Source organism: Haliotis rubra, unplaced genomic scaffold (genome assembly GCF_003918875.1).
Source record: "Haliotis rubra isolate DU_JTF1 unplaced genomic scaffold, ASM391887v1 Scf678, whole genome shotgun sequence".
NCBI lineage: Eukaryota > Metazoa > Mollusca > Gastropoda > Lepetellida > Haliotidae > Haliotis > Haliotis rubra.
The window spans coordinates 269,235-511,390 of record NW_025767388.1 but is presented as its reverse complement, the minus strand read 5'-3'; the positions used below and the strand labels follow the sequence as shown (position 1 = coordinate 511,390).

The 242,156-nt window shown below is 40.2% G+C and overlaps 2 protein-coding genes across 10 annotated transcripts; one reads left to right on the top strand and one right to left on the bottom strand.

Annotated features, from left to right (window-relative positions):
- Positions 1–14,025: 14,025 nt before the first annotated feature.
- LOC124257957 (protein couch potato-like) lies at positions 14,026–208,129 on the bottom strand. 9 transcript variants are annotated; one of them, XM_046692024.1, is made up of 13 exons: positions 207,693–208,129; positions 52,530–52,607; positions 46,950–47,003; positions 46,081–46,134; positions 42,994–43,056; positions 42,319–42,457; positions 38,561–38,709; positions 34,773–34,829; positions 30,399–30,649; positions 28,499–28,568; positions 24,169–24,279; positions 23,439–23,465; positions 14,026–21,722 (listed from the first exon to the last, which is right to left on the bottom strand). In XM_046692024.1, exons 1-12 carry the CDS (start codon positions 207,798–207,800, stop codon positions 23,451–23,453), a joined length of 1,149 nt encoding a protein of 382 aa, XP_046547980.1. In that variant the 5' UTR covers positions 207,801–208,129; the 3' UTR covers positions 14,026–21,722; positions 23,439–23,450. The 9 variants fall into 9 exon arrangements, with proteins under 9 accessions (XP_046547980.1, XP_046547979.1, XP_046547977.1 ...); XM_046692023.1 differs by lacking the exon at positions 23,439–23,465 and having other exon boundaries at positions 24,139–24,279; positions 207,693–208,123; XM_046692021.1 differs by lacking the exon at positions 23,439–23,465 and having other exon boundaries at positions 207,693–208,123.
- Positions 208,130–225,068: 16,939 nt separating this feature from the next.
- LOC124257955 lies at positions 225,069–234,842 on the top strand. Its single transcript, XM_046692018.1, has 3 exons — positions 225,069–225,142; positions 233,796–234,185; positions 234,290–234,842. Exons 1-3 carry the CDS (start codon positions 225,069–225,071, stop codon positions 234,840–234,842), a joined length of 1,017 nt encoding a protein of 338 aa, XP_046547974.1.
- Positions 234,843–242,156: the final 7,314 nt, after the last annotated feature.

Sequence of the window (242,156 nt, the reverse complement as noted above, 5' to 3'; positions counted from 1 at the left end):
TATTGCTAGATAACTATTTCAATTTGTGCTAGCGTGACATTAAAAAAAAATACATTATATATTAACTGTAAAATGGGCCATAAGGCCGTATATTGCCGAATAAAGTGTCTGTCTGTCTGTCTGTTGTATTGTATCACAGCCCCGCTGCAACCCATACCATGTTTTTGAAATGTTTTCAAAATGTTATTCAAAAACATCATGCTACAACATGTTTGAAACTATTTCATAATATGTCATTGAAATGTTTTTAAAACGTTGCAGAAATGTTGTGGAAGAACATGTTTAATGAAAAATATTGTTAGGGCTGCACGGTATTACCGGTATACCGGTAAACCGCAATACGAACTTGTAACAATTACGTATCGCGATACGGTTATGACGTACCGGTATACTGCCAAAGATTTATTCGTTCAATTTTAACCCATTGAACACGGCACATAACACTTCCGCCCGTATACCCCCATAAATTTTAATGGTGAGGAAAAAGATATATATGTATATTCAGGTAATATGGGTGGTGGTGGGTGGAGATTGGGCGGAAGTCTTTCCAAATGATTGGCAACAGGTTCACTTAAAAAATTGTCAAAGAGCAAAGTATGGACGTTTCGAGGAAATCATTAAAATTAAATACACTAATGAATAAAATCAACAGTTTTCATAAAAGTTGTCAAACGTACATCTAAGTTACTATTTCCATCTTTTCGTGCGATCATGTTATGTTAGTCAAGTTACATCGCGACTTTCGTCACCTGGATCTTTATGCTCGGACACGATGTTTAATGAGAAAACATTTACATAAAGAATTTTGTCACAGGTCGCCTAGCATGATACGTCCAATAAGTTCCATAATTTACGTATATATGACGATTTCTTGCTTAACACGTTTTTGTTGTAATGTTGGTGTGACATCAAACAGTTTTCTTCACAATAAACGTACACTGCGCATGCTGTCACAAACAATATCCCACTCAGCCACGTTCTAATGTGTGACATGTCATAAAGTGCCTTAAAACGTTCCTGATATGTTTTAGCAGGATGACATTTACAACTGTTTCTTTCTGACTTGTTCTTCTTAAAATGTGTTATCACACACACACATACATGTTTCGAAAACATTTTAAAATGTTGTGACACAATATAGGCCTTGTTATCGCGGGAAATGACGTCGGAATGACGTCACACTTCACGTCATATTTTTACGCCCGCTATCTCAGTCGAACTTAATTTTCAGGACCACCTTGCCATTCGACTCATTGTGCAACAATGGAACTGGACCATCGATGTGACCTTGGTTGCGATAAGTTAATTTTACAGTCAGTATTTATATTTTTATGTACATTTTGATATCCACTCGATTAATTCCCTGGGTGCCAGAGGGACATATAGATCTATGTCCTTTACGGTCCCCGGTAGACTATCCATTTTTTTATTTACTCTAGCGAGGGTTAGGGTTAGGGTTAGAAGTGAAGTTATGCCAGAAAATTTTCTATTTACTCTATATTGGATGGTGTCTTTAGGGGCATTTAGAAGTCTTTAGGGGGATTAATCATCTTTAATTAGGGTCAAAGATCCAATCAGGTGAACGGGACCCCCTGGATGTCCTTCCCCTTCAACCCTCAATTTCAAGCGTACACTTCACAGTTTCGATATCCATACCACAGTTGTATTGCATATACGTCCTGGGTCCTAAAGAAAATAGGGATGGGATGTAACGCACACAAACTTGTCAAACACCCCCCTCTCGTAAATGGGCGAAATCTGGGTGGGAAATTGTGAAAAACACAGCCGGGATTCTTACTGAAATAAAGCCAGATGAATTCCCTTTCGATTAAATCCAAAATTGTCAAAATTGGTGCACTATTGACCGAGTAACTTTGCTTGGAACTCGGAAAAGACAACTTTTCATTAATGCGCCAAAACCTGCCTACGAAAATCATCGCCTCTCGGCGAAGAAATACTAAGTATTTCAATGGAAAACACGCAATCGGCGAAAAGACATAACCTTTTCGTAATCGCTAGATATTCCGCTTTCGCATTACAACATCTCAAATGAAATGAGTTACTGATTTTACCTGCCATACACGACTTTATTGGAAAATTAGCGGTATCGAGTGATCGAGGCCACCATGTTTGTCCTTCACCTTCAATAGACTCGCACCAACGACACTACTCTATTTAGGAAATAAAGTTCGCTCTGAAAATGTGTCTTGTAATAAAGTATAGTCTGCCCTCGATTATAATTAAAGCACGAGGACGAACTTTATTTCCTAAATATCGCGCCACGAAATAAAATAATAGTGGTATTTTATTTTTTGAACCAATCAGAGAGTAGCTCGTCGTTGGTGCGAGTCTATTGAAGGTGAAGGACAAACATGGTGGCCTCGAAGTAACATAAGAATTGTGTTTTTCATGATCACTGATATCAAGTTTTACATGAAATCGCTAATATTATTTTCAATTCCCATCCACTATTATTTTAGAAACGTTGCCGATGAATCGCTACACAGAAAATCGCGATTCACAGCGTTATGTTTTAAATGAAAATCGGATAATGACTTACAGTATTGAATTTCGAACGCCTGTAGAGCGCTTTCCGCCATATATAGTGTTTACAAAATCGCCGTAGAGCGTTTCGCGAAGGCCGGTATTGAGACGCCTATTACATCACGTATATTTCATATTCAGCTTCGATAAATGCATCACTGAATTCCCCATACATTTTAGAATCAAATTGCAACTGGTCTTTGTCACCAATACGACTGACTGACTGAGTTTGGTTTTACGCCGCTTTTAGCAATATTCCAGCAACATCACGGCGGGGAACACCAGAAATGGGCTTCACACATTGTGCCCATGTGGGGATTCGAACCCGGGTCTTCGGCGTGACGAGCCAACGCTTTAACCATTAGGCTACCCCACCGCCCCACCAATACGAACTGTCTAGATAAAATGAGACGAAACATATTGGGTGTGAAAACGAACGCTGTGCTTGAAAGACTGCGCTTGTCTGAAATGTAAACAAGACAAATTCCGATTTTACACTGCGTGGCATTTTCTGAAAATTTTCAACATTCATCCGTCTATTCATTGCTTGCAATGGCTCAATACCTTTGGAATATGCATGGAAAGAGTATCGTAGCAAGAAATAGGAAATTATGAATAGATACAATGCAATGATTTGATAATTCATAAGAAATTGTCAAAGTTTCCGTGCAGCGTGACGCCATGACTGACGCAAAATCACGCAGAACAACCACGGTAATTATCTGCATTTCTGGCTTTTTTCATACTTATAGTGAAAACGATAAAAACGTATAACAATACACAGATAGTCAGAATCATTCTGATTACTTACATCTCATATTTATGTACAAACGATCCCTGAATCAATGGAAGGGTCCTCGCTAAATCCTGTGTACCCTTGTCAGCAAACCCGCCATTTTGTAAGAAATCGGTCAGCGGTAGTGATGTCATACGTCAACATTGTTCTACATATTAGGCAATTTCTTTGAGGTGAAGGTCGGTTGAACAAGAGTAAACACAATCGCCCAATCCTTCCGATTACACTGTCAATATTATGGTGTATATTTTGCGTATAGTTCAGATACTTTTTCATGAAACTGACTTCAGTATCTACATTTAGCCTTGTTCAATATCATATCATACGTGCATATAGGGTTTACGGTGTTTTATTCTTTGAACGCTTTTGATTGTTTGAATAATATTTACATAAGAAATTGACACATTTAGTGCAATACACCATATTCTAAACCTTAACACAAGTGTTAGAAGATCAAACGTAGCCATAACTGCAACTACTTTAGTTCCTATGATGTACAATATTCAATTTATTTGGACTAATATTGCAATTTCATATGAACAGGTTAATAAACGGTGATTTAATTCAACCTTATATGTAAAACTGATAATATTAATGAAAATGATTTATATATGGTATGAAATGTGTATGCACACATACTTAAAGGAATTGTCTTGTTCATTGCATAATTTTGTTTCGTTTTATAGACAAAAGATTGATGCATCGGCCAGGTGTGCGTTTGGTGGAAACGTTTTATGATCCTCTATCACTGTTTTCGATAATATAATCAATTCATATTCGATTAAATAATATTGTGATGAAAGGATATCAAACTCTTAACTACATTTATAGGATAATTGTTGAAAAATATATATACCATCTCATGTGTTAATTCGGACAAATCTTACATCCATATTCTAATGCAAACTGTATATAGTTCCATATATAAAAAGCTATCCTTTTGCATCTTTCATTGCATACGTATGAAGAGAAATAACTACATAATCATAAACAAACACAATTCTTATCCTAAACAAAATATTCGAGTGTTGTGAAATATTATATTTATTTACGTTAAATTGATGCCAAACAAGTGGCGTGTTGATACACTGTCAAACCGTCTAATTGTTGATGTATTCAGGACACTATTTAAAAGGAAAAATCAGTCATATTATGTTTTGTCTAAAGAGTGTTAAATTCTGACATAGAAGCCGAGACCTTTTATACAATTAATGGAAATTAGGTGAGATATATACTAATCAGCATACCAATGTCGTCTTTCTCCGACGTCGCAAAATGCATAAAACAGGCAATGACGTCAACTAAAATTTTGTATTATTTTCAGCAATTTAATTACATTTCAAGATATAGCTAGTATTCTGGTAATAACGATGCAAAATTAGTCAAATTACATCCACACAAACATAAGAATATGGGAATCTAAGAACTAACTTATATATCGAATAGGGCCATCCAAATCGCTATTACGTGCTTTCACATGTAATACGTTGTCCTTTTTTGTAAATTGTGAAACTACCAAACTGCATCCACTCACATTGGGGAACTTTGAATTGGAATAGTTTGGTTCACCATGAACATATAAAATAACGAAAATATAGCGTCCGTATCCACAACAAATTCTCTCCAAGTGATCTGAGTTACATTGACCTAGTGTTAGGCATAACGTAGTTATGACCCCTTATCATTATACGTGTATGACATCTCTGTCGTCGTTTGACGTCATAGAAGAAAACCCACTTTTGATATTTATTGCGAGTCATTTTAATGTTGAGCGTATAACGTTATGCACAAGCACATAAACCCAATTCATATACACTTATGTCGTTCAGATATCAGGCTGTATTTTCTTCGCTCACACTTTCCGTAAAGAAGCCACATTAAAAAATTCGTAGCACAGTGCTTTTATCGGTGCGCGATAAAAAGCGGATAAAATTACTGTTTTTTAACGCATAACAAACTTTGGACAACATTTAGCAGTGTCTATTTCTCAAACCGCCGAGGTAGTTGCACTTATATTTACACCAACGGATAGGAAATTTAATATTCTACATTTCTGTGTAATTTTATAGCCGTACGTAGATCCAGGACCACGCGAGCGCAATTCTTGCACAACGTTCACTTTTCAAACCGTATGAAAATGTGCGCCTGAAAAAAAACTCGGCATCAAGGGGGTTAATCCATAAAATATCTCGGTCATATTGGATGGTGTTTACAAAATCACGTTTCGCAAAGGCCGGTATATTAGACGCCAGTTACATCACGTATATATCGTATTCAGCTGCTACAAAGGCATCACTGAATTCCCAATACATTTTAGAATCAAATTACAAATGGTCTTTGTCACCAATACCAACTACCTAGATAAAATGAAAGGAAAGATATTGGGTGTGAAAACGAACGCTGTGCTCGAAAGACTTGGCTTGTTTGAAATGTAAACAGCGAAAAATTCCGATTTTACACAAGATCTACGTACCATTTTCTGAACTTTTCCGACATCCAGCCGTCTTTTCATTGCTTGAATTGCTCAAAACCTTTATAATATGCATGGAAGAGTATCGTAGCAAGAAATAGGAAATTACAAATAGATACAATGCAATGATTTGACAATTCATAAGAAATTGTAAACATTTCCGTGCACCGTGACGCCATGACTGACGCAAAATCACGCAGAACGACAACGGTAATTATCAATATCATCATTTCTAGCTTCTTCTCTTACTGAAAATGAAAACGTTAAATAATATAACAGTACACATATAGCCAGAATCATTCTGATTACTTACATCTCATATTTATGTACAAACGTTCCCTGAATCAAGGCAAGAATCCTCGCAAAATCCTATGTAGCCTACAGTTGTGAGCGAAGCCGTCATTAAGAAATCGGTCATCGGTAGCGATGTCATACGTCAACATTGTTGTACATATTACACAGGGTGGAAGCGCTGTCCACGCGAAATGTGGAGTTTCCCCAAAAGCAAAATAATTCCATTTCCTCGCTGGACAGTGAAAGAAGAACACGTGACGCAAGAGTAATGTAAAGTTTTCCCTCACATTTTCATTATTTTACAGTATATCATGTTTTGCCATTTGACAAACGGGTCTAGCAATTTACAGATCTTTCTGTATTAGCTTGACACCCTCTCTATTTATTGCAATTTCGCGTAAAGCGAGGGCACCCTCCTGAGTGTTGAGACAAGATCGCGGAAAATGATCGTTTCAACACGAAATATGACATCCTCATCAGCAGACACGCCATTTTTGTTGCTGTCAGTTCTGAGATATAGTTATTTAAGGTCTTCATTCACAGTTTAGGCTTTAATGCGTCAGTAATTCTTCAATTATCGTCGAATAATCCCGTTAATGTGTTAACCTTTTCAGCAAAATATCTCAAGAACGGTTCACTGGATTTTCTTCATAGACTTTCAATACTTCTCTTGAATTGTTTTTATAAGCAATTTCTTTATTACTATATTTGCTTATTTCAAAGTGATTCTTGAAAATATGTGTGTGTTTGGACAACTACAGACTGGTCTGACTGGTCATGTTTTGTTGACATTTAACTTCATCTTAAACTACGACCCTTACTTTCATTTACTTTTTAAGTTTGATTTGATAATTTGCGGCGGGGGATTATGTCACCTTAGTGACAATGCTTGGTTTGTTTGTATTTTGAAATTAAACAGATTGTTACATTTGAACCTTCTTTTGTTACCTGTTACAATGGCCCCATGCTAGGGGTCAATTGTAACACTTGCAGTCATTGCATTTGATACACAATAACGTTTTAACGACATAATAGTGAACCTCAAATGACACTGAGTTTTAAACCCAAGATTCCAATGAACTAGATAGTACCAATGAACTTTGTGATGGGTCGACTGTTGTCGAAACACACAAAGTTATAAATAAAACGTGTTACAATTGAACCCGGTCTCCCCTACTTTAGTTCCTGTGATCCAACATTCAATACATTGGGACTAAATACTTCATATGAACAGGTTAATAAACAGCGAATTTATTCAACCTTATAAATAAAACTGATAATATTAATGAAAATGATTTATACATTTTATGAAATGTCTATGCACACGTATTTAAAGGAATTGTCTTGTTCATTGAATTCATTTGTGTCGTTTTATAGGGAAAAAAATTATGTACACTCATGTGTCAAAATTGTTTCAATTTTTACCGATCAGTGAAATGCAATGAAGTTGAATTTCGCGTCGCGTCTCTTGGTAGCGTCAGGCTTTTCCCGTCTTTTATTGGTGATATCATTTCCCGTCATCCACTTTCTAGTACGCAAATCCGGAAGTTGATTTGTCGTCTGCTTCGCTGTGAGACATAAACAATAACAACCATGTCCGGGCCCGGAAAGGAGATGAATAACGACACAAACCAGGTCATTATGAATTTGATAAATGGTGGATATAGATCAGCCGATGTTTCAAGGGTATTAGGCATCCATCCTTCTACTATTTGCAAATTTTTAAAGAGATATCGAGAACGGAAAAATATCGAAAACAGACGTCATTCTGGTAGACCTGCAAAAGTCACAGCACGGGGCAGAAATCAACTTTCGAGGATCGTTAAAGTTAATCGCCGGAAATCTTTGGGGGATATTACTCACATTTTTAATCAGTCTCGGCCACAACCTGTTTCCAAAAGAACTGTTCAAAGAAATTTACATTCACTGTGATTTGTTCGACGGACCGTTTGCTAAAAAGCTCTGAATACAATGCAAAACATCCATGAGGCTGAACTTCTTCACTTTTCTCCCACCAAGGATTTGGAACACTCTACCGGAGACAGTAGCAGAAGCCCCAACCATCAACTGCTTCAAGGGAAGACTGGACAAGAATGGAAGAGTTAAAGTGTGGCGAAAGCGATCAGAAAGATGGAGGGGCGAGTGTCTCAGGTATTTCACTCAGGGAATAGCTAGGGCGGTCGATGAAGTTGATGATGTTGGGGTGCATTACGTTTATATAAAATTACGGTGTGGGGTGTTCGGTATTCGTCGGTGTAAATATGAACAGTGCTAAGTATATTGATACACTTGACAACTTTTTGTGGCCTGTGGTTGTAAAGCATTTCCTTGACAAACCAGGACTGTTTCAAGATGATAATGCACCGAAGAATCGGTCCCGTGAGACGAAAACATGGAAACGCAGGAATGACATTCCTCAGCTACCATGGCCAGCAAATAGCCCAGATTTGAACCCAATCGAAACTATTTGACTTGTGTTGAAAAACAATGTGAAAAAAAATCATTTCTACGATCAGGGGACCGAGAGACTTGAGGGATGATATGCCTCTTTTTTACATTCAGAGACTGTATGCACTATGGGTGGCTACCTAAGCGTTTACGAAAAGTAGAGGATCTCAAAGGGACACATAACAAAATGTTAAAGCAACAGGACACCGATAAGGTAAGCAACACGTTCTATATTTTCATACCCTGACACGACCGAAATGTCTGCCATCTTGAAACGGGAACAGGTCAAAAGGGCCAAAGGACAAAAGGGCCAAAATTGAAAAAGTCAGAAGGGCCAACAGAAAGTCAAAAGGGCCATAGACTTAAGTCAAAAGGGCCAAACGTTTAGAAAATAGTAAGATTAATAGAAATTCATTACATGTTGTTGCAGTAGTTGTAATCCTAAACATCCTAAATACATCAGAGTGCCTCAGTGTTGTTTATTTAAAAAATCTCAGAGTGGTTAAGTGTTTACTTTATACATACAACTGTTTGTGTAATGATTACAAGTAGTCAGTAATCTTAACAAGATTAACAGTAGACACTTAGCAAAGAAAGATCAGGAAGAAATGTTTGAGGCATGGCAAATGTATAAGGATGGGGAACTGGGCCCTTCTGCGCTCTTGAACATGGGCTCACGAATCTATGGCCCTACCACGTAGTGGAATGATTGCAGGGGAACGTGTATGATGATGTGTCTAGTGATGATGTTTGAGGTGAACTCTAAAGATGAGTGAATTGTGAACATTTGAACCACTTGAACCACCATTTGAACATTTGAACCACTCACACTAAAAATAATTACTTTTGTTACTATTTACATATTGATACAAATTCAAATGATCGCACTAAATATTATTACTTTTGTTACTATTTACATATTTAAAAATTAACACAAATACAAACACAAATATAAATAATAATAATAAATATTAATATAATAAAACATAAAATATATATTAGTTTGTATGTTCTTTTTTAACCTATGGCCCTTTTGACCTAAGTCTATGGCCCTTTTGACTTTCTGTTGGCCCTTTTGACTTTCCTTTGGCCCTTTTGACTTTTTCAATTTTGGCCCTTTTGTCCTTTGTCGCTTTTGACTACAACCCTCTTGAAACTTGATGAAACAATTTTGGCACATGAGTGCATATTGATTGGCCAGGTCATCATGGTCATTTTTCAGAAAGGTTTTATGATTCACTATCATTGTTTTCGATAATATAATCAATTTATCAACTTTGTATTGGAATAGTTTGGTTCACCGTGAACAAAACATAAGGGAAATATAGCGTCCATATCTACAACAAATTATCTCCTAGTGGTTTGAGTTGCATTGACCTAGTGTTAAGCATAGTGGAGTTATGACCCCTTCTCTTTATACATGTATGACCTCTCTCTCGTCGATTGACGTCAGAGAAGAAAATCCATTTTTGACATTTATTGAAAGTTATTTTCAATGTTGAGTGTATAACGTAATGCATTAGCACATAAACCCATTTCATAAACACTTATGTCGTTCAGATATCAGGCTGTAATTTCTTCGCTCACACTTTCCTTAAAAATGGCAAATCAGTAAAATCAGAGCACAGTGCTTTTACCGATGCCCGATAAAAAGCGGAGAAATTTACTGTTTTCTAACGCATAACAAAATTTTGGACAACATTTAGCAGTGTCTATTTCTCAAATCGCTGAGGTAGTCACACTTATATTAATACAAATAAAGTTGATATAATTGTTCTTTTGGAGAAACGAAACCTTTTGCCAATGCGACCTAAAACCTCAACAAAATGAATCAGGCTAGCTATTCTCGAAACGTTCGTAGCCCTACGAACTTCTTAAACCCATTCTTAACACATTGGCTACGACCAAAGTTAAGAATTCTTAGAGCTACGTACTGCAGCTGCAACCGATTCGCGAGAATCCACTCGAAGCGGCGCTGAACAAGCCACAGCACTAGAGAGGACACTTACCCTACCCAAATGGGTCCTCTGGCCAGTTCCCTAATTGTATTGTCATCTCAAACTTGGGGAGACCGGGTCAATTGTAACACTTTTTATTTAACTTGGTGTAATACCAGTCGACCTATCACAAAGTTCATTGGTACTATCTAGTACATTGGAATCGTGGCTTTAAAAACCTCAGTGTCATTGTAGGTTCACTATCATGTCATTAAAAAGTTATTGCGTATCAAATGCAATGACTGCAAGTGTTACAATTGACCCCTAGCACAGGGCAATTGTAACACGTGGATGGGGCAGTTGTAACAAAGAAGGTCAATACACAGCTTCGATCACTGACCACATGCAATTTGAACTTAACACCAATCAGGCTATACACCATAAACAAAATGCATTGATTTATGGCCCGAGTTCGGTCTCTGTCACATTATGTAATTACACAGACAGGCAGGTGTGATACTTGAACACATGACATGTTATGATGTCTGTTGATTGTAAAATGTTATACACAAAAAATGAGCATGTATTTACAAAACCCAACATCTCTATATATACACACACAATGAGCCGTGCGGGCATCTGCTAATGAACCAGCCGTTACACTTGAGTGCACACCCACCCGCTCTGACTGGGTTCGGTATCCCGGCTGCTTCGTTTCTTGGGAAGTGAACCCAAGTACACAATATTGCACTTTTGATTTGCGATTGTACGCTTATAATTTTGTTTAAATGTTTTTTCATAACCAGTAATGTATATTATATGTCATGAATAAGTGATAATTGTGTTTTAATTATGTTTGATTTTTTGGTTGCATGTGACCTTTAAGTAGTTTTACAAATATATTTTCCCACTCTAATTCACTGAAGACACATTCCTCACACTTGTGTTTAAATTTGGTATCCCATGCATTCAAGATAACATAATAACACTTTGCACCCTTCTTAAGTGAAAGGGGTAATGTGCACTGGAAAGGGATCACAAGTTGGGCCAAGTATTAAAAATGTTGTGGTTCCGATTACAGCTCTCTAATATTTAGGGTAGGTCGGTAGGAATATTTTTTTTACTTTTTTTACATATGTTTTAGAAGTAAATTTAAAGTACAAACTAATAACACATTTATGAATGTGTAATTGTATATTTAAACAAGCTTGCCGCCATTATGTTGACTTTCCCTATCAGAATGGCCGATGTCCGTCGGTGCCGGGGGAAAAGCAATGGTATCTGAATGGTTATTTTATTCACAACGCTTAAAAAAATAGGGTCGGCACCAGAATTCAAGGGTCGGTCTGGTAATCGGAAGCACAACATTTTATGTTTTTTAGGCCTTGTACCTCGTACTTCATCTCTCCCCAACACTGAGACACAGGTTTTTTTGTAACACATAGTGTCACCCCAGGCAACTGACCAGGGCCTAAATTTTCGAAGCTCCCTTAAGGCTAAGATCGTCGTAAGTGCCATACATTAACATTAACTTACGACTACCTTAGCTCTAAGTGAGATTCAAAATCTAGGCCAAGGTCTATAATATACCTCTGTTCACCAAGCAGTATATGGGTACCTGGTAGGAGATGAGCTACAATGAATATTCAGTGCACATTGACTTGGTCTATAAGGTACATCTATTCACCAACTATCATGGTCAGGTGGTCAGGCTCGCTGACTTGGTTGACACATGTCATTGTATCCCAATTGCGTAGATCTATGCTCATGCTGTTGATCACTGGATTGTTTGGTTTAGACTATTATTTACAAACAGCTGCCATATAGCTGGAATATTACTGAATGCCACATCAAAATAAAGTCACTCACTCACTGTTCACCAAGCAGTATATGGGTACCTGGTAGGACAAGCTGCAATGAATATCCAATGCACACTCATCCACCAACTAGCTCTATGGTATGCCTCTGTTCATCAGGCAGTGTGGGTACCTGGTAGGAGATTAACTACAATGAATGTCCAGTGCACATTGACGGCCTATAATATTCCTCTGTTCACCAAGTAATCTGATAGGGTGGTTACGCTCTCTCACATGTCATTGTATCCCAATGCGTAGATCTATGCTCATGTTGATCACTGGACTGTTTAGTTTAGACTTAATTATTTACAAACTGCCGCCATATAGCTGGAATATTGCTGAATACCAAATCTCACCCACCCACCCGGTGGTCAGGCTCGCTGACTTGGTTGGCAGATCTATGTCATCGTATCCAAAATTGCGTAGATTGATGCTCATGCTGTTGATCACTGGATTGTTTGGTTTAGACTTGATTATATACAAACCAACGCCATATAGCTGGAATATTTGCTGAATGCCACAAAATTTAAGTCACTCACTCACTCACCTCACTGTTCACCAAGCAGTATATGGGTACCTAGTAGGACAAGCTACAATGAAAATCCAGTGCATGCTGATCCACGGACATGGTCTATAATACACCTCTGTTCACCAGGCAGTGTATGGGTACCTTTGTAGGAGATGCGCTATAATGAATGTCCAGTGCACATTTACTAGTTCTATAACATATCACTGTTCACCAAGCAAGGTGATGTGGTGGTCAGGCTCCACTCACTTGGTCCAGACTCGATTATTTACAAACTGGCACCATATGTCTGGATTATTGCTGACTGATGCATAAAACTAAACTGACTCGCTCACTCATCAGGGTCACTGTTCACAGTTCATGGGTAGGGTAGATTTATCCCTGGTCCCTGGTAGGATAAGCTGCAGTCAATATCCAGTGCACACTGATCTACTTTGGTCTTACTTGTTGACCAAGCAGTGTATGGGTACACAGGTAGGAAATAAGCTACAATGAATCGAATGTCCAGTGTACATTGACTTGGTCTATAATAAACATCTAGTCACCAAGTAACGTGATGTGGTGGTCAGGCTCACACTCACTTGCTCCACACTCGATTATTTACAAACTGCCACCATATAGCTGGAATATTGCTGAATGACACATAACACCAAACTAACTCACTGTTCACCAAGCAGTTTATGGGTACCTGGTAGGACATTAGCTACATTGAATATCCAGTGCACACTGATCCACTGACTTGGCCAATAATATGCCTCTGTTCACCAAGAAGTGTGTGGGTACCTGGTAGGGCATTAGCTACAAGAATATCCAGTGCACATTGACTTGGTCTGTAATATGCTTCTGTTCACCAAGCAGTATGTGGGTACCTGGTAGGGCAGTAGCTACAAGAATATCCAGTGCACATTGACTTGGTCTGTAATATGCTTCTGTTCACCAAGCAGTATGTGGGTACCTGGTAGGGCAGTAGCTACAAGAATATCCAGTGCACATTGACTTGGTCTGTAATATACATCTGTTCTCACTCACATCTGTTGGAGCCCTGGTAGCTGATCAGCATCATGGCTGAAATACTGCTGTCTGTGGTGTGAATGTGTATTGAACTGCAACAATGACTGCCAAGTTGGACGAAACACAAATAACAAATCCACAAGTAATATTTCAGGAATTCACCTTTATTCAATGTATAGAACGATAACTTCAGGATAAAAATAGTCCACCAAACTAGCTATTCTTAAAAACCAAAATCTACAGCAATCATGTGACTGTGTCATCCCATTTCTGCGAACTATATACATCACAGGTTGTAGCTGTCGGCCCCATCTCCAATGTTCATCAGACTAGGAAAGTCATCAACCACGACTGGTCAGCTCTCACCACAAACATCCCAGAAATCAAAATCATAAAATCGGGATATTGCCTCGAATAACACTGAAATTGTTAAATGTTTACTAAATGATTCATCAAGGAAAACCAACAAAGGATTGGATACATATATTTGTAAACAATCCTTTGTGTCCTTTGGAGATGCTGGTTAGAGAGCAGACAAATGTCTGATGAACTTAAGAGAAGACACCTTTCGATGGTCGGTTTCCCCCAAATATTAACTTGTGCTGTCTATGTACATTGTGAGAGAAAGATGAAAAAGCAGTGATTGCATCCCCACTGCAGTGTTCAAATTAACAAATTGCAAAAAAATGGAAACAAAAGATAAATAATCATAAATGTATCGAACTAAACTGTCATGAACTAGCATGAACTAAAGAATGAAAACTAACAGCAAGAAACTAAATACTGGCTTTCAGGTGGGAACTATACCGAACTATTTACACAGTGGAACTCAAGTAATGTAGTAATATTATGCAAAGTATCTCCATGGCGACACAGTCACATGATCCCTAATGAACTCTGAGGTTTGAGCAAAAACATGTCCATTGCACAACAAAATAGTTGGTTTGGGAGCGACAGTCATGTACAGAATTGCCCCTACCAGTAATGTAACAGAAACAGGTCTACCAAAGGTCAAATCGGATTGGAATTTTTGGACAAAAATTAATTTGCATTTGAGTTTAGCTTTGAAATCAGGCGTTCATACAAGCAGAGGAAATTGGGTTATTTCCATTTAAAATCAAATTTGACAGGTAATTGAAACTCAAATGGGTACGCATGCACTTGCAGGTTTCTAACCTGGAGGTAAATGAGTATTTAAATGTCACAACCGTTTGTTGATTTCGTTATGAAATGCATTGGAGTTCTCAACCAAGATTCTTTACATGGAAAAATACAATTTATTTCAATAAATGACAAAATTTGTATCTCTCATCCGGATCATACATTTAACATGGACATAGAACAATTTCATATTTTGAAAAACATGGAGAATTTGTCAAATCAAGGGGAACAACTCATGCACTTTTATGCTTGATACCAATAAACAAAACTTGACACAATTTACACAAATCTCCCCCAAAAACACTGTTCATGAAAAATGTCTAATCACACTGACAACACCTTTCGTAATAAATTCAACCTCTACAGCTGATCCTGGTCAAAGGTGAACACTAATAATTTCAAATACATTTTATGTTTTTTATCTACTTTAACTCATTTGAAATTAATTTTGAACAATTCCGTCCATCTTTGAATGCGGAACTTTGAGATCAATTTTAGTTTGATTTCAAGATAATTTTGATGGTCAGCTCTAAAAGTCAGATTGTATGCTGATACGGGGAGAACACATCTACCTTTGATCACAAGGAGAATGAAAAACAGAGAAAGGACATGATGTTCAGGTAAAGGGTTAAGCATATATGACATGGGAGAATGAAGGCAAAAGTTTTGATGGTAATTAAACATATCTATCTACACAAAGTCAACTAGGATCCCTGTCTAAGTTGTACATGTAAACCGTATTTTGATTATTATTGAAGTCATTGTCATGCAAACAGTTGATTAAACATGAATTACTCGAAGACCATACAGTCCCACATCTAAAGCACACAGCCTTGGCGAGGAGGACCTGGTAAGTGGTGAACAAGCAATGATTGGACTGGTGGTCTTCGGGTACCCAAATAACGGAATCTGTCCACGTGTTGGGAACTTGGGGGGAAATGTCACAGCAAGGTCTGTATCACAATACACAAGTCATGATACGATTAATATCGCGATACTCATACTTATGTCAAATTGATACGCATATTTACATCAAATTGATACGCATATTTACGTCAAATTGATACGCATATCTACGTCAAATTGATACGCATATTTACGTCAAATCGATACGCATATTTACGTCAAATCGATACTCATATTTACGTCAAATTGAAATGGAAACTTTTGACCATCAATATTTCAGAGCTGGTTCAAAGTGAAAAGTAATCTGTAGAACATGTTTGTAATGGCTATTTTCAGTAATAAAACTTAGAAAAACCCATTATAAAATATTTGAATGATAACATCATGGGAGGGCATTGAAAGAGGAGCAAATAAATACTTCAAGCAGTTTTTCGACTCACATCGATACAGAATACATTCACGCTAATCTTGATGTATCATGACACCCCAAGTTGCAACCACCAAGTTTGGTCAGGCACATCGCCATTTTACTTTCAGAACAAAATTATTGTACTATATAATGTTGTAATTCCAACACTGTATGAAACATCACAAGCTGGGATACAGTTGTAGTTACATCATTGCATGTTCCCCACAGGTATGATTATCTATGTTGTGTGCCAACAATGTAGCTCCTCAATATAAGACAGCTACATTCGTGTAGCTCCTCAATATAAGGCAGCTACATACATGTAGCTCCTCAATATAAGACAGCTACATTTGTGTAGCTCCTCAGTATAAGACAGCTGCATTCGTGTAGCTCTTCAACATAAGGCAGCTGCATTCATGTAGCTCCTCAGTATAAGGCAACCACACTCATGAAGGCCTCTGTAAAAGGCAGATACACGTGTGCAAGTCATAAAATACAGGTATGCTATGTAGCCCTCCATGTATTGCAGCTACACACATGTATCTCCTCACAAAAGATAGCTACACTATATAGCTCTTGGATATAAGGCAGCTACACCATGTAACTCCTCAATATAAGGCAGATACACCATGTAACCCCTCAATATAAGGCAGCTACACCATCTAACCCCTCAATATAAGGCAGCTACACCATGTAACCCCTCAATATAAGGCAGCTACACCATATAACCCCTCAATATAAGGCAGCTACACCATATAACCCCTCAATATAAGGCAGCTACACCATATAACCCCTCAATATAAGGCAGCTACACCATGTAACCCCTCAATATAAGGCAGCTACACCATGTAACCCCTCAATATAAGGCAGCTACACCATGTAACCCCTCAATATAAGGCAGCTACACCATGTAACCCCTCAATATAAGGCAGCTACACCATGTAACCCCTCAATATAAGGCAGCTACACCATGTAACCCCTCAATATAAGGGAGCTACATTGGGGCACATCACTACAACTTGATCGAGCATGTAGATGGGCAAGATGACCCCTACGCCCTGACCTACAAAATGCCGTTCTCTGATTGGCTGGAATGTTACGTACTGTACACTCGTTGGTAAGTGAAACCCTCACAAAGATTTTCTTTAACATTCACATGCAAATATACAAATCATTGTTTACAGAACATGACAGATAAACAAACAATGACCTTTACACATTAACTATCTGCAAGATCATTGAGGCTTTCCGTTGATAGGCTTATCACACAATGTCAAACAAGGAATAGAATTTCATAGGCTCATAATAACTCCTTTTAAAGGCTTAATAGAAACAATATCATACTGCAAGCGACGTCCATATCTTGTTCGTTCCATATAATTAACCCTTTGTATCACATCTCCGTGGAAACGCAACAGAAGGGGTTAACAAAGATTACAAAAGTCTACTTTCTACATGAGCACAGATGGTCTATTTATATACCCCTAGATATAAATAGATAAATAATCAAACATGATAAATACACTGTACGAGAAAAATCAACAATATATAAATGAACCGCGGAATTCATCACATACTACCAACAAAGCACACTATCGCAAAATGTAGAAATGATGAGTTAGTTTTTTTCTGAGTGAGGATAATTTACTGGTATGATGACTTTAAGTCCAATTTACAATGAAATACATGTGAAGGACTGAATGAGGACTATTTTCCCATTCCACTGCCCGCATACCCTGGATTCCCTGGCAGTATAGAGAGACTACATGTAGGACAACTAGTGTTAGTAAAACACTGAGACAGTCTCCAGCATGAAAACATGGCCACCTTGTTTCTAAATCTCACAGCTGAAACCATTAGTTGTGAAGAAAATAGCATTTGTGCTTTGTTTTGTTTTATTGTTTCCATGGGAACTGACATAACCAACATTTATCAAACTTTTCAGATTCAGAACAATATTTCAATAAAGTTTATGACTTTGTGCTACATATCTTTCATCTTGTTTTACATAAGAGATGTTTTTCAATTATTTCACTGAAATGAAGCTGAATGTTGGTTATTCACAAACCCAAATCTTACATAATTCCCTCACAATACGAAAATATCAGTTTTCAGGACAGTATGTTCATTTTCTACCACCATGTCCTCATGGTTGGCAACTCCACACTAAACCACCATTATCAACAACTAAAGCATGACCAGTTTCTCTACCCACAGTTAATCTCGGCAGCTATAGCATCACGTTCACTACATAACAGTAAGGCGGACCAGCTGCTACAGCCACATCAACAACAAACCAGCTCAAACTAACAATAAGTTAGGGGTATTAAATATCGATAAATACATAGTTTGTATATTTGATGGATTTTCTGCATTCAGAAACACAGTATTGCAATAAATAGACCAACACAGTTTGTAAAGGCTGTTGAGTATCAACGAAATGTTTCTCGTCAAAGACATGACACTTTAGGAAAAAATCAATAAATCAAATGTCACCTTCGGAAAGAAACTTGAAATCAGAAAAGTTTTATGCCCATTACCCAAGTAACCCATCTTTTGACTTCTTTGTGTTTTAGAGAGTGAAAAGTGTGAAAATTAACCAGTGTACAAATGTACAATAAATAAAAACAATGAACTTTGTGGAGTATGATTCTGTAGTCGAGAAGAAGAAAATGTTTCCTCCACTCAAATACCCAACCCAGTGTGGCATATTTGATAGGAACACATGTATGAGAAACATTGGATTAATATTCTCACGGCCTTGAACACATCCCTGCAACACAGGTCATATTTGATATGGATTTGTCATAAATACATTCTGGATTTCTGTTATGACTATTTCACGATACAACGATACTTGGGATGCAAAACAGGTATCATGGTTGCAATATACAATGTATCGTGATACAAAGGCACGGTTCCTTTAGATTTCACTCAAGTTGTCAATTTCCAACAAACATAATGCCATATTTGAATGAATATCAACTGTTCGATGCATATGTATCACAACACCTTTGTATCAGCGAGTAAACGTTGTATCATTAGGTCCTTATTTGGTAATATTTTGATTTGTAAACAGGATTTCTCGACACCACATGTAACACCATGATACAGAGACATGGAATGACGACAATTTATCGGCCAACTATTGGCCTGCTAGGTAACAAATTCGATCATTTAGAATGGGAATTGCAATGTAAGATCACTCAAGGACATAGAAAAAGGACCAATCGTTGTTAGAGAAAAACAATACTGAAATCAACATAACTAGACCCTGGGACAATACCTACCATTGCCGTGACTACTGTACGAGTTCCGTCATCTCTTGTGATATTCCTCCTGGTTAACCAGAACTTTGACCCTAATGTATTTCCATATTATTTCATGAACATAGGAGTCGCTGCCGACTGCTGAACTTTATCTGATGTGGGTTAGATACCTGTGTAGATCATAGAGGTCGATAATCAGTAACTAAATAGAGATGAATTATCAGTAAACATCTGACAAGTAACTCTGAGCAGAAATGAAAATATACATCCGAAGACACATTCATGCATTCATAGCTAACAATTACAAATTGTATCTAGTCTGTAAAATATGATTGACAGATAGCATTCCGTCTTCTGTTTCGGTTTTCATCACAATAATTTGTGTAGGATATTACCAATGTCACAATTTTGATATCCATAATTTATTCTTCTTCCCATCAACATCATTTCAGATTATGAAACGTTTCAGCCAGTCCTGTCCGAGATACTGATTACTTTCGGTTAAGGTAAAGCCCTGAACAGTTACCATAGGAGCCACAACATGCCAATCTGAACTCTACGGTTCTTTGATGGGGAAAAAACACCCTCATCCCTGACGGCAGCTAGGACCTTCGTCTTCTGACTGTTCAATGCCCCCGGGCACTAATTAGGTTGACTCGGTAGCCAGAATTACAAACATGTCAAATTTGTCTCTAACCTCTACGGACTAATTTACTTAATTTCTTCACATGCATAAATGGCAACAGTATAAAAACGTCTATATGATCTGTTTTGTGGAAAATGTTATCGGGGAACCACAGGAAAGGATGTCTCCCACATTGGTCCTTTATCTACACAATATATATATATATATATATATATCATTCACATTTATGCATCAAAAGTCGGAACAAGCACACAGAATTGTCTGCCCTGAGTATGCGCACCATAAAAGGTCAAAGGTCAAAGGGCAGTTGAACTCTCAGTCGTCCAATATACATTACCCATAATGCAAAGTCGATGACAAATTCACCTCCGGCATTTAATGCTCGCGCCGCGCGTATTCACCACACCTAAACAATAGGCACGTCGACAAAACAAGGACAAGGGACATCGAGTGTTTTTTTTCGGCAGCATTCATGCACAGATGACAATACCACACTTTAAGGTCGGGAAAGATGGTCGTGAAAATCGCGTTTCCATCCTGCTGAAGTCGCTGTCGGTATCGAGGGAAAGACAGGGCCGGCGCGTGGAGAAAGAGTGGCCATTAGTTTATTTTTCTCGATGTTGGCATAATGATAACATCCAAGTAGATATGTACAAGGGAATTTGGACGGAGACTTAGTCGAGTTGAACGATCCTAAACCCAGCCGACAATGCACATGCACATATATTGGACACTTGTCTGGCGCCATTCCCTGCTGGATTACTGGAAATATCGTTAATGGTTTCATGACCAATCAAAACAATCATCTTGACTATTTTACTCAGATCAACCATATTTCACATTTATCTGCGATTCTTCAGCTGCATTAGGAAATTATTGGACCAGATCATCAAATGTTTCAAAATATATTTATCTATCTGTATTTTTCAGATAGTTTACACAAATAAATAACACACAGCTGAATGGGTCGAGAAATTCTACTGTTCCAAACTTGTGTCCAAGAATACTGTTTACCAAGACATTACCAGCAGGGTAAAATGGTAACAATGGCGCCAGTGCTATTTGCCTATGAAACAATCTACTATCTAGCATCAACAAACATGGACAACACACACGGAAACAGGAAACAATGAGGAAACATCCATCGTTTCATTTTAACTTTACAAAAAAGAAACAAAACAGTAACTGGATTTCAAAAAACACATTGGTCAGATTATACAAATCAGAAATACAACTTCCTACACTATACTGTCACTCATTTGCATCAGAGCTCACAAAACACAATCATCTGCAGAAATTTTGTTGCCTAGGATACCATGATTAAAAAGTTATGATTGGTTGATATCACAAAACACAGTCGACTCCAGTAACCATGGTAACTATAGTGCTTCAAAATGCTGTCGCCATGGAAACTGGGGACTGTAGAATGTTGAAGTCATCCTTTTTACCCTGAAAAAGAAGGAAACATTTAATTAAATACAAGATCATAATTTCTATTCACATATGAACTGTTTTACTAATTTTAGTACACTACTGTTTAAAATGAATTTTGATGAACAGTATAGGTGTAAAATATTCAGAATATATAACCTATTTTTATTTTATTTTTCAAATTGAAATACTAGTAAATCTTTCTTTAAAGTTGTACAGATTAACACCAAATTTGGCAGCCTTGAAAATATTACATATGTAATCAAATAAATCAAGCCTAAAAACTTATGGAAAGTTCTTCTGCCTAATCTGTAATCAAGCTCCGTCATATTTCACCACGTGTACGAACTAACTAGAAGCGTTGGTTAGAACCTTCAGTATTCCTGCCCATTAACAGTTAATTCAAACACTATTTCCAATCAAACTATATGCTAGGACCATTAAAACTATACCATGACTGATGCAACTATAAGCTTATTAAACTTTATCATGACAAGCGTCGGTCAGGCTGGACACCTTCAGCAATTTTAAGCAATATTGTGGCAGAGAACCGAGGAATGTTCTCGCCATATTGACCAGTGTGGGAACTGAACTCAGTACACACTTCCACCGACATCCCTCGTCCCATGAAAGAGAATGTGGTCACTTAATGTAATATTTCTAGCACTAATTTGGCTTTGAAGCAGTCAAATAATAAACCGTTTCCACAAAAAAAAGGGGTATGACAATAAACATCAAAGGTGCTGTGGTACCAGAAAATGTATGAACAGAAATTTGAGAAAAGCATATTCACAAACATGTCTTCTGTGTGATACGTGTCACAGCCAATCACCCCTTGCTGATTCAGTACAAGCTCCCCTTGCATTAAAGCAACCCCTTTTGTTCAAACAAACCCCCTCCCTTGCTTCAACAGAAACACCCAAACCCCCACCCCCATCTCAACACAACCCTCTCATCGCAATACAGAACTCGTTGCCTGAACACAACTTTTTCTTTCTTAAACACAAGCCCCTTGCCACAGGTCACAACCCCCACGTGCCCCAACACATCTTCAAAGAAGCTGGTGAAAATATTTTCTTATTGTCCTAAAGGCCAGGTAAACTAACACCACAAATCTAATGCTCTAGGGTAAAATCTAAAATAGTGTAAAAGATATGATAAAAATGACACTAAATGGAGAAATGAAGCACTAACAAAAAACTCCCATTACTTGCCCTTCGAGAATGAGAATCCTGATGTCTAATGACATAATGTAATGATGAACAGGAGGATGAACTACGAGGAGTGAGTTAGTTTAGTTTTACGCTGCTGTTAGCAATATCAGGCCAGGGGACACCAGAAATGGAATCATACATTGTACCCCTGTGGGGAATTGAACCCGGGTGTTTGGTGTGACAAGCAGATGCTTTAACCACTAGGCTACCCCACCACCCCTGAGCTGCGTGGTTGTCAACATTGTTTGTGAATACACTTCAAGAGCAACACACTGAGGAACTGTTTTATCGTGGATCTTGGGGTTAGTGAATGTCGGGGATGATGTAGTCCATTATCTTGAAATCAACAACACAGGTTAATATACACCATTCCAGCACACTTGAGCTTTAAAAGGGTAGGAAAACTGATTTCCTGAGAACTAGTCGGCACTAGGTCAAACTGGATGAAAGAAACTGCAAACTGGTGTTAAAGGAAACTAGTTATAAGCTTTTGGTTCATAACAACAACCTGTAGTCTTACTCCGTCAACTCCTCAAATTTCTGAACCCTTTAAAACAAGAAAAAAATGGAATCGTGTCAGTTGTGTGGAGAATAGTTTGTGATCAAAGCACTCTTGAACCAAGTAGATCTGTGGACACAAATCCCGCAAACACGATCATAGTGATGATGTTTCTACCTCAAAGATTGAATTTCAGGATGGAAGTAGATTGTCAACAACTTTTGACTTGTCCACAGAACTTTGGTCCTGATTGTGGCCCCACAGATCTGTATTGTGGTCAGTGTTGTGAGAAAGTGACTATAGATGCTGCTGTTGCAGTGACTCTGGTGCCAAAGCAGGAAGTGAAGTGACGTGTTCAGAGGTTACATCTTTAAGCATGAGACTATGTCAGTGAAAGGCACCAATTTGTACGATATTTACCGAATATGTGACTTATTGAGACTTAAATCATCACTGATATCGACACTTAATAATTATTTGCCTTGATGTGTTAGAAATAGCATTAATCCATCAACATCTATGCATCACAAAATACATATTTACATTTCAATCTAGCTGATAGTGTACCATGCATGTGAAGGGCCTGAATGAGATACACAAGGCCCTAAAGCTGAATTTTACACCACAGACTCGGCAACTAACTGAAAGCTTGGTCATGCTGGTGCTGGGCTGGTGACTAAGCAGACAGGGCCCTGAAGGAGAATAATATAATTATCCTTACTTGTTGGATCAAGGACTAAACTCCACTCACCACTTCCCCCATTTTGTTCTTTGCATATTCAATACGAAGTCCTCCTCGGTCAGAAGAGAGCAAAACAAAGCCTTGAAGGCGATTCATTGCCATTGAGGCCTGAGCAACATCCTGAAACAAAACAATATGTTAGTTGTCTCCCCTTCAAATTACCTCCCTTTAAAATTATCTCCCTTCAATATTATCTTCCCTTAATGTCTGCTCAAACTGAACATGTTATTGCCTTTCATTTGAAAGTTTACAAAATGATAATAAATCTGAAGTTTATGTTGGAAGGGAACCTCCATGTCACTTGCTAACAGTCTTGACACAGCCCTAACAATGTCATTTGAAATGGTTACAGTAATTATCCTCCAGCACTGCGAAGGATGGAGATGAAAACTTTGTCTGGTGGCCACGGCAATTGGGATTATCTCACCTATATTTTCACCTTTCAATGGAAACTATACTCAAACACTGGCAATGATACCACTCAACATTGATTAGGACCCAATAGTCTTTAGTCCAATATGTATCCTTAGCACATGTTGAAAGGTATACTGATCAATGTCCTGTGTTATTCCAAAAATTACCTGGTCCCAAAACTCTGGCATTGTCTCCACAAAATGTCCACAGATGGCAGATGTATCACTTACTGATTATCCTCCGGTGGTGACACGGGGGCATTGGTCACCAGTACATCACCAACAGCTGGGGTATACACATCAATACCTTCCTATCTCTAGGTGGTTACACAAGGGTATTGGTCACCAGTACCTCACGAAAACCTGGGGTATAAGCATCAATACCTTCCCATCTCTAGGTGGTGAGATGAGGGCACTGGTCACCAGTACATCACCAAGAGCTGGGGTATACACATCAATACCTTCCTATCTCTAGGTGGTGACATGAGGGCATTGGTCACCAGTACATCACCAACAGCTGGGGTATACGCATCAATACCTTCCAACTCTAGGTGGTGACATGAGGGTATTGATCACCAACAGCTGGGATATACACATCAATACCTTCCTATCTCTCGGTGGTGACATGAGGGCATTGGTCACCAGTACATCACCAACAGCTGGGGTATACGCATCAATACCTTCCCATCTCTAGGTGGTGACACAAGGGTATTGGTCAACAGTACATCACCAACAGCTGGGATATACGCATCAATACCTTCCTATCTCTCTGTGGTGACACTAGGGCATTGGTCAACAGTACATCACCAACAGCTGGGGTATACGCATCAATACCTTCCTATCTCTCGGTGGTGATGAGGGCATTGGTCACCAGTACATCACCAACAGCTGGGATATACGCATCAATACCCTCCAACTCTAGGTGGTGACATGAGGGCATTGGTCACCAGTACATCACCAAGAGCTGGGGTATACGCATCAATACCTTCCTATCTCTCAGTGGTGACACGAGGGTATTGTCACCAATACATCACAAAGAGCTGGGGTATACATATCAATACCTTCCTATCTCTCGGTGGTGACACTGACTGACTGACTGAGTTTGGTTTTACGCCGCTTTTAGCAATATTCCAGCAACATCACGCCGGGGGACACCAGAAATGGGCTTCACACATTGTACCCATGTGAGATTCGAACCCGGGTCTATGGCGTGACGAGCCAACGCTTTAACCACTAGGCTACCCCACCGCCCCCTCGGTGGTGACACAAGGGCATTGGTCACTAGTACAGGATTCAAACTCCAAATGACAGATTCCTGGCTTGTGTAAGGTTTGGTTTTATTGTTGTTTAAGACAGCACGTAACAGTATTCCTGCTATGCAGGAGCAGTCTGTAAATAATCAAGTCTGGACCAGACAATCCAGTGATCAACAGCATGAGCATAGATCTGAGCAATTGGGATAAGATGACCTCACCCAAGGCCTGATCACCTCTGATGACAACGATAGGTTGCTGACTTTACTTGACCAACTCTAACCAGAATCCTCATGGGTCATACGCAAGGTAGGCAACTCTTCCAAAAAGGAGATTTATGAGTGAGTGAGTTTGGTTTTACGCCGCCTTTAGTGATATTCCAGCAATATCACGGCGGGGACACCAGAAATGGGCTTCGCATTATTGTACCCATGTGGGGAATTGAACCCGGGTCTTCGGGGGGACAAGCGAACGCTTTAACCACTAGGCTATCCCACCGCCCCAGCAGATTTTTGGCACAGAGTGGTTAGGTTGGGTCACATGACAGATTGTGTGTCCTCCCACACTTATCAGCTGTAGCAGACATAAGACTTTAATCAGACTCTAATGTCAGCATTTTTCTCTACTCTCACACAGATCTAGACTCGATATTACCCTTCTGATTCTACAACTTACCTGTGAACCATCTACTCTCACACAGATCTAGACTCGGTATTGCCCTTCTGATTCTACAACTTACCTGTGAACCATCTACTCTCACACAGATCTAGACTCGGTATTACCCTTCTGATTCTACAACTTACCTGTGAACCATCTACTCTCACACAGATCTAGACTGATCTAGGCTTCGGTATTACCCTTCTGATTCTACAACTTACCTGTGAACCATCTACTCTCACACAGATCTAGACTGCGGTATTACCCTTCTGATTCTACAACAACTTACCTGTGAACCATCTACTCTCACACAGATCTAGACTCGGTATTGCCCTTCTGATTCTACAACTTACCTGTGAACCATCTACTCTCACACAGATCTAGACTTCGGTATTGCCCTTCTGATTCTACAACTTACCTGTGAACCATCTACTCTCACACAGATCTAGACTCGGTATTACCCTTCTGATTCTACAACTTACCTGTGAACCATCTACTCTCACACAGATCTAGACTCGGTATTACCCTTCTGATTCTACAACTTACCTGTGAACCATCTACTCTCACACAGATCTAGACTCGGTATTGCCCTTCTGATTCTACAACTTACCTGTGAACCATCTACTCTCACACAGATCTAGACTCGGTATTGCCCTTCTGATTCTACAACTTACCTGTGAACCATCTACTCTCACACAGATCTAGACTCGGTATTGCCCTTCTGATTCTACAACTTACCTGTGAACCATCTACTCTCACACAGATCTAGACTCGGTATTGCCCTTCTGATTCTACAACTTACCTGTGAACCATCTACTCTCACACAGATCTAGACTCGGTATTGCCCTTCTGATTCTACAACTTACCTGTGAACCATCTACTCTCACACAGATCTAGACTCGGTATTACCCTTCTGATATTGCCTGTGAACCATCTACTCTCACACAGATCTCTACCCTTCTGATTCTACAACTTACCTGTGAACCATCTACTCTCACACAGATCTAGACTCGGTATTGCCCTTCTGATTCTACAACTTACCTGTGAACCATCATAAGTAAATCAATGAAATTCAGCACCTAGGTTTGTAAGGAACACACTTATAATGAACTGCTGGATAAAAAGAACTAAAATAGTGGTCCCTTCCTGTACGTTAGAACCACAGTTTACCGCATGTGTGAATTCAAATCTGATCTCCATAGTGGCTTCCAACAAGCTAACAAGTTATACAGGACTGAGACACGTGAGCCCATAATATAACACCATATAGAGTGAATGCTATTTAATAATGTCAACCAAAGTCTAGACATTGTAATTGATGCTGTGTGAAAATAATGCTGTCTCCATCTAATAATAATTAACATTTCCATCTTGAAGACCACCTCATAGACAAGTCTGTTTGTTATTGAAGTGACCTGATTGTACACAATTTGGTCTGCACAGTGTGCACATTACTGCATCCTGACAGGACTTGGTGATAGGACACCAAGAGTGAGTCAGGTTTTGGTCACTTTTAACATTTTCCAGTCACATTATGAGACATTGTGTGGGAATTAAACCCAGTCTTCGGTGAGACAAACCAACGCTTCCACCACCAGGCTACCCCACTCCCAGATGTGTCAATATATTCTTTCTGAAAACGCAAATGATTATTTCCAGGCTAAGAATGATATTCAAGGTCATTGATATGGTGCCTCATTTGAAAGGGAAAATACACTTTTCACCTCAAAATAACGAAGGCAGTTTCTGAAATTGGAAAAGATTATCTTCCATGGTTGACAACTAGCAACCTCCCCTCCTATCTACCAGTGCCTAACAGGAAACGTTTCCACCTTGCACCAATTACACAGAATTTCGTTCTGAAAGATCAAACCAACACTGAGGGGTTAACAACGATGGGCCATGTACGTTTTTCGAGACACACATGCAGTCTTAACATGCAAAACTGAGGAGATGTGGACACTGGAAGGACGGATGGACGGATGGCCCCAGATAGAACCAGAACATAAAACACACCTGATATTCTACAAAAGCTACAGGTGATCCTCCTTTATTGTGCATACGCAGTCGGCTAAATCCTGCAAAACTGAAACAGAAGAAAAGCAAAATAATGTCAGCAGGAGAGAGCAAAACACTTCAAGGGGGGTAACTGTGGACACCTTGGGTAGGAGAGTTGCTTCCCTTGGATTGCAGTTCTGGAGCAAATTTAGAAGTTACTGATTTTTCTGTAGTCACTTTTACAGTTAACTCATCATTTGATGTAGTTGATCATGTATAGACAAATTACAGATATTGTTCTTCATAAAGATCTATGGATGTCATTAGAAAAAGAAGTCTAAAGAACTGCATCCAATTTAAACTTCGAATTAATTTAAAATATGACTACTGAAGTTCTTACCTTCAAGCTTTCTGTACACAAGTTGATCAATTGTGACCATATTTACCGATACCAGATAAATATACAAAATTGATAACTTTATACCGAATGTAAATGCAAAGAGTATGGTTAGCAAAGCAAGAAAGAAGGGAGGTAACTCTCCTAAAGTTGTGCATCAAGGGACATAATTTGTCTATCAGTGCATGAAACTTACTTGTTTAGATATACACCACAATAACAATAAAAAAAATGAACTTATGCATCAAAAGTTTGGTAATATTTACAAAAACTCAAAGAGCATGTTAAGTTCAAGAAAAATAGTCAAATGAATGATGGTTTCAAAACCAAGGTTTTTCAATATTTTAGAATTGAATATATTTTTGTTGTTACGGTGGTGTAAAACTAAAGCTGAGATGATTACAAGGCAGGGGATGAAATGCTGCTGTCAGGAAATAGTCAATCATAGAACACACTGTGAGATGCATGTCCACGTACTCACTGGTGATACACATGGTCGAAACACAAGAGTACAAGTCAGTCAATTGCAATGGAATAAAAAAATCACGTTCAAAATAATAAGTGGTTCTGTACAGACAATTCAATGGTATGAATGTGGTACGAAGACTGTACAGTACGCCAACACAAAAACTAGCACAAGTTTCCACACATCACGACCAATTCACAAACAACAAGTTACCTCCACCATTGGTGCTAGTTCTTCCCCAAACAATTTTGGTTCAAAGTTATATTTTATATCTTACTCAATATGGATCCAAAATGTACACACAAAAATCAGTTCACATGTCATTTATTGATTTATCAAAATTCAATCACATGATTTATGAAATCATACGTAAACATATTCAAAAGATTATTTGAAATGCTGCGAATTGGTACTCAATTTCAGGACAGGTTGGAAACTTGAGGTTTGTAACTAGTTGTCATGAAACACTGATACATGTACATCAGCAGATGATTGGGTGTTGATGCACAGAGCGTGTTGCCAAGTTCAAACATGCTGGTTTCCTAACAACTTAACATACGTCTTGTTTCACCTAGTGCCCCTCAACCGACTTTTTTATCTAAGATGTGCAGCTATGTTCTACATGAAGGTGAATGTAGAAAGACATTGGCTTGGTGATCACGACTGATCTAGATCCCATAACCACTTTCAGTGTGATGTACATGTCCCCATGCCGTCTAATGCTCACATCTTGCTGGACATTATCCCTCAAAAGACCTGTTGAACAACTTACAAATATATTTTCAGTGGCCATTGTCTTTAACCACAAGCATTCCACGGTTTCCCCCAAATCAATTCAGTTCTTATAGCCTATGCAGTCAGATTTGTTTGTTTGTGACCTTTACATTTCATTTCGCCCACAAAAATGATTTCAACCTCATTCCCATGACTCCAAAGACCTGTTGAAAATGGTAGCACTCCTGTTACCTACAGCTAACACTGTTTCTAACCATTGTTCCCTTTTCGGTAATTTTGGCCTGAGTTCCAAATCCATCTTACAAATAGCGTGGCCTCACCTGTTAAACAAGTCTTTGAGTTCCTGCTCTGAGCTAAACTGTCCCAAATTAGCTACAAACAACGTGGAACAGGGGGCATTCTGCTGTGCTGAGGTGGTGGTGGTATTCACCTGCGACACCGGACTAGCGAGGACGGGCGTAGACGCCATTGAGGGGTGGGGCACGGCCGTCACGGTAGCTTGCGGGGCTATCAGCGTGGTAGGCTGAACTTGTGGGAAAACAGAGTTCAGCTGTTCTGTGAACATACCCGCCTGCAAGAAAACACAGACAATTATCAACATGGCGTTAGTGGGGAGGAGGAAGAGGTGGAGGTTCTTCCTCGAACTGAAACAAAACTGTTATGAGAGTCTGGGCATGGTCTGTGTGTCCTGACGTTGGAGATGGGCAACATTTGGATGGGTAATGCTGGATTGGGGGTAACGTGTACAGTGAAGACTTGGATTGGAAATATGGAGAAGGGTTATACTGTCAATACTGCATAGGTTGTACCAGGGTTGTGCCAGTGTGGGTTGTACCAGAATGGGTTGTACCAGGGTGGGTTGTACCAGAATGGGTTACACCAGGGTGGGTTGTACCAGGATGGGTTGTACCAGGGTGGGTTGTACCAGGGTGGGTTGTACCAGGGTGGGTTGTACCAGGGTGGGTTGTACCGGGGTGGGTTGTACCAGGGTGGGTTGTACAAGGATGGGTTTTACCAGGGTGGGTTGTACCAGGATGGGTTGTACCAGCAATGGAATACAGAGATGACATGATACTCAGGTTGGAAGCAGTAGGGTAGACAGACGAGGGTAAACGAACGAGCTTGCAGGGTGGGTCATACCAGGGTAGGTTGTACCAGCACTCAACAATATTCCAGCTATATGCTGGCGGTCTGTAAATAATCGAGTCTGGACCAGACAATCCAGTGATCAACAGCATGAGCATCGATCTGCGCAATTGGGAACCGATAACATGTGTCAACCAAGTCAGCGAGCCTGACCACCTGATCAATTAGTCGCCTCTTGCGACAAGCATAGTCGCCTTTTGTGGCAAGCGTGGGTTGCTGAAGACCAATTCTACCCCGGATCTTCACGGGCCGTTTGAAACAGTAGGATAGACAGAGGGCAGTGTTGGGGGATAGAGAAAGGGCACCCTGAAAATGAGCTTGCAGTCAAATGAAAGGTCAGGTTATCAAGAAACAAGCTGAATGTGGGAAATATTTGGGAATAAAGTATAATGGGCATGGGTGGAGGGCTGTGTCGACCTGTAGGCTGGAGGTTTGATGGGGGAAGTCTCCTTTGGTGGACGTGCTGGATAGGGGTAGATGGGATACAGTTGAGTTGAAGGTGGGTGGTGGGTTGGCAGTGAGTTGATACCAGGTTGGATGGTTATTACACTGTAGGTAGGTCTGATGGGGGATGTTTCTTTTGGTGGACGTGCTGGGGGGGGTGGGGGGTTAGATGGGATACAGTTGTGTTGTGGGTGGGTGGATGGTGGTTGATAGATGTGAGGTGGTAGGTTGTTGGATGGATGGAAGGAAGGTGGATGGTAGATGGGTGGTAGATGGGTAGGAGGTGGATGGCAGGTAGGTGGGTAGAGGTGGATGGCAGGTGGGTTATAGATGGGTAGGAAGTGGATGGTAGGTGTAAGGATGGATGGTAGTTCGATGTATAGGTGATTTGCAGTGAGTTGATGCCTGGTTGGTTGTTACATGGTACGTAGGGGCAGGGGAGGGGGAAGAGACCTCCAATATCAAAGCCAACTGACCAGCTGCTATACAAGGTGTTGTGTTTGCACTTGTTGGGAGATTACCGCATGCCTACTAGTCATGCCGATAGCCACTTCCTTTAGAATCGAGGGAATTGATTCTTTGTAACAAGAACTGGCAGTAGAGACAGCACCATTGAAATTAAGTTATCACAACTGGGCCTCCATGAAAAGATAAATGGATTGTTGGAAGGTGTGAACGAGAAACAGTTTTTGGTTGGGCCTTGACAATTTGTGGCAATGGCTGGTTGATCGAGACCCCATTACCAGAGCAACAAAGCTCAATGTTCGCCTGAGGCTCCCGAATTAAGATAAACAGTTTTCCACAAAGTAGCATTAACTACATTCGCTTATGGGTCTCCCTAGGTAATTTACACAAAGTGCAAGGCGTGAAGCTAACAGGCATCTTAGAACTAGCTGACACAGAAGCACTGCCAATTTGATACAGTGACAAGATTACGGCTTGCTTCAACTCATCTCCAACAAAACAATCCCCTTAGATTTTGTCACTTCTAATTTACACACAGGTAAATAAATCTATTTCAGTCGATGAGATTAATACATTTGAGGGACAGGCTCGGAATGCAGCAACGTATTATTAATAAGTCCTCTGGGCAGTCTATTGTTGGCTTTACATACAAGCGGAGGGTAAGTGCTGGGGTGTTACTTTCTAAATCAGGTGCTTTCATATCCATTTCTACAAACACACCAGATGGGGTGCTGTCGTAGGGGTAGGGGGTTCTGTTGTGGGGTAGAGAGTGCTGTTGTGAGGTTGGGAGTGCTTTTGTGAGGTTGGGAGTGCTGTTGTGGGGGTAGGGAGTGCTGTTGTGGGGGTAGGGAGTGCTGTTGTGGGGGTAGAGAGTGCTGTTGTGGGGTAGGAGTGCTGTTGTGGGGGTAGAGAGTGCTGTTGTGGGGTAGGGAGTGCTGTTGTGGGGTAGGGAGTGCTGTTGTGGGGGGTATAGGAGTGCTGTTGTGGGGGTATAGAGTGCTGTTGTGGGGTAGGGAGTGCTGTTGGGATTGCTGCTGTGGGGGTAGACTGCTGTTGTGGGGTAGAGAGTGCTGTTGTGGGGGTAGAGAGTGCTGTTGTGGGGGTAGGGAGTGACACTTGTTGGCATGATGTTGATGGAAGTTGAAGGGGTGGGAGGGACCATACCAGCTGGCATGATGTTGGAAGGTTGGGGAGGTACACTAAATATTGTGGGGGGAGTCAACACATGGGGAGTTAAGACAGACCCACAAGGTGGTTGCTACTTCACCTTTGGATGGGAATGAGGTTGGTTGTTCATTGTAGAGGTTGAACAAAGGCAATGGTCAGCAACTTAGGGGGTGGGGCAGCAATTGGGAGGACGAGGAAAGGGGTTGGGAACAACAGAACTGGGGATATGGACAGTGACTCAAGACAATATCAGTGGAGACCTAGCCAAGACTGTGGCATGTTCAAGGATAGGGGTGGGGCAGGGGAAGGGGTTGGGATTGGAGAGTGGGGAATTAGATTGGGGTGGGTTGGTGAGGAGTGGGTAATTGAGAGAGGAGGTGGTGGTCCTGTACATGAATACAATACCATCATTAACAATCATAATATCAGATCAACAACAAATATCTGGCATAGTCAAATTACAAATATCTTTCCAAACACATTCCCTGTATACAATACAAACACTACATGGACCTGTAGCAACTTATAAACTGGAAGCTATGCCAGGTATTTGTACACAAGTATAAGCAATTTATGGACCTATGTTTCTAAGCAGCACACAAACATTTCACAACTACAAAAACTTAACATTCTCACTTAAATCAGTTTCTTTAGCACTATACAAACTAGAGCCACTTGATAAAACAAAGCAAGTTCCATTATAAGCAAACAAATAAATAGTCATAGTATTCAGTTATATATTGTAGCTGTACAGAGTGCAAGAACTTATAGCAATGGAGAATTTCATGATTTGAAAGAACCAATGCTTAATTTCAATCCAGGGTCATTGATTTGTAACAAGTTCTGATCAAAACACCTTTTTTGCTTGGTTTTTGATATATTCTTTTCATTTAAAAACAAAAGTTTTTCATAACAACTTCTTGTTATAATACTAAATTCAAGTTTTTCTTAATTTAATTTTTTTTTAAATTTTGAATTTCAAGGTAGCCGAGAATAACAAAAACTGAATATTTTAAGTGAAATGACTTCTTGTTATGATTCTATAAAATCTAATCACAAGTTCAGCAGGGTCTGTTTTTAATTGAATGACATTTCAGTCCTGACACTGAATATAGTTCCACTTATTTAATTTGAACAAAATCATTTATTGAAATGTAAATACCCAAAGTTGTTTTAAAATAGACAAAAAAGTTTTCAAATATTTCTAAAATAGATTCAACTATTGTGTCAGATTCAACAAAATCATTTGGATTTATAAAACATTAGCAAAATAGGCCAAAATATCTTGAGTCAATTGTTTAAAATTAATCTCTGAACACTTCTAAAAAAGCCCTAACATTTTTTTAAAGTTAAATTTTGAATCTGAATTTGAATTAAGAAAGACCTGAAATGTTTGTTTCAGGCTAAAGAGAATAGTTGTCAGAGATGGAGAATTTCTCCAGCTCCATGAAGAGGTGTGAGATCGAACCAACCTGGTATTGCCATACGGAGCCAGGAGATGTTGCACAGGGTGGAGGTGCTTTCTGAATCTGATGTAGTAGACAAATTGCTTGTAAATAATCAGCAAATTGGAATATTCTTTGGATTTCAACAAAAGGTGTGATCCTTGGATTTGTCAGTCAGGAAACTAATCATAGGCTTGAAGAATACTGATTCTTACTTATCTTTTTTTCCAAAACCAGTTTACGTCCGCTCCATAAGGCGTGGCAACACCTCAACTTTCTGTGTCATTGCAGTGCTAAGAAAAGCATATTCCTGAGTTTTGGCAGCAGACATTACTGCCATGGAGACAGAGAAAAAGCTCCCACAAAGGTGCAAATTTTCCCTTGTTTCAGTACTCAAATAGACATGGAACTGTGTAACAAATTCACTGCCTGCTTCACTCCAAACAGACAAACCTACATATATAACGGAGTGATATGAACCCTGTACATAAAGGAGTGATACGAGCCCATACAGGACAGCATGACCTAAACCCATCCATCATGGAGTGATATGAACCCATATATGCTGAATGATACATCTCCCTGCATAACAGAATGATATTAAACCATGTATAACGGAGTGATACGAACCCATGTTTAACAGAGGGAAATGAACCCAAATCCATTTATAACAGACTGATGTGAGCCCAAACCTATGTATAACTATGTGAAATGAACCCATATCCATACATGATGGACTGATACAAGCCCATATACAATGGACTCATACTAACGCATATAGTACGGCACAATATTAACCCTTTTATGAACACATGTATAACAGAGTGAAACAAACCTCTACATAACAGAACGATATTAACCCATACATAACGGACTGATATGAAGCAATGTATAATGAAGGGATACACACCCATATAACATAACGGAGTGATACAAACCCATATATAATAATGTATCGCATGTCCCAAACATCCCATAGACAAACTTATATTCTGGTTAGATACTCCATTATGTTAAACCATGCATCCTTGTTGCTTCTATGTCTCACTGAAATAACACAGAAAGTCTAGAGTGTTCTAACTGTGGAGAGACTGAGGCCTCTTGACGTTTAACTAACAAACAAACATTCATAAATTAACGATTAATTCTTTCACATCCTGGCTGACAAATCCACGATGTCACCTTTAATAAACGTGCTCAGGTAAGAAACCAATAATGTTTGGTGTCGTCCTTCAAAAGGTTTGCCAAACCTCTTTAAACGAGATAAGGAATCTCATTTTTCAGGTGTGACAACCAAAAAGGTTATTTTCTTGAACTCTGTGCATCTTTCAAAGATGTTAAAGTCATTGCATAAAAAACAAACATGGTCAAACAAACAAGAAATACATGTTTGGTATGCACACCTTAAAATGTAATGTCAAAATTTTAAATTTATAATTTTCCAAATTGGATACCCAAATTTCAGATGGACTGGTCTGTTTCTTTGATATTGATCAGTCCACGTTGATTTAAGGTTAACAGGTGTGCATACCATTTCTTCATTTATTGCACTGTGCGAAACATTACAGAATGCTCAGGGTGAGTTAGATGAGCCGGTTGAACAGTGTGCAGATTATTTGAACAACCATTGCTTTAGTTTTTTTCTCAACATTTCCAGGAATGTCTGTGCAGTGTACATCATGTGATGAACCTTTCGAAGCCAAACTAACACTTAACCCATATCAAGAACATTGTACAACAACAAGAAAAAACAAACAATATAGAACTGTGAAATATCAACATATTGGAATAAAACACAAATATTAAAACCAGGAGACTGCTTTAATACTTTCCCCAAATCACTACGATCATGTGCTAAAACTTCAGGGTTTTTTATGAAATTTGTCAGATATGACTGTTACCAAGAATTAGATATGACTGTTACCAAGAATTAGCTTGAATAAACTGAGAACAACATTCCCATCTCTACCTATTGTTAAAGTCACATAGAATCTCAATTTCAACATAACATTTCCATAATCTTAAGCACAAGAAGAATACAACAATGAAAAAGGGCAATTTGGAATTTTGTGTTCATCTCACAGGACAAAATCTTGGAAAAGGGAATTCATCAAATGATGAAGTTTTGTAACTTAATGACTGACACCTGTAAACAAAAACAATTAAACAAAGAAAATTCACATTTTGGAACAAATTTCATTGCTGGACTTACAGTTGATATTTGGAAGTTAATTACACCCAAGGAACTCATAATGGAAGGCAGTAGTTTAACTGCTTGAGTGCCATGCTAATATATGTGACCATTGGCTGAATTAGTTTCAGAATGTGTATGGAACGTGTCTCTCGACAAGTGTTTACTGAAAAAAGGGCAAACAAAGAGAAATAATTCACTTCATCAGACATCGCAACCAAAAACAGAGTTAGTTATGAAAGATGTTTGAAATGCCCTTCCATTCAAGGGAGATAACTCAAGATGTTTGCCATATAAACCATGCGAGCCTGTGCTTCGAGTTAGCATCTCAGTGTCAGGGCCTAGGTGGTCTTAGTAGGTGAGATTTGCACGTGTATTCAAGTAGCCACAGAGCATTCACAGTGGCTTAGTAAAAGTGGACTTGGAGTGGACTTATGGTGGACTTGAAGTGGACCGTCATCATGCTTGGAAGTGTTGCCAAAGCATGTTCTGGAATTTGAAAATGGTGAACTTAAGTTGAACTTAAGCTGAATTGTCAAATATGGGATTTGTGCTTATGTATACCTTTCTAGAACTTGATGGTATTCAACCTGAAACATGTACATTAACACATCAAACATACCAGCCTAATATACAGTTGCTAGGAAAGTAGTATGTGACAGATTTATAACACTCTTACAAGGAGTTAGGAAAGTAGTACATGACAGCTTTAGAAAACTGACTGGGTGTTAGGGATACAGTATGTGACAGCTGTGACTATGACAAGGTGTTTGGGAAGTAGTATCTGACAACAGCAGCACAAAGCCGAGGTTTGACTGATTGGGTAATTTGAAATAATCACAAACATGATCACCATAAAAAAAAACAAGACGCTTTTCAGTTGCAAAGATTAGGCTATGAAATACCTTTGACACTTTTAATGTGTTATAAACGTTATATCAAACAGAAATATTTTGGGTAGTTTCGTGTGGGCTCATTTGGTATTCAGCTTGGTCCCCCCTCAACTGCCTCTTATTATACTATTGCATCACCTAAACTGTAACCCAACCCCAACCCCCCAACCCCCATTTGTTTCCCAAATTTGATATTCAGACTACATTTATGCATTCATATGAAAATTCACAAATAATTGCCGTCCAGTCTACAATATACCAAAAGTATTTCTCTTGAATAAGTTAGTACAGCAATTCTAGTACCGTTACTTTTCTAGCAAGTATATACTTATCTATTTAAACACTGTGATGTCATGTTAAATTTTTGAATCAAACACAGTCTGTTTGAAATATGAGATTTTCAGCTTTTGACATTACACCTTAACTTTTTCTTTAAACTTACGTGTATTAGAATATAGGATTCTTAAATTCCGTTAAACCTCTCTCCAACATATGCTACCTTGATAGTATATGTAAACAAGTAAACGACTGTCACAGTGTTTTGACAACATGTTAAGGTGCAGTACATGGTGGAAAATGTGAGCAGAGAACCCCATCTATAGTGTCACACAGATCACAGAGTAACAACTACGACTGACGTACGACCAACCGACCGACGTACGACCGAACGGCCTCCTTTCGCCACTCGTTTCTTTGCACTGTGCAATAAATGAAGGACAGGAGACACTAACCCGCACCGGTACCTGTGCTAGAGCCGGGTGTTGAATAAGTGCAGTGTGGTGTAACGCTGCCGCTGTCGGTGCCAGTTCGGGGTACGGAGCAAGAGGGTGAGGGGCCCACGCTTCGGGGCAGCCCGGGAAAAAGGCGGCACCTAACTCTTCTGCAAGTGAAGGTAAAAAAGACACGCACACGTGAATTGCTAGTAGGGTGAGTGAAATACAGGAGGTCATTTGCAAACACACTGGTAACATCTCTCTCGTATAAGCTGCCCAGATCTTAGGATTAAGACTACTTAATGACTCAATGTGTTTTATTAGACTAAATGTGAAAAAAAAACAATCAAATTTTTTTCATTGAAAACTATTTACTGATTAAACTACATTTAGCTCATCTGTAAAAAATACATGAAAAACCGTTGAACCATATTTCATTACTGTTCTATCTTTTACATGAATTTGGTCTTAACTTTGTCATAGCGCCAGTGAGCACCTGCCGAGGTTACTAGGCGCTTTCTAAATCAATTATTATTTGTTTCTTTAACACTATTTACTGATTTCATTGTATTTTACCTTTCAGTTAAAAACACATGAAAGACAATTGAAATGTATCATATATATATTTTTTGGAATCTATCGAAAGACTGAATGACACAAATCCATTCTAAAAAATTCACAAGCAAACATGATATATGATACGGATTTAATAAGCATAGATGGTCAGATCAATTTATATTTGTTTATTTGAACTAAATTTGAAATTTGATTTACAATATATGAGAAAGATATTTTTTCATGTTACTCCCAAAAGTAGATTTCATAAAGTGCTTGTTCTTCATTCAGTGTCCTAGTCTAAATGTTAATGGGGCAGTCGGGGTATGCATGGATGCCAACTTCTTTTTCTTGAGGAACACGACTTTGGGGGTATATTCTAATCCCTTCACAAAGTACCAACACTGTACCTACAACCCCACTATAGGCTATCACACACCCTATAAGTCATGAAAATGTTATTCAGTATTATTCAGTATGTAGTATTGAAGTGAATCTCATGACCAATTTTAACATCTAGAAAGAAGTCCAATCCTTATTCAACCTGTTTAAGAGCTTTTTAGAAGAAAAGGTATTTTCTGTCTCAGGCTTAACTGCAAGTTAAAACAAATTACTTCCTTGTACAATGATCAATGTTATAATTTTGGTGACAATCACAAGAATAACAAATATCTTAAGAACATGTCAAATTCTTTGATACAATCAATTCAAGCTATGAGGTTATTTTACACTGTATGCAAATTTTATGCAAAGAATGCTGATTAATAGGGCAACCAATGACAAATGTCAAGTTTTTAATCCCTTTTGTAAAATTAAATAACATAAAGTTCATAAGGTTTAAATGTGAATATCAATTTGCGAGTTTTGGCCATCTCTTTCACCATCCATACAGTGGATGAATGTAATGTATGAGAAATGCCAGTGTATACTTTTTAATGATGTCATTTCTCAGAAATAGTCAAAGAGAAGAATAATCTTCATATTGTTGCCCTTATGTTACTCCATACTAACTGTCTGGGTTTAAATTTAATGTTTTTAGTTTCTAAGTGCTTATTGTTATTAAGTGCCTCAAAGTAATTCAAGGGTGCCTATTCAAGACTATATTTGGTGCTTATATTAGAGAGACTGGACATCATACCGTACATCAACACATTCAACACATGTTCAACACACATTCAACAGAGTCATGGGACTCAGAGTAGGAACCAGTATGCCTCCGAGAGCAGCATGCACATTCAGCCTCTCCTTGCTTGACCAAACCTTGTAGCATCAAATCAACCTACTGACAGAACCTGGTTCATTCAAAGGCAAAGCCAAACTCTTAAAGAGCATACCAAAAGAGTTCTTGATGAGAATTTGATAACAGTACAGTGAAACCCACTACTATACACACTACCATTCCCAGTGAAATTTCCACATACAAATCATGGTCTGGAGTTATGTCCCTTTGTGCATAGATTTACAGAGTTATGTCCCTTTGTACATAGATTTGATGTCTATTTGAATGACATGAGTTCTGTCCCTTTATACATAGATTTATAGAGTAATGTCCCTTTATACATAGATTTATAGAGTAATGTCCCTTTATACATCGATTTATAGAGTAATGTCTATTTGAATATGGACCCAGATGAGTGGTGTCCCTTTATATTTGAACCAACAAGAGCAATGTCCCTTTCCAAACCATGATCATTCCTTAATTGAGGGATAGGATAATGGTAACAGGGTTTCACTGTATTGTAACAATACAATATTATTTTCTAATTTGCTGATTCTTTCGTGTTTGTTTCAACATTACTTTGCATGAAACAGGTTGGTCTGTAAGTAGAAGCGAGACCATCGGCCGACTTAGACTGTGCGGGAACACATAAAGCACGTCCGTGCAAAGCAATGTTATATGGATTCATGATGTGCTGAACATTCACAAATATACAAGACGGGATGTCACACTGGAAGTCAGGGTGTAGAGAAGATGCAGTCCCACTTTAGCAATATTTCAGCCATATTGAGCAACGAGTCCTACCAGGATTTACATGTAGGGCAGATGTAGTCCTACTTCAGCAATATTTCAGCCACACTGAGCGGCAAGAATCACACTGGATGGTGGGGTATAGATGAAGAACATGTACAGTCCACTTCAGCAATATTTCAGCCACATTCAGCAACAAGTTACACTGGGTGCATAGAAAACCAAATTTACGTCAAACTGTAGCAATATTTAAGCCAGACAGAGAGGGCAAGAGTCTGGATGTTGGGTATATATGAAGCCAGATGCAGTCCACTTCAGCAATATTTCAGCTATGTGATGAGCATTGAGCCAGATGTTGCACATGTTCCTAGAGCAGGGAACAAGGTGGCCATTTTCCGCCTGTGTGGAACATGTTCCCCCAACAGAGAAAAAGTCCTTATTTGGCTCTTGTATTAATTAATCAAGTAAAGCATCATAAAAATATAACATGACATTTACTGTTCCAAGTCTCAGAGGCTAAAGCAGTTGACAAAATGAAATGCATAACTCAATATGATGCTAAACAAAACCAGATCAGTGCAGGGAAATTAGGCTAAAACCTACTGACTCAAGTTGACGTTAATGACAAAATTATTTTACATCAAAGCATCTTCTTTGTAAAAATATAAGATATTAGGCCGCGGAGACCTCAAGGTTTTGTGCTATTAATTCTCAGGACCTCTGAATCATAGAACTTTGACATGTGGGTTTTGACAAGGACCCAACGACACCCTGAGTTGACGTCAACACTATGTAGAGGGTCATACTTAAGAAAAACAGAATGGTGTTGGTGTCATGATGCTTCTGTGCTGGATCGTGCAAGTGTCTTCGGGGACAGTGGAACAATCGCCATTATCAGTATAAGCTGGTGGGGGGGACCAGAGGTTTGGAGGTCTCTGGTAGCATGAGCACCTAGCCATGTGGTACAAACACACACAATCAGCCTGGTACTCACCAAGGGGAGACAAGCTCAGGATACTGGATGTTTCAGCAACCCTGTAATCCCACTAGCCAGACAAGCACGCGGTACTGTGTTCTAAGTGACTGTTATTCCCAGGATATTGGGGATGTCCAGCCAAGACACCTTGTTGTGGCTTTTAACTGCCTATATAATCCTCACAGGAAGACAAGCCTGAGGTACTGGGTTCCCCCCAGGGAAAGGTAGTTGTAGAATGTGTCTGTGCACTTGTGGGCAAGATGGGGGTGTACTTACGTCCTGTCAGAGGGTGGATGATGGTCGGGTGGGTGGCAGCGAGCTGCGGAGACTGTTGTTTAGGCTTTGTCACTTTTGTGTTGCTCTTGGCGAACTCCAATCTCAAAGTCTGGGGGAGGTCAGGGTCGAATCTTACTCCCTGAAAGAAACACATCCTCATCATGATCATGGTAAAAACCCAGTCATGGCGGACTGTAAATAATCTGGACCAGACAATACAGTGATCAACATCATGAACATTGATCTACATAACTGGGATACGGTGACACGTGTGGACCAAGTCAGTGAGCCTAACAACCTGATCCTGTTAGTCGCCTCTTAAGACAAGCTGGAGGTCACTTCTTTACAGGTTATCCAGAATTTTTTTGGGAATGTAGTGTCTGCACATCAGATTATTAGTTCAATCACAAGTTTTAAATTAGAAAAAGAATTGTACCATTTCGTCTCCTGGTTACACTGACTGACTGACTGAGTTTAGTTTGACGCCGCTTTTAGCAATATTCCAGCAATATCACGGCGGGGGACACCAGAAATGGGCTTAACACATTGTGCCCATGTGGGGAATCGAACCCGGGTCTTCGGTGTGACGAGCCAACGCTTTAACCACTAGGCTACCCCACCGCCCCCCTCCTGGTTACAAGTTTACGAGATCACAATAATGTCATGAGGTCTCACCTGAAGGTCCTGTTTGGCCGACTCAGCAGCCACTCTGGATATGAACGTGACAAATCCCACTGGCTGAAAATTAAAACGCATCTACAGTAATTAATGCGTTTTAATGTCCAAAACTACATGAACAAAGACACAAAAAACACCCTGAAAACAGACTTCTTTAACAAAATAGGACAAATGTGAAAAAAAGATTTTAGCATTGTTACATAAAAACAATATTCTTAGGATTACTTTGACCATCAATTTTGCAAATTGCATTAAAGGTGTATAAGGGAATGTTGAAGATGCACCAACGTCTACTACACCACTGAGACTACAACTACGTCAACACTGCCACAAGGAACCAAGCACCAAGTACTGTATTGGAAGAGCTACAGCTTCTATTACACACAATACTGAATACCTGGACAAAGATGCTGCATATACACTAGAACATGGATATAACCTACTCCAAGGGACCAAGAAATTTAGTTCGCTATATCCGTTGTTCGTTATTCACATTTGACCGCCATCTTGGATTTGGCGGGGCCAAAATCAGTAAACACAGATTTTGCAAGAATAGATTCGCGATTCTTAATAATGGAACTCAGAGTGGATTTTGGAATGCCAAAGTCGAAAGCCATGTTTGTCTTAGATTTTACACCTGAATCTACAGCCTGAATTATCTGAAGCTTGGTGTCAAAGGTGATAGCTTTACGTTTGCCTGCCATAGTGACGTGAACTGAAGACCTGTATACCAGTCAAGCTTTTAAACACGATATGTTTTTTTTAGTTAATTAATTAATGACCATCAAACAATGTTGACATTTCAACATTTTGTACAATTTTACAGGTTGGGGATCTTATTTTCATGTTTGTCATATTTCTGTGATAACAGTATTATTTCATATTTCTCCTATTTCAATGATGATGCTTGACCAGAAACAGAAACTTTAGCCCGTCCTCAAATTGTCCTGCATGGTGAACAACTTCCATTATGGATAAGGTTTTTCTGAGTCGAAACATTCTTTTTGGAAACTAATCCCATAAACTCCCATTGATCAGATTAGCTGCCAGTTCACTGAAAGCATCAATTCATGTTGATACTGCTATAATATTGCTGAAAGTGACGTAAAGCTCATTCACTGGTATCATGTCTATAAAAAGTATTAAAATTTAACAACAGAGAATTGTAATGATTAGAAGCATTACTTCAAATGACTATATCGAGAATTATTGTATGCAAGTTGGTAGCAGACACATTAAAGATAATCAAAACTCTTTATTTTTGTGATTTACTGTTGATAAAGGTTAAAGACTGCACTTAGCTATACATTGTTAAGATCAAAGGGATTTGTATTTAACAGAGTCCTCAAGGGTTGTTCGCTACTCGTTACAAATATTTCATTATAACGGTTTCATTTTAATAAGGATTTTGATATTAACAAGGAATTTAAGCAACAAATAATTTAGTTCTAGGTTAATTTAAATCCATTATGATACTATAGTTTGCTTATGATGGGGGATCTTAGGGTTGGAGAATGGAGGACGGATGGATGTTGGGGGTTGAGGTTGGAGGATGGATGTTGGGGGTTGAGGTTGGAGAATGGATGTTGGGGGTTGAGGTTGGAGAATGGAGGATGGATGTTGGGGATTGAGGTTGGAGTTTGGAAGTTAGGTATTTGTCTTATCAAACAAATATTTAGCCAATCAAGGTAGTTTGTTCCTTGAACAAACATACTGAATTTATCACAAAGATCATCAGACTGTATCAACACACACTATCTGAATTCACAGGTTGTTTGAGTCAACTGCAGTTAAAAGGAAAGTTTAAGATGACATTAGCACAATACGAAGCTGAAGACAAGACATGACATATGCATACTCAACAATACTTAACAGCAGAACAAAACAGGAAGACACCAGGACAGAGCATTACACCACTACTGCATGTACCAGTTCTCTACAAGGCTGAAACAAGCACCCACTCCTCAGCGGACCACGCTGCCATCTTGCCTTGGAATGGCATTAGAATTGACATATAAGCGAGAGAGTTTATAGACCCCAACTTCTGTTTATAAGGGATACAATGTTTGAGATATTTACTCCTTCATCTATCAACATTCACGTGACATAGCTGCACAGAGGCTATTTATCAGGAATATAATACCCAAATGTTTGATCTCAGATTATACTGTAATACAATGCCCATTCATTTGTATAACCTGTATCACTACATACTTGGTATGAAGATTACTTTCCTGGAAACTATCATTTCTCCTGTGATGTTTTGATCTCAAATTGAAATACAATGCACTGTCCTATTGAAAGACAGATTTCCTTACAAAGAGCCGAGCGTTGATGAGAATCAGTTTACTGATGGAGTTCAATGTGCAGATATAGGCTATACAGTTAAGCTCATGGAGAATGATTGAGTTTAACAGTGCTGCATCAGTAAGTCCCCCATCATGCCATGCGGGGGCTGTGATGCAGTGATTGTAGGCAGCTTCATCCGATCCCAACACCCACATGCACCCACTGATATGAACATTTTGTTGAGAAATCTTCAAGCACTTGTCAGAAGATGTACAGATTGAAATTATACATTCAAACAAGGACATCTTGAAGAAAGGCTGACAGATGGATACAACGTTAACAAAAACCAAAAAACACAAAATGTTCATAGAGAGCAAATATACTCATGGAAAGTAATAAGGGATAAGCTATGTTCAGCAAGCTGTGAGTCACCTGGAGGTGACAAAAGTTGCCTGAAAGGGATGGTACTGTAAAGTCAAATCAGATACCGATACTTTACTTCTTGATTTGGAGCTTGCTTCTTTGGTGAAGCGTTCCCTTATCAATTTACATTAGTATATGAGTGAAATTGTGGAAGGCCAAATACATCACAAAGTTTCCTTTTTATATTTATAACAGGTTGACAAGTGAACCTTTGCTTGTATTTAACCTTCCTGAGTGATCTCCCTTTCCTTGCTAGACCTTTCAAACTTCAGACGCAGACAAAATACAAATTGAACATTGCTAGTTTCCTTCTGATCACTTGAAAAGTCTGCATTAAAGTGGAGATAACTCTCAGTGACGGTGAATACTTACTGATGTGTTTTTGCCGTTTTTGTTGGTGACCTTGAGAAGTGAACCTTCATATCCCTGCAAGAATAGAAACGTGCAACGTGATGCTACTGCAAGTCGGCTGATGCAATCAATGTGTTAATGGCGCTTGCTCCATTGTAAGGTGGTGTACCAACGGTAGTTGGCATATCTACATGCGGTGTCGCTAGCATGTGAGTTTTTATCTCGTCATGTGACGGTGCTCCCCCGTGTCAGTGAAAATGCAACACTCTACGGATTCTCTTTTGCAAGAGAATCGCCATCTGTGAAAGCTCATGTGCAGTTCCGGTTGTTACTGTCTTGACATTTTCAGGACTTGAATATTTTAGATTCTCATGCATTGCTGGACATTCTGTTAGTGTGATGTACAATTTTCCATTTAAAACTTGTTTCATGAAAAGACATTACTACAATGTGCCTTAACAATCTTATTCTTAGAAAAAATAGGTTTCTTTTAGTATTAAAACAGTATAGAAAAACAAAACATTGATTTACAATTGATGAGAACAATTTACAATACATAAATTTTGATTGCGCAACATTGAACACTGATGTAGAATTGATTTACTGGGGGCAGTTTCAGTTTCAGTCATTATTTATTTCCATACCTGAAGAAATCCAATGATTAATGGAAAGTTTTCGACAACATCTAAATGACATCATTACACGACTAGTAATACCATATCATGTGATGTGAGAATGTATGACAGGCGTGACTTGTGGGGTGTTGAAAGCCGACTGTGAAAGTGAATACTTTGGTAGCTGGGTGATCATTTGACAGGTCATGTGGCATGTCATGTGACATGTCATGTGACCACGTATGTGTGCATCCACAGAATTTCTCATATACTCACACAGTTATTTTTGCCAGGCTTCCCCATAACTTTTAATAAACCATTTTCAAAACCCTGAAAATGATAGCAACACATGACAATCACAATGCGTAAGGTTTGATTTGGGGTCTCGTACTTGAGTTAAACATTTAACGGTCACGGGAAGTGAGGTATACATTGTACCCAGAATCAAACACCAGGAATGCCCACAAAGTGTGGAAGGACCCTGACAATGACAGTGAGCGCCATTTGCGACGTGAAATATTTTTGTAGATTCAAACATGGCAGCAGCAGGTGAAGATGAAGCTGCCGTTTCCATTCTGTGAAAGGAAAAATCCTTTCACAGACAAATTTAATATCACTGATTCACTTTTCCATTTCTGTAATGATTATCATTAGAGAGTGTTTGTGTATTTAATATTTGACATTTCGGGTTTGAAAAACTTCATAGTGACATTAAAAACTAAGACAAACAAGGTGAAATTGCATCGATGTACAGCAACAAAACGGATGTTGACATGAATCTGGAAGAGCTGCCATCACCAAACGACTGGGAATCAGGGAAAAACCTTCAAAATATTAAGTAAACATTGGTTGTTCCCCATCACCATTCCTGTCAGCCCAGCTGGGGACACAGGTTGGAGCAGATATGGAAGTTTTTCTCAAAGGTATTGCTCGTTTAACAAAACTAACACTTTGCCGGAGAGCACTTCGAGCCATGAACTGCCAGAATAATCTAGCTCTACTTTGGCTCATTAAAAATACACATGATCGTCCGTCCATCAAGCAGGCCAACTTCAACGTTCATTGTAGCAAGGGGGGATGGTTTTTGTGGGAGATGGAGGGACAAATCAATAATTATCGAAGGTCTTAGACACTATCTTAGCTCCATGCATCTCACAATTGCCATGCTCCAGTCCCGCGGGGCAAATTTGCACTGCAAAAATCAATGGCATGGAAAAAGACCCTCTATGGCGAGTATTCATGCATATGCTTGAAGCACAGGGAAGTTACGTGTGGAGTGCGGACTTCACACCTGAATAGTTATCTGGCTGGCCGGGAAGAAGTCTGGTCCTCCTGGCCGTGCAGCCATTGCCAGGAATATCCAGACTGCAGGTGAGTCGGGATACGGGAGTGCACCCAAGGGGGATCTATATCCCAGCCCTATTACGTGCAGCTCTGCCAAGATGAAAACTACTCAATGCTCGGCACAAAACTGTGTAAACTAACATTAAGTTGAATGAGCCATCTCCCAAAGCTGATCCTCACTGTCAGTGGGATATACACATCGCTGTATTTATGTCACAAGATGAATCACTCTGAAGTTGTCAACAAGGAAGACAAACCTGTGAAGATACGGGCTAGAACTGGTCTTCAGGAACCCATGCTTGTGATCTTCTAGGGCTAGAATTGGTCTTCAGGAACCCATGCTTGTGATCTTCCCGGGCTAGAACTGGTCTTCAGGAACCCATGCTTGTGATCTTCCCGGGCTAGAACTGGTCTTTAGCAAACCATGCTTGTCATGAGAGGCGACTAAAGGGATCGGGTGGTCAGGCTCCCTGTGTTGGTTGACAGATGTTGACAGTTGTGTATATCAATGCTCATGCTGTTGATCTGGTCCAGACTCAATTGTTTACAGAGTGCCGCCATGTAACTGGAATATTACTGAATGCAGTGTTAAACAACAAACAAACAAACAAAGAGGAAGTTGACAGCTTCCCTCCATCTAGTGTGCACCCTGGACCTCCCAGTCTCATCACTGGCCTTCACCTGAAGAATATTTGGAATGAGTGAGTGTGTCGGGTTTATTGCCACTAAATGAATCCCGACATGTCAGTTTGATGCAGATGGAGATCATGGCATTGAAAGTTGTGGCTGCTACTGATGTCATGAAACACATGGGCTGTGCTGGACTCTGGGATGTCTCATGGGGTGAATACTGGGGTCTAACCTTGACTAGCGGATCCTGGTGTGTCCTTCACTCCACAAATGACAAACATCATTGTGGAAACAGTCACAGCCCAACATGTCGTGACAAATATATTTAAGATCGATGATCCCACATAAACATGTATCAGGGAAGACGTAAATCCACTGATTGCCTGGTGTTGTATATGAAAATCGTCATCCAGTTGTTATTGCCATGTGATCAATAGTCGTTGTTTCTGTAACGACACCCCAGGGGACGATGTGACTTAATCCCTTCTTCAGCCTTATGTCCGATCTCGTTTTAACGCCTTGTCAGTGCTCAGTTTTTCAATCCAGATTTCAATTTTCCATCTTCCATTTCCTCTCCTGTGTAATTTGTATTCGATACAAAACTGAAAAGTATTTCAAACGGTGGAATCTCATTACTGTAAAGTGCGGTGATAATTTTAAGCCTGACATGCACTTTCCCGTAACAGCTTTCGAGTCGACTTACAATGACATTTATTCACAACACACTTGAGTATATATTATTTTGGGGCAAATAATCAATAATGGAAATTCTATTAATGCAAATGTCCTTGTTGTTGTGAAACAAGGAAAACTCAACATTTTCCTCCATTACAGCATTTGAAATATTTCTTAACAAAGGGAGACAACTCTAACTCCTCACTTCTGTCAAGGACTGGTTCTGTGCATGAATTAAAGGTAAACACTCACAAATACCACAGAATCACCTTGTGTAGCCAAAACATCTGAATGTTCATTTTCTATACACAAACAAATAGAAATAAACTCAATGTTTTCTTCAAAGTTCTCAGAACCAAGAACGTTTTGTTGTCAATGTTTTGAGACCTGAATTAATTCGTAATCCAATGACCTTTATATTTCAAAGCTTGAAATCTACTCAAAGTCTGTAATTGTGAACCTTTTTCTTTCTCTTGAACATTCCAACAAAAAGAAGGTGGTTGCCATAGCAACACACATGAGCGAGTAGCAATCTCAAATGTCTCAAAACTAAATCGGGAGAATGCTGTCATGCAAATTGTAATTGTCTCATGGGCTTACGACTGAATCAATTCCAATAAATGAAGACAGTCAGTCGACCACTCGTCAACAGCACCAAACTCACATGCACAAACATTCGAAATAATTCTTCTAAAAAATCTCATTTAACATGGAATGTCGGCTGAGAAACATTTCAAGCAAGTGATCAGCTCTATATCAGGATAGAACCAAGTCTTGATGAAGAATCATGACGTCAAATAATGCTTCAAGAAATATAAACTCGGAAATTGGTCTAGACATATTTAAGCGCACGGATGCTGGTGTAGAAATATAATTGGTAGTAGGACAAGCGACGAGAAGCTAGAGACCAATTATTATATGCTCGTGGTATTCTTCGTCTTTAACAGTTGACGTGACCTATTAATGGGAACTTCGTGAATGAAAATGATGAGTGTCCGTTTGTCAAATATCAAGCATATCCCAGAATCTGTAGTTGCATACGCCCATCTTTCAACACTGGAAGTGTATGTCCAACCAATGCCAGAAGTGTTTGCCAACACCTTTGCCCACATAGATGGCCATCAATGAATGTGAGTTTATCCTCATGTTGGTTATCATAGGACCAGAGTACAGGCACAGTTTCATTCACTGTGCACTCAGTAAGCACAGAACCTGTTTACAGCAAGACAGTCGCACAGTTTTGCCCAAACCTATGACAACACAAGCACACGCCAGAAGGAAATTCTCAACCTTCACCAACAAGAAACAGTTCCTCGGGAATACATCATTTGATCTTCATCTTTTAATCAAAGGTCGTCATGGTAACTGTGTTTACAATGACAACCACTTAAAAAGAATTATATTTTGCGAAAACAAAATGAAAATTGTTGGTCTGGTTCAGGATGGCCCAGCGGAACAGGCGTTAAATCGTGTCAGATTTTTTCTCATTGTATTAGCAATTTGTGATCAGGCGGCTCAAGTCCCAGATAGAAACACGTCCTGAAGATCAATACTGTAGGAAGGAACCTGGGGGAAGTCACCGGCATATTTCATCAGTTGAAGGTTGTGAAAGGCCCTACATCAGGCTGTAATGGCTCGCTTTTTGAAAAAGAGGTCTTGCATGTTTTGGAAGGACTGCAACAAGTGACCTCTGATGGATTTTAACACATCAGGTGAGCTAAGTGGTTTGATTGAGTGAATGTTGTTTTGAGCCCACTGTTGCAGCTGTATGAAGAAATGAAAGCTCATTTCAGTCATATTAGAGGTCGACAGTATGAATGTCAACAATTTCAAAACTGGTCTGTGAACGAGCAGATGTCATGAAAGACACTGGTAAAATGGCAAGAAACAGCTTCAGTCTTATCTACACAATGGCCAAAACATCCATAGATGGCCAACATTAGACTATTTGGTCATTTGTGACTGAAATGAAACATAAAACCAGACAAAACAGTGGTCGACAGCATGAATGTCAACACTTTCACGACCAGGGATCTGTAAAAGAGCTGACATGATGCAGACTGTGGGAAAGTCAGCGGCCAAAATGTCCTCCGATCAAGACATGGCTGAATCACTGCCAACAATGGCACTGCCATTTTTCACAGCTGTTGCTGAAATCCATGCTTGAAAGCAAAACCTTTTCATGAAAACATCTCGATGGTTGATGACACAAAACAGGTAATAACTTCCATTATGGTTTTCATCAAAGTGGGAAACAGCAGCAGATAGATCATCGCCATGACAACAAGATCAATGATTATACTATGAAATAGAATGTCACCAATTATGAAGAAACACAAAGATATTAAACATTAAACACAATGTGTAAAACTGGACGAAGAAATGTCTCCACAGAAAATAAGTACCTGTTCATTTGTCAAATTGCTGTATTTACAGTGGAGGTCGCGGTTCCTGGTCAGTGTGTTCTAACTGATCATTGTCTTATTTGAACAATTTCCTTGTAGGTAGCGGCAGTAACGTTGACAGATCCAACTCATTATATGCTTCTGCATAAATGTCAGAATGTGATATCCTTCATGTCCAACAATCATCAACGACAGAATTGTCAAAGACGACAATACGGCGCCGACCATAAGAGATGGCGCCAAATCCAAGACCAATGTGTCATCTATCAAATAACACAAGTATCAGTGCAGCTGAGACTGTACACTGATATTTCAAATCTGATATATACATTTGGAAATCAGATTAATGCAAATAAGCACTGATGTGTTTTCGGACAGGATCTCTGTGGTTCAAAGTAATTTTTATGTCACTTATCAATATTCCAGGCATACGCTGACACTTGAATAAAAAATAGGGAATTTTAGAACAAAGTGATGATTGATTCTTGCTACGCCAATCACAGGATTGTCTGAACCAGTTTGTTTGTTGCCTCGGTGGTATTCCAGGTATATGGTGGCAGTCTGTAAATATTCAAGTCTGGGCCAGACAATCCAGTGATTAACAGCAAGAGCATTGACCTACGCAATTGGGATATGATGACAAGTGTCAACCAAGTGGAGCCTGACTACCCGATCCCGTCAATTGCCTTTTACGACAAGCATGGTTTGCTGAACACCATTTCTAACCCGGATCTTCACGGGTCTGCGACATCTTCAAGACAGGACATAACACAGTGTTATCATCATCCATTGCTATAGTTACCTTATATGCCCTGAACAACAAGTACAGTTCTCTTGGTTTTGCATCCATGGGTAGTCCACTGACGAAGAGCGTCCGCACCTGCAGATATAGAAACAGTCTCTCTTAAAACATACGCTGTAGGAAACCTCACCTCATGTCATTGATAATGGAAACATAAGAACAAGTTTCATAGATACAAAATAGTTTACATGTGCCAAAGTTTATTGTAAGAGTTTAGTTTATTTCATATTCAGCTACAGTCATACGACTGAAAGGAACCACAAATTTCAGTTCAAAGTAACCACAGTTTGTTACATGTACAGGAAGTGTCTAGGTCTCCAAAACAGTTCATCACTTTAGTTGGTTCATTATATCCTTTAGTTACCTCTCATGACATACAAAACACATTCTGTCTGTGTCACCAGCTCTTATAACACACACACACCTGACATACTACCTCTCATGACATACAAAACACATTCTGTCTGCGTCACCAGCACTTATAACACACACGACACTGTGTACTACCTCTCATGACATACAAAACACATTCTGTCTGCGTCACCAGCTCTTATAACACACACAACACTCACATACTACCTCTCATGACATACAAAACACATTCTGTCTGCGTCACCAGCTCTTATAACACAAACGACACTGACGTACTACCTCTCATGACATACAAAACACATTCTGTCTGTGTCACCAGCTCTTATAACACACACGACACTGTCTGACATACTACCTCTCATGACATACAAAACACATTCTGTCTGTGTTACCAGCTCTTATAACACACACAACACTGATGTACTACCTCTCATGACATACAAAACACATTCTGTCTGCATCACCAGCTCTTATAACACACACGACACTGTCTGACATACTACCTCTCATGACATACAAAACACATTCTGTCTGTGTCACCAGCTCTTATAACACAACTTACCACACAAACACTTCTCTGACATACTACCTCTCATGACATACAAAACACATTCTGTCTGTGTCACCAGCTCTTATAACACACACAACACTGATGTACTACCTCTCATGACATACAAAACACATTCTGTCTGTGTCACCAGCTCTTATAACACACACGACACTGTCTGACATACTACCTCTCATGACATACAAAACACATTCTGTCTGCATCACCAGCCCTTATAACACACACGACACTGTCTGACATACTACCTCTCATGACATACAAAACACATTCTGTCTGAGTCACCAGCTCTTATAACACACACGACACTGACTGACGTACTACCTCTCATGACATACAAAACACATTCTGTCTGTGTCACCAGCTCTTATAACACACACGACACTGTCTGACATACTACCTCTCATGACATACAAAACACATTCTGTCTGTGTCACCAGCTCTTATAACACACACGACACTGTCTGACGTACTACCTCTCATGACATACAAAACACATTCTGTCTGTGTCACCAGCTCTTATAACACACACAACACTGACTGACGCATACCTCTCATGACATACAAAACACATTCTGTCTGCATCACCAGCTCTTATAACACACACGACACTGTCTGACATACTACCTCTCATGACATACAAAACACATTCTGTCTGTGTCACCAGCTCTTATAACACACACAACACTGACGTACTACCTCTCATGACATACAAAACACATTCTGTCTGTGTCACCAGCTCTTATAACACACACGACACTGTCTGACATACTACCTCTCATGACATACAAAACACATTCTGTCTGCATCACCAGCTCTTATAACACACACGACACTGACTGACGTACTACCTCTCATGACATACAAAACACATTCTGTCTGCATCACCAGCTCTTATAACACACACGACACTGACTGACGTACTACCTCTCATGACATACAAAACACATTCTGTCTGTATCACCAGCTCTTATAACACACACGACACTGACTGACGTACTACCTCTCATGACATACAAAACACATTCAGTGTCGCTGGCTATTACGACACTCACAACACTGTCTGTCTGACTACCTCTTTCGACATACAAAATACATTTTTTCTGTGTCATAAACACTGTCTACTGTCCCTATGGGCCTATGATGTCAGGCACAGTCAATCCGTCCCCTGTGACGCTTACAATTACACCAGAGACCAAAACCCTAGTTTTCATTTAAAAAGAAGATTACAATCCCCGAGAGTGGACATTGGCTAATGACTTATACATCCCCAAGCTGACTCTTATATCTCTCACTAACACAGCACAGATTGTTTCCGCAGGCTCCAAACAGCTCCATTCTGTGCAGGGAGTTTATACAGGAATAAACATCGAGCAGACCCCTTCAGATGAGCCTCCTGCCAAAACTCTACCAGACTTGGCAATAAACGGAAATTGTCTAAACAAAGTATCTTGACCAGATCAACTTAAAATAGAAACAATGGCTGCATGAGGTGGCTGGAAATTGCGATCACCAATAAAATCTCAATTTTACTCCTGGCGGGCAGCTGGTCTCAGTTCCAAGCAGCACGTGCGGCAGTACGGTCGAGTCATCAAAACATGGCCTCTCCAGTTAGACAGGACTTTCTGCAGTTATGGCTGCAATTTACTATAGAGAGCCTGGCGCAGTATCGACACAGGCAGGGACGTGGGGGCTGACAGAAAACACTGCCGATGTCAACCGCCAAAGTTACGATAATCAATTTACACCCTGCTGTGAAGGAATCGGAATATAGTTAGACACGGCAAGGTCTATCAGAACCTGGTAATGTTAATTATTTCCAAAGAACAATCCCACACCATCTAATTATCGCACTATACAGGAATTTTCAGAGTGGAAAAATCTGAGCGAAGGTTTAAAGAGATTTTTTCTAATCTAATTCAATGCTGCGTCGAATCTCCTGTCGGGTGAGCCACCATTTGCATTGTGGGAAAAAATTATCACAATCTTTAAAACCTACCGAGTGAGAGACAAATGTCTTTTGAAAATTAGTTCAATTGTTCTTAATTTCACTACAAAATTTGAAACTTGAAAAAACGTAAGTTTGAATGAGTGAAAATTCCTGACAAAAAATGCATTAACTGCACATTCTTCACACAAAGTGGTGAGGAAATTTGAAAGATATCTGGAGATGACACAGCTTTATATTGAGAAATGTGCTGCTACATAACATTCAATTCGACTTTGTTGAAAGCTAAGAAGAATACTTTCATTGTTAATTCCTCTGAACAATTAACAATTATGGCATACACTTTCAGCAAAAGTGCTCTTTGTCAAATTGCAATAGTCAGTTGGAACTGATCAGAGTTAAAAATACTTTCCATATCTTCAAACAAAAAAGTTCAAACCGTTAAGACGGAAAGATCTTTGAATTTTTTAATAGTATCAGCTGTGAGGGAGCACAGTTCAAAGTGATTACATTCATTCGGTGTGGCTTGAAGGCCAACACATATCCATCAAAATTTCATAATTTGACAACTAAATCGAAGGGGAATATTTTGTCGTCCCAAAAAGGACAATATGAGGAGCGAAGGATCATTTTGGACGGAAATGAGACATCGATGATCGTTATAACGACAAGATGAAGTGCTTGTGGTCTGCCAGTTACACACAGGTGGTAATAATTGGGGCTTGGTAAATTTACAAAGACCGATTATAAGGCACCAATGAATCAAAGACCCCAGGACCAGATGAAAGAATCTATGATTAAGCCAGTGTTTCAGCAGGAACACACCATCAGCGAACTAAAAAATACAAGAAATCTTTGAAAATGGACTCTACTCTGACAAGGAGGAGTTTTAATGGACAAAAAAGGTCCTTGTAATGTTCCTAATGATTGCATATTGCAAACTGTTTTTACTCCTCAATCCATGTGCTGTAGAGCCATGTTCTGCACAGGTCGACCTGACTGACCCGCCCTGCTGTTATACGCCTACATGCGTGAGTGAGTGCGTGAGTGAGATGCCGGCTTCATTTCTTGTACTATCAAGGAAACAACTTGGACAAAAGTAAAATATCTACACAGATTCTGGTGATGTTATGGTAAAATGTCGACACACAGATTTTTGGTGATGTTAAGGTAAAATATCTAGATACAGATTTCTGGTGATGTTAAGGTAAAATATCTACACAGATTTCTGGTGATGTTAAGGTAAAATATCCACACACAGATTTCTGGTGATGTTAAGGTAAAATATCCAAACATAGATTTCTGATGATGTTATGGTAAAATATCCACACACAGATTTCTGGTGATGTTAAGGTAAAATATCTACACACAGATTTCTGGTGATGTTAAGGTAAAATATCTACACACAGATTTCTGGTGATGTTAAGGTAAAATATCTAGATACATTTTTCTGATGATGTTAAGGTAAAATATCTAGATACAGATTTCTGATGATGTTATGGTAAAATATCTACACAGATTTCTGGTGATGTTAAGGTAAAATATCCACACACAGATTTCTGGTGATGTTAAGGTAAAATATCTAGATACAGTTTTCTGGTGATGTTAAGGTAAAATATCTACACACAGATTTCTGGTGATGTTAAGGTAAAATATCTACACACAGATTTCTCGTGATGTTCAGAACAACACATCTCGACATGAATTGAAACAAGACATCATTAGTTTTATATTTGCAGGCAATCAACTCAACAATCAACTCAAAGTTAACAGCTTTTACAACCATGTCCCAAAAAACCCAACTGTCATTCAATTCTACAGGTTTTAATGAGAAAAAGTCGTCAATTTTATTCAAATTGTCGTTCGCAAGTGACGAGAACAGGACAAAGGCATAATGGGTGTCGCGAATCCAAAACCAAATTGATTTCAGCTCATCCTTTTCTTAACCCTTTAAGATGTAAACAGCAAAGACATTCTCAGCATGGTGACAAGTCTTTATCTTCATTGCCTTAAGAACTTTTTGGCAAATGTCACCCATAATTCTGATGCAGAGTCCCCCTAGTGTATGGAAAGCTCAGATTACTTGAATGTTCTCCCCAATGGGTTGCTGGTAGAGGGTTAATGTATGTAGCACGTCTATGTACTGAGACATTTTCAAAAGAAGGAAGCGTTGACGACGGTTGAATCAATTTCACAGACAACTGTCAATCATCGTCAAGGCAACAGGTCTCTTTCAAACTGATGGAAACACAAAGTTTGTGTTACAGACTTATCAATGGCGTACTCACCAGACAAATCTCACTGCGTTACCACAGATATTATTGCATATTACAAATCAATAATTTTCTGACATGAACATGTTTTTGTAAATCTTTGATTTTCCTCAAAAAAAACATTCCTTAATGGTTTCCTTTCTTTTTGTTGCAGAATAATAACAAGACAAAGTCCTGGGCCTAAATTTTCGAAGCTCTCTTAGCACTAAGATAGTCGTACGTACCATACATTAACATTAACTTACGACTATCTTAGCGATAAGAGAGCCTCGAAAATCTAGGCCCTGTAGAGTAGCAAGGATGTAAACTGTGTGTTCACTTCAACAAATATAATTTAAGTATTTCCCGTATGTCCTTGGTATCTCAGCTACAAAACATTCCATGAAATATCACCACCACCACCATCACCATCACCATCACCACCATCACCATCATCATCATAGTTATCAATAATATCATCCTTATTACTCTGGATAATTTTCCGGAAGCCTGTTAATCCAGACCGAGCCTTCCAAATCAGCCAAGTTGGAATATAATTAACCAATCTAAAGCAACCACACACCACACCTATCCAAACAGCACTATGCGATATCAAACAGCCAATCAGATTGCAAGTTACATTGACAATCGTATTCCTTCTCATCTGTAATAATTTCATTAAACCCACTCCGCCACTGTGTCCTTGGAGGGGGTATTAATACATCTCACACTGCCAAACTGACGACACCAAACAAAGTGCATTGTGGGACATAATTGCGGAAAACTCAAACAGAATACGACTTGAGACGACAATGCCAGGATTTGGACCAGGCATCCACATTTGACTCCGAAGTTCCCTGGAGTTTATCCTGTCAAATATGGCCGGTTAGCTGAAAACGGAAATTAGGCCTGGAGGGCTCACGCTGCCCGCTGACAAACCCCCCAGTTAATCCTTCATATTCCTCCATCATGGCTTATAGCAATCAGGGACAGGCAGGCACCCTCCGTGTACCCAGCCAAATTTCCACAGGAGTTGCCTGAATGCGTGCAGGGGTCCTTGTTCAATTTGGACCAGAATTGCAGAATCAATAGCAATATTGAAGGAAAGGTGCCGAGCCAAAGCCTCGAATGCCATCGGTTTTTATCAAAACGTCTTGATGTCCCCTTAAGCAAACACCAAAATCAGTCACGGCTGACGTGTTTGACGTTCTATGTATATATATTACACGTCTAAAGCGTCTGTTCCTGAAGCAAGTGTACATATCTGCTGGAGATAGTATTCAGGAAGACAGCCTGTTACTCCTGACGCGACCAAGGAGATGATGTGCATTCTAACACTGTTACACCAGAGTTTAGCCGAGATTTATTATACTACTTCACGACAACCGACTAAATCATTTTGGCTGTGGCAGCTTGGAGATGGAGCCAGTATGGATGAGTCTTTCATACATTTTATGAGCTGTGTTCTTGATAACGTGGTACAAGTGAATGTCTTTAACTGACCAAAAAACACTCCTGTTTTTGTACTGAATTAAATCTTAATTGTAATGCCGTCCTTACGAGTTAACAAAGAAGTCTAAGGTCCAGAAATCAAAATCATTAATCGATCATGTGGTTAAGACAACATAAAGTTTTTTTTCTCTCAAACGGAGGGTAGTCTTTGATCAAAGAAAGGTCATTACAATATCTAACTGATAACTATTCTAAATACGCGACTTAATGAAGCATACTGAGGCGAATGCCACACAAATTATGCATCGGGTTAACAAATAACAGTTGTGTGGGAAACAGTTCAAGACAATTAAGGAGCTCCCACCTAAAATCCGAATATTTCGATGCTGTACAAAATCCTTTTAGGCAAATGGATGCAACTTTAATTTAATTTGTTTTCAATCGATGCTCCTTGTGAAGAACTCGACCAGCAGAAGCTACTGGTTACAACCACCTTGTTCCAGAGGAAAATGGAAATATAAAACATTATTGCCTAAATTAACTTCAAGAGGTTTAACTAATTCTCTTACAAAATCGATCTTTACCAAAGTTCTGAAAATTCTATAATGTTACAATTTCTAAAAATAATTCTAATTGGTTGTTGCAAGCTTAATCATAAAACCAGTTACACTTCCCCTTCATGTGTATGTATTTATCTCCTGTTAATCCAGCATTTCAAAAGTGGTGAAAAGTTTGTAGAACGGGTACCGGGTGTTAAATTATTTTCAAATATATTTTTGACACACCACGACAATCTATTTCCTTTACACATCAAGATAATTTTTACAAAGGGGAACTCAATCGATACAAGTTAATTACACAAACAATTTGACACCTAAAAATTCCATTCTCATCTTTTCATACTCTGTCAAAGTTTCATTTGTCATTCAAACTGCGTCAACAGATCTGATATCATTTTCAGCTACACTCATTACCGATGGTCAAAATGTAATAAAAATATTTGAGCACACAGGCATTTTTCAATGGGTTGTAGTGATCTGTCAATCCTGATCAAGGTCACAATGAAATATTATTTTCTTCTGTCTAGTTTTAGCCCATAACCATAGCGAGATTCTCTTGTATTTGACACACAATATCTTCATCTATCGATGTTACTATCAAGTAAACCTGCAAATCAAAATTCTAAAAGATTTCAAAATCCGATATTGCCTCAGTATGGAAGTACACCAAAAAAGGTCCGATTGGACTGACTGACTGACTGAGTTTGGTTTTACGCCGCTTTTAGCAATATTCCAGCAACATCACAGCGGGGGACACCAGAAATGGGCTTCACACATTGTGCCCATGTGGGGATTCGAACCCGGGTCTTCGGCGTGACGAGCCAACGCTTTAACCATTAGGCTACCCCACCGCCCAGGTCTGATTGGAAATACTGGGAACAATGTATGTCCCACAATGCTTCTGGAGTAGGTAAACAGAGTTATGGCCCCTGGCTGCCATGATGTTGGCAATTGCAAAAACAACTGAAAGAAGGACTGTTCCTATAACAAAACGGCAGGACACAACATAACATTAAGTGACTTAATTAAGAACAATTTGAACATGAACAACAAAAATGTGTTACTTAATACTTAATGTCACATTGGCAATATTTCAGCACAATCATGACAAGAACAATTTAAACATGAACAAGAAATACACTTAAACTATAACAACCTGTCGTCCATGGTACAACAAATCATGTGCCACAAGTTGTTCCCCTGTTGGGAATTGAACCCAGTACTGCAGATTAAAATGTATCCACTTGGCTATTGGCCCAGCCAAACCAAATTGAAGTTTCAATTGGAGTGAGTGGGTATTGTTTTATGCCACTTTTAGCAAAGTTAGAGCAATATGACGGAGAAAGACACACACTGAACCCGTCAGAGGAATCTTCCTCATGACCAGTGAACACTTTCATCACTAGGCTAACCCACCTCCCCACAAGCTTCAATTGAAAAAGTATGGACAGAAATTCCAAATTAAAAAATATAATGAAAATATATGCAAAGAAATAAAAGCAATAGACATTTCATCAAATTTATACTAAAGTATATGAGACAATATACAATTACACTTTTCAAAATAATACATCAGGTGTAATTGCTACTGTAGTGAACTGAAGATGGAGAGCATCCATTCCTTCTTCCTCCCTCGTAAACCATCAAGGCACACACACCAACACAGGAATGATTTACCCAGTACTGTCAAACCAGACACAATCTCACTCCAAAAGAGAAATATTTCTCTTTGCGTGCACCCATACGATTCAATGAATGATCACAAACCCAAAGCCAAGTTTCACTCAAGTTGACAGCTTACAAATTTTGTCTCAAGCGGTCTTGCTAAGAGCTCCATCTATCTCGAGATAAATCTCTCTGATTTATGATGCAGTGAGCTCACCAAATGCACGCCGGATTTCCGCTTGCAAACTGTCTTGCATCTTTCGATTAACAAGAGGCTGATTGCATCATCAATTTTATTTAATCGACATTGAATGTAAAGTTTCTTTCTTTCACCAGCCAGGTCGAAATTTGATTGAAAAAAACCCACCTCATAACTGTCATCATGTACACATTTTCCTTATTGAAGAACTTTTATGAAATTATTCAGAGTAGGTTTAATGAGCTTATGAGATTAGACTCTAAAGGTTTATGGAATGAGAATTATTTGAAACTTAAATTTAATCCAGTAATTGATATTTGATTCTTGAGCATCACAAGATACAATCACCTGAGTTAATGTTTCATTTGAAAACCTGTCATTATTTTCTGTCTCTTGTACAGTACAGAACAAGGAGTAGTGTACCGTATTAAACATATTAAGTGCTCATCTACAATATTGTCGCTTCTGAGTGAATGAGTTGAGTGTTGTACCTCGGTGTCTGTTATTTCAACTTGTTTTTGATAAAATGTCACTATGTCAGTTATACAAGATTGTGTCAGTTATACAATGAGTTGAGGCAGTTATACAACTTACTGAATGAGTTTGGTTTTACGCCGCTTTTAGCAATATTCCAGCAACATCACGGCGGGGGACACCAGAAATGGGCTTCACACATTGTGCCCATGTGGGGATTCGAACCCGGGTCTTCGGCGTGACGAGCCAACGCTTTAACCATTAGGCTACCCCACGCCCGGCAGTTATACAAGATTGAGGCAGTTGTACATTGTGTCAGTTAACAACATTCTATTTATTATACAAGTACGTTTCAATCCTAAAGATTGCCAGATGTGTAAAAAATATGTGGTATCTACAGACAATGCTTTAGTAACTGGCATGGGTGAGTTTAGCTTTACGCCGCACTCAGCAATATTCCAGCTGTATGGCGGCGTTCTGTAAATAATCGAGTCTGGACCAGACAATCCAGTGATCAACAGCATGACCATAGATCTACACAATTGGGATATGATGACATGTGTCAACCAAGTCAGCAAACCTGACCACCCGATCCCGTCAGTCACCTCTTACGACAAGCATGGGTTACTGAAGATCAATTCTAACGCATTAAGGTATTTAGGTTGTAATACAGGAAAAACTGAATAAAAATAACAACACACAAAGATGGCTATGGGCTTTTCTGAAAACTGGCTTCTGTGGAACAAGAGTTGTTGCCCCTTGATGGAACTCTTTAGTAAAAGGACAGGCTGATCCACACACATGTAAATTTTTAACCATTAAATATCATTTCAGCAAAAATTTGGGATGTTAAACTGTAAGGATTGTCTCAAATATCAAAAAAAGATTACAAGCGAAATTGGCTGCAAAACACATCATCATCAACAACAGACTGATGCCCCATTATAATTATGCTTCCATTCATATCCGTTAAGCTGAAGAAATTAAAGTTTGTGATTAATCTCTGAAAGTCATTACCAGCACTTATGGCTTGCTTTTATAGTAGTTGATAAAATATATCCATCCACATCTGTTAGGTAAAATTGACACTTAACATGTTTATTTTTAAAATTAATATGATTTTTAAATGTACAAATATCTGCCATATGGCAATTCAGTTTAAAGGGCATATGAAATTGTTAAACCACATCAATATCTAAAAACATACTGAAATACATAAAAAACCTAACACATAGTCATTCATTTGGTACAGCTTGAGTTTTTTAAATGACAAACCATGCATCAGTGTCTTCATCTTATATTTTTTACATTCTTTATTTTTTTATTTTTTTATTTTTACAGTTATCAAGGTAATGAGCAATTCATCAATGATCTTGTACACATTCCATCACTGGGAGAATTTGTTTCTAAGCATGATGTATCAGTACCAGCTTATGTTGACAGCTTTACAAGGGAGGCAAACAGGCTGTCAACGTGGTGTTTGTTTTACCTGGCAGATTACTTTATCAAGATATTATTAACCTTCCATTGCTGATAAAAACCCTCGTTGAAAACCCCAGACTTAAACGCTAGTAACGCAGTAGGTGTGAGCGCCATTGTCGAGGAGTTGGGAAAGTAAGCAAGCGTAATTAACTGATCGGTTAGTGTGTTTGAACGCAAGCACTTCCAAAATCATAGCTGTACTTAATGATCAACTGGATAGGGGTGTGATATGAGGAGAATGAGGTTAAGGGCTGTTGGTGATGTAGACTTAGTTTAAGGTTGATGGATGTTGGAGGTTAAGTTGTAGTAAGTAAGGGGTGAGGCTCATTGTGTGTGGGTGGAATGATGGGCAGGGAATAGGGGTTGGATGGTGGCAGGGAATGAGGGTTGGAGGGTGGCAGGAAATGAGGGTTGAGGGTGGCAGGGAATGAGGGTTGGAGGATGGCAGGGTTGGAGGGTGGCAGGAAATGAGGGGTTGAGGGGGCTGGAGGGTGGCAGGGAATGGGGGTTGGAGGGTGGCAGGGAATGAGGGTTGAGGGTGGCTGGGCTTGGGGGTTGGAGGGTGGCAGGGAATGAAGACTGGAGGGTGGCAGGGAATGAAGACTGGAGGGTGGCAGGGGAGGGTTGAGGGTGGCAGGAATGAGGGTTGAGGGTGGCTGGGCTTGGGGGTTGGAGGGAGGGAATGAGGGTTGAGGTGGCTGGGCTGGGGGTTGGGGGTGGCAGGGAATTGGAGGGAATGAAGACTGAGGGTGGCAGGGAATGAGGGTTGAGGGTGGCAGGGAATGAGGGTTGAGGGTGGCTTTGGGGGTTGGAGGGTGGCAGGGGCTGAGGAGGCAGGGCTTGGGGGTTGGAGGGTGGCAGGGGCTAGGGAAGTTATGGGAATGATGTAACAGTAGAAGATGAGGCATACAAGAGATTGTGGGAGGAGGGTGGGGTGGGGTGGGTTGATGTTGAAGAGATGTGGGGCTGGGTGGGACGAGTAAGAGAGAAGGGTAGACAGGTGTAGGAGAGAGAGGGATGGATGTGTAGCAGAGAAAGGCGGATGTGTAGGAGAAAGGGTGGATGAGGAGAGGGGGTGGATCAGTAACAGAGGGGTGGTTGTTTCTGTTTTCACTCAGCAATATTCCAGCCATATGACGGCAGTCTCCAAAGCATGGACGTGTTGGGGAATGGTGGGTGGAGCTGCTGAAGTCTGCTGGAGAACCACAACTGGTGCATCCTGACGTAGAGTTATGTAAGACTATTGATTATTGCTCACGTCTGCCGAGCATCAGGCAGATTATGCAGCCTGTCCCCAGTAATCCTATTACCTACATCAGCATCATCATCCTCCTCTGTCCCCATGTGAGAGACAGGTGCCCCAACAAACCCACACAACCAGTCGACGTGATGACAATGCGTGTGACACATCAGCTATGAATGATGCTGTGAGCATCACATGAGGCTGTAGTCAGCAATGTTCCAGTTATTTGACGGCGGCCTGTCAACAATCAAGTGTGGACCAACCAATCAAGTGAGTGACATGAGCATCAACCTACGACTTCTGATACAATGATACAGTGACATGCATCAGCTAATTCAGAAGCCGGACCACCAATCCTGTCGGCTGCCTGTTACAACAAGCATGGGATGCTGAGGATCATTCTCGACCAGGTCTTCACAGGTCACCAACACTGGAGGTACAATGCCACAGTGGTTGATACAGTCAGCAACACTCCTGGTTTTATCCCCTTAAAGCCGAGAGCCGGCCGGTGAAGATCCGGGGTAGAATTGGTCTTCAGCAACCCACGCTTGTCAATAAGGCGACTATGCTTGTCGTAAGAGGCGATTAACGGGATCGGGTGGTCAGGCTCGCTGACTTGGTTGACACATGTCATCGGTTCCCAATTGCGCAGATCGATGCTCATGCTGTTGATCACTGGATTGTCTGGTCCAGACTCAATTATTTACAGACCGCCGCCATATAGCTGGAATATTGCTGAGTGCGGCATAAAACTAAACTCACTCACTCACTAAAGCCGAGAGCCATTCAGGGTAACAACAAGTACCATATTTTAACATTGTTTGGTAAGATGGGCCTCTCAGGATTAAACCTAGTACCATCAGGTCTCCAGGCTGACAGCTCTGTCAATAGGACCAATAAGGCTCTACCACAGCAGGAATGCTTAGTGAAAGTGTTTGTTCAGCCAAGGGGAAAGGTGTGAATGAAAAGGACGGAGAAGACTGTAGACTCCCCAATCACAGCGTACATAGATATAGAACTGAAATAATTTCCTCGGATTAATTTCATTTAATTGTTTGCACCACCTCCTGCACTCACAGTATCGATGAACTTATCAGGAAACACAAATGTTTCCAGCACGGATGTTTTACACCATCACTGGCTGTATCTGTGTGAACATCACCAACAAGCAGTGCTAGTTAACAACAAACCCATCATGTCGAGATATACGCCATCTAGACTATGCACAGCTGAATAACTAAACAGCCATTACCCCTGCAAGCTGGTGCATGGACTCCCATCTCCCGGGACAGCTGCTGCACTGAAATATTGCCCTTTAATGATCTCCTTATAGCGATAAAAGGGGGTTTGATTAACGATAGACAACCGATTTTCAATATAACTTGTATGCATTGCAAATGGGTCCTTGTTTGGACGTCTTGCCGGGCTTGATCATCTTTCTGTCGGACAAGTTTGGACAGAGATGTAGATGAGAACAACAGCTGTGTCGATGTGGGAAGATGCCGAGGTTATGATTTCATCTACTGGAATGGTCGCCAACTACTGGGGTGTATGCACACTCTCTCACATATGTTCTTAATGATTGAAATCAGCCTGTTTCAAACCCAGTAACATATGGGCATCAATCTTCTGTGTTCATGGCCGACGTGTTGCGCAGTATTGACCTGTGTGTATAAGGTAGTTTTACCAAAATAAACACAGGTCAGTTTAGACTTATCCTTTTGTTGAGTTTCAGTCAAAATTGAGTGACAGATTTCTGCTTAGAAAAAATATCAGTTTTTTCAAATAAGCAAAATCAATTTGAAGTCCTATTTTAGCACAGGTTAAGGTATGTTGTGGAAATAAAGTCAGCTATTTACATACCATTTGAATGACAGAGCAAGCATCCACAGCTACTGCCAATAAACTGATGGTAGACTCCCTCCATCCACAGCTACTGACAATAAACTGATGGTAGAGTCCCACCATCCACAGCTACTGACAATAAACTGATGGTAGACTCCCTCCAGCCACAGCTACTCACAATAAACTGATGGTAGACTCCCTCCATCCACAGCTACTGACAATAAACCGATGGTAGACTCCCTCCAGCCACAGCTACTGACAATAAACTGATGGTAGACTCCCTCCATCCACAGCTACTGACAATAAACTGATGGTAGACTCCCTCCATCCACAGCTACTGACAATAAACTGATGGTAGACTCCCTCCATCCACAGCTACTGACAATAAACTGATGGCACAGACTCCCTCCATCCACAGCTACTGACCATAAACTGATGGTAGACTCCCTCCATCCACAGCTACTGACCATAAACTGATGGCACAGACTCCCTCCATCCAGTTCCAGAAACTATCAGGACACCAATTCCAGTTACCAAACAGTTATCAGATTCACTGCTGACATATATACAGTCGTGCCCCGTTTATCCGAACTTCAGATATCCGGAAAACTCACCTTCCGGACAAAAAATCCTCAAAAGAATTCACAATGTTGTAAAATTACTCACTTATCCGGAAATTCGGTTTCCGTAACCGAAAGGTCATTTTCACATACAAAACACTAAATTATATGCATTTTTTCTCTCGTATATCCGGATGGCTGAGCACCTGTTTACACACACATTTTACCAAGTGGCCTTGCATGCCCTAACATAGAAGAAGTCGTCAGTCTTTGAAGCGTGAGAGGATTAACTACCTGTAATTAGCAAGGTGACACTGAGTTAGTTTTGAGTTGTGATTGGCAAGGCTTAGACGTCCCCGTTGTTTTGGTGGTGACTTTAATACGGAAGTTTATGTTAGGTGCAGGAACAATGCGAGAGCGTGGATGACATCAGAACTGTTTCGTGATTGGTTGCTAGCATTTGACAGACAGATGCATGTACAGGTATGTTCGCACGTGTTATTCACTTGACTACTTTATTTGACAAGATGTGATTTTATGTATACATTATTATTTGTTGATGTCTTATCAATAAAGATTATGTCTGAGGTCTATTATGTTTGTTTCTTTGTCTGTCTTTTTACATATGGTCCGTGGTTCAGATATCCGGAAATTCGTTTATCCAGACAATTTCAAGAAAAACACAAGTGTCCGGATAAATGGGGCATGACTGTATAAATGGACACATTTTACTGTAAACCTGTCAATTAAATAAAAAACATTTCCAGCCCAAACTTTGAATTGTTTAATGTCTACAACACCAAAGACAAAGAATTCAAAAACTTTAAACAATTGATTTTCTTATCCGAAACTGCACAGCATACACTTTCTCCTATAAATACTTGACTTCTTACTCACAGGTAAAATAATGGCAGACGGCGAAACGCGTCTGCTTTGCAATTTGTGTGGTACTAAGTGTCTCCGTGATCTCCCATTACTCTCATCATTAAAAATGCATTAGATGGATTAGACCTGTGTTTTTCTTGTTCAACATGGGCGTATTAATTCAATCACAACAATACCCTCGCCACCAGGGCGCCTTCTTCTCACTCACTCAGAATCGTCAGTTTGTCAAATTTTCCTTTCTCGTTCCTCCCACAGGGCCTGTGTGTCAACATTTTTATTTCTCTGCCCAGAAGAGCTACATTACTGTTTTCTTTGTCACAGGAGCCGCACTATTTGTACTTTAGTAGAGTGATACAGTACTATACATGGGGGCGTCCATTGATTTCATAAACAGATGTGTGGTTCAACCTTGCTTGTCTGAATTCCTTCACTGGCAGTTGGTGATTGGTTAGAATAAAAGGCCTAATGTCCCTGATAAAGACTGCAGTGCTTGTACTAAGGCTACACTGTGTTGAACAGATGACATGTTGAACAAAACTCATGGAGTGATGAACAAAAACTATCGTGTGTTGAACAAGGCTATACTACCATCACTACCACCACTACATATCTACAAACTCATACTTACAGTGATTTTAGTTTAACACCACCTTTAGCAATATTCCATCAATATCATCACAGGGCACACTAGAAATGGGCTTTACACATTGTACCCATGTGGGGAATCGAACCCAGGTCTTTGGCGTGATGAGCAAATGCTACCCCACTGCCCCATAAACTCATACTGACTGCCAGTGGTGATATCATGTTTATGGTAGAATATCCCAGTGATTGACGTCATGAGCATCGATTTGGTCAACCAGGAAATACAGACATGCAATTAAACAGAGTGACTGATCCATCTCCCCTGACCCGTTAGGTAACCTTATGACAAACATTATAACCTGTTGAACTTAACATTTTCTAACCAAGATGGCACTAACATCAACACAACCTACATGTGCTACCACTGCAGCTACCACTACTACCACTCAATGCTGGCAAAACATTATTACAATATGTGTCATTCATACAGCTGATTATTTACAAGTCACAAACAAACTTAAACAAGAAAGAACAAAGATTGTTTATCAGTTATACCAGGTTTCTACCAAAGATATGCAGCAGTCTTTTCAGGATAACCTTTCTGAATTGTGGGATATATGCTATACAGACTTTACAGAATTGTGGTACATGTGATTTACAGAATTGTGGTATATGTGATATACAGACTTCACAGAATTGTGGGATATGATATACTTCCTTGACTGAAGCCAGTGATATATGATATAGAACCATAACAGAAGTGTAGACTATGATATACCGTCAGGACAGAACTGCAGCATGTATGAAGAACTACGAAAACATAAACAAGCACCTGCAATTTGAACTGCCCCATGGTCTGCCATAAACTGTGGGTGACATACCGTCCAGATGCCATCAGCAAACCCATGACATCCTCTACAGAGACCCTGATCCTCAACTACAACGAGCAGCGTCATCACCGCCACGGTCTGCTGCACGTCCCGTCACAGACCAGACAGTCTAATAGCTGCCTAGTGTGATATTGGGAAGCTTTCTCTTATTGACCAGAGCCAATTATTGCCAGATTGAACTAGATTATCAGACTGGGGTTTATAGAGGAGAATAAAGTGTAAGGATGGGATAAACCAATCTGGCAGCCTGACCGTAATTGTATTCCTTCAATACAGCGAATATCTCCCCAAAACATGGGCTGAACAAACAATACAATCGACTCACCCTGGGCTGAATCTCCCCAAACATGGGCTGAACAAACAATACAATCGACTCACCCTGATTTTATTCCTTCAATACAGTGAATATCTCCCTGAACACAAGCTTAATATCTTCCTTCCGGGTACCCATGTACAAGCACTTAACCAATCGTTGACAAACTTCACATCTCATCCCACCGACATTTGACATATCATATGATTTGAAACCCATTTCCAAACAGAGGTCAGAAGACTGTTAACATCTGATCCACCGGGTGAGAACCAGACTGTTATTTTCATCCCAAACCCATTCACACAGAGAGAGTACCAGACTGTTGACATCACATCCCACAGGGTACCCATTCACACACACAGAGAGTACCAGACTGTTAATATCTCATCCCACCGGGTACCTATTCACACACACAGAGAGTACCAGACAGTTAATATCTCATCCCACCGGGTACCCATTTACACAGATAGAGTACCAGACTGTTAACATCTCATCCCACGGGGTACCCATTCACACAGATTACCAGACTGTTGACATCATATCCCACCGGGTACCCATTCACACACAGAGGTTACCAGACTGTTGACATCTCATCAGCACGACCAATTCCACACAGCAACAACTGACACCTGGAACTCTGCACACTTACCTGTAAGACAAAGAAAACACCATGAACATTCATGAATACAAATACTCACAAAAACAATGATAATCCCTAAACACAAGATATTTAGCTGATAAGTTATTTCTATTCAATATCATCTACAAGGTAAACAAGAGTAGGGAAATGAACTTCTAATACTTCACCTTCCCCTATATTCCCTTCATTAAACTCTTTGATATAAAATGAAGAAACATTTCTCATGTTTCATGTCCAACTCATATATTTATTCTCCATTGTATCAGTAAAATGTCATTGGGTGATCTGCTGTTCTAACAGGTGAGGTGAGGTGAAATTGGGTTTAACGTCGTGCTTGAGAATATTTCGCTCATATGATGACGTGCATGCGTGTGTATGGGTATGTGCGGCTGCTTGTACTAGCCTAGACTTAAGCTGGTTTTATAGTGCTAGCCCACTGAGATACCACGCCGCAGTGAAGCATGAATACCCCACTCAGACACATTATACTTGACTCCGAGCCGACCAGTCCTTGTACCCATAAATGCCGAGCGCCAGGCAGGGACCAACAAGTACCATATTTTAACGTCTTTTGGTATGACGCGGTCGGGGATCGAACCCGCGACCTTCCGCTCTCGGGCGGACGCTCTAACCACTACACCACGGAGACGGTGCTGTTCTAACAGAAGCAGTAGGGTAGCCTAGTAGTTAAAGCGTTTGCTTGTCATGTCAAAGGTCCAGTTTGATTCCCATTGGCCACAATGTGTGAAGCTCTACTGTGATATAGCTGGAGCGACATAAAATCACTTACTCCCTTCACATGGGTACATTCTATCAATACCATTGCTGATGTCGCTGGAAACAACATGGCTGAGATCAGATTAAAACTGATGAAAAGTAACAGTACCATCGAAAGGCCAATTTTGATTGTCTAAAATGTATTTATTTCCAAGTTGATAATGTCTTGACTGTGAATATGATTTCATTGTTTCTGGGAATTCTAAGAACAGCATGGACAACTGAACCAATCGTAATGTTGCCACACAAGCAGAACTTTTATAAGACACCAAAACATAAACTGACTGACTCACTAACTCACTCTTCTAGCAACAAACAAGATATGAGTGAGTATCCACTATTGAAGACTTCAAACAGAATTCACATAAGCTGAGTATCACCTATTAAAGACTTTCCCAACAAACTAAATGAGGCTTGCTATCTGGAACAAGTACATAAACATTCTTACATGATTATCACAGCAAGTGCATGGACTGTGGAACGATAAAAAAACATTTTCACACAAATCAGTAGCAGGTTTAAACATTCCCCTGAGACAAGAACAGGTTTTACAAATCACAACAAGACCATCTTCAGCTGTCCAGAAGTTGACAGAGGTATTGACGAACAATCACGTGAACATTAATACGTCCCGATAAGTAAACACATTCTTCACACAGAGGCAGCGATGGCATCACCAGCTCACTACAGCTTCAAATCTGCACCAGCTGATCTGGCAACGTGTACCATGTTCTGCCAAGGTTGGCTTGTCAAGACTCTTTGTGTTTATTACATCTCTGTGATCATTTGGAGGGTTAATGCACTGATGGGTACATTAATTTTGAAAGACTGGGTCATGTTGAATACTTGATCGCAAAAAAATGCTTTGATACTGAATACTGGTGGCGTAATGATGTCTATACGGTTGCCATCGATACTTTATACATACAGAGCCGTAGACCTGTGGAAAGACGGACTTTAACAAGGTGCATCTGTCACAAATCATCGTTTTTCTCACATGACAAGCTTACTCCACTTACAATGGATGAGTGTCACAGATTATACTGGCTGAGATTGAAAAGAGACAACTTAAAGATGTCATCTTCCTTATTATAAAGAACACAAGTATATTATTACTGATGAAGGAGTAGGAATATACCAAAACATAACCTGAGTAAGGAGTGATAATCTTCTTTGAAATGTTGTGTTTCTTATCAAAACGACTGACTGACTGACTGAGTTTGGTTTTACGCCGCTTTTAGCAATATTCCAGCAATATCACATGGGGGGACACCAGAAATGGGCTTCACTCATTGTACCCATGTGGGGATTCGAACCCTGGTCTTCCATGTGACGAGCCAACGCTTTAACCACTAGACTGACTGACTGAGTTTGGTTTTACGCCGCTTTTAGCAATATCCCAGCAACATCACAGCGGGGGACACCAGAAATGGACTTCACACATTGTGCCCATGTGGGGATTCGAACCCTGGTCTTCCATGTGACGAGCCAACGCTTTAACCATTAGGCTACCCCACAGCTCCTTTTATCAAAATGAAGTTGACGTCCTTGACTGTTGTTTATGTATCACTTCTATAAGCCATCCAAACTCATGGAGGAGTTTTGATGTCCTCATTAGTGAGGTGTACTATGTAAAGGTGTACAAATTACACAGGTATACCCATTATTTAGGGCCGCTAATTATCTCAAAAGTCCAGGCTCCGAATGTAAGCAATTGGGACTAACGATTATTGGTGTTCTGACAAAGCAAATTTTAGTTTTGTAATCTTCAAAAAATAATTCCCGAGCCTCCTAATTACATGGAGTCTGGAGAGTGCCTGTTATGGTATGACGATGACAGTTTGATTAACAATACAACATGGCTGCAGAGAATGCACACACACTCTCCCACATGCATGGCCATGTTGCAAGACCCATACAGGGGTTCTAATGGCCCTATCTCGTGCGCACCGGCCGCCAAGCACGGGCTGGGAGCTGATAACTGGTTTAGACCGTGGTCTGTCGGTCTGCGAATCCATCACCCATCAGAAAGATGGTATAATGGTAGTCCTCAATGGCAACAGACAGCCATTTTAGAAATCAATTTGATGAAAATGTGATGTATGGCTTGCAGGCCGACATGTAAGCTCCAGCAAACGGCCTAGCAGGCTCTTCCAACATAGGAGGAGTGGGCAGTCGTTACCAAGCTAACATGCTTCGAGATTGTCTGAGGTTCCCAACGAGTTCATTGGACAACGCATCGCCTAACATTCCACATCGACACAAACCGGGATTATTCAGCCATGCTGTTTTATACATAGGCTTAGAAATCGTCAATTTTCAGGCCACAGGTACTTGCACATCATAAAGCCAATATATTTCATGCTTGAGAAATAACACGAGGGGGCAGTGTCTCACAACGGACGCTTCCTTAAACAGGGTAAACAAGCCCCGCAGATACAACATACTTTGCCAAGTCAGCCAGCTAATTTTATATCGCGATCCTGCTACACCCAATCACGAAGATCACCCTAGAATTCCGACAGTCAAATACTACAGACAGTGAAATAAGTTCTCTATCTCTGAAATATTGATGGGCTGTCTTTACAAATTTCGGTGCTGAACAGACAGGGCAACACCTACATCCAACATCATCAGCAGTGTTTACACAAGGGGGAAATCACATGAATGGGGCATATTGATGGGAACAAAATCAATCAGGATGGCCGCTCTGCTGGGATGACGTAGAACCACAGACGTTCGTTTTGAATGTGTACAAGTCTAACAATACCAACAGATGAGTGAGTGAATATAGTTTATGCAGCTGACAATTTTCCAGTTTTGTTAATTGTAACGAGTGTATGGTTTTATTATGCACCAATATTTCGGTATTATCACTGCTGGGGACACCTGAGTGAGTGAGTGAGTGAGTGAGTGAGGTTTTACGCTGCATTTAGCAATATTCCAGCAATATCATGGCAGGGGACACCTGAAATGGGCTTCACACATTGTACCCATGATGGGAATCACACCTGGGTTTTTGGCATGAGGAATGAAGCTTTAACCACTAGGCTACACCATCGCCCCTAGGGACACCTGAAGGGGCTTAACACTTTGTACCCATGTGGAGAATTGAACCAGTGTCTTTGTTGTGACAAGCAAACTATTTAACCCACGGGGCTACCCCTGGCTGTACACACAAATTAGACAACTCCCAAGAAATGAAGAAATGGCAATTGGATGGTCAAAATGGCTGCCAACTGAGGACTCAGGCGGGTCCATCTGACGCTCATCAAGCTCCTGTACTTGCATCTCAGTGACGTCAACCACACTTGCATCACAACTACAACAGTTAAGTCACCTCGACAGTGTGTCGAAAGGTACATGGCAGCACCATTGTCAGACTGGACCACAGGAGCTCCTCGCAGTGCTTGTACTGTCTCTATCATTGCCTCCAAGGACCTGTCCCCCCTGTGTGGAGAGGTGATATTGACCTCGATCACCACTACATCACCATTAGTGAATGCTAACGATCAATGATGCTGATTGATTCCGTATTGATCTTTTTCGCTTGTAAGACACCAGGCTACAGGCACGCAGCATGGGAAGTCGACAGAACAAGACGCCCGGTGACACAGGGGATTCCAACCAGCCATGCACAACCGTTTGTTGTGGAGAGTTGAAGGGTTGAAAAGGAAAAACTTCCATTTGTGTTGTGGTAATGATGTGTGTAAGCTTGACAGGGCCAGTCAGCTGGGACTCGGTGAAGCTTGCAGTGTGATGTTGGATTGCTAGCTATGGCCGGCCCTGAGGAGGGATTGCTTGTGATGGCCGACCCTGAAGATTGCCAGTGAGGGTGTCCTGATGTGAGGTTGCCCGTGAGGGTGTCCTGATGTGAGGTTGCCCGTGAGGGTGAGGGTGTCCTGATGTGAGGTTGCCGTGATGTGTAAGGTTGCCAGTGAGGGTGTCCTGATGTGAGGTTGCCAGTGAGGGTGTCCTGATGTGGTTGCCAGTGAGGGTGTCCTGATGTAAGGTTGCCAGTGAGGGTGTCCTGATGTGAGGTTGCCAGTGAGGGTGTCCTGATGTAAGGTTGCCAGTGAGGGTGTCCTGATGTGAGGTTGCCAGCCAGCGTGTCCTGATGTGAGGTTGCCAGCGAGGGTGTCCTGATGTGAGGTTGCCAGTGATAAGGGGAAACATATATTGCAGCAGTTTTGATACAAGGAATTTCCAAGGAAAGACAGACATAAAAGGACATCTAATACATGACCTACGTGGTCTTTAAGCTGTTTGCATCATCACACTTAAGACACAGTGATCTTGCCACCACACACCAAGGTGAAAAGAATGCCTCCCTATAGATCCATCTCTCCCTCATCAACATCTTGTCCTGACAGACTCCCCGGTTAAATTCATGCCACCACTGACATTCCCACACACTTTCTATTCCTTTTTGAAACAGAAAATCAAAAGAAATATGTTTCCTTTCATTATGTCTTCCTCAGCGGCCAAAGATTACACCAGTCTCTAAACAAATAAAACCCTACAAAATACCAGCCTCACTACACAAACAGACGCTTGAAAGAAATAACTTGTTTCTTTTCCTTCATTCATTATTTAGAATTGAAATAAATCAACTGTCCCCGTAAAGTCTTAGGAGCTGAGCAGGACAGAGCCGTCTTCTGTGTTTGCCTCCTCGGCTTAACCTCGGTCATGTGACCAGCAGCTACAAGCATGCAATGCCCTTCTGGCAGTTTTCGCCACTTTGATAGAAACGCTTCCATTTGAGGCTTGTCTTTGATCATGCAAATCAATCTTAAGGTCGAAATGTACATGCTTAAAATTACTTGGATATGGATAAAAGCATCATGGGTAAAAGCAGAGATTTTTTTAACCAAAATGCACTTCTCTAGACACAGGAAGTTGGGTGCGAGATATTCTCCTGAAGAAACTGAAAAGTCTTTCTGCACTGGGCCAAAGGCGAAAATAATCAGGGAAAGTGTAGAGCTGGCTTGAACCAATCCTCAACCCAATAAAACTACACAAACAAAATGGCAGTCTAAATCAGGTTTCTGGAAGCTTTCTTTTTACATATCTGCGTAACACTTATCACAATGCGTTTGAAATTAACGGACAAAGAGGAAGTGACTACAATCAACTGAGCTAATATTTTAGCTGAACTAACATAGTCACTAGATCAGAAGGTAAACACAAATTGATTACATAGCATATTGGAAATATCAACAGAAATTACCTAATTATAATGATAACATAGCGTCTTTCTTCACGTAATTAGGTGCAATCTGCTTATGAATTAACCCCGCTGATTTCGACAAGCTTAGCGGTAGCATTCGTTCCCTTGATTATTTGCCACAGATAATAACCATTCCGTGTTTATGCACTCCAATGGCCATCCAAGTACGCAATAATGATGAATCAATCAATACGGAGTATTGGAATTTGGAGAAGACCTCCCTAGGTTGCGAACGCCATCTGCTCGTTAGGAAACAGCGTTTATGAATTATGGCCGTAAAATTGCCGGCAGGGAGTACGATAATCAATCGCAAAATTTTCTGACAGTGCCCTTGTGTTTATAAACATTCGTCAAAAAAGGACAAACACAAGAGACCGGTAGAGAGGGGGTTTGAGCAAGGACGAGGCCGGTATGGATTCAGCTTTTTCAGTCTCTTGGGCCTGTGGAGAGTTTGGAAAATATATTGGGATTGGAACCACATTTCTGAAGAATTTGAAGTGCGCTTGCAGAAACATTTGTATTTGTTTTATCTGCCGGGGCAAGTTAGCCATTGTTTGTGCAATGCCAGTGTTTCGCTCCCTTAGTCAATCTCTTCTGTGTTATAACAAGGGCCGACATGCTGGGGAGGAATACGTTCCCTCCGTAAACAATGCCCGTAGTAACGCGGAAAATGTCTTCCGTGTTGGCAAAGTTTCAAGTAAAGGGTTTTCAAAGTTTTCACCAGGTTGAAAAGTTTTCAGAAAAAAGGTAGAGTTTTGTGAACAAACATGAACCCCCACAATTTATATTCTGGTGTCTTTGGAAAAGTTCTGCATGCGTGGAAACATTACGATTGGTGCGGGTGTTCAGTTGTCCATGTTGTTCCAGGAATTCCCAGAGATAGTCTAATCATACTCACTGTCAAGACCTCATAAATATGGAAAGAAATAATTTAAAGACATTCATAACTGGACTTTTGATGATACTGTTATTTTAATTCACATCACTTAGTCTGAGCTTGGACAAATTACATCAGGAATGGTATTATTACAAGATACCCATGTGAAGTGAGGGAGTATGGTTTTACGCCGCTTTTAGCAGTATTTAAACAACATCAGGGTGGGGGATACCAGAAATTAGCTTCACTCATTCTACCCATGTGGGGAATCAAACCTGGGCCTTTAGCGTGATAGGCAAACACTTTAACCACTAGGCTACCCCTCAGCCCATACCCATTGGAGGGATCAAACCAATTACATCATTAGTCACAGATGAATTTTGATCTCTGTATGGCAATCCCTGTATTTCAATAGAATAACTAATACAAAATTGTCAATTTAAAAAGTTTAATCAAAATTCAGTTTTAAAATATTCCCCAAAAAAAAAAAAATTCACATGCATCGTGTATGAAACTGAAAAAAAAAAAACACTTAGATAATAAAAATGGGTAGGATACATCTCCAGATACATACATAAATGTTCTGCACGAGTCCCTAACAAAGGCCATCTGCTTCAGAGTAAACAATGAGAGTAAACAATGAAAGTAAACAAAGCTGTAGCATCTGATGATTAAGTTAATACTCCCAGGAGCCAGATGTCCACCATTAAGACTGTATATCTTACACTGTCTCCACACACTATAAAATAAACTAAATAAGAGTTCAACTCAAGTCTAGAACATTTGACAAGTCTACACTGCTTTAGCGTTAGCCTAAAATTAAGGATTGTTCCCGAATCCATTTGGATGATTTTTTTTAATAAGATAGCTGTATCTTTGTCAGTCTAATCATACACATACAGTACTTTCCACACAGCATCAGCATAAAGCATATATGATAGATTGTGAAAATATCAACAAAAATTCAACACAAACTTGCAATCCTAAAGAATAGGCAAATACCAAAGGTTACTTGCAGGGAAGTGAGTGAGTGGTTTCATGGCCCTTTTATCAATATTCCAGCAATATCATTTTGGGGACACTGGAAATGGGCTTCCCTCATTGTACCCGTGTGGGGAATCGAACCCGGGTCTTCTGCATAACCAGTGAACGCTCTTTCAGAGAAGATATAAATTGATCCGAAGAGATCTTTCAAAATATTAATTAATGATCTCAAATTCCTGAGGTGCTTTGGAAGTCTTGAGCACTTTCAGATAGTTACATAATAAACAAACCCTTTTACAAAACACATTTGAATCTCAAATCTCCTCTGTAGAAATTGATGTGTGTCATTGCAGCATTCTGGTTCATTGTTTTACTCCCATTCATATGCAATTAAATTTTTGTTATCGTAATGAGTGAGTATGGTTTTATGCTGTTTCAGCAATATTTCAGTTATGTTTAGGGACACCAGAAATGGGCTTCACACATTGTACCCATGTGGGGGGAATCAAACCTTGGTCTTCGGAGTGATGAGCCAACGCTTTAACAACTAGGCCACCCCATAGCCCAGTACCATATAAAGAATCAACCAATGATGTCATTAGCAAAATTTCAGTACTATCATTTCAGGTCACACAAGAAAGGGGCTTCACACATTGTACCTATCAGGGGAATTGAACCTGGGTCTTTGAGGTGACTAGCAAACACTTTAGCCACTAGGCTACCCCACCTCCAAGTAGTCATTATGAACAATGGCGGCATAACAAAACCCAGGAGAAGCAAACCCCAGACAACCACAGCCATAACCTGTCTCACTCAACCATCAACTCTCCACTCACTAAGAAGAATGTCTGCAGCTAATGGTGGACTGGTTGGAGGATAATACAAACATGGCCCCACCCTCAGCCCGGCATGTAACACCGGTGTATAAGAATGTACGGCTCGTGTTTACATGTGGTATAAGCTGTGTATACACGTGCCACTGATCGCCATAACATACAACAGCCAACATGGCGAGGGGTAGGTGGTGTGTAAACTCCACATCACCACATGGCTTCTTGTCAGTACCAGGAGTTTCCCGTCATCAGTCATTTGTCTTCAAACTCAATGGTGGATATTGAATATGAGCTACTTTAAAAATGATAAATATATATATATATATATACAAGAACTACCTCATTTTTCAAAGTGACAAGTTCTAGGAAAAATGTAGTTGTTAGTTTATCTGAAACATGATTAATGATAAAGAGTGAGTGAGTAAGGTTTTATGACTATTTTATCAAGAAAAATATCATTTTGATTTCTTGTATTTCTGTTGAGAAAAAATTGAGACATACCAAATTCCATTAAGGTGAACCGAAAACTCAGTTATTAAAATGAAAAAATACATCTTATCTAAATGAAACAAATGTTGGAACACATGACACCTACGACAAATAGTGACATTATCAACAAACAGAATAAACCTTTCACTCATCATTTAGCCACTGACAGCATAAAATACCAGAGCCGAGCATCAAATGAAGACTGTTATCTGCTCTGTATGCCTGCTAAATTAGCATAACCCTTTCCAAACAACTACTCCTGTCTAGGGGAAATTCTGATAACGTTCTCCTAACAACAATTCATATTGGGGTCAAGAAAGGCAACATTTTCATTTCAGAAGCGGACGTTTTTTCTTCACAGCAAATATTCAATTTTCCCCTTGTCACCGGGCTAGTCTAATCAAAATCCGCTCCATATTGCCGTTAGAACTGGCATTAAGACATCGCTGGGGATTTCGCATCCTTCTTCAGTCTACCAGCGCTGTGTCTAATGACGCGCCCCATCTTGCCGAGGGAATAGACAACCGAGCAGGGGAGAGTTCTCTTGAAGGGGAATCTCTCTGTAAACATTTCACTGAAGAAAGGGCCCTCTGACAAACCACGGTCTGACAATTTGACTGAAGAAGCTGGCCAGTTATTTAGCCACCAAGTTCATCTGATGAAACCTTTTGACCGATGTGTGGCAGCTATCACAAGATGACCACAACAGGGTCTCCTGCATCTGCTGCAGACGCGATGATAAAAATCGGTACCTCTTTAGCTTTTCCCAAGTTAACCTTTGAGAAGATTCTTCTACTTTCTACAACAACTAACAAGGCTTGAAAAGATCTTATCAGCCCACACCAGATTGGGGGGCTTTATATTAATAAGAACTTTTTTGTGCCACTTCCTGATCCGGGGATTAAATTTCCACTCAGAATAAACCAAAGTCAATAATTTCCTGCTCGGAATAGAATGGTGTGACAACTAATTTTGAACACGTACACCTATATAACTAGCAGGATATCACCCATTACACCTATATAACTTGCAGGATATCACCCATTTCAGCAAGTGCATGTTGTCTTATACCCCAATCAGCACTATTCCACACAGATTGTAAATAATATTTAGGTCACATTAGTGAGTGAGTGATTCTAGTTTTATGCCACTTTTAGCAATATGGGTCATGATAAGCACACACTGACAGTAAGAGCAATTATTCACACCACTGCAAGGACTTCAATATAACCATAAACTGAGCCATTTAAACCTCAATACAACCATTAAACCTTATACAACCCTAGCAAAATCATTAAACTCAGTCAAACCTCAATACAACCATCAAACCTGACCACAAACTTAATACAATCAAAAAACCTCAACAAAACTGTTAAACCTCAATAAAACCTCAGTATAAACTCGATACAGACATGAAATCTCAATGCAACAATAAAACCTCACTACAACCATCACAACTTCAATGCCACCATCAAATCTCAATATAACCTCAATAAGACCTCAATGTGCCCATAACAACTCCAATACACCCTTTAGGCCAAAAATCAGAAATCAAACCTCAATAAACTTTCAATATAACCTCATCACAGTATCACAACCCAGTACAACCTCAATACAACCCCTACAAGACCCCAATACAACCTCAATACAACCCCTACAAGACCCCAATACAACCCCAGTACAACCTCAATACAACCCGTACAAGACCCAAATACAACCTCAATAGAATCCCAGCACAACCTCAATACAACCCCAGTACAACTCCAATATACCCCCAGAACAACCTCAATTCAACATCAATACAACCTCTACAGGACCCCAATACAACCTCAATACAACCACAACACAACCTCAGGATGACCTCAACCTTGCTTTCAGATCAAGGGATGCAAACCAACAGACTCCTGGACGGTGGATATACTGTTGCAGACTGCTGCCATGATCACCCCAATATCGCCATGGGCACCAGAGATCTGATCACACAACAGTCAACAGATCCCAATACAATAAAATGGCCAGTTCCAATGGGAAAGTGATCAAAGCCAATAAGCATCGGAGATGATACCGGACCTCTGTCTGTCTCTCGTTGTTGGGCGGCTTGTGGAGAAAACGGCAGATCAAGAGTGACAGCACTGCTGACTCTCTCACGGGACCAGCAATGCCGGAGATAAACACCAGTAAACACGTTAGCCATGGCATGAGACTGACCAAACCACCATGTCGACAAGTCAGCAAACCCCAGCAGTATGTAATGTGTTTTATATCGAGGAGAGCAAACTCAAAGAAGGGGGCGTTGGTCTCCGGAGGCGCAATTTCATCAATGGCAGCCAACAAACGGAGGTTTTTACATCTCCATATTTAATTATCTCCAAACAGTTATATTTTCCCTTTCAGCGACTCGATTCATTGCCTTATTAAGTCAGTCTCATAAACCAGGTCTGCAGACGGCACAGAAAACTTTTTCAATTTCAGATAAATGCTTATGATGTAGTCTGGCAATAGGTTTCCAAGTGTATCATTCGCTTCTTCATATATATTTATACATTGTATGATCAGAGAGAAATCTGCCCTGAGGAAGATTATCTTATGATCAGACTTGCGTAACCCGAGACAAAAAAGGAGGGAGAATCACGAGGATAAACGTTTACACCAGTTTTGTAATTCCCTTATCTTGATGTGAACCTCCTGTAGCTCCACAGGAAGGATCATATGTCACCATGAAGCATCACCATTGTTGTAGCCAATATACTTATGTCACCATCACAAAACATACTCTAAAAGAAATGGACAGTAAGTAACGACTGAAGGTCTTATAACTATTCATTGTACATCGCATCTGTACACCAGACAATGAAAGAAATAATAACCTGACGATCTGTATCGTCTAAATGATAACTGTATCATGGTCTATCAATAAACATGTTACACGTCTTAAAGAATTTGCATGGCGAATTTCAGCCCTTTCATCTTCAGTTAGAACCAGCGTCTTTCAAGTTGCTCTTGGAATTCATTTCACGTATAATCAGGATATTGCCAGTTATCTAAAACACAACATGAATGAATTCCATCGGACTGACTGTTTGTCTTCTGGTGGGCTGTAACAACATTTACATGGACATCTGATGACGAGGTCGCCCGAGATGACCCAGTTCGCCACCCGCTGCACCAAACTTACGCAGAAGTGGTGTGGAGCCAGTGTGGAGCCGGGCACGGACCCTGTGTGGAGCCTCTGATCTCTCTCATCGGACATGGATGGGAATATTTGTGTAGTTGTGAAATGGTCTTGGGATGGTAAAGTAGGGAACAAAATGCAAAGCCACGGGAAAGTCCTGCTCTGGGGCTACTTGTGCGATCAATTCTTCATTCTGCACAATTAGAAACCGTTGCAAGGCATTTCTCCACCTATCTAACACGAGTCGTATAATCCGTTCGACGCCCAGCACCACAGCAATACGCTTCTCTCCATTTAGAGAAATTGCCGCACTCTGAGAATGTTTGGCCGTGTATTATGTGTTCCTAAGACCAAACATGCATGATGGGTAATTTTGCGGCTGTACAAAGAGGAAAGTGTCCTTCTATAGCTGCAGAGTCAATAGAGCTTGATGTAGCTCGGGTAAATAATTCGTAATTTGAGGGCGATTTTCTGGCCTGAATTAATAGTGGTTAATTCTTCCTAGCTTCAAGTTTCCGTGTTGCGGGCTAAGCCATGAGAATACTTTCTACTTGGCTGACAAAAATGGAGAGGACAGAAAGTAACATGTCCGGCATCGCAACCAGTCCATTATTCAGTGTTTAACGCCTTCAAAAACTTTAGTCTCTCCTCCAGCTGGGTTTTTTCTCTTCTTAAAAGTCGGAACCATTTTTTTTTAAATTTTGGCAACTTCATCTTGACAAATATGGATTATAACTTGAAGCTCACTTGAAATAAACTGGCAAGACATTAAAGCCATGTTTTTCAAAGTTAAGAACTTTCTGTATCACCACTTCAACTCGAGGATTACAACTGGAGAAAAAGTGGTAACTTTTGTTAGAATAATAATTACCATTGTCGTACTTACTGTCATTATAATCGTCAGCAGTCATCATTGTGTCACAAGCATCACCATAATCATCATCATTATTGTCACTTTCAATTTGTAAAAATTTCACTTGCTTGGTGTATAAATTTTATGCTGCTTCAGCTACAAGGGAGATATTGAATAACATTTCTCTATTTTCATTATTAATCTTGTTACTATGGCAATGATCCCGTTACCAATATAATCATCATCATTGTCATGACATTTATAAACATTCCATTTAACCAGTGTATATATTTAATATTAGTTAAGCTACAAGCGAGCTAGTGTGTAATATAGCTCTCTTCTGTACTAATATTATCATCATAAAGTTATTTTCAGTCATTCAGATACTGTAATTTTCATCACTGCATACATTCACTTTGAATCATAAAAAAAACTTCACTAATTCAGATATTGTAGTGTTTATCATCATTCAAACTGGAGAACCCACATTAAAGTTGAGTCGAATCAATACCTAACTCGGCTCTATCATAATCCAGCAGTCTCACTAACAAAGTACCGCGACATCGATTGGCGGGCAACAGAGAAACCTTTCTGCAAATGAAATCTACATCTCTTCTGCTTCAAACACGTTAGGTAAATAGCACCGGAAAAGTGGGCCCATGAATGACCAAATTGATTTGGTCAGCATCTAGACCACAGTGTCCAGGCTGTTCACAGAAGGAGTAGCCATCTGTAGGTTTCACCATGAACTGTGGCAGGTGCTTGACGATCATCAATTATCAGGTCCATCTTCCGAATCCATCTATCTGCTTTGTCTTTGGTATTTACCTGAAGACCTGCCATGTTGTCTTTGCCTGAATTCAGCTCAGATTGTTGTGAATTGGAGACAGTCGGGACCATCCACTATTACATAGTTTCATTCACGAATCTACATAAACGGCGCAGACTCGTTTATCGATACAACTGAAAACTCATGATTCTATCATCAGAAATTTCAATATTTCGGGACATGCTTCTTACAGAAAAAGAAGACAATTCTTTGTCCCTGTGTGATAAAAATGCTGAACAGACAATCATCCATCATGGCTGAGGAAAATTACATTAGAAAACATTTCCCAATAATTTCTTTTCCAAAATTCCTGCAAATGTATATTCATCTTAAAGAGCAAAAAAATACCTTTTAAGAGAATGGCCACACATAATAAGCCATTGATTAAATTATTCAAAGAAAGTACACTTTTACACAAAAAGACAAAGTGCAGTTGCAGTAATGAAGAGGTCACACTGCAGACAGAGATGGCCACTTAAGGAGAGAGTCATGAACCGTGAGGATTTAGATCTATCAAGCCGCATCATAAATTAGATTATGGCAGTGTAATCATAAGTCGCAAGCCTGTCTCTTCTCATGATCCATCGATCAAAGACAATAATTAAGCGTGTCACTGAGAGACTCGGGCTGGCTAACAGTGTCCAGTGGTTGTAATAGATGCTCGAAACAAGGAGATTTTCCTCTTGATTTCTTCTTTCATGTAAAGAGAATCTGATACTATTAGCAGACTTAATACCAAGGACCCACGGCCTTATCACACGTGGCCAGAACCCTTAATCGTTCATGTTGAACAACTGCTGCCAAGTTCCATGTCTGGTTAAATGGGTAGTGAACAAGCCCCTTCTAAACAAATATTTCATGTCCATCTAACTTGTTAGAAGCAGAAAATATATCAAATTTTCTTGGTGAAATGAAATTTGATTTTTTTTAGTTGGAACAGGTATAGACTGTTTGTGCAATAATTCCAAACCGAAAAAAACTGTCTGAAATACAAACGCTGCAAATTTTTTCGAAATTCATTTCCTCAAAACCAATTTCTTTTTTTAAAGCATCTTATTGTTCCTGATAGTTTTTGGATGCACGGCACAGTGATAGATAAGTTTCAGATCTGACCTCTGACATTCATCCATCTATTGCTTGTTACAGTCAAATTTTAATATTGATAAATCGGATGTAAAAGGTGTTTTCATGCGTTCTTTCAACTCACTTCAAACCAATTACAATGAATTGACAAATTAAATGGTAACTCCATATTTCCTCCGAATGACAAAGTGAAATCATTGTGGCTGATATTTTTATCCCGTACCCAAGTGAAACACATTGGGTGAGCAATTTCCATACCTGACTGATTCTGCCATATTTCTAGTTATTCACCATGAAAATACGGGGAAAACTGTCAATAACATAAGCTGGGTAATACTTTTCGTAACTCCCCAATTGCTCCCTCTCGACGGTCCACCTACAAGCAGCAGCTAAAGCCATCAAGGGGTATCATGGTCACTTCTTGCAAGGTAAGGTCAAGGTCTATACTTACAGGGCAAGGTGAAGGTAAATTCTTGCTGGGCAAGGAAAAGGTAATTTCTTGCAGGGCAAGGTAAAGGTAAATTCTTGCTGGGCAAGGTAAAGGGAAATTCTTGCTGGGCAATGTGAAGGTGAATTCTGGGCAAGGTAAAGGTAAATTCTTGCTGGGCAAGGTAAAGGTAAATTCTTGCTGGGCAATGTGAAGGTGAATTCTGGGTGAGGTGAAGGTAAAGGTAAATTCTTGCTGGGCAAAGTAAAAATGAATTCTTGCTGGGCAATGTGAAGGTGAATTCTTGCTGGGCAAGGTAAAGGTAAATTCTTGCTGGGCAAGGTAAAGGTAAATTCTTGCTGGGCAAGGTAAAGGTAAATTCTTGCTGGGCAATGTGAAGGTTAAATTCTGGGCAAGGTAAAGGTAAATTCTGGGCAAGGTAAAGGTAAATTCTTGCTGGGCAAGGTAAAGGTAAATTCTTGCTGTAAATTCTTGCTGGGCAATGTGAAGGTGAATTCTGGGGTAGGTGAAGAGGTAAAGGTAAATTCTTGCTGGGCAAGGTAAAAATGAATTCTTGCTGGGTAATGTGAAGGTGAATTCTGGCCGAGGCGAAGGTGAAGATAAATTCTTGCTGGGCGAGGTGTAGGTTAATTCTTGCTGGGCGGGGTGAAAGGTCAATTCTTGCTGGGCGGGGTGAAGGTCAATTCTTGCTGGGCGGGGTGAAGGTCAATTCTTTGCAGAGCAAGGTCATGACTCTCAAGACAGGTTAGCAGGTTAGTAAGTTGTGGACATGGACAATGAAAAGTGAAATGGTGAAACTGTTTTCTGGGCACAGCCCATCTGAGTAATGTCCATGTTCAGTGGCCACTGGGATCTGCAGTGAAATGCAACATGGCGTATTAACTGTTTATCTTGTCCAAAGGGGTTGACTTACATACCCAGCCATCGTAGCTCTAAGGCTGATATGTTCCTATGTTAATGCGAAGGCTTAAGAATTTGGCCAGTATCTATATTAAGACAACTTTGTGAAATCCCTCTGAACAGTAGTACATCGTGTATCGTATCGGGGTTTAATTGTCGGTTCGACAGCTGAAGTACTAAACAACATGAACATTGACCTATGCAAGTGGGATACGATGACATGTGTCAACCAAGTCAGTGAGTCTGACCACCCGATCCCGTTAGTCGCCTCTTGCGACAAGCATGGGTTGAAAGATGGAAGGTTGGATGTATGTATGGATGGATAGGAAGACAGATGGATGGTAGGATGGGTGGAAGAAGATCACTACTGTATATATGTCAGTAAAACTTAGAATATGCACCTAGCCTATGGATGGATAGATAGATAGATAGATGCGAGGATGGGTGGAGGTGAGGTGAGGTGAAATTGGGTTTGACGTCGGGCTTGAGAATATTTCACTCATATGACGACGTGCATGCGTGTGTATGTGTATGTGAGGCTGCTTGTACTAGCCCAGACTTAAGCTGGTTTTATAGTGCTAGCCCACTGAGATACCATGCCGCAGTGAAGCATGAATACCCCACTCAGACACATTATACTGACTCCGAGCCGACCAGTCCTTGTTGTACCCATTAATGCCGAGCGCCAGGCAGGGACCAACAAGTACCATATTTTAACGTCTTTTGGTATGACGCGGTCGGGGATCGAACCCTCGACCTTCCGCTCTCCGGGCAGACGCTCTAACCACTACACCACGGAGGCGGTCGATGGATGGATGGATAAGAAATAAGGGACAAGAAAGCAACGAGATGGTAGAAGATGGTTCAGTTTGTTGCGGAAGACATTCCAGTCTGCCTGATGATTCCACCTGAGAGATGCGTGTTCCCCCTACCTTACCAGCGTGTACCCGCTCCCACTCCGCCATGTTTTCCCCATATGCATGAGACACTTACCTGAAACAAAGAAGAACATGATAAATATTGTGTCAGATGGCACTGTTCAACAATGTCCACAAGCAATACATCGACAGGAACACATAACCTTCACAAACATGTTATGGGTCCCTCTCAAATTATTAAACACCAACAAGAAGAAAAATACAATCAATAAAACAATATTTTATGTGATACATGTTTTATCCTTGCCATCAATATTGTCCGTAACTCAATGTCATGCCACGGTCCCTGCAGTTGCCACGGAAATAAAAGACAATCAACTTCGGTTCCTAGAACCATCAACTTGGGACCCGTCTTCAAACTCGGTGAATACTGTTTCAATATCAGTCAGCCTCTCTGACCCTTCCTTTCCGAGGAGATTGATCATACCCTTTACAATTTCTAAATCATCATGTTTATTTCATGAATGATTCCGTCCAAAAGCATGTTCAAGTTATTTATCATTTTCCATGTGTTTTTCCAGTTTATTTGTAGAACATACATTTATCACTCGATCCACGTAATTAGTATCGTCGCAGGGTATTGGTAACGGGGGTGATTGAGAATATGTTTCGTAACACTGTCATTATGTTTTCTCATTATGCCATTGTCCAGTGCCTAATAGAAGGAATTCAAACTGTGAATGATAAAATTTCGGCTTTGCGCACACATCAACTATATTGGGATTCCTACCCTGAACCAACCAATAGGGGATTCAAACCCTGAACCAACCAATAGGGGATTCCTACCCTGAACCAACTAATAGGGGATTCCTACCCTGAACCAACCAATAGGGGATTCAAACCCTGAACCAACCAATAGGGGATTCCTACCCTGAACCAACCAATAGGGGATTCCTACCCTGAACCAACCAATAGGGGATTCAAACCCTGAACCAACCAATAGGGGATTCCTACCCTGAACCAACCAATAGGGGATTCCTACCCTGAACCAACCAATAGGGGATTCAAACCCTGAACCAATAGGGATTCCAATAGGGGATTCAAATCCTGAACCAACCAATAGGGGATTCCTACCCTGAACCAACCAATAGGGGATTCCTACCCTGAACCAACCAATAGGGGATTCAAACCCTGAACCAACCAATAGGGGATTCAAATCCTGAACCAACCAATAGGGGATTCAAACCCTGAACCAACCAATAGGGGATTCCTACCCTGAACCAACCAATAGGGGATTCCTACCCTGAACCAACCAATAGGGGATACAAACCCTGAACCAACCAATAGGGGATTCAAACCCTGAACCAACCAATAGGGGATTCAAATCCTGAACCAACCATTATGGGATTCAAACATTGAACCACCAGCCACTGGATTTACATGTATATCAACTACATTGGGATTCAAACCCTGAACCACCAACCATGAGATTTAAACTTTACCAGGATTCAAACTCCATCCCTGGTGACACAACCTACTGCACTAACCATTGGACAACCAGCCAACACTACTGGAGACTGGGATCAAACCTGATCTGCTGAATTGACTGCATCCACAGGGTGCATACAAAACTGACAAAGAGGTGCTTATAAAATCATACCTGAGATTAATCTGTTTTCAGAGTATGAGCGGTGGTTGTCAAAAGTCAAAGAAAATTTAAATTATTGATAATTGTTGCAAGGCAGCTATAAACATTGACTACTTTCTGTCAAATATATGTGAACAATCTGAAGTATATGGGTGCAATAAAATTAATTATATCACAAGATTGGCCTGGAATGTGGATGTTTATTAGAGGAGAGCATCAAATGGATAAATTCGGAAAGTCTATTTTTTATATGTTAATTCTTTTTTAAATCTTGCATCATGTCTTGATACTTAAGGAAGATTATCATTAACATCAAAATGTCAATGTTTTCTTTCATAAGCGTCACTTGCAGAAATGTTTATTGGTGATTTTATGATGAAGAGTACTACTTTATCTACCACATTATCGCCATGTAAAGAGGCTCCAAAAACAAGCAAAGGTAGGAACACGATATTAAGACACTCAATATCCTTTAGAAATCCATATGTCATATCTTCCTCAGAACTAATGATATTGAAGTGAATTCTAGTCTAGACCTCAGATGAATCTGATCAAGGTAACATGAGATTTATCACGGAGTATATGAAACAGGAGCAGAATTAATCATTCCTGTCATCGTTAATGAGCGCTATATCTCAGGTTGTGCACCAATATTGATATTCCAGTATCAAACATGGATGCTCTGATACCGCCGAGATGCGACACAGAGACGGACAAGATGGGAGCCAAGACGAGCCACCACTAATTAGTCTCATTAACGCTCAACTTCCCTTTCCAGGCTCGTTCCTCAACACTATCTCGAGGTACATCTAATCTTGTCAAAATCTCCCGCATGTCCCTAAAGTTTTACACTTGAGAAATTACACAGAAAAGGTGCAACTAAATTTTCAGGAACCAAACATGATGATTATTAGTTTTATCATTATCATTATCTAGTGTCTGGTAGACAAGACAGTATCAAAATTCTTCTGTAAAACATATTCCGTATGAAGTGATCCATTGCATCATCACAGAAAATTGTCCCTTTCTTCCCTCGCAGTACATCAAAGCCTTGTCTGAGAAAGCCCTGTCATTAAAACATCTCCTTCCCTGTCTCAAAACTCATAAACGTATGTGGAAGTATGAAAAACTGAAATTTACAACCACTGAGGAGACAATTTGTTGATTACACCTGTCAGTACGTGAGTTTGTCACTGATAACAAGAAATGTGCGACAGTTATCTTTGTGCCGAGGCCTTGTCGCCTAAGGTGACCCCAGCGATGACCTTTACGTGTTGCGAGTATTAACTTCACTGGCCCCTTTCAGAGGCTACAGGAGGGGAGTCGTTGAAGGTGATACCTCTCTCGAAAGGCAAACCAAATGTTGTGCTTTCCCTTTGACTCGCTGTTCTTCCCTCTTTCATCTGTTGTTCATTGTCAATTGACATTTGTTGATAGCAGGGGTTTGGATGTCAAAAGACAACTGTTTGAAACTGGAGCTGTTAGCTCGGAGCTGTCCCTTCATTGTCTGAGCTGGCTCGTATTCAGGTCGACTTGTAGCTTTAGTTTCAGTGTTGCAAAAAAGTAGTTTCTCTGTGGTTATTCGTATACTGTAATCAACTTAATGTGCCGCGGGGTTCCAGTCACAGGGCGTTTATTAGGATGGAAGCTAGGATGTGTTTACATCCTCACGGTGCTGCCATGTTGTCATTATCTACAAAGTGTGTCAGTGTGTCAGAGTGAGTGAGTGAGTGTGAGCATGTGTCAGAATGTCTGTGTGTGTTCGTGTGTCTTTGGGAGGTTAAACATTTGAACAGAATAAGTACAAATAGTGGCACATCATCATCATCATCATCATCATCATCATCATCATCATCATCATCATCATCACCACCACCACCGTCGTCATAAACATCATCATCATCATCATTGACATAAACATCATCATCATCAATGTCATAGCATCATCATCATCATCAATGTCATAACATCATCATCATCATCATCATCATCATCATCATCATCATCACCACCACCACCGTCGTCATAAACATCATCATCATCATCATCATCATTGACATAAAAATCATCATCATCATCAGTCATAACATCATCATCATCATCATCATCAATGTCATAACATCATCATCATCATCATCATCAATGACATAACATCATCATTATCATTGTGATCACATTGTGATAATTGTAATCAACATCGTCATTGTCGCCATCATCGTTGTCATCAACATTGTCTTCTCCAACATCCTCAATATCGATATCACAATCAACATTGTCATCATCATCGCTATCAACATCGTCATCACCAGCATTGTGATCATTGTTAGCAGTGTCATATCACCTTCCCATCCAACTTTACAAATTTATATATTTGTGTGACAGAGTTATTATTTATTTATTCCATTTTATTAATTTCGTAGGAAGATACACATTAACATAGCTAGCACTTGCCCCATCATTTTCTCCATAAACCTTTTAATCATAATTTGATAGTTTTGGTTACAAATGGCGCCGTGTGAAGTTGTTCATGTGATTTGGTCACACGAGTCCTTGATCATCAGACGATAAAATGGGATGATTTGAACCATCCAATCCCCATTGTGGTCAGTTCTCACAAACGCACACAACTTGAATCCCTGGGGGGAAAGGTGGGTGGGGGGATCATAATTTAAGTACCATGAAGAGATTTCACCTCTTGAGAAAATCTTGACAATGAAAATATGGGAAGATTCGAAACACATTCACCAACAATAAACATTTTTGGTCAGTACACTGAAATATCCCTTGTGACAAAATGTACTAACATTGAAATAAAAAATACCAATAAAAAAACCTGATTGTTTACATGACACTAGACACCGTCCAATAGTATCTGCCCATAGCCTGGAGATGGCAGATTACAGGAATCGCCAGATCTCCACGTTCTCAATTCCCGACACTTGAGCTATAATATGGTATATTAAGGCTGTGGCATGGGGGACTTGTTGCTTGGAAGTGGAGCTATTTCACCGTAACTGTTAAATGGAAAACACTTGTGACATGAATACTTAATGCACAACTGACTGATGGGCCGATATGATGAATCAGCAATATTTCAGATGTCAGCCTGGAGCTAAAGAACCAGCTGACTGTGAACGTGTCACAAACCGTTTGGGTCTGATGCTACACCAGCTCTGCCAGGCTAGGGTCTCCAAAAGTAGAGTGAGTGAGTCTAGTTTTACGCCGCACTCAGCAATATTCCAGCTATATGGCAGCGGTGTATTAATAATCGAGTCTGGACCAGACAATCCAGGGATCAACAACATGAGCATCGATCTACGCAATTGGGAACTGATGACATGTGTCAACCAAGTCAGTGAGCCTGACCACCCGATCCCGTTAGCCGCCTCTTAGGACAAGCATGGGCTCTAACCCGGACCTTCACAGGTATCCAAAAGAAGACCTACATGTCTCCAAAAGAAGAGGTTACATCAAGTCACGAAAGGGGTCTACAAGGGTCTCCAAAACAAGGGTCTACACATCCTTCCAACAGGAGTTCTACATTGGTTTACAAAAGAAGGGTCTGCATGACCCTCGAAAAGAAGGGTCAACACAGACTTCCTGAAGTTGGTTGATATGGATCTAAAATTAAGGAGCTATATGTAACTCCAACAGAAAGGTCTACATGGGCTTCCAAAAGGAGGGTCTACAGAGACTTCCTAAAGAAGGTTGATATCGATCTAAAACATAAGGGGCACCAAAACAAAGGTCTACATGGGCTTCCAAACAGGTTTGTCCAGAGTTCCTGATCCTGCATCTACATCTCACCCACCACACATCACTAATTGACTGGACATGTTGTCCATTTGAATAACCCAGCTTAAAGCCATAGTACTAAGCCTCTGTAAACCCCAATGTACTCAGAAGCCACACACGCATGTTAATGTCGCAATGTACAATGACAAGGGTCGTCAATATCGGAATAAACGAGCTATTCCAGTCCAGAGAACACAGAGCAAAATCAATGTAAACAAATCAATTCCTTTTACTAAACGTTCATATCAAACCCACAGCATTCCACCACAAATGTGGGTCAGTATCGAAACCAGGTTCTTCTCAATCTACCCAATCCCCTGCCAACTTTTGTTCCACGTTGACGTCATTTATATCCCGATTATGTGGGAATGGTCAACCTTAAATAATTATGGTAACCTCCTGTGGATTTGATTGAATGGCTACAAACACTGTTGACACAAAAACTGTTACATTATGTTTCAGATTTAACCCATAACCTCTGACCTTTCTAAAGGTCACAAACCTGGCAATTTCGCCTAATGATAGCAATAGAGTCATTTCAGTGTTGCAATTGTTCAAAAGGCCAAAAGCAATATGTCCACACAATGCTGCATTTGTGTTGTAACACAACAATTGTGTTCAGCGACACAATGGATCATAACCTGTGTTTATCACCCGGCGTTGTAGTTTCCATTTATCACAACATGTTCCAGTTTCCACCATGATAAGAAAAAATTAAGTCGTCTCTCATCAGGGCTCTAGATAATTTTTCAACATGAGGAGTACGTACTCCTTATTTTTTAAATACAGGAGTACTGGAAAACCTTAAGAGTACATTTGGAGTACTGAATGGAATTTAATGGAGTATGTGATCTTGTGTTTTGTTTCATATATGCACCACAGCATTGCTACTCTTTTGTAAACAGGTAAAAAACAATAAAACAATACTTTTTTCAGATAAATACGTCTGTAAATGATTCTAAGATGGTACACCATTGCTGTGCTGCGTATCTGCTACTGTTTCTAAATTATTTCCTACCGTATCGTGCATATTTTTTATCCGTACATACGCCCATACGGCCCTTATCTGGAGCCCTGCTCGTGTTTGGCACAGCAATGATCCATGTCCTGGTTGGACATACGATTAGCTTCGACGGTTTCACATGAACTGAACACTAACTTATATTGTCTCTACATTGAAAGTAATTATTGATCATTGACGGTATTGTCTTCAACAACACTGAGGTGTTAATATCTTCTGTACTTCAATTCTTTTCAAATTGTCCGTGCTGTCAAATATCAGGATTGAATCACCTACTGAAATATATTTTAACGAACACTTATGTTGGTAGGTCACTGATATTGTGAAACTTGTGTTCCATTTTATTTAGATTATCAGGGTTAAAGTTCAAACCTCCTTTATTTTCGACTTTGGAACACAAACCACGCATTTCAACAAACCTGCTGAGTCATCATATCTCATTTCCAGCCTTTCCCAAAATAGGTCGAGGACATCACATAAATTTATTACCAGAGATGAATTTGATTTTCAGCGACACTTAATCAAAGTGGAATATATTTGCATGCACCCAAGGGTCTCGTCTCAGTATCGTCGACTGTCGGACATAACAAATATGACATGTACGACATCATTCTATCTTCAAGCTATGCAAATACAAGCACTGCCTCCTTCAACGCCTGTATTTAGACTAACGCTGTATGACAACCAACAAACTGGGTCATCTTGACTTTGTCAAATTCATTAAAATATATACGACTTAAATTAATATTGACAGGCGACTCAGTGATTACTTTCCAGTAACTGATATGTTCTATTTATCAATTTCTTTCTTTTCATTTGCACATTTATAATAAAAAAAATAATTTTAAAAAAAAATATGTGAGTGGATTAACTTTTTTCTTACTCCATTAAAACACGTAACTGTTACCTTGTTAAGGAGTACATGTAATGAAGAGTGAGTGAGTGAGTTTAGTTTTATGCCTCTTTTAGCAATATTCCAGCAATATCACATGAGGGGACACCAGAAATGGGCTTACCACATTCTACCCATGTGGGGAATTGAACCCGGAACTTTGGCGTGCGGAATGAACGCTTTAACCACTAGGCTACCCCAGCGCCCCACATGCAATAATGAAATCTGGTTTCTATACTCAATGTCTATACAGACATTTTGTCAATTTACCTGACAAGCAAACCATTCAGTCTATTTTCAGAGAGCTGGGGACATAGACTGAACGAAACAGTGTAAATATTGTATGTTGGGGGTCCGTGTGCCCCCTCCCAGAGATTGTGATTGTGTACTGTCACTCCATGACAGAGGACTGTAAATCTTCCCAAATTAGTACCCCCATCTCAGAGTCTAACGGACAGACAAGTCTTTTGTGCCCACTAATTCAACATATGGAACAACAAGACGTGTGTTCATGTTGTTGTTCCAGACTTTTGTCAACAAACCGCCATTGTGGCTAGGTCTCCTCCCCATGCTGATGTGTAACCCATGTTGTCATACAAAGACAAAATCGAAATAATTGGTCCGTATGTACCAATCACGTGACCCAAGCCATCCAGGTATCGCTGCCGATCGGAGCAAATACACAAACAAGCTATACCAATTGGTGCTGTTGTGTTGTCTGTAGTTTACCCGTTATATTACAGCCTCGCATTGGGCTGTGAAGATCATTGTTTTTTTTCAAATTAATTCAAACCCAGTAAACTCAGTGAGATTGTAATTTGTCGGTTATTTGGGACAGCGAGGGTTTTCAGAGTCAGAAATATCATGTGAGCCTGTAAAACGTTGAGTGATGTAGAGGCGGACCAATGGCTAAGAGCATGAACAGTAATAAAGATGTGTGTGTGTGTGTGCGTGTGTGCATCTGTGAGAGAAAGAGAGTGTGTGAGTGAGTGAGTGAGTGAGTGAGTGAGTGAGTGTAGTTTCCATTTAATAGCGATATCCCACAAAATACCATACCACAACAGTGACTGAGACCACAAGTGCTTATCTTATACATTCAATGCCGAGTGTCAGTGTATCATTATGCAGCTTTTGTTTTGACCCCTACAGGGTTCATACAGGGCTCAAACCACAGCCTTCCCCATTCCCTGTGGCCTACCCTTGAGGCCAATCAGGCAGTGATCCATGTTTAAAAGCACTTGGACACCCAGTGGTTGACAGCATGAATATGATTAACAGGGCACCTGGTGGCCAATAATATGAACGATGATCCACGTTAAAGGCACAGACACCTGGTTGTTGATATGCATACCAATCCACATATAAGGTTGACCAGGAGGATGGAGGGTCGGTAGAATGAACACCTGACCATGTGTACTGGCATGTGTTTAACGCCTCTGGAACCACTGTACACCAACCATTGGTTGGCTCCTTCATAAAAAGTGAAAACTGATGATCAAGCATGAAATATAATTCAGGGACAGTGAGCTTTAGCCTGGCCGATTCAGCCCTAATGTCCCAGGTGAATTATTGCAGGCTCCAAGGTAGTTTTTGCTGACTTTCGATTAAGTTTCAATCTATAACTTGCTCTCAAAAGATCAAGACAAAACCGTGTCGTGTAGTATTGACATTCTGTGATCAATAAGTCGCGAGTATTCACCATCGAGGGCTCCTACACAGTAAACCTCTCTCGCCATTTCATATCACAACCACTGCCAAACTCTCCCTCATACAACACAACAACACCCCTTCTCCTTATATTTAACATCATAATTAGGTGTTTCACTACCAATAACATCCCCTCAACCTCCATTTGCAGAAAACATGTAACTATTTCACATTGCTAGCTCTTATCTTTTCCCTTAACCAAAACCAAACAATGCTTCATCCAAACAACAGCAGACTTGGGGCAAAACAGGAGCAGTGTTTGCACAACCCTGGCCAGGGAACGCATTTTCAGTTTACCGTTCACAATACAGGCCTTGATGTTCAAGACTAACGGCCAAAGGACAGAGAATTTTATATTTGATCTTTTCCCCTGATGTGATGTATAGAAAATACAGTTTGTCAAGCAATAACTATGTTTGATTAAACTCAGATAGAGTCTCATTCTGATCACAGCTCCTTACTGGGTTAAAATTCCTGTGTTGGTAGATAGGACCTTCTCTTGGCGGTAGGACGGATGGTATGCAGCAATATGTTACATGCTCATAAATCTATATGTTTGTCGACTGTCTCTGCAAATCATATTGTGATTCTGAGCCAACTTGTCACAGGCTTATTGTAGGATTATGGGTTTGACAAATGTCGAATATCATTACGAAGTCTAAAGTTAAAATGACTTAATGGTTCATCTTAATAAATTGTCATGTTTTATGTGATATTTTTATATGGAAATATTTTGAGGGCAATAAAAGCAAAATTATAAGTTTATTACAACTTATGTTTTTCTCACTAGGGAAAGGGAGAAATGATATTGGTCTGAATATAAGAAAAGATTCAGTATACTTTTAGCGAACGACTGCAAATAAATCAAGATCTATATAAGATATGTTTTCACACATATCAAATCCATCAGGAAACATCTCTCGACCGAAATCCATTACTCCAACACTGCAAGAAACACCATTGCCCTTGTCATGCAATGGGCGCTGTCTCTCAGACCCTAAACCATATTATTGTCATTCCGCCCAACCCTTTTCAAAATGCTAAAGCCCCAAATGCAGAAAGTTTAGATTTTTCTCAGGTTGTCAATCACCCAACTTCCAGGAGCTCCATTAAATGGAGTTTTCTCTGTCAAAATTATAAATTTTCAGATAATAAGCATTAGTATACCATTCTTTGTGTTCAAATGTTGAATTACATCCTGGCTGACTGAGTAATGTTTTGCATGACTTCCCACAGTGGGCACAACAAGGACAACATATTTCATCGAGACGGCACACACTGCTTCCCCAACCACGACACGGCACACATTGCTTCCCCGACCACGACAAGGCACACACTGCTTCTCTGACCCAGCACCGCACAAAGTGCTTCCCAACTACGTCACCGCACACAGTGCTTCCCCGACCATCACACGTAACACACTGGTTCCACGACCGACACGGCACACACTTCTTCCCAGAACAGTATATGTCTTATTACTAAATTTTCATAAAACAATTATTAAAACTGCATATGTGACATTGATGTCGCTGCTAGTACTACCGAGTGCAGTTGCATATATGTGCTATATAGGTATCGAAACATGCTGTCACATTGGATGGCGTTGACGGTTTTGGCAAACAAAACATGCAATGTTACATTGAGGAGGTTTGTCAATAGTCGGCCTTTGGGTCACCATGTTTTATATTCCAATGATGAAAGGACCGCCTCCGTGGTGTAGTGGTTAGAGCATCCACCCGGAGAGCGGAAGGTCGCGGGTTCGATCCCCGACCGCGTCATACCAAAAGACGTTAAAATATGGTACTTGTTGGTCCCACACATACATACATACACATCGTCATATGAGCGAAATATTCTCGAGCACGACGTAAAACCCAATTTCACCTCACCTCACCTCCAATGATGAAAACACATGCTGCACTGTTTCTACAAGTTTCATGGCTATCAGTTAATATCAAATACAATGCTACCTTCAACCAGCAGATACATATAAAAAAATGTTTGTCGATACAGATGATGTCAGAAAAATAAACAATTATTAGTTCTCTGTTAATAGTAACGAGTGACGGAGAGAGGAGGCAACTGATGACTAAGTGAGTGAGTGAGTTTAGTTTTCGCTGCTTTTAGCAAGATTCCAGTGATATCCCAGTGGGGGACACCTGAAATGGGCTTCACACATTGTACCCATGTGGTGACTGAAACCTGGGTTCGGCGTGACGAGTGAACGCTTTAACCACTAGACTACCCCACCGAGCCAAGAGAATGATGAAGGATGGGTTTATCAGAGATCTATCGGGTAGGCATTTTTGTCAATTACTACTCCTTTCTGCAGTACTGAAGTGTATGTAGGAATCTCATGATTTTCTATTTTCTTCACTTCATCTTTATAACTTGGTTTGGAGTTTTTGTTAGAATAGTCATTCCAACATGTTGTCTAAGATGAGGTGACACATGAAACCAGTCAAGTGTTTGTCTTGTAAGTAAATGTCACTGGTAGACATTAGGGAACAACGTCTTCTTTGTCCCCAGACTCGGCACACGACATCCATGCTGTGACAGACGCTGTAAAGGTCGTTACATGGAGAGTGTGTTGATACGTCTGGCGAAGAACACTGGTGGAATCTCCTGGCCTCATCCTTCACTGATGCTGTTGTTGATGTCTATTTCAACATGTTTTTAAGGTGTCACCATCGCCATGACAATATTTATCATGTTTTCTCTTGTCGCTATCTAGCTGTTCTTGAACAATACTTGCACTCATTCTCATTTCGTAGTATGGTCAGTTGTTATCAGTGTGTTTACCACCACCACCACCACCACCACCACCACCACCATCATCATCATCATCATCAATTTTCATTAAATTTGTAATCATCTTTCTGTCATGGTAACATCATCATCATAATTATCATCGTTGTCATCGTCGTCATCATCATCATCATAGTCATCATCATCATCATCATCATCATCGTCATCATCATTGTCATCGTCATCATCATCTTCATCATCATCATTGTCATCATCATCATCATCATCATCATCATCATCCACAACAACCGCAATTATCATTATTACCATTATCATCAACCACAAAAACAACAATACAAACAATGGTCATTGTTGCCACTGTTTTTGTTTAATTTGTCATCAACTTTCTGTCATGCTCATGTTATCGTCACATTCATCATCATCATCATCATCATCATCATCATGGTAATGTAGTTCAAGGCCACCATCAACTCTATCCAACAAAGAGATGACGTCATTGCAACAACAAATTCAATCATTACTCCTGCAATATCAGAATGCCCAACATAAAGTAAATACCGATAAATCCAAACAATGGAGAAAAAAACCACATTATAAAAAATGGTTATCAAGCTGTTGTGCCCATCCAGCCAGTCAAGTCTGATACAACTTACACAAGAATGTCATTTGCAAACCAGCTCAACCTGCCCTCATGCTAGGAGAGTATCCATCACATATGCACGCTCAAAGGAGATACCAGTTAGACTTGATCAACAAAAGAGCCCTTTGTTTCCCAGAAAGCTTTTTGGATAAACCAGCCACTAAACGATTCTTCAGACTGGGAGAGGAAGGAGTCTATTACCATGCTGTACGTTCAGATACACCATGAAAGTTCGTATTGGAGCAATTACTTCGGAACTTGATGAGAATGTTGATGTAAAGATGAGGTCAATTAAACTTGATGCTTTGATGAATTCAGATGTTGTAGTACACAAAAATACCACTTAAATTGGACGCTGATAAACTCTAAAAGACTAAACTTCATAGGTGAGGCGGCCTCTTCGAAATACTGGGTTCTATATTTCAGTTTCCACATCACGGGAGGTACAAACACAGCACCCATACATTTTCAAAATGACCTTTGAATGTATAACTGACTGAGTTTTGGTTTTACGCCGCTTTTAGCAATATTCCAGCAGTATCACAGCACACCAGATATGTCCACCATTGTGCCCATGTGTTTCGAACCCGGTGTGACGTGAGCTTTAACCACTGAGGCTACCCCACGCTTTTGAATGTGAGACGCTGTTGGTGAGTGAGTGAGTGAGTGGAGTGAGTGAGTGAGTGAGTGAGTGAGTGAGTGAGTGAGTGAGTGAGTGAGTGAGTGAGTGAGTGAGTGAGTGAGTGAGTGAGGTTTATGGCTGCTTTGAGCAGTATATTTAATTCTACACTCCTGGCATGCTAAAGGGAGGCTACTCTGCACAGCGACTTGCATGCAGTATATGACAGCTCAACACACTGCGGTCACCCACAAGCAATACACCGATGTTCCCGATATCTTTTTCAGGTTGCATTCGAATCATTTACAGAATAAAACCAGAAGTAAACAGCGCAATCAACAAACTTCACCAACTTCGCGAAGGCAATCTCAACAACACAGTCAGTCTATTACTCGTCTTATCAAACTTTGATTGTAACCATCTCTCGTCGGAAACTTTGATTCCACATCCACATCAACGTCAACCTCCGCACCGACAAAGCAGTCCAAGGGGAAACAAGTAAACTGTTCCTCTTAATCTTTTGATGAAGTTCAATTCCAAGAGAGATTGATTTTAAACACGGTAAAAGCCTGTCCTCAGTCCCTGCCCAAGTTAATGGAGTAGTTCCATGGCTCCTACAAGACTGCTCATTACTCCATCAACGAGGAACACAGGGCAATCAATGTCCACCGAGACCTTTAGTCACACAGGTAGACAAGCTGTCAATCAAGACATACACCTGCGGGCACAGAAACACCCAGGTAATCACTAGAGTGATTGCTCTTGACATGACACGAACAAGACACGACCGTGGCGCAATTTGGAATTAAACTCAAGCACCAACTCCTTCCATTTGACAATTCTTTTATCCTCAACAAAAGGAAAATATGGCCTTGCTTCAACATAACATTTACAATTTAAGTCCCATCCTTCATGCATGTTCGTTGCTTTTTTGAACCAAGAAAACACATCGTGGAGATTTCAAATGTAACCTCTGGTAGGCCATCAGTTGATTGCTGCGTTCTACTTCAGATTATTACAGGGATGTGAACGCTGAGATGAAATTCCTGCCAAATGACACTCAAAGATGAATATGTACAAATATTCTTTTGATTTTGTAAAACCATTCCCGGACAGATTTGTCACCCAAGTGAAAACTGGCAAATAGTTCCTTGGAAAATAGTTTTCATCAGTCACACAAATATGTGGATGCAAATTACAAAACTCAAAGTGTGAAAAAAACCTATTTTGTCAGTATAAACATATTTGAGTGTCATTCCTTCTGAGTACTTTATCATCTCTCCATACACAGCAAATTAGCAGATATCTCTCATGTCCACCTCTTCTGATAAAGGTCAGTTGAAGTGAAATTATGAAAACTGGAAATAGAAGCTTATCGAAGTGTAAAATTAAAAATCATAAGCTTGTGATTGTCAGACAATATATCAAGGAAGATTGAAATAATCTGGATGTGGCAAGTTGGAGCTGACAAACAATACAACAACAGGGTATGAAGACATTGAACCTCACGTCAAAATCGTCATTTTCGGTGGTTTGTAGAACCACAAAGCTATTTTAGTTCTACAATTGTGGAAATAAATTTCAAAATGTTAACACAGAGCTGGCTTTCTGGAATGGAGATGGAATGGGCACCCATGTTACCATGACAGCAAACTCAAAATTCCATTATGGATCTGAATTCATCGTTGATATTTTCCATCCATTTTCCATTTTATCCATCCAATCAACGAAACAAGACTTAATAGTAAACCATGCTGAAGAAATACTTCAACACTGTCGAAGTGAGTGAGGTTATTTTTATGCCGCTTTTAGCAATATTCCAGCAATATCACGAGGGAGTTATTTCACACAATGTGCCGATGTGGGGAATCTAACCCGGTTTTCGCATGATGAGCTTAACGCTTTAACCACTATTGCCCCGAGCAATGTTGATTAATAATCTAATCATAATCGGGCATTTAAATGCACTGCCACAGTTATAGAGCCTACGCCACATACAGAACATGGGCTTCATACAAACATGTGCATACAGGGAGCCTGGTGCATGTGGGGAGGATACATACAGAACCAGGGCCTACATACAGAACATACAGGAGCCTGATGGAACATACAGGAGCCTACATACAGAACTTTAACCCTACTACAGAACTACAGGAGCCTACATGCAGAACATACAGAGCATTGTACAGGAGCCTACATACAGATGTTGAACATTAATAATCATAATCATACATCAGAACATACAGCCTACATTTAAATGCACTACAGAACCACAGTTATACAGAGCCTACATACAGAACATACAGGAAGCTACATACAGGAAGTCAACACATTTCCTTCAACAGAAACAAATATAAAAAATATAAAAATACACATTTGAGATTGTTATTTATATAAAACAAGTGCCACTTTAAACGTTGATCACAGAGCTTAGAGCAGGACATTTTAGACTTACACAGAATCAACCTGTAGTCAAGACAGGCTAATTGAATCACTACGACAGAGGGATCGAAATTTTATTAAATAAAGACGAGAGATCCTAATGGTGCAGAGACTACCTCTGGTTACCAAGGAAACAGTTTAATGACAGTTATTAGAGTTTGTAGAATTCTTTGACTCTCAAATAATGTGAAATCAGAAAAAAAAAGATTTTTTACATTTTTACAGACAAAAATGATTTTCTTAATCTACAGATTGGAAATATAAGATATCTGACAGATGAATCATCATTTCATTTTGAAAAGTTGAAATATTTGATGTAGAAATTTCAGCTTTCATGATGATCAAAGTTTGACTTGATATCTTTTCCTGTGATTTCAAACACAAGAAAACTGAAACAACTACTGCTTGTCATGATTACAGAGTCATTTTTTCAGAATTAATTTTAGATAAAAGATGATTTCATAACATGTTTTGCTCTGATGTGATGACTGACGGTACGTTAGCAAATTTCCTTGACAAAATCGATGAGGATTATTACAACAATGCTTACGAGCCCTATATCATCAACAACATTGCCAAGCCTGGCCAGGGATTACATTCCGTCAAAGTAATCACAGAAGCAAAGGCAAGTTCAAACATTTTAGCTGTCCACAATTGTAAATTTTAAGATAAGAGATTCCTACAGTTGATATCCAGTCATCATCCAAACATATTTTTAACATGGTGGCTTATGTTTTTGTATGTAAGTTGTTTAACCCGACAGAACATGGTGGCTGATGTTTTTGTTTGTAAGTTGTTTAACCCGACAGAACATGGTGGCTGATGTTTTTGTATGTAAGTTGTTTAACCCGACAGAACATGGTGGCTGATGTTTTTGTTTGTAAGTTGTTTAACCCGACAGAACATGGTGGCTGATGTTTTTGTATGTAAGTTGTTTAACCCGACAGAACATGGTGGCTGATGTTTTTGTTTGTAAGTTGTTTAACCCGACAGAACACGGTGGCTGATGTTTTTGTATGTAAGTTGTTTAACCTGACAGAACACGGTGGCTGATGTTTTTGTATGTAAGTTGTTTAACCCGACAGAACATGGTGGCTGATGTTTTTGTTTGTAAGTTGTTTAACCCGACAGAACACGGTGGCTGATGTTTTTGTATGTAAGTTGTTTAACCCGACAGAACATGGTGGCTGATGTTTTTGTATGTAAGTTGTTTAACCCGACAGAACATGGTGGCTTATGTTTTTGTATGTAAGTTGTTTAACCCGACAGAACATGGTAATCAGCTGTCTCCACACGGAGTAAGTTTGTTATCTATTAATATTCAGCAATACGTTGGAGTCGACACAAATCTGTCTCATCAATAGCATCCCTCTGATTCAACATCATGTGCAGGTGAGTGAGCGAGCGAGCGAGAGTGAGTGAGTGAGTGAGTGAGTGAGTGAGTGAGTGAGTGAGTGAGTGAGTGAGTGAGTGAGTGAGTGGTGGTGAGTGGTGAGTGAGTGAGAGTGAGTGAGTGAGTGAGTGAGTGAGTGAGTGAGTGAGTGAGTGAGTGAGTGAGTGAGTGAGTGAGTGAGTGAGTGAGTGTGAGTGAGTGAGTGAGTGAGTGAGTGAGTGAGTGAGTGAGTGAGTGAGTGAGTGATGTGAGTGAGTGAGTGAGTGAGTGAGTGAGTGAGTGAATCAGTGGGTGAGCGAATGAGTGAGTGAGTGAGTGAATCAGTGGGTGAGCCAATGAATGAGTGAGTGAGTGAATCAGTGGGTGAGCGAATGAGTGAGTGAGTGAGTGAGTGAGTGGGTGAGCAAATGAGTGAGTGAGTGAGTGAGCGAGCGTTGTCACTGTATCAGCTTAATGTAGGAGGACACCCTGAAGTGATGCGTGTCTGAGAATACCCCCCCTCACTGAGCTACAGATTCCTATGTTGACAAGCTGATGTTGCCGCCAACACACAAGTGCAAGAAGGTGAAGAGCTGGATGCTCACTGGCAGTACTGTTATCTTTACAACTTATTGTGTGCCATCGACAGTGATGAGGTACCTCTGACAACGTTCAGCACACTTCTGAACAACACAAGCCCTGCCCATTCTATCTCAAGCCAATCGATTAACAGGCTAACTTTGCCTAATTTTCCTTTCATTTAAGAAGAAATACGAAAAACAAAAATACATTTTTAGCCAATCAAATACCAAATAAATGTTTGAAATATATTTTTTTCGTCTTGGACAGTCAGAACATTCTCTATATGCCCTTGTAATCAGAATACCACAGGGCACCCTGACCTCGGTTTTTGTGGTCCAATCTCCAGACTCGAAAGGCCATCCGGCCATCACACATATCATGTGTGAAATTGGCCCAGGTTTAATTTCCTGAAGTCTTTGGACCCTTGAAAAGTCACAAGCATTGCAAAGCTAAAAACTACTTTCCATCAGACCAACAAAAATAATTTAAAAATACCCAACTTCACTGACCCATAAAAATATATGGACTATGGACACACAACATGTCTATCTTTTCCTCTCTGCTTTAAAATCCGCTCACAAAAACATTCAGATTTAAGCCCAATTCAAATCCATTTAAAAAAACACAAAGCTTTGAATGAGAGTGTTTACGTGCGGCCAGACGGTGGTAGTACAATCATCCACATTGATTCCAAAACATCAGCATCTACACGCCCGTCGATCATTGCCCGTTCTGACCACCAGGTAGCGCTCTAACTCAGCCTGCCTGCCGACCAAACCAGGATCAAAGCCAGGAACACTCACGTCCACATATGGCTGGTAAATGGATTACAGAGCCTGCTGCGAGTCCAACTGCCCAATGCTGCATCAAATTGGCCAGATGAAAATTGACAATATAATGACCACTCGGACGGTGACTTATCCAATTTCTTTTCCAGACATAGAAAAAAACAGGGGTTATTTGAGGTGTGGGTGCCCTCACAACCGCTTATTGATCGAACATCCATGCTTCAGTGTCCGGACAACAGGCTACTTCGTGGAGGCACCACTGATCTGATGTACATTCTGTACCTATTACCACACTTACAGGTCCATCGTTACATCAATTGATTTTGTAACTAAATATCTGAAGACCATTCATTTCAAGTCCAGCTTTGTTCTCTAAAAAACACTACCGTGTAAAAGGTTAATTATCTTTGAAAACATCAAATGAAAATGTTACACTGAATAATTCATTAAATCAAATTGCAGTTTTGTGACGCTACTTCTTTTTGTGTTGCCCCACAGGATGCAGTAATCTTTACCCATAATGCCCAACACAACTGATCGTATACAATATCTTCAGGTAATACAGTATTCCAAACAACAAAGAAACAACGAAGTGCTAGGTTTGCACGAGATCATATTTTTCATGACCTTGTCAATGCAAATTTCGCTTGAAACAGGGTCAATCTAAACATTTAGTTTGCAATTCATTTAAAACTAAAATATACCAATTTCTATTCAAGCAGCGAAACCAATGATAAATAGACAGGTAACAAATTTACATTCCCTGTTCGACGTATAGATCAAACCTGGGCTATTGCATTCAATACTTGTAACGTAAGACGGCAGTAATCCCATGATGTAATCAATAAATCTTTGTCTCCGTAAAGAGAACTGCTTCTGCACATTTATCGAAGCGAAGAAGGGAAATTCTCTAAAAGGAATTCCAGTTCAGCCGAGGCAAACTGTTCAAACAAATATAAGTGAGTGAGTGAGTTTAGTTTTACGCCACACTCAGCAATAGTCCAGCTATATGGTGGCGGTCTGTAAATAATCGAGTCTGGACCAGACAAACCAGTGATCAACAGCATGAGCATCGATTTGCGCAATTGGAAACCGATGACATGTCTCAACCAAGTCAGCGAGCCTGACCACCCGATCCCGTTAGTCGCCTCTTACGACAAGCATGGGTTACTGAACATCACTATTCTAACCCGGACCTTCACGGGTAACAAATCTAAGACAACAACACTTGTTTATGAACTGCTAAACAAATCAGCACAAACTGACAATAGTGTGAAAAGTCATTTGTAGGGAAATTTACAGGATGAACCATGAGACATGAACTGTCATGACCATCAACCATGACAGCATCAACCATGAGACATGACAGCATCAACCATGACAGCATCAACCATGAGACATGACAGCATCAACCATGAGACATGACAGCATCAACCATGAGACATGACAGCATCAACCATGAGACATGACAGCATCAACCATGAGACATGACAGCATCAACCATGAGACATGACAGCATCAACCATGAGACATGACAGCATCAACCATTAGATGACAGCATCAAACCATGAGACATGACAGCATCAACCATTAGACGACAGCATCAACCACATGACAGCATCAACCATGAGACGTGACAGCATCAACCATGAGATGACAGCATCAACCATGAGACATGACAGCATGACAGCATCAACCATGAGACATGACAGCATCAACCATGAGACATGACAGCATCAACCATGAGACATGACAGCATCAACCATGAGACATGACAGCATCAACCACGAGACATGACAGCATCAACCATGAGACATGACAGCATCAACCATGAGACATGACAGCATCAACCATGAGACATGGCAGCATCAACCATGAGACATGACAGGTCAGCACTGGCCATACAATAAAGTGTATATGTGTGAGTGAGTGAGTTTAGTAATACGCCACTTTTAGCAATATTCCAGCAATATTACGGCAGGGGACACCAGAAATTGGCTTCACACATTGTACCAAGGTGGGTAATCGAACCCAGGTCTTCGGCGTGACGAGCGAACACATTAACCAATCCGCTACCCCACGGCCCTGACCGGACAATAAAGTGTACACGAACAAATTCAGATTCGAGGCTGACTCTATCCTCCAACGATTCAAGAAACCCCAGAGAGGACAATTTATGAACGCAAATAAAGTCATGAAGCTTTTTCTGGATTTCTGTTCCAACATTTTCAGACTACCAATGAAATTCTAAAGTCTGAAATTGAAACGATTTTGTGTATGGTTCTCAAAGGGATTGAAAGTCCTGACGTGGAAATACATTTATTTTGATGTTTTTGTGTTTCTCAGCTTTTCACGCAATCTAACAGCTTCACATGCAGCAACTATAAGTGTGGAGCCCCATTAAATGAGTGTTTAGAAATGGTTTTGGAAATAGATTCAAACAGATAGGTACAGTGACATAGCACACTCTAACATAATCACTTAAACAACCTGTCTTGTCAGTGAACATTTTCAGAATTTCTACTCACTATATCTCCTGGGAAATTTCAAAGACACTTACCAGAAACAAAAACAAAATGCATTAAGCAAAATATCAACCTGATAATCTGTGATGCTTTTTAGCATCATTTCTATCTATCAACACTAAACTAAATCAATTTTAAATTTTGTCAGCTGGGTGAAGATATTCTAACTGAACCAAAACAAGCACTTGCTGAATGAAAACCCGGTCAACATTAAAATACTGTAAATGTTGCTTTCAATAAATGATCAGTAAACAGGTAAATAGTATCAAGTAGACTTGTACCTTGCAAACTGGGCTGGTTATCTTGTAAAACAAGACAGCAAGCTCCTTGATACTCTATCTCAAAGCAATCACACTTTTCCCATTAGAACTATAAAAAAATATGCACTTAAAAAATGATTATTCGTCTCCAAGAGAAGACTCTTCAAACAGCTGTGTATCGTAAAGATGACCTAAGAAAACATCTTAGCTAGAGACTCATTCACCTCAGGTGAAGAGAAATTCAATTATGGGGGAAAATTAAATGGTTTTTACAAATCCTATTTCTGAAAGCATTTACTGATAAGGTACAAATGCTATTTACACATCCAACTTGACGACTATTTAATTACAAAAGGCAGTGTTTCAAAAACATTTGTTTAATTCCTTTTTTAAATTCTAAAAGATATTACTTTTCCATCTTGTCTTACATAGCATCATGTTGTCTATCATACAGAACGTCACACAAAGCGCTTCTCACATTTTTTAAAGATTTTAAAATTCTGTCATATTATACAGCAATAGCGCAGGGTTAAGTCAGTGCCAATACTGTGCAGCTGTTGCACATGTCAAGGAAGTCAACAAAAATATCACTGGTTTTCTTTAAACTTTAGCTTACACTTAAACAAACAAGCTTCGACTTCATTCACAAACTGTTGCCGGCTCCACTTTTTGCTCTTCCCGGAAGCAATTTCTCATTTCCCATGTCTATTTCAACGTGTGAATGAACACATGCTCAGGCGTGTGAATTTCAGAAACTGTATCAGCTTGGTTCAAACTACACCTATTTCCATGGCAACCCATCATTAACTTTTATTCGAAAACATTCCTGAAGAAATTTATGGTGAAACTTGTCAGCATGTTTATGAGAACATAAAAGTACATTTTTTTGTCACATAAAACAGCCCATCAATTAGTGATAAATTACAGCATTGTATTTCAAACCTGCCGTCCTGCTCATCAATAAATGGCCACCTCAAAATCATTGTTGCTTTAAATAGTTGAATCAAGGTCCGGTGAACCAGTGGTTGATAACATGAGCACCAGAACCATATTTACTTTTTCCCAGCTGCCCAATATAAAATCTGATGGCATTGTAGTTCACACAGGAATTCATCATTAAGAACATTAAGAAATAATTGAACTTATCTGCAAATTCCATCAAATTCTGAAAGTTCTGTTTCTTTCCAATTATCCCGTCAAGTTCCGGCAATAGAGAGCCAGAGATGTACTTAACCATGCTTTCTGCAGATACAGGCATTTGATCTGAGATGTTAAGGGAGGTCTACATTCCCCGAGTTGCAAAGTACGATTTATCTGCTAACTGACAGCTATCATCCCCATAATCAGCAAGCCTCTTTATAAGAGAGGGAGACAGCCGTAAAAACCAACATCTTTGTTTAACTTGTAACCCAAGCGAGACGAAGCAAGCACCACACTCTATTGAGCTGGGAGGAATATGTCTGTCAATGGTTCACAACGGTTCACAACCATCTTCTCAGGCGGAGGCACTCTCTGCCAAGATAATTGTCTTCTCATTGAGACAGAGGATCAAAATTTGATGATTAGTTAAAAGGGTTTAAGTTCACGAAAGTTCAGAGAACATATTTTATATGCAACTTTAAATGAATTCTATATCTTACCATGGTCACCTCATATATTACTTCCATGTCATTATACCACATGATTTGTAAAAATTGTTATAATGTACATCATTCATGTGTGAAATGTATCTATATTTCTTGTACCTACTGTGTAAATATTTGTAGCTTATAGAATATTGCCACTGTTTCTTCATGGAAATGGTATGCAATAAATATCTTATCTTATCTTATCAAAAATCTGATAATCAGATGAAAAAGAATATTATTCATTAGTTAATTTATTTCATTTTTCACTGAGCAACGATGAAAAGGTTGTGTATTTGTGTAATGATCCAGTTTTATTTAATATTTTAATTGATTACGTATATTTATGACATAAATGATAAATACTTCGAAAAAATGATATTGCTAGTTTTTATGTCAACATTCTTTACACATGTGTATACATTCGTGGTTTAAAGAATATTGTTGCTGTTTCTGTTGTTTCCATGGAATGCTGTTATAACTCACTCTCAAATAATGAGTCCACACCAAACAAACATATTCTTTAATCTGAACAAACCCATATGGTATATATTCTGTAATATTTACCGGTAAATAATCAGCCCGACAAACCTCTAATCAACACCATCAAGCATACACAGGATATGTCCTTCCTCTGTGCTGAATGGAAGCTCTTATCGAACTCTAATTAAGTCATTGATCAGAAGCCTGGAGATCCTATACGACATGAAGCGTTTAACCACTGAATGGCTGCCCTACGATTTCCATAAAAAACACAACAGGAACTAGGTTAGAGTCACTTAACTTTTACACAGCGCTACTAAAATTAAATTTGCTTCTTTGCAAGGTTGATGTCTTTCAGGACAGAATGTTTTTTAACGAGGTTGTTTTGTTGGATCTTAACTTTGAGAATTGATCATTGTATGGAAACAGAAAAGTCGAGAGACACCATGTCATACTGCCGGGTACCCATTCACTGCTGGGTGAGCAGAGGTATAATTGGGTGAGGGTGGGGTGGTGTTTTGTAGGGTATGTTTTGTGGTGTGGTGTGGTGTGGTGTGGTGTGGTGTGGTGTGCACACGAACCCTTCCCCTCCCCGTTGCAAGACTGTTCAGTTTTGTATCAAAATAGTCAATAATTCCCGAGCAGTGTTATGTAAACATACAGAAATAGGTGCCATGTCTAAACAAATATGTTGATGACCATTGTATAAGGGACCAGAAATCTATCAGGAAACTTTATCGCTTCCTCACAATATTTTCACAAGCTCTGCTGACAAGATAAAAATACCCAACTGTTTTACAGTCAGACAGCAAGACTATAAAAGTGAATGGTGAAAGTCTAACAACATATCTAGTTTAACCACTACCTTGTCGAAAACAAAATTCTTAAAACCTCGGAAACATCCAAGTGTTTTTCTTAACGAACTTCTCAACTCCGCCCACCTTGATGCACAAAGATAATCATTAGTGAGTTTATTGATTTACTTCCTCTAATAAAGGAACTTACGAGCAGGGTCATGCTTGTGTTACAAGTACCGATCTTCCCCCTTGTGTGTCACCTGTCGATAACTGGTTACCATGGCAACAGATGATCGGTACTCAGGTGTGCAGGAGGGAATCTTACTGGTGAAAGGCAAGCCTTGTTACCTGATCAGCGTGACACACCCAGGAGGCAGAGAGCTGCAGTAATTAACCAGTGCTTGGAGACAGGCTTTCCTTACATCATCTCATCAGGAGAGAGTTCCGACATACATTCATGACGCAACAGCACTACAGAGGAGCTGCAGCAACTCAAGTTACTACTTTCCAACTGACATTAAAAACAAAAAGTACAAGAATTCCATAGGTCACTGTGTGGACTAGAGCAGAAATACAGATATAATGTATACAGTTTTAGGCCTTGAGAAGTGACATGTTCGTCATTTTGCAAATCCTATTAAGTATGCTGTGCTAATGGTACTTTTGGAGGGCAATTAATTAATTTTGGTTTGGTTTGGTCTGGTTAAACAAACATCTTGTTCTTATAAGAACCGTGGGAAAGTTTGTTCATATTGTTTGTCTGAATACCACCCTACTCGGCTGTATTTCAGCTTCATGATGCTGGTCAGTTCATGATTCCAGACAATTCAGTGATCGACATCATGAGCATCAAACTAGAGCTGGGACACAATACAGGCAACTATATTATTAACGCTGTCGGGAAATCAATTCCAGATTTTAACCAAAGAGTACCATACATTTTGTTTGGAAATAAAACTTAAGATTTTCTGAGAAGTTCCTGATGAGCTAAATTTTACGTATTTTCTTCAAAGCCATATTTATGTTTTGCATTACCGGGAATTTCCTGGAATTATATCTGAAGATGTGCGAGCCAAAAATTAATAGATGAATTTGAATGATGATCTCCCTTTTAAAGAAAATATATAAAATTAAAAACAAAAGAATTAATTTTAATAAGGTGAAAATGACAGATAATAGGTGTGTTTTGTTCCACTGCCCTGCAGGAAGTGACTAGAGAACTACCGAGGAAATAAGTTCAACATTGCCGATATGACCAGCTTTGTCTGCATCGGCAAATATGTCTCATCCGTTGACCACAAAGAAAACCGGTCTGAGCAACTGACGTGATGAACCAATAAAATACCATGCATGAATATAGGAACAACTAAGGGCTTTATTTTAATGGTCTACTTACAAATGTTTTGGTGTAAAATTCAATTTAACAAGCCAAATGTCAGCAAGACTGACTAACATCCCCAATTGTACCTTCCATCTTTAGCTGTACAACAATTAATAATGATAATTCTTGACAAAAATACAAGATCTGTGTAAAACTTAGTCTGTCTCACAGCCCCTGAACTGTATTATTTCCCCACAGCCTTCCCCTTCCCTGCAGTGCTAAAGCCGTACATGAAGCCAGTCTAGATGTCCCCAGGTTTGGGATCTCTGGTCTCCCTGGGGCTCCTTTTCTATCTAAATGGGTTTATTTGTTACAATCAAAATTATATAAATTCAGAGAATAAGCTTTAGTCTGTATAACACTTTGCATTGCATCTCTTTTCTTGGTTCTGGGTACATTAAATCATACCTAAAAATAGTAAAAATTAATAAAAGTATAAAAAAGTCAACATCCAGATTAGTACTGCTACCAGTGTATGAAAAACAAAATGTTTCAACATATCAAGATAATGAAAGACTATGATTTGTTTATATCAAAACAAACATTTTAAAACAGTTTATTAAGCACTTTTTACAACTACTGATGATAAAAACCTCACGGGTTATCTTTTATTTTTTTACATTTCATCTAAATGAAAAGAGACTAGCAAATCTTATTTTCTATAAAAAAAATTCTAATTTCACTTTTTTTGGCTGGTTGTTCTAATAAAAAACAGAAAAAATACATAGTTCCAACGTGAGAGAACATCACACCTATCAGAGAAGGAAAATTAGTTGTGGAAGGTGAATGACATACTTCCTTGAGCGATACATTTCAAATGTCACACATTGTGTTTTCAAAAACAACATCTTTTTCAATCGTGCTGCGAAATCTGACACTGGAGTAACAGAATGACAAACGAGTAGCAGTGCCGACTGTCCCCAGCAATCACAGCAGATTTGCCGTGAAATTAACTAGCTATCGACGTGTTGACAGTAGGTAGAGTCAAGTGAGGGACCTAATGCAATGACATGAAGGAATGACACGTTAGATGTGCTGCTAAACGGGACCCTCCAACGTAGCAATACCTGAGTGAAGTCTGCGTTACATCGCCATGTTCCTCCCACACAACCTTCAGGCTTTCCACATTTCGCAAGATTGAAATGAAATACAACACCTGATTGAAAAGCATTGCAATGTATTTCAGTCTTCAAAAGCTGATGTGTAATTTGTCACAAGGTTCCCAGTCTTGCTGAAAGCTCTTACAGAGGGCTGACAGATGACGCTTGACTTGGGTCACAGTGCAGACCTGCTTCATGGCTGGGAACAGCAGTTTGGAATGAGTGAGTGAGTCTAAGTTTTTTTATCCTCTTGCGCATCACATCCCCAACCCCGTCTTCATGCACCTTCCCCTTTTTGTGCACCCTCCCCAAAACCCAACCCATGGCTATAAATTGCACCCTCCTTAAAACATCTAAAATTCAAAGCAGATTCGTGATGTGTTGTTTATTGCGTCAGGATTTAAACCAGACTGGTACTCTAATAATCCTAAATCCCTACAGGAAGCGTTTGACGCCATGCCACCATTAAGAAATAACAGCGACAGATTTTTAAATCAAATTAATTTTTTATGACCTCTCCTTGCAATGTCTGGGAGAGTGCAACGTGACACTGTTCTCACAAATTCATTTGAGAGAAGTATGTTTATAAATTGGAAAGGACAAAAACAAAACTAGAGAAAAACAACAAACGCGAATCTCGCAAAGCACATGTAGGAAAATGTGTGTTGGTACTGTCTCAGTGTGCTTACCTCCAAAACATGGTGTTTCAGATGAATGCTTGGCATAACCGTGGTGGTAGAAATGTATCATTGCCAATAAAGTCAAACCCTGTCGAGTCACATGACATTTATGCCACATATCGCTTATATTACTGCAACCTCATCATCTCAAACACAACATTTGGTGAGTGAGTGAGTGAGTGAGTGAGTGAGTGAGTGAGTGAGTGAGTGAGTGAGTGAGTGAGTGAGTGAGTGAGTGAGTGAGTGAGTGAGTGAGTGAGTGAGTGAGTGAGTGAGTGAGTGAGTGAGTGAGTGAGTGAGTGAGTGAGGGAGCGAGAGCGAGCAGTTTTATCCAGCTTTCAGCATTATTCCAAGAATGGGCTTCTCACATTGTACACATGTTGGGAATCAAACCCGGGTCTTCGGTGTGACGAGTGAATGCTTTAACCACTAGGCTACCCCACCGCCTCTAGTGCCACAGAGGTGTGACCACACACAATGAGTGAGTGAGTTTGGTTTTACACCGCTTTTAGCAATATTCCAGCAATATCATGGCGGGGGACCAGAATTGGGCTTCACACATTGTATCCATACAATGGGGAATCAAACCCAGGCTAAACCTGAACGCTTTAACCACTAGGCTAACCCACTGGCCCCAAGGTCTGGCTGTTTTAACATGGAATCACAACGTTTTTCCCGCTCTGCTGGAACTGAGAGTTGGAAGCGTCAGTGTACTTGTAATGACAATGTATTGTCATCCTGCTTGAACATCCAACTACGCCATCACCGCAGACTCCATATGACGTTCATGGCGCTGCTGCTAACTCTGTGAATCACCTCGCTGGCTTGCCTAATCTTATTACAAGTGCTGTGTGATTTCAGTCACTACAAAGGGCAGGTAATTCATCCAGTTACTGGTGATCAAGTAAGTGACACTAATTTAGATGAACTTATTAAGCTGGCGAGATAATCCGCCTTTGTAGCCGAGATCCTCTTATGTGTGTGGAGAATATCGAACTGCATGTGCAGTATGACGATACTAGTACCTGACAGCAGCAGTCCGTTGGGTGTCGACCCACATTGGATGTTAGTAAAAATATTAAAGGTATCAAATAGTCAAATAGACTGTTAATAGTTCTGTAAACAACGTGGGCCAAAAACACTCACTGCATAATAAACATGGAACGCACTCGTATCTGCCCATACTCATAGAATTAATATCGAATTTTTTTGTATCTATACTCTACTCACAGAATTAATATAGTACATATTTTATTTCTATCCTGTACTTACAGAATAAATGTGGAACATATTTTGTATACATCTTCTGCTCATAGCATTATCACTGTACATATATTGTATTCATCTTCTTCTCACAGAATCAACAGAGTACATATTTTATATCTATCCTTAATGCACAGGGGCAACGCAGAACAGATTTGATATCTATCCTCTACTCACAGAATACATATGGTACAAGTTTTGTATCTGTCCATACCAGTACTCACAATATAAACGATGTGCTACATACTTTATATCTCTAACATGCTAACTGTAAAATCCATGATAAATACATTGTATCTGTCCATACCAGTACTCACTATATAAACGATGTGCTACATACTTTATATCTCTAACATGCTAACTGTAAAATCCATGATACATACATTGTATCTGTCCATACCAGTACTCACTATATAAACGATGTGTCCATAGTACTACATATATAAACTATGTGCTACATACTTTATATCTCTAACATGCTAACTGTAAAATCCATGATAAATACATTGTATCTGTCCATACCAGTACTCACTATATAAACGATGTGCTACATACTTTATATCTCTAACATGCTAACTGTAAAATCCATGATACATACATTGTATCTGTCCATACCCAAAACATTGTTACTGACAGTATATTCCAAAAGGTACATGCCTCTCAGAAGCTAGAACTTTGTATCAGTAATGCAGTACATAATTTGTATCCTGAGCCACTGAACTGCCACTAAAAACATTATAAACCAACACACAGAGAATCATTTGTATGTTGCTATGTATTGGCGACATATGATCATGGTGTTTTTTAATCAGGTCACTGAATAATTGTTTGATGTCTTGCTGCACTAGAGTGCATGATAACTATCGCCATCTGTTTCCCGAACTACACAATCGCTAGTGGTAATATCATCACTCAGCTCGACTTCCCTCCAAGTGGATTCCCCGTGACACAAGATCCCGAACTGACAATGTGTAAAGTGTTAGAAGGCCATGATAATCTCCATCAGAATGAACGCGTATACCGTAAGAGTGGCTACAGTGAACAGCACTGCATGGCGGTGCATTCTAGCCACATACTGCATGGCGTACCGTTCGACAGCTCCACCGCGCTGCTCAACACAATGCCTGCCGATGCATGTACATTCAGATATGCAACATTGTGTGATTGGCAGGCACCAGCTGTCAAATTGGTTTGGTTTTTAAAGGCATGATGTCGGTTTGAGGAATATAGATATTGTGTGATGCCTGCTGCTTGATAATGTGCTAAACAAGGGTATCACTCATACTGTAACAGAGGGGGTTCCACAACACACTTCACCACCAGTGCCCCTTACCTATGTCACTATGGGAATTATAGGGCACAAAAGAGCTGTATCTCATGCCTATCGCACTATGGGAATTATAGGGCACAAAAGAGCTGTATCTCATGCCTATCGCACTATGGGAATAATAGGGCACAAAAGAGCTGTATCTCAATTATAGGGCACAAAAGAGCTGTATTTCATGCCTATTTCCCAGCGGGAATCATAGGTCAGAAAAGAGCTGTATCTCAATTATAGGGCAGAAAAGAGCTGTATCTCAATTATAGGGCAGAAAAGAGCTGTATCTCAATTATAGGGGAGTAAAGAGCTGTATTTCATGCCTATTTCCCAGGGGGAATCATAGGTCAGAAAAGAGCTGTATCTCAATTATAGGGCAGAAAAGAGCTGTATCTCAATTATAGGGCAGAAAAGAGCTGTATCTCAATTATAGGGGAGTAAAGAGCTGTATCTCATGCCTATCTCCCTATGTGAATTATAGGGCAGAAAAGAGCTGTATCTCAAATATAGAGGACAAAAGAGCTGTATCTCATGCCTATCTCCCAGCGGGAATTTTAGGGGAGAAAAGAGATGTATGACATGCCTATCTCCCTATGGGAGAAAAGAGCTGTATCTCAATTATAGACCAAAAAAGAGTTATATGTCATGATTATGTCCACATGGGAATTATAGGGCAGAAAAGAGCTGTATGATATGCCTATCTCCCTATGGAAATATTTGGCTGAAAAGACCCCTTCCTCCTGCTCCAAGCTCAACCAGTCAAACAACCAAATCAAGGGAGGTAACTTCCACACCATGGCAATCAAAGAAGGTAACTTGACAAATTAGGAATTGTTTCATGTAATTACAGTTTTAACCCAAGTAAACATTATTTTATGATTAATATACTTTAACTTTCAGAATTTAACTTGGCAATATGTGGATAATAGTATGATTATGAGATCCGGGAATTGGATCTTCACGGGAAAGAAACAACCAAGTGAAGCTATCATGGGAGCCATCTGTATGGGAGACATCAATAAAAACATGGATGTCTGGTCAAACACACATTATTTACCTGCCATAAGCACACTTCTGTTAAAACAAGCCCAGTTAATTCTCTACTTCTGCCTCTAAAGATCAAATGAACTACAATTTGATTATGAAACTTCCGTACTGTCGAACAATCAAAAAGATAAATATCTTTGGAAAATTATTTTGATTACAGTGAACTTTCGTCACCTGGACATCTGTAAACTGTTCAGCTTTTCCACTCTCTCCTTTCGTGGAAGTGGAAACCGGTGAACTGGCTCTCGAGGGACCAATGCTAATGTGTACTTGTAATCGTTTCGACACACTACCCTTTTTAAGTGTGTTACCTAAATTCAATTGCTAAGAGAGCCTAACACATCTATAATACAATTTCCCTTCGTGAAAGAAAAGATTGAATTTTCTTATCTATCTCTCAACGTCAAAGTGAATGGTTTTTATCGCCTTCCTATCCTGTACTGGAGAATTGTACCACACACTTGACATTGATAGGTAATTAGGACAACCACAATTTTTTCAAAAGCATTACTTTTAAAATCATTTTTTCCATAAATCAATATCATACCCAAAACAATATTTTAAGTAATATTAAATATACTGTGGTAATAGAATTTTAAACGATTTTTGCGCCAAAAAAGTAATGAGTTTCCTTAAAGAAAAAAATACTGCGGTTTAGATACTTCAAATTACAAAAATGCACAGCAGGAATACTTATTTTTTAATAAAACATCTGACAAAAATCTATGTGAAAAACAGAGCAGATGTGTATTATTTTCTTTAAAAGGGAATGAAACTGTACAGAAATTCATCAAAATACAGTTTTTGTTAAACCCCTGATCATCACCCATCATCCCAGAGTCAGTGAGTATGGTTTTATGCTGCTTTTAGCAATATTCCAGCAACATCACGGCAGGGAACACTAGAAATGGGCTTCACACATTGAACCCATGTGGGGAATCGAACCCGGGTCTTCTGCATGATGAGCGGTTGTTTTAACTACTAAGCTCGACCGCCACCTCACCCCTATCAACCCAGAATCCACGCTGGGCTGCTACAAAAATTTCCTGTAGATTTAGATCGCAAAAATGGATAGTTCTAGCAAGGATTAAGATACAGGTAGCAACTTTACTGAACACGGATATTTAAAATTAGTTAATGTCTTTATAACAGTGATCAATATATCAGTCCTGGAACCACTGCAGGTAACCCCCGCTAGGTAACCCCCGCAGGTAACCCCGCAGGTAACCCCCAGAGGTAACCCCCCTTCCTCACCTCCATTGCTCTCATATTCAGACGTGAAGTTTATATTTTCAGTATTCTTGAACATATTCAGAAATAGCCTTACCAATCTTCTGCTTCTAAGGAATATCATTCTTTGACCTTTCAAAAATTTCTACAATTTTCAGTAAATGTTTGACCTTAACAGACAGAGATATGAAAACCACCAAAGCAGTTCTAAACGTTAATATCTCCTTAATTCATAAAATTATTTCAACAGATTCACATAAAACTTCTCACAGTATGATCGTATCCTCCCCAAATTCTACCTCTTTACTCAGTGTCTCAGAAATTTCATGCACATCAAATCGACAATCACATCATTTCCTCTGCCCAATCATTTCCATTGTCTTTTCCTCTGCACATAGCTTTTGTTCAAAGCAGAGATATTAATCGCCAGCAGATCTCAAACCTCCATTAGCTCGGAGTCATTTCGTTCACTATCACTTCATGCAAAGTATAACATTCCCATCCAGCTAAACAACTAAATGCCAGGACCGCTATATCTAATGGAGTTTCCTCATCGCTGGTGAGTTCACGCTCACCTGAGAACAGGTACTAACGACATCAAACAGTACAGGTGAATGAACAAGGCTCTTCTCCATTAACCCTTTCACTTCTGTTACTACAGGTCTGGCTGACACACAAACAACGCCTGGTATGCTAACATCAGGCAGGAAATCATTGCACCATTAATCACAATTTTAATCATTTGTACAATGATTGCATAACATTGAGTTTGTCTAGTGGTTGATAAAACATTTAATATTCTTTGATTAAATGTTCTAAAAACTCTTCATATGAGGACAGCACTACATTTAACCCTTTTAACAAAAAGCAGTACTTTGTTTAATCCCTTCAGTTACAAACAGTACTACATTCAACCCTTTCGACTGAGAAGGGTGCTAGATTTAACCCTTTCAACTTTGAACATTAAATACACAGAGCACTTAACTGGGAACAATAGTGATAACATACGTTCTATCTGCATCAAAACCTCTCGATTTATACTCTTGTCTACATATCCATTAATGTGTCAGCTCTTTTCTGTCAATCCATTCAACCCTACTATTCAACCCACCCATCAGTTAAATCACGCTGTTAATACTTCAGCCACAAGCTCAGCACTACACAAACTAGTCTGTCTCAGACCTTGAACCATATTTTTCCTTCCTCTAAACCCTGTCTGTAAAACAAGAGCCCTAAATGAAGCAAGTCTCGATTTCCCTCAACCACAAACTAGTCTGTCTCACTTCCTGAACCATTTTCCTTCCTCCAAACCCTGTCTGTAAAACGAGAGCCCTAAATGAACCAAGTCTAGATTTCCCTCAGGTTTTGAAGCTCACAGGGGTTTCCTTTCAAATTTTAAGTTCTTTGTTTCTGTCCGGATCCTATATCACAGAGACTAATCATTAGGGATGAAAGAGAATATCTTACCTCTCACAAAGAGCATTCGTATCTCCATTAAATTTGAATAAACAGGTTCAACTTACCTGCAAAATAGAAGAAAACATTGTCAGCACATAATGTTTAATTATTCACATATATGCAAATATTCTGCACCCAAATTCTGTGATGCATAATGTTTACTGTTAACTCCATGATATTTAACAGTATTTCCATAACAGAGGATCTCCCTCGTTTCAGTCACCTTTATGTCAGCTGTTTGCTAAAAGGGAGAACAAGATCACTTTTGTAACTCCATTTTAATTATGCATAAATGATCATTAGAGAATAAATAAACTTCCCAGTCCCAGAAGAGTCAGGTCATCATCATCATCATTGGACATCATCATCATCATCATCATCATCATCACTGTCACCATTGTTGTCATTGTCATCATAATTGTTGTCATCTTTATCATTATTATCATCATAATTGTCATCATCATCATCATCATCATCATCATCATCATCATCATCATCATCATCATCATCATCATCGCCGCCATTATCTTATCATCATTCATCAGTATTATTGTCGTCATCAACATCACCATTATCATCATCATAATCATCACCATATAAACCTTATTATCGCCATCAACGTCATCATCGTTATTATCTATTGTCATCAGTATCAAAGTCATCATCAGCATCATCATCATAAGAAAAGCAAGACTTAAGGATGTCAACTTCTTTGTGATGAAGGAGGTGAGGTGAGGTGAAATTGGGTTTTACGTCGTGCTTGAGAATATTTCGCTCATATGACGACCTGCATGCATGTGTATGTGTATGTGCGGCTGCTTGTACTAGCCCAGACTTAAGCTGGTTTTATAGTGCTAGCTCACTGAGATACCATGCCGCAGTGAAGCATGAATACCCCACTCAGACACATTATAGTGACTCCGAGCCGACCAGTCCTTGTTTTACCTATTAATGCCGAGCGCCAGGCAGGGACCAACAAGTACCATATTTTAACGTCTTTTGGTATGACGCAGTCAGGGATCAAACCCGCGACCTTCCGCTCTCCGGGCGGAAGCTCTAACCACTACACCACTGGAGGCGGTCCGTGTTATTCAGAAAAAAGAAGTTGACATCGATAAATCTTGCTTTTCTTACATATTCCATTTCTAAATGCCCTTCAAAGTAAATCATCATAGCACTCATCTGCATTATAGTCGTCATCAACATCCTTATAGTCGTCATCAACATCCTTATAGTTGTCATCAACATCCTTATAGTCGTCATCAACATCCTTATAGTCGTCATCAACATCCATATAGTCGTCAACATCCATATAGTCGTCATCAACATCCTTATAGTCGTCATCAACATCATCAACATCCTTATAGTCATCATCAACATCCTTATAGTCGTCATCAACATCCTTATAGTCGTCATCAACATCCTTATAGTCGTCATCAACATCCTTATAGTCATCATCAACATCCTTATAGTCGTCATCAACATCCATATAGTCGTCATCAACATCCTTATAGTCGTCATCAACATCCTTATAGTCATCAACATCCAGATAGTCGTCATCAACATCCTTATAGTCGTCATCAACATCCTTATAGTCGTCAACATCCTTATACTCGTCATCAACATCCTTATAGTCGTCATCAACATCCTTATAGTCGTCAACATCAACATCCTTATAGTCGCTCATCAACATCCTTATAGTCATCAAACATCCTTATAGTCAGTCATCAACATCCTTATAGTCATTAGATCAACATCCTTATAGTCATCAACATCCTTATAGTCATCATCATCATCCTTATAGTCATCAACATCCTTATATCCATATAGTCAACATCCTTATCAACAACATCCTTATAGTCATCATCAACATCCTTATAGTCGCTATCAACATCCATATAGTCGTCATCAACATCCATCCTTATAGTCATCATCCATAACACATCCTTATAGTCGCCATCAACATCCTTATAGTCGTCATCAACATCCATATAGTCGTCATCAACATCCATATAGTCGTCATCAACATCCATATAGTCGTCATCAACATCCTTATATCCAACATCCATTTAGTCATACAAACATCCTTATAGTCGTCAACATCTTTATAGTCATCAACATCCATTTAGTCGTCATCAACATCCATCCATATAGTCGTCATCAACATCCATATAGTCGCCATCAACATTTTCTTCATCACTATCATCATCATTTCAAATTCTCATCAAGTTAATATCATGGACATCAAAATTTCATCTTGTTTCTCTTCCTTGTTCATCAGACCAACATAAAGATGCTCATTTGAACTGAAGCAAACATTTAATTCAGTTACAAAATCTGCAGAAACCATCAGCCACTTTCTTCCAAACCCTGCATTAAAATAATATGGATGTTTCACACAGCTGTAAGAGCACCATCACCCACGATACTCCATCTCCCCATGAAATAATTTCCAAATGGATTCATGTGTGTGCGATGATTAATATTATTTGAAGTCTGACTGCAGCCCTGTCCTAAGTGCTGAAAGCAGATACTGCGATGGCCACAAAGCCCTTATCTACAGAAACAAAGTGATCTCCGACTGAGGAAGGTTCCTAGCGACTAGCTGACAATTCAAATCAACCCCCAATAGTACAATATCCTTCTATACACTATATCCAACCCCAATTTCATCAAATAACATCATGAATATTTTACAAGAAGGAGATAGTTATTGGGAGACAGTATTTCCTTTGCTGCGGTGCTATTTCCCCGAAGACTGATATTTCATCAACAGACTTGAGCTGGGCAGTTTGGCGGTGCCCTCAAATTTGACCTGCCACCTTTTGAGTGGGGAATATTTTCTGAGCTAATTAGTAATACTTGATTAATATTGATGTTATCAATATTGATGGCGTAATTATCACATTGATTGATGAATGCACAGTGAGGGGCACAATCTGGTGATTGTGATCACCCTTTGTATTAATTCTGTGGAGGCTGTCAAACAAGCCATGACAGAATCGCGTGCGGCAACAACTGTAATTACGATTACCTGCAGCTTAAGGTTTCATCTTCATAGAAATTTCATTAAATATTCATGGGCAAAACTTCAATTTCAATTAAACTTTTCTTATTGTTCTTCACAATGCTTCAAATAATTTTATCAGGAAATCAAGAATTTTCAAGAAAATAACACATTAAAGAAACACTTGCAATCAGTGGAATTACTTCTGTATCCAAAGCAAGAAAAGAATTTTACAATAACAAATGAAATTCTGGACAAAAAATTGCATGGAACAAATTATCAGAAACAATGTCATTGATACATTTATTCACCAGGATTAATACTGTCAACGAAATTGTTTTATGAACAAGTGTGAGTGAGTTGATATTACACCAATTTTAGCAATATTCCAGCAACATCACAGTGGGGGACACCTGTAATGGGTTTCACACTTTGTACCCATGTGGGGAATCAAACCTGGATCTTTGGCGTGACGAGCGAACGCTTTTACCACAAGTCTACCCCGTCGTCCCTCAGTAAAACTAAGCACAAATGGCTCTATCTTGTTATTGAACCTGCTATCAGTGAAATACAAGTCCACTTCACCAAGCCATCACTTCAATGCAGCTATGCTAACTTGAACTGAGGTTTTAATCCCGGTTTGGGAATATTTTCACTGACAGTTGCTGTAGACTTGGGCTGATACCAGTCTCTGAACAGTCTCGATAAATCCCAACATATGTAAGAATATTATACACATCTGTAGGTCTCCTTGTTCTGATTATTGCCACGGTAACCAGAGCAGTCCTTCGGGATCAGAATGGCCAGTGTCCCTCTTCTATGCACAGCTAAAACCCACAACAATAAAGTACTGATATAAGCAGTACTCTCCCTAAGGAGTTGAGACGTCAATGTCAGTGATCTTCTATTTGCAATTTAACATACAACTTGAAACATGAAACATGCTGTAAGGATTCACGAAAAGACAATTTATAAACACCAAAGACACTTTTGTTCAATTCCATGTTTTCTGAATTGATTTTCTTGTTACATGGAGAGCAGTCACCATCCATATCTAATTCCAAATATTTTATCCTTATCCTACAACCACCATCCTCATCCTAGAGAGGTATGAATGGCAGAAGGAACCATTGCCAATAACCTGTGTCCTCATCCTACAGAGGGAACCATTTCCTACAACCTCTTTCCAAAACTGAGAGAGATGCATGACAGAAGGAGCCTTATCCTAAACCTCCGTCCTCATCCTAGAGCCATATATGACAGAAGGAGCCTTATCCTAAACCTCCGTCCTCATCCTAGAGCCATATATGACAGAAGGAGCCTTATCCTAAACCTCCGTCCTCATCCTAGAGACTTATATGACAGAAGGAGCCTTATCCTAAACCTCCGTCCTCATCCTAGAGACTTATATGACAGAAGGAGCCTTATCCTAAACCTCCGTCCTCATCCTAGAGCCATATATGACAGAAGGAACCCCATCCTCTCATCACTGTCCTCAACCAAGTGAGAGGGTTATGACCAACCCCCAAAAAAAAAACCTGTCCCCACCCCCAAAACTCTGTCCCCACCCCCCAAGCAGACTTCTGGAAGCCATCACCGGCACCTCAGCCTACTTCTGGACCTCATCACTGCCTGAGCCGAGTCTGGCACCATCACATCCATCTATCCCCAGCTTCCCTCCCAACCTACTGTATATAATCAAATAAACACCACATCTAAACTGCCGGGATATCAAACGACTGGCTGGGAGAAAACCTTTGTTGCTGAACAACGTACATGCACAATTTATTTGTTAAATTCAATAAAGGAGTACTCTTGTAAATCTCAGAATATTTGATGGTGAGAAGTACCGGCTGTCCTACCGCAACAACTAAACAAAACACTGTGTTAAACAACACACTCCCTGATAGATGAATGTGGAACATGAGACTGACTGACTGATGGTCCTTGCAACACAATCACGGACTGTATCCCACACAATCACAGACTGTATCCCACACAAAACCTGGCCAGAAACTAGCAGGATATTTTGAACACAGAATTTCAAGTGGCCGTTTACAGTTGGTGACATATGAGTGAGTGAGTGAGTGAGTGAGTGAGTGAGTGAGTGAGTGAGTGAGTGAGTGAGTGAGTGAGTGAGTGAGTGAGTGAGTGAGAGTGAGTGAGTGAGTGAGTGAGTGAGTGAGTGAGTGAGTGAGTGAGTGAGTGAGTGAGTGAGTGAGTGAGTGAGTGAGTGAGTGAGTGAGTGAGTCCCTGAGGGACACAAGTCAATACAGTGGATTTCTGCTCCTAAGACAACAGAGTAACCGATATTCTGCCCCACTCCCAATCACTTGACAACAGACCTTGGTGACAGACATAAGAAACATCATGAAAAGACAGTGGAGTAAGACCCTTGGTGACAGACCCATCTTAAAAAATTATAAATAAATGACTTTGGTCGCACCCTTAACAGACTGACTGACTGACTGAGTTTAGTTTGACGCCGCTTTTAGCAATATTCCAGCAATATCATGGCGGGGGACACCAGAAATGGGCTTAACACATTGTGCCCAACACATTGTGCCCATGTGGGGAATCGAACCCGGGTCTTCGGCCTGACGAGCCAACGCTTTAACCACTAGGCTACCCCAACGACCCCCACCCTTAACAGATCGTTGGTTGGTTGTTTAACACTGCACTCAGAAGTATTCCAGCTGTATCGCGTTGGTCTGTAAATAATCATGACTGGACCAGACAATCCAGTGATCAGCAGCATGTGCATCGACCAACACAGTTGGGATACGATGAGCCTTAACACAGATATACCAAGAATCTTTGTATGTGTTTAGTAGGCTGCCTTGAAAACACAACAAATGTGCTCACACCAGACCCGATTCGGAATCCAAATCGGTTGCTTTTCATCTGCGGAAGTTTGGAATGTGTTTGAACGTGGGAATCAGGCAGTGGCCATCACAAGGTGTGCTGCCATCATCCTGCCAGGCCGATGAAGACCGAGATGGATCCGTGTACACCGATGGACCAGAGATGGCGGCAGGGATATTATGTGAGAGAATGCAACTCCTTGAAAAGTTCAGCTAAGTATATCAGATTACCAGGCCATTAAACACATAACCAACATTTGATGGGAAGTGCTAAAACAGGAGTCGTCGGCTTCTTGGCAACATAAAATCTGATTTGGGACTTGCCCCCAAGCCAGACTTAGCATTTGTTTCATTTTATAGACTTCCGAAGACATTATACCTGGATGCAGGCCACCAAATGATTAAAAACACGTATTCTGGTATTATTTTGAAGAAATATCTTAAAATTACTTGCCAAAAATAACTAAATACAAAGTGTTCAACAGCATATTTTCAAATACAGCATTAGTACTAATTACTTTTGCCGTCAGGGAAATATGTTAAACCTCAACTGTGAAAGAAACACTGTCTGCAATATTGTCAGACCTGAGCCCCTCTGAAGGGAATGTTGTGTTAGTTTGAAACACGGACAGTGAAACAAGTAAATTCTGTATTCAAAGCAGTCTGATACTATGTTTAAACAAGAATCAATTTGGGGGACTAACTGTGCCTCACTCAGCGAACCAAAGGGCTTCGAAGTTGGTATTTGTCTGTGTAATGACTTCACACAACCCGTGGAGTTAACATATGAGGAAATATGTTTGGAAATAATTTTTTACCCAAATAAACTTTGTGGAAAAAGTTAATGAAATATACAAAATCCTATGCTAAAAGCCTGGCACTATTTTATCAAATCACTCACAGATATTCCTTTTTCTAAAACAAAGACAAACAGACAGTTATTGCAATATTCATGTTGGAATTTCAAATACCGATTCATTAAGATTGTTGCTATGCAACAATATACTGATGAACAAAAATAAAGTAACATATCAATCTTGTCAAAGCCAGCTCGTTGTTACTTTCTCTTCATTCTTCAACATAAAATTTTAGCAAGAACTGTTTTAACTTGCAAAACTTTGCCCAAAACCATTACCAAAATCAGTTCATCAAATAGCTGTTCCCATATTTCTTTGTGAGCATAGCTCACCCAGCATAATTTACTGGCCATGTTTCCAAGACAGCCATAAAATATGCATCAGATCATATACACAGCTAGCATCTTTGCTTTCAGAAATAATGTGCTTCATCTCATTTTGATAAAAGCATTGTGCCATCACAGCATACGCTGATCATTAATTATGACAGGTTTATAAAATATCTCTCGTCCCCTCCATGCTATTGTCATCGCCTGAATTATAAACATCCCTGTGGAGCCCTGCTGTTTACTCTGGGGCGTATGGGCAGAGAAGGGATGTCTACCATTTGTTGGTAATTCTCTGTGTTATTGGAAGGACAAACTTTTTAATTTACGTTACTAGGTAAAAAGATAAATTTACAATATACATTACAATTTTATATCATTACTTTTTATTTCTACAAAAAATTTCATTAAGTGGTTAAGAAACGTGGAGAATGAGGAATAATAATTTCTGATGATTTATTGTGTTTTGAAGCTCTTAAGATAAATCAATAGGTTAATAGATTTTGATTACAGTATCTTAAATGTATTTAGAGTAACAGTTACTTCTTAAATGAGGCTGCTTATTATCATGACACCAATTTCATATTGCTAGTAATTTCCTAGCCTTGCTCCAAGGCTGTACTGAATGCTAAGCCCATGGATGTATAGCAATTCTATCCTTTAAAGAAGAAAGTCTAGGTAAAAGGGAAAGGAGACAATCTGTTATGTATTTTTTATACATTATCATTTAAACTATTAATTATTACATTAGAGACTAGTGCAAGCTTAGTAATTTCCTGATATTTCAATTATTGTGAGTTGCCTGATATTCTTAGCTAAATTTGACAGGATATGATCCATTATTGCTAAATAAATGGGATGTCTGATACAATATTATTACTTGTATCAACGAACATCTTAACTTAATCCTCACACTGAACATCATCAATAATGCAAATTCATTTACAAAATGATCACTGAAATTAACGACATACATTGAGAAACTGCAATCATGTTCCAACATCGAACCCTCATTTGTAAAGCCTCATATCTGAGGGTATTACAGCTAAAGGGGTTGAGTCTCATGTTCTCTTGTCTGATGATCTATTAGGAAGGATTCTGTTCATTTCCTGTAAGTGAGTGTTTCCATTACATATATTTCATAATTGTTACCCCTCTATTGGCAAACACAGATAACACTAGAGTATTTGGTCTGAATTGTGATCCCACTAACTGTACAAGAAGCTGGACGTAGATACTGACAAACTATGGGGACTGCGGCCTGGGACCACAGTCATAACCTTATTCCTGGTCACCTTCATTCAATGAGTGAGTGAGTTAAGTTTTACACCACTTTTAGCAATATTCTGGCACTATCACGCCAGGGGACACCAGAAATGGGCTTCACACATTGTGCCCATGTGGGGAATCGAACCCGGATCTTCGGTGTGATAAGCCAATGCTCTACCCACTGCCCACCTTCATTCAAACATAGATAACTCAAAACTCTTGTTGGCTTTTCAACCAGTAGGATCTCAGTCTTTCTGGTGCACATTATATCCCAGAATGCATTGGTGTGTATCAATGACATTTTCAAAAAAACAGGGTGTTGCAACACTGTTTCCATCCAATTCACATTGAATATTAGCTTCATTATATACACAAAATATACAACAGTATTTGTTTCATTACAGACTGTCTGCCAAGCCCGATAAATATTAAATAAATAAGAGCTTTGAAACAATGAAAGTTTACATTTCATATTTTCCAAAATATAAATTACAGATAATTTTCTTCCCCGATACTCTTCATACCATGAAACATGAACATGAAATAAAGATCACTAATTTTCTTGAGATCATAATGCTATTGATAGACGGACAATTACCGTTTGAAACGAGATAATAAGATGCAACATGGCAGTGCCTATTGTGTGTGTTCAGCTACGTGTGAATGCCGTGTGATCAATAGAGCAGTTCTTTACATGAAGCACACTGGATGACCCTCGCTGTGTCATGGTGAGTTGACAGGCAGCCTCACAGCCAGTGCAGGTCAGTCGTTCCTCAACACAACACAGTCTGCCGACTTTCAGTGTGTGAGTTGACAGTCTGCCGACCTTTAGTGTGCGAGTTGACAGTCTGCGACCTTCAGTGTGCAACAGTCTGCCGACCTTCAGTGTGTGAGTTGACAGTCTGCCGACCTTTAGTGTGCGAGTTGACAGTCTGCCAACCTTCAGTGTGTGAGTTGACAGTCTGCCGACCTTTAGTGTGCGAGTTGACAGTCTGCCGACCTTCAGTGTGTGAGTTGACAGTCTGCCGACCTTTAGTGTGCGAGTTGACAGTCTGCCGACCTTCAGTGTGCGAGTTGACAGTCTGCCGACCTTTAGTGTGCGAGTTGACAGTCTGCCGACCTTCAGTGTGTGAGTTGACAGTCTGCCGACCTTTAGTGTGCGAGTTGACAGTCTGCCGACCTTCAGTGTGCGAGTTGACAGTCTGCCGACCTTCAGTGTGCGAGTTGACAGTCTGCCGACCTTCAGTGTGCAAGTTGGGACACCAGAAATGGGCTTCACACATTGTACCCATGTAGGGAATCAAACCTGGGTCTTTTGTGTGACGAGCGAACGCTTTAACCATTAAGCTACCCAACCGCCCCTTTATGAACTAGGAAAATGGAAGTATTTCCTATTTTTTAATTGCATATTTTATAATAAAGTATAAATATATTTTTATATTAAGAATTCAGATAACATCAGAATATACAATACTTAAGGGATTAAATCAGTTTTAATCACATAACCATTCTGACTCACGCTCATCAAACACACCCTCATCTTTGTAAAGAAAGAGCTTCTGAAATCTTCAGTCAATACCACTATCTACATCTCCCACAAAGACTGTCATCCAATTCTTTCAAAACATCAATAAAACATGAACTGAAAAGATCAAGTTAACCGACAACCATTAACCTATCGACTTTTAGATGTACACATCGACATCCTGACGTTAGCGCTGAACCTACTCAGATTCACAAAAGAACATTCATACGATTTAAAGAAATTATGATGACTATGTAAAAATAACCCAATTAAACAAACATAACTGAGTGAGTCAGTTAGTCAGTGACTTTAGTTTAATGCCACACTCGGCAAAATTTCAACTATATGTTGGTGTTCTGTAAATAATCGAGTCTGGACCAGACAATCCAGTGATCAACAGCATGAGCATCGATCTACGCAACGGGGATACGATGACATGTCTCAACCAAGTCAGCGAGTCTGACCACCCGATCTCGATAGTCGCTTCTTGTGACAACCATAGGTAACTGAAGATCAATTCTATGCCGTATCGTCACGGGTTGGGAATCTCAAACCAGTATACTACACGGAGCTTGCACACATCAACAAGCTGGATACCTCTTCTCTCTAGACCCTAGCTACAAGCCAGCAGCTTTGCTACCACCTTGAAATCCCTGTGTCAACATCCAGATTACCTCCCTTTCTGTACGTGTCACAGGCCAGGAAGTGTTAACATTTCCACTGAAGTAACAGTAAATATTCAAAATTTAAACCTCAAATATTTTGTCGCGTGGAATCCCACAGGAAAACAAGCATGGTGTACTGGGATCCATGTAGTACAGAATCCCACAGGAAAACAAGCATGGAGTACTGGGATCCATGTAGTACAGAATCCCACAGGAAAACAAGCATGGTGTACTTAGGGAAACTTACTAAGATCGCTGACTTTGTGTGCTGGCAGTTAGGTGCCCCATCCTATCTGTGACTGGGGATAGAATCTACATGGGACTCAGCCTAAGAAAAGTACAAGAATCAAGAATAGTTTACTGAGAAAGTGTCATCCTAAAATAACACGTTACATTTGACCACTTTGTAAATGGCATTGTGCATTCATCACTGGAGACTTATTCTGCCATCGAATTCCCACTTGGAGACAGCTACCGGTTGCTTTTGATTTTTGTGAGTATGGTTTTTTGCTGCTTTTACCAATATTACAGCAATACCGTGGCAGGAACACCAGAAATGGGCACCACACATTGTACCCATGTGAGGAATCACACCCAATTCTTCGCCATGATGAGCAAACGCTTTAACCACTGGGCTACCCCAACACCAACTATTTGAACAAGTCACCACCAATTCATCATATCCCACAGATTTGTCAAGATCATCTGAATATATTAAACGATCAACTGTCCTCAAGTTACCAATTCCGTCCGACACAGTTCATCATTTGCAGAGCTCACATTAAATTTGGATGAAAGACAAGTAAAAACCATTTCATCTGGTGCTCTGCAAGAAGCAAGCAATGGTAGCAGGCAAAAGCAATTCCTTGTTAAATAGAATTTGGCGCCAAGAAGTTGAGAGAAGCTGAGGACTTAGCTTTGAACTCTTTCTCTACAAAAATGATCTGTTCGATCCAATTAATTAGGCCCATTGAGTATTAAAAACAAAAGGAGCTGCCTTCTGAAGGGTACGGGGCATCTATCATCTGATCATTTACTGTCTAACTCCTGCAGAAAAACTAAGACCTGGCTTCAAATAATTAGGGTCGAAATCAAAGAAAATACAGCCACATGGCTTTTGTTGATCGTATTGGTAAAAGAACCTTTGTCACGTGGTTTCTGCAATGTGATATGCAGATATTGGTTGGAAAGAAAAACCAGAACACAGCACCATGATATTCACAAGCTCAACAATATTACACAAGTGTGGTGAACATATTTCGAAATAATTACAAACATGTTGTCAGATTTGTGGATTTATCAAAGGAGACCTGTGTTCAATGATCATGTTCCAAATTAAGTCAAGAATATTCTAAATTCCTTGCTTCTGAGCGCCAATGGTTAAAATCATAAAGACACAGTTTATGTTCATTCAGGGAGCCCAAGGGTCTCTCTGTAGGATAACAGTCTTCATAAGACTATCTCACAATGATGTATATTACCGGGAACTAGTGGTAAAAGGTTTGGTCCCAAAGGAAACAAGACAAATATGTCAAACACAAACATCATCTACTGGATCCTAAAACAAACCTGGGTGTATTTTGGACAGGTAATAAAATTCTTTAATCCAAAAAACGTTTGAACAGCTTTGCTTTGTATTGTGGTGAAAACATTTTTTTAAGAATTTTGTAAAAAAAAACTGTTACGTATTTGATGTATATTTACTAACAAAACTGCAAAACAAGTCATCAAAATAGTCATGTACAAAAACAAGCGCATGTAGTCAGCAGTTGCCTGGATTTTCCCATCTGACAAACACTCTTTCAAAAACCACCAGGAACAAAACATTTCTCTCAATCCAAATTAAATGCAAAAAGTTCAGAGTGAAGAACGTAAAACAATGACAGTGGGGTTACAATGAAGTTCCACGCTGTTCAAAAAGACATTTCCTAGCACATTCTTGACAAATAAAAACTTCAAACAAACTGTTGTCAACTTGGCTACAAGACAAGGTGTGGACATCATTTGTCAACTATGTGTCTATTCAATAAGACACAGCGATGGTGGCTGTATTGGGAGATGCTTTGTCGCTCGGCGCCGCATCCTCACCGATATATGACTCAGCTGGTACCATAGCTCACTCTCAAAGACATTTATTTTGCCATTTAGGAACATTACAATGGCTGAAATGATCTCCTCAAGACATTTGTTTGACGAGGGCTCACTTTGGTTTCCAGGAACTATCTGTTGGGAATGAGAAGTGTTTCTGTCATAGATGGTATGTGTTACTATCAATATTGACCAGCCACGGAAAACGAGTTGGTAAGTGGATTTATCATTCAAAACTGGCTTCCTAAGGAGATATAGCTACAAAGAAATTGGATCGCAATGCTTTTCAGACCATTGTGGTGTTATCATTTACTATGACGTCACAATCAAATGACATCACTAATCTCTCTGCCATGAGGGGACTTCTTACACTGAAGACACAGAATGGAAAAAGTCGGGAACTGAAATTTGGTTCTTTCAATACCAAACCACATACACATGAATACAATGACCTCAGCCTCATCCCCTACAATGACCTCAGCCTCTTCCCATGACCTCAGCCTCAGCCTCCTACAATGACCTTAGCCTCTTCCATTGACCTCAGCCTCAGCCTCCTACAATGACCTCAGCCTCTTTCCATGACCTCAGCCTCAGCCTCCTACAATGACCTCAGCCTCTTCCCATGACCTCAAACAAACACCAGAAATGTAAGCATCAAACAGGGACCCCAGTTCTGGTCCCAACCCATCACTGAACTCTGTTTTCACCCCAGGGCCCCCGTTCCCAATACCTCAGACTGGGTACGAAGACAATGACAGACTACATCAGTTAAACACTCACTGTTTAAGTATGATAGAACTCCGTGCAAAAATACCTAAGCACAAGAATTGATTTCGGCTTAGCACCTAATATTTTTTCTCCCATTCAATCAATAACGTAAGCTTAGGCTGCGAAAATGTAATCTTCTGGTATTAACTTGAGCAATATCTAATTATCTTGATAGTCCTGCTCTTATTTAATAACACAGTCTCTTTAGAAATGCGATGCTGGCCATAGCTTGTCGAGCAGATACAGACAACAACCATCGTCTGAGGAAGCTGCTTCCACGTTTTTCAACTTCCTTTCATCTCTGAATATGTCACATCCAAAAACAAATGTTTGTGACAAAAATTACTTAATACCCAGATCTCATTCAAGACAAAAGGACCTTGGCCAAAGCATTGTTTGACATTTTTTACATTTTTAACACAAGTTGAGATTAGCCGAGTTGTCTGTATTATAATCGCAAACATGATTGTGAATAATGATTTTGCAGTTTCAGATGAAAACAAAAATATCAATTTACAATTTTGAAGAATTAATTCATATTGATTTTAGCTGAATTAAAAAACAACCTTTTCTCTACTGATATTCTTTCACCACCCTCAACATCATCATCACCACCACCCTCGACATCACCAACCTCATCATCATCATCATCATCAACATCATCAACATCACCACCCTCATCATCATCACCCTCAACATCATCAACATCACCACCCTCATCATCATCATCACCCTCAACATCATCATCATCACCACCCTCAACATCATCATCATCACCCTCAACATCATCAACACCCTCAACATCATCATCATCACCCTCGACATCATCTTCACCCTCGACATCATCTTCACCCTCGACATCATCATCACTACCCTCATCATCATCAACATCACGATCCTCAATGTCATTATCATCACCACCTTCACCATCATCGATATCATCATCACCACTCTCAAAATCATCAACATCACCATCCTCGACATCATCATCACCACTCTCAACATCAACATCACCATCCTTAACATCAACATCACCATCCTCGACATCATCACCACCCTCGACATCATCATCACCCTCGACATCAACATCATCACCCTCAACATCATCACCACCCTCATCATCATGAACATCACCACCCTCAACATCATCACCACCCTCGACATCATCATCACCCTCAACATCATCATCATCATCACCCTCAACATCATCATCATCACCCTCAACATAACTACCTCAACATCATCATCATCACCCTCAACATAACTACCTTTACATCACCATCAAGACCATCGTTAACACCAGAACAACCATGGACCTGTTGTGTCAATATTGACAGATAGCACAAGGCTAAAAACAAATCTTCAATTACATGATAAAGTACAAATTTGTAACAACACACAGTAACCAAAATCATCCTATTTTTTTTTGAGTATAATGTACACATGATGTCAGTACACAGCCTCCATTCATGAAGGTCCACATCTTGGGGGATAATTGGTATTTCATATTGTGCACAATCAGAAACTACATGATGGCTTCATCTGCACAAACAAGAGATAACGAAGCTGGTCAATAGAGAGGTGACATTTGCTATAAGACAAGATTATTTATGAACTCAATTGAATTTTCTTATCAGATTATCATGAGCTATTGTCTAATCAAAAAAACTGAAAATAGCAATTTAAAAAAGCTATTTTCTCTCATAATTATGCCAGAAAAAGTACCTGTGAAGATCCAGGTATATATTGATCTTCAGCCATCCATGATTGTTGTCAATGGCAACGAATAGCATCAAGTGATTCACGATGGTTGACGCATGCCATGAAATACCCAAATCACTGATCGATGCTCATGACGTCAATCATTGGATTGTCTGGCAGACTGACATCATACAGCTGGAAAACTACTGAGTGAGGTGTTAAATAACAACCAAATATTGTCAGCAATATTCCAGCAATATCATGGGGTACACCAGAAATGGGCTTCACACATAGTACCCATGTGGGGATTCGAACCCGGGTCTTCGGAATGACGAGCCAACGCTTTAACCATTAGGCTACCCCACCTCCCCATACACAAGAAGAGGCAGAGGTACAATAGTACTATGGTACTATGGTACTATGGTACTATGGTACTATGGATACGATACAATTTGTATCTTGATAGTGAATGAGTTTTGTTTTCGCTGCTTTTTGCAATATTCCAGCAATATCATGGGGGACACCAGAAAAGGGCTTCACCCATTGTGCCCATGTGGGAAATGGCATGAAGAGCAGACACTTTAACTACTAGGCCACCCCACCGCCCCTGTATCTTGTTAAGTACATTTTCATAAGTTCACATTCTCTGATTACACAATACTATTTAGAAAGTGGTCAAATGTAACATATGTTATATTTGGGATTACACTTTTTCAGTAAGTACAAATTCTAGTCCCATACAGGATTCGAACCCACATCCTCAGAGTCACCAAATCGCCAGCACACAAAGTCAGCCGCTTAACCCACTCAGCTACCACGGTTTCCACATTCTGTCTGCCGGTAAATCACATCCTACAATCATTGTTTATTAACTTCATTGAGTGAGTGAGTGAGTGAGTGAGTGAGTGAGTTGGGTTGAAGCCACTTTTTGACAATATTCCAGAAAATCATGACAGGTTTATAGACTTCAGACGAGGAACATGGCATACATCATGTGAGAAACATACCCAACATGGCGCCGTACAGACTCCTCTGAATATAGCAAGCCAATTACTACTGAATCTGCAACACGGTTGTACAACAATTTCTGTTATCCCCTTTTGACATCAAAACAACTTGCTGCATAACGTTTAATATGTATTGTGACAGAGGACCTTAAATAATTTACTGTATCAGGAGCCTCGTGTTGTAATATGATACTGTATTGTCGCGTCTTTTACCACCTGTCATTACGTAGGAATGACGAGGACGATGCAGCCCTGGAACATGATTTGACATGACAAAAAACACAAGGATCATGTCCAAAATATTTATCTGATGAGTCCTACTCTATGATGGCTTAATATGCCTTAAGCTGTGAAAAACTCAAAAATCTTATTTTGTGAATAGCTTGATCAAAATAATTTTGCCGTCTAGTATTGACAGAATCATATTGTAAATAAGGCTGATTCAATTGACGCAGGGATCGCGTTTCGGGATCTAATAAGATGGCATAGTTTGGTGGAACAAACGGAGGTTGGATGCAAGATACTGGCTTTCAAAAGTGCACGCTCGTCTTGCTATCTCAAACAAGATTTCCACAAACACTAAAGGATTTTCACTTCTTCTTGTCCTGCAAACAAAATTTGTATCGATTCCTTCATTATGGTGCAATATGAAAAGAAATCGATTCCTTGTCAGGTTAATCAATGGCGAGGTGATGACAGACAAAGGGTCTCTGTGACAAGCTATACAACGCAGCCTTGTACACATTACTGACAACTTGTATTCCACTTGTATCATGTTGATGTGAAGTGCTCTACAGCTTGTGTTGTGTCTTGCTGGAATCATATTGTGTTATGTTGTGTTTTTGTGTTGGAAGGGGTGACCTATCTTCATACAGTGAGTGAGTGAGTGAGTGGGGTTTCAGGCTGCATTCAGCAATATTCCAGCAAATGTTCTACCCACAAAGAAAGAAAGAAAGAGGGAGAGTGCTCTTTATTGTTAGAATGACAGAAAATGACAATGCATTTCGTATTGAGAAAGTGCATGAGAGACGGGTAAATAGATGGATAAATGGGTGGGTGGATGGATGGATAGGTAGATGGGTGGATGGGTGGATAGATGGGTGGATGGATGGATGGATGAGTGGATGGATGGATAGGTAGATGGTGGATGGATGGAGGTAGGATGGATGGATGGGTGGGTAGATGGGTGGATGGATAGATGGGGTGGGTGGATGGATGGGATGGATGGGTGGGTGGATAGATGGGTGGATGGATAGGTAGATGGGTGGATGGGTGGATGGATGGATGGATGGATGGATGGATGGATGGATGGATGTGGGTGAATAGATGGATGGATGCACAAACAACTCAATGCCTAGGTGAACATACATTTGCCAAGGTAGATGGCTGGTGTCATGCCCATGATTTAAACCTGGTTGATGACTTTTCGTCAGCAATGCAACTACTTCACTTCAAAGAAAATCTCCCTGAAAGTCTATAGACTGTCCTCCGACAATATTGCACAAAGCAAGTTAAAGAGGCACTGATCTCTTCCCCATGATTAAAGCCAGCGCATTGTTTACATTACCAACAGGCATAAAATTGACAAATGTATCCACGACAAGGAAACAAGATGACAAAGTTGACCTTCATTTAGAAAAATAAAACCTTGCAGTACTCGTCGGAAGAATGGTATGCCCTATCAATGGATTACTCGAAAGAGGCTATCAAACAAATACAATGTCCAAGGGGATATTTGAAACAAAATTGTGGAAATTTACGTTTGCAGATGGCCGTTTTAACTGTCATGGTCGCCATTCCTTTCAATTTTATTGTCGTGAGCCTGGTCTACACAGGAAGTGCAGCTGGGAAACAATGGCTACCTAAATTGGACGAGACCATCCAACATAATTGTTGTCTCGACTAAAGATTCCGTTATCCTTTGAACGTCTTTGTGGAAGGAAAAATGGAGGTGATTTTCTCGAAACCAGAGCAAGTTCTTAAGAAATAAACTCTTGATCAAGAAACAGCTTTGAAGACTTCATTTCTTGATTCTGTTGACTTAAAGGCCACTGACAAATATTACCTTAGTTTTGTAATAACTAGAATTTTTAGATCATTTTGATTTAAATTTATCACATGCAAGCAGTTCTTCTAATTAAAACGCCTTCAAATATTTCTGCTACCACTCAGTTAGACAATATTTTCAACCATAGAGACAGTATTAGTACTCCAATGAGATTCTGTAGTTTTCTCGAACTTGATGGTGAAGTTTAACACGTGAATGATATTCAGTCAACAACCGATTGTAATGAAACACTTTTCACCGACTGCACATTCGAAGAACAGCACATGGCTGCGACAAAACAATCAGCCAGAAATTATCCTCACTTCAGCACACATCTCAATCACATCAACAAACCATGACCGTGTAAACAAAACCGGAATTTAATCTATATCATTTTTTATAACATTTTTTCAGAATTTGCAAAAAATGGATACCGACACACAGTTATACCTTAGAATAATGTTTGGCAGGCAGATTCCGCCAGAACTAAATTAGAACCAACCATTTTTTAAAGAGCAAATTAGGTTTAGGGCAATGTTTAAATATCAAACAGAAATGAAAGAGTGATTGCAACCAAGGCAATTCCTGGTAGACCAATTAAAACTTGCCTCCTCGGGGGCTAACAACCATACTGATTGGTCAAAACCTGATCATGTGACTTTCTTTCAGTCCTTTGACGTTTATGGTTGTCATTGACTTTTACTGTCAATTAGGCCTGCGTTGTTTAACCATGAAATGACTGGTCGCTGTTACACCTGGTCTCTGTTTGTTAATGACACCTGGGAAAACTGCAGGATTTGTGGGTTCGTAATTTGTCAAGTTTTGTCAAACAATTTTCTTAAAATCTTTGAAAAGATGAACATGGAATCAGAGTTAAAGGATTCGTTTCCATAACGTTTAAGTGATTTAAGTGCTCCGACGCGATTTAAGTGCACAATGTCGGTTGAATTGAGTGTGGTTTTACACTTAAGTCTTTAGCAAAATTACAGCAATATTACAGCAATAGCAATACTACAGCAAAATACTACAGCAAAATATTACAGCGATATTACAGCGATATTCAAGGGATATTCCAGCAATATTCCAGCGATATTCCAGAGATATTACAGCAATATTACAGCGATATTACAGCGATATTCTAGTGATATTACAGCAATATTACAGCGATATCATGGCATGAATGCTAGGAATAGGTTTCACACTGAACCCTTGTAAGGAATCAAACTCAAGGTCTTCAGTGTTAGGATGAATTTCTTATACCACTCAGCCACCCAACATCAGCTTAAAATGCTGTTAAGCGACTTACTCTGAGAGTGTAGGTTTGAATCCCAGATGGGACTAAACCCCCAAAGTTCTAGTACATGAATCTGTACTATACTGGGAATGTGTAATCCGTATGTTAGCACAGCAGCTAGCAAATGTGGTGCCTCACTATGATAGTGTGAGTTCGAACCAAGACGGGACTCAACCCCCAAAAGTAAGAGTACATGAATCTGTACTATACTGAGATGTGTAATCTGTATGTTAGCACAATAGCAGTATAAGGCTCAACATCCGTGTCCTGGACAACAGGTGCTACACAAGGTGATAGTATAGGTCTAGTGCCTTTTGTGATAAAATCTGAAAACTCTTACATAACTGTGACATGAGTATCAGACAGATAATTTATTTGTTCATGTAAACCCCATCAAGGATGAACATGCTTTACAGTACATTAAACAACCTATCATGATTTAGTGTGACTGCATTAGCCCCAGCCACATGCGTATCTGCGACCGAGGATCTAATCATAGACGACATACTTTCATGAACATTATAAAATGAGCCATTTCTCGATCAAAGGGAGGAGACAAAAGCTGTTGATTTCAGACCTTTGAAAGCATTTTAAGCAAACATAAGTTCTTTTTCCTTGAAACTGAGTGAGCATGTTGGAACATGAGTCACTGTTTCAGCTACATCATGCAGATTTGGGATAATTCATCCCAGAGCTCCAGATAAACCTTTGGCCATGTGGGTATGATACCCATACTTTTTAAACTAAGTGGGTATCTCCAATTTCAAGTGGGTATCTATCTATACTTTTAGACACCCACCATATTTTTAAGATCCGGGTATTCATTTCAAATAACAAGTGTAAGAGGTGTGCCTGACACACACCACAACATGACCTCATAACACCTTTTTTTATTATTTTCTTTTCCACATAGCAACTGGTTTGGTTTTTTTAAAAACCTTGTTCCAATCGTGTTGTTTCACTTCCACGCAGCGAATAGCTAATGTTACAAGTTACATTTAAGATATAACCAGCAATTGATTCTGATTGTGAAACACAGCATAATATTAATTCATCTAGCAGTCCTCTAATGAAGTTGTTTTCTGTTTGTAGCGTAATTAACCTAGATATTTTATTTTGTGCGTGTGGAAGCTTTAGACCTTGTTTGCATTGTTTACAGGATATGTACGCAGGAAACAGCTATATGATTGGTCACTATTTATAGATTGGCCAATCAGTGAAGGGTTAACAAACCATGACTGGTATTCTACCTGCGTTGCGCATCTTAATTGCGTTTAGAATTATTCAAGAATATTTTAATCGCAAATATTTGGAGATGGAAAAATTTGTTTCGATTGGGTTGAATTGATACGATACCAACATAATTTTGATGTATTGGGTAAATACGCATTGTTATTTTGACATAATGTAAACGTAAATATTTAGTGTTTTTTCATATGCTGGCATTTATTTTTCTTGTGTATTTCAACTTTTCTATGGCGTATTATATGCAAATACCCAGCTGATCTGGAGCTCTGTCATCCCTACTGCTGTAAGTAAACCTATCTACAAAGGGCAATTATATAACTAGATTTATCAAGCGAGTGAGTGAGTGAAGTGGAACACTTATTATGAATGGACAACTTCTGTACTGCAATAGATGCGACGTGTCGGTTTTGATACGAACACCGCTATCAAGCAAGTGATGATAACAGTGTTATTTATGGTCTATACCGAATGTCACATCTATTGCAGTGAAGCAGTTGTCTATTCATAAAAATGTTCCTCTTCATCATACCAGCTTCTACATACCACTTAAAGAGGTGATGTGAGTGAGTGAGTTTAGTTTTCTCCTGCTTTTTAGCCATATTCCAGCAATATCATGGTGAGGGACACCAGAAATGGCCTTCACACATTGTACCATGTGGGAATCGAACCCGGGCTTGGGTGTGGTGAGTGAACGCTTTAACCACACCCCAGACTTGTCAAGATTTATATTACCAGTGTATTGCCATTAAAACATATTGCTGCACATAAACAGACCTTTGCTACCAGTAGAGTACACCTAGCAGGATTTACACCATTACTTAGGTTTTACATCTTTACAAGTTGAGGCCACAAATATAATCAATAATTATTCTACAATTAAAATTTGGTGATATATAAATATACTGTGAATGTGTCTCAGGAAGACAAAACTATACACCACTTTAAACCCTATCACTGATGCAGACACTAACACTCGCAGTTGTTTTTTTCCTCCAAAGAGTGAGTGAGTGAGTTGGGTTTTACGCCACTTTTAGCAATATTCCAGCAATATCACAGTGGGGGACACCAGAAATGGGCTTCACACAATGTAGCCATGTGGGGAATTGAACCCAGGTCTTCGGCGTGACGAGCAAACGCTTTAACCACTAGGCTACCCCACCGCTCCTGTATTGATATAAAAACTTGAATTTACAATACAATTGTTGACTCTATAACATTTGTGTTGTTTGTTGTTTTCACTAAAGATTTTTGAGTTAGCTTATTGTCTCAATCGATAAATTGTCCAGAAACCCAGGACAGTTTGTTGGTCAATGCTCATTCTATCCATCACTGGTTTATATGTCCAACCTATCATTATTTTGCAGACTGAGAATAAAACTAACTCAATAACTCAATACACAGACATGATTCAAGATGTACAGATGTGTTAATCCAAGATGTTTCACGTCTATGTCAAACATCAACACAGTCAGCCATGCTTGAAACAGCAGGGCCCTTTTCCCCAAGTCTCACAGTCAGACAACATCAAACTGGTTCTCTATTGAGATGCCCACCTCAGGTAAAGCCTGAAAGGAAGCATTTTTATTTAACCATCATTAAGTGGTGGAGAACAGATGTCGTACAGGTCTGACACAGAGGGTAGAGATGTACAGACAGTGTGTGGGAATGTTAAACACTGCTGACGGAGGACGGGGAGTTAGTGGGGGGCGGCCATGCTTTTGTGTTAAATGACTGGGAACAAACCGAGTCACACACAAATCACTGTACAAATACCCCAAGCTGGTGGCTGTACACTTGTCTACCAAACAATACTTGATGATATTACATCTTCACTCTGCCTGGTCAGACGGTCCTGATGGTCAGTCAGTGATCCAGGGTCTGGTTTTCCAGTTCTGTTCATATGGAGATAGAATGCAATTTGGCAGAGGCAGCAAGTGCATTGAGGAGGGATATAATTAGATAGCCTGAGTGAGTATGGTTTTATGCCGTTTTTAGCAATATTTCGGCAATATGATGGCGGGGGACACCAGAAATGGGCTTCACACATTGTACCCATATGGGGAATATAACTAGATAGAGTGAGTGAGTATGGTTTTATGCCGTTTTTAGCAATATTACAGCAATATGATGGTGGGCGACACCAGAAATGGGCTTCACACATTGTACCCATATAGGGAACATAATTAGATAGAGTGAGTGAGTATGGTTTTATGCCGTTTTTAGCAATATTACAGCAATATGACAGCAGGGGACACCAGAAACGGGCTTCACACATTGTACCCATATGGGGAATTGAACCTGAATGTTCAGCATGACGAGTGAACGTTTTAACCACTAGGCCACCCCATCACCCCTATACTTGATGATATTACATCTTCACTCTGCCTGGTCAGACTAATGGTCCTGATGGTCAGTCACTGTTCCAGGGTCGGGTGTTCCGGTTCTGTTCATATGGAGATACAATGTTATTTGTCAGAGGCTGCAAGAGCTTTGAGGGGGAATAATTAGATAGATGCACAAGAAATATATGGTTGAACTAGAGGCAGGGACGGATGAATTTTTATCTATTTATTTACTTTATGGTGGAGGATAGATTGTTTTAAACATTAGGGATTCCGTTTTTAATTGTGTGATACAAACCAGGTGAAGACTGATGGCTTTGAGAAGATTAATGGCTCCTTTTTGTGATGTGGATGGAGGTTGCAATGAAGCAGTTAGGATGAAGCTAATAGATTGATGATGTTGGTGGATCTTAGAGGATGCAAAGCGTCGTCATGTTGGATAGAAATGGTCCATCAAATGGAGATTGATGAGGGTGGAGTGAGTGAGTGAGTGAGTGAGTCAGCAATATTCCAGCAACATCACGGCAGGGGACACCAGAACGCCTTCACACGTTGTACCCATGAGGGGAAGTGAACCTGGATCCTCGTCACAATAAACGAGCCCTTTAACCACTCGGCCACCACATTGACCAGTGAGTGAGTTTAGTTTTACGCCGCTTTTAGCAATATTCCAGCAACATCACAGTGGGACACACCAGGTATGGGCTTCACACATTGTACCCATGTGGGGAATCAAACCCGGGTCTTCAGCGTGATGAGTGAACGCTTTAACCACAAGGCTACCCCACCACCTTTACTGACCAATGAGGTTTAGGTCGATGCTGTTGTATGGCTGTATGTCAGGATCATATCAGGTTTAAACTCATATGGGGAATCGAACCCAGGTCTTCAGCTCAACAAATGAGCCCTTTAACCACAAGGCTACCTCACTGACAGATGAGTTGGGAGTGAGTGAGTGAGTTGGGTTTTACCCCGATTTTCAAGCAATATTTAAGGGCTTCACACATAGTACCCATGTGGGGAATCAAACCCGAGTCTTCAGCGTGACGAGCGAACGCCTTAACCACTAGGCTACCCCACCGCCCCAGATGAGGTGGGAGGTAGTCGATGATGTTGTGTGGCTGTATGCCAGGACATGATCAGGTTTAAATGGAAGTGGGGAAGAGATTTGAAAAGGGTGAAGTTAACTGTGCAGACATGAAGTTGTGGACTGAAGAATTGTCTGTGCATGTATGTATGTTTTCTCAGAATGGATAGCAGAAAAAGAGTTTAGACATCAAGGTTCAAACACTGATCAAACTGGGATAGCAAACATAAAATTGAAAAATCTATCTACAGAAAAACATCAGAAAACACAACACAGCAAAACAGTAGACATGTAGTCTGTCTCTCAGTAGTCTGTTTCAGTCCCTGAACCACATTATTTTTCCAACTGCCTAGCCCTCCCTGCAATGTTGTCCGTCTCACAGTCCCTGAACCACATTATTTTCCCAACTACCTAGCCCTCCCTGCAATGTAGTCTGTCTCACAGTCCCTGAACCACATTATTTTCCCAACTACCTAGCCCTCCCTGCAATGTAGTCCGTCTCACAGTCCCTGAACCACATTATTTTCCCAACTACCTAGCCCTCCCTGCAATGTTGTCCGTCTCACAGTCCCTGAACCACATTATTTTCCCAACTACCTAGCCCTCCCTGCAATGTAGTCTGTCTCACAGTCCCTGAACCACATTATTTTCCCAACTACCTAGCCCTCCCTGCAATGTTGTCCGTCTCACAGTCCCTGAACCACATTATTTTCCCAACTACCTAGCCCTGGCTGCAGTGCTAAAGCCCTAAATGAAGCAAGTCTAGATTTCCTCAGGTTCAATCTCACAGCTCACTCCTTTTCAATTTAAATGTGTTTATTTATTACTATAAAAATGTTACAGATTCAGAGTCTAAGCATAGTCTATAAGGTATGAAGCAAGTCACCATATTGCAGATGGTAATATTTTTTTTGAAGAAATCAAAACTATATTGATATACATTTGCTGAGACCACACCTTTCCCTACAGATATCGTTTGCGTTCTCAAATACGGAGACGTAAATCACATGGCTTGACCTCGCTCTACATCTCACATCTTAAAAGGATTTCCTGTCTACTGACATATGACTTGTCACCAGTGTGGTCAATGTTCCTTTAATGAACACACAAGACATAGTAATGGAGCTTGAGGTCACACAGTCAACGTCAGTAAAACCAAAAAATCCTGCTTATAAAAGTTGAGTTGAGGGCGTTGAGCAAGTTGACAAAGACTCACCATTGTGTTTGTTGAGTCTCCAGGGTAATATCTCCAAACCTTGCCCTCCGTCATGTCCTATATCCACAACAGTCAATACACCAACGATTTGTAAAGTGACGACGACGACCTTGCCTCTACCCCACCCTATTGGAAGAGTCGGCGGACACACCCAGGTTGATGGAAAGTCCCGAGATTTGATGGAAAGTACGGAGACTCGCTAGCATGTCAGCCTGCATCATCCGTACCAGGCATTTATATCAATATATGACATGTGTCTTCACCTGTGACAGATATGGACCCTGATTCTCTATGACGTACAGGCAATTGAGGCCCACGACAACTCGCCATGCGTGCAGCTCATTGTGATGGGATGGGAGGGAAAGCTCAGCTAGTTTCTGTTATGGGAACGTGAAGAGTGAAGGGTAAAGAGTGTAGATTCAGTGGAGGTCAGGCTGATGGACAAAGATCATCTAAAGAGGCAGCAATATCAAAAGCTCCAAAGCATTAAGATGACAAGAGGATACACTTTTCAGCGAAGTCAACTTTCTAAACCAATCAGGAAAACCTCCTATTATGTGACACTGTCAGCATATTCCTTTATACCTGTCTGTACCTGTAACATGCCTTATATATATGAGTGTGAGTGAGTGAGTGTGTGTGATGCTGTCAGCATATTCCTTTATACCTGTCTGTACCTGTAACATGCCTTATATATATGAGTGAGTGAGTGAGTGTGATGCTGTCAGCATATTTCTTAATACCTGTATTTTTATTATACCCCTCTCCTTTATATCTCTTTGCATTTCTCAAATTGTTTGAAAGTGAGTGAGTGAGTGAGTGAGTGAATGCGTGAGTGAGTGTGAGTGAGAGAGTGAGTATGGATTTTAGCAATATTCCAGCATTACCAAGGTTGGGGACACCAGAAATGGGCTTCACACATGGTACCCATGTGGGGAATCGAACCCGGGTCTTTGGTGTGATAAACAACACATTGACCACTAGGCTACTAGCACCCCAAGTGAGTGAGTGAGTGAGTGAGTGAGTACTGAACAGTTTTTGTCCGTATAATGTCCTAAACAAAGCCCAACTATAGGACAACTCTTCACAGTGAGTTGCCAACAGATATACTTCCAGTAATGGCAGAAATTGAACAGCGCCACCTATCATCATGAACATGTGGCAACATGTAGACACTTTAGTCTCCAGTGTCGGCAGATTTTGAAGTTAAAAAATCAAACAGAAAGTCCTTCAGCGATTTCATTGTTTCTATGTTGTCATGTATCATGCTACTAATGGTGTCATCTGTCTGAATCGGTAACTCTGTATCACATCGCGAGATCCCAGTAATGCTCAGATCTACCGCTCCGACCCCGAGCCCCTGGGACGAAGTTAATCAAGGAAAACTGACACACAGAATATTTCACCAAACTATGCAATTCGCGATATGGAAAGTGTCCTCGACAACAGACCTATTTCAAATTCAAGCAACATCACCAACTCACATTGTCCAATCATCAACATTTTCACCACAAAATCCTTAAATAAATCAATTCCGATGATCAATATTTCCATACAAGCTCAAAACATTGTCTTGTTTTCACGTCCCCCACAAAATTCTAATTTGATGTAAAATCTTAAAATCTCTTAGTAGGACTACAGTCTGTGATATCGACCAGCAGATGGTATTATCCCCCTTCAGCTCTGACAATAAGATTTATATTTCTGATGGCTTTGGAAATAACATTTTAAGTCCTCACTTTAAATATTACACATCTTTCCTCTGGAAAGTATGGAAATCTTTAACAAAGTGGTTTCCTGGGCAACACCTGCTGCCCTAACCAACTGCCATGCTGACAGGTCATATAGACCAGTGTATGTTAACAAGCCTCAACAGACTCCTGGTAAATCAATATACATGTAAGTATTTTAGAAAAAAAGTAATCCTTTTTTTATCAAACAAAGTAATAAAGTCACAAAACACAGTAGTTGTTCACAATACATGATATGTTTTTGGAAAGTAGGTTTTGGCTCCTACCGTCCCAAATGAAAATAAAACCCCATGGTTTTACAAAGCTGAACAGAAATTCTGCTACATTTAATATTTCTCTGACAAGAAAAAACAATTCTTACCTCAACTCAAATTAAAACTTTCAAAAGATTCCTCAGATATTGTAAGATACAGAAATAATAGGTATTATTACATAGAAATATGAACATTGATACATGTTACTAATTAAAACTAATATTTCACAAATATTTACACTTCTGAAAGTATATGAATTTATTCACATTTCATTATTGTCCCTGTTAATTTTTGTATGATGTTTACATTTCAAAATAGAAACAACACATAACTGTGTCCTACTGAACAAAACTACTTATTGCTTCTCTCTCAGAACATAACAAATTCTATAAGTACACGTCTGATCCACTGTGACAGACAGTCGACTCCAAAATCCATCTTTTATCCTTCAAAGTCAGCCTGACAGATTTCCCTCCATAACCTCAATGTCTGGTCCTTCTATCAGACCCTAGCCATTAACCCTTTAGCTTTTGAGATTTGTTAAGGATTCCCATCTGACAATGTTGATTGAATCCAATGGACTCTCGAGTCTCGACACTGACAGACGCAAAGCACAAACAGGAAACAATGACATCGACGTATTGACATGAACTATCAAGAGGGATTTTTAATTGTGGATATTCATAGTCTGTACAGCAGTTGTAATTATATACACTAATATAGTATTATATCTACTGTACAGGCACTTCCTGTCTGACACGACATACTTCAACTGGCCTTCATTCACAAATGGACAGAGGATGGAGACCGGCCTGGATTTACTGTTGGCTGGTCTGGGAAGGAGGTAGTATTGTCCTCTGTGATTAGCACTCAGACATCCTTGGTGCTGTCGTGAGTGAGTGAGTGAGTGAGTGAGTGGGAGTGAGTGAGGTGGGTGAGTGAGTGAGTGAGTGAGTGAGTGAGTGAGTGAGTGAGTGAGTGAGTGAGTGAGTGAGTGAGTGAGTGAGTGAGTGAGTGAGTGAGTGAGTGAGTGAGTGAGTGAGTGAGTGAGTGAGTGAGTGAGTGAGTGAGTGAGCAAATGAGATCTTCACCCAAAGGTATCTTGTATCTAACAAACCATCAAGCAGATCCAACTTTGTAATTCAGAACTTGACCAAAACATAAAATGTACTTCATCTGACTTAACATTAGACTCCATCATGATCTACCTTTTAGTAAAGTATTCGAAATACAAAACTGAACCAAAGTCCCATGATGATAGCTCCAGATGATCAAACAATTTCATCATAAATACTTAAATTCGAGCAGACCAAGAACCAGTTCTTTCAGATTGGCTCCTACACATAGTTATTACATCCCAACATTGACAATCATCTCCATGCTATCACGAATATAATTTGAACTACAACCAAAGGTTGACTAAATGCCCATGTCTTGGACAAATGCGAAACTAAAACCAAAGACCTAAATGACAGCTCTGCTTGAGCAAATGAATCATCAGCCTTTGTCCAACCTTTGATTTCAAGTCCAAATCTAATGTGATCTATTAAGTGCCAGCTGAAGACATCTTTTTCGGCAAATAAATACTATGTCAAGCTGCCAGAATCAATCACCTGTTTCCATGTCTAAGAAACTCATTTGCATAAATGGGTAATAGCGGAGGCGGTTCCCCTACTGGCGCTCACAGGAATCTGATTACATTACTGGTAACCGGAACAATCTCACCGATCTGGCGATCAGCATTCACCACCGTTCAGTCAGATCACTTACCTGTAACAGAAAGGAACATTCAGTTAGTAAGCATGTTTAACACTTTACAAATAACATCTGATGAAACACAAACATTGTTTCCTTTAGGGAAATTAATAACTTGACACATAATGTAATTAATCAATGAACTATTCGGTGGATGTCCAAACAGAAACACTGTACACTAACCATACATATGTACGGGTCAGTGGAGAGCAATGACCACAACAAAGCATTTAGGTATCATGTGTTATAACAGTGATGTGTAACTGTTGGGGGTAACAGTGAGATGTTAGGAGGGACTGTACAAGTTAGATCTTAGGATGGGTGGTACGACTGAGATCTTAGGATGGGTTGTACGGGGATGGGTGGTACGACAGATCTTAGGATTGGTGGTACGACAGATCTTAGGATGGGTTGTTAGGATGGGCGGGGATGGGTGGTAATGGGTGGTACGACAGAGCTTAGGATGGGTGGTACGACTGAGATCTTAGGATGGGTTGTACCGGGATGGGTGGTACGACTGAGATCTTAGGATGGGTGGTACGAGTGGGGAGTTGTAAAATTTCAGAAATGGTCCCTGATGAGTCAATATTGTTCAAATCTGTCTTGAAATTTGTATTGAAGTTTACCCCAAGCAGAATCACAAACATATCTAACTTATATAACCGATGTAACCGCTCTACAGCTTCAAACTATAGGAATGACCTTTGTAGGTAAATAGCATTTGTCATTTCTATTATCACACGCCTGTGGATACATCAACATTGATATTTATTTATTTATTTATTTCACAATAAAAAACCAAGGGTTCTGTAACCAGGGAGCCCCTGACAAAGTATCAGCTGACATTTACAAGTAATTATGTTAGCGTTAGACGAACCTACACGCTTGCACTGTGCTGAATATTGTCAGACCAATGTTCGACAACACGTGGCGACTGACTCATGACGTACAGTCAGTCTGGTATCTGTGTACCCTCAGAAAAACTTAATCGTGTTGATAAAACTACCTAAAACCACTGTTCAATGGTCAGAAGGTACAGACTTAAGTAGTGAACAACTCATGTTCTATGAAACTGCAGTCAGCAGAGCTTCAGCTGTCACGTGATCTGTAAACAATGGATTGTTGGTTTGTTGTTTAACGTCGCACTCAGCAATATTTGAGTCTGGACCAGACAATCAAGTGATCAACATCATGAATATCGACCTACGCAATTGGGATACGATGACACGAGTCAACCAAGTCAGCGAGCCTGACCACCCAATCCCGTTAGTCGCCTCTTACGATTAGCATGGGTTGCTGAAGACTGACTAACTGAGTTTGGTTTTACGCCGCTTTTAGCAATATTCCAGCAATATCACGGCAGGGGACACCAGAAATGGGCTTCACTCATTGTACCCATTTGGGGATTCGAACCCGGGTCTTCGGCGTGACGAGCCAACGCTTTAACCACTCGACTACCCCACCGCACCGGTTGCTGAAGACCGATTCTAACCCGGATGTTCATGGGTCCTGTAAACAACGATGACGTTAGGAGCAGACGTGACACTGGAGCAGAATACACGTTGATTCACAATGACAGACAAAGAACCACATTGCTGTTGACTCTGGGGGCGGTGGGGTAGCCAAGTGGTTAAAGCGTTGGCTCGTCCGCGAAGGCCAGGTTCGATTCCCCATATGGCTACAAATGTGAAGCCCATTTCTGGTGTCCCCCGCCTGTGATATTGCTGGAATATTGCTAAAAGTGGCATAAAACCATACTCTCTCACTCACTCACTCATTTATTGGCAAACATAGAGACTTAGTGAACCTAATTGTCAAAGTTTCAACTCATGACTGATGAAACTTAAAGATTACGCACCTCTTGAGTTAAATATGTTTCCACTAAGGTTTAACTTTAATGTAAAGGATGTTTGCAGAGACAGGTGGCGGACATTTTGTTTCCACTTTCATAAAACTTACATGATGCACTTTCTGAGGCAGCTCATGCTCGTTTCGTGTTGGATGAAAACATGCCGTACTTTGAGAGGCAGGTAAAAGTGTTTCCACGGATGGAAAGTTGCAAGACTGAGAACCTCCTCAGTCAAACATGTTTCCACTTTACGACCCAGGCACGTTTTGAGAGGCAAGTGAGGCCATTTTGTTTCCATTTTCATTAAACATACAACCATGGGCCAGTTGATGAAGTCGATAAACAATATTTCCACTTCATAACATTTACCACCTTCAACCGAAGTCCAAAGAGTGAGTGAGTGAGTTAGTGAATGAGTGAGTGAATGTGGTTTTACGCCGCTTTAACAATATTCCAGGAATACAACAGCAGAGGACACCAGAAATCGGTTTCACACATTGTACCTATGTGGGGAATCGAACCCAGGTCTTCAGCATGACAAGCGGATGCTTTAACCATTAAATCAGGTCACCCCACCGCCCTAGAATGACTGACTGACTGAGTTTGGCTTTACGCTGCTTTTAGCAATATTCCAGCAACATCACGGCGGGGGACACCAGAAATGGGCTTCACACATTGTACCCATGTGGGGATTCGAACCCGGGTCTTCGGCGTGACGAGCCAACGCTTTAACCACTAGACTACCCCACCGCACGGTTGCTGAAGACCGATTCTAACCCGGATGTTCATGGGTCCTGTAAACAACGATGACGTTAGGAGCAGACGTGACACTGGAGCAGAATACACGTTGATTCACAATGACAGACAAAGAACCACATTGCTGTTGACTCTGGGGGCGGTGGGGTAGCCAAGTGGTTAAAGCGTTGGCTCGTCACGCCGAAGGCCCAGGTTCGATTCCCCATATGGCTACAAATGTGAAGCCCATTTCTGGTGTCCCCCGCTGTGATATTGCTGGAATATTGCTAAAAGTGGCGTAAAACCAAACTCTCTCTCACTCACTCACTCACTCACTCATTTATTGGCAAACATAGAGACTTAGTGAACCTAATTGTCAAAGTTTCAACTCATGACTGATGAAACTTAAAGATTGCGCACCTCTTGAGTTAAATATGTTTCCACTAAGGTTTAACTTTAATGTAAAGGATGTTTGCAGAGACAGGTGGCGGACATTTTGTTTCCACTTTCATAAAACTTACATGATGCACTTTCTGAGGCAGCTCATGCTCATTTCGTGTTGGATGAAAACATGCCGTACTTTGAGAGGCAGGTAAAAGTGTTTCCACGGATGGAAAGTTGCAAGGCTGAGAACCTCCTCAGTCAAACATGTTTCCACTTTCATGGAACTTACAACTCAGGCACGTTTTGAGAGGCAAGTGAGGCCATTTTGTTTCCATTTTCATTAAACATACAACCATGGGCCAGTTGATGAAGTCGATAAACAATATTTCCACTTCATAACATTTACCACCTTCAACCAAAGTCCAAAGAGTGAGTGAGTGAGTTAGTGAATGAGTGAGTGAATGTGGTTTTACACCGCTTTAACAATATTCCAGGAAAACAACAGCAGAGGACACCAGAAATGGGTTTCACACATTGTACCTATGTGGGGAATCGAACCCAGGTCTTCAGCATGACAAGCGGATGCTTTAACCATTAAATCAGGTCACCCCACCGCCCTAGAATGACTGACTGACTGAGTTTGGCTTTACGCTGCTTTTAGCAATATTCCAGCAACATCACGGCGGGGGACACCAGAAATGGGCTTCACACATTGTACCCATGTGGGGATTCGAACCCGGGTCTTCGGCGTGACAAGCCAACGCTTTAACCACTAGACTACCCCACCGCCCTTGCCCTAGAATGACTCTCAAGAACTTGTATCATCTTAACCCAATAGGTCACCTGTTACAACTGTGATATGATTTACCGACAAATACAGCATAAAAACATTGTCCATAAACTGTCTTCCATAATCCAAACTTTCAAAATGTTTCTTTCACTGAACCGAACATGTCAACAGCCTTCCTTCACAGCGAACACAGCTGTTTTGATCAAAGATGTTGAAAAAACGTCAATTACGCAACCGGGGACGTCGATTCAGTTGATACCGAAAACCCATTACTGAATTATATATGATGGACGCATGTGTTTGTGTCGCATATTTCAAAACTCTTTCATCATTAGTTACCTCCCTTTGACATTTCTCCAGGATCAGTCAACAATTGTCCGTAGTTCATTTCAAGGGTCCTGTCACGACTACGCAAACTGCTCTCTGGGTCGCTAATAACCTAAGGGATCAGCTGTAATCGCAGTGTATATACTGTCTAGAGTTTACTAAATTAGCCAACATCATTACCAAGTAATTATCTCTTACTGTGCTTTATGAAGTTTGGATTGTGGGACATTACCCTCAGGCTTTTAACATAATGGAGAATGGCCATAATGCAGATGTCTCTGTCACACTTTAAAAAGATTAGTTTAAAACTTCTCCTCAGCCTTAACGACAACCCGGGCTTTTCCACAGTCATCTGAAAGGTTGTTTCAAGGGTTTTTTTTCCCAGCTGACATTTAGAAGTCTACGGAAATACTTATAAAGATCATTTATGAAACAACACTGTAAAGTACGGTATCTGAAGGACAAATAGGCTGTTTTCCTTCCAAGACAAAAAGAACAGGAAGTTTTTATCTGCTTTCTCCTAAATAAAAGCTACTTAACCTTTGAGTGGAATGCTCCTGGAGATGATGTTTCCGTCAGAGAGACTTAGAAGTTCCTTCATAGATCAGAGAACATGAATCTTAATTATATTTGGATTTTGTCGGAAATCAATTTTCAACGTTTTGCATTTATGGGATAAATACCATGTTTGTTAACGGAAAAATACATGGAGTTCTTCATCTATGATGATGGACATGATATTGGTTAATTAGCATAATTAATAAGCAGCAGTAAACACATCATCATCATCATTGTCGTCGTCATCATCATCATCATCATCATCATCATTGTCGTCATCATCATCATCATTATCGTCGTCGTCATCATCATCATTGTCATCATCATCATCATTATCGTCGTAATCGTCATCATCATCGTCATCGTCATCATCATCACCATCTCCACCATCACCATCACCGCAGCCATGATGGTGAAGCCAGTACGGTTTCAAGTAGCTTTCAGGAATATTCCCGTAATATGATCAACATCACAAATGGACACCACAAGTTGTATGATGAAAGCATTCAAACCATGGCCATCGGTATAAGGGAACACTATGCTACCACCACCACTATGCTACCCCTCTACCAAATTATCAGTGAGTGAGTTTAATTTTACGCCACTTTTAGCAATATTCCAGCAATATCTCTGCAGGGAATACCAAAAACATGGATTCACACATTGCACCTATGTGGGTCCACCATCCTAACCCTATGATTAACCCTTCAGCATAAGCGAGCACTTTAACCACTGTGCCACCAGTCCACCCTATTATCCAGCACCAGCAGCACTGTTATTATTCTTATTCACAGCTTTTGCAATCAAAACTTGTTTGTATATGTATATTAACTCCTTTTCTAGATTCCATATCTTAATCCCCTCTGGGTATCCCCATGTTGACCCGAACACACCCAGCCTGTCTTCCAGTCCAGCGCTTGATGAGCTGTCCTAAGCTCTACCGAGACTAGAACCATATTAGGGACTGGTCCAACTTCCGGCTAACGGAGCTTATCAGATTGAAAATCGGTGTTAATGACAACAATTTCTTAATTCGCGGGGGTCATTACAACGAGCTGGCCATTAATCCTCTTCAGCCGTTCGCCATCAAACCTCTCATCAAACTACCACTGGTAATTATAATAATAGGACAGCCATTTGAGGGTCGTGCAAAAGCGTTAATTCTAGTCAGTTGTCTCCCTGCTAGCATGAATGGTCTCAGGTGTACACAGGAAGTGTAATCTTCCACAAAGCAGGGGATTATGGGAGGTTGTGGACTTAGTTGGTTGGTTAATTACCGACCCATGAGAGATGTATGGCTCTCCCCTAAGAACAATGGCGGCTGGGAAAGGCTGCTGTCAATCAAACAATTGAGAGGACTCATCTTTCTGGAAAGCCATGGGAATCTTGTCTAACACCACACTCAGCAAAATGCAAGCAATAGGGAAACAGCCAGGTATTGTAGGACCAGACAAACCAGTGGTGGGTAATGTGAGCATTATCTTTTGTAACAATGCGTGAGTGAGTGAGTTTTGTTTAATGCCGCTTTTAGCAATATTCCAGCAATATCACGGTGGGGGACACCAGAAATGGGCTACACAACCCATGTGGGGAGTTGAACCCGGGTCATCAGTGTGATGAGCGACGCTTTAACCACTAGGCTACCCCACAGCCCTGAGTCACTGAGACTGACCACCTGATCCACTAAATCATAAAACCGTGTTGGTGTAGACCTATTTCTCCCACAATCCCCTTCTACAACCAAAGTGCCCACAACGCTCAAAACATGTCCTTCAATGGGATAATGTCCTGTTATGCAATAGTCAGCAAATTACTGACCCAGAAAGAAATATACCCAATACAGCACATGCCAGTCTAGAATATGTAGCAAGTCTAGAATATGTAGCAAGTCCAGAATATGTAGCAAATCTAGAAAATGTAGCAAGTCCAGAATATGTAGCAAATCTAGAAAATGTAGCAAGTCCAGAATATGTAGCAAATCTAGAATATGTAGCAAGTCTAGAATACGTAGCAAGTCCAGAATATGTAGCAAATCTAGAATATGTAGCAAGTCCAGAATATGTAGCAAATCTAGAATATGTAGCAAATCTAGAAAATGTAGCAAGTCCAGAATATGTAGCAAATCTAGAATATGTAGCAAGTCTAGAATACGTAGCAAGTCCAGAATATGTAGCAAGTCCAGAATATGTAGCAAATCTAGAATATGTAGCAAATCTAGAATGTGTAGCAAGTCCAGAATGTGTAGCAAGTCTATCTTGCCGCAGTTTTACAAAATGAAGAAAGTCTCTGGGATTCTTCATATTTTATGAATATAAATCTTCTTTTTTTTCTGTAAGATATGTTCATTTCCGAGGTTAGATGTTAGTTTATTAACAACTGAAGCAGTGTCTGGACCCAACAATCCAGTGACTGACATTTTAACCAACAACCTATGACTGTGTGAGTTGATCATCTATCAGTTTGTATCAAACATCAAACTATTTTCTTTTATCACGTACACGGTGGCTCAAGTTAAATTTTCATTGACTCAAATATAACAAATACATCTGGTTCTGGTGCCCTTTCAATTTAATTACATAGTGTAGTTTGTTATACCCAGACTGAAATAGATGGTTTGGTGAAGGAAAGGATCAAATCTAAGTCCTTATTAATCATAGAAATCAAAATTAATATCCAAAATGTCACAAAACAAGTATTTTGGTTCTATTCTTAGAAAGACTCATATCTGTCAGACACATCGTGCTGGTTGTCTGACATACACAAGACTTTCAAAAATAAAGAACCAACATATTGGTATAAGTTTCTCGTTGAAGACGAACAAGAATATATACTCATGGAAACAAATAAGGGAACACATGAAAGTACAAGTGTTCCTTTATTCTTTTCCAGGTTTCTTCACAAGGTATGTATTGCACTGAGGGTGAAATTCTGGAAATATATAAAGGGACACTTGTACTTTCATGTGTTCCCTTAATTGTTTCTATGAATATATATGTATCAACATAAATATCAGAGAAATGCTATGAAATAAGGAACACTTTCATGAAATCAAGAAGGCATTCCATAAAACTACCTTGTCGAAGGAAACTGATCAAAATTGACTGTCAGCTGATATCATATTCTCGACAAAAACAATTACTGGCAAGTTATCAAAGGATAAGACTGCTATGAGTATAAGCCGATGTCATCAAGTGAAACTGAAGTGTCTTGCAAATATATACACAACTCATATCGGCAAAACAACTTTTGACATTAGTCTTAGCAGTGATAAATATGGTCTCATAATTAAATGTCTCTTTCAACTCAGTTTTATGGTGTTTGTTATAAAAAGTGGTTACCATGACAACTATATCACAGATTACAAATACGTTCAGAAAAAGCACTGACATTTTACTGTATAATTCTAACACTTTTCCGAGAAAGATATGTTAGTACAAGAATAAGTATAAGCATAAAAATAGGTATTTTCTCTATTTTTAATGTAAGTTAAATCCATGCTAAAAGAACCACACCCTCCTCTCCCTCGAAGGACCAGTAATAGTCTCCCCCAGGAGGACAATGGTGACTTCCTAATACTACATCAATTCCTCCGTTCTCGCTAATCTTTTTTATGTTATTTCCTCCGTTCTCGCTAATCTCTTTTATGTCAAGCTGTTAGCATGCTGTTAACAAGCACCTGATGATGGTGTTATGCAACCTCATTGTCAGACATCCCCAGTCCTGCTGCAAAGTTCCGACATCTTGACCAGCTTCTGTTCACTAACTGACCCCAGCGTTTTGATTGACAGGTGGGCTTCATTGATGGAGATAAGCCTCTCTTTGATGAACTGCTTACAATGGCTGCCTGTTAAAGATTGCTTACAATGGCACTTCACACTTGAACGCTTGGTTGAGCATGGAATGCTGAATGTTCCACAGGTTTAACATGGAATGATTTTATGTCAGTTATTAGAGTGAGTGAGTATGGTTTTACGCAGGTTTTACGCAGGTTTTAGCAATATTCCAGAAATATTACAGCATTGATGTTCTTGAAAGGCAATAAACGTGTCATGTATTCATATTCAAGCATTATATAGTCACACAATATCACAGTAGGGGGGGCGGTGGGGTAGTCTAGTGGTTAAAGCGTTGGCTTGTCATTACGCTGAAGACCCGGGTTCGAATCCCCACATGGGTACAACGTGTGAAGCCTATTTCTGGTGTCCCCCGCCCTGATATTGCTGGAATATTGCTACATAGCGTCGTAAAACCATACTCACTCACTCACTCACAGTAGGGGACACAAGAAATGGGCTTCACACATTGTACCCATGTGAGGAATCGAACCTGGGTGTTCGGCATGACAAGTGAAATCTACAACATAGCATAGCCTGCCTCTCAGTCCCTGAAATATAACATATTCTCTAATACCCAGCTCAATGTGTAATGTAAAAACTCTAATTGAAGCAAGTCTACATTTTTATCACATACCCATTCTGACCTGGGGTCCTTTTCAATTTAAACAGATCTATTTGTTCAATCATAATCACATATTAAGGGCTGGTCTAGACATAGCAGCGAGAGGGTTAACAGCAGGTGCTTGTTCAAGAGTCCTGTTAGACTAGAGGTGTGACAATGGCCATTCACAGGCCTGACCAGAGGTGATACAAGTTATTAAGCACTGGTCATCACTATTGACCATTGGTCAGAGGTGGCAGGAACGTCCACAGGGATCAGCATCAAGACATCTGATGGCAGGATTTATGATTTGGCGCAAGATTGTCCACCGGAGGAGTGAAACGAGACCAGCCGATCAATACACAACTTAAGTGTGCCATTTTGACCATCACAGTGACAAACTGTCACATTAGCTGTTTCCTCAATTACCTCAACCACATGGCCCCTAGGAAATGGGACGCAGGTGTTCTCAAACATGTTTTATGTATGTCAGTTTCAATGTTTCATCTTGGTCAGTCTAACACTGGGGGCTACACACCAGTTCAGCTGACGAGTGAGTGAGTGAGTGAGTGAGTGAGTGAGTGAGTGAGTGAGTGAGTGAGTGAGTGAGTGAGTGAGTGAGTGAGTGAGTGAGTGAGTGAGTGAGTGAGTGAGTGAGTGAGTGAGTGAGTGAGTGAGTGAGTGAGTGAGTGAGTGAGTGAGTGACGCTGCTTTTAGCAATATTCAGTATCTGTATTTCTTGTACCTGCTGTGTTTATATTTGTAGTTTGTAGAATATTGCCACTGTTTCTTCATGGAATGCTATGCAATAAATATCTTATCTTCCAGAAATATCATGGCAGGGGACACCAGAAATGGGCTTCCACACATTGACAAGTGAATGCTTTAACCACTAGGCTACCCCCACCGCCCGTATTTAGGACAGGTAATCCTTCATCATTTTGTTCCAGGTTTTACAGGAGTCCAGTATTAAATAACCACAAGAAGTAAGTTTGATAAAATTCCGCACCTTACTATGTGATCTTATGGTTGAGATCAGACCAATGGACTCACTGTCAATCTCTCAAATTACATGAAAATATATTTGTTCAGAGAAATTCTCTCAGGCAAATGAATGATGAAAAATGATGTTCCAGGAACACTGCTTTCAAATGAATTCCCACTCGAGGTATCAGTGACTCCAATATTCACCTTAAACTCGGACAAACCAAAAGAATTAGTCTCATTCTGTTCATTCAACATAATTTATATGATAAATACAGAACTCGTGTTCCTCAGAGTAGGCGACATAGTGATATGAAATGATGTTGCGTGGCGATGAAGCAGTCACTGTCGATGCAAATATTGGCAGATAATCCACAAGGAAATCCTGCATTACATGAGAAAAATATTGTATTTCATTCCTTATTGTGAGTTTAGTATAATTATTGTTGGTACACAATCCACTCCATCTTATTGTGAGTTTAGTATAATTATTGTTGGTACACAATCCGCTCCATCTTATTGTGAGTTTAGTATAATTATTGTTGTTACACAATCCGCTCCATCTTATTGTGAGTTTAGTATAATTATTGTTGGTACACAATCCGCTCCATCTTATTGTGAGTTTAGTATAATTATTGTTGGTACAATCACTCCATCTTATTGTGAGTTTAGTATAATTATTGTTGGTACTCCATCCATCTTATTGTGAGTTTAGTATAATTATTGTTGGTACACAATCCGCTCCATCTTATTGTGAGTTTAGTATAATTATTGTTGTTACACAATCCACTCCATCTTATTGTGAGTTTAGTATAATTATTGTTGGTACACAATCCACTCCATCTTATTGTGAGTTTAGTATAATTATTGTTGGTACACAATCCGCTCCATCTTATTGTGAGTTTAGTATAATTATTGTTGGTACACAATCCACTCCATCTTATTGTGAGTTTAGTATAATTATTGTTGGTACACAATCCACTCCATCTTATTGTGAGTTTAGTATAATTATTGTTGGTACACAATCCACTCCCATCTTATTGTGAGTTTAGTATAATTATTGTTGGTACACAATCCACTCCATCTTATTGTGAGTTTAGTATAATTATTGTTGGTACACAATCCGTCTTATTGTGAGTTTAGTATAATTATTGTTGTTACACAATCCACTCCATCTTATTGTGAGTTTAGTATAATTATTGTTGTTACACAATCCACTCCATCTTATTGTGAGTTTAGTATAATTATTGTTGGTACACAATCCACTCCATCTTATTGTGAGTTTAGTATAATTATTGTTGGTACACAATCCACTCCATCTTATTGTGAGTTTAGTATAATTATTGTTGGTACACAATCCGGCTCCATCTTATTGTGAGTTTAGTATAATTATTGTTGTTACACAACCCACTCCATCTTATTGTGAGTTTAGTATAATTATTGTTGGTACACAATCCACTCCATCTTATTGTGAGTTTAGTATAATTATTGTTGTTACACAATCCACTCCATCTTATTGTGAGTTTAGTATAATTATTGTTGGTACACAATCCACTCCATCTTATTGTGAGTTTAGTATAATTATTGTTGTTACACAATCCACTCCATCTTATTGTGAGTTTAGTATAATTATTGTTGGTACACAATCCACTCCATCTTATTGTGAGTTTAGTATAATTATTGTTGTTACACAATCCACTCCATCTTATTGTGAGTTTAGTATAATTATTGTCGTTACACAATCCGCTCCATCTTATTGTGAGTTTAGTATAATTATTGTTGTTACACAATCCACTCCATCTTATTGTGAGTTTAGTATAATTATTGTTGTTACACAACCCACTCCATCTAATTGTGAGTTTAGTATAATTATTGTTGGTACACAATCCACTCCATCTTATTGTGAGTTTAGTATAATTATTGTTGTTACACAATCCACTCCATCTTATTGTGAGTTTAGTATAATTATTGTTGGTACACAATCCACTCCATCTTATTGTGAGTTTAGTATAATTATTGTTGGTACACAATCCACTCCATCTTATTGTGAGTTTAGTATAATTATTGTTGTTACACAATCCACTCCATCTTATTGTGAGTTTAGTATAATTATTGTTGTTACACTCCACTCCATCTTATTGTGAGTTTAGTATAATTATTGTTGTTACACAACCCACTCCATCTTATTGTGAGTTTAGTATAATTATTGTTGGTACACAATACACTCCATCTTATTGTGAGTTTAGTATAATTATTGTTGTTACACAATCCATTCCATCTAATTGTATTCGACATGAGTCTTCTTCACAGAGTCTGAAAATGATTATTTTGATTCCCCCACCTAAAAATGCATTGTACAGGATCATCTAGTGTTTATGTTATAATTATTTGCTAAAAATACAACCTATCATCAAAAAACCTGTTTTAGTTTAATAAAAATACCTTAGTTTATTTCAAATGTCAACAAAATCCTCACCATCTTTCATAAGAATACATTGTAACTGAAATTGTTTTTCCCGAATTTTCCAGTTTAAGGTCAGCAGATCCGCGACCCGAACAAATAGAAATGTAAGGCTTCACATGTCCGGCAAATTCCCTCACTGCTTCAGGTCCAAGCTTTGGAGAGTTGGGAGTGACATATTGAATTAAAGCCTATGAAATCCCTTTCCTTATGAACCTACACTCAGGAGACTAATTAGTGTGTCAGCAATATTGACCTCAATGACCGAGTTTCCAGGGTAACCGCTGTAACAGGTGACTAATGATCCCTATTGACCACTGCTTTGATGATGGCCATGTGCCTCATCACCTTGCCTCAAAATTCTCACCTCCGTGGTATGACTGGAAAATGGCTGTCTGATCATGATTAGATTGGCTTCATCTTCATCAAGAATGTACAAAGGAAACCAACAAATTGTACCGACATTCTTCCGTTAATTTTCTACAAAGGAAATACTCACTATATTGACATTCAGGACAGAAACATTTCCTCCTGCTGTTGGTTGTCATGCGTATGTTTTATGCCACTTTTACCAATATTCCAGCAATATCACAGCATGTGACACCAAATTGGGCTTTTTTTTTTATATTGGACCAATATGGGAATCAAACTCAGGTCTTCAAACCCAGAATCACACTTTAACCAGTCCACTATGCCATCTCATTGTAAAGTGAGGGAGAAAACTAGGGTCAAGGTCAATGTCAGCGTCATCATGACTTCAGAAACCTGATTTTACCACAAAGCCATCACAGCACTCAGGGGTGGAAATAACCCATTGCCCGACGTCCCAGTCCAGTGTTTTTTTCTGTTGGGCAAACAAATTTGTATATCACGCTGTACCGGTGTCCAGTTGACTTTCCAATGTTAATTATGTTGTTCAGTTATAAAATGAACAAGAAAATTAGGCGGTATAGTGTAAAAATTATCAGGGCAAGTGACATTACATGTGCCACTGTACCAGAGTACACTAGCAATTTTAAAGTTATTTCCACCCCTGGCAATACGACTGTCGTAAGTATATCTTAATGTCTTTGGATTACGATTAATTTGTGGAACCTGGCCCTGGTACTTATCATGTACAGCATCAGCAACAACAGCTGCCTCAGATTCACCCGAGTCTCTCCTTTCAATCTGATTAATGACTTCAATCTGATATCGGTTGTAAATATTATCTCACCGTGGAATTCAAAATGTCAAGACCAGAGACCAGCATGCCTTAATTCTCTACCGATGCCAGTTCCACTGGGCATGAAAGGCAAAATAGTGGTTATGACAGGATCACTAAAACTGAATGACACCAGGTGTTCGCTAAAAGGGTAATTATGACCTTCCCCCACATTTTGTAGCCTCACTTGTCATAGTAATTCCGAAACAATTCTGATGTCAGATGTTTTATGAAATGGCTTTATGTTTCATGAGTACGTTGAGTAAATGAGCATGTTTCATTAGCATAATAGCAAAGTAAGTAAAACTGTTTAAACTTCAATTACAATCATCAAAATGATCATTATAATCATCTTGCTCACATTGTCCGAACTTAAGACATGAACTTGCAATACTGGTGCCCTTAAAGGTACATTTTCTGACTGTGGCTCGATCGATACAAAACATAATAAACTAAACATTAAAGTCGGAACTTGTGTCAACTCCGAGCCTTTGTTCTGTCAATATTGCCCCGACTGACAACAGCGTCCCACCATATGAAAAGTGAGTTTGCAACAAAGGTAGACAATCCATGCTTTGTGTGCTAACCACTAGGAACGGTCTCAGTGAGCAATTCAACTGTGAGAGAAAGAACTGTGTGGGGTGAAGCGGAGGGTCAAGGGTGTTTAGGGTATTTAGGAGGAGTTTATCCCCTGGAGGGGGTGGGGAGGGGGAGCAAGTGGTAGATCCAGAAAAGAAGTAAAACATTAATGCTATTGTATTGCAGGGGTGGAAATAGCCCATTGCCGGACGTCCGAGTCCAGTGGTTTTTTTCTGACGGGCAAGCAAATTTGTATATCATACTGTACCGGTGTCCAGTTGACTTTCCAATGTTAATTATGTTGTTTATTTTAAAAAATCAACAAGAAAGCGGCTGGTATAGTGGGAAAATTATCAGGGCAAGTGATTTTACATGTGCCACTGTACCGGAGTACATTAGCAATTTTAAAGTTATTTCCACCCCTGCATTGACAGCTGGTGATAAAGCGACACAATCAAATTTTAACTAGGGATATGTACAAATACAACAATCTTCTTGCTCAACATTTTTTTTATCCCTTTATTTCTAAAAACATTGGAAATCCGCACAGAAAATCAAACCAGATTTGCTGCTGAATTATTGCAGCATCTGTTCGCTGTATATGTACAGGTAGTTGTGGCAGAATTATCCTCATAGTCTTTTCTTCAACGATTGACAAAAAAACTACACAGATTATTAATAATTAAAACTAATAAGCTCCAAAAAACATCAATGTACATACATCTCCATTAAAAGAAGAAAATATCAACACATATCTCCTTAAAACATAAAAAACATGGAGGCTCATAATATATTAATTTCTATACACTGAGAAAATGTCAGAGCAAGTATCCCATGACAAGGGAGATACAGTTCACAAAAGTCATCTTATCAAACAGACCTGGTGTGGATAAATTGTCAGGAGGAAATATGTCTTCATTTTCAAAATGGCTGTGATAATAAGCTGTGATACCACTTCATGAAAAATTGATTTCTCAGTTATGGGAAGAAAAATTAACTTTAATATCTTTCCTTAAAAGAACCTCTCAAAGCATCCTGTGATTACAGGGTTTACCGGGACCAACAAAATAAGGGTCCACATGCCCCCCGCTTACTTATTTCAAGGGTCTGTATGTGAATACGAGGGTCCTGTCGGGAACTGAAATGATGTAGCAGACTGTACTGCAAGGTTAAATGATTACTTTGATTACATGAACTTTATATTTTTTGTCATGAATTTTGAACAGTGAATATTCATTGTGCATCCCAGGGGACACAGCATGTGTATTTTCTGTGTTTATTATGATGGTGAGGTGAGGTGAGGTGAGGTGAAATTGGGTTTAACGTTGTGCTTGAGAATATTTCGCTCATATGACGACGTGCATGCGTGTGTATGTGTATGTATGTGTATGTGCGGCTGCTTGTACTAGCCCAGACTTAAGCTGGTTTTATAGTGCTAGCCCACTGAGATACCATGCCGCAGTGAAGCATGAATATCCCACTCAGACACATCATACTGACTCCGAGCCGACCAGTCCTTGTTGTACCCATTAATGCCAAGCGCCAGGCAGGGACCAACAAGTACCATATCTTAACGTCTTTTGGTATGATGCGGTTGGGGATCGAACCTGCGACCTTCCACTCTCCGGGCGGACGCTCTAACCACTACACCATGGAGGCGGTCTATGACGTGTGTTTATTGGACCCACATTTCTGTGTTGGGTGAAACCCGGGATTAACATTTACCACCGTGACACACTTGACGTCACTATTCTCCGACTTCAAATATGTCCTGGTCTATATGTTTCTGAACTAAGGTATCGACTAAAGAAAGATATTATTTTCTCAAATGAGGGCAGATATTCATGACAATTTTAATGCAGTTTATGTCCTATGAAATACAAAGTTTTACACAAAATTGCCATGAAAGAATTATTGTGATATATATCATATCATAAGCGTGTAGTTTGGTTTCACGCCGCCTTTAGCAATATTGAAGCAATATCATGGCAGGGGACACCAGAAATGGGTTTCACACATTGTACCCATGTGAGGAATCGAACCCGGGTCTTTGGTGTGCGAGTGAACTGTGACTTTAACCACAGGACTACCCCACTGCCTCTTATCATATCATGAAGAAAGTGGGATCGTGACTAGGGGTGAAACGGTACGTATTGCAGTACAATACCTTCGGTTCAATCCGTTTCGGGTTCAGTATATGAGATATGATCATTATGCAGAAAAGAAAAGAGACGCATACCGGTAGATTTTGACAAAATGATTCGATTTCTAGACATTTTAAAAGGTTATTAACATGACGGTACAAAAACCGAAAATACCGATTTTGTAGCTTGCATTATGGTATACCAAACCGAAGGCAAAATACCGCGATTCTACTAATACCGCGGTAAACGTTTCACCCCTAATCTTGACATCCCAGAATGATACATGATCACCCCAACAATTCACAAATTATCTTCTTGTTCCGAAGCTATTAATATGAGATATAGGTTGCTGAACCAACATGGCTCCATTATTACGAATTTCCCTTGCCGTTAAAAATAATTCCCTCATGGAACAGCCAACTCATTCTTTTTTTCATCATAGGTTTTCCAACATTTAATTTCTCTGGGCAAGTCTCGAATGTAAAAAGTAATTTGCTCTCAGATCATAATGGGAAATAAAAAGATGTTTAAAAACCCGATTCGACCCTTTGCAGAAAATTATCCAATCCCTTCTGAGAGGGAATGTGAAAATGGACCGTCCACTGAAGCATGACTGGATGCAGGAAGATGTTGACAGTGTGGAGTAATGGGGATGAATTATTAACCACAGTCGAAACAAGCAATTAATCAACCATTTATGTATCTTCATCATCAGGGAAACATCATTGTGGAAGATTTTGAGGTATGTATAATGTTTTAGTCTTATTAATTTGATAGCTGGAATTGTTTGTGAGCCACATGTGACATAGGAGACTCCGGAGAGACTAGAGATAGTCGGGATATCTGGGGAGTCTGATAGAGGAGGGGTTAGGGGGAGAGAGACTAGAGATAGTCGGGATATCTGGGGAGTCGGATAGAGGAGGGGGGAGAGAGACTAGAGATAGTCGGGATATCTGGGGAGTCGGATAGAGGAGGAGTTAGGGGGAGAGAGACTAGAGATAGTCGGGATATCTGGGGAGTCGGATAGAGGAGGAGTTAGGGGGAGAGAGACTAGAGATAGTCGGGATATCTGGGGAGTCGGATAGAGGAGGAGTTAGGGGGAGAGAGACTAGAGATAGTCGGTCTGGGATATCTGAGGGAGTTAGGATAGAGGAGGAGTTCTGGGGAGACTAGGATAGGTGAGGAGATCGGATATCTGGGGAGCCTATAGAGAGTGAGAGATAGATAGTCGGGATATCTGGGGAGTCGGATAGAGGAGGAGTTAGGGGGAGAGAGACTAGAGATAGTCGGGATATCTGGGGAGTCTGATAGAGGAGGGGGAGAGAGAAGAGGTGAGGTGAGGTGAGGTGAAATTGGGTTTTACGTCATGCTTGAGAATATTTCGCTCATATGACGACGTGCATGCGTGTGTATGGGTATGTGCAGCTCCTTGTACAAGCCCAGACTTAGCTGGTTTTATAGTGCTAGCCTACTGAGATACCATGAATATCCCACTCAGACACATTATACAGACTCCGAGCCGACCAGTCCTTGTTGTACCCATTAATGCCGAGCGCCAGGCAGGGACCAACAAGTACCATACTTTTAACGTCTTTTGGTATGAAGCGGTCGGGGATCGAACCCGCGACCTTCCGCTCTCCGGGCTAATGCTCTAACCACTACACCACGGAGGCAGTCAGAGAGAAGAGGGAAAGAGGGAGGGGGAATTGGTCTTCAGCAGCTCATACTTGTCATAAGAGGCGACGAGTGAGTGAGTGAGTGAGTTCAGTTTAACGTCACTTTTAGCAATATTCCAGCAATATCATGGCGGGGACATCAGAAATGGGCTTCACACATTGTACCCATGTTGAGAATCGAACCCAGATGACAAGCGAACACTTTAACCACTAGGCTACCCCACCGTCCTCAAGAGGCGACGAACAGGATCATGTGGCCAGACTCACTGACTTGGTTGACACGTCAGTCAAGTTTGGATGCTCATGATGTCAATCACTGGATTGTCTGGTCCAGACTTGATTATTTACAGAATAGTTCATATATTGCTGAGTGGGGCATTGAATAAACAAACTATAAGAACACTAATCCAGCATCACTTGTGTGAGGAATGTATACAACCTTTGTTTTACCTGATGCTGAAATGTGCATCCACTGCTTACAAAAATTAAAAGATAAAATAATTTGTGGAAGGAGATACACAACAATATTTATGGTACAAATTTTTTTAGAAAAAAATATATCTGTAATTAATCATCAAATTCTACAATACAGTACCCCCGCTGTGATATTGCTGGAATATTGCTAAAAGTGGTGTAAAACTACACTCACTCACAATACAGTATTTTAGTTCATTTCCTTCTATTTCCTGATACACTGAAATTTATCATTCGGGGTAAAAAAAACCCACTCTGCTTAAGAGAAGATAAACAACAATTCCTTCATATTACAGTACTTAATCTGTGACAAGACTATCACATTTCTATAGTTAATAGAATCAGGTGGGTTTTCTTAACTTATTTTGGGCAGTATATAACATCACACTGACATTCCTTCAGACCTGCAGTGACAAAAACAAGCTGCAGAATTGAAGAAGTAAAAGAAACATCATTACTTCTCTATACTTACCGCTACAGTTAACTTTTTGTCAAACTCAACTCCCCTTTAAATGTCAACGTACCCAGTCCACAATGGGATTCCACGAACAACATCTCACACTGCACATATTTCTACGTGTTCTTCCATAACCAAAAGACATTTTTATGAGGCGCCTTCTAATATGTTTGCACCATAAATCATGGTGGAGTTGATGACGCTCTGTTTTATTGTGATCAACATGTAATGAAATGTATTTTCTGGTGTGTGCCAATATTACTATGTCTGACTGTATGTTCCAGACCCGTAAACACTGGAGATCGGGCCGGCTTCACGCCACACCACGCAAACTAGGAAACATGGCTGTCACCTTCAGGCATTGTCAAGATTTCAAAAATATTTCTTTCCCAATTACACAGAATTTCTTTCTTAAATCAACAAAATGGCTCATTGATACTGAATAGTGATGCAAAAAAATCATAAAAATGTAATCATAGCTGTCAGTGTAGTGGTTGATTAGTTGAAGGCATTGCTACAATGTTAACACGTTGATTCCAAGATTTATGGTATTTGAATAACTCTCACAAGTTGATCTCAACCACAAAGTAAATAAACATGCGAGTCTTCAGCTGAAGAAATGATATACCAACTGTTAGTGTAGCAGGGCTTTATTGACCCCAAACATGTCATAAAAACATCAACCAAGAGTAATCTCTCCCGTTGAGTGTGAAGTGCCCATACAGAGCCCTTTACAGTTTAACTCTCACTATGTGAACTCCATAGAGAAGCAATCAAGCCCAGATTAAGGCAGCCGATTGATACAAACACAATTGTATGGGTATTCATATGAACGGGCATAAAATGTCCTTTTATTTGAATACCCACACATATACACTGTGATGCATTTGATGTATATACACATGCATAATCAAATGAACATCAACCTAATGGCAACGTGGGGATGTGACTTTATTGATGAGGAACTACGAGAACTCTTACTATTGAAGGTTATATGGTCATGCTAATCTCTCAAATGAGCTATCGCTTTACGATAAGATACATTATCAGTCAATCAGCAATTACATGTTGCCAATTAATTGTCATATAGCCCTGATAAGGTTTTCCTAATCGGGGCCTGGGTGTAGAATTGCCCTGGACTGCTTTTCAATGAACAGCACTCTAGTGACCTTTGCCAGGGAGTGATTACATTTGTGTTAGGGCAGGGGTGTAAAGGTTTGCCAGAGTATTTACATGTCAGTTACACCGACTCACACGCAATACCTCAGTCAACACAAATGAACAAACATCACAATCGCCTATTGTACATACGCTACAATTTCCAGTTTTTCAAAACGAGTCGCCATACAGGAAATCTAAGGTCCATCAAACTGAGGTATCCTTGTGTTTTTTGTTTGTTTTTGATGTTTAAGAAAGACAAACTGTGAGGACACAAAAAGTTACATTTCTTTCATAAATCCTTTTCACCAGCAAGAGTCTTAAGCAATCGTACAACTGATTCCTTGCTTGAGGTTGGAATGATGTTTGCAGTCTCCATGTTGAACATATTTCCTTCACGTTTGTTTTTTGAATATCACAACAACAATTATTTGTTGACTTCCTCTCAATGAAAAAAAACACCAAATGAACCAAATGAGTGAGTGAGTTTAGTTTTAGGCCTCACTCAGTAATATTACAGCTATATGGCGGTGGTCTGTAAATAATCGAGTCTGGACCATACAATCCAGTGATCAACAGCATGAACATCGATCTGCGCAATTGGGAACCGATGGCATGTGTCAACCAAGTCGAGCCTGACCACCCGATACCGTTAGTCGCCTCTTACAACAAGCATGGGCTACTGAAGATCAATATTCTAACCCGGACCTTCACGGGTACTTGAACCAAGGAGCACTGTTACTGAAACTAGCGGTAAATTATATCTCATGAACTAGTGAATAGGCGTTGATCCTTACTGCACAGTACTGGTCAATAGAATAAACATTGCTTCAGCAAACCAGTGGTTGAACAAACTAGTGGTTGATAAAATAAGCATTGTGTCTTCAAACTGGTGGTTGATAAAATAAACATTGTCTCTTGAAACTAGTGGTTGATAAAATAAGCATTGTCTCTTCAAACTGGTGGTTGATAAAATAAACATTGTCTCTACAATCTAGTGGTTGATAAAATAAACATTGTCTCTAAAATCTAGTGGTTGATAAAATAAACACTGTCTCTTCAAACTGGTGGTTGATAAAATAAACACTGTCTCTAAAATCTAGTGGTTGATAAAATAAACACTGTCTCTACAATCTAGTGGTTATTAAAAAAAACATTGTCTCTACAATCTAGTGGTTGATAAAATAAACACTGTCTCTAAAATCTAGTGGTTGATAAAATAAACATTGTCTCTACAATCTAATGGTTGATAAAATAAACATTGTCTCTACATTCTAGTGGTTGACAAAATAAGCATTGTCTCTACAATCTAGTGGTTGATAAAATAAGCATTGTCTCTTCAATCTAGTGGTTGATAAAGTAAACATTTTCTCTAGATATAGAATAGAACAAGCATTGCTTCCAGACCAATAGTTGGTAGAATAATCATTTGTACACCAAAACCAGAATTGTTTCTAAAGGATATTGTTTAAATGTTCAATGTTCCCAAGATCTGGTGGTCTTAGAGAATGTACTGCATCCACTCATCAGTGGTCAATATAATGAACATTCTTCACACGAAACTGAGATCAGTGGAATGAGGAATCTGTGCGAGCTGAGCGAGCAATGTTCCATAAGCTAGTGGTTAATATCATGAGCACCTCTTCATGCCCCTGATTTACAGTGACACAATAATTCATCAATCATTCACTGTAAGACTGGTATCCTGAACCACAACACACAACAAAACACTTGGACCCTCCCGAATGAGTCCAAACGTTTCCACAAAAGATGTTCAAAATATTTCACCATCAGACTGCTAGGAGCAGTCAAACTAATTGAACAGCACATCTGGTGATTTGAAAATAACATAAATCACAAGTCTGGGTTTTTTCACACCCATCCTCACTGTCCTAATACTGTCACAACAAAAGAAACGGTAAATGTTTGCGAAAAGATAATTACAGTTTCACAAAAACTATCAAACATGGCTTTTCTTGCATGCTCTTTTCTCATCAAAGACCCATTGTTTCGGCCAATAAGCAGCCACAAGTTCTGCTTCATCCAAACAACGAGCAAGAACATGGCACTCACCATAAACAAAAACATCATCTTTGAATATTTCCTCATTGATGCCGTTTTCATCCAGATTATATGAGATGACAAGTCTCCCATAATTACATGGATTATTCTAAAACAACATGAGCTGAATTTTTGAAAAAATATTCATTTTTTAAAATTCAGGTCTCCAACCGGGTATGAAATATGTCCATGCTTTGATGTCAGAAAACAGTGTATCATTAAATAAGTTTTCTTTATAAAGACCTAATAGCATTATATTCCCGAGACAGACTTTTTGGGCTCACAATGCCTGAATCTTTCAAGTTAAACATGAAAAGTTTCTTCTCCTTTGAAGAGCCCAGTGTTAATGTATTTCTCAAGAGGAATAGCGAATTGCAAAACACTGGATACAACCTGAAGGACAGGAGATAAAGATACATAATATTTACCTCAAAACATCAATAAATGATGAAAATAGTTTTAGAAAACATATAATAATGATGTGTCGATTAGTCTGAGTCGTTTGTAAACAAATGTTTTATAATTCTTGCCATGTGTGAGACAGAAATCTTCTTGATATTAAAATTAATAAATAATGACCTTACATAAAAAAAGACTCCTCATGGGGATTAACACATTTGTTAGACGCATGACATTGTCATTTAGAACAAACAAGGTCGTGAGGGCTGCGTTACATCATACAATAATACTGGAATGGCATCGTACCCTTGGAATAGTTCAGTACCAAGTTGGATATCAAACTGTGGTCTTTGGCATGAACCATTAGACTACATGCTTGCTGTAGTACTACTTCCCTGACCACTCATGTTACTAAAGGTGTACTGAACAACGTGTAGCAGCTCAACTTGTATTAATGTGGCTACTCTTGGACACCTTCGGAAATATAGTTGTTTGGCTGGTTGCTGTTTAACACCCTCTCAGCAATATTCCAGCTCTATGAAAGTGGTCCGTAAGACCATCGAGGATTGATTGGACATTTCAGTGACTGACGTCAGGAGCATCAATCTATGTGATTCAGACAAGGATGCATTGCTGAAGATCAACTCTCACATGGATCTTCATGTGTTCCAGAAATATTGTTATAGCTGACTGACTGGCTGAGTATGGTTTTGCGCCGTTTTTAGCAATATTCCAGCAATATCACGGCGGGGGACACCAGAAATGGGCTTCACAAGTTGTACCCATGTGGGGAATCAAACTTGGGCCTTCGGCGTGACGAGCGAACGCTTTAACCACTAGGCTACCCCACCGCCACGTTATAGAGTGATTGGTTGATTGGGCGAGTAAGTGAATATGCTGTGATACCATTTTGCGATTTTTAACCATTCAACAAATTATAAGAACATGCTGCACCAGGTTCAATGGTCTTGCAGCTTCTATGAGGTATCCAGTTTGCAATATACAGTGAGTGAGTGAGTGAGTTTAGTTTTACGCAGCTTTTAGCAATATTCCAGCAATATCACTGCAGGGGACACCAGAAATGGGCTTCACACATTCTACCCATGTTGGGAACCGAACCCGGGTTTAATGCTTTAACCACTAGGCTACCCCACCGCCCTGCAATATACAGAAAAAACAGGGCTATTCTATTCTCCCCAGTCTTATTACCCAATTTCCTTTCTATGTTCAACGATTAATTCACAAATATCTTTCAAAGTAAGAACTCTGCAATAAATGCCACAGAATTTTTAAATAAAACACCTTGCTTGTAATAGTACTGGTTAAGAAAATGCAGCTTCGGACTGAAAATATGTTGTTTTTTTAACAATTGGTGTCATTTCAAAGTAACAATGAAATTTAGTTTTGTTTACCTCTTGATAAATAACAAAACAACAACACTTACATACACAACAACAAATCATTGAAGTGTCTTACTCGAACTAGGATGTAAAGTCGCGTTAACGCAGATATACGGTACAGATGAAATGCATCAGTATGTTCTCTGGCGAATTGTTTATTTGACACAGGAGAGACCTTTCTAAATATCTGGAGTTTTACAATGCAATAAGTCATGGGTCAACTTATATATAGTGGCAGAATCATGAATTTCTTTTTTCTCCAATCTTCAAAAATGTTCCATAGGGTTTGTTCATGTTTCCCAAACCAAAATATTTAGCATTTTGGTAAAATATTCTAATTGCATAGTTTGATTTGAATATTTTGAGTAAAAAAATGTGTTAATGACAAATTAACCATCGTAACAGAACACAAATATCGATTTCTTGGGGCTTATGAATATTTTCTTGAACAAATGATTAATCAAGCATCATAATTAAACAAAAACCAGCCCCGCACCAAGTGAAGATCTGCAGCAGCTGAACAGGCTGCATCAATCATAAATGTATTAAATTAAGAAAACCACCATCGCAATATGAGAATTCCATGAGTTTAAGCCCAAAACAATAATTTTACATCATTATTTTGTAATATTCAAACATTTTCAATAAACTCTTTTCTTACATAATATGCACTGATAGATTTCAACCAGTATCATCTACCAATACTTATTTTATTTAACATAATTAATCATCTCGTGTACTAATTTGACATGTATATTATGTATGTAACTCACCTGTTTGTACCAAAAGACATATTTAAAGTGACACGTGTAATGAGACAGATGTATTCTCATCTGTAATTAACAGTTTTGCTGATTAAATCAGACACTCCTAAATGACAAATTGGTAATTCCGTGTTACTTTCACCTCAGAGCGGCAAAGTATCAGCCCATGGTAAAAATTCAAATTTATTCCTTGAATGACGAAAAGCAAATTCCTGAACTGAAACTCTCTTATCCATTCATCTTCAAGTCATATCAGAAATTCAGGGAAATACATCAAAAAGAAAAAAAACATGTAAAGCACAAACATCCCCCTTTAACACAAACACTAAAAAGTCTGTGATTCTTACAAGATCATAAAACAAAGTGCTAATCCAGAATGCAGACGTAGGTGATGCGCGCTAAGATCACTTGTCCCAGCTTCAGAGCTGCAACAAAACAGGCCTATTCCCCCTTCCTCTCTACCAAAAGCACCGCACATGTGTTGTGAATTTGGACTCGTATTTCGGAGGTCACGCTACCCTTTCTGCAACATGTGCTTCTGATGGTGGGAATCAGACCATCACAGCAGAGAATGCGGTAGCATCAATGGCTTCTGTTTGTCATGAGAATCTGGCTTCACGTAGCTCTAGGCTTTCGATGAATAATGTACAGCTTTGATCCGCTGCCTCAATCTCTCCAGTACTAGGTCCAATCTTAATCTTTTTTACTGAATTCAACGAGTATTTTGTGTCTTAAGAAATTAATCGGAACAACTGCAATGTTATGATGGGGTGTTGAGAATGCCAGTTGGATTTGAAGAGCGATACCATCATTTTTTACGTTTTCCAATTTCACTGAAGCTGGGATTACATTTTGGCCACACAGCAGCAGCGGTACCAGGCCAGGTTACTATAGAATGATATAAATTACAAGACGACAACAAATCACAGTATATGTCCATGATGCTATTTCCGTTCACTGATAAGACTAATCATTGTCTGTTGTTTACGAGACACAATCACGCATTTTGTGATCTGACTGAAAATCATATGGATCAATATCAAACTCATCATTTTAAAAAATCATAAATTGACAGTTGGTTATAATATCTGAATGAAATGATCAGATTTTGTACAGTTTGTATTTTTACAAAATTATTATATTTCGAGATACAAAATGGTCTATTTATGGATCTCCTGTTGTCAGCCAACACAGTTCAGTTTTGATAGCTGCTACATTAAACCTTGATCCGAGTCTAGTCCTCCAGACAGTACCACCTTATCATTCCTCCGTATCCATAGCAACGAAACTAATCGACAGGTATCATTTAGTCAGTACTCAATGTGAGCTCAATCAGATTGATGGGAAGAAAACAAAGCATTAAACCTTGGATTTTATTACAAATTGTAATTAATGCAAGCTGTTATTTACAGGTAGCCGGTTTGCTATATCAGACAACTGGGCTACATAGTGCAAACCTCCAATCTCGAGATAGCTATCAGATGCTGTGATGCCAAACTAAATGCCAGCACTAATCTCCAGCAGGGATCAATTTTCGACATAAGATAATACCAACATGGCAGAAAGCCGACCATTTTATACATTCCACCCAAGACTTGGACTCAAAAATCTTCAAATCATTTCATTTTTAACCCTTGAAAAGGTTTACGTCCAGTGCAAAGTAATATAATTACTTGAGAATAAAAGCGTTTCCTTTTGGTATTTACTGCAGTACCACTCTGTGTTTAGTGCGAGACTGCTCTGTGCACTCTCAACTTCCTGTTCATCGACAGTTATGATTTGTTAAGGGCAATTTCCCTTTCTCGTCAGTCTGTCTATTCCTTAATTAACTAAAACTCAAGTAGAACCCATGCTACTTCCAAGGGCCAATTAGCCCCATTCAGGGACATGGTTCACACGAACATGCCCACAATTCGCAGTCTAGACCAAAAATCTATCAAGTAATTTCAAGAAGGCCACCTTCCCTTTGTTAACATTTCTACCAAAGTGGAACAATCGCACCTCAGATCGTTAGACCATGGAAAAATCAACTTTTGGGGCAAAAAATGGGTAAAATCGTTTCGACAATAGACATTGTGCTCTGTCGTGAACACCTTGTACGGCTTAATGTGACGTACAGGCCTCCAAATCATCTCCTTCTCATGAAAGTTACTGCTAGAAAAGAATCACTAGTTTCCCACTCGGAATTCTATGAGACAAATTACCTGCATTAGCAAGAATTTAAGAGATTAGAATTTAAGAGATTAAAAGGAGGAAAAAGTCAAGTTTGAAACTAATTAACTACAGCGAAACTAGAAGAAAATAACATTTTACTCATTTACAAGTAGACATTTTAACTGGAACAACACTGTGAGTGGGTTACAAGACAGGCAATATTAAACTTCAGAAAAATAGTTTGAACAAAGTGAATGAGTGAGTGAGTGAATGTAGGGACGAATTCCCGCAATCTATAAGCATAAAATTGACAATGGACCCAACAAAATTTAATAGCATGTCCATGGGGACGCAGAAAAAGTCCAAATACTTTTTGAAAAATTTCAATCAAGTAACAATACGCTATCACTGAGTTTGCTACTAGCGGGGTTATGGTATCATTTGCAATTTAATTACTGTAACAATGTGATGATCATGATACACAATACAATAACAGTATTAATAATAATATTTAAGTGTCTGGGCCCTCCATTTGTAGTCCAGGGCCTAGATTTTCGAAGCTCTCTTAGCTCTAAGATAGTCGTAAGTTAATGTTAATGTATGGCACTTACTTTACTTATCTATGGCCTAAGAGAGCTTCATAAATCTAGGCCCTGGACTCCTGAAAACTAAGAGTATGAGTCCAAGAACCCTCAAATACAGGACTCATGGTAAATCCCTCTGAGTGACAGTACTCCATCTTAGCCAGGGTAGCCAGTAGGTAATCAAGTCTGGATGAGACAAACAAGTGGTCGACGTCATGAGCATGCCAAGACGCACATTGTAGCCACCTGAAACTCACTTAAGTCAGCTCTTGCTACCAGTATTAAGAAGTTTGTCTATTGTGTCTCGTACAAGCACTGGAAATCTACCATTGACTGTAACCGTCTCTACCAGCTTCAAATAGTTTGTCTATTGTGACTCGTACAAGCACTGGAAATCTACCATTGACTGTAACCGTCTCTACCAGCTTCAAATAGTTTGTCTATTGTGACTCGTACAAGCACTGGAAATCTACCATTGACTGTAACCGTCTCTACCAGCTTCAAATGGTTTGTCTATTGTGACTCGTACAAGCACTGGAAATCTACCATTGACTGTAACCGTCTCTACCAGCTTCAAATAGTTTGTCTATTGTGACTCGTACAAGCACTGGAAATCTACCATTGACTGTAACCGCTCTCTACCAGCTTCAAATCTACTCAGCACTGGAAATCTACCATTGACTGTAACCGCCTCTACCAGCTTCAAATAGTTTGTCTATTGTGACTGAAGCACTGGAAATTGACGTACCAGCTTCAAATAGTTTGTCTATTATGACTGCACACTGGAAATCTACCATTGACTGTAACCGCCTCTACCAGCTTCAAATAGTTTGTCTATTATGACTATGGAAATCTACCATTGACTGTAACCGCCTCTACCAGCTGGTCTATTATGACTCATAAGCACTGGAAATCTACCATTGACTGTAACCGTCTCTACCAGCTTCAAATAGTTTGTCTATTATGACTCGTACAAGCACTGGAAATCTACCATTGACTGTAACCGTCTCTACCAGCTTCAAATAGTTTGTCTACTCATTACAAGCACTGGAAATCTACCATTGACTGTAACCGTCTCTACCAGCTTCAACTGTTATGCATATGATCGCCTGTGTTTCCTATTGAACAAGAACATCGTTTTTGAAACATTAAGCATGAAAAGAGGCTGCAATACGTGTCCCAGCATCCAACACAATCACTTTAAACCAATACAATGAAACAGAAATTAGCTGAAAACATAACACATACACACCTACATGACCACATAATTTGTGAATTTTCCATACCCGCATGGATTTCAAAGCTTCCATCCAAATTGTTTTTCGGAATTTTCAACATCACTAGAGATATTAATTTGGTTTCAAACCAATCCTGAACTACCACAGGAGGCACAATGGTGCTACACTCCAGTTTTGGACTCCCTTGAGAAGAGTTCAACAAGGGAGGGAAACCAACAAACACTGCCCAGTCAGACGACCATTAATTGAGTGTGACTGACAATGAAAGCTTACAACAATGAACTTGGCATGTGTTTTGTGTAAAAAGGAACAGCCCATCCATGACGATTAATTCAATTGTCTACGAGAGGGAGTCGGTCATGTCCACCTGCAGGCGGCAGTGACAACAGTCCGCTACTCGCTGCTGCAGACACAACATCATCGGACAAGAATTGACCATGAACTTCCTCTCATCCACAATGCCAGAATACTTAATACACACAATGCTTTATTATGACCAAGAATTTACTACACTCTCAGAAAAAGAACAATTCCTAATAATTTTCACGAACAGAAGTCCTGAAATAATTTCCAAAATATGTCACCATCTTTACAACTTTAAATGAATTCTATATCTTACCATAGTCTCCTCATATTATTTCCATGTCATTATACCACATGATTTCTAAAAAATTGTCATAATGTACATCATTTATGTGTGAAATGTATCTATATTTCTTGTACCTGCTGTGTTTATATTTGTAGCTTATGGAATATTGCCACTGTTTCTTCATGGAATGCTATGCAATAAAATATCTTATTTTATCTTAAAAATCACCAGAGATAGCACACTGTAACTTGCATTTTCATTTTCATAGAAGTGTTGTTGCATTTTGTTTACAAATTAATCTCAACAGATGCAAATTCCTATGAATAACTGCGAAGGCCATGCAAATTTCAGCAAATATCTCACTTGGCCCCTTAAATTAGAATGAACAATTATACCATATGAATTCCTTTGAATGAAGTACAGGTAGACCGATGTTTAGTCTCGGAAAGTATGATTTTTACAGAAACAAAGTACTAAATTTAAATTGAAAAGGAGACCAAGTGAGATGGGAAATCTCCTGTTCCCTCCCCCATCGCTGATGACCCCCGACACAAGACAACAGGATGTAGATTGGGGGGAATCAATGCCAGGGGGTTTGGTTAGGGTTTGGTTTGGGGGTTTGGTTTGGGGGGTTGGGTTAGGGGTTGGGTTTGGGGGTTTGGTCAGGCGGTTGGGTCAGGGGGTTTTGTTTGGGGGTTCCTTTGGGAACCAGGTTTGCGGATGGGATTTGGTGAGGTATGCCTTCACTGAAGTAAGCTGATATTGCGAGAGGGCGCGATCACCACCAGCAGGTTAGACTGGCTTAACAGCATACAACTACACAACAGCTTAAATAGACTGGTTTCTTACCCTACCAAAGACCACACGTATCCATGGTAACCAAACAGGACTTACCTGGAAAAGAAAGAAAAACAATTAAGCTTTTGATTTAAGTATCATTTTGAAGAACATCACAATCATCATCACAATCATCATAAACATCATCACAATCCTTGTCATCATTATCACCATCATCATTTCCACAATTGTCATCATCATCACCACAATCGTCGTCATCAAAGTTGTCATTGTCATCACAATTGGCATCCTCATCACAATTGTCATCGCCATCATCAAAATCATCATCACAATTGTCATCTTCATCATCAAAATCATCATCACAATTGTCATCGCCATCATCAAAATCATCATCACAATTGTCATCACCATCATCAAAATCATCACAATTGTCATCATCATCATCATCATCATCGTCATCATCTCAGATATCATCATCCCCACCAACACCACCACCACCAAATTAAACATCTCATCTTATGTAAGAATCATCAAAATATGTAAAAAATATGACAATATGTTGGACAAATGGCAGCCTGTAGCATATGATCAACACCATCAGTGGAAGCTAGCAACATCACAGGCTGTAACCATTCAAGCCTGAGTGACAGATCATTCAACAACCTTGGGGACGGCACTGGGAAAATTTTCAGCTCAAAATCCCCATTCAGGGCCAGCAGCTTACAGAAAATAGAGACATAAATGATTTCAAACAGTAATGATAATTTACCAAAGCCTTTAATCCAACACCAAATTACTTTTTTAGTTCATTGAAAGCATGTTTACTCTTCATAAGCCTTAATAACAGAGGACAGTTGAACACTACTTCCCTAAATACTACTCACCATTCCCCAAATACACACACACCTTGAATCAATATAATAACATAGGCTGATACACGGTTTGCATTCCGCAGTGTATTTCATACCATCCAGATATATAGCCATTGAATACCTACAGCAAAACTGCCATTGCCAACCCAAATTACCAGAAAAAGACTCTTGAAAACCCAGGTGAGACCTTGGGGTCAACAACAACTCCTCAACCATCTGAAGTGTGAAAAAGCCTACAAGTTCATAAAGGTCGGTGGTAAAGAAAGTAGTACAATTCAAGCAATGTTTAACTAGAAACGAGAGTCCCATTTAACAGAGATGTTTCACACAAGAAGATTTATCTGTCCATTGTGCATCATTTGATAAGATATGCTATTTCCCAGAAGGAGATGACAATGAATTCAAGCATTACCATAACTCAACACAGACATTGTGTTCTATGTATATGCTTTCTATGGACGCTCCTAGTTTCATTGTGATCAGCCGCAACAGAATTATTTTCTTTTGTTACTATTTTTTACCCATTGACATTTAATCTGATGTTATAAACATTAACCTTCAACGACTACCTTCCATAGGAGATATCGCTCAAATGAAATTGTATCACAGTGCATTGTAGATTTTTTTGATAACATTGATTACCATGATCACAATCAAATGACATCACTAGCTGTTTTCGAGTGAGTGAGTGAGTGAGTGAGTGAGTGAGAGTGAGTGAGGCACCTGGCATCACTCCATGCACCCACAATGGATTTGAACCTGGGAACTCAGTACAAGGTAGCACTTATACCATCAGGCTACCACCATAAATAGTCCAATCCATACCAGATGAACCTGTGCTAGATCCAATGACCAAACTCAATTTTCATGACAAGAATGGCGACTTGTGTCCATATCCTCCTAACTAAACTCATTAAAAAATGTACGAGACTCACATTAACATGCTTCAGGAAATGTCGGTGTAGTTCTAATATCTCTCTTGAAATGAAACAAAAGTATCTTGAGCAGCTTAAATCACAATTCCATAAACTTCAACTTACAGTGCTAAACTTTCACGACTGGAAAGCAATCAACTCAGACATTGTCACTACCGTTCTCTATCAGCAAACAAGACCTGTGTTTTACCCTGTCAATCAGTTCTTAAAAACGTCCCAACTGTACAGTTTAATCACATTTACAAACTACCAAATATGGAAGGTGCCAAACTTATAAATACAGTACAATTTACAGAGTGATGACATTATTCAAAGTGGCATGAATCACATTTTTACAGCTATCTACTGTTAAACATCAAATGAATATTTCTAATCAAAATTGTTTCTGAAGAATATGTATTTTGATATTCCTTTGCCATTTAAAAATATTGCAAATGAAAAACTTATTACAAATCTGGCATTTCAATTTCCAAAAGAATACCTTATCTTAAAATTTCACAAAGTAACAAAATCATTAACTTCAAAAGCAAGAAAACTTTGTGGTCAAAGCATGTTTTCAAACAACTGGTTTTTTAAACAAACATTCTGAAATTGCCATGTATTTGTCAATGTTAATTACTGATGTGTCGGTGGGATGCTGTAGAACTTGTCCAGCGAACACAATGACAAGCGATGTACTTGTAACAACCTGACATCAAAAGCGCTGCGGATACATTCGACACGACACCTGTCAACGAGATTACTCAGATGTGATGTACCTCAACTTGTTTCCCCGGTGCACTGCTTCTTCAACACAAGTTTGGTCAAATGCACAATTTCTTTTTTAACATATCCATGAATTTACAGATTCAAATTTAGGTGAAACAATAGTCTGTATCACAATCCTAGTCTGTCTCAGTCCCTGAACTACATTATTTTCCCTACTGCCAAGCCCTCTCTGCAGTGCTAAAGCCCTAAATAAAGCAAGTCTAGATTTCCTCAGGTTCTGAATCTCTGGTCTCCCTAGGGCTCCTTTTCAATATAAATGGGCTTGTTTGTTACTATCAAAATTATATATATTCAGAGACTAAGCCTTAGTCTATCACAATCCCTGAACCCCATTTTTTCCCTACTGCCTAGCCCTCTCTGTAATACAAAAGCTCTAAATGTAGCGAGTCCTCCCTGGGCATCCTTTTCTATTTAAATTTGTTTATTTGTAACTATCAAAATTCTATATATTCAGAGACAAAGTGTTAGTCTAATGAAATAACTGAAGCAGCATATATGGAACCTGTCATATAGCTTCCTCAATGCTTTATAGAACAAGGTGGTGTGGTAGCCTAGTGGTTAAAGCATTCGCTTGTCATGTCGAAGACCCGTGTTCGATTCCCCACATGGATACAATGTGTGAAGCTCATCCCTGCCATGATATTGCTGGAATATTGCTAAAAGCACTCACTCTATAGAACAAGGCACAAGACAGAAGATTTTTCCAATGACGTTAATAACAAAATTCATGTTGTATTTTAATACATATTTCTCATCCAACGGACATCAAATAATCTCACTTCTGGGTCAAAGGTTCGTCCACATAAGCTTAAAGTCCTGATCGGCTTGTAGCATGATACTTAAGTCCGTATGTGACAGCTAAGTCCCTGTGATCTCATTACAGTCGGGTAGCTATCCCAGACATCATCCCATCAATTACATCTTTAAGCAGAACTCAAACTCACACATGAATAAACTGATTCCGAGTGATTCCGTTGCACTTGATAGGCTAACCTGGTAATTCTCTAAGACAATTATGATTCCATAACTAAAATACATTTGGCAATGGACACTGATTACGGTCACGGATCAGTCATGTATTGTGTGTCGAGGAAGATGAGTTCACCAGCAGTGGGGTAGCCCAGTGGTTAGAGTGTTCGCCTGTTATGCCTAAACACCTGGATTCCATAAAGTTCCCATACAGGTTACAGTCTGCCAAGTCCAGTTCTTGTCATCATCCATAGATTTATTTACCCAATATTGGTAAGTAGTGGAACTCCAAACTCACTCACTCTAACATCTCTCTCTGACTAGGAATAATCTGAATTCTTGAAGTCTTGTAGAGTCAATGTTCATAGATAAACACTGGAGAACACTTGGACATTGAGTGACCTTGACATCCAGTGACCTTGACTGACGAAACATGATACAGGTGACAGGGGATAAAGGCTTATGTCTAATAAGGATGGACACTGGTATTGGGTAACTAACATGATAGCCTGCTCCTAGGCTGTAGTGTTCCCTGAGTCCATGGATCAGTAATATTTCTATCCTTCAAAGAGGCAAGTCTAGATAAGTAGACTACTAGACAGTACAGAACCCCAGTCTGTTATTCATTTTTTATTAGAAATTATCACTTAAAAGTTTAAACTATTAAGTTTTACCATAGAGACTTGGGCAAGTCTACTCACATGGATGCTGCTAAGGTGAACCTTAAGGTGTGGCCTCAGATGACCTTGACCCTTTCAGGTTAATGTACCACACTGAAAACCTTACAAAGGTCAAATCCAGTTATGATGCTGAAGGGAATGCTGAACATCAAGGATACGGATCCTTGCGACTCGTAATGTAGGATCCTGTGGATCCCTGTTGTTGAGGATGCAGGTTAAACCCTGATGCTGTTGATGAAACTGTGATTCTCACATGTCAGCACCCGTGGAGGTCCGGGTTAGAATATTGATCTTCAGTAACCCATGCTTGTAGTAAGAGGCGACTAACGGGATCGGGTGGTCAGGCTCGCTGATTTGGTTGACACATGTCAACGGTTCCCAATAGCGCAGATCGATGCTCATGTAGCTGATCACTGGATTGTCTGGTCCAGACTCGATTATTTACGAACTGCCACCATATAGCTGGAATACTGCTGAGTGCGGCGTAAAACTAACACACACGGCCAACCCCCTCACATGTCAGAAATTCATGAGTTCATAATTCACCTGAAAGGATATAATTGTGGGGCGTGGTACTCTGTCCACACCACCTTCTATAAGTATCCCAGGTATGTAATCTCTACCTATATTATAGTTCAGGATCCCAGTGTTGGTTTTGAACATGAGTATAATTTTAACATTTTCGTACATAAAAGGATGCAAGGTGCCCTTCTGAAAACCATCTTTGGATCATTGGGTACATCGGCAAATGTTCGAGCATCATACGATCTCCAAAACGTTATTCAGAAATGTAAATATAGTGTCATGTCTGTTAATTATAATACAAGCTATGCATGAAACTACCTTATTGACCTGACTTTGTGCACGTATTGAATGTCCCTGATCATAAATAAAAATGCCAGAATTATGCGTATATATATTTATAATGACATTGTCGCTATCACCTTTCTCGTACCACGAGTTCCACGGACGGGCATTTGTTTCAAATGAACCAGTGTTTCTGAGAAGCGTCGCATTTATTCCATCGAAAGCTCTGGCAATGTTGTAATTAATATTTCACAAATCTCAACGTAAATGCGCCCAAAGGCTGTCAAAATATGCATAAATACTATTTTCCTCTCGACTGAAACTATCAACCGGCGGGCGTCAGAAGGTATAAACACCTCGGAGGTCGCGTGACATGAAATTGACAAAGGCTGAGCGACAGGCGAACTTGCAAGAGAAGTGGGAACTGACGTCCTGTGAATTGTGACAACCTCTCACGAGCTGAGAAAACAGCGGGTGTTATAAATCTCCTACAGTCATAGATGCCGACGAAAGGCGACAGTGTAGGAACGCGCGGCTATCAAACATTTATTCCCCCCATTATAATGAAATTAACGACGGATTGAACATCGCCAGCTTGCTCCCGGTTGCCGATTTAGCCTGGGGCCGTACAAAGGAAATAATGCGGGTTTTACAAAGAGCTAAATGATTTGTAGACTAAATCAATTACGGTGTATCGAAGACCGACCGCGACATCAGGACATAATCATATAGAATATTTTTTGGGAAGGATTATGCTTTCTCTCCTGAATCATATACGCTAGATATAGATCGAAATATGAATGCAGTTTTATGTTAATTTCTTTGTGTTGATTAAGACCCGGGCTTCTGGCAATGATAATCGGTTATTATACAAATCGCTCTGTGGAACAATGGGATCGTTTGCCAAGGGCAATGTTAAGGTAAGTGGATTAGAAGTACATAGAAATTGTCACATGGGTCGGTCGCTCTTCTCCACGAAGACTCTTCAATGCACCGATCAACCTTCTCTTATCGACCATAAATATAAAGCAGTGACGTCTTAACAAATATTGGCCGTTAGATGTGTCCATTCCCCTTGGTCGCAATACACACCTGATTCGCCACTATCCCTAAACCCCCATCCCGCGTCCCCACCCCCACCCCCATAACAACCATAACCCAAGCCCTCCGCCCACACAGCGACTACACAAACTGCACAGATCATTGGTCGTGAGATGGTGGATCCACTTTGTTCACAATTCACACGACTGCCCAAGAACCCCTGCCCTCCTCCCCCTGTCACCCCCACCAACCCGTACACACCGGCAACCATAACCCCCGCCCTCCACTCCCATCCCGACTAAACAAACTACAGTAATATCTTTCAAGACCTGTTGTATAAATAATTTAAAGATCCTGTCATCGCAGTTAATATCTACTCATGTTCGGGGCGCTTATACAATACTGCCTCGATGAGCACATGCATTTTTATACTTGCAGCTTCAGAATGTTAACACCGAATCGTATATACACCAGTCGGTAGACCATACATTTATATCTCGCCCCTATGATGTATATTAAACCAAACGTGTCAAGATTGCTTTTCTTTAGCAGTATAGAATCGATATAGTATCGGAGACACACCCTTCCTCGATATAAGGCTTTTAAAATAGGCGTGTCGGTTTACGAACATACACCTTTATCTACATCAGTCGAAACACGTGTACATGCGAACATTATCTCTGCGCTCTGACGGACGCATGGAGAATCTTTTTACATCATACGTATTTACCCCACGCACATAGATCCACTAACTGTTTCAATCTGCGATCAATTGATCCCGCGCACTAATTAACGACCATTAGCCGAGAACAAGGTTCTCAACAACGCATCTCCCGATTTCCCTGGTAACGCCGACATTCGGATTTCTTCGTGTGTTTCCGTAACGATCACTCTCTTCCGACACGCCTCCTCAACAATCTATTGAAAACAATAGTGCACTTCAAACCAGCTCAAGCTAAAGTAAGCCAGAAAATAAGGATACAGGGATCAATATGTCTAATGGTGGAAAGAAGGGATGATTTTACAATTTGGAAAACGTTAAGGGGTATGCATTATTTATGTTGCCTGGATACACTCAGGATACAGGAGACTCAGCAACAAGTCATAAACGCTAATACAATATACTTCCGATTGGTTGGGGGAAACGACATGCACGTATTCTAAAACCTCTTTTGGTAGCGACAGTGTACCAATAACTAATTGTCATTATTGCAGGGTCAGATATGTATGTCGGGTGCCAAGCTTGCACATGTGCCAACATTAGGTCTGAGTATGTCGTAAACAGTGTCGTAAACAGGGTTAACAGCAGAACAAGTTGTCATGTCACACTGATGCAATGTCTTGGAGTTTCATTTTTTTCTTTATGTGTAACTGGAAAAATGTGAACAAGCATAAGCATTTGTAATATCAACGGGTGCATGATGGGGAAAAGTTACCATACCCCGCCCTCCCAAAACACAAAGCAAAACAAAAGCAAAACCAACAAAACAAATGAACGCAGCTAATGGTTTGCAGTTCACCGCCGCACTCAGCAATATTCCAGCCATATGACGGCGGTCTGTAAATACTAGTAATCGAGTCTGGACCAGACAATCCAGTGATCACCAGCATGAGCATCGATCTACGCAATTGGGATACGATGACATGTGTCAACCAAGTCAGCGAGCCTGACCACCCGATCCCGTCAGTCGTCTCCTACGACAAGGGTTGTATCCCATAACCCCTACAAGCCACTACCCCTACAGCCAAGTACTAGTACCCCTACAATTAGTTAAAACAACACACGGCATTTACCTGTTTGGCATAATGAACTGACCCAAAGAGAGATTAGTGCATAGAGTATACAGATGAGATCAAGGGAGGGATTAAACTGTTCTTTAGTGCTTTGTGTCAAGGAAATTTGGGATTAGCTAAAAGTTGTTTTAGTTTCATGATGAAAGATAAACCTCTAGTGAGTAGAACAATTTTACAAATTGGATAATGTGTAGGTTGTTAAATGTTAAAATTAAGTTGTTTTAGTGCCATGATAAAAGATACACAGTATTATTGAGAAGTGGAGGGAAATGAGAAGGTGAGACGAGAAAGTAAATTGAGATAGTTCGGTATAGTATATAGCTGTTGACAACAAACTAACATGGCATCAACATGGCTGGTCTGCGTAATGTTGAGCATGGGTTGCTGAGATAAGTTTTAACCCGGTGAGCAGAAATTGGGTTTAACGTCGTACTTGAGAATATTTCGCTCATATGACGACGTGCATGCGTGTGTGTATGTGTATGTGCGGCTGCTTGTACTAGCCCAGACTTAAGCTGGTTTTATAGTGCTAGCCCACTGAGATACCATGCCGCAGTGAAGCATGAATACCCCACTCAGACACATTATACTGACTCCGAGCCGACCAGCCCTTGTTGTACCCATTAATGCCGAGCGCCAGACAGGGACCAACAAGTACCATATTTTAACGTCTTTTGGTATGACGCGGTCGGGGATCGAACCCGCGACCTTCCGCACTACATGAAATGTAACTGTAAATTTGGCTTTTAGATGTCTTATTCCAGATGCAAATAAACTGCATTTTTTGACAGTTGAAAATACGATGTTTTAAACATTTTAATATCGTTTTATCTGCATGAACCTCCAATAATGAGTATGGGTAAGCACGATTATACTGTTCTTTTATCCGTCGACATCTTGTAATGCATACAACTCAGTTTATGCTTGTGATATCCGCCGCATAAGCAATTCCAATTTCGATGCTATTCACGGCGAAACTTGAGAGCACAGTGTTATTCATCAAGTGAGTGAGTGAGTGAGTGTGGTTTTACGCCGCTTTATGCAATACACACACACACACACACCCTTGCAATATCACAGCGAGGGACACCAGAAATGGATTTCACATATTGCGTCCCCATGGGGCACCGAACCCGGTCTTCGGCGTGACGCTTTAACCACTAAGTTGGTCCACCGCCCTATTCATCAATTAATATGGAATAAACATTCCCATCAAGTATTGAGCTCTATATCGCTTATGAATAATCGGTTAGCGTTGACCTTGGGACAGATGTGGCCGATGTAAACACAAACTATGTGATGATTGCATTTACATGTTAAGTCCTCTGTCAATACGTATATAGAGTGCTAATACCAAGCTGTGGGAGTACGCATTGCTTCTCTTGACAATCGGATTGACTTGAACCGAGGTAATCTCATGTCATTTCCTGTACAGCAAGAGTGAGTGAGACTGTTTAACGCCGCTTTCAACACTTTTAAGTTTTATCACGTTTTTCATCTCCACGTGGAGAAGAGGTAACGTTACGCATGTGTTATGGCGAGCACGTGATCAACAATACCCTACCAACGGGAGCAACGGGCACTATCTGCTTTAGACTCGGGTCCAAGACACGTGCATATAGCTTGGGAAATATAATAGCTTTTATACTTATTGACAATTCGGACGATGCTTGAGGAAAATATATCCGGTCAAATGTCAAACTGTCGTGAACCAGAATTGTTGGGAGTTACCCGCCCTTTGTATAGTAGCTATGAGGCGGGCGTACCCGTGAAATAAGAAACTTCCGGTCTTGCGTAATTACACACTTCCGGATTAAAATACATCTTCTGAGACTGTTACTTGTCGCCAGTCCACCCAAGGGCCAGTTTCATCAAGGGTGTTACCTAGCAACACGACTGTACTTCATCATCACTTAAACAAAGTGGTAGGTCGAAGGTCACGTTGTGGAGCGGCGTCCTTGTGAAGTAGGTTAGGAAATGGTTTCAAGTTGAATCTTCCGTGACGTGAAGGCGTTTGCCGCAGTCAGCAGCACTCCAGCCCTACCACTGCGACTTTATGAAGTTTGATCCAGGACAAACCATGAATGAAATCATCGGCCACGGGATACACGCTAAACCAAGGCGGACATTTTATCCACCCGATCGTTATTGACTGGAGTGAGTGAGTTGGTTTTACGCCGCTTTTAGCAGTATTCCAGCAACATCACGGCGGGGACACCAGATATAAGCTTCACACATTGTACCCACGTGGGGAATCGAACCAGGGTCTCGTCGTGACGAGCGAACCTTTCAACCACTAAGCTATCCCATTGCCCTCAAAATTACCGAATAACCCAATGGTTCGACTATCAAACATCATCGAGATATCAGCGCATTCGACATATGGACTGACGACCCAGTGTCAACATAGGATTCTCATATTGGGCCTAATCATATAAAACAGAGCTGAGATTGAAAACAATTTCAATAAATCCCCATTGTGAAGACAAAAACCGATGTCAGTTTATCAATCTGTATCTTAATGCTTCAAAATTGCCATGACACACACCAAAGGAACACGAGCTCGCCGAGCACGATAAACATCTTGAATTGTAATCCATTTGTCTTGGGGTCTTTAAAACGTCTCTGTCGACTGATTTATCTTCTCCACAAACTCCGCCGCGCGCCGTTCTTTTAGCCGAATCCTATAAACACCCTCAGCAGTTATCGTGGACATCGCCATCATATGCTATTTACAACATCGTCCCTAAAACTTTATTTCCGCATTGAGAAGAAAGGTCATTTAACAGACCTTTTCTAATGGCGTCTTCTTAGTTGTGGGATCGAGAAAGGATTTCAACCACTTCGGTAATGGCAAAGACAACCTGCTCAATCACACTGTGTTAAGGAGTAGAAATAACTCTTTATACACTCGCAATAAATCACCATTCGCTTAACCCCTTCTAACCCAAGGAGTCCGGGTGGTTAAAGTGATTTCGGGACCTGGATTGACTCAACTTCCAATTGTTTTGTGAGTGTGTGTTTGCCTTTGATATTCTGTTGGACACAGATCCGCTCTCTTGGCAACACGTAAACAGATTTGTAAAATATTTCATGTTCAAAGTGAATGTGCTACGAACCAGGAGTTGTGTTACTGAATGAGAGAGTTATTTATGTTTTGTTTCTGAGGTGAGGTGAGGTGAAATTGGGTTTAACGTCGTACTTGAGAATATTTCGCTCATATGACGACGTGCATGCGTGTGTATGTGTATGTGCGGCTGCTTGTACTAGCCCAGACTTAAGCTGGTTAGCCCACTGAGATACCACGCCGCAGTGAAGCATGAATACCCCACTCAGACACATTATACTGACTCCGAGCCGACCAGTCCTTGTTGAACCCATTAATGCCGAGCGCCAGGCAGGGATCAACGAGTACCATATTTTAACGTCTTTTGGTATGACGCGGTCGGGGATCGAACCCGCGACCTTCCGCTCTCCGGGCGGACGCTCTAACCACTACACCACGGAGGCGGTACTTTGTTTCTGAAGTATATATCAGTGAATATGGTTTTACGCCGCTTTAACCCAGCAACATTACGTCCAGAGATTGGCTTAACCATTTATAGTCCCCGTGTAGCAATAGTCCAACAATATCAAGACGAGGGACACCATAAATGGGCTTCACACACTGTAACCATTTAGAGAATCGAACTTCGGAATTTCGGGGTGACAAGCGGACCACCAGGCAACCCCAACACCTCAGATGTGAGTGAGTGAGTGAGTGAGTTTGGTTTTACGCCGCTTTTAGCAATATTCCAGCAATATCACGGCGGGGGACACCAGAAATGGGCTTCACACATTGTACCCATGTGGGGATTCGAACCCGGGTCTTCGGCGTGACGCCTCAGATGTGACGTGTCCATGGCTTGAAGACAGTTTGAAACAGGCGTTGGTCCAACAACTATGCCATGCTGAACACCAACTCAAGGTAAACAACAATTTATCGTGCATGTTGGCGAAGCATGTAGCGGCGCTCATACAGCTCTTCCACTGAGATTAACCCATTGCGTGTGGTCAGCTGAAGGATTTCAAGGAACCACTTAGTCACGGATGGGTAGAGTTATTGTTTCAAATGCAACGAATTATTCAAACGAATATATCTTTTCTTAATACCAGAAACACCCTGTGCCACAAAGCTGTAAAATATGAACAATAAAATGGCCATATTGGGATGTGATTATCATTATTGTGACAAAGGCACCATATTTTTACGTCTTCGCCAAGAAACATTAACAGTAATCCATAGAGTTCTTTGAAGCTGTGTCTACAGTCCTAATACTTCCGCCAAATCCTTTAGAGTAGAAACGTTCCATAGATCATACAACCAGTTCGCAGACTCCACGCATGTGCATGTTTACCTAAAAGATACGGAATGGAATCAAGCTTTGTACGACATCAAACAACTCTCAGTTCCAACAAAGGCAGATATATATGCTCAAAATTTCATCAGTCTGCGCTAGAGACGCGCGTCTCCGTCCTGTAGTTGGGACTCTCTGGAATAAGCCCCAGTCTGCGTGGACGCAAGGAACATGGAGAAAGCAAACAGTTGAGAAATGATGCTTAATCTGATCCTCAAACAATTCCTCCGTTCAGATACAGGTTCCGAATCGATCCTCTTTTTCCTTAATTCAACAAAAGAGATTTTGCATTGCGATTAAGGGTATTTTCACCGGCAGCATTTTTTCTCCAGCCTGAAAGTCCAAGCTTCTAGAGACAGGACTATAGCAGGGACCACTTCAATTATGGATTGTAGAGCGTTAAGACAGGCTTGGAGCTAGTATACGTCCACTAGGGCCCTGGGCAGGAGAGCCGCCGTGCTGGTGATATTGTCAGGTGATGGCATTTGCCAGTGCGTGTCTCTCGGTAAAACTCCTCGCACGCCTCCGGGCTCTACTAATTTTCAGTCATCGGTCGACGCCGTCCCAGAGCGCTTAATAGGAAGTACACGTCGCTGTGTGGAGCTGAAGTATAGCGATTGAAATATAGTGATATATAGAGATTGTGTACCCTTGTCTGAAGAACACTCGGATCAGATCGTCAACTTACGTGATAACTTCCGTTTCACTGCTTAGAAATAAGACAGCCTCACATTACATTCCAAGATGACAGCATTGGAGAACTCAACGTGTGTATCTTTTAAGGGTCCCGGCCACAACTAAGTCAAGCATGCTTGCAGCCTGACAATACAAATTGTTAACTCCATATATTCCATCGATATCACGATACGGGACACCAGAAACGGGCTTCACACTTTGTACCTATGCGCACCGAGCCCTGGCCTTCGGCTTGAGGATCGAACACCTTAACCGGTTAACCGTATGAGCATAATAGTTTGAGACACGAACTGCGACTTACACACGGGTTGTCGCCCTTTTTACACACGGGTTGTCGCCCTTTCCACACACTGGTCGTCGCCCTTTTCACAACTCATTCACTGACTGACTGACTGACTGACTGAGTTTGGTTTTACGCCGCTTTTAGCAATATTCCAGCAATATCACGGCGGGGGACACCAGAAATGGGCTTCACTCATTGTACCCATGTGGGGATTCGAACCCGGGTCTTCGGCGTGACGAGCCAACGCTTTAACCACTAGACTACCCAACCGCCCCACACAACTCATTCAACAGTTGGAGATGTAATCGTGTTCCGCCTCGGAAATAAACGGACACCATGCCAATGGCGGAGGAAGTATGACTTAAAGCTACCGTCATGACTGCGATACCTCCATCATTGCTCAGGACCGGTCAGGACCGGTCAGATCTGGTCAGAACTCGTCATCAGCAAACCACGCTTGTTGCAAAAGGCGACTTACGGGATCGGGTTGTGTTCGGTTGGCACATGTCATCGTATCCCCATTACGTATATCGATGTTCATGACGTCAAACACCGTATTGTCTGGTCCCAAGGACCGACGTCATAAAGCAGGAATATGGCTGAGAGTGACGTTCAGCAAGAGTGAGTTTAGTTTTACGTCGCTTTTAGCAATATTCCAGCAATATCACAGCGGGGGAACACCAGAATTGTACCCATGTGGGGAATCGAACCCGGGAATTTGGCGTGACGAGCCAACGCTTTAACCACATGGCTACCCACCGCCCCCGTTCAACAAGAAGAAAACAAACAAGCCATGGCAAGAGGCATTCAGCTTGTAAATTCCGGGAAGTAGGGGTAAATTGAATGAATGTCGATTTACGCCGCAGTTTGCAAAGTTCCAACCATATCCAACGCCTGTCATTTACGTCATCTTGGAAACTAGTGACTGACAGCCCTTGCCACGATCATTACCGTACAGTCCACACCACCATGCATCCTCGTTATCCAGTGCAAACTATCTCCATTTTTGTTACAAACGGCCCCATAAACCGCCGTAGCGTCATTCCGGAAGTGACGTCATACCTAAAGCTTATACTTCCTCGCTCTTGAGTGTGTGTGGACTGGCCGCCTGTTTTGAACGCCGCGAGTTCCGGATCGGAATCGAATCAAAGCATGGCGACGAGCGACTCACAACTAATCCAATTTTTATAACAGAAGGGGGGTATAATATACTAGATTATCGGGAACAGTCACTTTATAATCATCGATCTTCATTTTAGTCGGATCTTGTACATACCGCCGCTGATCGATCAGGAGACAACCTAAATGGGGAATCTCAACTTAAATCTCCAAGATAAACGCCTTCAAATGCGCATGCAGCAATATTGAGCATGTGGATGAAGGTATGGTAAGATTATCAAACAAACATTAACTGTGTTTTCCAAACAAACGGTTAAAATATGCCGATAAACGCTCCAGCACGTGGATTTATCAGAATTACCACCGAATGTGTCAACACTGTGAGGGGACCAGATCGTACAGATAACCTCGGATAAAGCGGAACGAGCAAACAGCCGACGTCTTCCGATTGGTACACCGTTGATGGTGTTTGGTTAGAAGCAAGCGCGAGTTTGTCCCGACGAGAGTGAATAGGGATAAACAGGCGACTTGCTACACAAACATGCTTGGTGAAAGTGCATATTAATACAGTCTAGCCCAGATGTTTCCCCACTTACTGGGTCACAATGATAGCAGTGTTTTTTGTAGCTTTTAACCCACGAGAGACTTGCTATAGAAGGCTGTCGAGCCAATGGCGAGAAGCCGCATTCAGAACGCGCACAACATGTATTCATCACCGAGAAAATTAATCGCGAACTGCATCAAAGTAATGATTAAAACCGTTCATTCAGAATATCCACAAAAATGTCCCCGTCATAAAGGCATGCAACAAATCATTTCATCAAATACACCGCCCTTCATCTTCATTCTTAATGCCCGTCCTTCCTTTCGCCTAGGGCAAACGTTTACGATGAAATTTAATGGCAAATATTCTACTAAAGTGGTTCGTTTCGATAACATATGACTTTCAAATTAGGGCACAATGGACAATGTTAAAGCCGGATATTATCAGTTAATATTGATTGGTTGCCCGTTCTTCTGGGCCAGGCGTATATAACGTATAACGTCCTACTCCTAGGATAAGCAAATTCTCACTGACACTTTGGCGCTTGAAAAATTGTTGGGAGGAAATCGCACGCGCCCGTGGGAACACAGTCGTTACTTCAGTGTCTGGAAGAATTTGCTGTTCAATTTGTACAATACATCCTCGTCTAGTTGCGGTTAACGCTGCCCCAAATAATTCAGGAGGATATACGGCTGCTGATCGTCAAACCGTATTAATGTTTGTGAGTTACGCTTACACACTATCTGTAACTGCTGTACACACACGAAAACCCGGTTTATAGTGACTTGGCGCAGTCTTTATTAAGTTGTCCTCAAACTAGCACACGACCTCCTCACGTCGTGATTTGGTGACTGGGCGCTTTTTATGCCACAATAGAAATCCCATCAGTGAAAAGGATAATGTATAATGTAATGTACAATGTACATGTATGTATAATGTATAATGGGAATAGAGTCCGAGGTTGATAGCATGAGCGGTCATCCGCCGTTTGTTTAACGCTGCGCTCTATAACGCATCACGTACAGTTGCTTAACCCCACTTCCTACCCAGGCCTACCCGTGAAGATCCGGGTTAGAATTGATCTTCAGTAGCCCATACTTGTCGAAAGAGGCGACTAACGGAATCCAGTGGTCAGGCTCGCTGACTTAGTTGACACGTCATCGTATCCCAATTGCGTAGATCGATGCTCATCCTGTTGATCACTGGATTGTCTGGTCCAGAATCGATTATTTACAGACCGCCGCCATATAGCTGGAATACTGTTGAGTGTGGCATAAAACTAAACTCACTCACTAAGCCAGACCTACACGGAAGTATAGGACAAACATCCAGTGTTTGAAATGAGCATATTTTACATAAATAAGTTTCTAAATATATTCATAAAATATAAAAAGAGACCAGAGACAGTCTTTATTTTACGAAATAATTATTGTAATCTGTCCTTGCCACATAGTCTAGACTTTCATGGGCTGCATTGAGTATATTTGTTTCAGGATGTGTATGGCCGACTACGGGAGTATCCGCTTCCCAGCTCGGTGGTTGTGGTACAACACACAAAGGTCACGTGTTTAACACTAGACAGTACACTTCCGTGTTCCTCCTACATAGCTCCTCTTTTTTCAGAACACGAGAATTCTCTTCCTGTGATTTCTATCTTCGTATCACGTTAGAAATGTCATATATTCAAGGGCTTAAAAAAAAGAACACAATTTCTAACACGTCAAAACTCTGACCTCAAAACAGCGTAGGGTTGTAGATCTCAATGCAAAAAATGTTTTACAAGAAAAAGAAATGCGATAAAGTTTCAGTAAGTTCAGCCCCGGGGCTTCCTCATTCTTTGAGTCTTGATTTCAGATATTTTGCCATTCCATAAAACGCTGAACAGAGTTAAACAAAGCATCTCTACAGCTGGGGAAAGAGGCGCTTATCTGACGCTATTGCACAACAGGTTACAAGGGCTATCTTGTGTTATCCGTCAATACAACCTCTTTTCCTCAACAGCATAGCCGGTGCACCACAGTTGTAAATAAACTGACGTTTTTCCTCGTTTCTGAACATAAACAAACGCCCAGCACGAAACCTTTCCTAGTGCCCAACTCCGACGCCACATCAAATTAATTGTCAGATTTTCATCCAGACTTTGAGAGATTGAGGGGTAGTGTCAGTGCGTGTGTGTGCGTGCGTGTGTGTGTGTGTGCAGTGTGCGTGCGTGCGTGTGTGTGTGCGTGCGTGCGTGCGTGCGTGCGTGTGTGTGTGTGTGTGTGACTGAGGAACAACTCATTAAAATGAATCATGTGATCAACAACCCATGCTTGTCCTGAGAGGCGACTACAAGGGATCGTGGTCAGGGGCGTAGCAAGCCAGTTTTTTCGTGTACGCCCGATATTATAGGTTGCACCTAAAAGCCCGCACAATAACTATAAAATGGAGTAACGCATAAGTTTTCGTTGAAGGGCGATTGTAAATATCTGCATTTCAGTTATGATCCACATGAATAATCAATCATGACTAACAAAACAGTACTAGTGTCATGTCGATTGAAAAACAATCATCACTGAAAGAAAGACACCTTTCAAATTTATGATATGAAGAATAACATGTTTACTGTACATGACTGTATTGGTCATGTTTTATTATCAAAGAATATCGTAGTCATTATGATTCATAGAGAGGATTACCAATTTTTAAATTGTTCTAATAACGTGTTTGTAGCTATTATTGGAAGGAATTAGAAAAAATATTTTTTCAGCAAAAATTATGTGTAAGCCCGGGCTTTTTTCTATAATGGTAGCTACGCCTCTGGTGGTGTGTACCTCGCTGTCGTAGTTGATGCATCTCATCGTATACAAGTTTCGAAATCAGAGACTTGTCAGCTCTAAACACTATTGACCGCCGCCATGTAGAGTGAGTGAGTGAGTGAGTGGGGTTTACGCCACCTTTAGCAATTTTCCAGCTATATCCGGGAGGCGGACACCAGAAATGGGAAACTATATGTGAGGTGGTGTTTAAGGGTTAGACGTTGAGGCGGTATTTAATGGTGAGACCCGTGAAGGTCCAGGTTAGAATATTGATCTTCAGTGAGTGAGTGAGTTTAGTTTTTTTACGCCGCACTCAGCAATATTCCAGCTATATGGCGGCGGTCTGTAAATAATTGAGTCTGGACCAGACAATCAAGTGATCAACAGCATGAGCATCGATCTGCGCAATTGGGAACCGATGACATGTGTCAACCAAGTCAAGACTCATTCGGACCCCGGATCTTCACGGGTCTGATCTTCAGTAACCCATGCTTGTCGTAAGAGGCGACTAACGGGATCGGGTGGTCGGGCTCGCTGACTTGGTTGACACATGTCATCGGTTCCCAATTGCGCAGATCGATGCTCATGCTGTTGATCACTGGATTGTCTGGTCCAGACTCGATTATTTACAGACCGCAGCCATATAGTTGGAATATTGCTGGGTGCGGCGTACAACTAAACCCACTCACTCATTTAGTGGTGAGGCGGATGTGGACGAGAATCAAGTAATTATTCTACAATGACCTGAGGTTGGCGATTTGCTACAGGGCGAAGAAGGAAAGGACGTGTTTTCCTGGGTGATAAGATTCAACAGCGCATGCACAGCAATATTAGTTCCCCGTAGATACCACAACCGACAACGTATATTGAACTGACACCATACATAAAGACTAAAGACTTGTGTATTTAACATAAATAATCATTATTCTGCTTTGCTGGTGTCGTTCTTTTCCTCAAATCATGATAACAAGTTGTTTCGTTGGTTTTAGATTTGGGTATTTAAAAAAAAAAAAATAATACTGACGTTGAATGATAGACTAAGGAAAACGGGTTCAGCAAATCTGAGATAACTTACTTATTTCAGTGATTAGCTTCCCAGGAAAGAAGACAGATTACTGGGGATTACTGAAATATACATACACCCGAAAACACTGGACGATAATTAAGATGAAATAACAGGGCTTAATACAAACTCGGAAGCGGTTCAGAAAATATTGAAGTCAAGTTACCTCCCTTTTGTGACGTCACACATACAAATTATAGCATAGCAGAGCCTATTAAATGCGATACAACAGGAAATCCGAGATTTCCAAAGTCTCGAGAAATATTCGGAATGCGTACGTTATCGTGCGCCGCGCATGCGCTGTACACATGTGCCCTGGCAATGAAATAATCCTTTCATATTCTGCACACAACTATCGAAGTACTTGGTCTCGGGAAATGATTAGCGAACTATTACACTCATTACTTAATTAGAAGAATTTTACCTAGCTGGATTACACAATTAGCGTCAATTTTCATTCTTTATGAGTTGGGGGTAGGAGCATTCTTTCGCGACTGCTCAGTGGAATATGTGGGGGAACAGTACATGTTGTAGCAATTAAGAGGATATAGTCGCGGCAACTGGGATCCCCCTTCGGTTTTATCTAACGCTTGTGGGAGGGTAGGTGGAGATGGGGGTCAGCTGTATATTACAAACAGGATATCCTTCTACGGCGCGTAGATTACCAAGTGTGAAGCAACATCTCCAAGGGCTGCTGCTGCTGATGAAAGTGTTCTAGGGCTATATTGTGAATGGCGATAGGACTTCGCGAGTGGTAAAACATACCGGGTGTGTGTTGATTTAGCATGTTTCAGAGATCGCGGTACAATGTGTAGAGTGATCATTTTACGACACCTTGCCAATGTTCCTGCAAACTATCATGGCACCGTGTGTGGCGTTCTGCGCTCACTCCCAGGCCATATTACTTCCCTACCCGTGAAGATCCCGGTTAAAATTGATCTTCAGTAACCCGTGCTTGTCGTAAGAGGTGACTAACGGGATCGGGTGGTCAGGCTCGCTGACTTGGTTGACACGTCATCATATCCAAATTACGTAGATCGATGCTCATATCGTTGATCACTGGACTGTCTGGTCCACACTTGATTATTTACAGACCGCCGCCATATAGCTGAAATATTGCTGAGTGCGGCGTAAAACTAAACTCACTCACTCACTCTGACTGTGGGGATAAGCAACAAGCAAACATTTTCACTTCCACCTAACCCTTTCTGTAATGGAGAAGCTCTAATTGAAGCAAGTCTAGATTTTCCACCAGGGTCCGAATCTCCCACCTCACTGGGGCTCCTTTTCAATTAAAATTAAGATGTTGTTTTTCTCAGAATTAAATATGTTTTTACACAGGAGGGTGAGTGCACGTGCATGGTTACTGGAACAGCATCATATCACCACTTAATCCTTATCTCACACCACTTAATCCTTATCTCACACCACGAGCGACTATCCTCCCACAGGGTCACAATGGGACTGAACTTATCTGTCCACTGGCTCACTGACCGTGTCTAATTACCATCACAAATTACCAACTGTACTTCACAAAGTTCTCCAGCTCAGTCTTGTGGAGACTTGAAACAACACCCTGCGAGGAAACGTAGCAGATGTCAAGGACACACACATATGCCTTCCATCACTGACGGGGTATACCATCTCACAGTGCCACGATGAAGGAACCGGACAATAATGGAATTAATTTGAATACATGTACTGTAAAATAAATTACATTCCTAAAGCTGTTCACGCGTGTTGACGAAAGCACAATTATTCTCTTTTCACGGACGGTACATTTTAAGCCCCATATGAGTCAGGTTCAAGCAATCTAACCTCTCCTATTTAAAACCAAACCCACATGTTTATTTCTACATGCATCAAAACCACTCTCCCCAAAAATCCCAGCCCAATTGTGCTGTCGATAGCTTGGAATTAAATTATGTCATATTCACCGTATGATGTCAATTTCACCGGCTGCATTGAACACGGAAAACCCGCGGGATGCGTGCGCACCTTTGACCTTCCACTCCACACATGCAATATTGGGGGGAACTGATGGTTTTACAGACAGCTCAGGCATGCTGGTTCCCACGCTTGGGGTGCCAAAGTAGGAATGTTTTCAGTGCCAGCACATATCAAATATTGTGTAATTACGTGATTGCAAACATTACAGCACACTTGTTACGCGTTTGTGTTACGCGTTTGTGTGATACGTTTGTGTGATACGCGCCCCTTGCGAAGCGGTAGTCATAGACTAACGCTTCGTCTCTGAATATATACTCCCATCAAAAGTTTAGAGTCACTAGTGTAAATGTAGCCACTTACTTCAGTCAACTGTTCTGAACTAGATTTTGCAAAATATTCCATACTGTTTAAAGGTACTGTTTACACATGAACTGGTGTATTGTAAAACAAATTCGTAACGTTGAAAAGATTATTGTCATGAGTTCAGTAAATAATGAAAATCAGTGAAAATTGACTAATTCTTAACAAAACTTCAAATCGACACGCAGCTGTTCACATGCACATTTCCACATGTTTTTCAGCAATTTGATGCATGATCCTCGTGCAGTTAACTGCATAAGGTTTGTAGTTGATTTCCCCAAGTTAGTGGCGAAATTCATCTTCGATGTAACCACATATATACACATAACATATAGTGAGTGCTTTAAGTGAGTCAAAACTTTTGATGGGTAGTATATATGATTTTAAATTTTTGAAGGACATTTAGAAGTGGAAAGCATAAGAAAAGCAAGATTTATAAATCTTGCTTTTCACGTATAATTTTGATAATAACACATAAATCCATTTAAATTGAAAAGGAGCCCCAGTGAGATGGGAAATTCAGAACCTGGAAAAATCTAGACTTGCCTCATTTAGGGCAGGGAGGACTAGGCAGTTGGGGAAATTATGTGGTTCAGGGACTGTGAGACAGGCGATAATATTTCTATAGTTACACAGAGAGACATATGTTCGTCGAAATGTTGTTCATACATGACTGACAAAATTAATTAGATCCTGTTAAGATAAGTCCTTGCTTCATGTTCATTTATACGATTACACAAGGCCTGCGGTAATATCATTAAATGTAACATAGGCTTTTACAAGTCTCACGTGAATCCTGTCAAACAGAAAATGTTATTACTTAATGCCACAGTAACAAAACAAATCCGCTTTATTTGTAAAATATGTACTTGAGTAGGCCATAATCTGTTAGGTTTACGCTTTCATAATAACAGCTATATGAATAGGCAGATCAGAGCATTACTGTGACCAACTTGTCACCCATAATAGTGTACAGTCCATGCGAAGAGCGGTCCTTTCTTATACAATGTAGACATCCTTTGCCAACGCGTGTTCATGGATGAAACAAGGAGTTGCTGTTTGTTTTTTTCCATACATCAAATTTCTACATCACACAAAAACTTCCGCAATAGGTTTTCGACGTTTGTGTGAAATTAACGGACGAGCATCGCACTGACACAGTTGATACAGCCTATTTTCACCGACACCTCATAAACGTATAGGAGCGATTAAAATTGAGATATAAAAACGTTTCGATGACCTTCTTTCCATTTAATCTACAGCTATATTTTCCCAACTGAAATGAACATGTGTACATATACAACACAAGCACCACCAATAATCGCTGTGTTAATACTTGTATGTGTTCTAGACAATGGTAAGCCGGTCGATAACGTTCTATATTAACCTACATGATGACAACGCGAATCAATTAGCAAGCTCAGGACAGGTTTCAACAAGGAGACACTCGTGATCAGAGTTTTCTCATATTGTTTCCCTGAACCACCATTTCCATGCCTCTCTTAAATAGTACCCTGAGTAAATTACGTAATATGCTGAGTAGGGGCTGGTATTTTTGCTGCCCTGCCCCGAATGTGTATAATTTATATCTGAATCACACAAGGGACTATCGTGTTTCAACACTGCTAATGCTCGCCTTGGTTCATGTATATTTTATCGTCATTCCGTACGAGGCAAAACGTTATGACTCGTATGTCATATCGGCTTGTTTCTAAGGATGGATATAAATATATATATCTACATCCCAATACATCGTTCATCACTTGCACGGATCCAGTTTCACATCATTGACCTTTCGGTGTTGAATCAGCTTAACCAGTTGTTTCCATGCAGAAAAAGAATACTCGTGTTTCTAACGTATTTAGTTCAAAATGAGTTACAAAACTAACCTTCTCGAACTGGTAAGCGTGAGTTTTAATGGAGTTTAAGGATTGATTTCCATGCGCAAGATTAGATAGACGTTGATATATTACACAAGTGAATTACCATAGCTGGATCAACGGGGTTCCTTTAAGTCAAGAACTGCTTTTCCTAATGGCTGATTTCAGAGGCCACATAGGGTTATTTGTTTGAAGAACAGTTTGGGGTCCACTTTCTTTCGAGGTCAATTTCCATCATCGTGTATATAAAGATTGAACCCCGGGGCCAGGTTACGTTTTCTGATCCCAGAAGTGTTGTAGGAAAATAACGATTTTGTGACCTCTCTAAAGAAAATCGTTCTCGTTGCAAAGCAGGTCGTTGGGTCTCGAAGCTGGCGACTTGTGTTGGCGGGGGTGGGTATTTACCGTAACGCACGGCTTGGTGTTCTCGCTTGTGATCAGATCCTCATCATAACTAAATTATCCCAGATGAAGCGGCTAACGTGTCAGTCAGAACAGCCCTCGTCCCGACTGATGTTTGGGAAAAGACGCTCGACCTGTTCAGGAAATGTGTATCTGAAGCTCTGGGTCATGAAACTAGTGACCCACAGCGTTCTTGTACGTTCTGATGATGCTCTGGGTTAAGTGAGTGCGGATGTTACCGTTTCGATTGAACGCTGAGGAATGACAGAACCGTATTCCCAAGCAGCTTGCACGCTCAATGTTTTCTCGGTCGCTTCATAATTATGACAGTCGGTATTCGATACTCGTAATAAAATGAATACCGTGGCTTTTTTCCTGACATAATAGCCTGCTCTTTCGAATCGACATCAAAAACCCTCCGCACGAGACTTTCCAAAGGGCCTGTGTGCTACTAACAGTGGCCTTCTTTCGATCTGAACGAGCAGTCTTTCAAATCGCCATAGTGTTCTCGCAGCTGATCAATAGGTAGCTCCCGACAGGACCGACCTCCAAACTGACAGGTATGGAGCTCGGGAAACCCGTTTCACTGTCTATACAAGCTATTGCAGGATGGTGGACATTTGTGTACTCTAATGGACGCTTGCTTCACTAACATTGTCTCGGTTCTATTCAGTTATGAAGACAATATTCAATACATGTAACTGCAATAACTGATGCAGTAGCTACCGCTATTCATGTCCGGTATTTCAACACATAATGTTTCTGTTGATAGCAGTTGTGTGGGGAATTGTTTATCTTTGATCTGAGGAAAAGGTTGTTACGATTGTCACAACAAGGAACTTGAACGTCAAATTTTGCTAAATAATGCAACTCGTATGTAAATAATATTAGTCTGGTTTTGTGTAGTCCGTGATCCATCTTAAACAGCTCTTCAATGAATGTGATGAAGCACTATTCACTGAATCTGATAGGTCTCTACTTGATCGTATTGTGCTACGTTTACTAAGATTTTTTGGTTTTGTTGTCTTAAATCACATTATATAGTACAACCTGGTAGTGTATCTTTAAATTCCTTATCTGTAGAAATCAAAGACAAGTAATTGATAGTGTTAACTGAAACGTTGATAACATTCTTTCCTGATTGTGATGTCTAAAAAATATCTCGCATTCGAACAAAGGGATGTTGTTTTGGGGTATCATGTAGATGTAGTTATCCGTACTTCGACATATCGTGGCATTTGATTCTTAAAATAACATCGATACAAACCATTCTGGTAAATTAATTATAAACTTCCGACAACATGAAACCAAACGATGGATCGGCGTGCTTCTTCAATTATTATCAACATCAGATGCATTATCAAGTGCCTGGGAATGCACGCTGAAACTTCCACCCACAATTCAACGGCACGATGGTGATAATTGAAAATAATCGGTATCGATCCGCGAGATAGTATCAAATAATTCCGACAAATCTGAGAACCAGCCATCAATTAACCCAACGAGAGGGGAGAAAACTCGCGATATTATACGCATAATGAAATACGAAAGGCAGTTTGTTCTGTACCAATCGTGGCAAGTTTTATTAATGTTTCACCATTTCTTTCCACAAAGCACATCCCCGGGAGTTATGACTGTTATCGCTCTCTGCATGTAACAATGAGTCACAAGATGTTACAAGGTTTTACACAATGTTGCAGTTCATCCATTACATCCCACTATTCCTATTACAGCCCGGTATGTACGAGAGCATATCGCCCCAGCAATATGTTCTACAGTTCACCCAGATCATATTCCCAGTATCAACGGCCAACTAATTATTCCTATGTCTATGTATGATAACATTCCAATATATCGTACACAATATCAACATGTAGCGTACGGGGGAAATTGTTAGTAAATATTCAACACTCACTTCCATCTTTTAGCGACATATTTCAGCTTGATCGGCATTTGTGTAAGATGCAGAGTATACTAGGGACATTTATCAATTGACAGTAACTTAAAAAACACAGTTAAATATTTTTCATGACATAGTTTTGCTGACAACATCGGCATTTTTGTAAGTGCCAGTGTATACAAGGGGTACTTAATTAACCGAACTTCAACCCCAGAAACCCATATTTTAAGGACAGTCTTTAATTTACAACATTGGATTTTTTATTGGACTCCATATACGGTTTATTGTGTATGTATGCAGTGACAGTGGCGAAGTAGTATGGTTTACCTTATTCCAGCGTGAATTAAGTAATTCCACGGAATTATCTGTAACAATAGCTGAAAAAGCCTATATTCGCCCTGTACGCTTCATTCAACGGCGGTAACAGCTTGCACGACTACACCGGCTAAATGATAACATACTGAGTGATCTATAGCTTGTAGGTGGGAGGGTTCTCTAGGTTTAGTCGAAAGGTCTATCTCAACGTTTATATGGATTTTCAAGCTCACCCGAGGTTGATTTTATAGTATTTAAGTCTAATTCCCTATCGTTTCTAAGTCCATGACGAAATCTCCGCGGTAGATAGTGCTTGCTCCTTCAAACAAATCACTTGACAATAGCCATTGTATAGGGTACAGATAACAAGGGTAATACAGGGATAGTGTCAAGTGTCACGTTCAAGTTTAACGAGTTCTGAACTATACATTGCGACAGCCATAAAATAATTCATATCATTTCTTCCTAACAGTAAATCTTGCAATGTTGTTTGTTGTGTTAATTACTGTAGTATGTTGGGATACAGAACGAGGAGTGTTGGTCAACATGCCCGTTGATAAGTGTATATAATAGGGGGCGTGGCCCGGCAAGATTACACACGTTCCCAGGCTCTCCATCCAGATGCTCCAGAACAATGAGAAACGGACTTTGGGTAGTATGTATGTATTGTCACTGTTTCACGTAATTTCAAAGTTCAAAGAGTAGAGACGAACAAATTCTCGCACACATTACAAAGAGAAAAGAATTTCTAACCAAACAATCGCATACAGCTTAATCCATACGCGAACGGTCGAACTGGAATTTGAAACTGGTTTGTGAAAGTGGCCGGGCGAGCAGTTCATGAATCCAGGCTTATTTTATAACCCTGTTCGTTTCATTCCAATAAACATGTCCATTTAATGCGACCCCCAACTGAAAGACGATTTCGTGTAATCTTTTATGGTAGCGCGAACATGTACCGTCCTAAAGCCTTGCTCGTTGGAACGGGGAGATTTAGCATTGTCGATGGCAGACTATTGAGCAGTCATTCATTCTCTGTACAGTATTTAATACAAGCCGATAATAAATCTCAGAGACGATTATGAATTTAGGAATTTCGCCTGAGCTGTAAAGAGATAAACTGGTGGCGATATTTTCTTTAGAAATGGGCGTTCGCTTGTGCACCGAGTGTCGTCTTTTATCACCGCATACACCTGTTTACTCCACAGGTGAAAATATGTAAATGAGCATTCACGGCATTAACATCAAAATAGAGTTAAATGTGGAAACATGGTTGTATTATTTAGAGTAAACATGGTCTACACATCGTAAATACATGGAACACACCATCAACAGCGTGTAAACTGCCTCTATCACGTGAAATTGTTGCATTTCAACAGTTGACTGAACACGAGATATCGTCAGCTCACATCAAAAGTATAAGGTTTCATTCCTTTCAACACGGTCATTGTAAAACGCCCCCCTACACGAAATTCACGTGGTGGGTTGTCAAAAATAGCCCGCACGCCTCTAGGGTGGGACACGAGCAACGAAAGCCCTGGGGGTGACGGAATCTCACGCCTGGGGTAGTAAATGCTGAAATAGTCTTACCTCTTCTTCTGGTGTGGTGTTGACAGAATCCATGCTCTGTGACAGCGCAATGGTCGTCTCTGTGTTAAGCCCAGTAGTGGTGTGGTTCGCCATTTCATTAGATCTCATAGTGTTCAAGGCTCGGTAACCCCTCTATAGTTGTGATGAGGCGCTACGGTGTCCAAGCGTTCGACGATATCACAGCAATGATAGAGTCAGGGAATCCCACCGCGCCGAGTGCTCACCGCTAGCTAGCCGTGTGTGATGGTGAACAGAAGATATATTGTGGGAGAAAAGGATAGAGGGAAGCTACTGTTCCATCAAGCTGTATCCGAATAGTTCATGTGGGTAACAGGTCGGCGTTAGAGTAACTGACAGACTATGAAGCGGACTCGTACACCTCCCGATTTATTTTGTTATTCAAATGCACGCACATTCAGTCAGTGACGTCACACGTCAGTCCCGGCATGCTTTGGCGACCTCTGACCCCGCGCGAGCTGCTTTTGTCTTGCGTTAAGCTCGCCTATCGTTATTGGCCATTCAATGAGGAAAAAAATACGCGATTATCAACCTGAGAGGAAAATGTTAGCCGATTATGAGGAAAATCCCTTCTGTTTGGTGTACACTTGAACGAGTGACGTGATTTTCTGCCTTGCTACATGTAGGCGACATACATACACGCCCCCTTACAGTGTTACAATGTTGCTAATGAGGTCGGATAATTATCAAGAATACAGCCCGAACTAAAACACTGCATGAGGAGAGTTGCTGACATTTAGACTAATTTATATCCCAGATGTGACCCAGCCTGCACTATGCCGTTCAGAATAGCTATACAGGTCTCGGCGGAAAAAAAATCGAAAATATTTCAGCTCGACTCTAGACAGGGTTATTGATTTTGGAGTATTAGGTTTTTCAACACGTGCTTTGAAAGTTAATGTAAAGATGTACACGAAGGTTTGCAGGCAGCATTGATCTGCACCCGAGTCCCTTTGTTTGAGTCCTGGTGAGTGGAGCCTGACGGAGCTAATTAACGCAGGGCGCTCCTCGGTGCATTTGATGCCGTTGTTTAGCGAACAATGTACCTGTCTGATCAGGTAAATTCCCGTGTAAAATATTATCGAGTTAGTGGTTCGTCTATAATTATTGCTTGACAACAAGTATTTTCCTTCGACGAATTTGTTTGTAGAAATTGCCATAATTTGAAAATAGGTATGTTTATAGAACAACTTGGTTTCTACCTTCTCCGCGCATGTGTCTGTCTACCTGAACGACAGGTCACTGGGTTTGTTAGCGTAAGAGCTTGTCGTTATTGATAAACTAATAACAATGGTGATCTAATACTTTTAATACTTGATCATAAAATGTCACGTGACCCACCAGGTGTTTGAGCTGTACGGAACACATTGTTTGACTGATGGCGAATAATATTGGAATGTGCGGGAGGTGTTTGACTGGATGTGTTTGTATGGTTCAGTGGGGGCTGCAGGTTGGATACACTGTTTGATTGACGGGTAAAATATTTGACGAAAACGTTTAATTGTTTAACAAATAGATGTCATAAGATAAATATCGAAACAAGAAAGTGTTTGACAAGCTGGTTGCATGTTTGATCTATACAGCTATTGAACGATTGATGCAAGATGTGGCACGAACGATACAGTGTTTGACAGAGGGATGAGGTATTTGATACGAGATAAATTGTTTGAAATAAAGTGCATGCTATTTGATAGAATATTTTTGTCTGACGTAAGACAGAGGGTTTGACCGATAAAGTGTTTGACATAAGATACAGTGTTTAACTGATAGGATATGGTGCTTGACATAAGATACAGTGTTTAACTGATGAGATATGGTGCTTGACATAAGATACAGTGTTTAACTGATGGAGTATGGTGCTTGACATAAGATACATTGTTTAACGGATAGGATATGGTGCTTGACATAAGATACAATGTTTAACTGATAGGATATGGTGCTTGACATAAGATACAATGTTTAACTGATGGGATATGATGCTTGACATAAGATAGAGTGTTTAACAGATGGGATATGGTGCGTGACATAAGATACAGTGTTTAACTGATGGGATATGGTGCTTGACATAAGATACAGTGTTTAACTGATAGGATATGGTGCTTGACATAAGATACAGTGTTTAACTGATGGAGTATGTTGCTTGACATAAGGTACAGTGTAAGATACAGTGTTAAACTGATGGGATGTGGTGCTTGACATAAGATACAGTGTTTAACTGATGGGATATGGTGCTTGACATAAGATACAGTGTTTAATGGATGGAGTATGGTGCTTGACATACATATGGCATAGTATTAAACTGATAGGATATGGTGCTTGACATAAGATATAGTGTTTAACTGATGGGATATGGTGCTTGACATAAGATACAGTGTTTAACTGATGGAGTATGGTGCTTGACATAAGATAGAGTGTTTAACTGATGGGATATGGTGCTTGACATAAGATACAGTGTTTAACTGATGGGATATGGTGCTTGACATAAGATACAGTGTTTAACAGATGGGATATGGTGCTTGACATATGATACAGTGTTTAACTGATGGGATATGGTGCTTGACATAGATACAGTGTTTAATTGATGGATTATGGTGCTTGACATAAGGTATAGTGTTTAACAGATGGGATATGGTGCTTGACATAAAATACAGTGTTTAACTGATAGGATATGGTGCTTGACATAAGATACAGTGTTTAACTGATGGGATATGGTGCTTGACATAAGGTATAGTGTTTAACAGATGGGATATGGTGCTTGACATAAGATACAGTGTGTAACTGTTATGATATGGTGCTTGACATAAGATACAGTGTTTAACAGATGGGATATGGTGCTTGACATAGATACAATGTTTAATTGAGGGAGTATGGTGCTTGACATACATATGATATAGTGTTTAACTGATAGGATATGGTGTTTGACATAAGATACAGTGTTTAACTGATGGGATATGGTGCTTGACATAAGATACAGTGTTTAACTGATGGGATATGGTGCTTGACATAAGGTATAGTGTTTAACAGATGGGATATGGTGCTTGACATAAAATACAGTGTTTAACTGATGGAGATATGGTGCTTGACATAAGATACAGTGTTTAACTGATGGGATATGGTGCTTGACATAAGATACAGTGTTTAACTGATGGGATATGGTGCTTGACATAAGATACAGTGTTTAACGGATAGGATATGGTGCTTGACATAAGATACAGTGTTCAACTGATAGGATATGGTGCTTGACATAAGATACAATGTTTGACTGATAGGATATGGTGCTTGACATAAGATACAATGTTTAACTGATGGGATATGGTGCTTGACATAAGATACAGTGTTTAACTGATGGGATATCATGCTTGACATAAGATAGAGTGTTTAACTGATGGGATATGGTGCTTGACATAAGATAGAGTGTTTAACTGATGGGATATGGTGCTTGACATAAGATAGAGTGTTAAACTGATGGAGTATGTTGCTTGACATAAGGTACAGTGTAAGATACAGTGTTAAACTGATGGGATGTGGTGCTTGACATAAGATACAGTGTTTAACTGATAGGATATGGTGCTTGACATAAGATACAATGTTTAACTGATGGGATATGATGCTTGACATAAGATACAGTGTTTAACTGATGGAGTATGGTGCTTGACATACATATGACATAGTGTTTAACTGATGGGATATGGTGCTTGACATAAGATACAGTGTTTAACTGATGGGATATGGTGCTTGACATAAGATGTAGTGTGTATCTGATGGGATATGGTGCTTGACATAAGATATAGTGTTTAACTGATAGGATATGGTGCTTGACATAAGATACAGTGTTTAACTAATGGGATATGGTGCTTGACATAAGATACAGTGTTTAACTGATGGGATATGGTGCTTGACATAAGGTATAGTGTTTAACTGATGGGATATGGTGCTTGACATAAGATACAGTGTTTAACTGATATTATATGGTGCTTGACATAAAATACAGTGTTTAACTGATGGGATATGGTGCTTGACATAAGATACAGTGTTTATCTGATGGGATATGGTGCTTGACATAAGATACAGTGTTTAACTGATGGATATGGTGCTTGACATAAGATATAGTGTTTAACAGATGGGATATGGTGCTTGACATAAGATACAGTGTTTAACTGATAGGATATGGTGCTTGACATAAGATACAGTGTTTAACTGATGGGATATGGTGCTTGACATAAGATACAGTGTTTAACTGATGGGATATGGTGCTTGACATAAGATACAGTGTTTAACTGATAGGCTATGGTGCTTGACATAAGATAGAGTGTTTAACGGATAGGATATGGTGCTTGACATAAGATACAGTGTTTAACTAATGGGATATGGTGCTTGAGATAAGGTATAGCGTTTAACAGATGGGATATGGCGTTTGACATAAGACACAGTGTTTAACTGATGGAGTATGGTGCTTGACATACATATGATATAGTGTTTAACTGATATTATGTGGTGCTTGACATAAGATACAGTGTTTAACTGATATTATGTTGTGCTTGACATAAAATACAGTGTGTATCTGATGGGATATGGTGCTTGACATAAGATATAGTGTGTATCTGATGGGAAATGGTGCTTGACATATGATATAGTGTTTAAATGATTGGATATGGTGCTTGACTAAGAACAGAGCTTAAATCATGAGATACGGCGCTTGGCATAAGATTCCGTGTTTAACTGATGGAATACAATGTTTGACGTAACAAGCAGCATTTCCCCAGCGGTATATTGTCTCTGGTGTCCCTGGAGGAACTGTCCGCTTGACATTACTGCAGTACATAATTGATTGAATAGAGAGTTTAACATATGACACAGTATGTTACTGATGGGATCTAGTGTGTACACAAGGTACAAGTAGCAGGCTAGTGTTATTGATAGAAGTAGCAGCAGCATTAGTCGCGTTGATCGTAAAAACATCAATATTAGTCGTGTTGATAATAGTATCAGCGATATAAGTCTCGTTGATGATATTATCAGCAACACTAGTTCCGTTGATCGTAGTAGCATTATTTGTTGGGATAGTAGCAGAATAATGTTAAATAATCCGATAATGAATGATCGAAAACAAAGGAAAATGCATTAATAAACTGTGTGTACACAAAGCCAATGAGGAAGGTACCCATTACTGAGCGCCATTCGGGCGAAGCATCGAGACAGGACAATGTCTCTATTTCCAGGAATAGATAACTCTGACTGAATTTAGACACTCGAACAGAGTAGCCAAGTTGCACAAAACCCATCAAGGTCCATTTCGTAATAGCTGCGATTTCAGCCAATCACCATAAACCTTCCCAAAGACGTACTAAAGTGACGTCATCAAAGACCCGAACGTACTCACAGACTGGGCTACTATCTATAAAGCTTGTGCGTTGCTATCAACGCATCCGGCATCTTGGCTTTTCATTTCATGAGACTGGGTTTCTGTCTTGACGTTTTGTTCGCATGCCCTGTGTGATTATAAGCAAGCACATTGATGTTTTTTGTTGTTAGTTCTTTAATGCCCCACTCAGCGGTATTCCAGCTGTAAAACGGCGGTCTGGAGATACCCGCGTCTGAATCAAACCATTTAGTGATTGACATCACGAGCATCGAAGTAAGCTACTGGGATACGGCGACGTGCAGCGCCCAAGTCAGCTAGCGTGATCACACGATTCCCTTTTATCATATTTGACAAGGATGGGTTGCTGAATACCAGTTCTAATATTTTTAAGGGACAACTTCCGATATTGTTTATTGTATTATGTGGAGTAATGCGAGAAATATTTCTATATGTTGTGGGCGATGGGGTAGTCTAGTGGTGAAAGCGTTCACTCGTCATGCAGAAGGACCGGGTTCGATTCCCCACATGCTTAACAATGTGTGAAACCCATTTCTGGTGTCCCTCGCCGTGATAGTGCTGGAATATTGATAAACGCGGCGTAAAACCCAACTCACTCACTCACTCACCACATGTAGTAAAGATGGGCCGTAAGATGCTTGGCGCCACCAACCCAATCGACTCCATATTACTAAGGAAACACACGCAGCGCTTGTGAGTTTGTTCATAATTGTTCACCCTGCAGTGAATGGGTACCCGGTCGGATGCCTCACAGTCAGCTAGGGTTAACGGGGTAATAATCTCTCAACGCTTTGACCGTGCACAAGTGTGTGGATACAGGCGCTTTATAAATACCCATTATTATTATTATTACTGTTATTATAACATCTTCCAATCGGGAGGAGTTGTACTCACATATCCAGCTATATTTGTAATTTTTTATATCATCTCTGCGGCAATATGCACCGGCCAACATCTCCACGGTTTGTTTATTTGATTTCGTTTATTTAAAAAACAACACAACAACTACTACACTTACAAACTTTCACCATGCTCTAGTATAAATGTTCTAACGATAATGCTCTTACGGCGGCTCTTGTCAATAAAATATAAGAATTGGCCCACAAGAAACATGTCTTTGGATTGGATTCATATATTGGGGGGTTCTTACAAGGAAGCCTCTACCACCTGACATAGTTCGATGGCGGTTTCCATGAGAACGCCCACAGGCGCGTGAAATATTAACACACAAATCCTAAATCTTCACGATCCGGTTATCCAAGCCATCTGTAACTTTCTGAAACTGTTTTCTGCGCTGTGATTCATGACTATCGCAATTACTGAAAAGTTTTTAATTTCGATTTTAATTTCAGTTTTAAATTTAAACTACGTAATGATGTGCGTCGTATTGCCTCGATAACCTTTCGGAGTGGCAGTAAGACGGAAACCTACGTCGTGCCAGGACAGGACCTTCGGATCAATATCTTCATTATGTACAAGTGTATATACAGAGCCACGCCCCTAGCAACCGTCTCGTCGTCAAACAGTGTTCTTGTTTGTAGAAATGTTTGAACACTGTTCAATTTTATCCTTATAACTTACCCGATCGTGTCATACATAATGACACTGGCGGGTGCACGACTGGTTTCTTCTCCCCACAGCGCATACGTTCTCCACAAAAGTCGCCACATAAAAGAACATTGTTTAACAATGCTGTAATAATCGATCCGGCGATGGACGGAATAAGTATGCCGTATAAACCTATATCCACTATACGTACAAACCGATTTTTATTTATTTGTTCAATCGGTTACACAACGAAAAGTAAAGGTTCTTCTGTGTGACCTGTCAATAAAACGTCTAGTCCATGTTCTTTGTTCTTTCTATCGTCCATGTTCTTTGTTCTTTCTATCATAAGGCTGTTCGATCCAATACACAGACTTCGCGTATACAGATTGCAGTTCAAATGCTGGGTTGTTTGTCGTCGAAGCCTCTTTGCAGAAAAGCAATTTTCTAGCAATTTTGTTTTCTTCATGTTATTGAAAGTGTTAGTATGACCCGATGCCATTAAAATCATGTGTTTGTACTAATGTTTTTATTATGGTTGTTGTATAGCAACAGTTGCCTTGCCGCTAGAACAGAATACCCTAATTCCAACAAATGTCTGGTAGTGTAAAGTGTATTTGGCAGAATAATTCTTGTGTCGGGAGTAATCAATTGTATTCAGTTGTTGGTGAATATTTGTATCAAGACTGGCGCTGTAGTCATCATTTCATGATCATATATGGCGGCGTGGCAAAAAGATCTACTACTACTACTACTGATCCGTGAAGATCCGGGTAAGAATGAATCTCCTCCTCCTCCTACTACTACTACTACTACTACTACTACTACTACTACTACTACTACTACTACTACTACTACTACTACTACTACTGACCCGTGAAGGTCCGGGTAAAAATGAATCTTCAGTAACCCATGCTTGTCGTAAGAGGCGACTAACGGGATCGGTTGGTCAGGCTCGTTGACTTGGTTGACACATGTCATCGGTTCCCAATAGCGCAGATCGATGCTCATGCTGTTGATCACTGGATTGTCTGGTCCAGACTCGATTATTTACAGACCACCGCCATATAGCTGGAATATTGCTGAGTGCGCCATAAAACTAAACTAACTCACTCACTCACTACCACCACTACTACTACTACAACGTGGTTAATGCCTAGTGGTTAAAGCGTTCGCTCGTCACGTCGAAGACCCGGGTTCGATTCCCCACATGAGTACAATGTGTGAAGCTCATTTCTGGTGTCCCCCGCCGCGATGTTGCTGGAATATTTCTGCTTGTTCTTCTATGAGTACCGCAATTATAATAAAATTAATTCATATTTTTATTACGAGTGCAACAAAAACGCCACCGCCGGGAAAACCAACAATAAATGTAGATGCCACCATATCCTCACCCCCTTCCCTGAATCACTTATTTATCTATTATGATGGGAGGGCGTGGTTTGATTAAAGCTGAGGCTCTGCATGAAAGAGTTTTATTGTGCCTATTTTGCACACACACGCATTTGTCTGATGATTTTCTTATCAGGCATGCCACAAAGCATGGCTGGGCCAAGACGTTCCACAGTTCTCGTGAAGGATGTGGTACACAATCTGAACATCAGTGTTGGTTTTGATGAAGATTCAGTAATAGTAGTAGAGAAATGAGTGTCAACCAAGCGAAGTGCCATGTATAATGAGCACAGACTCGGGTTTTCTTGTTGCTGAGTGAGTGAGTGAGTGAGTTTAGTTTTACGCCGCTCTCAGCGATATTCCAGCTATATGGCGGCAGTCTGTAAATAATGGGGTCTTGACCAAACAATCCAGTGATCAACATTATGAGCACGGATCTACGCGGAGAAGGTCAATCCTGCTTGGACGTTTCCTTGATGTCAGTTGGCCCGAAAAATGAAACAAAAGGCTTTCTGTTTGCTGCTCAGGACCACTTACTTCCATCTGGTAATCGTCAATGTGTGATTGTGCGTTCAAATATAAATATGAAATGTAAATTATGTAGTGAATTTAATGACACTGTCTAACACCTTGGATAAAACGAATTAATTTTTTTATTTCACTGAATTTCATGTCCCTTTTGTCAGGAAATATGCGGACCTCGCTTATGAAATCTCACTTTTGCATCTCAAGGACCAGGTTGTCTGACTCCCCATTGTTCTTGGTGCCTTAGGTTTGGTAAATCTTAATCTCTTGACCGACCTTAGGAGAGTACCCGTATTTGCTGCCAGAAACACAGCCCTTATGACATTCTGGGTAATTCTGAAGCCTGCAGTGTTGAGAAGTCGACACGTTCTAAAAGTTCCTGCTGGGTTGGACTTAGACTAAGGCTTAGTCTCTGAATATATATAATTTTGATAGTAACAAACAAGCCCATTTAAATTGAAAAGGAGCCCTAGGGAGACCAGAGATGAACCTGGGGAAATCTAGACTTGCTTCGTTTAGGGCTTTAGCACTACAGGGAAGGCTAGGCTGTAGGGAAAATGATGTGGTTCAGGGACTGTGAGACACACTAGGTTGGACTAGGCAGCGCTTCCTGGGAGAAGTCCCTTTCGCTAGCTGGGCTGCATGCAGAAGAGACAATGGCCCTGAGCTGATGCTGAACCAGTCTTACTATGCCAGGTTCAGCCGACCTCTTTCTACTGCATTTGTTTTATATCAATCTTTCGGTAATTATATGATTAATGATGTCTGTAGTATATATTTCGTAGTTAAAAATGTATTTGTTATTTTTTTTAAAGAGAATTATTTCATATAGAAATTGTACCAGTGATTGGCATTTCCAGAAATTCTAGGACAAAGTATAAAATCTCTCGCCAGACAGGCCTAGTTTACCTATCTGACTTAATTGATTTTACCTGAGCTACCCGCCATTGTGCAGTGTTCAGTGTTGTCTGACGGGCGTTAGGTAAACATTGCCGTATGATTTATCGACAACGCAAGGAGATAGATAGGCGTCTTAACCATACGGGGACAGTCTATAGCGGGTATCACGAATAACATCATAGTGCTGTAGGGGTGCGCTAAATGTCTGTCTGGGTGGATTGGTAGATGAGTGTGGTGGGGTGTACTCCAACCTAATGCATACGTGTTGTTGTACGTGTGTGTGATGGGTGGGGTGGTAGTGATGTACTTGGGGTTAGGGGGAGGTGGGGTGTCTTTTCACGGGGATATCAGAGATTAGGGTAAGGTATTTCATCTTAGTCAAGTGTTTGTTTGTTTGTTGTTTAACGTCACACTCAGCAATATTCCAGCAATATCACGACAGGGGACACCTAAAATGGGCTTCACACATTGTACCCATGTGGGGAATCGAACCCGGATCTTCAGCGTGACGAGCGAACGTTTTAACCTCTAGGCTACCCCACCGCCCCTCAGTGATCTACAGCTTGAGCATCGTTTAGACAACTGGGATACGATGACATGTGGTCAACCATGTCAGCGAGACTGACCACCTGATCCGATAGTCGCCTCTTACGACAAGAGGTTACTGAAAACCCGGACCTTTACAGGTACTTAAACGATTGACCAGCCCCCAATTTTTTGCAATCATTCTGAACATCATAAACATCCTATATTGACATGTACATATATACAGGATTCCGCGTACACCTGGCTGTTCCTCTCTTTGCAGTCCTCCCTCGTAGCAAATAGTCAACTGTGTCAAATTTAATGATAGTCTGTTAAACAACTATTATTTTTTCGGGGGCATAAATTCTGCGAAAAAATCACAGAGTTGGTCTGATGTTTCATTGAGTATTATATGTTTAGTAGTTTTCGAGTTAGATTGCAATTCATCGGTCTGCTTTTGAGCCAAGCAGACTATAAACGCACACCCTTTTCCAAAACGAAAAAACAAGAAACGAACACACTATTCTCTCTTCCTTTTCTCGTATAACAAATATAGACGTTAGTCGATGGCAACATTACATATAACTGTAAGGTTTTGGCAAATACAATCTCTCTCATTTAAATAAGATAACTCCCTCTCTCTCTCTCTCTCTCTCTCTCTCTCAATCTCTCGTATAGGGTAGTCACACAATGCTTGTGACGTCACAATAAAAAAAGAAGAAGAAATATTTACGTTGTATTTTTTAAAATAACCCCCAAACACCATGTGCGTACGTCAGTATACTATAAGTCCATCATACAGACAAAATTCAAGTCCTTCCCGTGGCCCTGAGCATGTATAAGTGAAAATGTGCCACGGCAAGTCTCATTTTAATCTCAAGGCCAGGAACAACAAAGACCACTTATAAAACAGGCATTCTCGAATTTCCGTTTGTAAATGAGTTATTAAAGCGGGAAGAACGGTCATCGCGATAACATCTTTATTATCAAAAACATCAAGGAAAATGTATCAATGAACTCCACGTTCCAGCGTGGTCTGATCGTAAATTATTCAGCGTGGATATCGCTGTCAGGGTGACACGGGTCGCGCACTATCGCTCACTGGTGATTAAAAAACGTCCCGCACAGCTGTTCCCTGTAAGTAGAATGAAATATATTAATTACAAATTATTTTGTTATGTAGGCCATGAGAATATCGTTATTTCACCCAGTTTCAGATCACGAGCAGTCAGCTGTAAACTCGCATCTACGTTGTTGCTTCACATCTAACTGTTTTGCAAACCATTGTAAATGGTTGCGCGTTCGGTTCTATGATCATAACTCTCGCCATTGAAACAAAACACATCACCATCAAGGTTGAGGTTTATCTGCTCTATAAATATTATTATTGTTAGGATTATTGTCATCAAATCCTCACCGGTTAACACATGTCATCGTGTCCCATTTGCGTAGATCGATGCTTATGATATTGATCACTGGATTGTCTGGTCCAGACTCGATTATTTACAGACCGCCGTCATAAAGCTGGAATAATGCTGAGTGCGGCGTAAAACTAAACTCACTCACTTGCTCAATCGCCTCCGAAGACGTCGTCATCATTGTCATAGTCGTCGTTGTCGTCGTCGTCATCGCAGTAATAGTAGTGGTAGTGGTATCATTATCATTGCTGTTTTGTGGTATTATTTTGATTATCATCTGATTAGATACTAACAGCATTAGGAGGACAGTCAGCGACAGTTCGTCATGTAAGCCAGCATGATCATCCAACTCCCGGTCTAGTGGTTCATCATCATCATCATCATCATCATCATCATCACAGTTGAAGTTCACCTGCTGAACAATTATGATCATTATTATTAGTGTCATCAAAATAATCACCGCAGCCGTCGTCGTCTTCATCTTCATCGTCATAGTGATAGTGGTATCATCATCATCATCATCATTATTATTATTATTGTTGTTGTTTTTAATTATCTTACAGGATATTAACAGTGTTTGGGGAACAGTCGACGAAAGACGCCGTTAAAATTCCTCGTCACCCAACATAACCATCCAACTTGTGGCATACTGGTTCGGTTGGCCTGACTCGCCGTTAATGAGATCAATAACGGTATTTATGTCAACAAATATATACTAATCGATGCCCTGGTTCCAGTTTCTAGTTTTGTGTTTGTGCTGGGTGACATTTGCTAATTTGAAACTATAGATGAACATATTGAATAATAAATGTGAATCTGTAACACGACGTGCTACCATTTTATTGATATTCAGTTTTCATTCCTACTGTGCTGTGAAATCTGTGTGTGTGTGTGTGTGTGTGTGTGTGTCTGTGTGTGTCGGGGAGACAGGGGGAGAGAGAAAGGGAGAGCTATTTTATTTAAATGACAGAAAATGACAATCTATTTCACGCATGAAAGCATGGGATACGAGGGATATATAAATGAATAAATAAATAAATAAATAAATAAATAAATAAATAAATAAATAAAACAAATAAATAAATATATAAATAAGCAAATAAATAAATAAATAAAAACAAACAAACAAACAAACAAATAAATAAATATATAGAGAGAGAGTGAGAGAGAGAGAGAGAGAGAGAGAGAGAGAGAGAGAGAGAGAGAGAGTGAGCGTACGCACAGAAGTTCACTTATTTACCAAGATTGTCGACCACCAAATCGACAGCTGTTTTGATATTCAGAAATTTAATCGAAATGCATGACATTATTCACTTTTAAAGAACACAGTTCAATTATGCATACTGATTGTTCCCGAAGGTACTGGAGCCTGTGCTTTTCATTTTTCAATCAATAGATGTATTTTATTCATGTGCACCCAAACTGTTTGTGGGAACGAGTTATCGGAATTAAATAATTATACCCTTTCGAACTTTCAAATTCAGCAAAACGATTCTACCTCTTCTGAATGAGTCACGTAAATGTATAGGTTAAATAGTATCATTATTTCTACACCTTCATAAGTTCCTAAAGATCGGCCAACTCACCACTGCGAAATTCTTACCGCATGTGGGAAGACTGGCGTTTTTACCCGGCTACGGAGAGCGCACGTCAAAGCGGTCAGTGATGCACGACTCAGTCAGGCTTGTGTCTCAGAGTATCGTGTCACGAAGTGCATGAGAAAATGTCACCAAGGCGTCACCTTGATGATTCACTTTAACATTAGATATATAAGACGAATCAATTATTGAATGACATTCTTTAATACAAATATCTTCGTATGCCTAGATTTACTGACCCCAGTGGTCTCATTATTGAGTGAGTGAGTGAATGGATTTAGTTTTACGCTTTTTAGCATATTCCAGCAATATCACGACGGGTGATACCAGATGGGCTTCACACAATATACCCATGAGGCTATTCGAACCCGGGTATTCGACGTGACGAGCGAACGCTTTAATACAAGGCTACCCCACAGCACCTCTGAGTATAGAAGCTTGGGGCATTTCAGACTGATTGGTTCAGCTGACGTGGCGCGCTGTGCGTCTGGAACAGACAAACCCGAGACTCGCAATAATCTTTAATCTTTAATCTTTAATCTTTCACCCTCTCAGTTGGGTCAGGCTGACAATGTCTCTCAATCCATCCAATCCAGTCAATCCACTTTCGATTCTCCATAACGCAGCACCCACAACAAACTGTCGCGGGTATTTGATTTAAACTGAACGTTGCATCTGCATCTAAGCATATCGATGAAGAGTGAGTGAGTGAGTTTAGTTGTACGCCGCTTTTAGCAATATTCCAACAATATCACGCCATGCGGCACCAGAAATGACCAGAGATCGAACCCGAGTGCTCGGCGCCAAGAGCGAACGCTTTAACCACTAAGCTACCTCGCCAAACCCCGTGGTAAGACGACTCAGGTGAACAAATCTTTATTTCTTGTAGCGTTTCTTCGCTGCTTACAAGCATGGATAAATCACACATGTGTCAAATCAAACAGTCCTCTCCTTTCTGTATCACCCTCTGAGTCATTCATAATTCAACACAATTCCAACCAAGTCTCGCATCATCCGCCAAGGTAAAGAAATTTGTTGAGATTTTCATTTGTATTGGGCGAGGAATGTGAGCGTGAATAGGTATTTTTTAGATGCATTTGTTTATTACAAACGTAAGCCCTTATACGTCTAGAAACTGAATGGCAGACTTTACAAGTCAAAGGCCACTTTGTGTCACAGTTTTCGCTATCTTACCAAGCTGTTTCACGCTCATTATGTCAGTGAGCTGCACGCAGTAACCTTTAAACATGGCAGCGTCTACGTAAATCCAAAACAATTTCATGTATCTTATTACGAATTTTGTGACGAATGATTTATTACAGAATATAACCTATATATCTCCAAAAAATTAAATAATGCCTTATGCCCGAACTACATCTAGCCTACCTCGGTGGCGAGTAAGACAATTCAACTATTCAATCAATACACACTAACTAGAATATTTGCCTTTCTCTCTCTCTGAACGAGAGAAAGAGAGAGAAAGAAAGAAAGAGAGAGAGAGAGAGGGGGTCGGGACAGCCTTGAATGAATGCTGTTTTACGCTTATACATATAGAGCCTTGTGTATTATACATAACACCCTCCTCCCCCTCTTCCACCCTCCACCCACTCCTCTCTCTCCCCCACTCTGAAGCAGATACTCCACCCTTCTCCTCTCCCCACCTCTCAAGCAGATACTCCCCACCCCTTCTCCCACCCTCTCAAAAGATGCTCCCCCACCCCCTTCTCCCTCGCTCCAATATTCCAGTAATTATTTGCTGAGAGCGCAGCTATATATGCTATATATTAACTAATAATACCCCTTGTGTGATGGCCCAGGGTAAATCTGTGGTGATTCTAAACTTGCTACATTGTGGAACATAACAGTGTAACATTGTATGGTTCAGAGACAGGGAGACAGACTATTGCCTGTTTGCATGTTTCACATTCCCCACGCGCAACAGCACGTGCGTGCGACAGACACGATGTAATAATGTAAGTAAGACTAGCTGCATGGGTTATTTCTTTCGGTCTATGGAGAGATGTGGGTGAGCGTCGTCTCAGCTGGAACGACGATTCCTGCAGACAGTCCAGATTAACGAGGTGTCCTCTATTCCGGACACTACTACGCAGAGACTTACACAATACAGCTGTTCTCTCGCATGCTCCCGAATATGGCACCTGGCAATAGAAAAACGCACGAGTGGCACGTGCACTATGTAAACAGCACCGCATAAACAGGTTCCCATGACGTCATCTTGGATTGGCGGTTACTGATCATCCTACCTTACACTGAATCTGACGGAATGTGACGGAATCTGACGGAGATTGCAAACCCCTCGTCAGCTTGCCGGTATAGATGAAGGGACCTTTCCGGTTACGGTGAAAATGGTGTAATAACTGACTTCAGTGTGCTTCTTTGTATTGTTGTTTAACGCTCCAATCTACAATATTCCAGCCATTTCCAGTCTGGACCAGGCAACTCAGTGGTTGACACCATGAGCATCGATTTGCAAAACTTGGACACGATGACATGTATCAACCATGTCAGCGAGCCTGACAACCCGATCCCGTCAGTCACCTGATACGATGGCGTAAAGGTTGTTGAGTTACTGAAGATCAATGTTAACCCGGATCTAGTCTGTCTCACAGTCCCTGAACCGCATTAATTTCCCTTCCGCCCAGCTTTCTGCAATACTAAAACTCTAAATGAAGCAACTCTAGATTTTAAATTTCAAATATCACTGTGGCCTTTTTTCAGTTTAAAACGAATTATGTATAAATTATGCATAATCTGAGACTACGCTTTAGTCTAACCCGGGCAAAGGGAAACAGAGACGACCACGGATTACTCCAGACCAATTTTAACCTGGATCTAGTCAGGATCGCAGCCCCTGAACTGCATTATCTCCCCTTCTGCCCACCCCTTTCTGTAATGCTAAACCCCAAACTGAAGCAAGTCTAGATTACCTCAGGTTCAGGTTTTGAATCTTGCATGTCACTGTGACTCATTTTCAATGGAAAAGGAATTATTTGTTGCAATCAAAATCATGAATATTCAGAGACTACGCTTTAGTCTAATCCGGGTCTTTCACGAGCAAAGAGAGACGAACAGGGGTAGTTGAAGAGACGAACAGGGGTAGTTGAAGACGTATTCCAGTCTTGATGGTCACGGAGATGTCAACAGTGACCATTCTTCATAATCGGGGTCACATTTCAAATTTCAAAACGTATTTTCTTTCGACATTATTATATTCGATCCAAACAACTTCCCTGATAGTAAATTTAAATTTACCAGATCAATGATCACATGATATTAAATTGACGCGAAACCACCAAGAACCACGTTGCAATATGGCAATTCAGATACCTGGGTGACTTACATATTTATGTCTATCACGCACGAACTGAGCTTATATTAAGCATTCTAACTATATATCCATATGCGACTGGAATATCTTATTATTACCATAAATATTCATGTAGCAGAGTGATGTGTTTTGCAGTTTGTGTAAGGCTACACCTGGCCAGGTACGATATGAGATGAGGTAGTTGAAATGCAGATGGTGAGCAGAACGAGGATGGGCGTTATATACAGGCATAATATATCGGCGCCATATGCCGCCATCAGCGTCACATACTCATTGTTTTGGACGCTGGGAATTCTACAGCAGAGTTGAGTTTGGTTGGGACTGTATATTATAGTTGTATGTTTTAAGGTCGCGATTCTAATTTGTCAAAAGAGACAGCGTGGGTAAAAAAACAAAACAAAACAAAAAAGAAAATCAAAGTAATAAATAACAACGAAACAACAACAATAAAAACCATAGAATCAGAGGTACAGAGTGTGTGAGTGAGTGAGTGCAGTGGGTTAACATCAACTGTATGACAATATTTTAAGGCATAAGTAATGCATGTTTTTTTGAAATATTTAATAATGAAAACACGTAGAATAAACATCTTTCCACCATAAAATATAAACACCAACATTTTAAAAATATTATTTTGCTAAAATATTTGATAGTCGTTATATAATTTGCAGCTGGTGTTGCCCATGTAACGAGCCTTTAACCGACGCCTTGGACGGCACGACCATCATGAGCATTGATCTGCGAAACGTGGACACGATGACAGGCAGCAACCACGTCAGCAAGCACGACAACATGATCCTGTCAGTCGCTTCATACGACATCGTAAAGGTTCTTGTGTTACTGAGGACCAATTCTAACCCGGATCTAGTCTGTTTTACAATCCATGAAGCGCAGGAACTTCCCTTCCGCCCTGCAATGCTGAAGCTCTCAATGAAGCAAGTCTACATTCCCCCAGGTTTAGGAGTTCCGAATCTCCCATCTGACTGGGTCTCCTTTTCGATTTAAATGGAACTATTTGTTTCTATCAAACTATTCTATATATTCAGAGACTAGGCGTTTGTCTCGACCACCCAGTCCCTATCAATCTGGACATCATCACACTGACAGTTTCTGTGTTATTGTGGTATTTGTTCGCTACTTCCCTCATGAAATTAATGCGTCACCAAAATAATGCGAGACTAGACCCATCGCCCTAAATTTTCATATAAATGCTAATCATCAAATGTGATCTCATGAACTAATATGCCGGCTAAAACCCATACAATAGAAACTTCGCTAACAACTCGGTCACTCACAATGCAGTGTATTCCCTGTGACGTCATATGACGTCATGTGACGTCACATGTGAAACACTAATAAGTATGTGATATATATGATATACCCTATGAAATATATGAAATATGACGATTTCTTGTGTGTTTCAGTTTTAGCAACACTCTAACATGGTTATACTTTCTTTTGCCCGGAAGTTTGGTATTGGCTGATTGCTGTTCGGCTGAATAGTAAGATTATAAGCTTTATCTGCTCAGCGTTGTGCAGAGTAAATTATAGATATGAAGGACTTAAATTACTCGACACTGTTTAACCTAGATCTCTTCCACGGCAGATGGATAAATTGGTCTTATTGGCACTGGTGTTTTGTGTAGATTAAGGGGGAATGGGGTTGGGTGTTGTGTTAATTTTATTGCTATTGTGTTGGGGTGTCGGAATCCGAAGCTAAGCATGGATACATGTGATGATATATTTTTCATTGCCTTTGTGTACGGCTTGTTGAATTAATAATGGAAAACATGTAGATTTAATTGTCATTCTTAGTGGGTGGCGGGGTCGAAGTAGAATTTGATTGACATTCAGTTGTCGTTAAATACAATTATTTAGTGTGTTATGTTAAATACTTTTGTGTGTTTTGCCATAATGCCTAATGATGCCTGGTTTGAAAGTCAGCAAGAAGGCACAGTTAATGTTTTGATCAAATAAACACTATCAAGTACTTTTTCTTTCGTGCGGTGCGATGTTTGAATTTTAAAACATTTCCAAATAGATAATACTGTTTTAGGTGTGACGTGTCGACTCATCGTTTCAGTTTTTCGACAACCCAGTTGCACTTTAAGCATCTATGTTGGCCAGAGAAGTCTCGGCCCTATATTGAGTGAGTATGGTTTTACGCCGCTTTCAACAGTATTCCAGGAATACCAGACATCACCTCTCACGTTGTACTCATGGGGGAATCGACCCCGGACTTCAGCGTGACGGGTGAACGCTTTCACCACTAAGCTATCCCACCGACCTTCATATGCTGAAAGTCGAACCGGGTTTCATTCTTAGTGAACCAACGTCTACCCGCCTGTCTACCTGCTACTGTCTCTCGTTGTTGTGGTGTCATCCCACAGAAGACACGATCGTCATTGCGAGTGATTCTCAACTGTCGCAATATACAATGAATACAAATTGCATGAATAATAGCGCGCATGTTGAAAACAAGTATGTTTATGTACAACGGAACCGCAAAACCACATGCCGTCATCCGCTCTTACTTTACATTACTTGTTGATAAATAGAGGAATATTTACCCCCAGACCGTGCCTTCCTAGTCAATGGCCAGTCCAATATCACGAATAACTCACTGAATGTGATATACACAAGATATCAACGTGATTGCCGTGATGTAAAAATAACAACTACCTGTTTTAACTTATATAAAATGCAGAGTCATTGGTAATAACCAAACGACAGGTGTAACCCGTTAAGATCCGGGTTAGAATTGATCTTCAGCAACCCATGCTTGTCGTAAGAGACAACTAACGGGGTCGGGTGGTCAGTAGTGTTGGGAATTGGTTAAAATCTCACAATTGATGATTGGTTCATTACAACCGATCAATCATCGAAAATAATTGGTTAGCGTCATTTATGAAATTTGTTAATGCACATAAAAATAAGGAAAAAACATGTAGTTCTTTTGGGCCTTTTTGGCAAAATTTCACATCTTCAAAGGATGACTAGTATGTTAGGAACATAAATTTCTTGGAGCCTTTAAGATAAATTCAATCATGACTTGAAACGAAATTGTAGTGCTTACAAAATGTAACAGACAAAACCAACCATGTGAAAAATATTGTTAATGAAGTGTTCCAAACTTGGTTGTGTTCGATTATGAGAAATTATGATCGATTGCTTGGTCATTTAGTCACTGCGACCAATCTTCGATTATTTCAATTAATCGGACCACCACTAGTGGTCAGGCTCGCTGATATGGTTGACACATGCCATCGTATCCCAAGTGTGTAGACCGTTGCTCATGATGTCAATCATTGGATTGTCTGGTGCCAGTACCTCATATCGCTTGAATAATGCCGAGTGCTACATTACAGAACAAACAAAGGCAACAATAGCAACCCGACTTAATGTAAATAAAATATTGCGCACCTACACACCAATTGTGCCACACCGCTGTGCACTATTACCCGTTGTACGTGAGGTTCGAAAGTAGCATTTTTCACTGATGAGATTAAACTCTAATTAACACAAATAATTTATTAAACACAAATTACTTAAATTATTAACACGTTGTCTCTCATCTCCCGACGTTGCATATGTGACCAAATGTCCGCACCGACAGTTATGAACAGTTAGCCCATACCTGACCGTTGGTATAAGCACATCAAAAGACGACTCATTAATACGTTATACCAGGCATATGTCATTTTAACACCGGTATTCACACCGGCGGCGGTGCCTTTGAAGTTTTGCTCCCCTGTTCAAGCTCCTTCATCAAAACGCGAGCACCTGTCTCCGTTGAGTAAAATGGCACTCCTCAGTGACTGTAATTTAATCTAATTGGAAGAAGGGGGACGGTCAATTAATGAGGAAGTTCAGAATTAATACGACTTTCCACGAAAACCTTCCAATGTATCGTCGCTTCAAGCAATCTAATTATTTCAATTTTTAGGAGGTATTTACTCATTTGATCATTAGCAAAATCCCAAAAGAATTTTCTTGCTAATTTTTTGCCCTTTTATAAACAGTCCCGCGTTGAAAACACTCTCGTCATATTTTGTATCAAAGATTGAAACAAAAATACTTGTTTTTACTGAAAAGTTGCATTTCCGTCTAGAATTATACACGGCATTGCTGATGAAGTCAGGAAAAGTTTTAATTAAATCATAAAGTACCAAAATTCGATAAAGGCTATTTTCATTTTTCAAGACTACCGTATTCCATCTTAGAGGAGTCTAATAGGAATCGTTTTTAACAATCCAATAATTTGATTTTACACTGGTCTAGGAACTGCATTCGAACCCGAAGCTACCGAGTCTAGTCGTAAAGCTACGAGGCGTAAACTCCGTGGCTCGGCGTAGGGGACAGTGGCATATTTGTCCGCAAACGTCCACGCACGCACGCATGCACGTACATACGTACGCACGGACGCACACACACACGCACATTTTCAGTTAATATTCTGTTGTTTGCTATTTTGGAATGTGTCAAATAGTTTTTGCCTCTTATATATGTGCAGGAATCTCGTTTACCCTAAAACGTACGTTTGTACAATGAACAAGGTCATAAAAATTGGGTTATGAAACTTGTTATTTATAGATTAGGATTTGATGATGACTGGCTGTTTCAAACAAGTGGTAATAAAGCAATATTTTTTGTTATGTCACGTCACCGCTCAATAGAAACAAAACAACATTTTACGAGTTTAGCGCTGAGATTTGGCTTATTACGCACACTTTAAAACATCTGTTTCATGTGGGAACTTTTTGAGTAGGGCTGCTGTAGATGCGTGACGACTCTGTCGCGATATTTAAATATTCCTCGCCAATTTAGAAAATATAAACTTCGTTGTAACTTAAACCACGGAAACGAGTAGCAATCTCAGGCAAGGGTATATAAAACCTATATTCCAAATATTTTCAAATATGAAGAGACTATCAACGTCAGCATATATAGCTGTATACTTGTTTCCCACCAACGCTATCAAAAACAAACACTCTTACTCGGATAACATGCGATTATATTTAAACTGCTTTTGTTAAAAGCTACATCAAAATACATCCGGTGTATGTGATTCTATTTGCACTTAAACTGTACCGCTATTGGTCCGTGGTCTACAAGCACCGAATTAAGTGTTGCCAAGAGGCACCAGGCTTGGGCAACTAAACTGTACCGCTATTTGGCCCGCGGTCTACAAGCACCGAATTAAGTGTTGCCAAGAGGCACCAGACTAGGACACCTAAACTGTACCGCTATTTGGCCCGCGGTCTACAAGCACCGAATTAAGTGTTGCCAAGAGGCACCAGACTAGGGCACCTAAACTGTACCGCTATTGGTCCCGTGGTCTACAAGCACCGAATTAAGTGTTGCCATGAGGCACCAGACTAGGGCACCTAAACTGTACCGCTATTTGGCCCGTGGTCTACAAGCACCGAATTAAGTGTTGCCATGAGGCACCAGACTAGGGCACCTAAACTGTACCGCTATTTGGCCCGTGGTCTACAAGCGCCGAATTAAATGTTGCCAAGAGGCACCAGACTAGGGCACCTAAACTGTACCGCTATTTGGCCCGTGGTCTACAAGCACCGAATTAAGTGTTGCCAAGAGGCACCAGACTAGGGCACCTAAACTGTACCGCTATTGGTCCCGTGGTCTACAAGCACCGAATTAAGTGTTGCCAAGAGGCACCAGACTAGGGCACCTAAACTGTACCGCTATTTGGCCCGTGGTCTACAAGCACCGAATTAAGTGTTGCCATGAGGCACCAGACTAGGGCACCTAAACTGTACCGCTATTTGGCCCGTGGTCTACAAGCACCGAATTAAGTGTTGCCAAGAGGCACCAGACTAGGGCACCTAAACTGTACCGCTATTTGGCCCGTGGTCTACAAGCACCGAATTAAGTGTTGCCAAGAGGCACCAGACTAGGGCACCTAAACTGTATCGCTATTTGGCCCGTGGTCTACAAGCACCGAATTAAGTGTTGCCAAGAGGCACCAGACTAGGACACCTAAACTGTACCCCTTTATATACTGAAAGGCACTTGGACTACAAGTACCGAATAAAGTGTAGCAAAGAGGCTACGTGCTAGTCCCCCACACAACCAACCAGTCCCCCACACAACCAAACAATCAACCAGTCCCCCACACAACCAACCACTCAACCAGTCCCTCACACAACCAACCAGTCCCCCACACAACCACACAACCAACCAGTCCCCCACACAACCAAACTATCAAACCAGTCCCCCACACAACCAACCACACAACCAGTCCCCCACACAACCAACCAGTCCCCCACACAACCAAACAACCAACCAGTCCCCCACACAACCGAAACATCCAACCGGCCAGATTAACCATACCCTCCATACAGACGGTCCCGAAGACTCACTTGTAACAAATTGAACTTTTCCCAAATGACAAACTCGTCATGCATTCCCGCAGCAAACAATCTTGACACAACCTACGAAAAACTAAGTCGACCAATCAAATTACATGGAGAACGCAATTTTCACCACAAGCACAACCGGACCAATTTGGTTCCGAAAAGCGATTACTTTGAATAATCACATTTTTCTAAACAGCTTCACCAATTTTCCCCACATTTTTCTTCTCCGCTACGAAAAAAAAATACGCACCTGTTTTCATCTGCGGGACTGGCCATGGAACCCGGATGAAATATTCATCCCATAGCCCACTTGCCATACGTTCTTAGGAAACTTCATTCCAACTAAGTACATTATACATAAACCGGCACACTTGTGCTTGCAATGTTAATTTAATTAGTTTTGAAACGGTATTAGCTAGATTAACCGGAGCAAGCTTCCAGTGAAAAGTCTTATCCTGTGCTGGGCCGATTCCCCTGAGCATCAATAATAAAAACTAATCAGAGGGGCGACACGCACACAGATCGCAGTCGGGGAGGGGGGATTGTTGGAGGGGTGTCCACATGTTGTCTTCGAATGTAAGTAGCGAGTGCCATGGTTGGCGCGGATATTTGGTGGTCAATGTACGACCACTAACAGACTGTGAAGGTATGGGATGGTGATGGTGAGATACACTGATTACATTGTACAGCACGGGACTTGGGGGTGACTGGGAGAGTTTAATTTTATGCCGCACTCGGCAATATTCCAGCTATATGGCGGCGGTCTTTAAATAATAGTCTGGACCAGACAATCCAGTGATCAACAGCATGAAAATCGATCTAGTCAATTGGGATACGATGACGACAAGCATGGGTTACTGAAAATCAATTCTAACCCGAATCTTCACCTAGCCTAGTGGTTAAAGCGTCTGTCGTTACGCCGAAGACCTGCGTTCGATTCCCCACATGGGAACAATGTGTGAAGCCAGCTTCTGGTGTTCCCCACCGTGATGTTGCTTGAATATTGCTAAAAGCGGCGTAAAACTACACTCCATACTGGGAAATGTAATCCTCAATATAACAAATGTTTGACCTCTTTCCAAATGACACTGCGTATTCATGACTTAGACCGGACAAGCCGGTGATTAACATCAGGAGCTGCGTCCCACGATGTCGAACCAACCACCAGGTGAAATCACCAGGTCAAGGCACGCGTGGTCAGATCGGAATGCCATTGCACCCTACGTGTCACTGGATTGCCTGGTCCTGGTTGTCATATAGCTGACCACTCACTCACTCACTCACTCACTCACACTCACTCACTCACTCACTCACTCACTCACCAGGTGTTGGGCTAATTAGTTGACAGTGACCCACACGCAAAGACAGGCTGACGGTCCAACGCACCTGTTTCACCACATTCCATTCAAATATCGAACAATTGTCAGTGTGAAAATGAAATATGGAGATTAAATTAAAAACCAGTTTCATTATTCAACTCCATAGTTATCTCCATTTCTTAATGAAAAGCTACTAAAAAAAATCTTAAAATGAATTGACTTGTCAATATTGACTTAACACTACATACATTTTGTTTTTATTTGGTAGATTGGTTTCATTGAGAAAAATCAATTCTTGTTTTCCAGCACAAATTAATTAATTATATTTGCCCCATCCGTTCATGTAAATAAGATATGTTTGAACTTAACGATCAGATATCTATATCTGAGTTCTTCAAATACATGGTGGAGCTTTGCTCCAAGCCTTTGAAACTTTCATTATATTGTCAATAGTGAGTGTTTTTGAGAAAGTTGACATTTCTAATATTTCACGGAAAAGGTTAAAAGTTGACACCCAGTTGGAAGAGATGATGTACACATAGATGAAGAACATAAAAACAACCACTATTATATTTTTAATATTTTCACATTATCGATAAACAGTGAATACAGAGTTTTATGTATTAATTTGCAAAGCTGCAATTTTCCCCATGTTTACAATCTATTCGCTCAAAACAGTCTTCAACGGCAAAGAAAGTTGTAACCACTGTCGTGGTGGCAGTGGGGTAGGCTAGTGGTTAAAGCGTTCGCTCGTCAAAGCGGCGTAAAACCATACGCACTCACTCACTTTCTCCATGTTTGCAATCTATTGCTCTAATACAGTGTTCGAGAGGGTCCAATCGTCCTGATGCATTTTCCTGTACATGAAATACAGGTGTGAAGTTATAGTCCGGTCTCCTGGAAACAAACCCCGGACAGCCGAGGATGGTTTTGTTTTCTAGATGGGTTCAATGTATTTCAAGTCGAGAATGGTACGTGAATAACTGGGTTAAAATTAGCCTTCGGGAAACTGTGTCTTCAAATGCCAAGAAGACTGAGTGAGTTGAGTTTTACGCCGCTTTTAGCAATATTCTTGCAATATTCTAGCAATATCAAGGCGGGGGACACCAGAGATGGGTGTCACATTTTGTACCCATGTGGGGAGTCACAGTAACCAGGGTCTTCGGCCTGACGAGCGCCGCCCTCTTCAACTGCCAAGATGAGGATCGGATGGCAAGAGTCAAGGGCTTGGTTCGTATGTGTCAAATGCGTTCATGTTCATAGGTTGTCTGGTCATCAGTGTACAGACGTTGTATAGTCCAACGTGAGCATTGCTTACAAGCAACTCGATAATGTCCCGCGGCTGTAGCAGGATCCGCTAATTACTGGTTAGTTTGAAATAGTATAAGAAGATATGTTTATGTGTAGGTGCACTGTATTTTCTTCTGCTTTCTGTCATTTTATTTAGTTCCATGACTTGTGGCTTCCGGGGTTAAAGGTCAACCAGTTTGAGACTTGTCCGCCTTGCGTTCGTTCGGTATTGTCGTTTGAATGTTGCTGTATCAGGTTTGAGAACAAGGAACAAAATGTTTTACTTAAACAATGTTTAAGGTCTACAACGTTCTGGCAACTTTGAGAAGTCTATTTAGATGTATTGTACAATCAGACATTGGCCTTGAATATGGTCTTGTAGAAAGTCTGTTTTACATGTATTGTACAAGCAGGCTTGTATTTAGCCTTGTATTTTGCCTTGTGTTTGGCCTTGTGTTTAGCCTTGTGTTTGGCCTTCTGTTGAGCCTTGTGTTTGGCCTTGTGTTTGGCCTTCTGTTGAGCCTTGTGTTGAGCCTTGTGTTTGGCCTTCTGTTGAGCCCTGTGTTTGGCCTTGTGTTGAGCCTTGTGTTTGGCCTTGTGTTGAGCCTTGTGTTGAGCCTTGTGTTGAGCCTTGTGTTTGGCCTTGTGTTTAGCCTTGTGTTTGGCCTTCTGTTGAGCCTTGTGTTGAGCCTTGTGTTGAGCCTTGTGTTTGGCCTTGTGTTGAGCCCTGTGTTTGGCCTTGTGTTTGGCCTTGTGTTGAGCCCTGTGTTTGGCCTTCTGTTGAGCCTTGTGTTGAGCCTTGTGTTGAGCCTTGTGTTTGGCCTTGTGTTGAGCCCTGTGTTTGGCCTTGTGTTTGGCCTTGTGTTGAGCCCTGTGTTTGCCCATGTGTTGAGCCCTGTGTTTGGCCTTGTGTTTTTGGCCTTGTGTTGAGCCCTGTGTTTGGCCTTGTGTTGAGCCTTGTGTTTGGCCTTGTGTTTGGCCTTGTGTTGAGCCTTCTGTTGAGCCTTGTGTTGAGCCTTGTGTTTGGCCTTGTGTTGAGCCTTGTGTTTGGCCTTGTGTTGAGCCTTCTGTTGAGCCTTGTGTTGAGCCTTGTGTTTGGCCTTGTGTTGAGCCCTGTGTTTGGCCTTGTGTTTGGCCTTGTGTTGAGCCTTCTGTTGAGCCTTGTGTTGAGCCTTGTGTTTGGCCTTGTGTTGAGCCTTGTGTTTGGCCTTGTGTTTGGCCTTGTGTTGAGCCTTGTGTTTGCCCATGTGTTGAGCCTTGTGTTTGCCCATGTGTTGAGCCTTGTGTTTGGCCTTGTGTTGAGCCTTGTGTTTGGCCTTGTGTTGAGCCTTGTGTTTGGCCTTGTGTTTGCCCATGTGTTTGGCCTTGTGTTTGGCCTTGTGTTTGCCCATGTGTTGAGCCTTGTGTTTGCCCATGTGTTTGGCCTTGTGTTTGGCCTTGTGTTTGGCCCATGTGTTTTTGGCCTCCATTTTGGCCTGGAGTTTGATTTTGGTTCTTATGATTTGTAAAATTTATTTGACATTGAACCGATATCCCGGTACACGTATGAAATGTCGGCCAAAGCGACCTGAATCGAACTCACTCGTTCATCTGGAGAACAGTGAAATTATTAATGCCAGAGGTAATCGTGAATGTGACAAGTTCCACAATTCAAATCTGAAGCTTTTACCAATCAACAATGCGCACGCACAGATATGTGTCAACCAATTAAATCTATCGCAGAATTGAAACGAAATATCAGTTTATACGTAGAAATGTTTAAATTTGTACACCTTATCTGCATTAGTAATAAATGCACTTCGAAAATGAGAAAGTTCGTTTGCAATCGATTCCAACATGAAGTAGGTTTACTAAGATAATGACGCCACTTTCTGTATCTGTTTTATATTGAATCTATTAACAGCCACTGTCTCAAGAACCAGGGCAGTCATGTACTAGTGACCTTTTGTCCTTGAGGGCGTGTTTCCTCCCAAGCGCAAATCCCTTGTGTTAGTTTCGCGTGTTTTGGTCTATGCTGGGGGTTAATTAACAAGCCGATTTTGATTGAGAATCATTAATAATGCAAAGACGGGAGATAAGAGGACAATGTTGGGGCGAGCAGGGAGTGTCTGTTGTGTTTTGCCAGTTCAAGGCAATGCAGGCCATATGTCGCTAAAGAAAAGGTACACCATACGCGCGGACCTCGGAGGAAACTGCCAACGAATTTGAACCAATCGAATTGATCAATGAAGCATTCGGCGCACCATTCCGACATCCGGGCTTTGTTTGCGCATACAATAGACCACAATAAAACACCAATGGAGATAAATTATTGATAGTAATTTCTCAGCACTAAATACAAATACACTTGGGCGAAACCGCCCCCTAATTTTGTACGTTTTGGAAATTGATTCTATTTCATGAACCATATTTTCGAGGTGCCGTTAAGGCAATCGCCATATACATAAAGAAGACAACAGACAGTGTTCCGAATCATGTCGATGTACTATGCTCAATCAATTTTGTAAAAGCATCGAGAGGGTTGAGATTTGTGAATTATTTCCCTTAGTTTGCGATTCTATTGATTGTCCCACATGAAGAGAAAATTACAGGGATATAGCAAGGTGGGTTTATCACTGATGCTAATCAGCATAACTCGTGATCATGTAGAGTCGTGCCGGACGGGAGTATTGTAGCAGGCACGATATTTCGTGACCATCATAACATTAATTGATTATACACGCTTGCAGCGAATGTCGAATAGCGGCCAGAATTCGCAGATCGAATGAATTATGCTTTTCACCCACCTAAACATACTTGTTCATACAAAAATAACCATTCAATAAAATTATGTTCGATTGGAAACCTTGAAACCGTGTTGGGCTGCCAGCAGGATATACAAGCATCCCGCCCGCCATCAACCTTGTCTGTTAAACGATCAATAAAAAGATTGTCTCCTGAAGAAATCAGTGTACATTCTTTAGGGCCGGATATATGACTCGTTACTGTGGAAACAAAATAATCGTCGGAAGCCTTACATCAAAGATCTTTATTGCAACACAATAAACTGCCATAGAAGCAGTCGTTTGATGTAATAAAGAGCATTATCTTTGTAAAGTAACATCAATTATACTGTTTCGTTTTATACATACGCTGTCACGTCATGAAAGAGCTCACTTTTGTATATGTTGTTTTGAGTTGTCTTTTTGTAACAAACCATCTAACTCGTAAATATCATGAAATTGCATTATTTATTGCACTTCTAACGTTCTTACTCGGGACAGTCTCAAGAACTTTCATTACGCTGTTTATGTTTCTACAATGGATTTTGAAATTACACGATTCTTCTTGGTCAAACAAAGGTAGGAAATCACCATAAACTGTTCTCACAGACACAAAATGTTTTTACGAACTCTGATCTGTTAGTGATCATTATAAACTGACGTACAACAGAAAGTACACACCTGATGCTTTGGTAAAATGTTTTCCTGAAAACAGCGTAATATTTAGAAACGTGTTTTGATTGTGACTCACATGTCACTCATGACGCCAGTTGAAGGTGGACTTTATGAAGTCCTGTCTTGGGCGATTGGCTCGTAAATCTCGAGTGTTTGTAGTTTTCCGGTATTGTTCGAAACAAGCAATAACTCACATGTACACTCTCGAATCAGAGTCGAGCAGGTATGGTTTGAATAGCTTATGGGAATCAACGCTCTCCAGTTGTTTTATTTGCGACATCAAGTGAGATTTACGACAAGCCGCAAATATGGCACGTCACCTAATTTCGTGCGTGAGTGTGTGTATGTGTGTGTGTGAGAGAGAGAGAGAGAGAGAGAGAGAGAGAGAGAGAGAGAGAGAGAGAGAGAGAGAGAGAGAGAGAGAGAGAGTCATATTAAAGAGGGAGGGAGAGAATTTTATAGTGGGAGAAACATAGATAGAGATAGACAAAGTATTTTTCGTTAAATTTAGATTTTATAATAAAAGTGGGTAGTGGGCCAGGTACTGTCGCTAGGACAATTGTTATTTTTATTTATTTTTATTTTTCGGGGGTGGGGGTGGGGAGGTATGTCGAATATTACTGCCAAACAATTAGAACGACGACCGCCTCCAGGCTGAACCCTGTCAACGTAGACAACTGCGATTCAGATATGAGATTGTCTGGTTATACATTACTTTAAATTGTATATTAATCACCATTGTACTCCGAATCATTTTCTCTTTTATTATTGAATTTATTTTGAAGGTATACGACATGGCGGTATCGTTGAATTGCTGATCAGGAAAGCCACGAGACAACCAATCAACCTGCTTTTCAGGTTTGTATTAATTTTTTAAAATGACTTTTAAAAAATATTTTAAACTAAAGCCGCGATAAAAATGCATTCATGCTCACATTTACTTGAGTAATTATTAAGTATTGTGGTATTGTAGGTAGGCTGCTGCTCTGGTTCTAAATAGCCCCGAGCTAAAGGCAACAGCGCTGCTGAAGCGCAGCCGAGGGATAAGTGAAAATTCAATATCTGCCAGTTTGTCCATGAATTAATAAATAATCACTGATGACTCATTTCAAGTACATGCCTGTTAAGACAACCTCGCCAGTTCGGATCATGTTAATCCGGGCACGGTTCACGTTTGATATGCACGAGGCGGCGTTAGTGTTACGAATATCGTAACCCAGCTAACAATTTCACGTTGTCACAACGTTATGCTTTTGCTGTCACAAAGTTATGCTTTCGTTGTTACAACGTTATGCTTTCGCTGTCACAACGTTACGCTTTCGTTGTCACAACGTTATGCTTTCGTTGTCACAAAGTTATGCTTTCGTTGTCACAAAGTTATGCTTTCGTTGTTACAACGTTATGCTTTCGCTGTCACAACGTTATGCTTTCGCTGTCACGTTATGCTTTCGCTGTCACAACGTTATGCTTTCGTTGTCACAACGTTATGCTCTCGCTGTCACAACGTTATGCTTTCGTTGTTACAACGTTATGCTTTCGTTGTCACAAAGTTATGCTTTCGTTGTCACAACGTTATGCTTTCGTTGTCACAAAGTTATGCTTTCGCTGTCACAACGTTATGCTTTCGTTGTCACAACGTTATGCTTTCGTTGTCACAACGTTATGCTTTCGTTGTCACAAAGTTATGCTTTCGTTGTCACAACGTTATGCTTTCGCTGTCACAACGTTATGCTCTCGCTGTTACAACGTTATGCTTTCGTTGTCACAACGTTATGCTTTCGCTGTCACGTTATGCTTTCGCTGTCACAAAGTTATGCTTTCGTTGTCACAACGTTATGCTCTCGCTGTCACAACGTTATGCTTTCGTTGTCACAACGTTATGCTTTCGTTGTCACAACGTTATGCTTTCGTTGTCACAACGTTATGCTTTCGTTGTCACAACGTTATGCTTTCGTTGTCACAACGTTATGCTCTCGCTGTCACAACGTTATGCTTTCGTTGTCACGTTATGCTTTCGTTGTCACAACGTTATGCTTTCGTTGTTACAACGTTATGCTTTCGTTGTTACAACGTTATGCTTTCGCTGTCACGTTATGCTTTCGCTGTCACAACGTTATACTTTCGTTGTCACAACGTTATGCTTTCGTTGTTACAACGTTATGCTTTCGTTGTCACAAAGTTATGCTTTCGTTGTCACAACGTTATGCTTTCGTTGTCACAAAGTTATGCTTTCGCTGTCACAACGTTATGCTTTCGTTGTTACAACGTTATTCTGTGGACGCCCATTTACGTTGTCACAACGTTGTGGCCTGACGTTGTGATGCGTCATTTTTACGTCGCCACAAGGTTAAAGTTATTTGAAGCTAACGTAGGTTACGTTGATAGTTGAATAGTTTTCCCAGTAGTGAATAGTACATAAGAAGCAAAGCCGAAACTCACTTCAATGTTTATTCGTCATTTGGCTTGTTGTTTTGGACGTGTGTCTTCTCGAGCTGTAGTTGAATAGTGAAGAAAGAATTTCAAAGCATGGAATCGCTGAGATCGCTTTGTGCAGGTGGTCCCTTGCATTTAACCAGGCGGGTGATTATAAAGAGATTTAATAATTTAGTTTAATTTTGAAAAAATATAATAAACAAGTTGTAAACAATCTTTAATGGTATTGCTCAAGGTGAGATGTTCAACTGTGTATGTAATTTATAAATGTTAAAGTTCTTCATGTTCAGCGTTTCGGCTATACGACAGCAGCATGTCTGGAGCCTGGATCACAGGAGGACCTGGGTAATGGAGGGCACCTGCTGTACACCCGGAGTCCAATGGCAGGCCATGTAGAGTCTCATTTGACGAAGAATATATAGATATAGTTATTAACTTTTTCTGAATATATATATATAGTTATTAACCTTTTCTGAATATATAGATATAGTTATTAACTGTTTCTGAATATATAGATATAGTCATTAACTGTTTTACGCCGCACTCAGCAATATTCCAGCTATATGGCGGCGGTCTGTAAATAATCGAGTCTGGGCTGATAAAAAAAGAAACATGAACAAACTCATAAACAGACAATCACTTTAATAAATAAATAAATAAACGAAAGGATGGATGGATGAATGGAAGGGTGGGTGAGTGGATGGATGGATGGGGGGTGGATGGGTGAGTGATAGGGTGAGTGAGTGAGTGAACGAACGTATATTCCTGATACTCAGATTGTTCTTCACAATTGTTTTCAATATTAATTAACGCTGCACTCCTGAAAATATTCATGTCCGGTGATCGATACAGTGAGCAACAATCATGCCCTCACCTCACCTTACCCACTGACCCAAGTCGCCTACCAACATGGGTTTCCCCATTTCGAGACCTACATCCCATGTCGTCATCAAAACTAGAAGTCAGTACATACTTACCTGCTCGAGAAACAAACCCAGACAGTGTATTCTTAACACTCAGTAACGTTAATAAGCGGAGTGAATGAGTACAGTTTTCCGCCGCTTTTATTCCAGCAATATCACGACGGGGGACACCAGAAATGGGTTTCACACATTGTACCCATGTGGAGAATCGAACCCGGGCCAATGCTTCAACCACTAGGCTACCTCACCGTCCCACGTTAATAAGCACACGCCATGTCAAGGTCCGTGAAATGCATGTGTAATAGACGTTCACTCAGTCAAGGAAGAGAATTCATTACTTGTAATATCAACGCATTTCTTTAACATTTGCATAGATGACTGGTTTTATGTTAGTGCAACTCGGATTGTTAACGCCCATTTCAACACGGTAATTATTAATTATAGTTCTCATCTACCCGGTTCCCAGGCCAGACAAACCCGCTAGAAACTTGTCTGAACATAGGTGTGGAGTTAATTTTATCGATAGTACTTCAACACGTGTGGGTATTGGGGAAGCATAGTTCGTACTGGTGTAATGCAAGCAAGATGGACCATGTGCTTTCTACTCCGCACGATCTTGAGTTCAAATGAGTTTGATGGGCGTTGAGAAGCCTCGTTTAAGATTTCAATTAAGTATGAAACTCCTTGGCTTTTATCGTGTCATATTATGCATACTTATCTCGCGTGAAACGAAGAAAAGATGCACGAAATTATGTTTGCACATCCGCCAATATGTTTATCTTGATCATCACGTGTTGGTACTTGTGGTTGTTGCTAGCGCGATGTCCTATAAACATATATAGTCGAACGTGGCACAAAAGATGACTATATTAAAAACGTTATAAAGAGAGGCGGCGTAAGAGGCTAGGATTGTATTGGGTGTCAAGCCCAATGAATACGTGTATGTTTCGTTGGAGATTCGCTGGCTATTGATTTGTATAAAAGGCTATCAATTAGAGTATGAGTGCCTCGCAAATTCAATGTTAACCCAGTCAGACTAAAGCGATGACAATTACCCCTACACGCATGTCCGCTGTGGTTTGTTTGGCGACTCGGGAGGTTTGAACGTTCAATACACCACCTTACAACTCTTTCGAGAGCGTGTCACGTGACAGGGGTCACGTGAGGTCACGGTATGGGGAATCTAACGAGTTACGAGTACTGTCTTCGTGTGTATTAAAAGCTATTCGGCTCTCGCTCGTCTTTTCTGACGTACGAAGGAGGAATGTTTGCTCTGCCATTGAGTCGCACGAACGCAGTATTTGCCGACTCAACAAGCTATATTGATAGAGCACCCGGTAAAAATAGGTCGGGGGTTTACCGGGGTGAGGAAGTTTCGTACCGTATTTACCACGATGTATGTACATGGTATATATAGTACTTACAGAATGCACCCCTGAAGATCCGGGTTAGAATTGGTCTTCAGCAACCCATGCTTGTCGTGTTGGGTTGTCAGGCTCGTTGACATGGTTGACACACCGAATGCCAATTGCGTAGATCGATGCTCATGATGTCAGTCACTGGATTGTCTGGCTTAGTCTGGGTTATTTACAGACCGCCGCCATATAGCTGGAATATTACCAAATATTGCGTTAAATAGTTACAAAACAACAAAGACCCACCCAAAAAGAAGCACCCCCCCCAACAAAAAAAGGAAAAAGAAAAAAAGAAAAGAAAAAAAAAAGAAAAACAAAACAATAAACCAACGAAACTACAAAGACAAAATAAAACCCCAAAACAACACCCCACCAAAAAAACAAAACAAAACAACAACAACAACAACAACAACAACAAACACAACCCAAACAAAACAAAACAAAACAAAAATACCCAAAACAAACAAGACAAAAACTAAAACAAACCCAAACAAAACAACAACAACAAACGAACGAATAAAAAATAAAACAAAAAAAACCCAAACATCACAACAAAACAATACAACTGACTATTTGTTCTGGGACAATGTGCGAAATATTTGTTTTTCCAAAAA

Excerpts from the sequence above, each read along its gene's own strand:
- LOC124257957 (XM_046692021.1), bottom strand. The coding sequence starts at position 207,800 with ATGAGATCTAATGAAATGGCGAACCACACCACTACTGGGCTTAACACA. Across the intron at positions 46,135-46,949 it reads AGCCTGGCAAAAATAACTGT|GGATATGAAGGTTCACTTCT; the intron begins GTGAGTATATGA and ends CTATTCTTGCAG. Across the intron at positions 24,280-28,498 it reads TAGCTTTTGTAGAATATCAG|GATGTTGCTCAGGCCTCAAT; the intron begins GTGTGTTTTATG and ends GTTTTGTTTCAG.
- LOC124257955 (XM_046692018.1), top strand. The coding sequence starts at position 225,069 with ATGAGCATTGATCTGCGAAACGTGGACACGATGACAGGCAGCAACCAC. Across the intron at positions 225,143-233,795 it reads AAGCACGACAACATGATCCT|CCTTGTGTTTGGCCTTCTGT; the intron begins GTCAGTCGCTTC and ends CCTTGTGTTTAG. Across the intron at positions 234,186-234,289 it reads AGCCCTGTGTTTGGCCTTGT|CCTTGTGTTTGGCCTTGTGT; the intron begins GTTTGGCCTTGT and ends CCTTGTGTTGAG.